General features: G+C 41.5%; 1 protein-coding gene across 1 annotated transcript; it reads right to left on the reverse strand.

Annotated features, from left to right (window-relative positions):
• Positions 1 to 4,072: 4,072 nt before the first annotated feature.
• csmd2 (CUB and Sushi multiple domains 2) lies at positions 4,073 to 228,473 on the reverse strand. Its single transcript, XM_041052918.1, has 71 exons — positions 228,299 to 228,473; positions 212,627 to 212,843; positions 192,605 to 192,717; positions 164,830 to 165,024; positions 160,256 to 160,463; positions 127,626 to 127,738; positions 125,460 to 125,537; positions 122,894 to 122,981; positions 121,539 to 121,663; positions 117,588 to 117,709; positions 115,093 to 115,196; positions 112,417 to 112,529; positions 106,108 to 106,290; positions 103,325 to 103,515; positions 102,963 to 103,098; positions 100,403 to 100,597; positions 97,993 to 98,131; positions 96,141 to 96,328; positions 95,182 to 95,370; positions 94,475 to 94,591; positions 93,732 to 93,947; positions 92,765 to 92,953; positions 91,004 to 91,173; positions 90,709 to 90,865; positions 90,322 to 90,513; positions 84,575 to 84,701; positions 74,387 to 74,589; positions 73,959 to 74,150; positions 72,544 to 72,682; positions 72,206 to 72,393; positions 68,574 to 68,768; positions 67,711 to 67,827; positions 65,632 to 65,745; positions 59,441 to 59,536; positions 58,531 to 58,734; positions 57,451 to 57,575; positions 54,888 to 54,984; positions 53,953 to 54,057; positions 53,601 to 53,719; positions 51,446 to 51,515; positions 50,055 to 50,171; positions 49,619 to 49,828; positions 47,805 to 47,993; positions 44,542 to 44,719; positions 42,694 to 42,839; positions 42,520 to 42,600; positions 41,855 to 41,968; positions 35,412 to 35,600; positions 34,310 to 34,456; positions 31,616 to 31,804; positions 30,363 to 30,548; positions 29,901 to 30,095; positions 29,401 to 29,574; positions 29,112 to 29,285; positions 27,557 to 27,730; positions 24,036 to 24,224; positions 22,992 to 23,165; positions 21,567 to 21,749; positions 18,164 to 18,340; positions 16,195 to 16,374; positions 15,803 to 15,976; positions 15,474 to 15,647; positions 14,266 to 14,339; positions 13,251 to 13,362; positions 12,727 to 12,906; positions 11,224 to 11,289; positions 10,865 to 11,026; positions 8,897 to 9,009; positions 8,180 to 8,267; positions 4,849 to 4,981; positions 4,073 to 4,232 (listed from the first exon to the last, which is right to left on the reverse strand). The coding sequence occupies exons 1-71, from the start codon at positions 228,471 to 228,473 to the stop codon at positions 4,073 to 4,075; spliced, it is 10,806 nt and encodes a 3,601-aa protein (XP_040908852.1).
• Between the last annotated feature and the right edge of the window lie 59,885 nt (positions 228,474 to 288,358).

The following is a 288,358-nucleotide window of genomic DNA, read 5'->3' on the forward strand; positions in this document are numbered from 1 at the left end:
AAAACATGGGGGAAAAAAAAAAGTATGACCCTGGCCCTTTAAAACCATTTTGGAATTTTTGTAAGACTGAGCCCTTGTTGGTAAAAACAATCATAGTTGTGTGAGCATATGCTGTATTACATTTGTCCAAATCCACTGTCTAAATCTAGTCAAACAGAATCAGTTCCATCCAGGGAGTGGGGGCATCATGTCCTATTGCACTAGCTAATCACATTTGTTTGTTTAATACTCAGCGCAGTTTAATACAATGTAGCATAATGTGTGTCAAACGTCGCCATGGGAGGAATCAATGGAGGGGAAAGACCACTTCAAAGTGGCCTTAACAGAAACTAACTGGAATGTAATGAAGCTATTCACTCTGCTAAAACATTTGGAGCAATTTCAGAATCAAAATAAATGAAATGCGCGATGCAACAGCCGCATAAAACTACGAGAACTGAAATGCCAATGCCTTCAAGATAATATGAGTGCAACTGCTCCTCTCCCCGTGAAATCTCCAAGGTAATTCAATCGTTTCCTTTTCCATCAATTCATGACCGGAGCAGGCAAGGGACAATATTCTATCTGTACTGTCGAGATAAGCGAGAGATTTAAAAGTAATAAAATTGTAAAAGCAATTACCGACCCACAGCGAAACTGATTGAAGGAACAATAAAGTGATTGGTTTCAAAGGCCTGAATTTCTGAGGGAAATTATGTACTGTAGGTGATTGTAACGACTTCATTAAAAAAAAAAAAAAAGAAAAGAAAAACTTTTGGTATGGAGGTTGATTTTGACTGTGAAAACCACTTTGCTGCATTTATATATAATGTATATGCTAATGTACCAAAACAAATCCATGCAAGTCGGATTTTTTCTCCTAATTTCCAGCAGTGTCAACACTAACAAAGAAGGATGCATGATAAATCAAAGCAGTGTGGATGTTTCAGACTGCTTTCCTGGGCAGTCACACATTACATAATTGAGGATCTGTCCGGATAATGGTAAGATGAAGGTAATGGTAAGATGAATTCAGGATTCGATATGACAGTGAGGCAAGGCTAAATTAAAGCAAATTGCATGTAATGTCTCAATTTGCTGTGGTGAAATTTGAGCACTATTCACCCCACTCAGCGTCCACGGGATACACAGGTATGGGGACGGTAAGTGGTAAATAGCTGGGAGCAGGGTGTTTGAAATCCAGTGGTTTCCTTCCTTCTCAGACGCATTTTTTTTTTTTTTTACACACACACAGACACACACATTATAAGGGTCACAAAAGCCTTAATGTTTTGAATCTGCTCCTCTCCTCAGGCATGTCATTCACCAGCCAAGGTAGACTCCTGCTGTTCGGTATCAGAGTGTCAGTTTGATGACAGTTCCCTCCTGTGCTGCACTTTCAAAACAATATTTTCTGTACATCACTCCCCATTTGCCACAGATTTGAGGAGTGATAGCATTAAAAGCACAAACACTTTTTTTCCCCCCTCCATATCATATTTATCATTTCCAGCTGAATGCATGGGAGTAATCAGTATGGCAGCGACTCCCCTGCTGTCACAGCTCTGAGGAAGCCCTCTGCAACATTTTCATGATGAGCAAAAGGCAAAACAAAACAACGCTGCTCTTTTTTTTTTTTTTTAACAAAGGGATGGAACTGTCAGAAGTTAACTTAGAGGAAAAGACCTGAATGTAATCCAGAGGGATAACATCACTGACTCATCCATTCTTCAGACTCAAGACGCCTTCAGCTGAACATTTCGAGGGAGTTGGAACATGACCGCTCTTTGATCTCTGTTTTCCTAAGGCGTAAGTTTAGGGAGCTCAGAAATGTACAGTGAGTACCACCTTCAAGCCGGAGAAGACGTGTGAAGGAGGATCAAGGATTAAAAAAAAGAAAGTCAAAAGTGGAGAATATGTCTTTCTGAAGACAATGTGCCACTTGTTGCTCTGTAACTCGGTGCTACAGCTTTGCTCTGACTTTTGGATCTGAAGCAGGAAAAACAAAAAAAAAAAGTGAAATATGATGTGGTCCCAAGACGTTTGTATATCCATGGAATTATCACAGGTGCTGTCCCAACTTTGACCCAGTCTTTTTCTCCTCAAGTACCTCAGAGCGACAGTGGACGGTTGTAACCAATGCCTGTGTGAAGCAAATCTAACAGCACTGCCTCTTGATTAACACTTTGATTTAGGGGTATCAGTTCGAGAGGTGGATTTTGTCCATCCACACGTCTTTTTCAGTGTCTCCCAGACGATGATTTCACACAAATCACTGCAAACCAAGAGAAAGAGGATAAACGTAGCTGGAGACTCACACAGCCCTCAGGTTTGGTTCTGTTGGAGGATCTGTACATTGTCGTCAGTACTTGGTTCTGGGTAGACATTTCATTTATTTGTGTCCAGAGCATCCAGGCAGACATAAAGTGAAATTCCTAAACCCAATGCTTTGCTTTTCTTAAAATAACATAGAAGTAAAGAAGAAAAAAACATGAAGAAACTTTAGCAAATTATCTGTCATGTGTCTGGTTGAATCTTTGGGGCCAAAACAGGACAGGAGATATTTCAGGACAGATTGCAGATACAGCCACCACAAACGTGTGCAGAAACACACACACACACACACGCACACACACTGACTCACTCACACATACATGTAAATTCTCTCCACAGATTCTCACTAAGTGCTTTTTTTTTTTCAGCAGTCCTAGCTACCTTTCAACCCCTGCTCTGGACACAGCTGCCTCAGCAAGCAGAATTTCACCCCTGCTTTAAAAAAAAAAAAAAAAAAGAAGAGGGAAAAAAAGGACTGAGTCAAGCTCTGAAAGTAAAGATAGAATGTGTGTCTTCAACATGGCCTTCAAAACTCACTGAATTTTTAATTCACCCTCAGCCAGAGACCAGGGGCCTCTGATGAAACCTTTCAGCAGCCTCGGGAGCAGACAGCTGGGAAAAAGCAGGGTTCCCAATTACTCATCACAGAAAGCAAGCAGCATATATATTAAAAAAAAAAAAAAAGAAAAAGAAAAAAAGAAAAAGAAAACAGAGAGAAATATGAATCGAAACAGTCCAGACTGTCTCTCTCTGACTCACACAACAGGCCAGCAAGGGGCTGTCCGCCGTACAGTTCACTTGCACAGAGATCTCTGTTAGCTACAGGTCAATTTGTTGACTTAAATTTGACCATTAAATTCCCTTTGGGTTTAGGCGGCGGGCGGTGAGAAAAGTCATCACAGCTTTGCTTCCAGCAGTACTCCTGCTACTCCGGCTGCAGTTTCAGGTGGAAGCTTTTCCTCAATATATGGAAAATGATCAGGAAACCATGTAAAGTTACAAAAAGCATTTTGCTTTGGGCGTTTGTTACAGTCGCTGTCGTCTTCACATGGTTTCTCTTCTCCTTTTTTTTTTTTTTTCTCTCGTCTCCTGCGGGTGAGAGCCTTCGCCACTGGAGATGTTTCTTGAATGTATTTCAGCGAATAAAATAATCTTTGTCTTGCCCTCTGCTCAAGGAACTATGGATGTCCTCTTTCTGGCAGGCAGGCGAAGATGTGGTGCACTTCTCCTCCCCTAACTGAATCAAGGATGAATGCAAAAAAATCTAACAAAAGATGAGGGTGTGTAGGGACAGTACGATGCGTGGCAGGTGAAGGGCAAGGACGAGAGAAATTGAAAGAAAATATGCATAGAATAGAATGTAAACAAAGGAAAAAAGAAGGCGAGCAGTAACCGAAACGGTGATGACAAAGATGAAGAAAAGCAAAGAGAAAGAGGACAGAAGCATTAAAGTAATATTCTCAAGTGCTAAAATACAACATATATTCTGTCTTTTCCAATAAAGTATAAACAAACCAAAATGAGATTCATTAATATGAGAGATACAGATCAAAGGAAATGCAGCAGAAGAAATCCAATCACAGATCTTCCTATCCGCAGAAAATTCTTGAGGGATTGTGTAACAGGTTTAGTTTAGTCTGTGTCTTGTTGCTTCAGCAGTTTCGATGCCTCGCATGTGCGATTAACTCAGGATGCTGTTACCATACAGATATAGATGACCCCCTCAAGTCTGATTCCTTACCTCTGGAGGAAGCAGTTGCTATACAGCTGTGCACACTGTGCTGACTGTGAACTCTGTCTCACTGGCCATGATGTCAGTGGGTTGGATGTTACGGTCATACATAGGGTTTTCGAACGTAGCTCGTCCGTTAGTGTTCTCGTGGCCCACGTAGCCGTTGAAGGGGACTTTGGGTCTTCTTCTGAGATGAAATGAATCAGCGTAATAAACAATGAGTCGTGTTCACGTTAAAGGTGGATAACACATCCACTGTACAGCAGAGAGATGTGTGTCCCCAGTGGGGTTTGGATATACTGCTAATTAGTGGAACAAAATCTGTTTTAATTGTCACATTAGCAGTGTGAAGATCACACATGGGTCGCAAGTTGACTTGCTGAATGACTCATTCACTCATCATTACTTCAATCTACTATTTCAGCTTCAACCTGCTACTTCAATCTGGTTAACCAGATTTTTTTTTTTTTTTTCTCAGCAGGGAGAGGAGATTCTCTCTGTCACAGAGGAAGATTTCCTCATTTTGAGGTCAACATTTGACTTTGTGGATTGAAAAAAATCCATATTAAGTTAATGGATCTTAGCGGGTGAGTGCAAATTTATCTTGCGAAAGAAATCAAGCAAATGTAAGATTCTTATCTAAAAACAGTTCACTTTGCAGAGGTGAAGTAACCCTTGACTTAACATTCTTCCAATTTAAGCAGGATTCCTGAACTAGTATCAGCATCAGCACCAGAGTATCTTCACCATGTTGCTTGCAGATGAAGCAGCAGTGTGAAATATACCAACGGTGCGAGCCTTACCTGTGTTTGTAGAGGTACAAAGCGAAGCCTGCAATGATCATTGCTATAAAAGGCACTAGGATGGCTGCTGCCACTGAACTGCTGTTGGAGGCAAAGTTGTAGCCTGGGTTGTCTCTGCTGGGATCCAAACTCTCTGGAAGAGAAAGAGGTGAGACGTCAAGCCTTTGCTTCAGCATGACTTCAGTAGAAAATGACTTCAGCAGCAGATATTAGAATTAAACCCTGTAAATGACACTATTAAAACAAAACAACAAAACAAAAGTTCACAAAAGTGAAATGAACAGAAAAAGTGCAATAAAATGAACAGCAATGACTGAAGAAGGCTACAAGGAGCGCTCCATTTACAGACAAGTGACTTTTTTACGTTTATTTCTATGCTTTATTTTCATTTCCCCCTGGGAAAGTCAAATTCCATTATCCTCACAATGACTCTTAATTACTGACATCAAAGGCCGACGGCTATTAACTCTTTTTTTTTTTCTCTCATTTATGGAGGTGCGCGTCTGCAACAGCAACAGTGGAGGAGTGACAGCCCACCTGTTTGCCACAGAATGCCAAAAAAGCTCCAATAAAGGACAAGTGACAAACAAGAAGGAATTCAATTAGTGGGTTTTGTAGTGTTTGCCAATCAGCCCCCCGTCGGATGAGCCCGGGCACACAAACAGATGCACGAACACACTCACCGCACTCGCCGTTACACCATCACCGAGTTAAAACACAACACGCCAACGTCGACAAATTGAGCAGGATTACTTCCAAGAAGTCCAGCCCACCTCCCAGACTCATATCCGTTTTTTTCCCTCATACACACTTAAACACACATACACATGAATACCCTGGCACCAGCCCCGGTCCTCTGTATTAATAAAGAGCTGTTTACTCAGTCAGTGTGCTGTGGCAGGGTGGTAGCAGAGGGAGGCGGGGGTCTGCACCTGCTGTTCAAGCACCTTTCTCATTATGGTAGATTTTCACATCTTCCCTGTTTTCACACACCTTTCGCTGTGCATACACACACTTAATCTATGTTAACACCGCATACCTTCATGCTCGATTCCAAATTCCTGCTCAGATCCGATCTGTTTTTGCACCTGCACTTCAGTCTGTCCACAGCCAGTATGAAAGTGACTCCAACCTGGGCTTTGCTATTTATAAGCTGCTGAATTCAAGTGAATTCTGTCTTCATCATTATCATGAGTCAAAAGAAAACTGTTTACATAGGTTTACATAACATAAGATCAATGTCACATATGAGGGAGTGAAGAATCTGAATGTAAAGGCTTTAAGCTGCATTTTAAATGTAACTGTAGTCACATATCTCACAAACATTCAGCTTATTCTCTTATTTGTCCATGTGTGCCTTTCTTTTCTGAACACTGTGAGCCACGAGGACAGGCTGTCAAGGCTACTTGAAAAATTAAATTTTTTAACTAACCACAACTGACGTGCTGATGGAGAGTTTAGCGTTGGGAGAACACAAGTACATATTTAATTTAATGTATTATCAGACTCTGCAGGCTTATGTGTCCACTCAGTGAGTCCAGTTTATGGAGATGTATACAAAAGCCTAAAATTGAGATTGATGTCAAAAAAAGACGTGATGTTGAATGTCCAAAAATGTTCCTTATCTCTCAGGATATCATGGCTTTTTATTTTTTTGGATGATTTGCATATTTCATGCTAGTTAATTAATGCATTTTTTCTGTTCACACTTATGGTACCATGGACTGTAACAGTGGGTGGCAGCAGTACACCAATGTTGTGAACTGGCAAAAATCGAATAAGAAGAACACCCCCCATCCTTTTTTCTATTCTTGAGCATTTTGACAAACTTCCAGCATTTGTTTCAAATGCACCAGTTAAAATACACATCGACACAGGAAGGTGGATTTTTACATTTTCTGTTTTTCTCTTCCACATGTGGAACACACAGAAGAGCGGGAAGTGTTTGCAGCTGTAGGTGCATCAAACCATGGGGAAAACCAGGTAATAAAGATCTTTCTCACACACACATACACACACACACACACACACACACATATAACAGCTGCAGCCACCCAGATCCATGGAGTCAGGATGTGAGGATTTGCTGTATACATAATGTTGGGGAAAAAAAAATCACGAGGAGGATCACGTGGGTGGGATTTCTAGGTCACAAACATGAAGCAGAATATATGGATGGTTGCAGCTTTCGGAAAAAAAAAAGTTCTGTACCTATGACAGCAGAGCTGAAGTTGCTAAGGGAACCAAAGAATGACAAGTGGGCAAAGAATGGCGGATACTTACTGTATCAAAACTGCAAGATGTGGGGTTACTTGATATGGCAACCCACAAACTCTCTAAGGACTGATTGTGTTTAGCTGTGTTGTGTGTGGGAGGAGTGTGTGCATGTGGATATCATTTTCTGACTATTAATCATGTTTGTGAACTGTGTTTGCCTCTTTATGCTGGATTCACAGCTACATTCTGCAGACGTGTTTTCACATTTGTAATTGATTACAAATCCAACACAGCAGATTACGTGCTGTGACAACACTTGCAACTCTGCTTAAGGACACTACATATAGTCCAGACCATAATTATGTGCTTCGGGCTCTGTGTTTCAGCATATTCAAGTTGAAATAAAATAATGGATACTACTATTAAAATTAAAATTCAAAGCCACAGCTTTAATTTGAGTAGGTTTATATCAATATAGAAAGACCTCTGTGGGAGATAATGCTCTTTTAACACCTACTGTTCAAATTGCAAGGGTTCAAAAGTAACTGGACACTACTATAGGTTTCTCAGGAAACTTCAGCACAACAGAGCTCACACGAGTTGATGGAGAGCTGGGAGTTGCCATTTAGATTGAGGTGATGCTGTCTGTCCATCTGAGGAGTAAAGAGGTGACTATGCAAGTGAAGAAGATAATAATGAAGCTCAAAAGAACAAAAAAGCAGCAGCTGGGTATTTTCTTCAAAAGCAGGTGAGCACAGGAAAAATACAAAATAGCAAAAGACCTGGTAGACCGAGGAGCACCGGCTGATGAAACAAAAATGAGCCTCTATCAAAACATTGGAAAGAGAAAAAAAGGGAGAAAAATGGAAAAGAGCTCGTGGCCCAAAGGAGACCACTTCATCTGTCAAACACAGCTTCTGTTACGACTTGAGCATGTCTATTGATGTAAACCTACTCAAATTTGAATGCGCTGAAGCACAGAGCCTGAAGAACAAGAAACGTCTAACTGTCCAAATACTTATGGTACTTGACCGAATATTGTAAGTGAAAGATTTCAGATTTGACGGGGAAAAATACACTGTGGTTTCTATAACCAAATGGACAGCTCACTCACCCAGTCTCTGGAGACCAAATTGGCCAAAGCCTTTCCCTCTGACAAATCCCTGGTACACAAAGGAGTTGGATGAGGAGATGTAGGACACCTAGGGGGAGAGAGGAGCGGAAGACAAACACTTCATGTGTCACATCCAGGCTTTACAAAGGGCCGTATCATCAAAGTGTCAGCAGTTGGTGCACGCAGAAAATGAAATATCATGTCAAAGGAACTGAGAGGCGCTCTCATGGCTGACATTTAATATGACGCTTTTCTGCTCAAGAGCACAAACATAAACACACTCAGCCGCGCTGCGCACACACTAGCATGTTATACAAGAGGACTGCTCCAATTTGCACGGGACTAGCTCGTACGTAAACACTCGTGCACATAAAAACCCATGCAGAGGCAGACACACACATATACTGTGGCCTGCTATTTTAATTATATCAGGAGTGTGTGTGCATTAGAGGCTGGGCGATAATATGGGAGAGAGGAGTGGAGGGGGTCTGTCGAGTCCTGATTACCAGGCAATGATTTAACTGACATTTTAATTAAAGAGAAAACTCTCTGTGGGCCCTCCATCTCCCCAGAGTGACAAGGTTAGTGTGTATGTGTGCTTGTGCATATTTCACAGTATAGGTGTGTGTTTGTGTGTGTGTGTGTGAGTGGGATGTAACATCTCCACAGTTACACAGAGAGGTGTTGTATTGAGCCCGACCCTGATCTTGCACTTACATGTCCGTCTAGGGCCCAGTTGTCTATTTTGAACTTGTTGACGAAGATCTCCACGGGGCCTCTGATCTGGTGGACCTGTAGCAGCAGCTGAGCTTCCTCCCTCTTATATGTACCTACAGGAAAAACAGGTTTACAGTCATTTAGGAGCAAGAGTCACACTGAAACCACCTAAAAAGGGGTGATGTGATACAGATACATATATGAAAACATTTGGGAACCGCTAGAAAAATGACATTTTGCTGATTTTTGAAGTGAAAAGAATTTATTATATGTGTCACTGTTACTTTTTATTTCACGAATTCCAAAAATGGAAGAAATTAATAAGTAACTGTGGTGTTCACAAAAGTTGAGGCACCTAGATTTACTGACAACACTCCAAATTATTCTCAAATACAACATATCAGATTTTGTCAGGGGCAGGACAATAAAGTCTTAGACTTATTTCCATCGTCCCTGGTGTTTTCACAGTCCATCAATCTGTGTAGAAAATGGAGATAGGAAATCACTGTCTGACATGAAGACATATTACACAATAAGCACCGAAACGTAGACAATTGAATGTCAAGAACAATCAGTCAACTAAAATGCGGGACGTCACATCATGAAAGACAACGGCTGTGAACTAAAAGGATTTTAAGATAGCATCGTTGTAAACAGGAGCTCTGTCTAGCTGCCACTGTTTTACCAACCTGACTTAAAGCTGGAATGGTTTGACTCACTCTTAATTGACTTACTTAATTTTACTCATTTTTAAAACACTCAGGCCTCCATTAACTCATTAGGCCTTAATGGACTCATTAGGACTCGTCATTGTCGTTAGGAATTGTCGGTTGATGACATTTCCACAGCTCATAAATTCTCAGACACTTCAAAAGTTGTGATAACATTCAACAACCATGGGCTCCTCTAGGCAACCGACTGAGGATCTGAAATGAAGCTGATTGATTCCCATGAAGCAGGGGAGACTGTAAAAAGATATCAAAACACTTCCAGCTTGAAATTTCCACTGTCCAAAATGTCATTAAAAAATGGCAGTTATGGTGAACTGTGGAAGTGAAGACGAGATCAGGAAGACCAAGAAATCTTTCAGATAAACTTCACGGGCAGAAAGGTGAAGCACAACCCCGATATGACTGCAAAGCAGCTGCAGGAAGGTTTAGCTGACACAGGAGTGTTGAAGCACTGTTCCACTGTGCAGTGCTGATGCACAAACGTGGTCTAACATGCTGTCAGAAGGAAACCTTACCTGCGACCTCATCACAAAGGTCAACATTTGAAGTCTGCAACGCAACATCTGGATAAGCCAGAGTCATTTTTGGAAACAGATGCTATGGACAGATGAAGTTAAAACTCAGCTCTTGGGCCGCAACCACCAAAGGTATGTTTCTAGAATTTCACCCAGTGCAGTGGCTGTTTTTAATAGTTTTTGGTATTTGAGACAAACATTGTATTCATAAAAAAACTGTTTTGTGAAAATTTGGTGTGAACATTCATACTTAACATTAAATTTTACAATAAAGCAATTTTACTTGTTGATTGTACACACAAACAATAACAATCCTCATGTCTGACTAGACAACATTGTTTTCATTAGAGAGTGTGGTGCTCAAGTTTGTAGCTGCAGAAGCTAATTTTTACTACACCGTGATGAAGATTGATAGCACCTAGGTACAGAGGAGTGAAGTGTCCAAGCCGTGACTGATGCAAATTTGCGTCTTAATGATCACAGCTGCACGGTGATTATGCCACAGGCAAAAAATAAAAAATAAAATGGCTGCTGTTTTGTAACAGCAGCAATGATCTGCTCCATGCAGGGATCACATTCATTTCTTGCTCCTCGTGCTGCCTTGAATTTGTCTAACAATGGTCTGTTTGGATAAAATGCAATCCAGGGTGTGTATGTGTGAGAGAGAAAGAGGGTTTTTTTTTGAAGGTCTTGGCTGTGACTTCTGTTTCTGAAATACCAACCGGCAAGTTTGAGTTCCACTCCGCTGTGGTCGATGAGTGTCCCGTTAACCCGGTTGCTAAAGGGTTCAAAGGCAGTGATGCTGAGCATGGCTGGCTGCTTCTTCCCCAGGTACTCATAGGATCCCCTCCACAGAGAGTTCTTGGCAAATACACCACCAGGAACTGAAAGAGGGAGGGAGGTTATTTAACTGATTATTACACATTTAAGCTAAGAGGAGGAATGAATCAATGACACAAGACAAGTACTATTAGCAGAGAGGATATATTATTCTGATTTATGCTGCAGTGGAGATAAATACAAATGAATTTAAGTTGAGTGATATTAAACTCTTTTGAAACACAAAAAAGACCTGCCGTACCTGGTAATTTGGAGGGTGGCTCCTGCACTGTCCCCACTGGGCTCTTACCACTTGGGCGATTATCAGCTGGAGAGAACAACAACACAAAAATTAACACAAGAAAACACTTAACAAGCTTATCCCGTAAACAGGCATGGCGTATGCCTCAGGAAGGGAGAAGAAAACATCAAATTTTCACTTTAAACACAACAGCTCTGAGGTAATTGAAGTAGGAGGATGTCACCATCAGCACCCCCTGTCCACCTCCACGCCAAATAAGCCCTGTGGTGGCCAGAGTGAGGGCTGCCTGCGTCAGGACTTGACTCATGTGTCAAAGAGCATCCCGGGTGTCCCCGCAGGGCTACGGCTAAGTTAGAGACACAGTTTTGCAGCTTCAAGGGAAGCACTTTAATAATGCCTGACTATTCACAAGGGGCTGCAGGTCTACACACCATAGTAGTAAACATACACCCACACAGACAAACAGAGCAAAGAGGCCTATCCACACACCTGCAAACAAAGACATGTATGCTGATGCTAGTTTATGAGCACAAACATCACCTTGGATAAATGTATACAGACACAAACAAGCACACATATCCACACACTCCTTCAGCCTTCGACTTTATTAGCTGCCAGTCTTTTGAGCTGCCTTTCCATCACAGCGCCCACAGGCGCTGTTAATATCCTGTATGTGCTAAGGCCAGTCCTCTTTCTTGCCTTCGCTCTTAATGGCCTGGCCTTAAAAATACACATCAACCTCCATATTTCAGCAACAGCTTGGCATGGAATCCATCACACGGATATCCCCCTCTAGTACGCCTTTCTCTTTAAGCCATTAGCATTCGTCTACCCTAGATAATTGTGTGTCGATGACTCTATTTTTTTCCTATATGTATTTAGGCCAAAGCTTAGGGGTGTCTTAATGGCAGTCTATTTGTCTGCTAGACCTTGTTAACACTGCCTCACCATTTGTAAGAGGTACTTCTGCTAACCTAATCAATGGGATAGATTGGCCTAATCAGGTTTTGCACCCTTGTTAATGTTTCAAAGCTTGTGTGTGTGTGTGCAATTCCATGCAGTGTAATTGTTTGATGGATGGGCCATTCTACCCTGGCATGTGTCTGAGAATAAGCAAGTGTTAACAGAGCTATTCATCAACATTAGCTGAATCCCCAATTTCCCAACCTGAGACACCACTAAATCCCGTACCAGTATGGACCCCAATGGTTTCAATAAACGCTGCTAATGGAAACTGAACATTATAAACAAGAGGTGAAGTGTTTTAAGTGTGTGATACATCTGTGTGCTTCCCCGGGAAACTGGGTGGCCATGAATCTGTGTGCGTGTTTGTGCCTGTATGTATGCATGTGTGTTTCCAGACCAGCAGGCCATGTAAATGATAATGTAGAAATTGAGCAGCTGCAAAAGCATAGAGGCTGCACATGTGTCCATGTCTTGGCATATTTAATATCAGGTATTTCTCCATGTTCCCTTATTGATGTAATGTGACCATGTTTGTACCTGCACAGAGAGGTGGTTTCCCTGTCCAGCTCCCATCAGACCTGCAGGTCCTGTGCTCTGATCCTCCGGCCAAGTAGAAGCCGGGCTGACATGTATAGATCAGCGTGTAGCCAAGGGATGGCAGTTCAATGGCTCTCACATCAGACTGGGCTGGCAGCTCCGGCTGGCTGCAGTGGTGGGCTGGAGAGGAGCGAGAAAGAGGGGGGGGGGGGGGTTTAAGGGACCAAAGCAGAAGAGAGTGGGGGTTTTAGAGAAACAGGTTAAAGTTGGGATGAGGAGAAGAGCAGGGAGAGGGATCAGAGGAGCAACAGACAAAAAAAGAGAAAATAAAGTGGAAGAGGAAAAGGAGAAAAAGTGAAAGAGAGTGCCAAGGTGGAGGTGTGGGGTTAAGGAAGAGTATATGGGATATGTAGGTGTCAAATTCTGAGTAAAGCAAAGTTTTGCTCAAAGTTATGATTCCCACACAGCTATATGTAAGGTTTTTTTTTTTTTTTTTTTGCAATGTGAGCAGACAGTGAGCTTACCAATGCACTCAGGTTGAAAACCACTCCAAGTGAGGTTGGGCAGACAAGTGCGAGAAATGGAGCCCTGCAGTAAGTAGCCCTTTCTACAGCTGAAGAACACAGTGCTGCTGATCTGTAAGAGGACACACAGGTGGGTGAGAGGATGTGGATTTCACAATGAAAGCACTGAGCTGATTTTGCACACACAAGTGGTACTTTAATGGTCATTTTTTTGGGGCGAGGTTTATTTTTCCAAAAATAGTTTTTGCTCTCTTGTAGTGGCCTCTGTGAGTTCACTATTATTATATTATCTTGAATTCATGGAGCAACAGAGCTGAGAGCCTCCTCTTTGAAACTAAGCAATGCTGCTGGTGCCAATGTTCTGTCATGTAATACTATGTAAGTCTGGTGTAATTTATTAAATCATCAAGACAGTGGGAAACAATTTGGGGAGCTTTCAACATCTGACTTTGTGGGTGTGATATTAAAAATATATTTTTTTCAAAAGGCCATTTTCACAGAAGACATTTTGAAAGTGTCAGTGGGAAAAAACACAGTGAGCCATGACAGCGTGGGCACTGCACTGAATGGAATTCAGCCATCCTTCATTTGATTATTTACACCTGTGCTTTTCTCACTTCTGCCCTCAGTAAAAATGGCTTATTACTTGCAATGAATACGTATTTAAAGTAGTAATAATCAAAGGTATTCAAGCCCACAAGCCATGTAGACTCTTAGCCATTAAATTCTGTACAGAAAATAACACAGAGCTCAGAAGAAGAGAATATTATCAACATCCCTTATGGTGTCAGAAGGGTGAAGGTTCTGAGCTGAGTATGCTTTCCTTATATTATCAGTTTCGAAGCAGTCATTGATTTAACCTTGCCGTTCACACTGTGAAAAATGTATGGTACAATAATAAAGGAAGGAAAACACACATTACACTACACAAGTTTTAAAAAAACCCCTCTCAGGCTTTAATTAAATTTTTGTTCAATATATGAATTCAATTTCCTGTGTGGCCACAAGTTCACACCTGGTAGCCTTGACTGTTGTTCTGATTTCCAAAGAGAGGACTGCCGGGGTCTCCACAGGTAGTGTGAGTGGGATCTGAAACACACACGCAAACACAACACGTCTTTAATAACTACTCTCATGTTAAAGCAATTTTCACTGGATCTTTTTTCCCCTTACAGCCTAGAGAGTGTGTCAGGGCGATCAAGGCAGCTTCAAAAAGCTAATCATGACAATAAAACTGTACATATAGAGCAACCTTAGAGGTGCTGCAAGAAGTGCTGTAAAGTAATTTCAGCAGTGGCTACATAATGTACACGTACAACACAGGTTCTATTTGTTATTGATTAAATTAATCATTTAATCTTAGTTTAACCTTTCCCACATGTCAGGCACTATGATTTTCATCAGTGGCTAAAATAAACTGGCTGATAAATGATGCATAGGCAGTGGAATTATTGGTCACCCATGGCTATAATGAATTAATGTTTAAACTATTATCGGGTCAAAGGTTTGCATGTGTGCATATTTTCCAGCTTCCTACTTTAACCTCAAATATCACAACTGACCTGAGGGCTGGAACAAAGCATTTTTATTTTATGCTCAGTGTGTTTTTGTCTGCACAGCGTGATTTCTTTGAGTGCTTCATCAGCATTCACATTTATACACTAAATTAAATCGTATCATTCTTCCTCGTTTAAAGATGTTTATTGCAGTAAGAAATATTTTGGCTGGGAGAGGGCCAAGACCCTTTTGTGATACTGGGGCCAGTTTTACAAAAGAACCAACAGCTTCTCCACACACTGTCTACATGGTGTGTTAAGATTTGACTGAACCCACAGTCATTCTGAAACTGGTGGAAAAAAAAAAATGTTCTGGGTTGTTTTAATTAATTACACAGATCAGAATTGAAAAACGGAATCAATATAGCTTGTTAACTAGGTTAAATGGTTTTTGCATGCTTTATTTCTTGATTGCAAAAGGCAAGAGAGAACATAAGGGGGAAGAATATAAGCAAGCCAGTGGGTGGCTTTTCTCACACTGTCATATCAAAAGTAATTACATATAATACTCAATGTTCTGTGCTCTGGTTAAAGAGGCCACAGGTCGTGCATACTGATGCCAGCAACCGTCATAACCCGCCTTGCATGCCAAGTATTACACCAAACCCTATTTTCTAACTCTTTCAATATGTTGGGCTTTGCATAAATGAACGGAATAGCAGCTTACCTATGCAAGAGGGTTGCGTGCCACTCCATATACCATCATACTGGCAATATCTTCTGGCAGAGCCCACCAGGACAAGAGGTGGGTAGCAGGAGAAGGAGACAGAGGAGAGGTAGGTGAATCCTCGGTCCTCCCTCCTCCCCTGGGCTGGTATCCCTGGGTCTCCACAGAACACAGCTGCAAAGATATAAAAGGGAGGAAAGAGAGGAACAGGGGAATATGAAGTGATCTGCCAACCTTGTTGAGGGTGAGATGTCATACATAATGTAGCCTCAGAGACAAATCAATGTAACATGTAATGTAATTGGGCATTCCAGCACGGTGCCACTTACGGAAGCACTGTGGTTTCTCTCCACTCCAGTTACCGTTGCCCTGGCATGTTAACACAGTGGGCAGGGACAGCTGGTAACCTTGGTTACAGGCGTAGCTGATGCTGGAGCCCCAGGTGAAGTCTGTACCGACGACCTGTCCGTTAGGGATGGTGGGTGGTGGACCGCATACGATCGCTACGAGGAGAAAAAGAGGCAATGCAGGACCATGAATTCACATTATTTTAAATGAGGTGATACGCTCCACTCCAAGTGAGTATTAGTGTAATGGAAAATAAGTACTTCTATTATAATTTCTGTACTATCCATTTGCTCTATCCTTCCATAATCACTCCTTCCTTTCCTGTAGCCAATAATGTCTTGTAGATTTATCTTATCACCATGCTGCAGTTTACCTTTACAGAGTGGTTTGGTGCCGTTCCAGGTGCGGTCCTTGGTGCAGATGAGAGTGGAGGCACGGTCAGCGTCCATGGTGAAACCAGGTGAACACTGGAAACTGACAGTGTGGTTGTAGGTGAAATCATTCCCTAACCTCACGCCATTGGCTGGCACTCCAGGGTCACCGCAGTTGATTACTGTTCAAACAATATAAAAAGTAACAACAAGTGAGAATGAATTAAATTGCCTAATACAACGGGACAACGGCAGCAGATGTAGTTGAACACAAGGGGAGAGATGCTGAGAGGAAGTTTGCCAGGGTTAAAGAAAATTCAAAAGAAAAGTTCACCACCTCATCACGTCTGAACCATACTATTTGATGATTTGATTTGTTTTACATTTGACGGTACACGGTGAAGCAGGAAATCAATATCACACCCTCAGGATGAAATATAAACAACAAAGTATTTAGAATTGCACACTGGATGGAACCTCAAAATTAATGAACTGTTAAATGAACTTGACCCGAGCAGTTCACCACACCAACAAAACTTAATCTAAAAGGCGACGTCGTTGTCTTCACAGGCAATAAGCACTTCATTCATTTATGGACAACCACTTTTGGATGATAAATTTATACCGTATATGTGCTTAGAAATATTACTTACTATGCAGCAGGCAGATTTTTCAATCACAGTCACCCATGGTGTGATTTAATGCTTTATATCAGAAAGAGCTGTCCTTGTACTTTGATTGTCTACAGTTTAGTGCCTTTAGGATGTAGAGAGACTACATCTTGTGAAGGGTGTCCCTCTACAGTAGCTCCCTCAGGCTCCGAAATGTGCCATATTTCTCTCTGATCATACTTTTACATCCTGCGGGGAAAACAGCGTGATTGAGTAACAACAGTGAGAATTCCACTGTGTGACTCAGCAGCATCGTAGCTCAGTTCTGCTGTAAATGTCTGAGAAGGAAAATCCAGGGCACAGAAGGAAAACTTGCACTAAGTTTCCTTGGGACAAAAATGCATTATTAAAGGCGTATGACCAGGATTCCAGTAGGGAGAGGAAACTGGGCCTCTTGGAGGTGTAGAGTCTCCCTTTGATATAGCAAGCTCTTGTCCTACTGGTTTGGTAAGGGTGTGCTGCTTGCAGGCACAGGGTCTATCTACTCTGTAACAATACCTGCAGAGCTGAGATACATGGCGAAAATCTCTCCTCTTGCACCCATATATTCTTAGTTTGTCACTGGTTTGTCTCTGCTTCGGGATTGTAAATGCTAAATAAAATGTGTAAATTTCATTCGCAGTAAGTAAGTTACAGCTACAGTGAAGAGGGGACTCTCCACCTCCTCTGTCAAGTAAATCCCTTTTAGCATATAGTTTGGGTTTTTTTTTTCAGATCAATAGGAATCATTGAACTAAAAGTGCCTCTATTCAGGTCTCGCTGGAGGTGCTCTACTAAAATGTGTCAACATGTACCCTTTCACTCCTATGGATTACTGAGTTCTGAAATCCATAATGGTGCTGCTTAGGATTTATCCTCTCCATTCAGACGGAACTGGTTCTCTTAGTGACCTCTATTTGCCAGGGTCTCTTGGCTCTGTACAGCAGCTGTGTGTCTTTTGTGAAACATGATGATATAGGGCTGTCAGTCAGGCCTGTGCCATTCGAGTGGACAACGCCACGAGCCAGTGTCCTCCTGCTGATCCAGGGAATAACATGAGTCATTCGTTGCTAAAAGATATTTGCTTTTACAGGCGATTAACATGACTTCTATGTTCCCCTGCATTTCTTACATAACATGTCTTGGATAATATTACCTATTTATCTTCCATTTACACAAGACACAACTCAGACATGTATAAGTAAAGAAAACAGGAAAGCATCTGACACTGGAGCACGAATCTCCATTCAAATATGGATAAAAGGATGAGAACTACATACAGATACACTAAGGTTCCTCCTCTGTGAGAGCTGTTAATCACCTGAGCACTCTGGCATGTTCCCGGTCCAGGTCCCGTTCACAGTGCAGTGTCGCGTGAGCAGGCCGGTAGAGTAATAGCCCTCCCTGCAAGCGTAAGTGATGGATCTGGAAAACGTTAGGCCGTCGTGGATCAGGATCTGGGCATTCCGTGGAGTTCCCGGGTTTCCACAGGAGATCACTGAAAAGAAGGGAGAAAAAGAGATGGCAGCAGACAAGGATTAGGCGGTATTCATCCCAAGTGAATCAGTGGTGAAAGTGTATGTGTACTGTATCGAGTGTGTGTGTATGGATTGGGGATAAAGATAAGGATGGGAGTTGAGGAGTGTAGGCACTGTACCGTTGCAGACTTTTCCCCCTCTAAGCATTTTGTCCACTCCCCAACCTAAATGCCTAAAACATCTAATTACGTTATGTTACCCAGCAAAATAGTAGTAAATAAAGTTGGTTAGACTCATGTATAATTTCTAGACAGTGATCAATAAAGGCAATCAATCGCCACCAAAAACATTTTGTGTTCCTCTTTGCATATATTCAGGGAATTACAAAAGGTTTAGTTTCCTTAAAAGGGGCTTTGTCCATATTAGTTTGAGTTTTATAATGCTCTTGATATATGTATGTTAATAAGACTTCCTCAAACTAAACTAAACATAGGTTGGTGTCCTGCTACATCCCTTTTATACTCCTTCATAGGTCTGATACGCATCTTCACTTGGTTTGTTTTCTCTTTCCCTTTGTTTTTCATTCAGTTCACCCGAACACCATCTTTATCATCTTCCCCTGCGTCCTACTTCATAAGTAACTCTGCTTTGATGGACATATCCTTTGCTCAGAAAATCCCTTGGTGTCTGTCCGGCCGCCAGCGATGGTTCTGTTCATTACAGTCTCCAGCTTGCCCTGGGCCCTCAGAGCCCCCTGGGCATCGCCCTCCCGTAATGACCAGATGTGGCCTGGCCCTTGAAGTCTGTGCCAACCAAGAACAGGTGGACAACCTCGGCTAGTAGGCATACCACACACCACAGAGGGAATGAGACTGAGTGGAGGTGAGGAGGAGGAGGAGGAGGAGGAGGAGGAGGAGAGGAGGCCGTGGAAGTGTGAGAGGAGGGGGATGTGTGTATGTGGGTGTGTGAGTATGTGTGTGCATGAGGGGGGTGTTAAGACCACAAGTGAAAACAGCCTGGGAAACATGATGAAGCTTCTGGAAATAACACACTGCATGCAGCAAAGAGGAGAGAAAACGAGTCGTGTTCATTGGAGAGTAAGAAAAGAGTAGGGAAGAAATATTACAAAATAACTGGTAGATATAACTGGATGGTAAAACTTGCCAACCTGAAGGTATAAAAATGCTGCTGAGATTATGGATGGTTTAATCATTTTAGTGCTTCTAGGTGATGAATAAAAACCCTTGGACATACCCTTCCTGTTCATGCAGTATACCCTGACCCAATATGAAAGGAAAATGAATCTGAAACACAACCCTGATAGGCAAAAAATAAAATAAAATAAAAAAAAATAGATGCTGTGAAATGCCAAGAACAGCTGCAAGGACAATGTGAAAATAAACCACACAGTGACAGTAACTGATATGATTCTAATCTGAATCAGGCTAAATTCGCACACTTCAAAGCGTTTGCACAGGATCACCTCTTGAGATCACCTTTAACAGCCTCTTTCTCTTTTATTGTTTCGGCTGCATGCAAGTTATTTGACGGTGGAAAAAGAAGAATTATACTCTAGTTCTTTCATTGTCTGTAATGTCTTTGTCCTGTCTCAGCAGTAATAATGGATAGCGCAGGGCCCAATCGATAGGTCGCACAATACACATTCAGAGAGCCGGCTTTTTCAGGTGTTAGCAGCAGAATGAATGCAATGTTGCACAATGACAAAAACTTAAAAAATATGGTGTTATATCAACAAGGAAAACATTCTCTGTTATGCCCCCCCCCCCATTCTCTAATGTTTAATTACTTTAAATTGTTTGGCAAACACACACACAAAACGCCTGCACATTTGCGATGTGTCTTTCAATCAGTTTTAAAATGAAGCATCTAATTACACAAGGAAGCATCAGTGAATGTGACTAAAGTATTAACCACAATCTCTGAGTGCAGAGAAGCTCAAAAAGTGCAGTTCAGTGGTGGGATTTCTTGAGATCAGCTAGCTCTGAAAACGCTTATAAATGCAGAGATGAGGAAAATATAAATACTCATTAGTAAAGTGCCCACATCCTAAAACATCCTCTAACACCACAATTAACTCTAATCGGGGGAATGATTTGGGTGTCTATCACCCCTGAAATTGCAATCTATGCATACAAAGGCTTGTAAACCTAATGCTGTGGGAATTAAACAAACTTCTGAGCAAATGAAGAAGAAAGGTAGCTTGAAAGAAAGACAAGATACTGAAAAGAAACAAAATGAAATGTAGAGTTCAGTGAACATCAGTTTCAACTTCATAACTAAGAACTCAGCTGCTCTGTTTCACATGTTATTACATGGTTAGATCCCGTGTTCATTCATTACTGGTCTCTTTAATCAGCAGCCCACACATGATTTTCTCCTGCGTTGTCCTCCAGCACCTTGTAAGGAATCCCAAGACATTCCCAGGCCAGATGAGATATGTAATCTCTCCATAGTCCTCTGGGTCTGCTGCAGGGTCTCCAGCTGGACATGTCCAGAATACTTCCAATGCACACAGGGGTCAGCAGCCTGATCAGACTTCTTAACAACTGACTGATTTTGATGCAAAGGGGCATTTGCTCTGCTCCAACATCCTCAGTATCCAAGATGCTCTGCTTATTCCCTAAAGGGTTTTTCCCTTTTGGTCACTACCCAAAAGCTCATTGCCACGAGCAAAAGCTGGAACCTAAATCAATTCTTTACTTGGAGGAGAAACCTTGAGATTCAAACACAGAAAATAACATGATAATCCACAGGCTTTGTGGAGCTTCACACCTGCTGTGAATGCACCCAAGTAAGCACCCGAATTGCACACAAGGCTCTTGCCTAGGTTACATAAAAACCAAATAACCAGGAATGAATTTTATCAGTGCTTCACATTCCCACAGCTACCACCACAGGACATGTTAGTTTTGTCCAAGTACATGAAACAAATGGAGATGACCCCTCCAGCATCTCTGAGTGGGAGAGGGGTGAGGCAACAAGGCGGAAATCCATATTTATGCTGCTGAAATGTAACTCTGACCACCAGCCAGAGTCTCCTGCCATGCACTGTGGTAAAAGCTTACATGTAAATGCTGAGCATGATGTGATTCAGCTGTATAAATAGTGCATATGGGTTTCCTTTTTTTTTTTTTTTTAATGTGACCCACTACCTCCTTCTATCGGTCTATGCTTGCCAGACAAGAAAGAACAACAACAAAAAAAACACACATATATATTCCTTACCATGACACTCAGGTTGGGTTCCCAGCCAGGTCCCATTGGCTAGACAGGTTCTCTCTGGTGAACCCTTCAGCATATAGCCGGGCTCACAGCTAAAGCGGACAACACTGCCCACTGTAAACTCTTCGCCCAGGCGGATTCCATGCACAGGTACACCTGGATCTCCACACAGCCCAGCAGACTCCCCTGGAAAGATTAAAAAAACAAAAAAAAAAAACAAAAGAAAAGCATATATATATATATATATTTATAAACGTGACAAATGTAGCGAGAAAAATAGCTCATATTTTTGACTATATGAGACTACCTCTCCCGTGGAGAACACACGTTAGGCAGGTACTCTCCACATGAGTGATGTTTTCATATTAAAACACAATAAGGATGCGATTAGAACGGGAACACAGACCCCCTCTCCCACCCGATTGCCATCCAACAGGAAAATAATATACCCCTACCTCCCTGAGGAGTGACTAGCTTCCCAAATACATTAAGTTTCATTATATCTATTTGTTCAACATGCTGAAAATGCGGAAAACGATTCATCGACGCGACACGTATTTTGCCCCTCTCTACATAATTCCACGTTCTCAATTTAAAACAATCACAAATCGTTTAGTACTGCTGTGTACTGCTCGTGCTCCTTATTTTACAAGGAGCTGGTCAACATCACTTTAATAGAGCTTAGCTAAGAAAGTCAGGGAAATCTTTATAAAAAGGATGTGTTTATTGCCCGTTGAAAGAACACTAGCAATCCCCAGGATATATATGAGCGTCATGAATTGTGACATTAAACTGTCAGCATGCGATTTTATTGTCACACAGCTTATGGGTCTCTCTGTGTGCACTACTTTGTGAGTCTCTGTCACATCTTTGTGAATGTGTTTGTATTTGTGGATATGCGTTCGCATGTTTGGACACCCCCATGGCCTTTTGCATGCATGTCAGGAGGCCTTGAAGCGAATCACTATAAGGGGAGGTGAAGTATGCAGGGCTTTATAACCCACCTGAGGTGTGGGCGTCCCTGTTCCTCAGTCTAATATGAGCAGATTAAAGCAGTTTTATGGAGGACACTCTCTTTGCCCTTGAGGCCTGTTGAGCAGACAGACAGCTCCATCTTTGGTCCACCTACTTCGCTCATTACTTGCTAACAGCTGCCACCCAAACTCTTTATTTGTTGGCCTGGTGTTACAAGGGCATGACTGTGACTGGATGGTGAGATTACATCTGACTTAATCGAGTGTTAGAGGCAGAAAGGGGAGACGAGGATGAGAGGATGGGTCATAGCTCCAAATATTAGCAATTAAATGCTGATTGTTCAAATCTTTTTTTTTTTAAGACCATCAAGCGTTCTCCTTTACAAAATAGGGTTATTTTCAGTTTTATTATTCCAAACCATCGGTCAGTCAATCTGGGTGTAGTTTTCCGTACCAGAGCAGTGTGGAGGTGAGCCGCTCCACTGGCCGTCCAGCTGGCACATTCGAGTCGTGTTGCCGATGATGGTACGCTGGCCGATGCAGCTGTACCGGATGACTGAGCCCACTGTCCGACGGTCGCCTGATATCTGGGCGTAAGGTGGCATGCTGGGGCGGTCACACAGTACCACTGTCCAATCAGAGCAGAAAGATGAGAGAAACACAGAACAATGAACAAATGGAAATGTTTCCAGGCCAGTGGTGAGGAAGTGATAAATACACCGCTCACTGTATCTATGGCCTTGTTTTAGCAAAATGACACAGTATTAATGTTTGGTTACACTGGATTTGTGTTTGTTGCCTCTACATGACCAAGTATTTTATCAAAACAAAACTGATTGAGAAACAAAACTGATTAAGAGACTATGTTTCATCAGAGTGTTTTCTAACTTTATCACACTGAGTATGCTTAGATTTCAACTGGAAAACAGGATTTCCTACTCTGAATGGAGGTTAACCCAGTACAGCTGAAATGGTTATTTGGTTAATTGATTAGTCGCTCAGAAGATTATAAAAAATATAGCCAACCATTATGATAATTGGTAGATTATTTTAAGTCATTTTTATTAAAGGAAGTATTGAGAATGTGTTGTTTCTTGCTCCTACAAAGGTGTTAATTTGCTGCTTTTCAACTTGGGCTCTGGATTTTTTTTTAATTTCTAACATTTTATAGACTAAACAATTGTCATGGCTCTAATAATGTAGGCTCAATAATTGTAAAAATCACTAATCGCTATTTGTAGGAAATATTTATTGTATATTTATTGCAATGATTTTGCTAAAAATGATGTTTAACACACCCACTAACATAAAGGACAACAACAGCTTTTAGACTGAATTTTTTTCTTTATTCTTTGAGTGGAGCGGTGGGGGTGGGTGCTTGCCTGGCCAGTTTACGCAGTTTTACCCACCTCTTGTATAAACTGACCCAATATACCTTGGAAAAAAAACAACTGGAAATCACGCAGTGCCTCTTACAGCCAACCCCTGAGGTACTCACACAGGCACTTGGGCAGGGAACGGTCCCAGGTGCCGTCCCCCTGACAAGAGATGGAGCTGGTACCCAGCAGGTAGTAGCCTGGGTTACAGCGGTACGACACAGTGGTCTGGAAGCTGTAGCGATGCGGCCCGCTGGGCAGTACCTGCCTGATGCTGTTCTCTACATGGCCTGGCTCTGTGCAGTTCACGACTGAGGAAAGGGACAACAGGGGGTGAGGTGGATGAAAAAGACAAAGAGGAAAAAAAAGACATCTTGTGTGAGCATTTCAGGTTCAATTTAACTCATTTGAATTATTTGAATTACATTTTCAGATGATAATTTGATGCTAGGATCTCGTTTTTCAACCATGATACAGATAGATGACTCTCTCTCACAGGGAACATGCCCATTTTAAAAGCAGTTTTTTTTCTCATGGATTTACTCTGTCTGTCCATTACTTTCCTCATCTACTACTTCCGCCCATCCAGCATCCATCCATCCACCCCAGTCCAAATGAAGTAGGAGGCAGTCTCCGGAAATAAACATTTGCTTCATTAGAGCCAGTCTCCTGCTGGCCGCAGTGGTGCAGAGATGGTGATGGATGGAGAGCTCGCAGGAGAAGAGGCACCATGTCAGTTTAGCACCAGATGGAGAGAGTTAGGGAAGAGGAGAATGAGGGATGAGTGAGGAGCGAGGGATAGCGAGGGGGGTGTGGTACAGAGTTAGAGAGGAAGAGACCCTGATGGTGCAGAATATATTAAAATTCATGACAGAATGTCAGGCTATGAATGCCACCAGCACCAATCCATCTTGAGTGTCTCAGATACAAGACACAAACCAAAACCTTACACTGCCTCAACAAAGTCAGAGTACGGTGTGTAGCAGTTGCTGTTCTATACTGTGAATCGCAACTAAATGTGAACTATGACGCCAAAACTCTAATGGCTTCTATAACACCGCCTGGGAGTGCCCACACAGCCATTATGCCCCGGTCTGCCTTGCCAGTCTTGCCCCCACGAGTGTGCCTTTGCCACAGCCAAAATGAACCCATTGTATGCTAATGGGCCCAAAAGCTCTCTCAAAGCAGGCCAGCACAGCTAAATCACCCCCCAAATACCTATTATAATGTATTCCTTCCAGTAGAGAGCTGACCCGTTGTGCCATCATTTACAACTTACTGCATAATAACACTACAAAGCGTATTTGAAGCAGTGGAGCTGCTTCAGCACGAGACTTTCCGAGCTTGGAATTCAGCTTTGAATAAATGTGCTCGGGCAGCATGGGCTCAAAAGCGATCCAACAGTCATCTAAAACGACTGACCTCCTGGTAAATTTTTTGCGTGTGGCCCAGTGGGCAGGGGGAGAGGAAGCGAAGGGATGAAAGGAATAGAAGAATAAAATTGAGAGGGGAAGAAGGGCTGAGGTAATTCATCTCTGTTCCACTCAGAAGTGGGGGACCCCGGTCACCCTCTCCTCCTCTTGGCCTCCTGCCAAGTAACGGCCCTGCAAGTGGTTGTGTCAGAGGGTGTTTTTTTTTTTTTTTTTTCTTATTCCTCTCTTGCCTTTTATTGCTGAGAGACAAACAAACACACGTGAGTCATCCAGAGAAGGTGGTGCTGTGGCTCCGTTGCTGTGACTCAAATTGGTGGTGATTAGAGAAGGATAGGAGAGTGGCCGAGCTGATGGTGCTCTGCTATCCCCTGTATTATTGATGGAGCCTACAGACTCCTGTAGTTAAAATCTGGACTGTAGAAACCATTACCTTTGTCTGGCTGACTCCTGCCCCACCCTCACCTCTCTTCCTGCCTTCTGTAGCTATTTTCTCTTTCCCTCTGAAAGAAAAGCCAACGGTTAAGCCTAGCTGAGGCTAAGGTGAGATGAATGAAATGGGTGTCATCAAAGCTCTTAAAGTTTTCCACTCAGGGGAGGAAGTACACGGCAGACAGGAGAGTGCGATGCACCAAATGCACCTTCGCATGCTGTAATTAAGGTGATAAATCTGATTGACGATAAGACCTCCAAGCTACTTACGTCTCCACATCAACAGTGAGGATAATGTGCCATCAAAACAGACGCCCACACACAAGCACACACACACACACGGAGAGGCACACACAGCCTCCAACAAAATGCATCTCAGAGTCAGCATCTGCATGGAAACAAGGCCAATGCTAATATGATGTCACTACTCGAGCGGAGAGATTTAAGGCGTATGTCTGGGAGAAAATCTCGCCTGCTTATGCATGCAGCAGCAAAATGTACTTCTCTCTCTCTTTTTTTTTTTTTTTTCAACAGCTGAAGAAGGATTCTTGTGAGACTTGTAACCTCCTCATCCCTTCATAAATGTCTAAAGAAAAAAAAAAAAGGCAGGCCAAATCCTTTCTCTCCTCATTTAAAACAAACTCATAAGTCAATCTGTCACTGTTTCTGTCACTGCCTTGTCACATTCAGGGCCCGACCTTGAGAGCGGCCCCTCTCCGTGCCTGTCACAAAGCCCTCAGTTAGCGGGGACTTAGAGACAGACGTGGGTGCAGAGACACATCGCTTGCCGCAAAAACACTGCCAAATTAAAAGTCCTTGCTTCCCTCATTCAAAGTAGAGCAGGGTACTTCTTATTCTGAGCAAAAGCCAGAATGCAAGTCTCCGAAGGCCACTGTCTTTCACACAAGCTCAAGGATCCCGTGATTGTTTTTGGCCGTCTGTGCATGGTTATTAACCAAGTTTGTTTCCCTGACAGACAGGTGAGCCTTAGGGTGTAGCCAGGCTACAACATGACATGTAAATATTATCCAGAACCTCCACGGACCATGTGGTTGAGACCGGCGTAATTAAATAATCCAGGCTTCTCCGTTGGTTTTTCATTTCAATTTTCCCTGATATGTGTCGTTTAAACTCTTTCTCCCTCTGGGTGTTTCTGCGCTTCATCTCCGCTCTCTCTCTCTGTGATTGGGGTCATCTGCGGTCACAGAACATATGACCTTGTACAATACAATAGGTAATTTAATACCTGCCCACACAAGCGGATGAGAATCCAGACAGAGAACCATACTCCCACAGGCATGTACGTGGAAACGAACGCACCTTTTGTTAATCCCCTCACTCTTTGCATTAGATATGCACAAAGCTGGTGTCAGTAGATCATCTTGCTCTTGAATGATTCACACATCATGATACATATAATTACCAACGTGAGAGTTGCTATGCTATGCCTGTACATTGTATTTGTAGCTGTCCTGTGATCGTATATGCTTTTACACATTTTGCTCATATTTGTAAAAAAAAAAAATGCACGTTTGTTTGTTTTCTAGAATTGCTTCTTAGTTAGTTAATGCAATAAGGACAATGCACCAATCCCTCTGAGCACGGTGGAAACTCTGCATGTAACCGGACCCAATGATAGACAGGACTAGGCACATTTCTTACATCTGTCCTGGTTTTCTCTGCATTTTTCCTTCCATTCATCTGTAGCTATAAGGTTCTCCAGAAATCCAGATACATGCTCTGACTGACAAGCTTGGGCATCTAAGGTACTTGACACTTACTTTTACACCTGGGGAGGGCGTTGCTCCACTGCCCATTGGCTTGGCAGGTAGATTTCACAGCCCCCTGCAGAACATATCCGGTATTGCAGACAAAGCGCACAACATCATTCAAGTTGAACTGGTTTCCTTGGGTCATACCGAAGGTAGGGTTGCCAGGGTGCCCACATGTAATGGCTGTAAAAGTGAAACGAGAAGGCAAAGCATGGGAACACATTTACAGAGCGGCTTAATGAATTCTAAAGATTTAATATCAAACACCAAAATAAACAAAGCCAGGATTAAACAAGGTAATGTCAAACCAACACCGAAATCCAGTACAGAGAATGAAACTGAATGTAGATGGTTTCTGCTGCACTGACTGCATGCCTCTGTTTTCACCACTGGCCTCTAGTAAAATAACCTTCTTGCAAAATGAGAACTATTATAGAGGAATACAGTGTGTTATTTTGGAATAATGACCACCATCTTTGAAAACTTCACGGTAAAACACAAAGCTTCAGTGGCTTGTATAGTTTATTTTACGCAGGAGCTGGTGTAAGAGCGTTCTAGAAAAACCTTAAATAACAGGAATTAAGCGGTGATCAGTACCAGATGGCGCAAGTCCAATCACACTGAACTGTTGGTCAATGGTGGTCTTAAACTAGCCTGATTAGAGGATCCATAGGTAATATATGTTTGTACTTATTACAAACTGCTGATGTGCAGCACTGTTAAACTGGGAAGAAAAAGTACTTTTTACAGAAATAGTGGAGTCCCACAAGTATCTGGGAACTATGCTAGACAATAAACTGGCTATTGAGAGTAGTACTGACATGGTGTAGAAGAAAAGCCAGCTGTGTCTCTTTTGTCTTAGGAAACTCTCCAAGTTCCAGGTTGACGAGACCCTGATGACAATGTTATATCGATCTTTTACTGAGTTCTGTGCTCACTTTCTCTTTTATCTGCTAGTATCAATCTCTTAAGGTCAAGCACAAAAATGTACTCAATAAGGTGGTTAATGTCTGCAACAAAGTAACTGGCACTGAACAGGAAATTCTGCAGGATCTTTACAACAGATGGTTATGTAAGAAAGCAGAATCCACCCTGTCTCATCGTTTCCATCCTTTGCACCAACAGTTTCAGCTTCTACCATCTTGTACCCTCCTCAGACTTCCACTAGCTAAGACTCCAAACACTCCTTTATTCCCTCCATCACCCTCGTAAAGGGTTAGGAGGAATAAGCAGTTATTTGCACGTTTGAACTAATTGATTTTCTATCTTTTAAACTGCATATTTTACTGTGTATTCATGTATTTTTTATTATGGTCTTAGTGTTGTATTTATGTGCCCTGTGTTTTATGTGTGCTAAATGTATGCATCCCACTGCTGCATAAACAACTGCCCCACTGGGAACAAATAAAGCTATTGATTGATGATTGAGATTTAGCTAGCTTAACAGTGCTTTAAACAGAAGAACCCTGTGTGAAGCCCTACTCTGTTCATCTGAGCTGTACCATCCTTAGCTTTACTAAACTGGCTTTACTGAAATGTTGGTCGTAAGTGTCACGGCACTTACGGACACAGACAGGAGTGCGTCCTGACCAGCGGTGATCCTGTTCACAGATTCGCACCGACACCCCGATGAGACGGAATCCTGGGTTACACTGGTACACGACACTGCCTCTATAGTTGTAGTTCTCCCCAATGATCTGTCCATTCACTATGGGCTCCGGGGTACCGCAATGGCCAGCTATGGGTGAACAAAGAAGGAAACAGTCGAGGTCAGGGGTAGGTGTTTTGAACTTTTGAAGCAAATTGCAGGGCTTTACAAAGTTACAATCATTTTTGGGTGCTGAAGACCTCACCTAGACACTGGACCTGTGATCCACTCCAAAGCCCATTGGACATACACTCCCGTACCCGAGAGCCCACTAAGGTATAGCCTGTGTTGCAGGAGAAAATGGCAGTGGCTCCATACACAGTCAATGTTCCAATCTTGTTGCCATTTGGTGGAGTCCCAAGGTCCCCGCAGGAGATGACTGAAATGAGAGAACAATATCATAGTACTGCAATCCCATATGGTCAAAATATCATCAACAATATTTATTTGCTTTGTTTGTGGAAGGGTTTTGTTTGGCTTTCAATCATTTTTGTTTTGGCTCGAAGATTTGTGCCTGTTTAGTTATGTTTGTTCCTTAATATCACACTGGAAACAAGATACATTTGAATACAATTATTTTTCAAGCCTGGCAAATTACTCTTTTTTTTTCAGGAAGAAGTGTTTCTATTTTTTTAACCCAAATGAAGCTGTTAACTCAAATAACATTAGGAAAATCAGACTAGAAGATCTTAAGTTTTCACTTACTCTCGCAGACTGGACGTGGATCTGGGTAATTCCATGTGCTGTTGGCTTGACAGCGAATGACCCTTTGACCCCTGTAGTAATATCCCGGGTCACATATGAGCATCATAATAGCATCGTATTGGTTTTGAGTTCCATAGATTAGTCTCCATCTCCCATGCTCCACAGCAGAGTGTCCGATGTCAGGACAGGTCACAGCTGGAAGGTCAAAGGTCAAACCATTATTGATATATGTATTTGGTGTGCTGTTTGGGGCTTTTGTCATTATGGTAGCAGTGAGTTTCGCTTTAACTGCTTGTGGACGCAAAACATGATTGTGATTTATCAGTGTATAAGTATGACAAATGAGTTTAAATCTCAACCCTGACAGGAATATTTACAACTCACTCTAAGTAGCAGAGTTTTTAAAAGTTAAGATGACTAATAATACTGCAACAAACGGACAGGAAAAGCAGAAATACTCACGAATACATCTGGGTGGGGCCTCAATGGGGCTCCACCTCCCAAATTCCTGACAGGTCACTGAGGTGGTGACAGGACCAGCGAGCCGAAATCCGGGATTACACTGGTAGGTGGCTCTGGCTCCCAGAGAGAAGTCCTGGCCAACAATACTGCCATTGACCGGAGGCACTGGCATTCCACAGGACATGACTGGACGAGGAAAAATGTGGTTGGTAGAATGAAAGCACAGGTAGCAAAGTACATTTTAATAACCATCTTTATATGCAGAGTGCCTAGCTCACAATTGGCCTCCTGTACAAACACAATCCCAGAGCCAGCATTGATGTGCGGTAAACATTAGCTTGGGCCGCCATCTGCACAGTAGTAAACAATCCAGTTTAGAGAGAGCACATGCAATTCATGTGGAGATTACACCTGGCGCAGATATTGAAGGGCTGCCCTGCCGCTCTCAGATTTTGCTTTCAGCTGATACTGTTAATAAGGCTGTTTGGAAACTAGACTCTGGAAGAAGAGTTGTTTTATGTTTGTGATCGAATATAACAGAAAATCTGAAATTGGAAATCAGTCAACATTACAGCCTTATAAAATGTGAAATGACATGATTCATGTTTATTTTCAAATAATACTTTCAAATGTCTATCATCTGTCGGTCTCTCAGTCACTGTTATTTCAATAACATTTTCAAAAAACGAGCACAGTGACGAGGAGATAACGGTGACCATGGCCCACGACTGACATGCCAAATAATTCTTCTCAAGTAAGTTCTGAGACATGGTGAGGTGAGCTTCCTTGAAGCACGCCTTAGGCTGAAGGATCGTACGTGAAGGAACACTGTCAGCTGAAATCCCACTTTGATCTCAAGTAAACAGATTCAGTGATGCTTTTTTTTAAAAATCAACTTAAATCAAAATGACTGAACCTTCAAAACATATCTGCTACAAAAACTGTCCTCTTCTACTTTGCATGCCAGTTCAGCTACGAGTGTAAAAATTTTGTATTCTTTGCACAGTTTCAAGGTTCATTTCACCACTTTTGAGAAGCGGGACTAAATGCTGAATGAGCTCAGTCACAGCGATAACGTTACCAAACTGAAGAAAAGTCTTGTACAAGTAGATTTGCATTAGCAATGTGAAATAGAGCTCATGTAACCACTTGAATTAAGAAAAATAAAACAGTGTAGATCTGTATTTATGTTTTTCTTCACTGTTTCCAGCATCTCATCCTTTCATGACCTGCTGCTATGATGGGGCCCTCACCTTGGCAAAGTGGCACTGGCGCATTCCACTGGTAGATCCCCTGTGCAGTCCGGGTGCATGTGGCGCTGCTCTGGCCAATAAGCCGGAAGCCCTGGTCGCAGCTGAAACGCAGGGTGCTGCCCAGCTTAGTGCCTGTCAGACTGTGCACTGTGCCATTCACAGGGTTGTTCGGAGGGCTGCAGTAGGCCGCTATGAAAAAGTGAAAGGAATAGGTAGATATAAATATGCATACTGATAAAATTGAGAGCAACAAGCATAAAAAACCAATAATGATGCAAGATGATGCAAGCTGTTGTTGAGGAGGTGAAGGATTTATGCGCCGTCAAGTAGCACAGAGCCTCAGATCTCTTCTGCATCTGTCTTCTGCGCCCGGCGTGGTAAAGGAGGATGTGTATTAATACCAGCGTTGCAATACAATCTTTTTAAGGCAAAAACAGCAGACTAGAGACAAGGAAAACTGATTAAAGGAAACTAATGTTCTGCAAAGTGAAACAGGAGTTTGTCAGCAGCAGCAGAGGAGGATCATAAAAGTGATGGATACGTAATAACAGGAACAAAGTATCTGTTTTTGTTTGCTGGCTAAATTGGTGGCTGCAATAATCGTATATCATCCCAAACGGTGCCAGCAACAGGTCCACGGTTTCCAAAGAACGGTGAAATCTCAGGCCTATATAGCATTTTGCGGTTCTCGCAGTGACATGCCATTACTACACACCTGCTGGAGAGGAAGAGTTTCAGTACAAGAACACACATGAAAGTGAAAAATAAAAAGTTATATATGCGATGTAAAAATACATAGCTATGTGACACAGAAAACGCTGCTAATTGTGGGGACAGATTAGGATGGAAGTGGACCATGAACACAGAAAAGCGTATCACCCATTACACTTAATCACTATGACTACATTACATTTCTATAAAAATGCTAATTTGGACTCCAAACCGCTCACATGTGGCAATGAAAAATGCCCTCTCTTTCAAGTTAGAGGGAAATTTGAACACCACACAGACCATCAGATAAAACTCCCCTTACAGTATAAAAACTTAAAGCCATGTCAATGGTGTAATATGTATTCAGCATTTATGAGAGGTTGCTGCCTCACAGAAATTGCTCCAGTGAGACAGAGAATGTGAGACTTTTCAAGTGAGCAGACAGACCATTTTGTGGCACTGAAGAGATGTTAGATAAACCAGGCTTTATGTGGAATTTGACACCGAGGTTCACTAAGAAAGATGTAAGATTTCTCAGTAGATGATACACAGTAGATGTGCTTTAGTCTTTGATAACCTTGTGAAGTGTGGCATTCAAATTTCAAAGGCTTGTCATCTCCACAATCATCAATGGATGAATTCTTATTAACATCCTCCTTGATGGCTACGTGGGTCAGGAATAGAACAAACCCAGTATTTAAATAAAAGGATATTTAATACGTTGACGGAGTCATGTTCCTCAGCAAGGCCTCTTCCTGTCAGTCACCGTGACTGGCGTCTCCTGAGCCACCCTTGAGTTCAATTCTTCACTTCTGTCTGTGTCTAACTCATTTGTCCCTCTTTCTGTGTTTGTCTCGCTCCCTCTCTCCTTCTGCCCGTTATAGTATACAGCTTGTCTCATTGCAATCATCCCTGCAGCTCAGAGGAATCAGATCTGCATGGGCAGGTGATTGGTTTGGAATAGATAATAGAGAGGAGGAGAAAGAGGGAGGGTGAGACCGGTTGATACAGACAAAAGATAAGACGTATGAGAATAAAGATGTCGTAAGGGAGATAGTGACAGAGTCAGGCCGACTGTAACGTATCTAAATGAAGTATAAGAAAAACAGTGACAGAGGCCATGGATGGAGAGAAAGACTTGAAAACCAAGATGGGGAGCTGCTAGAGGAGATATCTGCAAGATGGTGATGGAAGACCGGCTCCGTGGAGAAAAAAGATGGATTGATGAAGAATACAGCTGAATACAATGAATCTGCCTGCGCCATCTGTTTCTTCTTCCCCTGCCTACAGAAGGCAACTCCGTACTGACCATGGCAACTTGTGGGTTCTCAGCCATCACTTTGTCCGTCTGTCACTTAGCCTGCTATGACAAAATCCATCACGGCTGAGAAAAGAACAAGCAAAAGAGGCAAGGCAAAAAAAAAAAAAAAAGGACAGAGAGACGACAGAACATCCGGTTGGGGAGACGGAGCGCTCCGCTGAGAGGAGGAGAGAGACGATTAGTCAATCTGGCTGAGTGGTGTTGATACAGAACGGAGGGAGCCTTTTAAATATTTACACAGTCATAATTCACAGCGAGTTATGCAGGTGTCGTATACCAACAGATCCTTCATGGGAGCAGGACAAAACAGAGGAATAATAAGCAATACAAGAAACAGCGTTCACTAATTCCCAGGCCTGTGCAGCACAGCAAGGAGTGCCACAGATGCCTGCCGCCCCCGTTAGGTTGTCATGGAGATGGGTCATATTTCTAGCTGTTTCAGCTGCAGTTGGCAGCCCAAATGTTGGTCTTGTTGACACAGTAAACCACAGACACCTCTGATGAGATCAAATGTACAACGATGTCTAAAAGCAACAAAGCAAAATAGCTTTTCTTTTCTTTTTTTTTGGCAGTGAATCAATTCTAAATGGACAACTGCAACAAAATCGTATTTATAAAGAAGCCTGCTACTTCATGCTAGGAAATCCCTGGTCCTTACTCACCTGAGTAGCGTATTCGGAAGCCTTTGTGGCTGGTGGTGTGATCGAAGGACCAGTGTAGGTACACTTTGTTACTGGAGCTAGTGATACTCAGTGGACTGGAATAGTTACCACTGAGGGTGATAAGGAGGGGGCTCTGTCTGGATGGGCCTGAGGAGAACATATACAGAGAAATTAAAATGATAAAGACGAATCCAGCTATAAAAGTTCCATGACTTCGTGCAAAAGGAAAAAAAGCATCAACACTGTTATGTAAACCAAAACTCTAAAACATCACTTCAGTACATTTTAAAAATAATGGCTTGTGCATGATCACTGACACACTTTGGAATATCATATCATGTTCCTAGAAAATAAACAGCAATGCAACAGATAATGAAAAATTCTAAAATTTCTGTACTTGTACAGATCTAATTAAAAAAAAAATCATTGAATTATGATATAAATCAAATTATTCTGGGTTATGGCATTTAAGGGATTATACATTTTGCTACACTTACGGTAAAATCAAAATTTGCTAAGCTCCTAATTGTGGAAAAAAAGATTTCCTTCCATAATTGGCTCGGCAGCCCCAAGGTTAGCAAATGTCTGTTCCCCTCCATTCGGCAGAAGATAAAAAGCACTAATCAGCAACACTCGTGTATACGACCGCCATTTTCTCAGAGCAGCCTGGCAGAGTTGCTGACTGTGCCTCTAATCACATGCAAATGTACAAGGCAGATGTAGATGTTCTGTCACCATGAAAGGGAGCCTGTGTGTGATTTTCTGTTAGTAGATGCCTTGTTAGGGACGGTAAATTCAGCTGTCTGGCTCACTTTAGCCTATAATTGTGGATATTTGTGAAAATGAGTCTTTGAGCAGGGGAGCGTGTGGGGGGAGGTGTCATGGGGACATGGGGTCAACAGACTGCTGAACAGTACATATAGTGTGCAGCACCCAGACCAGCAATGTCAAAAAAAAAAAAAGACAAGATATTCATTTCAACTCTTCTGGATAACTAAAAAGTCCAAATAAAAAAACACTGCTGAACTAAATCACATGACACTGCATGAAAACATTGGTATGTCAATATATGCTGATGTTCATAGCAGGTACAATGACTCACCATCAAAGATCTCAAGCTCATCAAACTGACGACTGGTCTGGAAGTGTTCAATAGTGAAGGTAATGTTGTAGCCCGGCTCTACTTTGACCACCCATGAGCAGGACTCAAAATGGGGGAAACCGCTGCCTGGTGACTGGCTCATGATGACACCTGTGGAAGCTGTAAGCACCTCGTTCATGGGACAAGTCACTGTTGAGAGAGATAAAATACAGAGCCAAAAAAAAGAAAAAAAAGAAAAATTGAATTGTATTTTGAACTCTGCGGTATATTGTTTAAAAAATTTGCTGATAACTTCTAATGGTTGTTCAGTCTTCTAATTTACCTTGAGACACAAATTGGATTGGTTAGATCCTTATTGTTGCTGGAGGGCAACTCAATGTGACTGAAAGCATAGCTAGGCTAATTGTCATTCTGCTCCTGATGCTGTCGCAGGAAACAAAGCTGTCCATGCTAAGTCGGCCCAGGAAATGGCTTATATAGTATCTAATATCACTAAAATGCCATGAGCATATTGTCTCCTCTTTGCCCATTGTCAGTATGTGACAGATGTGATGCTATCTTGGCGGCTAACGCTCACATCTGCCTTAGAGCCCTATTGCTGTGGCACGTCTGGGCCGACCACATCCATCCGCTCATCTCACCAAGCTGCTGCGACATAAAAGGAAGCCAGGGCTGCAACAACGACATAAGTCAGCTGCTTCATAGTCTGGGAAAAAAGTTTTTATAGTTTTTCCTGTGTACCTAATGGGACTGAGCGCTGCAGAGGCAGAAAGGTGAAAGGTGAAATAACTATTTCCACAGCAGAGAAATATGTACATCTGTTTTCCTTGTTTTCTTGTGATTGCTTTTGTAGCCAAAGAAGATACCATAAACCTACATATAGGGAAATGTTCTCTCTTATGAAATTAACTGCAATCTACTGCACTCAGTTGTCAGTTTATTAGGTACACTTAGTCGATACCAATACTGTCTAATACAACAGCCCTGCAATAAGTCCTACCTAAAGAATCCTAAGAAAAAAAAATAAACCATGTTGTAAATGTGGTTAAAAACCACTTCAAAGTGCATGTGACCAGGTGCATTTTGCATGATCATACATTTTATGTGTGTGTGTGTTTGTCAGCCAAGTGTGGCATAAAATTTTAAATTTATGTAAATGCCCTAGTTGTGTGCTGCAATTTGAATAGCCGAGCCTGTTCTGCCTCAGGGTAAGGTAGCTCTTGGCACTTGCAGGTCCTTCATTAGACTGGTGAAATACTGAGCGCTCTGAACCACACTCTAGCAGTGCCTCCTTTGTGGGACAATGCGGGTGTGGGTATAACTTTGTTTGTGTACGTGGATGAGCTTGTGTGTTAGTGTTAACGCACAGTTGTGTGTGTGTCTTGGCTTTTTCACCCTCCTTTCTGTGCGCTCGTAGGGGAGGACATTATTAAATCCACAGGAGAAGGATGATGGTAGACAGCCTGGGTTAAACAGCACTTGCAAATAATTCTAAGCATTTGTTTTACCTCGCTTAGTGTGTCAGCCTGGTGGGGTTTATTGCCTCAGGAAATCTCCGGTAATGTCAGGTTAAGATGTCATGATCCAGGAGGCTTGTTATAATTACCTCAAAAAAACCATCAAATACTTTTTCCACCTCCTTTTGCTTTTCATTGTATAGGTATTAACTTCAAACCCTGACCAAATGTCACCACAAAAGGACAAAACAAACACTAAATATCTACAAATGTTATTTAGCACAGGTCAGAATGCAAAGGTTCTGTCACAGTTTCGCATTATGTTTGCATATAAGCAAAATTAGTGGGATAAAAGAGCAAATGCAATGTAAATTCAAAACAGATTTTGCAAATGGGAATGTTGCTGGTTATGTGCAACAGTTCAGAGATTACAATTTCAGCAGCACAGACAACAGTGCATACTTACACTAGCATGCTGGTGCATGATGTCAGAAAAAATAATTTCTAATAACTAAGAAAAGAGACTAATCTGGTCTGATACTAAATTCCAAGCAGACATTCACCAAGTTTGTGAAATCATTTACAACCTCGAGCACCTGAGTGGATGTGAGTCAAAAGGCTTAAATCCATCAGTGATAGTGAGACTGGTTGTGCCTGGAAGTAGCATATAACATCTAAGAGTGAAGTTCATTAAACGATCAATTCTCTGAGGAAGAGATGTGTTGTCAGTGACCTTTCAGCGAGCTCCAACGTGTCTTCAAAACTGCCTTCAGCTTGTCTTGCAACTGATGCAAAGAGACAGGCAGCAGCTCTTATCTATAGGCTGCTACTTATTAAACTAATCCACTTTGAAATGAAGCATCCCTCTGTTTGGCTGTAAACAAAAGGGTATTAGGGGACAAATCTGACAGCTGGAAAAAAAAAAGGCAGCTTCAAAACACAAGGTGAGATCAATGCCGATAGAGGCTCAAAATGAAATTTCACTTTAATGAGACAAGGAATGGAATAAACGGGCAGGAGGAATGGCAATCTGTGAGACATCCCTCCTGTTTGTATATAAATTGTTCATGGTAAAAAAAATGAGGTGGAAGGCTTCCACAGATGCACACACATCTGCATCCGTGCAAACGCATTTGTGCACACCGGCATACGAGTATGGAAGCGAACATGCATAAATCCACAATATATCACGCTTGTTGTGCTGCAGTGCTGTTGAGATGCCTTTACTCATGTTGGTATTTAATTAGCATAAGCTGAGGAGCGATAACGAGCTGATTGAAGGGGATGGGCCACAACATAAGTATTAGCGTGGATCAGGAACTTACAACTCTAAGAAGTCAAGGATGACAATGAAGATGTAAAAAAAAAAAAAAAAGGGGCAGTTGTAATCCATTCAGCAGGACTTAAAGAAGGGGGATAGGGCAAAAAAAATCTAGGGAACTAAAAAAAAAAGAAAAAGAAAGAGATAGACGGAGAGACAAGGGAGGCGAAGGGACTGAGTTGGGAAACTAATGTGATGGGTGATTATGCAGGTTTTAACCAAGAATCTGTCAGGGGGATAAACACAGGGATTTGAGATGATCAGGTCGCATTGTGTTTTATTAATGAATTCAAGCAACACTTTGTATTGATGCTGTTGCTTTGTGTGGGTGAGATGCTGGAACTCCCTGTAGTCTCAGCAGACAGCAGATGTAGTTATGGGCTGTGGGTTCCAATACAACCCTGTTTAATCAAGTAGGAGGCAAATCAAATACTGTACAAATCAACGGGTTGATCAAATGGCAGGAAATACCAGTGAGGCTAAACCTACTTGCCATTGTGACTGGCAATCCTCTGAATTAAATAAATAAAAAAAAAAAAAAAACAAGAGCGAGTGTGTGTCTGCTTTATGTGTGTATGCTGGTTTTATTTCTCTGCCTGTGTGTCAGTTTTGGGAGAAAGGGAAAGACAGAGACAAAAGCAGATGTGGGTACTGAAAGACACCTGTGTGTTCAAGTGTGTGAGAATACACAGCAGTGTGTTTTGAAGCAGACTCAAGAGAAGGACAAAAAAAAAAAAAAGAAGATGGGGAATAAAGGGTACATGTGTTACGTAAGAACAGAAGTCTGACGCTAGTGGGCCAGGGGAGGGGAGGGGAGGGGAGGGAAGTGGCGACGGAGTGCAGACGGAGGGAATGCAGAGGATGAGCGAGGATACTGGCGCTGAGGGGCAAGCAACACTGCAGAACCGGCTATAAGCTCCACTGCTGCTCTCTGGAAGACTCACAATGACAACATCCACAGTTGTGTAACCCAAACACATGTCTGACCAGTGTTTATGTCTCTATATGTATGAGTGTGCGATTGAGTGTGTTTGTGTATGTGTGGGGGGGGCAGTTAGACGTGCAGGGACGGTTGTGCTTGTCAGAGCAAGAAGTGGTGATTTGATAGGTGCAGCTGCAGCCGGCATGTCCCCTGCATTTCAATGAGCTACACACTTCTTCTCTTCACCTCCCACCCCCACCCAACTAAGTCTCTCCCTGTCTCTCTCTCTCTCTCCCCTCGCTTTTTAACTCCTGTCCTACTCTCACTTACTCACCATCCTCCTGCCTCAATTAGCTGTCTCTCCTCCATCTTTTCCAGCAAGATTTTTATTTTATTTTTTATTTTTTTCCATTTGTCTTTAAACCTCCCTGCTCTCATCCAGTCTTCTCCTCTTCCTTCATACTAGCATCAGTTTGTTCTCTTACTTTCTTCTCTACCCTCAACTCCCGCTCACTCAGCTCATGAAATCCTTCAGCTTTTGTTGGCTGAGGCTCTCCTCTCCATCACCCTGGTCTGCGTCTATGCAGGAAAAGTGACAGGTTTGCAGGTAGAAAGGAATACGCTGGAGCTGTTTGTCCCCCAGTATATTGTGTCTCTCAGACTTGAAGGCAACAATTAACAAGGCACACAAGCAATGAGCTTAAGTATAGATTCACAACTCGCAAACTGAAAGGAAAGGCATTCAGCTGTCACTGACTTCCACTTCCATTTTAAAAACAGTGCCCAGATTTGCTTTGGCTTAGCAAAGCAAAACTGTGCATGAAGTATGATATTTATAAAATTCAATTACAAGGCGGACGCTTTCAGTTGCACACGTGCAGGTGCAAATGTCTGCGGGGACAGTGAAGGGGGTAACGAGCAAAAGGCAGGACAAGTACTTACTCACACATGATTTTTTTTTCTGATGATTTTTGAATTTTGACACTCTCAGTCTCCTCTGTTCTGCCTCTCACTGGGTGTTCTGGGTACTTTGTTCCACATCTTCATTATTAGCCTATATATAGATCCTCTTCCCCTTTCATTGCCCTCTTTCTTTTGCCTAACTGTGTTTTTTTTAATCTCCCTCCCTTTTTCACCTCACGCTGAGAGCATTTGCATATTTTTCCCATTTAGCACACTAAATTAGTTGCATCCATCAAATTTTGCGTACTCTTCCTCATTCCCCACAAAACCCACAAACAGAACGAGACACACGACGACGACGACGACAAAGCAAAATGAAGGAAAAATAAAGGAGCGCAGCGTTTCAGAAAAGAGAGCAAGACAATGAAAGACACACGTTTTAATGATATTTTGAAGTAGAAAGAAACAGAGAGACCCCTCTATGCACCCCATCTGTTGCCCAGAGGAGAAGTGGTGCACACAACATACAGTATTATGATGATGTGTTGGGAACACTGCACTGCATTGAGTCCTCTGGGAGGACAATATCTCGGCATGTAGAGAGCACCACAGCAGCCACCCTCCGCCTCATGGGAGCCAAGTATCATCCACAGAGATAGAAAGTGCCACCAAACTGATATGTGGCTCTCTGCTCCATGACTACAGGCAGAAAGAGCACCCGCGGGAGCCAGAAATAAAGCAAAACTGCAACTAGTGCAAGAGTCTATGATTAGAGAAAATATGATATTGGCTACCTATAACCCTGCTGAAAATACACAGATGAAGGCAGTGTTTCACCCGCGCTGTGATGCATTTGTGAAACATAATAACTTATCAGGACCCTGTTGAAAAAGAGATGATGCATCTCAAGAGGCTTATTCTGCAAACAACAACATTTATCCAGTATGATGTGTTGTAGCGTGGAGTTTAGAGAAGATCTTTGATTACATTTTACAGCTGCGCTTATCGTCTCTGTACTGGCGCAAATTCATTTCCACAGGAAATATTCAGCAATAGCAACGATGCAGATCCACAGGATGATTATGGATGAATGTGATTCTTGCACCATCATGTCGCCCTGACTGTTTGGGTCTAATTGGACTTCAGTGGAGTTTGAGTAAAGAGCAGGTCTAAACCAGGCCAGGTGGCATGAGACCAAATTAACCAAATTAAACGAGGTAAAAAAACAAACAAACAAACAAAAAAAAAAACTGGGAATGTTCTTCTGGATGTCAAAATAATATCTAAACTGCCATAAGAGATCTGAACAAGAGATCAGAACTCTAAAATAATTATGCCTGTTTTAAGCCTGTATTACTCTGTTCACATTTATTTTATATTATCTCAGACAATGTCCAAAGGTACGGAATATTTCCTGTTTTACTACTATATTGTATTCATCTGCCAGTTTTCATTAAGTATTTAGTTTTTGCAGAACACTTTACCTATATTATTTGAAATATTTGAGAACCCTAATGTGTTTTCCATTTTAGTGAGATAATAAGAAAAGATGAAGCAGGTAAAGAAAACTATATTAAATGTAGCTTGGATGGAAAGAGTTTGAGTCCTGAATTTGCAGCATGAATATGGGTGGGAACAATGACAGAGCAGTGCTTGGCCCTTCCCTTATTATCACCACTGAGGTGCTCTGAGAAAGACCCTTATCTCCCTATGCTTCGAGCGGAGCTGTTGCGGTTGAAGCGAGCAGTCTCCGGGTGTGAAAGTTCCTGTTCCTGTGTGAGCGTGAACAGGACCTTCCTGGATACATTTTCAAGTTCTCCAGCCTCAGGTGTTCACTCACCATCGCACGAGGGCGGAGGCCCCTCAAACTCCAAGTGTGTCCCCAGCCGGCAGGTCAGAATGCTGTTTCCACTTAACTGGTAGCCCGGAAGACATCGGTACCGCACTATATCACCTGAAGAGAGAGAGAGGGAGAGATGGAGGAGGAAGAGGTGCAGTCAATGACAAATCAGAGATGGTGGCAACCAGCCAAAATGTCTGCTGAACTAATCATGATCCATTGTGTGTCTCAGTGAAAGAAAAAGTTAACAGTGGAGAAAAGTACCATAATAAATCCCCACTGGGAATCCTATAGATGAAACACTATGTCAGTGTCGTTGCCTTTGTGTCTGTGAATAATAATGAGTCAAGGAGGTATGCAAATAAACAGATAAGGAAAATTAATCTCCATTGTCTTCTACAGGGGAGAAAAAGAGCACCTGCCCCAAATCCTTCTGGCTTTCTGGCTATTTTGTCATAATCATTCATTTATGCTACAGCCTCAAAACTCCGAGGGTGATGTAGCTTGGGGTGAATCTGCATTCAGCACCACTGACCTATGGGATGTGTAGTCGGCGAAGCTGGGGCAATATAAACCATGAAAGCCAGGAGGTGAAGTGGGATTAACCAGCAGATCAGGGACCGAAGTGATTGTGTGTGTGTGTGTGAGACAGTATTTCCACCTACCAATTTTAAACTCTTTGCTTGCCATCAGGATCTCTGCATTAGGAATGATGGGGGGAGGCAGGCAGTACTGCAGTCTGTACGCTTTATTGAGAGCATTAAAGACATGAAAGGAGTCAATCGCAGAACATATGTGAATTATCTAAAGAATATATAAAAGTAAGATCATTTACATACCTTGATAGTTGATACGGAACAGTCCACCTTTCTCTGTATTACTACGGAAACGTATGAGCACTTGATTGGATGTGCTGCTGGGTGGGTCGTTGGGTTCTCCATCAGTAAACACTCCCAGTTTCCTGGCTGTCTCCTGTGGACCATCCCTATAGGAAGAAAGGTCACTAGTCAACTGCAACATCAAAAATTAAAAGCACACTGGAGGTACTCTGATGATAGTTTTCCCATCAGCAGCCTCAGCTAAAGTGCCCACTTTGGTCTCTAACCATCAAGCACCTCGAGACTGTGTGACGCGTATCTGTGAGAAAACCAAACAAAGCCACGTGCCAGATTATTGTCAAGCGGCTTCCAGCAGCAGAGTATAACCAACCTGCTCTCACTTCATCAAACCCAAAGCAATAACTCTGGGCTGCTTTGGGTGATTAAGTTGAAATAAGGTAAAAATTACAGATAAGCGCGAACTGACAGGTCTGGATTGCGCTGTTCCTGCTAACTGCCATCCAAGAGGAGTGTCTCTGGAAGCTGTGGCCCAGCCTTGGCAGTCCCCTGGCGTGGGCATGGCCGATTAAACCAGCTCCCAGATTCCTGCCACAACCATTCAGCTTAAAAACCATCTGTCTTTGGCTGTCAGACTGGGCATGGGCGATTACAAGCAGCTCTGGAAACGGCTGGCTAGGGACTGCTGCCTGACAGCACTCTGGCCAAGCCGCCATTACGGGGCCCATTTCCTTGGCTCAGTAGTTCAGTAGATAGATACAAAGCAGTGGTAACTGGAAACTGGGGAACATGATAGTCCCCATCTTGGCTCTGCAGGAGCTTGCTGGGGAAGATCAACACAGTGGGGGCCGTTTACGGAATAGCAACAAAAGATAGAAAGTGGACATTTGGGCTCACTGGCCATGTCGACTTAGTGACTTAAATTCTCCATGGACCAAAAACGTTCACACAAATTTCTATTAGCAGCCCAAATGGCAAAACATAGATGTCTTGTCACCGCAATCCATGTGCACTTTTCATGTGATCATCAAGTTGCCAGGTTGGCTGGCAGTCAGATCTCCGGTCTCAATGGGTGCTGGGACCCTTGGAGCTTGTCTCGGGTTGAGGGGATCAACTGGGACTGGCAACAATGATGCATGCAAAATCCTGTCTTTGGTCGCACATATGTCAGGCACAGCTGTGCATTATTTAGGTGATGAAAGGAAGCTTTAGCGCTCAATATATATATATATATATATATATATATACACACACACACACACAAACCTCTACCACATAAATTTATAAATGTCCTAGCACAAAAGGAAGAGCAGACACACACACACACACACACTTGTTTTCCACCCGCCCAAAAATCTACCCTGTCTTCCTCTGTTTTCACCCACACACATATTTTGGTGGGGGGGTTGAAAGCAAGCTGCAGAGTAGTTACAAAGCTGCAGAGTCACATAAAGAAGATAGTGAATGAAAAGAGAGGAGGGGGCAGGGGAATTAGAGATTTGCTAACTGGACTCTGACTCAGTTTTTTCAAGCAACACAACAGAGACAGACAGAGGAAAAAAGGTTGGAGGTGTACCAGCTTTGAAAACAGGGGTAGGAGACAAGGACTTGAAAGATAAGGCATTATGGAGGTGATGCTAACGAGAAAAGTGAATTACAAATAAACCAATAAACATGGGAACATTTCGATGGCACTTAAGGACATGAAGTACAAATTTGTTGAGGCGGCCATGAGATTTAGGTTTGGCTATTACTACAAAACTAAGTAAAATATAATTTCAGTTTACCCATACAAACAAAAGTGAAGGTACACCCCACATATTTCCACATATGTACAAAGCAGTTTCTTACCAGACAGTGATGAAGTCATGCGGCCCATGAACTTGCAGCAGGGTGAAGTTGAGTTTGATGCCGAAGCCAGGAGCCACGGTGATCAGCCAGGAGCAGTCAGCTGAACTCGGATACTCCTCTGGGTAACCTGGGGAGAAGATGGTCCCATTGTCTGATGTGATGTTCCCACCACAAGGCACTGAGGGAGGGACAGGGAAGGGGGAGAGAGAGAGAGAGGCAGTGTAAATGTATCAGTGGGCCAGGAACACAACAGGACAGATGAATAATTCAGCTGCATTTGGTGGAAAAAAGGGGATTTTTCATCCCCCTCTTCTTCTACTTCCCTTCTCAGTGTCTCTTTCTCCCTCTCCTTCACTCTTCCACTAGTGCCCAGGCGCTTGTCTGAGCTAAAGATTAGCCAGTAAAGCCTGTTAGCAAGTGGGGACTTGGATGGAGTGTTTTGCTAAGATAAGGCCTCAACCCTTTCCCATTGGGGGTGAAGAGAGAGAGCACAGAAATGAGGCGAGGGGTTAGCATGGTCTGGGCTTTTGAGGTATGTGTGCGTATATTTACAGTATGTGTTATGTCTATAAGGAGTAGACATGCATGAGTGTCTAAACCTGTCTGTGTGTGTGTGTGTGTGTCTGTGTTTGAGTGACAGGAAAGGTTATAACAGCACAAGTAAAAACTTATGACACTGGAACCTCCCAAGTCCACATGTGCCCCAAGGTTAAAAACATCCTGAACAGCCGCACAAATACACCCAGCCTAAAAATCTGCATGGGTAGAAACTGTAAATACATTTCAAATGTTTCTCAGGAACTCGGGAGGTTCTCACCAACTTAACGATTTCGAAGCCTAACACTCCCGTCGGTGCCCTTAGAGAAACCCCATATTCACAGTAGTGAAGCAGGGAAAATCAGGAAGGAGTGGTAATCGCAGTAGTGCAGGCATCTCAAGCAAACCAGACAGGGTATTCAGCAAACCCTCGGATGCCTATGGGTATAAGATCATTCCCAAAGCAGAGATTGTATGTTTTATCCCTCTCTTTCTCGCTCAGGTTATGCATGTGTTCATGTAATACAGCTGTCTGCTTTAGGCCTGTGGTGGAGTGGCCCCTCTGCTGCTGCCTCACCTGTTAAATGAGCTATCGATCAGACCGATTGATTAAACCCTGGACACTCTATGGAGTTGCACCTCTGGGTGACGCCATCGACTGGCAAACTACTTAAGCCTTATATGTGATCGAGTTTGCTTGAAGGGTTAGGTGGGAACAGAAAACTTGAAAGCGCTGGAATTGTGTTTTAAATACAAAACGCATATATGCATGTCAAAAATTGAGGATTATTTCAGGATTGTTTCGGGAAAATCTTGACCTTTTATATTTTAAAATCCTTTTTCCTTTGTTACCATGTAATCAGTGTCCACTGATTATATTCTGAACCAAACTGTGTTTGTGTTTTTTTCCGTGGAGCCTCTAGACACTGTGACAAACCACATCCCTTTACTTTTTCACGGAAAACAAGAAACAGAAAAGGGTATTCATTCCCAAGTGATCCATATGCATATAAATTTATCACGGAATTATGTTTCTCTACACAGTTATATAAGTTATATAAATATATAGGAAGCGGGGCAGGAATGATGAAGGAGAAGAAGATGAGACAGCAAAGGTCAGGTGCACAGATATGTTGGAAAAAAAAAAAAGGCCCATAAAGACAAGACAGAGTGCAAAGCGCTTTATAGACACAATGTGGTGTGATTATAATGCCAAGCAAGCCGGTGAGCGGAGGCAAGGTAACAAAAATCAATGTCTCTCTTCCCCCTCAGAGGAAATCTATGCAAATACTGGAGTGACAGAGAGATTGAAGAGCAAGTTGTACTAGGTCAAGTAAAGGTGTTAAAACATGGTTTGCTGCCATGTTACAATGACTATGTATTAGCTGAGAGGAAATGTGCTAGAAGAGATCAATACATTCACTTTACTATTTAATTTTGCTTTGGAAATATCTGTAAAGTAAAAAAAAATTCAAAAAAAGCATTTAGAAATATTTGGTCCATTTTGCTGTCTGACCTAACTGACTACTCTAAAAATGAAAAAATAACAGGGAACATTTATTTGCAATTAGTTCAAATTTAATGTGGCAATAAGTCAGTCAGGCACCGGTGTGTGTGTGTGTTCATATATATTTATCCCATTAAGACTGAGGTATCTCCTATCATTTCATCTCCTGCTATGTCATTTCCTCACAGGAGGTCACAGAATTAAAGCCAATTCAATTACACTCACAGTCAGAAGCATCAGGCTACGTAACCCTGGTCATTTTGGATGGAAAACACACATGCACATGAACACAAATACATGTTAATGGATGTGCACACTTTATGCAAAAACAGACATGTGAATGCGCACACATACACACGCAGGCAAAGCAATGAATGCATGTATGCACACACATATATTGGTAAATACTGGAGAAAATAGATATTTGCCTGCGTTTAGACCTATCAAGTAGTGTAAGGTAGTGTTCACTGGTGGAAATACTGTATATATTATTAGACTGGCATGTACTGAAGTACATTAAACACTGCATTAACGCTACATATTGCACCAGAACAATAAGGGGCTGCAAGGGTGTGTGTGAAATCACACACACAGGTATAATAGTCTAGCAGGTCTCTGGCAATAACACAAAGGAAAATGGCTGTGAAAGAATAAAATCTATCTCCCGTTCCCTCTGCCTTTTCACTCTGTTGCTCCTTCTCTCACTCCCACTTATCTCCCTGCTCGCCCATTCAAAGTTCCAGTGTCACGGCCATCACCTCCCTCTGTAATTTTGCCTGCCTTATTGAATAATCGACAGCTAGAGCGTGAGAATGTGGGTCAAGGACGAGGCAAAAGAAAGAGCACCCATTACTTTTCTTTTCAATTTAGGCTCTCTTTTATTCATCTCCTATTTTGTCTCCATTCCTCTTTAGCACAGTATTGATTTTCATTGAGCAGTACTTTGCTTCATTAATGGGGGATGATAATTCAGTTTAATTGCATTATTCATAATAGATAATCATTATCTCCATGGCCGCACTTCACGCTAATGATGTAAGAGCTCAATACGTTCTAAACAGGAAGTTATTACGTTATTATTAGTTTAGCTCCGCGTTCATGAGGCAGTTTTGTTGGCAACTTGGTTGGAAACATTTCATCTTTAGATTAATTAGATTTATAAATACATAAAATTTGCATATTATTGTGGTATGATAAGAAAAAATCTTGCATCCCTTACCTTCGCAGCGAGGGAAAGGGTGATCCCAGTTGCGGGTGGTGCCGTGCTCACAGGTGAGGATGGAATATCCCATCAGCTGATACCCAGGCAAACACTCAAAGGAGATAGACTGGCCCACGTTGTAGCCAGCCCCCACCACCACTCCGTAGCGGAAAGGCTCCGGATCAGGGCACTCCTGCAGCTCATACGCTGAGGGAGTGAGAGAGGGAGGGGGCAATAAGATCAATTATTTTTGATTCAGTAATAAATTTGCCATTAAAGCCAGACACTTCTATTGAGCTATGTTTTAAACAGTCATACAGTTTAGTAAAATGGTAAAATTGTTAAGATGAAGGTGTAGAAAGTCTCATAATTCCAACTCAGCCACACACAAAAAAAATTATAAAACTATAATTATAAAATATGTCCATGCCCCTATGTGAATGTATCAACAATGAAGATGAGGGAAATTACTGTTTCTAAAGGTCTATTGCTGTGATGATCACCATGGCGACCTAGAGATGCTGACCACCTAACCGTTCCAGATTCTTGATTCTTGATTGATTGCTAGCTGCCTAAAGCTAGCAGTCCTCAATATGAGAATGCTCTGCTTTCAGACAACAGCAGTGGAGCGTCCTCTATTTTTACTTTCCATCTTTAATTCCCCTTCCTCATCTTTCTATTGTTCTTCATCCTTCTGCTCAACCTCCCACTCGCTCTTTCTGCCTCCTCCTCCTCCTCCTCCTTAGACAGGATTTTTCAAAGAAGAAAAAAATGCCAAGGGCGGGTTTGACTTGTGCCGGAGGAGTTTGATGCAGTCATCAGAAGTAGTGTGGGTAAATAATTCTTACTTTCTTTTTTTTTTTCCTCTCTTGGATACAAAAGCAGAGCAGGCAGCAAGCCTTGAAGAGCCAGGATATAAATATAACTAAAGAAATTGATTTCTATGGATCACAGCTTCCCTTTATAGGAGATAACTCATGCAAATACGGCAAAAGGGGGGTATTTGCAAATATAATGCTTGATTTATATGCTAATGTACACATAATTATGTAAATGCGCAATGCTACCTTTCGATTTGCCGGCTCGTTTGCTGAATCACAAAATACAAACTTTGTGTGCCTGTTGCATTTGTAGACAAGGGCAATTTATTCCTTGCAGTCATGAGGAGATGCAGTGAAGCCTTTCACCGGCACATGGTGAGAAAATCTTTTAGGTGATCAACAGTTTTATATACAGAGATTTATAGATCTGGGGAATTTACTGGCTGTGTGGGCTGATTAGTTTGACACACTCAGTTCCAGGGCTAATTCAGTAATGTTATGGCTTTACATGCACACACCTCACAGTGAAGTGACACTAATAACACACAAGTGAAAGTGAAGGGAAAAAAGGTAACACTCCCTGAGATTATGATATGTCATTAAGGTTTCACAAGACATTCATTTCTGTGATGTTGATTCTTATAGTGATTCTATGATTATGTCAATTCAGAGAAATTGATTTCCCCTGATCGTTAGTTACATTCAGTGTACCTCTATGGAACCAAATTTCAGTGACAGCAAAAATGGTCTGAAGGAGCCAAAAAGTAATTACTAGCTTGAACATGCTCTGCAGAAGAAAATAACTCATAATACTGATACTCACTCAGCTCTGCAATTAGCAAAATTTAGTCCTGGTGATTATGCTCATTATCATAAATATATATTAACCAAGTCTATTTTTGTCAGAGACAATCCAAAGGCTGACCATAATTTCCTGTTCCTATCTTCTGAATCTTTTACAATGAGCTTTGAGTGCACTTACATCCACATCATCACAATTTGGATTCTTACCTTGGTACTCAAACCTGAAACCCGGTTTGTTCTGCGAGTGGTCACTATGGAAATATACTGTGGTCTCGTGGGAGGTGGTGAGAAGGGAGGAGGGAATATCCTGGCCGCTGAATCGGCCAATCACTGCGCTTGTATCAAGGGGCCCATTACGTATCTCAAGGAAATCATGGTTGGCCTCAGTGGAGAAGTTGAGGAACTGAATGTGGGCTCCTGGGAAAAGAAAAAAAAACAAAATAAGAAACTGAAAAAGAAATGCCACACTTTTCTCGACAGACTACTAGGGTAGCCTTTCACAGGGTCTCAGATCTAAACAAATTCAGCCACGTATATCTACAACTGCTGTAGCAAACCAGCCCAACAAGCTGCACAATTAAGGGTTCTTGAGTGTGGAAGTGCCCAAGTGTGGCATGCTGTAGGAGCCTCTTACGATGCTCACCGTAACCAACGGGCAGGTAGACTCTCCAGGTGCAGTCACTGTTGCTAGGGTAGTTGCCAGGGAAACCAGGACTGAGAATCATGCCCTCCATCTCCTCCCGGATTCCACCACATTGAGCTGGCGGAGGGCAAAGAAAGCATTTTATTAACATCTGTAAAGAGTGATTCTACTGGAATAAAATACTGCAAATATGTCTGATGCAGTTCTTTGTTTAGTGATCGTGGGCGGCTAGAGCAGCTATGGTGCTAGTAGAAAACACTTGATTGCTTTATATGAAACGAAACAGAGTAGCATAAGGCCAACTAGTCCATTTTTTTAGTGCAAAGTAAAATATTCTGTCATTTTAGGCGTCAAAATCAAAACTGGAGTTGGATGCTAAAAACTGACAGAAAATTCTGAATCCAAACCCTACAATTCACCCTTGTTTTAAGTGCAAGTTAATGTGCTATAATCCATTTTTACTGCAAAAAAAATGTTTTTAAGAAATGTTCAAATTCAATGTAAAAAAAAAAAAAAAAAGAAAATGTTTACTGACACACAAAGAGACAGCATCTTATCAAAAGGGGCCATTTATCTCACTATTAAAGAACTTTGGAGTGCTTCTCTTTCTACTTGAGATATCAAGGTTCAATATACTGTATCTTTTGCTGCTCTTCATCTTTCGCCTTTCATCTTAAACCACTGGCCGATAAATGTTTCTTTGACGGAAATCCAGGACTAAGACTCAAAAGAGCTAGAAAAGAGGTCAAATGAGAAAAAAAAAAGGTATGGAAGTACAGAGTGAAAGACAAGATGGGATCAAGAAAGATGAAAAGAGTGAGAGATCCTGACACCAAAATTAAAAAGATGAAAGGATGCTGAAACCCGTCGTGAAAGAATTAGCTGACTCGAGGAAAAGAGAAAGACAGAGGTACTGCAAGGAAAAAAAAAAACAAGCAAACACAAGGAAGAAGATTAAGAAATAAATGGGACACACGGCCCATATGCGTCAGAGGAGGAGGGAGAAGCCACATGGAGAAAATCATCAGAGTGATGTAACATAGTGTTTCTGTAAGGAATAAGTGAGGGGTTAAATGTTATCCTGTAGCAGCAGAAAAAGCCTGAGGTAATCAGAAAACTGCTGATGCCTGTGAACACGATGAATCTCCACTCGACTTCAACCAATCACAGTCTGAGTTAGAACTAATTAGGCAATAGTAGGTTGTTCCAATGAGTGGAACCCGTTTATCAAGGAGCTCACACAAGCAGGGCTCAGTGTGTAGCATGGGAAAAGGAACCTAGTGCTGTTCCTTTCGGAGTATAGCCTCAGCTCTGAAGACAGAAATACCAAATTCATGTCAGAAATTAAAAAGGGAACAGGAGTGAAGAAAAAAAGACAAAGGTATTTTTACCTATGCAGAGGGGAGGTGGGTAGTTCCATCGTCTAACGGTTCCAGGCATACAGGTGATATGCGAGTTCCCCTGCAAGGAGCATCCACACACCAAAGCGTGCAAACACACACACACAAAGACAAAAAGTGCAACAAAGAGCGGGCGATGAATTAATTTGCTCTCCCCACTGTCACTCATCTGTTGCTCCAATTATTTGAACCTGCTGCCTGTCTCTACACGACTTCATGTGGCGACTAAATGACTAAATCCATCTGAAGTGACAGAGAACAACAGAGAGGCAGCATCACAGGCATATTAAGATGATCATACAGAGAGAGACAGAGCAGTTCACATTTATTGTTGTGCTGCCAAAATAAGTCATACAACAGGGATTCCTCTGAAAGCTCTGGAGCCAACTTGCCACTAACACTAACTTGCCATAAAGAATAATACAAAAAAACCCTGATAATAACAATTTATTTTAAATTCTCTGATGTTAGAACATAATGGACTAGCTCAGCTGACCTTTCTGAAAATGTGTTTACAGTCATAAGCAGAGAAAGCCTTGCACCCACTGTAACAAGCCATAAGTGGAGACATGCTGTTGAACTCTTTTGAACTATTATAATGCACTCTTTCAAAGACTGCTGCTGCAGTGGTTGAGGGGTAATATTTTAATTTCCTCTTTATCCTAGCTACCTATACCTGCCGTATGAATTTAAGTCAGACGTATATCATATTTTCTTCACTTTGCACATAACCCAAATGATATATGCAAAGTGACAGATGACAGTATGACTGATGTAAACCTATTGTACAACAAAGCACAGTTATTAATGTTGGCTATATTTGTAGTCATTTCATTAAATGTGGGTGAATTGAAATAATTCTCTCTTATCATGCCACTACTGCAAATACAGAGAGAAAAGCAATATTCAGGACATTTACATGATTGCCAGTTAGCAATGTAACGTAAAACTTCCCATAACACTAGACAATATTATTTGAATATCCAAAGGCAATGGTGTTTAAAAACTGGTTAATAGCAAAATGATGGAACTCAGGGTGAGTTAAATGCCTGCTCGTAATGAAAAAGACTGCATGTTAAATAATTATTTTCCTTAATAAGAGAGCAACACAGAATTGAGATAATTCCTCCAAACCGTTCTTTGCAAAGACACTACTATCACACTTCATCAAAATATGTCATCATAGCCACTGGACAAATATCTATTACAATTTCAAGACGCAAAAGTAAACCTGATGTGAAAGTAGGGTTTGACATAAACCAAACCTGACATTTCTAGATGAGAACAGGGAGTGAGAACTGATGGGAACACACAGTCCTGATAGACTTGTGCAGTGCAGAGTGGAGAGAGAACTTTCAGGTAGAATTTGTGTGAACTGCTCCATTGTGCTCCGCGGATGTCACCATCTGTCTCCTGAAGCCCAGATGATGACTGTGGAAGCACTGGAGGATGTGCGGAATGCAGTCAAACTTGGGAGGCTGAGCAGAATTCTGAGTTTATAGCAAACCTGCACCACATCCCATAAATTACAACCCACGTATATGGAGGATACCTGCCTAGGTACCAATCCTGCCTTTGGATGGCTTCAAGCATTTGATGAACTTGAGGGGGACACTGTCATGCATCATAACGTCCAGGGTGGATGACAGAGATGAATCATAACAATCATCCCTTAATCTATAAAACCACCACAGACAATTTTCGCAAAAAGCGCTGAGCTCAGCACATGCATAACTTGGTCACAGGTGAAAAGATGCAAATAAGGTGCATATATTTCCTGTCTGGTGTCTATTAATGCTGAAGTCAGATTACTCCAAACGTTATTGCTGATATGTTTACACTGATTTAATCTCATTGTCATAATCAAAGCGTAAAGTTCACTGAGTCTGAAAATTGAAAGGACAACTTCTAAATAAACTTCTAAAAGGAACTTCTAAAACATCTGGTGACACGATCCAGTCCACCCAGTTTACCCCAGTTTCTTCTCCCTGATGTTTTACTCTATCCTCTGCCGTAAAATGTGAGCACTGCTTGAGGAGATAACTGACAAGAAGGAAAACTGACTAGAGTGACACCAACAAAGGCCAGAAAAAGATGTTTTATGGTCATTTCTGGCTGAACCATATCTGAAGGCAGTAGATTTTACCTGTAAAGTATATCCAGGCTCACACTGGAAAGACACCACATTATTCATCTGAAGACGCTCCCCAACTTTGATGCCATTCATAGGTACCACAGGCTCTGGACAGCTGGTCAGAGACACCGCTGAGGGGATAAGGAATAGATAAAAATAGATGGCAGGAACTGAGAGAAAAAGAAAGGCTAGTTGATAATAAGACAGAAACACAAAGGACGGTATTAAATATGAAAAATTACGATGCAAAAACGTTCAACCAGTAATTCTTCTAAAGAAATGTACCCCTATTTGATACAACACTTGTCCTCAGGGTGTTGGTACTTTACATCAGGTGGGAAGAACAGTTTTTTCCCCCACTTACTTTTGTATTCCAGCCTGAATCCAGCTGCAGACACACTAATATCAGAGAAAAAGTGGAGGTAGAGTTGGTTGGAGGTGCTGTTGAGGAGCGCTGGAACCGTGGTGCCTTGGGGAGAAGATTAATAGGGGAGTAAATATCTGGATAGCTTGTTCTTTTTGCATTTTGTTGGCAATTTAAGAGCGTGTCTGTTCGCCTTTATGCGTGCATGCAGAAAAAGATGTATGCATGAGTGATTGTGTATAGGCACATTAGGATATTTGGGGAAGCAGATGCAAAATAGCATGTGGCCTTCTAGCTTTTAACGAGACAAAGAGCAGAGACAATAGTTGATTTCAGTATGTGGGAGTCTATTCAGATGATAATAAAAGACAACAAAAATCCTTGCAATCCTTCCAAAAAAAAAAAAAAAAATATCATAGCAACACAATTAAATCACGTTTTACAGATATGACCTAAAATTGGTCGTTTAATAACTCAAATTTGCGAGCCTGGCATTTCTCTTTCATCTCTTTACCTCAGGGTGCATCTAACATTTACTTCTGGTCTGATTCCAAGCATAAACAAAAGGAGAATTCCCTGTTGCTGCATCCACACTATGAGGGGAGTAGCACAGCTACTGTAAACAAACATTCGGCTCAACACAGAAACAGCTAAACTTTGTGGAAATGTGCTAAGAGTTTGCCAGGAGAAGCTCAAATAGATTGGAATTTCCAAACTTTCCCATGACTACACCAGCTGGTTTTATGTACTCTGAATTTCATTTAGCACTGTTAGAATGCCAACTATGCCAAATGAGGCCCCCATTCTCAGTATTTTACACGCTGGTTAACAAATACAGTATTTGTTCCATGTACGAAATGCTGCTCTGTCATGCCCAAGATTAAACACACGCAACAAAATGAATTCATGCATACAAACAGTGGCTACAGCAGTACCTGAGAAGCTGCCGAGCATGGTGTCAGTGTTGTCTCCTCCGTCGAACACCTCCAGCGAATCCCAGTTCTGCTCTGTGACAAAGCTGATCACCTGGATCTGTGAAAGGGAAGAGACAGGCCGAAGGAGGGGACAGAAGAGGCACACAATTAGTCAAAAGTGGGGGAAAAAAAAGAAGCATTAGTAGGGAAACAGAAAGAAGGATGGGATTTAGTGAGGAGCAGAGTAACAGCAGGGTCAAGAGTCTGTATATGATGCTGTCTAGGCCCTGACACAGTTAACTTTAACTTATGTTACAACATCTCTATCATGACAAAGATATTTCTGTATGCAAAATAACTTCCTATCTTCAATCCTTTCCTCTGTGCTGGTTCAATATATATATATATATATATATATATTTTTTTTTTTTTTTTACAGGAACAAAGATAGTTAGGAGCGTCTCGAAAGGATCAAACAACTATGTAAAGTTTTTTTCTTCTTTTTATATAGTTTAAAGCAAATAACGGGTGAAACATAAAATGATCAAAGCCATGAAGGACTCTGCAAACAGCAAGAGTTCGCAATTCTCAGAGGAATCAAATGCAAGTCATTTGGCAATATATGTCTTTCTCTCTGTTCTTTTTTTAAATGCCCTGTTAGATGGCTGCGTTCAAGTGGTGGGCATCGGATTTGAAACGCGACAGCTGCACAGAATGTTGAATATGTTTTCCAGGAAAGGCAGGCTCAGGCTTATTACCACTGTTGAGGAAAAAAATATACCACATACAGTAAGAACAACACACTGATGGATCTTCAGATTTATTCTGCTGTTGAATTCTGACCAGAGGGAGCAGCAGGCTTACCCCTAATATTTAAAACTCCCAGAGCACTTACAAATTAAAGTGAATGTGTGAAAGAGGCTACACTGTGTCATCTACTATATACTTGCTCTCTGTGCTTGGCTACAATTCATCCACCTCTTCAGCATTGTATGTGTCCTCCTTCATTCTTTCACCCTCTCCCAGCCTCACTTTCTGTTCCCTCTCACATCCATTCCTTGGCCCTCTCCTCTGCCTCTGATGGTAATAGATCGGATACGAGCCAATTAAAGGGGCGGTAGGGGCTCTGGCGCATCCCGGGGAGACGAGGCAGATCACAGATTGATCTTTCATTAGGGGGCCGCGGCAAATGTGCCGGCAAGGCACCTCGGTCCTTTAAGTTCTCCTCTGGATCGTGACACTCCAAACTAATGTGTCTCTGCCGGCTGGTGGAAGGGAAGCAACAGTGAGAAAGACAGACGGAGACAATGGGGATGAAGGTGTGAAACAGATGAGTGCGAATATTAGGTTTGAGGACACTGCGTCTGCAGAGTGTGTCGACAAAGAGCGGCAAGCCCTCTGCAGTTTACAGCTTACATTTTAGTGCAGTGACCCCTTTTGCAGTGAGGAAATGAGTGTGTCTGTGTGTGTAAAAGTGGTCCTAAAAACACAAACTCTCATATATCATTACTAACTGTCAGTCTGATATGTATACATTTCAGTTGCATGCTGTTTGTGTTCCAGAGGGTGTGTGTGTACAGTCAGATCTCGGTTCTTATTGTTCCTCTATTTCACCTCCAAGCTATTGCAACGTTAGTGTGTAGTGCAGCATGCTAAGTGCGCCTGTGGGCCATCTCGTGTATTTGACCTGCAAGGACAGTCAGCTGAGGTGGGGGAGCTAATAGCTAAGGGACGGCACTGAGGTCATTAACCACAGAGGCTGAGGCATAAGCCTAAAAACTTTCCATCAGGCAGATCCACAGGGACCTCGCCCAGGTTCCTGGTGGAGTTCCATCACACACGCATCAAAGAATAGGAATATGCAAACTGAATTAACTCCCCAGCAAGAAAAGTAAAGCAATTGAACAGGCAGTTATATACAAATTTATTTCAGGTTGTGCAAACTTAAGTTCCCGGTATAGCGATCTGCCGAATGAAATTCTGAGCCTCTGTCTATAGACTCTATCATTCAGTTGTTCTCCTGCACTCTGAGAACTGTAGATGCCATACTTTTAATAATCTGCGGGTAGCTCTGTTAATTGGCCCTGAGTAAGCTGAAAACATTTCACCACACAAGGTGCTGCTCTCAGGACCATGCAGAGCTGTAATGGCTAGAGGCTGAAGGTAAATAAAATCTGCTAATTCCTTTAACAATCTGACTCCGGAGACAGTTTTAAAAAGGGATTAGTCCATATGTTTAAAGTGCGCAGGTAGGTCACTGCAAAAACTACAACAGTACTTTAGGTCATGCATGCCTCTTAGTCAATTACTTTACTATCTCATGACACGCATTACCATTATAACACTGCTTACTTTCCGTATCCAGACAGTAAGTGTTACTTCTTTGGTTTGCATGTGGGTTGGGATGGATTAAAACACTTTAACAAATTTACACTTTGTTGTTAACATAGCTGAATCACAGCTGAAAAAAAAAAAAACTCTGCATATTACTCATGGCTTTGACTAATTTTTGCATAACCTGATTACCAAAAAGCTGTCACCCAGGAGGTACACTGATGCCAGGTAGAAACTGTGTAATGCAAACCTGGATCCCTGATCCCTCAGGAACGGTGATCTTCCACACACAGTTGAGGCTGTTGAGGTAAGGCTCAGGAAAGCCAGGAGATAAGATGGTGCCAGTTCGATGAGTCAGATTACCTCCACACGGAACTGCGACAAAAAAAGAGAGAGTTGAAAAGACGTGAGTAACGTTAGCAGTAACGTGTCATGGCTACGGACTGGATGTATAAAGATGCAGGGAGAGTAAGGTTCGGTACACGCAGACAAGCACGCATACATTTGCACACTGAAATGACTTTTTATAAATATGTAAACATTAATCTTCTTTCTTAATCTTCCTCCTCAAGCAGAGATGTGACTCTGCTTGTAGGATTGACAATTTTTTTTTTCCAAACAAGTGCCTATTTTAGAAACAGGATGAAGCTCACTTAGAGAGAAATTTAATTCTCTTCAATTGGTACATTTTTTCTTTTTTTTGAAAACTAAAAATCTGATTTCAGGACTCACTAAACTTAAATCATTAAATCACATCCGAAATGGAAATGTACTCCGCAACTACACACCTGTCTGATCCACCTGGCCATGCAAGCACTCACATACACACACACACACACACACACGCACACACGCACGCACACACATTATCTTCAAACACTGTCTCCCCAGCTTGTTCTGCACATTTACACATCTGGTGACAGTGTAGGAGCATCTGCTACAGCTGTAAGTTGTGCGTGCGAGAGTGTGCCTCTGTATATACATGTGGATGTCACCATATGTGTGTGTGTGTGTGTGTGTGTGTGTGTACGTCTGTGTGTATTTGTGACCCTCAGCAATGCCTGCTACCTGTGTGCTGCATGGCTGAATCTCGCTCGTGTGTGTTTGCTACAGGCGATGGCTGGCAGCCCACATCTGTGCCGGACTAACAAGAGTTTGACACTCAAGGCATCAAGTGGGAGAGACAGAGACGTAAAACATGGCAAGAAATAAAGTAAAGAAAGAAAAGGAACAAAGAAAGTAACAAAAAAAAGAAACAAAACAAAAACAACCTTACTAATCTGTGAATGTTTCAAATTAGTATGTCTGTGTTTGAGTATACAAGTCCTACCAATACAGCTGGGTATGGAGCTGTTCCATTGTGCCAGGGCATTGGGAACTGTTAAGCATTCAATGGCACTGGATCCCTCCAGCACATAACCGGGGCTGCACTCAAAGCGGATCACTGCACCAACAGCAAAGTTGTTTCCCATCCGGCGGCCATTTCGGGGCTCAGGGACGGAGCTGCACTGGGTGGCACTGGTCCGAGGCACAGCTTTGGAGAAACAGAGAGAAAGGCGGGGGGAATTTGAGGTGATTGTTCTTTGATTTTGAGTCATTAGCTGTAACATTTTTAAGAAAATATAAAGCTGTTCTGGTCTCTTGTGTTGAAAGATTTAAAAAAGCTTCCTGAATAGTTCATCCTGTGCAGGGTTTTCTACAAATCTCACTACTTTTATCAGTGTCAGTGTGATCACAGTGTGTCCCAAATAGATAATACATACAACATAAGTATACTCAGCTTCTCTTTGCCTTGTGGTTCCTTCAGCTTACTTACAATAAAATGCAAAAAATGAATTATTTATTCATTAAACTTCCTCCAGAGCTGCCAACGCCTTTGGATATCTGCAGCAAATGCCATTTCTGGTACAGTGCAATGTATTAGGAAAATAACAATTCAGGAGAAAAGTCCCTCTTAAGGGAATAGAGGAACCGGGGGAGTTTAAATACAACCTTTTCAACAGACTGCCATACTTCTACAGTGTTAATGCTCCAAAGCACATATTTCTGCCGACACACTCACACACAATCACGTCACAACTGAAGCAGAGGCTGAAGGTGAATCCTTGTGAAATCACTCAGCAAGTCATCTATTATGGAGAAGAACTGGGGCTGTTAGAACAGAGGGAATCCAAAAGAAACAAGGCAATTTGTTTGTGAGTGTGTGTGTGTATTGGTGTGCCTGTGTGTTACACACTTACCCTGGTAAACCAAGTGGAATCCTCTAGAGCTGGATTGGCCTTTGGAGGTGAAGCAGATCAGGACTTGGTTGGAGGTTGCTAACGGCAACGATTCTCCTGAGATGGAGAAAAGTTAAAGACATAGTTTGTAATGTTTTTAATAAAGTGCTGCCGTCAGTTTAAATCTGTGTGGGTACAAACAACTGGTTTTACCTAATTACCATTTAATCATCTATGCAGTTTAACACATTTTCCCCTCATCGGTCTAGTACTACACAATTTACATGGAAATATTAGCAACTATTTTCGGGACACAATCTGTGTCCAGCATGAAAACTCAAAAAACAGGGAATTTTCTAATCACTGCAGGTCTCTGAGGAGGTTTTCATGCGTGTGCCCGGATCTTGGTACATTTGAATCCCAAAGTCCAGTTTGTTTGATTAGTGTGAACAAGATGCATAAAGTCACCGACTGTATGGGAGTGTGTAGCAAATTACAAAAGTGAAAACTGAGCGGTGGAGAAGTAGTACTACTACTAAAATCTGTTTAGTCTATTGACAGAGAGGGACCTACTGTGATGAAAATATAAGGCATCAAGAGCATATCTAAACATGTAAACGCCTGGTTCTTATTAAGATTGGCCTAATATTTCATGGTCATGCAGGACTATGCTTATCTGTGATGCTTATTGGATAGCCAACAATTTCCTTCAGCTCCATTGTGACTAAATGGGAGTCCTCATTATTGGCACTGATAGCATCGTGTCACAGGTAGAACTGAGCCTCTGACCACAGTCGGCCTATAGAAAGTCATGTTCTATAAGCTTAGAAGCTACTTTTGATCAGCATTTGAGCCTCGAATAATATGTCAACTCACTGTCCTGTTATTATCCATTTTTCCCAGCTCAGATCTATTTATAATTTATGGTTAAAAGACCAGTAGATTGAAAAATATGGAATATAATATTCATAACTGTGTTTTCATTAGTGTATAATCACCTGAAACTGACAACTGTTGTGTTTTCGTTAGCTTAAATTGAGCCCTTGGGGAGCGTGTCCTCTTCCACAGAGCCTGCCATGTTGCAAGGCCATGTTTCTACATGAGCCCAGAACGGACAAATTAACACTGGCTCCAGAGAGGACCTTTCTCGTTTTTTATGCTCCCTGAAGGCCACCATAGGTTCTCCTACAAGCTAGGAAAGACGGGTGTGAGAGGAGGGGTATTCACGAAATGCCATTATGTCCTTCACACTGGTGAATAGTCCTTCTAGCTGGACTATTTCATCCCCCAACTATAGTTCACATTCCAATTTAACACATCATTACTGGGGAATCTGCAACTGGTTTAAAAAAGGGTGCCTCAAGACTCCTAAGTGCTGTAGAACCAGAATCCCACCTCCCCTGGTTTTAATTCACCGGCTGTGTGTGAAATACAAAATCAAATTCAAGGTTGCATTTATCACCTGCTGTGTAAGGCTCTCCACAATCAAGCTCCTGCTTACATCCAGGAAGTCTTAATAGCATGCTGCACAGGCAGGACCGTAAGGTCACCTGACCAGGGCTTAGTGGCTGTCCATCTGTCAAAATTAAAGACCAGGGGCGACTGAGCTTTCGTTGTTGTAGCTGCCAGGTTTCGGAAACAGCCAACAGACATTCGACCATTCGGGTGTGAGTTTTGTTTTAAACAGCATCTGAGAACCTGTTTGCACAGACAGGCCTTTTACTGTTTTGTTTTAACTAAAATTTAAGGCATTTTGGGAGGTTTGCTCTACAAGATGCTATATACCTAAACTATAAATCAAATTATGGACAATTTACTAAGAAATGTATGGGTTCAGTAGCTTTTGGGACTGTTATATGTTTACTATAGCATCATTTGCACGCAGAGCATTTAGCTATGCCAAAATTTAAAATGTCTTACAATGAATAAAATCCTCAGAGAATATTTTGCCACTGAAATTACTGATAGGATCACCTGCTATCCTCATCAGCCCAGTGTAGCAGTGTAATTAAACACAAGAAAAACCCACATGATGTATCTACTGTGGTGGAAAACTATTTGTTGACTGACGTAGAACATGATATAAAGTGTGAGCATCTCTGTCTCTGCCTCTCTGTCTTCCTCTCAGTGTGCTGCTGACTGGCTCTCTGCAGTGGATCTCATTACTCTGTGTCTGCTTGCTGTCACACTGTAGTGGGAGGCAGACGTGCTTAACCCCAGAGGCAACATCTGTGTGTCTGTGCGTATATGTGAGTGTGTCAGTGAGTCTATCCTGTGTATGCATGTTTTGCTCACATTTTCGTGTGTCAATACTTCTGCACCTTTAAGTGCAGTGTACTTAGATACCTCCAACAGCACAGTTTCTTACTACGTCATCACCAGATTGCTCGAATTCCACTGTAGGATCCCCAAGCCATGCTGGGTAGTTTATTAGAGGAAGCCCTTGCTGTGAGCTGTCATGGTGGCAGTGTTTCATAATTTGCTGTGCCGAGCAGGTATTCATCCAGACAGATCAAACATGTGTCAGCATGTAACTTATCAACCCCTCTGGCCACTCTCCAGCTCCAAATCACTTTGCCCTTAAAATGATCCTCTATGTTGGCATGTGAAAGACTCCCAAGGACGAGTATGACTTTGGCTAGACGTCAGTTGTTGGTGTGCACGCATTCAGATACAGCAGTGAGGGGGAACCATGTCAGAGATTAACGCTCAAGCTCTTAAACCACAATTCAAACAGGTTTAGAATTTAAAAACAGAGTTAGCACAGTGGAGATTACAGGAAGTGAATCTTACATTTTATGAATACGCATTTTACGCTTTTATTCAGCTGCAGGCTTGCACTGAAACAAAAGCAGCAAATGCACATTAGCAATAAAAGTGGTCAAACTTAAGTACAGTTGGAGGATAAATGGACTCCCTGGTCACAGTTGATGGCCAAGAGAGTGACAAGTGCCATTAAAAAAAAATCAATTCAAAAATTAGCATTTAGATAAGTCTCCTTGATTTCTTGATTCAGTCCTTTTGTCCCTTCTACCTACACGCTGTCTCCTTTTCTTTTCTAATTCTCACCTTTTATCGTTCATTTATTCTACCTTGCCTTTCCTCTCATTTTATTCTGCTTGTCACCACTGCCTCCGATAATGCACAATCATTGCCTTTTCTTTTCAAAAAGAGTGATTTGCTACACGAGGCGCGGCAGTAATGAAAACATACTGTTGAATGCTATACTCAGTGTAGTTTAATGTAATATGCCTTTCAAGGTCAGTGTAATCACAGCAAACTGCCTTGTATTTTGACTACTGTGATTTACCATGCTCGACTAATAATATCCTGCCAACCACTAAAATACTCATTATCTGACTATATATTTACTGCACATAATGACAGCTTGTATATTTAGACTGCATGGGTGAATTTCTGGCTTTATAAGCTTGCAGATGTGTATGTTAGTCGTTCTCCGAGCTTCAGTGTATCTGTATGGTAGATGCGGGTACACTCTTCTGGATTATGCCTAATTCATGCTAGTTCTGCCGACGTGCACTAGTTCTTCAGCAGCGCTGTCTGTGTGGGCTAAAAGTCTCTCTTCCCTTGCCAAAGTGTGTCAGCTCTGCTCTGCCATGCCTGGTTAGAGAGCTCTGTGAACCTGCCGCCAGGAGTCCGCAGTTAATATAGCGTCCTGTTTATTGAGCTGTAAACTGGATTTTCTGAGGCTGCCCTGGACACAAACCAAAGTAATCATTTTGCTTTTGTCAAGCCACAGGGCTATGGCAGGCTGAGACGGAGAGCTGCCCCAAACTCGCACACCTTTTCACTCGCACCCACTGCAAACACTGAACCTCCCCTTACGCAACCTGCTGCTTTTGTAGCCATCAACAACAGTTGTGGAACTGATCACATCCATGCATCTGCAATTTAACAGTGTTTTCATTTTCCTTCATATTCTCACTTTTAATGTTCTACACTTTTATGCTATGGTAATGATTAGATTTTGGAAATGGATTGGTTGAGGCTGGGGAATGAGACCAGGACTGGTTGAATCTTTTCTTGTGTCCTCAGAGATACTTTCCACTTGTGGTGTCAGGACAAGTAAGCAAGGCAAGCAGTGCTTGAACAGTTAGAACTAAAAATAAAGGATAAGCGATAAGTCTCATATTACAGGATCTCATATTGTCTTTTTGCATTCATCTTGTAATTTATTGCCCTCTTATGGCCATAGTATGCTGTTGTCTCTCGAAGCTAGGCTGACTTCTAGCCGTTGCATCCATCATTTCTGCTGTGTCCCATTGACATAGGCTGGGTTTGGTCAATCAGAGGAGGACAGCAGCAATTTTTGTACATTTGTACATGTGCATCGTTGATTATCTTGATATCATTGACGAGTGACTAGCTATAGCTAGCTACAGACAAATGTGATTGTCAAACTGCCTTCAACTCAGATTCCACTGTTCTGAGATTAGTTGTCACATTAGAAAATTACTTCGTCTTTTCTTGCTAAGATAAGGTAAGAGGTAGCAATAGCAAGCAAAAGAGCAATTTTACGCCGTGATTTATCACCACACGTAAAAAGCAAACCACGAATATGTCATTGCTTTTCATAACAAATTGGGATTTCTCACCAAAACTACACCATAACTGAGATTTAAACTGTGAATGATTAATGGTATGAATTCTCATTTTTTTGGTGTCATTCTTTAATGTTTGCTCAATTGTATGGCATTGATTTTTGCAACAAAGGAAAAAAAAACAAAGGTATCGCAATAATTTGTAAAGGCATGTGACCATCTTTTCTGTGTTTATTTGAGGTAATCACTGCATGCAGTGGCATGGAAAGAGGATCTGTGCAGCAATTATGGGAAGGATTTATCCTGTTTCAGTGTTTTAGTGATGAATAAACAGCTGCAAGCTGTTGAGACAATATTATGAATGTAATACCCCTGTAGACCTGCCAACCTGTACTCATTTTGCGTAGTGGGTACACATGTTGACGCCATAGTACGCTGGTGCGAATTGTTACTCTAAACTACGCAAAAACTTGGTGAGTTCAGTTGTGCACATACAGTACTCAAGTCTAACAGCAAGAGGCAGCAGCGTATAGCGTACCGAGATGCAAAAGAAGAGGAAGAGTTCGACCAATTACATCTCAGGGACAATTGATTGTGCAATTACGATTTTGACTTGAACCACCAAGGAGCTTCAGGTAATAATGCAGCAAAACCTCTACTTACAAAGACCTATATTCCTAGATAATTTTACAACTCAATAGGCTACCTTTTTTCATTAGGCCTATTTCATTATTAAATGCATACTTGAATATGAAAACATATGCTACAACTTACAACAAAATAAATTATTTGCATTGTTAAAATAATTTAATGCAGTTCACTCATAGCTTTCAGTCTGTATAAGCACAGATGTTTAAACAGATGTACTGAACCTGTTGACTTTCACTGTATATTATAAAAAAGCCCAGTGCTGTGCAAGTGATACTTCAGAATCAGCAAACTGGTATGCAAGCATGTGAACTGTTACTCCACTGTTAGTGTGGTACTCAAAATATTTTCTCACGGTTGGCAGGTCTGCCAGTGCTTCAAGTCTGCAATTCACTGTTGAGATAATGATAATGCAGCTCTGAGTCTGTGTCTTTGTTTCAGGTGCTCGTGTTAAAAATGCACAGTTATTACAGGAAATCCCTATCTTTAGCTAACATGCAAGTGTTTCTGCGTGTGTGTGTGTGTGTACGTGTGCATATGCTCTGAGAGATGACATGAGTGTTCATGTAATACCAGTTCAGGTGTGTATGCATGCAAGCCTACCTAGGCCTGTCTGCTGATATGTTATCCCTGGGACTCTTTAAGTTGTTGTTGTCACCGCTGAATTGTTTTACAGCTCACTGGAGCCCACCTGCAGCCACGGCATCTCTGCTTGTGTCAGCAATTTGTCTCTGAGTTTAACTGGATCCTTATGAAAGGCATAAGGCTAAGACAACATTTTATTTAGTCCCCTGTCATGCCACAAATAATGGCTGGGAGATCAAATAGTCAAATCATATTTGCTGATTTGTTTCAGGCTGGTAGTGAATATGAAATAAAAGCTGTGTGTGAATCATATCCTGCAGTTCTGTTTAATTCTATTTTCCACCTCCCTATAGTTTAAAACCTCCTGAACAGAATGTGCATGCATGCAGGCATCTGGTCACGTGTGTGTTTCAGTACCTGTGTGTGCTCCAGACAGGGAGCTAAGAACGCGGGAATGCTGCGTCGCCCCATCATAAACCTCCACAATGTCGTTCAGTGCTGTCTGGAAGAAGGCGAATTGACTGAAGACCACTAGAAAAGACAGATATGGACAGAAAATTGACATCTGAGGAAACTGAAATTAGTTGAAATTAGTGGCTGCGTGATAGTCACACTGAAAACTCTCAAATCCATTTGAAATGACAGAAAATCCATAAAAAGTGCTTTGTAGTATCTACATTCAAAAGAATATTATCAACAGCAATTTCAATCAAACTGTCTTCTTTAAAGCGAGGTGGATAATGCCAGCAGTTATGACAACACAACCAAAAACTGATATTACACGGGGAGATCAGCAATCCTGTCTGGGCTCGATGGCTTGTCAGTAGATGAAAGGCTTTGGCAATGACAGCCAATCTGTTATACAATGTGCAGCCAAGGCTCCACTATGGTGCTTTCATCCTTTCAACCCACTCTTTCTAGCACTCTTGCCTGAATATATTCAGCCCTTTCACATCCAATCTATGTCTAGTTTACTTGTGTTGAATATTGCAGGTTAAAGAGAAGGATGAAGAGGATGAAGGAGGGGGGAAGAGGGCAGAGGGGACAGAGGACTAGTGCTCTCCATTAGGTATGATGGCAGGACCTTATCTTCTGAGTCATGCTTGTTCAACATGACCCAGAATCTGTCATCTCCTTCTCATCCTCAGTCAGTTCCATTATTTTGCACATCCTGTTCAACTGTATCTATGATAAGAGAAGCTAGTGATCGCAGTGACCCCTACCCCGTCCTCTACACTGAGGAAAATAGCTTATCATTAGGTTTGGTGCATCAGCCTAATGAGAAGCGGCAAGAATGGAGGCAAGAGCATTTGCGGCTCTGCATGACAAAGTGTGTTGCCTTGGGCCTCACTGTCATTTTCCAGGAAAATGCAAATGTGGACTTTAATTATTTCAATTTCCTCTCTCACTTTGACTTCACCGAGTGAAATATGTTGCCGACAGGATCCAAGCAGACAAGGATGGGTGCCCAGCCATTTTGGAACAGCACCGGACCTCCGAGTGGGCATCGTGACCTCAACAGTCTAAAGACCGGGGCGAAGTACCCCAAAACCAAACACATGCCGGCTTCTGCTGTTGTAATTTAACAGTGATAGGACGTGAGCTTTCCCTTAGAGAGGCTCAATGCTGATAACTCATTAAAGAGCCAGAAGGAGGAGAAAAGGAAGCAGGAGATAAAAAAAAGAGAGAAAGACAGGCAGAAAAAGAAAGCGAGAGAGACATCGTGGGCAAGTGAGTGAGTGAAAACATGTTTACTTCTGTTTTTGCATGTTTGAGATGTGTCAAGCTTCTGCATTGTTTTGCTTTCTGAATAATTTGTTGCCCCCACATATCAGATCCCATCTTGGAAGCAAGCTGTGACCTTTAAGATGGAAATGCCAAAAAGTAGTGAAACTCCAGGAACTCCGGATCTTCCAGACGCCAATTATTTTTGGTGTCTGTGTGTGTGTGTGCATGCGTGTCTCTGACAGACAGATTGTACGCCTAGTGTGTAAGACAGCGATTAAATTGCTCCGCCGAAGTAATGTGAAAATATGGGTATGGCAATGAGACAGATGGATATGGGATCTATCAATCACTGTGTGATTTTACCGTGTGTAGAAAAATATGAAAAAATCCATTCGGCAAACCTCTGATTAAAGCACTTTAATTGCAAGTTAAGAAGATGGTATCTGTGGGAGCTTTTACAAGTTTTCCACAAACTTGTTTTCTCCTACACACCTGTCACTAAGAATATTCATAGGTAGAAAAAAAATTGACAGTTTTTCTTCTTTCTTTCATTATTTTCAGCAGTGAAAAATGAGTAGAATTTAGCGAGGAAGTTGAGTATTGTTTGAGTCTAATATGGGCATTTTGTGCACTACAGAATAACTGCAATTTAATTAAAGACACATAATCACCCTGTATATACTCACGGACACACACAAACATGCTAAATTAAAAATCAGCAAGGACAAATGACCAAATCCACTAATACAGTTCTCTTCCTTGGCTTACCATAATCCTTGGGCACGACCACAGAGTACAGACAGGTTCGTGCACTGCTGTAGTTGCCAGGGTAACCAGGAGACAAGACCACCCCTTCCAAACCTGAGTACTGTCCACCACACGGAGCTGGAGACACACAGAGATGAGACATGAAGAGACGGGGCAAACACAGAAGGTGGGTCTAAAGCCAAATAGTGTAAGATTCCATTTCTCTCCCACCTCCTGCTTTTCCATCCCCTCTTTTCCATCACTCCTAAATTACTTTTCTTGTCTGATTGGGCTTTGGGTGGAAGATGTCCCTGGTGTTTGCCACAGTGAAATTGCAATGTTTTCCAAGTGTCCCTCAGGGTTAGCCGGGATGAGATGAGGCCCGGATCTCCTCTCCTGCTTAAAGCCCCTAAAAATGCTCTGCGTGAGCTTGCACCTTTGTACAGCTGCTAAACCCATGTATGTGAATGTGTTTTTCTATTTTTGCTTGTGTGAACATGTGCATGTATTCCACCTGACATTTAACTTCACACTTTGAGAGCCAGATTCGGTGTGGAGGGGTTTTTTTTTTTTCTTTCCCACAGCGGGTGTTAGCAGTGTCGTGGGAATGTCAGGGAACAGCCAGGATGACGCAGGTGCTGCCGTGAGTGTGAGGAGCAGATATGCAAAATAAGTAGCTGGGTTCAAAAATGCAGATTAAATTAAAGCTACGCCCTCACATCTATTTACATTAGCAAAACCCACACACTTCCACGCGTAAACCTGTAGGACATAGATCTGTGCAAAAACCACATAATCACACATGCATGTTTACATGCGATAAATCTATAAGAACTTGATGTAGTTTGTGTTCCTAACAACCGTCTCCAGATGTCAGTGTTTACCAATGCAGATGGGTTTGGGTTTGTTCCAGCTCGGCTTGCCATCTCCCCCCATGATGCAAGTGAGGGTTGGGTCTCCGTCTAATGTGTAGCCACTGTCGCAGTGGTAGGTGACAGTGGAGCCCAGCTTGAGGTCGGCGCCCACCCGTGTCCCATTGCGCACCAGGCCCGGCTCGAAGCAAGACTCCCTGGGGTTCTCTGCGGAGAGAGGTAACACGGTGGAAAATCAGTGACAGAAGGAAACGCATGTTTGTATTCAGTGAAAAGGTTTTTGCATCAAGCTGCGGTGATGATACTGGAATAGAAACAGTTTCCTGCCTGAGGTTCCCGATAATCTTTGGTTTCTTACTTCCTTCCTTTGCTCCTTCTTCTTTTTTTTTCCCCTGTATTACTCTATGCTTTCCTCTTTCAGTAAATATATCTCACTGACTGCCACTTTTCTCTCTAATCCTTGACGGTGCCCTCTCATCTGTGGCTGCTGGAGGTATGTATGGCTGTGCAGACAGACAGGCAGCTGATTGAGAGTGGCATTGCTCTGGCCCAAGGTCTGCTGACTGCACACAACCGCTTCTCACACAACACTTCGCTGTGCAGTCAACTAGAGAAGACAATGCACATACGCAAGCTTTCTTTCTCACATACACACACACACACACACACACACATACCCACTCCTAAATGCACTCACAGTCACACACACACACACACTGTATCTAACCACATATCAATCACCACTCCTGAGGTCGTAAGAAAGATGTCTCGCTCAATCTACCATCACATTGTTCTTAGGTGGAAAATGTGCATGTGAGAGGAGGCCTGTCAATTTGGCACACTTCACACTCTCACAGCTAAAATAAACATAGGAAAAATGCCCAAAGCAATTTAGCTCAATCTTAAAAGCACAAGTCCACTCAAGTCTCAGAGCAAACTTCAGTATATGATGACTGAACACGCACACACACACATGCAAAAGGGAAGGTGAGTCAAATGTTTTCTTTTGTCAGGAAAACTTAAACTTACAATTCACTGCCTGACAAAAATATATGTCAAAACCCTGAATTATCTTAACATCAGCTAGTGGAAAGCAAACTCTAAATAGGTAACAATTTAAAAAATGCTCACATTTCAAAAGCATTCATTTGTAAAGGTCAATGAGGATGCAAACAAATCTTTGAGATTAATCTTCGCCACTGGTATTTACAACACCACATTGGTGTTTCTTTCTTTTTTTTCTAAGTTTACTGAAGAAGACCAACATACTGGAAGGGATTTTTACATGCTTTCTTCTTTCTACCATCTGCCATTTAGAGAAGGGTTCAATTCGCACCATGAACAACAAACTCCACCTGCTGTGGATGGTACACAACACAACAGGAGGTAGTCTAGCAAATACTTTGTGAAGCTACATTTGAAAAGGGTAAAATGCCCTTTGCGCTTTAAAACAACACACGTTTTTCACAAAATCTTCTTTGTGTAAAGTAATCATAACAAAGTCTACGCCTTACTGTAGTTCTAATCATTTATTCATGATAGAACGTACACGAAGCACCTTGGATAAATGCCTAGTTTATAAGCTGAAAGCTGGAGACCTGCTGACCAGACAGGACGCTGCCCTTCATGGCTGAGCAGAGTGCTGAGGCCAGCCATGCGGTCTGTCTGTCACCCAGGACACCTGTTCTAGACAGGCTGAGCCCGTTCATGGGCTGATTTAGACCTAAACCTTCCCTCGCCACCTCCGCTATTAAACCAGCACACCTGGCAAGAGACAGTGGAGGCGTGATGGATGTAGCAGGCATTAGGTGTGGACTGGCCCTGGATGCAAGCTAGTGGTGAGAAGGTCGGTTGCCACGATGAAGACGGCCGATTTAACGGGCCTTGCCCTGGGACATTTGTAGGTGTGAGAGAAAATGGACGAGAGGCGTCATCTGTTTTGTAAAAAACCTCAGAGGAGTTTAGGTGATGTGATATGAAGTGAAAATGAACCTAGGAATGGGTAACGGTATTCGACTAGACAGATATGAGCGTGAGGGCGCCTGAATGTGTGTGTGTTTTTTTTCCTGTGTTTATCTATCCATGTCCGTGTCTGTTCAAATATATGGCACAGGGATGGAAAGTTTCTGCCCACATTTTGCCCGTTCAGACATGGCCAGAGACACGGGAACAGAAAGACGTGACAATTGCTTGTTAAAGAGGCCGACAGCACCTCAGGCAGACTTCGCAATGCAATTTTCAGTGGCGGGCTGACCGAATACTAGATGGGCCAACTCGTCAACTCTGCTTCCTCACCGACCAGACCAAAACCTGCAGCCAAACATGCTTTTGTGCCATGTTGTCTGTCTGAAACTGAGGAGGTAATTTATGTATTATTTGGTTATGGTTCATTAGTGTGGAGAATTGGAAGTGGGGAGAGGGAGTTTTTTTTTTTTCTGAGCCTCACACTGGGTCCATCTGCTCAACCAGATTGGCCATACAATATCACACACTGCACTAAATATTGCTGGGAGTGAGTTAAGGGGTAGGCTCTGTAACGCTGTCTCACCAAAAGGCATGTGCTTTGGCCCCGTTTATGTAGAGTTTGAAAAATGAATGGTAGAGCTGTATCACATAAACAGGTAGCTTTCTAAAATCAGCTGAAGTGCTTGTATAGATCACATCCCATGTGGACACCAGCCAAGAAACGGAGCACTCAGGGTCGATCTGGAATTGGTTAAACGTCTGATACCTTAAACAGCTCTAATTGAGGCTGGGAGATTTAGGAAGATTTAACACTGTTCTCTCAAGCAAAGCCCTTAACGAAGATGCCCTGTCTAATTTAGAGCTTGTTCAGCCTCTGTATATTTGTTAGGAAAAGGCTTTAACATACAGGCACTGAGGCGTTCCACTGCGAGCCTGAAACAAAAACGCAGAAAACACAGATGTCTTGTGTTATCTTTAAAACAACTGGCCCTCTATCAAGGATGTCTGTGATCATTCTGCACCATGTGTGCAGTACAGAGTACCTCGTGTGAGCAAATAAATTCTGGTCCTCCAAACAACATGCTGCAGTCAGCTAAGATTAGACATGAGACAACAAAACGCTGTTTGCTCTAATTTATGAGAAGCCTTTTGTGCAGCTGCAAAGCACTGATCAAAAAGAGCTTAAGCACACATGGTGTCGGCTTTTCATTTTCATAATTCTTTGTGTTAGTCGGCTACTAGAGGAGGTACAGATCAATAATGACGCCCGAGCAGACCGTGGTACAAATGGGAGGGTGGTGATCGGGACGCTGCAGCACAGACATCCCCATTCTTTCTCTGAAACAATTTTCACACCACTAATCTCCCTCGCCTTGGACCAGACACAAGACAAAGTTAAAAAGAAACAATCTGCAAGGTCGATAAGCAGCAGAGGGTAAATCCATTCTCACTCCGCCAGAGAAAGAATTTTAAAACATGAATTGTTTAGGGGATAAAACCTCATATACTAGTTAAAATTCACTCTTTTGTTCAGAATCTTAAGACACTAGAGATAAAGAAACATTTTTTTTTGCAAGTTTCCACTAGCTTAATAGTTTTGTTAGTTTTGTCCAATTAGCCAGAATACTTCTTTTTGTTTTTCTCCCCTCAAGTCATTCCTACAACCAAAAATAACACACCTGTGTACTGCAGAACAAATCCATTGCTGCTTAGGGAAGCATCACTGCGGAAAGCCAAGAAGAGCGTGTTGGAACTGCTCTCGATGCGGTCTGGAACATCTGTGCCATAGAAACTACCCAGCAAGGGGCTGAGGGAGTCCGGCCCATCGTAGATATGTAAGAAGTCGTAACTGGGCTCCAAGCTGAACCTGGTAACAGAAGTTTACAGGACATGATATTAGAATATTTGCAGCTTAGATTATTTGAACGTAAGGTAACAACTGAATGCTTTGTGTTTTTTGTTTTGCTAATTAAAACAGGTATTGTGTTGTAGTTCATTTTACACTATTAAAGCTTACTGGTTGAAGCTCAGAGCGATGACATAATCCTGTGTGACAGTAACTGTCCAGTCACACTCCCTGCCATGCGGGTAAGGTTCAGGATAGTCTGGAGACAGAATCAGCCCACTGGGACCTGTCAGGTTCCCGCCGCACGGAGCTACAACAAGAGAGCAACTGATTATTATTCAGAGTAGTAAACAACAATGGGATTTTGAAAGCTATTGAATATTAATCCAAAAACCCAATTAGACCACAAAATGTTTCATCTTAAGGTCATACATAATCTAATTTCCAGGTTCGACAGTCTTTATTTGTACTTAAAAGTAGTGATTTGCCAAATTCTTTACGAAGCTACACTTGAAATGAGCTGACTCACAACCAACTTAAAACAGTTGTAAGGATGAACAGAAAATAAGCGGTGGTAGTGTCTGAGAACTGAGTGAACTGAACGGCTACATTAAGTTTCTAAAGTAGTTAATTGTTTCAGCCGTTTATAGCGTATAGCCTCTCCGCAGGAAGTTGTAGTGACAGATGCTTAATTGAGATGTAGCTAATGCCCACTGACACTGGCTTACCACGTTCTCACCTGTAAGTGTCAGAGAACTGTCCTGCCCAACCCCTCACCAAAAAAATGATCAAACTAATTAAGCAGAGCACTAATTAAACAAGGCAGCTAATTACAAGGTTTTAATTGCCACTGTTAATTACTTCACATTGTTTTGTAGAGCACCAAGTGCGATCATCTACTATATATATATATATATATATATATATGTGAAGGAGACTGTAAAAAGAGTAGAGGTCTGACTAAGAGGTCTGTGTTGTTATAGAGGAACAGGATAATCAGATCTCTCCGTCTGCTGCGGTGACTTTAGGAAATGTCTAGGGAACACGGCAATCAGATTTGCCCCTTAAGATTCACTTAAGGAGTCTGTTAAGTAATCACGTTAGGAATCTGTACTGTCTACCTGTTTCACAAAAGTCAGACCAGCAGGAGAAGTTATGCTGTTCACTGTATTATACAGATTGTGGGGCATGACATTCTTTATTAGACAACTTTAACTTTCATATTGTTCTCTTCTGTCTTTACTGATTGAGTCATTTCAAATCTTATTACCACACAGTTTTATAGATTATATTTTATCTCTTACCAAACGGAGTGAGCTACTTAAGCATAAGCAGGAGCGGGCTGAAAAATGAGATACATCCAGTGCATTCAATTTTTTTGAAAAGTTGTAGCACTGTATTTATTGAACCTTCCTACTTGAACATAAAAAGACCAAAAAGAAGTCTGTGGCATGCAGTGAAATGAAATAGTGGATAACTGCATGTAGTGTGTAACAACATTCAGACTACTTCTGATCATAGTCATGCAGCATGTAGCATGTAGCACCAGCCATAATTGATGATTGCGTGCTGTGTTGATGGAGTACCTGTGCACGTAGGAGGGTCTGGCTGCCAGAAGAAGCGACCATTAATCTCAGTGCAGGTGATCCTGTTGGCCCCCTGCAGGATGTAGCCAGGATCACACTGGAACACCACATGGTCTCCAGGTTCCCTGCTGTCTCCGCTGCGGGTACCATTAGTGGGCATGCCCGGGTCATTGCAGGAGGTTGCGGTGGAGACTGAAGGAGCAAGACGAGGCCCAATCAGTGAGATGACATGAAAATGATCCTCACTTACAAGGTGATAAAGGGATGTTATTATCGTAGTTCACAGTGAAACCTGTGAGTGGTGAATTTTGTCTCTCTTTACATCCAGTTACCACCCAGCCATTTAACCCATGTCCATCAAACATTTCTGTCACTACCCTCCCTCCCTCCCTCTCATCATCCTTCCTCCCATTATCCTTCCTCCTCACCAGAGAACTGCAGAGCGAAGCCCTGCTTGCTGGTGAAGAAGTCTGTGGTGAACTGCAGGCTGACAGTGTTGAAGGTGCTGTGTGCGTCCGGGGGAAGCACTGAGCCACTCAGCTCCCTCAGCAGGACCCCTCCATCCTGGGGCCCATCCCAGATCCGTAGCACGTCGTGGACCTCCTCCGTGTGGAAAACCAGGAAATGTAGACTGTTAAAGACACAAACAAGATTCTTTAGAGGTCATCGTGACAGCTGATAGATAACACCCCCTCTGATTTTAGATTTTAATGCATCTCCCCTTAAAATTTAGCCTTACAGAAAGCACTGTCAGGCAGACTAAAAGCTGTTTATTTTCTCATTGAAAAGTTAAAAGTTGGCTCTGAACATTGCCACCTCCCATTTGCATTTCATTTTGCTCAAACAGACCTCAGGTCCTTTTAATGGAAGGTAATTGTAGCCCATATCTTGCAGTTTTTCCATTAACAGTATTAGTCGAGAGAAAAATCTAGGCTCCATTTGTTCTGTCACATAAGGTTGGCAGACTTGGGATTCGGGAAAATGCATCCTCCATGTTTCCAAAATTTTACGATCAAGCTTCAGTATTTTGTTTGTTTTAAATGGAGACTAAAATTAAATATAGTGATAACGGATAAAGGTCTAGGCTTTTAGCAACAGAATTCACAATTTCTAAAATGAAAAAAAAAAAGGATGAGTCAGAGGAGGAGGAAATAAATGGATTACACCAAACTACTGAGTATTTAAAAGAATCAATGCACACAAGGTAATAAGGTGATTAAAGGAGACAATAAGAATGGGGGAAAGACAAAAACAGAGGCCAGGGACAAGTATAAAGGAGTGAAACAACATTTAAAGTGAATCACGACGCTAGATTCAGAGCATTCAGTGGACGTTCCACAGTGTCAGTCAAGCAGATATCCCTGCCATGGCATTTAATGGTTTCAGTCTAGACATCAGAAAGATGATGCTGTCAAAAAATCTAACCTTCACTTTTTGCTTCGACAGCTGTCAGCCAGCTGGTGGTCCACTGGATGTGAAATGCACTGAGGTTGCGTACATGTGTGTTTGGGCGCCTAAGTGTGCCAGCCTCAATGCAGTGGATTCATACTGATATATTGCTTGGAATATACAGTATGTAAGCATGTGTTTTGGACAGGCTCTCTAACCCATTAAGACCAGATGCAACATTAGCGTGTATATTCCTTTAAGGCCGGGTGAGACGTTTCTGTGCCTCTTCTTCTAGATCTGGATGTGATGTAAGTGTGTTCAAGTGTGTTCATCAACTTTTTAAGAAATTTTGATAAACATTGGAGCAAAGGCAATCATTGAGAATAAAGTAGTCAGTTCTCAAATGTTGTTTCTCATGTTTCTGTTTGCTTCAGAAGGCTGAGAAATATAGGTTTCAGTGAATGTTGACAATTCTGTCAAGTTTTTCAGAAAACCTTCGGGTTTCAGGGAGTTGTCTTCAAGTAATACTTTTTATCATTCTCTTTTTTTTTTTTTTTTTGAGGGCACCTTAAGTCTTAATGGGTTAAAGACAAACAGTATTCCCAGCTGTTTTATCCTGCTGCAAAATCTCAAATACTTAAGAGGAATTATGAAGACATGTCAGCTCGTTTCATTTATGCCTTTGATTTTTTTTTTCCTCTGAAACATATTCCTGTCTCGGATGCCTTCAAAATAAAGGAATACAGTGGAATGTGTTGAGATGAAGGTGTACTCAAAATAAAAGACACACTTCACCTGCTTCACACACAAAGTAAACATTTATCACAACAACAACATTTTTTTCTTCAAATTAATTACAGTACAATGTTGGATGCTCTACTTGGATGACCTAACATCTTGCAAGCATTTACTAGTGAGAACTGCCAACACAAACATATCTAACATGGGACATTTAATAACAATTTTATGGAATATTTGGGCTATTGTGGTTCCATGATATAAACATTCATTTAAATGTGTCGGTGAGTTCATATGAAAATCTATTATGGAAACAATTGAATTACAAACAACTGACAACTATTCCCCCCCACAGCAATTTCCTCAGCCTCATGTTTCAATGATTTTAATTCTAATCCAAGCAAACAACACGGCTCTGAAGTTGCACTTGTTGTAATAAAATACTCATTCAGTTCTTAAGTTCATTTTTTGAAAGGAGAGTAATTTGTAAATCTCTGTTGATTCCATTATTTTGTCCACAAGCTTAAGCTTAGCTTATTATAAATCTGTCCAGTAGTCATTTTCGCAAAATGCCATTTTAAATTCAATGAGTTGAATGATAATCTCTTTCCCAGTCATCCAGAGGAAATCATGGTACTTTATGTGCTTTTAGTATCCTCATCCCTTTATAGACACACACACACACACACACACACACACACACACACACAACACAAACATAGAGCCTTGAGCTACAGATGATGCAGAGGAGAAACAGCAACCCACTGATATGTCGGGTTTAGCAACAAGTTCCCACCGTTTCTGCATAATTGGTGTCAGGCTCCGATTCCCATACTGTCTGATGTGTGAGCAGCAGCCAGAGGCTACTCGACAACGCGCTGTGTGTGGATACTGTACGTAACCTACTTGACAAGTCCTGTCGCAATGCTTGTGAGAGAAGTGCACAGAAAACAAACAGATGCAGACGGGCGCACCAGAACATATTCACGCAAATGTATACTGATAGGTATATTTAAAGGATACGCTGCATTACATTCCCATACATAAGCATCCACACCTGGGAAACAGATGCAGGAACAGAGAGATGCATGCGAACAGTGGACACATTAACCTCCTTATCTCCGCAAAGCAGCAAATCACGTTTCCAGCTTTCATCATCGAAGAACTAGCATGAATACTAATCCTATTCATTGTAATCATTCCTCTGCTCACAGTTCTCTTGCTAATATTCACTGAAGCATTGATAATACCCTGTGATATACAGTAATCAAAGCTCGATGAAAATAATATTGTAAATAAAAAAACAAACAGCATCGGATTACTAATACATATAAGCCGTCAGAGGAGATAGAAGACAGAGCAAGCTAAAACCTGTTTACCTCTCCTGAGCACCCAGATGCCCCCAGACAACCCACTGTGATTTGCTGCCAAACTTGAATTAGAAGTCACACATCTGTGTTTTCTCTTGTGGCACAGAGAATCAAAGCCCAAAGTTTATAGTCTATTAAGAGTTAGAGGAGACACTCATTTCTTTTATTTAGAACCTTCTTTAGCAACTACTTCTGGAGGAGCACTTGAGCAGAGAAACTGACACTGACAGGCACCCGTAGAAGACAGCTGGGTCTTCTTGGTGGCTCCAAAGTACAAGGTGCCAAACATGTTTTGCAGTAGCCACTTTTATTGTTTTACATCTGTTTTACATCTATCTGTTCAATTAAATCTGCTGACATACATCAATGCCAGAAGAAATATGTCAACTAACTATTTACATATTTAGAAAATCAACAAAAACATATTTATCTACACTTGGCCAGAGCCCAGTATGTATTTGTGTGTAAATGTGATGGTGAACATTGCTGGAAAAGTTCACTGGTGACTAATACTAATTTCCGACTTCCATCCTGGGTAGCTCCTGCATTTCCACTGACCAAAGGAGATGTTCAAAGGCCTCCATCCCTGTCATGTAAGCGCCTCAGGCAGTTGGATGCTTGTTGTGCAAATGCTGTTATGAAACCCTAAGGTACTACATTCCATATCCCCATATTCTTGACAGGAGACAGTGAGGGGTTTCACAGGATTTGCTGGCATGAATAAAACAAAAAGAGCATGTTTTCTAATATGTGTACGTGTGTGCCTTCCTGCATAGAATACTGATGCGCATATGTACCGAATGTGTGCACATGTGTGTGTATGGAGGCAGCACTGAGGATATGAGTGAGCGTAAAAGACTTAAAAGACCGTTCTGGGGATCTGCACGGGCAACATCAGGAGTCAAGCGGCAGTCACGTGCTGGATCCACGCTGATGTGTTGACAGGCCTCATGTTCAACCTTCACGACTGCCAGACACCGAATGGCATCATGTTCTATTTCCAGATTTATGTGTTAGAAGAAAGATGGAGAGGTGGGTGGAAAGAAAGAAGTACACTGAGGGAAAGCAGAAGGTGAGGGAGGGAACACAAAACCAAGCCCAAACGTTAATCATTGCTTGGTTGCTGGAAGAAGAGGATGATGGCAGGAGGATAAGAGGTTGATGGAGAGCAGAGGAAGCTCTGAAGCATGGAGGGATTTGTGCTGAGCAGTCGGATGGATAGGATGGACGTGGGTTGCATGTTAGGATAATTGGTTCTTTTTATACAAGATCTAAATAGCCTATCTCCCCTTGTCACTTTCTGAGAGTGAAGGATGGGGGTGGGATGAGGAGATAGTGAAAAAGAGACGATGGTGAGAGGATAAGAGTCTAAAGCAGGAAGGTAATAGGTAAATGCTGATGTCGATTCTGGCATGTAAAACCCATGACTGACTTTCTCTTTCTTTAACTCAGAGGTCTCTGTAGAGCACGTGTAGGGGATGCAGACTGAGCTCTTCTTTAAACAAACCAATCCTCTTGGTCATCTTTTCGTCAAAGCTTTCTCTGTGGTCATTCCACGTCTTTCTTGCTTTATACATACGTACGTGTGCTCTGTGATGCAGACCCTGCCACCACAGCCACCTCTGGAATTTGTGTGGCAGAGAGAACAGTGTGTGTGTGTGTGTGTGTGTGTGTGGTGTGTGTGTAAAAGTTCACACTCGTTTAATGTGAACAAAATGCTTCACAGCTTGTAATCCAAAGCTGTTCATTTTAGAGGAGAAGTGTTGGCTTCCAGTGGGGAGAGTCCATTTAGTGACAACTTCTGCACATAACACAAATGTTTGGGGTGGGGTGTGTGTGTGTGTGTGTGTGAGGGGGGGGGGGGGGGGGGTACGTGAGGGATGAATAAAACAAAAGGTTGAGAGAAGCGAAATTACTGTATGTCCTCACTAAGGAAAAGAAAATTAACGTTTTGCGGAATCATAAAAAAACCATGTTTTGAAGTTTACGGATGAGGGCTCTCCTTTACACTTGTCCCCCTCTTAACAAGATAAAATAGTTCAATCAAGTGTCAGAGGAATTGCTGCGAGGAGATGAGATGGGGGACGAGAGGGACAGAAGAGATTTCTCAGGTCTCCTTTGATTCTGCCTTAACTATTCTGTATTCATATGAGAGTAATAAAGAGAGAAATGGAGAGTGCTGAGACTCTCTCTTATGAATACAAAGCAGTGTAGCTGCAATCACGAGTCCTGTGGGGGAGTCTTCCGAGTAGGATGTATGTATGTGTGCATGAGGACGATAAATAAGTATGTTTGTGGGGGTTTGTATGGGTGTATGTGTGTGTGTGTGTGTGTATGTGTGTGTGTGTGTGTGTGTGTGTGTAGTATCAGGAAATGAGGAAGAAGAGAAATAGCGAACATACGCTTGCAGCTGCCTGCTTTCTCTTAACTAATTGAGATTGTGTGTATAAAGGCAATGTCACTCTAAGAGCTAACCTCATCAGTATGTGTGGATGTGGCCTCTGTGGGGCTGTCCCTGTGGGATCATTCATCAAGGCTGAGACACATCCATACCACAGGCTTTACCAGACACCGAGCAGACCAGACTCACGACTCGCTGTGGTTCTCTTGACGCCAGAACCAAGTTGTGGTCACAGCAACTTTTGGTCAGTTCAAGTACTGTGAGGCACATGATGCAATAATATGAAAGCAGCATTATCATACTGATAAAGGACAGCTCACAATTATTTTCAGACAGGAAGAGCTGTGAAACTGGGAAATGAATCAGAGAGATAAAAGCAGAGGTTAAAGAACACACACACACACACACACACACACACACACACACACAGCCAGCCTTTCACTTGTGACCACCATCCATTTATCACATTCATTCCTTATCCCTCAACCTTGGCCTTAAAAAAGTATGAACAAGCCAGTATAACTTCACTGTGTAAAGAAAGAAAAGGATCCTTATTTCAAATGGTCCAAAACACAAATTGGCTCTCAGGAAGAAACAGAAACATACACACACCTATACATACAAATGGAAAGAAATACATAATATATGAAACCATGTTTTGGGTTGTGCAAACCCAGTGAAATATATGTGCATATTCATTTGAGACTGAGGGCACTATTTCTGTGACAGAGCATGACAAATGCTGTAATGGGTGATGCACTGCATTGGAAAAGTGGTATATGTGGCTCCTTAAAGGGAAAATCCACCCCAAAAATAATTTACATACAGTGTTTGATTTTTAAGACGGATTTTAGAGCTGAGATTTTGTCATATGTGAAGAATTCGATCGTTGGAAATGTTCCTTTGAGGTCCATGTTTACATGATTGCATCAGATCATTTCTGCAGATTTGCCAGCTGCACATTCGAGCTGCCAGTCTCCTGTTCTACCACATCCCAAAGGTTCTCTGCTGGATTCATATGTGGTGACTAGGGAGCCCACTGAACTACACTGAACACACTGTAATATTCATGAAACCAGTTTGAGGCAACTTTTGTTTCGTGACATGGTGCATTAAGAAGGGCACAAAGTGAAGACGGGGGCCAAGAAAACATTCCCCACACCATTACACCACCACCAGCAGCCTGGACTGCTCCCACAAGACGGGCTGTATCCATGGATTCATGCTGCCAACGCCAAATTCTGACCCCACCATCTGCAGCCTCAGCAGATATCCAAATTCATCAGACCAGGCTACGTTTTCCCAGTCTTCAGCTGTCCAGTCTTTATGAGCCTGTGCCCACTGCAGCCTCAGATTTCTGTTCTTGGCTGACAGCAGTGGAACCTGATGCAGTCTTCTGCTGCTGTAGTCCATCTGACTCAAAGTTTAAAATGTTGTGTGACTGAGATGTTTTTCTGCTCACCACGGTTGTATAGAGTGGTTATCTGAGTTACCCTAGCCTCTTTCTGTCAGCTCCAACCAGTCTGACCAGTCTGCTCTGACGTCTCTCATCAACAAAGGCTTTTCTGTCGGCAGAACTGCCACAGGATGTTCTTTTGTCTTTCACAACATTCTCAGTAAACCGTTGGAGACTGTTGTCTAGCATTCATGCCACGGTCACTGAGATCACGTTTTTTTTTCTCCATTCTTTGACGTGAACATTATCTGAAGCTCCTGACCTGTATCTGCATGACTTTATGTGCTGCTCTGCTTCCACATGATGGGCAGATTGGATAATTGCATGAATAAGCAGGTACACCTAAGAAAGTGCTCAGTGAATATATTGTATGCTCTTAACTTATCAGTAAATTGAAGATTTAAATATTACTGATACATGCACTGGTTCAACTGCGCAACTGAAGTGTGTGTAAGAGAGGAACGAGATGAAAGAAACAGCAAACCAATAAAGGAGGAATTAAGCAGCCGATTGCTTAACTTTCTCCCCTGCGCGTCATACTGTACTATAGACAGAGTTCAACTATGGGCCTAATTACAATGGTCTCCCTGCTCTTCACATACAGTACTGTGTTAGTTCTATTGATGCCTTGTGAACAACAGTCAGTCAAAACAGCACCATACAGTTATTATAACCCACACTGTACGCCATATTTAACTACACTGAAGCCCTCAAATTAGAGGGCATGCTTCTTACAAACTACTAAATACCAATTCGTAGATAAATACATATGGCTTCATTGTTCAGTGTACTATGTGGCCAAGATCCCTCATTTGATCTCTGTAGCAGTAACTACTGAATGCTCCATCGGCGAAATGGCTCATTGCCTCCGTTATCATCGCTATTCCTTTTATCTTGTTATTATCTCTTTATGTCTGTATTCCACTCTCTGCCACCCAGCTACTCCTTCCATCAATAACTCTCGGCAAAGCAGTCCGTAGGCATTTTAGATGTCTGCTGTCACACGGTACAACTCCTGGTCTCTCACAGACTCGGCGCGGTTTGATTAGTGTGCTACCTTCATCTACATCATTTGATATACAAGGAATCCCTGGGCTAATGCATTGCAAATTCTTCTCAATAATGAATTGCGTGGGTCGGATCAAAGGCATGGATATGGAGCATACCTTGCAGAGGAATGCCAGGGACCCAAAGGTAGTGAAGGCACTAATGAACCTAAACTAGCAATCATGAGGGACCCCGGGAATGTCAGATGTGCAAGCTATGAGACAACATCCGCACACAAATAGATCCATGTGCTTAACCACATGGAACTGTGAAATTAATGCAAAGTGATAAGGAACAGTGGACAAGAACCTATATATACACACAGTACATACTCAAAGTATTAGGACATGCAGCACAGTGGAACTGAAATGAAACAATGACCAAAATGAAGCTAGAAAGCACCTGAAACAATCAAGTGCCAAAGATGGCTGTGTTTAAAGCCTTACAGAGCACTACCAGCACAGATACCAAATGTCTGTTGATGTCTCTAGACGTATGCATTCATCAGAAACTGCACCCTGTCCCCTAAAATTAGACAACAATGTCTATGGAAAAAATGTATGTCACAAAGATACAATGCTCTATTATGATTAGCTTGTGATCTTCCAGGAAAAGTTAATCCAATTTATGTGAAAAGAGATTATAGTCCTCCCACTTAAACCATCTATTGTGTTCTCTGCCTCTTCTACACGTTCCTTCATATACGCATGCACTCATGGATTTAACAGTAGTCTCCTTGAAGAGCACTGCGCCCTGAGCACTGTTCCTTCAAGTACCTAGGCACACTCTATTTTGTCCCATGGTTACAGTGTAATGGCCCTCCATTTCAATGCTGTCAAAACATGGTAGTTTTCATAAGCATGCTGATATGGGACTCTGCCATCCAAGGTAGCTTAATGGCCGCAGAATAATACTAACACCACTAGGGCTGAGGCTTCAATATCCACAAGGACACTGTCTTGTTAAAAATGTTTAGTATGCACTTGTGATAGTGCACTTTGGTTTAAAGAATTAAAAGCCTTGAATTATCTTTCAACTAAAGGAAGACCGAATTGGCTGGTTACACATGGGAGCCAGGAGGTGTTTTGGAAGGGGAAGGACAAGGGTATAGGTTGGATTGCTGGGGTGGATCTGGGTGAGATGAGGTAAAGAAAAAGCAAGCTGTTTCATTAACAGCACAATTATAATATTTCCTGACCATTGTGTCAATTGCATTTCATGCAAAATACAGTAACAATGGCAAACTAAGGGTGCTGCGATGTCTCTGTTCTCTTCCCTGAAAGCCACAGGACAGAGAACATCCAAACTGAGAACATGGAAACTAATTATTCTGTATTATTCTGCAGTTTATTATTCCTGAAATTCCACCATGGAAATTTAAAGAGAATGCTGCTTTCTAGCTGGATGCTATTCAGGAGCCTAAAAAAAAAAACAAAACACAGTATGGGCGATAAGCTGACTATGTCATATGGTAATGATCCCAGCCTCTCTGTGGGGGTGTGCCACAGCACAACCCACCAGTAATCAACACCCTGGGGCAGCTCAAGAACACACTCAACAAACTAAATCATCCCATTATCTTAGTCCTGGAAGCATCTAGGGATCCTCCAAGGATGAGGTTTGGAAAAGGGGCATCTGAGCTGCTTTGCCCTGATGCCACTGTAACCCTGGCCCTGATGAGCTGCTTGACAATGGCAGATGGATGGAGAAATTACAGAGAAAATATCTATAGTATCTCAAGTATCTATATATTGTCCAACACAATATATATCACAGTGAATGAATATAGTACTACAGCATAAGCTCAAGGAGATTAAATCGGCTAGAAAGCTATCAACAAAAACCCTGAGTGAAAACCACTGCAGGATTTTGCTTGTTTACATTTCATCAAATTCATGAAAGTAAAGGATTTAACGTGCATCCATCTGTGAGGCAGAATTTACCGGGAACACTTGACTTTGTTTGGTGTGGTCTAAAAATCTGAAGGCTCTGAGGTGGCATTTCCCCTCGCCCAGTAGTAACTCACTGTTGGCCAATAGCAGCTCACTGAAGATTGATTACACAGCAGCCTGTGAAAGTGATGAATACCACTGCAAAAGTGGGGCTAAATTGGAAGTATATTGAAAGGTGGTAGATTGAAAGAAAGCCTGGAAAAGAACAATGTAATCAGAAAACTAGAAAGCATGAAAAAGGAAACAAAGAGTGTTGCTCAGACCTAATGGTGCTTCCAGGGGCGGCCTCGATGGTCCACATACAGTGCAGGTTGTGCTCATAGGGAGCTGGATAGCCCGGAGACAGGATACGACCAGAAGGCTCATCCTTGATGGTGCCCCCACACTCCGCTACAAAGAGGAGGCAAAAACAGACAGACAGACAGAGAGATTTCAGGAGGTGAAAAATGAGTAGGAGTAAAATAAAAATTATTAAAAAAAAAAAAGGTACATGTGCAAAATAAGCACAATCTCATCAGTGTTGTGAAAGTCAAATTAATAAAAGGATACAGCAAGGTTAACATACTTAACATACCAGATACTGCACCATCCCACTTCCAGTAAAGTGCATCACAGCAGTTTCCTCTCATCATTATTAATTATTGACAGAGCGGTCATATACTCAAATGTGATGTGCTTCATCATCCTGTTTGCAATTTGAATGATAGGAGGGAGAGCAGCCAACTCAATATACAATGCATCTTCTTGGCTCAGCGGAGGCAATCCACCATCTCAACCATGATCTCATCTTGTTGCCTTTGAAAGCTGATGGACTTGTTGACTGAACAACACAAGATTCAATAAATCAGACTCGAGTTCAGGGTAACTTTAAGGAAGAAGTTTATACTGTTATGCCAGCATATACAGTATGTGGGTACAGAGCAGAAAACACGGTCGCCATAACGGAAGCATCTCTGATATTAGTATCTACTGGGGAACATGAAAGGCAACAGATCAGACCAAGACAGTGGAAAACTTGTCATGAATCATGAGAGGAATGCTACTGAGCAGGCTTATATTTGGGATTGTAGTACTAGTGGTAGTCAATATGATAGTTCTAGTATCATATCACAGTTCAACAAGGCCCCCTGAGGTACACCGCACAGACCCAGCATCAGTCTCTCCAAAATAACTGACAACAACAAACGCACATCTGTGAAACTACAAAGCTAAATCAGAGGCCAAAACATTTGGTCAACAACAGTAGGAAGAATGGAGGTTTTTTTTTTCTCACCTCAAGTAATGAATTGCCATCAGAAACGCTCTGTGACTGAAAAGCAATTTCCAGCCCCCCTTCAATTACCGCCTCCTACCCTTTTCCAAAAAGTGAATGAAAAACAGAGAAAATGTTCTACTACAACATCAGGTTTGAAGTGTTTTTGTTCACAGTTTTGAGGCCATCTCAAATGACAAGAGGAGTGTAAAAGTGTTTCTTTTCCTTCCACTGAGAGGAAAATAGCTCCTTCAAACAGGAGGAAAATGGAGGCCTAGGAATCATACTGATGATGATGATGGTGATGATGATGGTTGTGGAATCCATCTCTGACAAGTAGGCTGTGTACTCAAACACAGCAAATACGGTAGAAACACACACAAACAGAGACAAACAGGCAAGAGGGAAGTACCCATCTAAGGAACATGCACAGAGGGAAACAGCTCAGACCAGCTGTGGTTTACACGCACGTAAGACAAAAACATTTTTTGACATTTTGTCATTTAACAAACTCGTCTTTCCTTCGGTTTGCAGATCAGTTTTTCCTTTGTTTCTCTTCTCTTTTTCTCCTTGTCTCTCTCCTTCACACTCAAGTAGTTAGGACCCTCCTTTCTTGAAATTCACTAAGAGAAAACAGTGGGTTTGAATAGACCTTTTCAGAGATTCTCAGAATCTGCGTTTTTATGAAATCAAAGGTTTTTTTTTTTTTTAATGAAACCTTTGGTTTAAGCTGTGTGACACAAGTTATTAAATGTTAAATTAATTCAGTGCTTGCCGTGTTATCACACTGCCACCCAGTGACCATTAGACCTGAAGTGTAAACATATTACTTGTACAAGACTGTATTTTATTATATTGTTAATCACATTAGTTGCTGTTAACTAACGTGCTGCTAACTCCTTCATCTATTAAAAGTATTGAAAATGATCTTGCCAGTTAATTAGTCCTGTGTATCATTCTGAATAATTCCTTGATGTGCTAACGATGATTACTGTTCAAACCAGATGCGCTCCTTAATATTCTATGTAATACACTATGACATACAATTTATATTTAAAATCACTGTTGATTGATTGTAGTGATAAAATGATGAATGTGCGCATAAAACCTCAAATTAATCTCCACAGTGAGAAAAGACCAGATTGCTACAATTTGGGAGCCAAAGGCCATTTCTCCGCATGCTATATATGCTAAGAACTGCCAGATTAGAAAAAGACCTGACTGCCTTTTTGCGTTCTTCTTTGCGTTTGTTTCTTCGTTCTTTTTTGTTTCTTTTATTTTTATTTTTGCCTTTCAAGATTTTCTTGTAACTGCTTCACCAAGCCTTTTCTCCAGTCTTATTTTATTTTTCCAGACTTTGTCTTCCTGCAATTTCTTTTTTCTCTTCGTTAAGCCCAGGAGCATTTCAATCTTTAGCTGAAACAAGCCTCAGTTTCTTTGTGTTTTTGTTCGTACATTCAGTAAGTCTTCCTTCGATAGTATTTTGGAAATTTTGTCATCCAGCCAGCAAAATTACTTTCAAAGCTATTCAACGAGAATATTTGAGGAGAGTTATTGTGGAAGAAATATATCTGACCACAACTGCAACGGACCAGGAAACCAGCAAAGGCTGCATTGCCTACCCTCTTCTTCCTGCTTGCAAGAATCATCATCAGCCTTAAAACTGCTCCATCAACCTGGGAGTGAGGTCGCCAGATCAGCTGACAAGCCCCGCTACCTGACCATCAGTGCAAGGCAACTGCTGTGTCTTGGGGGGCGTTGCTTTGCTGAGTCATGAGTGAAGTCAGCACCGAAAAACAACCTCTTCAGCTCCAACTCGATCTCTACAAAAGTTGGCAAACTTTACTTCTGTGTCTGTGATAAGAGTTGATGTCAGGTAGAGCTCTGGAAGTACCAGAGAAGTTGATTATCCCCCTAGCATTCTACAGTGCTCTGAACCACATACTCCATTTCACTATCGTCAAACTAAATGATCAGTTCATTCAAAAGATCAATCACATTCATTGGTTTGATTCTGACCACTTTGTTATTTGGTCATGATTACTGCCTCATTTAATCAGTTGCTTAGAGATGTTTAGCTACAAATAAATATCCTCATTTACCACCAAATCGTGGTCTTATGTGTTCCTTCAAAGCAAAGACAGATCCGTGTATCGACAGTTTACTACTTCTGATTAAAAGACTAATTCATCTGGTCTGTCTATTTTATTTCAACTGAAAACGGTGCCCCAGTTTTCAACGAGTAGAAATTTAAATTCCAGTGTAGTAGTTGCTACACTCTCCATCTCCATCATGCATTATACATTTAAATGGCAATGATCACCAGAGTTGGCCTCTGATCGTTTTCGCTATCAAAGCATAAATACACAAAACATTACGCCCGCACACTTGCCTGCATTCTGTAAATATATGAGTATATGTTTTGATGCAGAAACTATTTGAAAGATTCGATTGTACTTTTTGCTTTCACTGTCTGAAAAAGGGAGAAAATGAAGGAAGTGCCAAAAAAAAAAAAAAAAAAACTGTGAACATTAATTAATCATTATACTCTTGCTGAGATTTTAGTCTCTCTTCAAGCTTTTCTTGGTGAAGAAAACCTGCTGTTTCTTTGTGAAAGCAGAAGACGGTGATCTATCACAGTAAGGCCAAGCCATCGCTTTCTTCTAGCCTTATGACCTAAGAAACAACTGCTCAGTGCTGCCATGGCAGTACAGCTCCCTCAGCTACTCTGTCCCTTCAGTCTATGTCACTCCATACATATTTCTGAAATCAACCCAGGTTCTAACTCACTTGTTGTTCACCCTCTACACAAAATAAAATTTCCGTCTATACAAGGGATTAAAATGTGTGATCATATTGTCTTAATGTAAGAAACAGTTTGCAATATAAAGAAACAAAATATAAAAAAATATTATTAAAGACATTTAATTGCAACTATATACATTGGATGTGCACCTTAACATCAAGTGTCTATAAAATACAACCATGCTAACACCTCAGTGTCCAACCTAGAGTTGCTCAGGGATTTGACCTTGCAACTTTCCTCTCCTGTGACTTTCAGGATGTGATCTCTCCCCGCTGTTTAAACTCCATTTCATCCTCCTTCCTGCCCTGCTCGCTACACCCTGCTCATCTATGTTCAGTGTGTCCCCAACTGCTGGAAAATAATCCCACCGTTACGAACAGAAGCAGTCCCTCATCTGCTCCCAAATTCACTCTGGCTGTTAGGCTATCATCTGCAGTGAAAGGGGCATGGGGAGGACAAACGTGTTCAGAGATATACAGAATGCTGAATGTTGTTTATACCCAGACGTGAAATTACCTGTCAGTTTGGGTTGAAAAGGGAGCCAAGCAATATTATTCTAATCACCTTGGCTGACGTCAAAGAACACCACTCTGCTTGTTCTCCTTACCAAGATTTCTGGCTGGTTTCTGAGAGACTCTGTCAAAAATGTCACCCAGGGGAAGATCCAAAAAAACTGTTTTGGGTTTGTCACCCTTACACACCATATAGGCGGTATGTGTGTCTACATATGTCAGTTTAATAGTTCTGAAAATAATGCATAGCATGGTTATGCCAGCTAGCAACAAGTGACAGATGGTGAACTGGAGATGAACTCTACATATAAAAAGATATACCTTCAGCTTTCCTATGTGCTCAGGCGTAAAGTTAATTTAGGGAAAGTTTTATGTTAGTAAAAAATAAAATGAAAAGGAAGAATTTATAACCATGATGCAATGTGAACATAAGGAGTTAAATAGGACACAGTCATTTTGAATGAGATAATGCAGCGAATAAGGCGCTGGGAAAGAAACCAAATGGGTGACCCAAAATAGCAGAGCTAAAACAAACCACATCGCTTTCCTAAACCTGCACTGGCATTTTCACATTGTTATTAGGATGAGGAACTAGGTCAGACATCTTTTTCAGCTAAACAACTGAAACTGGTTTGGATTAGCTGTGGGCCAGACAGCAAAAGAACCACTGACAAATGCTGTATTATAACGTTACACAACACAATGCTATTTTACATAACCTTACATTTCAGTCCAACTTAACACAGCATAAAGCAACAAAAAGTGATGTAAGGTAATTGCACGCTGATGTATGGCAGGATAGTGCATAATAACAGAACATCCCGTAAGGTGCCTGACATTACAGTACATTTAGTCATGTAAAAAGTTAAATACAATGCTGAAGCACTTTACCTGAGAATTTCCATTTTATGCAATTTTACCTTTCTGCTTCGCTACATTTACCATGACAGCTTTACCCACTAATCAGTTTGACATAAAGTTATTTCAGACAAAATACACTGGCTCAGAGTTTTTACAATTAAACTACCAAAAGTATGTACGCACTTTAGCTTCAACTTGGCCAGCAGCAAGATAAAACTGCTGCTCACATCTCAAAACCATCATAATAATAATAATAATCCAATATTATACTTTAACAAAATATACACATATAATAATGTAAGGCTCAGAAATACCTTTACTTTTATAGTATTTTAACACTATTGCTGCACTGGGTTTACATGGTGGTATTAATACCTTTACTTGATTAAAGGATCTGTGTGCTTCCTCCTCTCCTGACATAACACAACGCAATAATGACACAACAAAATACAGTAATACAAGTCTCAACACCCAAGCAGCAGAAGTATTACCAATATTAGCAAATAAACAAATCCTCAGCCAACAGCATGGTCCCACTTGATCAGCATTCATACTGTATGAGACGAGCATGTGACTCACCAACACAGAGTGGGAGGGGGCTGTCCCATGCCCTCCTTTCCCCCCTCAGGCAGGTGAGCACCTCGGGGCCTTTCAGAGTGTAGCCTGGGTCACAGCTATACGACACCGTGCTCCCTGCAAAATGACCTTTGTCCTCCCTCTTGTAGCCAAACTGGGGAACACCTGGATCCTCACATTTCACCAGCTCAAAACCTGAGAGGGGAAGGTAAAGGAGGTACAAGTGCAGGGATTAGGGGGGTGCTGAAGAAGAAAGCATGTATGCGGTTTTTATGTTGCACAGGCAACAGCAAGAGTTGAAAAATGAAATACAAGAATATACAAACTATGCTGAGATGTAAAATATTAAATATAAACTCAGGTGGGTGTGTGTTTGTGCACTTCACTCACTGGTGAAGTGCAGTTCAAAGCCTTTACTGGTGTTATTTGCATTGCTGATGAACTCCAGCCACATGGAGCTGGAGGTGGAGTTCAGGGTTGTGTCTAGCAGCTCGCTGCCTGTAAACACCCCCAGCAGACGAGCCTTATTACTGCTGCCGTCAAAGACCTGGAAGGGGGGCGGGGGAGAGAGAAAGAGAGCGTGGGAGGAAGTGTCTGAATTAACATGATCAGGTGTGCACACACAGATATGCTAACAAGACTGCATATTCACATGAGGAGGGTATATCTCCCCCCACCCCCTCACTTTGAGTATGTCATCCTCCTCCAGTCTGAAGTCTCGTGCTCGTAGCTGGATGCCTTTGCCAGGCTGCGTTTGGATGGAGTAGATGCACTCGTGGTTGTTGCCGTAGTAACCGGGGTAGTTAGGTGAGAGCAGCACCCCTTGCATGCCAGTCACGGATGAGCCGCATTCAGCTAGAGAAAAAGAGAGGGAGCAGAGAGAGACAGAGGGAGAGCGAGAGAGAGAGAGAGAGAGAGAGAGAGAGAGAGAGAGAGAGAGAGAGAGAGAGAGACAGGGAGAGAGAGAGAGAAAGAGAGAGAGAGAGAGAGAGAGAGAGAGAGAGAGAGAGAGAGAGAGAGAGGGGAGATAGGAAGGGAGGTGGTGTTGGAGAGAGCAGAGGACATGTCAATCGCTATATGTTTGAAACTCAGAGTGGATTTATTCATGCGGTCATGCACAGGGAGATGGGAGAGGAGATGGGGAGAGGAATATGGTCACTGACTATACCTGAATGTTGAGTGGCTCATCATCATAATCACACTGCAATCTGAATATGATTAACAGTAATTTCAGCTCTATTTGAAAATTGCCTTTTCTGAATCACGAAGGTGAGAGAGAGAAAAAAAAGAAGGGCGGGGGGGGGGGGGCAGTTTTCAATAGAAAAATAGCTGCCAGAATTTAAATGACCACAAATGTACCCCGAATTTGAACTTTATGAATGTAGTGAGTTGGTGGAATGTAGTGAGGTGATAGAACTGTTTGGGAGGTTTATGGAAAAGTATGAAGTTTCTAAAATAAGGCTGAATGTGATAGAAGTATGAAAATGACAAAATGTGTCATCGCTGTCATCCTTAAAAGATCTGGATTTATCTACGGGCAAAAACGACCAAGAGCTACGAGCTACAGAATGCTAAACAGGAGCAGAGGAGGCAGGCAAGGATGGTCTTTCTGTCATGAAATTGCTTGACCTACTTCACACATGCGTAAACACTGCAAAACAAACATTTAGAAACCATTATTATAATATTATTGGTGAGGGTGAAGGAAATAAATGACTTCACAAATTTAGCATCTATTAAACTGTAATTACTTGTTTTCAATACAGTGTCAAAATCTTAATGCTTACAAATTACTTTCTAAGTTTAGAAACAAAAAAAAAAGAAATGTGCAAGTGGCAAAGATATTCCCATGAAGTAATAAGTGGTAGTAGTTTACTGCTGTTTCCATTTTGCACTTACTGTTTAACAGTGTTTTTAGTATGTTAGCAAAAAAAAACATGAAAAGGACAAACACAAGGTCGATCGTCATCATGGCGAGTGCTTTACCCATCATTAGGATTAAATCTGCATTCATATCAACACACAAATGCAGCTCTTAAGGTTTTGGTGCATCACAGAATCATCACACTGACTTAAATCTTCGCAGTTTGATCCGTGATCATGATTCTCAGGCACTAGCGATGAGCAGCATCAATAATTAACATATTTCAACTCCTTAATGTCATCCTCATTAGAGCTGCTGCTCTATATAATTTGGACAAAGTCAAAAAGGCTGTTTCTGGGAAGCTATCCAATGGAAAGACAAAATGTGGGTGGATGAAGAGATGATAATGAGGAGAATTGAAAAGGAAAATGTCTCGTCTTGGCGTGACTGACAGTTTTGTACATTTCTCAATGAGTGGGTGTATGTGAAAGGGCCAGTGAGGTGACATGGCACTGTGAAGGGATTACAGTAGGGGGAGAGGGGGGAGTGACAAAAGCCAAAATAAAGCATGTGACCACCTACCAACACACCTTGGCAGAGGGGAACTCCACACCCGCCTCCTGCCCCCTAAGCACACCACCCTCGCAGGACCCTCCAGTCGATAACCTGGGAAACAGGAGAAGATGAGGGCGTCGCCCACGCCGTACTGCAGGCCCTTTCTGGTACTGTAGGGTGGGATTCCAGGATCCTCACATGGCTCCAAATCATACTCTGCAGAAACGGAGAAAGAAAAAACATAAAGTACATTAAAGGCAATAATAATGATTTCATTTTATTTATTTATTCATTTTTTATTTGTTTTGTACTTTTTATTTTTGCCCTGATGATATCACATCATTGATGCAACCTCCTATGATGTTTAAAAGCGGGAGAGTGTAAATTTAACAAATTAAAACTTATCTGAGGAAATGTTTCCACAGATAATATGGAGGGTAAACCATGCTTAAGTATGTTGAATCCCTTCTAAATCCAATTTCACATCCAAAAGTCCCAACACTAAATGTCATTTCCTGAAATTATTACAGCATCATGTACCTCTGAAGGGCCGTTGCAAGTAATGAAATCTCAACAACATTCAACCTTTCATCCATTTAGCCACTGCTTTTCATCCTTCCCGTGAAGCAAAATATTTTCTGAGATAGGTGTTATATGGCACTTTAAACTGTCAGCGATAGTTTATTATATTTTGCCTTTTTACTATATCCAGGTGTTCATATCAGGGGGTGCTGTGAGAGCAAAAGGAGGTGAAATGATGCTCTCAGTAGGTAAAGGGCCATCTGTGCTCTATCCTAATTGATTCATTTAAAATTAATCAGTTCTCTTGATGTTAAGCATTTCATTTTTCACTCTCAAGTGCATATAATTACATATTTCCAGAAGACATTCTTAGATGATTATTATTTTGCTCCTTGTCTGTGGTAGCCTCTTCTAAACCATGCATGGCTATTTGTGTCATTAACGTACTTTGAAATACTAAATCCATTCTCACCAGAGAAAGTGATGTTGAACCCCTCGTACGAAACGGAGAAGTCCGAAAGAAAGCGGATCTGAGCCGTATAGTTTCCAAACAGGCCGGCGCTGAGAGGCGGCGGCAACGTGGAGCCCGTCAGTCTCCACAGGGGCTGAGAGAAGCTGCCGTTCTCCGTCACCAACAAATGGTCGTGAGGGCTCTCAAGGTGGAAGGTGTGGAAGGTGAACTGAACACCTGAATAGGAGAAGAAGAAAGACCCAGCGCTGAAATGTGTTGTTGTTTATATTCTCTTCTTCTGTTTGACCTTTGTATTAGTAAACTGGGAGCCAGCAAAGTTAGAATTTGCAATTAAGTAAAGAAAAAAAATAATTACACAATGACTCTTATAATTCAGTGGAAACAAAGTTTACAGTTCCAGGCTGGAGTCTTTCATGTGAAACAGAATATTCTCAGTTTCATAAAGCAAACAGCATTGATTCCCTGTCTTCTCCCCCCTACTACTTTTCAAACACATTACACCCACGCAGAGCGAGCATCTGCAAATAAGGCTGTGTCAATTTGATGCAAGCGCTCTACCAAAGGTGACAAGAGCGGAGAGTCGTCCTGTGGCGCAGTAGCCCTAGGCCAGCCTCTCAGCACTCCAGTCATCCAGAGACAGCTTGTTCGGCAAAATAAAAAGGCCACTCGGTGGGGGGAAATGACATTGTAAGGGAAATTGAATTTGACTGCTGCATGTGTTGACACGGAATTTGTCTGCTAACCTTTGCCATGGGAGGTCTCGATTATCCACGTGCAGTTCAGGTTGTGCGGGTAGAAGTCTGGAAAGCCAGGTGACAGGATGGTGCCGACGTTGCCCTGGATATAACCTCCACACAGTGCTGCCGAATAGAAGCGCGCAGGAGACAGATGAAGGAGAGAAAAAGAGACGAGGAGAGAGCAGAGAGGTGAAATCAGAGAGGGCAAAGAAGACAGAAATAAAATTTCCAGAAAAAAAATGACAAAACTCGTCTGTGCATTTACAATGTGGTAAAATGTCTTTTACAAGAGATGCCCTTCAAAAAAAAGCATAAAAAGGAGAGAGTGGTATCATCAATATCATTACAGAGTGGGCAGAAATCAATACTGTCCGTAAATATAAAAGCATTTACAGATGAGGAAAAAGGAAAACATCAAAGGGTAAGCTCACTGCCGTACATATAAAACATTTATGATGAAATGAGGAAGAAACTTTTTAAGTCTAAAACAAAAGTCGAAGAAAGAAACGTTATCATCTTATATGGATTTTATGGTAAGTCAGAAATATACAGCAATTTAAATATGATGCAATATGAAGCAAAGTGCTTAAAAAGATTTCTCATTTTTCATGTGAAACAACACACAACAATGAATTTAGCTTTAATCCCATTTATGAATAGGAGGAAATCTGGCAGGCGACTATTCATTTCTAGGTCAATATTATGGAACGTACCATCGCAGCTAGGCAGGGGACGGCTCCACTGAAAATTGGGTTCACATTCTAAAGGCTCAGTGTCACTAAGTGTGTACCCCGCTTCACAGCTAAATGTCACCAAGGCGCCCACATAGAAGTCATTGCCATGACGCTGTCCGTTGACAGGGATACCAGGATCCACGCAATGATCCGACTGTAACTGCAGGGCTAGAGAGGACGGGGGACAAGACGAAGAGAGAATAAAGACATGATCCAAGACACACGGACACATACACAAAATCCACCTGCGTGCTGTTTTCAATAGGTCAGGTGCAGGTCAATGAAGGTTAAAAGGCAGTTTGCATTCTCTAAGAAGATCTGATAAATAATTTACACTAATGTCTTTTATCAACAGGAATTAACCAATGAGAAGATCCGGAGCTCTCTACCAGTCCACCTTGGATGGTTTCTAACAAAGTAGCGTTCACTGTGAATTACCGATGATTTGCTGAGATTTACCCAGAAGGATAGTGTAAAATGTTACCAGTGTGAGTCACACAGGTAGAAATGTCTTAAGTATTTAATTACAGGATGAGTGAACACCGGTGTGTTGGGAAAAGCGTGTGCTGTATGCGTGTGTGCACGCATAAGGAGGTGTACATGGAATTTTTAAGCATGGCAACGTGTGTCAAGGCAGAGATATCTGACAGAATAATCTCAACCCATTTGCTTCCTAATTATAGGTGTTCTAATAAGAATGGCTTCATGGTGAAATTGAGAGCCTGCGGAGATTGTATTTACAGCCACGACTCAATAGCTTGTACTAGTACGTTGAACGAGGCTTACGGCTGTTCTGTCTCTGATTTGGTCTGTATGTAATGGATTCACTTCTATTAGGCTCTGTGAAGCATGGGAGAATGGGCCCCTTCTTTTATAGTATATCCACCCTCTATCTTTGGGTATGGCTTTGACTTTGTGCTCAACTTCCAAACCCTTACTTTCATAGCGAATGCGGAAGCCGATGTCGGAGTGGCTCTTGTCGGTGGAGAAGAGGAGATACAGGAAGTTGGAGGTGCTGATGAGGAACTGGGGAACCTGGGTGCCCTGGTAACTGCCAATCAACGGCGAAGAAGGGAACCGCCCATCACGCACCTCAAGGACATCGTAGTTGACCTCTGTGCGGAACCTGAGAACCAGAAACAAGGTATTTTTTGCACTTTTTTTTTTTGTTTTTGGAAATAAGTGCAATTAAAGAAGAATATCAACCGAAATGATAAGGCTCTTTCATACACAGGAGACTGTGTCAAAATTTACATGGTAAATATGTCAAAATAAATTTGTCTTCAAGCGAATTAACACAAACAGTGGTTTAATAGAAGTGTATACTTCATTTTTACTCCAGGGCCCCGGAGTTATTTAATCTGTTTTTGGGCAGCTGGGCAACACTAAGTGAAATTTGGAACTGATAAGAAAATACACTACAAAAAATATCTACAAATCAACCGCTCCAAAAAATAGATTCTTATATTTTTGACATCTGGCTGCATAAAAACTGATGCTTGAACGAAGCTTATTCAGTTGAGCAGATGCTCGTTTAAACAAGATTCTGACAAAAGTAAAAATATAACAAGCAGTTCAAGGGGCCAATTCTCAGTGTCTGAACCCAAATAGGATACTGTGTGCTCCAGGACCCTATTTGGATTCAGACATTGAGAAGCGGCGCCTTGAACTTTCCAACGTCCTATTCTGAGAGCACCGACCTCCGTTTGCGGAGGGACAGAAGCGCAAGAGATTCCTTCAGCGAAAGTAAAAATATCTCAGACTTTAAATATCATGCCAGCCCAGAATTATTTTTTCCTTTATTCATCCACAAGAGCTTCTTAAAAAGATCGCTGTCAAAGGCCAACTCAAGGTTGAAGTGCTGGATGAAAAACTTGCTTTTTAGCTTTTCATCGACATTCTGAAACCAGCAGGGTTAAATTAAATTATTTCCAATTTTGCAGACATTACGTTATAGGAGATCCTGAGACATATGGCATGATTTGGTGAGTGCATCTGTGCAGAGTGCGTGTGTGTGTGTGTGTCTGTGCGCGCGTGCATGCGCGCTGTGTGTTTCCGTCCTCGTTGCCAGAGCCCCTTCATCTTCAAAGCCACGCATAAATTGCTTGGTTTCAGAACAATGTCATGTAAATGAAGCGGTTTGTGATATTTTATTGATGTTACATAAAAATTAAAGAGCGACAAACATTTATGTTGCATTCATTTTGCATGACGTGTTATCGTGACAGGGACGAGGATGAGATGGGCTCGCAAGGAAGAACCTTAGTGAAACGCTAATTTGGTGTTTGATCCTACGACTGTATGTCTCTCTCTGTCTCTCTCTCAAACATCAGGACAAATTACCTCCTCTCCCGTCTCTCCGGTTTCCCTTGACAGACCATCCCCATTTACATACACATTACACACACGTACATTTACATACGTGCAGGTCTTGGTTGGGTTTCTGTGAGTGTGTGTGTGTGTGTGTATGTAGATATGTAGTTGTGCATGTATAAACTGTAGGGATATCTGCAGACATTCAGGGAATGGGGTATCAAATGAAAGGATAAAATACTTATGGGGACTTACTAAATAAAACATAGTGTTATCCTGCTTGGGGCTGTAGGTTAATGTGCATTAGAGCGCTACCACTTTACCCCCCCAGTAAGGAAGCACAGACGATTAAAGAAAGTAATAGAAAGCAGAGAGAAGAGTGAGCACACATGTTGAAATCGTGAGAAGGAAAAAGCAAGAAAAATTTAAGAAGAAAAAAAAACTGACGTGACAACAGCTGCTATCCGGGTGACTCACTTGTCGAAGATGATCTTGATGGGGTAGCCTGGAGGAGCCTCAATGATCCATTCACAGTTAAGGGCCTCCTTATAGAGTTCTGGCCAGCCAGGGGAGAGGATGATCCCACTGGGAGCTTTCAGATCGCCTCCACATGGGGCTAACGGAGAGAAAGAGGGAAGACAAGGAGAGAGAGAGAGAGAGGGAGAAAAAAAACAGCTGATGTATGACAGTGTCCATAGATGATCCCATGCATCAGCTGCGGCTCATCCCATTTCTTTTACTGCCACCGTCTATCTGATGTAAATTGGTGGCAGCTCACTTCAAGGTTAACCATTCCTCCAAAGAACGTGCCCGTACCTGCAAGTGTGTGTGTGCATGAACGCAAGTGCGTGCATCACATATCCATGTGAGTGCACGCGGTTCCTCCCCTACGCTGTAGTCTTCAAATCTATCATAAGCCCCTCCTACAAAATGTGCTGCTGTCATTCCCATCAAACACAGAAAACAGCACATCTCTGATCGCTGGCACAATAGACACTTGAGACGCATCGACCCCTCTCCCCTACCCTCATCTCTGTTACCGCTGTGCATCTCTTTAACTGCCTATCCTTAACCAGAACACACAGGCACAGTGGAGGGCTTAGTTACAGTGCCAGCTCCTCGCTCCCTTTGAAGTGGAATGATTTAATCAGCCAACTCAGCATACTGAAGGACATCTATAAAACGCATTACACTACAAACGCGGGGGTATGATAGATGGTCTCAAAGGAATACAAGTGACCAAGTTGGGAAGTGACATGTTTTAATAATGGATTCTCCTTTGCGTATCATGAATAGCAAACCCGATTAGGCCCCTTAGACTCGCAGCCGCATCTGCGCCACATGTGCTCCACTGCCGGTTTCCAAGAACCGTAGCTGGTTAACACCTAGCTTTAACTTAGCTTTGCCAGCTATATTGGCCTTTTATGGTTTGCTGGAAATAGTTTATTGACTACTGAGTCAGAGAGGTAAATGGATGGTTCAGCGGACTGTGTGTAAGCACAGCATGTCTGCTGCATCAGATATTCGAAAGAACAAAGCCTCTATTTCATCACTAGCCTCAAGTCAGATCTCAGTGATCCTCGACAGCATTTTGGGACATTAATTATTAATTAGTTATATCTGCATCAGTTGTAAAACAAATGGAATTAAAGCAGTTTAAGAGAAGCAGCAAATCAAAACTGATTTCTGGCACAACTTTTCAAGCAACACCAATCCGTCTGCTATTTGGGCTGTTCTGGAAAAAATCTCTTTACAATTTTCAGATGCAGTGATGTTGCATCACTAGTGAGAGCGAACATCAAAACAAACATACTGTCATTTCATCAGTTTATAACAGTTGCATATGAGCTGTGGCACAGTGGGCACCCTGCTAACGAGGTGCCAGACCACGGAACAAACGTTTTCAGAATAAAATATATGCACATCTTCCTCTTAATGACTTAACTCCTCGTGGTGTCAGGATTTTTCTGAGCTACACAGATTCAGTTGTACGCAAAAGTTTGAACCCTCGGGGGCAAAAGACACATTCTGTTGATTTCTGAAGTGAATAGAAGTAAATACAACCACTGCAGCAAACAGACATTAAAATTAATCTTTCCTCACACTGCACAGTGGAACGATGCACCAGCACTCCTGTGTCAGCTAAACCTTCCTGCAGCTCCTTAGCAGTCATATGGGGGTTGTGCTTCACTTTTCTGCCCGTGAAGTTTGTCAGAAAGATTTCTTGGTCTTCCCAATCTCATCCTCACTTCCACCGTTCACCTTAACTGCCATTTCTTAATGACATTTTGGACGGTGGAAATTTCAAGCTGGAAGTGTTTTGATATCTTTTTATAGCCTCTCCTGCTTTGTAGGCATCAGTTAGCTTCATTTTCAGATCTTCTTGCACACGCCACATAAATTAGTTTATGTGCCGTTTTGAGCTCTCGAAATATAAAGTAACAGTGCATTAATAATTGAAGAAGGGCTCTTTTTTATGTCTGTTTGCTGCAGGGGTTTTATTTACATCGTTTCACTTCAAAATTCAACAAACTATGGAATTGACTCAGGGGTGCCCAAACTTTTGCATTTACAGCCATAACTATGACAAACATATAACCGCAAAGTGTGTGATTATTGGATAGAAAATATGGAATAAAGGCCCATTCAGCTCTTTAATATCTACAACTACTATTAAAAAGTGTGTCAGTAAATCTAAAGATGTTCTTTTTTTTATACACTAATATGTGTCCCCAGCACTAGGCTTCATCTCATGCCATCTAATGAAAGAAAAAAAAAAAAAAAAAAACATTGTTGGAGGGTGCGGCCAAAATGTTCAGGTCAGATACAAACTCAAAAAACATCTTGTGAGATGGCTATCACATAAGGTAACCTTTTCCTTTCCTACCTTCACAACGGGGAACGGCATTATCCCACACCACGTTGCCATCCTTGAGAATGCAGGAGATGGTCTGAGAGCCATGGGTCTTAACAAAGCCCTCCTCACACAGGAATGAGATGGAGCTTCCCAGCTGAAGGCTCTCACCAAAGCGCTTCCCATTAACGGGAACACCTGGGTCTGGGCACTCGTTGTGGCGAAATGCTATTGGAAATGCAGAGAGGAGGTGGGGTCAGTGTGAAGGAGAAGAGACAGATGAATGTCATGTGTACAGGGAAAAAAAACAATTTGTTTGATGAAATGTTTTAAAAGAAATCAAGAAATGAAGTGTCACTTGACAACCCAAGAAAAAGCACAGATCACACAGTCGTTCTGCTGGTATTAATCCTCATCACATATTAAATTTTCTGTGCAAAGATGCTAATTTCCATGGAGATTTTAAAATAATTACCCAAGTTTCTTGACAAAACTTTTTCTCTCTACTGTCAGCATTTAGCAATGCCAGCATTTAACAAGAAGAAATTAGTTTCACTTAGTGAGTCACATTGATTCACCCTGCTGCAGTAACTCTAGCTGGTGGGAAACCAAACCATATGCAGATCATCCGTGCCAGATGACGCTTCTGTATGATATGTGGAGCAGACAAACTAGGAAAATTGTTTTCTTGCATCCTCAAAACTTTATCTATCAGACTTCTCATTGAGCAGGTGGCAGTTAGAAAGGCCACAGAGACACGCCGTCACGTAAGAAGAGGCATAACCCTGGAACAAGGCGTGTAAACAAATACATCACCTGTGCCGCTATCTCTCTCACTTACTCTCTCGCTCTCACTCTTGTACACACACGCGAGTAGGTGACACGTGTAGGTGTTGATGAATCCCTCTTCTGTACCCATTGGACCCAAACAGAGTGCCAGCCACACCTCATCCATCACGATCATCTTATTTATTAACGTGCCAAAAATCCCCTCAATACAGTTTGGCATGTCCTTAATTAACATGAATGATGGAAGTTGTCCGCTCAGCCCTGCAACACCCCCCCCTCCTAAAAACAGTCCTGCAGTTAGATGACACTGTTCTCAGGAACTAAGCGTCATCTCCAATTAACTGCTCTTGACATTCATCCACCATGCTGCATTGGTTATTTATTTATTCATCTAACTTGCTAATTAATGCATTAGCTACCATGTGTTGTCCACATTGTGGAATTACAGAGGCACCTGGGTCGGGTTGATGACATGTCTGCAAATGAGCTGGAGCCAGAGGCCCAAAAGCATTCTGGGTAGGCTGAAGAATGTTATTTTAGGTACAGTAGAAGAGGTTTTATGAGCAGGATACAGAAGCAGTCTTCACTGTAATTAGCAATACCAGTCACTACAGTGTAGTGGACTAAATAATAATAATAATTATTATTATTATTAGTGGAATAATTAATAGTGGAATATTACTACTGTGTTAGAGATTTTGTCTAAATATTATAGTATCATGTTAGTCCTCACTGCTACAATAAGAAGCTTAACACAAAAAAGATTGAGGATAAAATCAATTTCATGTTCCCGCTTCTCACTATATAATGATTTAAGCGCTACACATGATTAAATTCCTTTGTTTGAAATTTAATGTTATTTGTAAGAAGTTTTGTTCTTGTCTGGCACAAGTTTCATCACAGTAAATGTATTTCTGGTGTCTTTTAAGTGCACGTGCACTGGGTACTTCTATGTGCATGACACAATAAATAACTACCTAACTAGCTACTATAATTACTAATAATATGTTCTCAGCTAGCTAAATGCTAGAGTCTTCCTATGTGAAAAAATGTAAATGTAAACATAGCATCTTATCGCTTGCATGAAAGTGAGTCAGAGCAGATAATCTTAATGCCAAGTCTCATTGAGACAAACCTCCCGAGGGCACCTTAATTATATATGAAATAGCTTTGTGGGTTTTATAAGGTTAGGGTTAGACACTTTGTATGGAGATATTTCTATTGGGATGTAGAAAAATGCAAAGATCAGGCTCATTACACAATAGTGCATATGCAATGAATGTAATAATACTCCTGCCAACCCCTCACGGTACAGTGTATCCATGAAATGGGCTTACCAGCATACAGCCAACATGTACTGCATTAGAGAATAAAATCCATCTGGAATTTCCTCAGAAGTCAGCAGCTACCCAGAATAGAATATAATGAGCACTGCCGCAATGCATCTGTCAGGTAAGGGCGCTGCATCTTTGTTTGGGTTTTATTTAAATGTCAAGTCTCTATTTAGACAATAAAGACAGGGTTTTTGTCATTTCTCTATGTGGCTGTGCATGTGAGTGTGTAAGGAGTGCGTTACTGATGGGTGGAAGAGTTAATGCAGTCTGTGGGAGACAGGCACATAGATATGGCAAATGAATCATGAGGTCTATTGCATGCATGCACACACAAACTCAGCACACACACACACACATTTCTGTCCACATCACAAACAATCTTGAATACAAAACATCCAGTCAGGGTGGACTTCTGCGATAAGCTTTAAAGACTTCCCTTTATCTCCTTTGAAGTCGCATTCAATACGTACTTGTGAACGTGATATTAAAGCCTCTGTCTGTGTAGGTGTGGTCAGTCAGGAACTCCAGCCGTGCCACGTGGGCACTAGTTGTTATGGGGGGTGGCAGGACGTCACCAGAGAAGGTACCCAGGATAGGAGACTCAGCCTGACAAAGACAGATGAAGATTTTCAGATGAAAAGTAGACAGATAAAATGACTCGCAAGTCCTAAGAAGTTCAGAGAAATAGTGTTTAGACTGTACACGTAATTATAGAGGCTGCTTTTCCTACTGACAAGCACAGTCATTGATAGTGATTGACAGGTGAATAGACGAAGTTGCAGAAAGAGCCATTTAAAGTAACTGAGGACAACAGCTTATAATTCAACGCTACCTTTCCCCCGTCTTTGATCGAGAGGAAGTCAAACTGTTTCTCCATGCTGAGATCATTGAAGGCCAGATTGATTCGGCTCTCGGGGTTGGTGATGATCAGCCACACGCAGTGCATATTGTTTCCATACTCCTGAGGGTAGTTGGGAGACAGCAGCACCCCAGATGGAGTGGTAAAGTTGAAGAAACAGGAAACTATAGGGGTGATAAAGACACACACACACAGAGGAAGGAAGAGAGAAGCAGAGTAACATAAAAATGAGTATTGTTTAGGAGTCTGAAAACATGGTACAAGTTCCATTTACTTTTGTTTACTACAAGGCAACATGATTTGATTCATTTTATGGAATCTGTCAAAGTCTACCTTTACATCCCACATTTACTGTAGACATCTAACAGACCAGGGAGGAAGTCATATTTCAAACGGCACCACCATAACAACCAATTTGTTGTCTTGTGGCATAAGCGCACACAGGTGTACAATGACAGAAACCTTAGGCTGACAAAGGGATCATTGGAAATGAAAAAATAAATAAGTCTGAATGCAATAAAAGTTGCCAATAACACTAGATAACAAAAAAGATGTTTGTGGTTTATTGTGACAACATTTCACTATCTATCCATTTCTCAACTAAACAGTGCAGGCTGAATTTGGAAAGCACGATTTACTAACAGAAGCACTGGCTGCGCACATTAAACCTTTATCTGACAGGAAGAGCCAATTAAAAACAACATATCTCATTTAAGCAAATGCTGTGGAATGAGACTGGGGATAGAAGAAGCATAAGCCTCACAGATTTGAAAATGTCTAACTGCAAAAATCATTGTTTCCAATCGATGTCTAGTTAAAAAAAAAAAAAAAAAGAAAAGAAAAAGTGCTGGCAATGAAAATGAAAAAGAGTCTCATTCCCCTCCCCTTGACTACTGACAAGGTTGTCACTTCATCCCAGTTGTTCCGATGGATGATCTTACAGGGCGACGGCACTATCCCTTGATGTTACTGGGCAGATGTAGCCGTCCTTGCAAAGGCAGCCCACAATTTCTGCTCTGTTCATGGAGGTGGAGCACAGCTAAACAGGTATATGCTTAGGTCAGGAGCCATATGAAAAAAGGTAGCACTGTGCTCCCCTTTATGGAGACATCTGCATCTGATGGGACAAACAGTCCATTCCTGGGCTGTCATCGCTATTTGCTCCTAATTCTGAAACATGGCGGCACCTCTGGAGACACTGTTGAAATTTCTCAACTGTCCACTATAATTGATTTGTGAATAATTCTGAGGTGAGAAGCAGGTCATGCAAAGAAAGAGTCCTGCTTCACATTATTTCTACACGGCAGTTTAAATAGATCTTGACAAGTTTTGTGAGTTTAGTGTCGTCATCTGGATCCGTCTACTTACTTTGTTAATTGCTCTTGCTTCCACCTGCTGGGATTAATTGACTGACAACCTATTGACATAGGTTGGCTTTTTAAGGCAGAGCCTGTGGCCGGACAATTTGCTTAGAAAATCCTGACTTCTATACCTGGTCAGGTGTATGTAGGAGGGTGTTTAAAGATCATGTAATAATGATACTGATTGCTTGTGTGAGAACCTAAACTTAATTGCAAATGCAACATCAACACCATACCTAAGTATAGATTAGTTCAAAGTAGATGAGGTAACAAAGAAAAGCTGGAGGGAGATGTGTAAGGTAACATGAGTCACTAACACAAAACACTTCTTCCTTTCACAAATGAACATGAGACAGACATTTCAATGTGCACAGGAGCTTTAAATAGCTCAGCTGTGGAGATACAACTACTAGAATTTCCAGACAAGATTGACTTTTTAATATAAAATTAATCACAGTCAAAAGCTCACCCAGCAGTGAAGGAGAAATGTTGATTATTAATATTATCATCCTCTGTTACATTTGAGAGATGACGATGCTCCTCCCTTCTACCGTTTGCACTGAGGTGGTAATGACTTTATCACAAGTTTTCTCTTAGTTTTGCATCCATGCGTGATTTGTTTATAGTGTCATTCTTCCATTTTCCATAAAAAACTGTTTTGTATACACTGCAGCAGGTGGCTAAACAGAATGTGCCCCAACATAATTGCTGCCAGTAAGTTGTCCAAGGTAGCAACAGTAACTAGGGGTTGTGGAGGTTTAAATTAGAGCAATTTTGAAAAAGTCACTTTAATAAACGGGGGATAAATAAATATCTCTGATACTTTAAGCACACAAACAATTAGGCAATGAACTGTGCATTTAGGAAAGCACATCATCTTATTAACTCTATCAACTTCAATGACAGAGACAAGAATGGTGCACTGACTACATGACTAAAACAGCTTGTTAAATGTTAACTAAATAAATATTGCTTCCTTGCACGATGAAGCCAAATTGACTCTTGTGCCAGCAAATTCTCTGTCAGTCAGCTCACCGATGTTTATCTAGATACTGCAGCTTTTTGTCCACCCTATTATCTTATCAATAATACAACAGTGGACATTATCTGCATGGTCAGCGCTCTTCCTTCTCCCCTCATCCTCTAACTCTCCCACTCTCTGTGTTTGTCTTTCATGGCGTTAATTAGCTAATAAGCCCTCCTATTGTTTCAAAATCCACAGCCTCTGCTCGGCAAACTGCAGGGATAATCTGACCATTTATTATGCAGCCCTCCCTGCACTCATCCGCACAAACGTACACATTTATGCACCCTTGAGAGCGGTGTTGTACACATGCTCATGTGTGCACATGGTGTATGCAGAGTCAGAGCAGCATTAGGCATCCAAGAACTTACAAACACAGCTGGGTTTCTTAGCCGACCACTGGTTGTTCTTCTGACAGGTGATGTTCTTCTTCCCAACCAGCTCAAAGGCAGGCAGACACTCAAAGTACAGCCTGTCTCCGTGGCGGAAACCTGTCCCCTCCCGTTTGCCGTAAGCTGGGATCCCAGGGTCTCCACAGCTGCCTTGGTCAATTTCTGTGTGGGGTAAAAACAAACGCATTACGCAGAATATTCACTATGCAAACCTAACACTGATAATGACTTATTATTTCAAGCACAGAAACATCAATGGGGGTCATACAAATAAAGACCTATTTTTATTACCTGGTATCACAGTAGAGATATAAATTTAAAGGTCACAATCTAATTAGCACAATGCACCTCCCTGTCTGTCCTCGCTTTAACCTGCATATTAAATCAAACAGAAAAATAGTATGGACAACCACCGCGGCCCTGCAGCACCTGAGAAGAATACTTTCTCCAGTTTTCCTAAAAACGCTAGCTAGATATCAAATAGAGAGAGAGAGAGAGAGAGAGAGAGAGAGAGAGAGAGAGAGAGGTGTGGGCAGAGAGAAAGAGACATCCCAACTCAAGGTTATTACTGACTGTAGCCTCCAGCAGATATTGACAAGAAGCAGCTACACAGATAATAAGTGATATGGAGATGCAGGATCTCACATTAAATCAAACCAAACCAAACTATTTCTCATTAACTCCAGGCAAATGTGAGTACAGCTGGTTACCATAAAGTCACCGTGTAGTGCTGATTTCTGTTTGACCATATCATGTGACAGGACAAACACACCAGGTCGGCTCTCCAAAATATGTTCCACCAAAACTGATTCCTTTATGTAGTTATCTGTTTTTACTTTTTTTTTTTTCTCTTTCCGACAGAGGGAAGAATAGTGGATTCATGTGCGATCACAGAGACTGGAAACAAGACCAGGTCAAAACCTAATATAGCCCTGGACTTCCTTTTACCTGTTTGCTCCACATGTACAGTAATTTAATTCAGCTGAATTCCCAATAAAGCTGTTCTCATTTTTACATGAGACAATGGAACATGACACTTCCAAGCCATTTCCAACCTGCTGCTCTGCTCTGCTAAAAAACTGATTTTATAACCATGTCATCAACGCCTGACAAAACCACCATACACATAAGTAAAAGACAACATCTGTGCTCAGAGAGAAAGTTCATTCACATCTACGACCGCTGCCATGCGGTCACCTGAATGAGAGGTGTGAGTGTGGCTCTTCTACAGAAAGCAGCTAAGGTGTGTCCAAAAAAAGTTGATAGATCTGTCGCTAAGTGCTTTTGTGAAGAAAAAAGGTAAAGGGGTCTTAAAAATCTAACAACAAAGGCACTAAGTTGACAACACTGCCCGTAAACGCCCCCTTCCATAAAGAATGCATTTATAACTCACACCAGTACTGTTCTTCTTCTTCTTTGGTGGCTGGGAAAACCAACTTACAGGTACATTTCCACCAGAATGAGCAGCAGCAGGAAAACTTATAATTACAGTGATTGTTCCTGTTTCTCTTGCATAATCTCCATGTGTCCTTCCTAGCAGATTTCCAATGTAATATTGTGATTTCCATTCCATTTAGTACTGATTTTAATTCAACTCTTCCTTCATAACAGTGTGTACATAATCCAGTGGGGCTATTCTATGGAGTGTTTGATTTCAACCTGTATGTCCTCTCCTCAGATGGGTAACGACCTTCTTTTCCCTTGAGCTTCCACCCGTGTTCCATCAATTGCCTAAATTTTTCTAAATACTGTTTCCCTGTGTCACTTAAACCTGCCAGACTTTGTGCATTCTCTGCTTTACAGTGTTTGCATGTGAATTAACTGCAGGTAGTTTAAATGATTGTTTTGCCAATACATCAATCGTCTCATTTGCTTCTACCCCTACACGAGCAGAGGAAGGAAAGAAATAATCGATCTCCTATAACGTGGCCGGAGTAATGGCAGATTTCATACACAGTATCATGCCAACATGACGACTTTCCAAACTTAATTCTTACGAGCACTGACAAGCTATCAGAAGCTTATGATTATAACACTGGCTTGATTATTTTTCTTCTACCCATTGTAATGTTAACAGTTTTATGAGTAATTCCACTGTGTACACTGAAAGATGGTTAGATATTCTCTTTTTCACTGCTACCTCACAATGAGGGAAGAAAATCTACCACCTATGAGCACAGTCTCCGTTTCCTCTGAAGCACCTGCAAATATGAATATCTTATGTTGCCGCTGCTGCAGACTTCTGGACCCAGACTATCTGGATGGCATCGGCCGGCCGACCAATTGTGTAACTTCATCACTCACTTGCTCACTCAGTCACTCACAGACATTCGGGAATGACTTCCCTAATCATTCAGTCCAATGCTGTCCTGCAGCTGGAACACCACAATAGCACAATCCTCACCCCCTTCCCTCTGAGCAGATGAGTAAAATAAATTCTTCACTTGCAGGGAAAAACCGAGGGCCACATTACTGGAAGAGTAAGATGTGATCTAGATTCCCTGTGCCAAGCACTAAAAGGTGTACTGAGATTTTGGGAAATGTGCTTGATTATTGTTAGAAATAAGTTTTTGTTCCCACAGCCCAGTTTTGAGATTTTTTTCTACAGCTCCAGTATTTTTATCTTCAGCTCCTGATACTATTCGCAGTAACCTTCACTAATTAAAATCTGCTGGCTCAGCTGATGTATGCCAGGATGGCTGGTGCAACAGTTAATTCTGGTTTACAAGTAAGATTTAGGTCACACTGATTTGAACTAGGAAACCACAAATACAAAACACCTGAACTATAGAGACATTAAATATTCCAGTGTTAAGTCAGTGCATCATTACAGCTTGTGTCTTGACCAGATGTGTGGGCTATGTGATGTGAGAAGTCAGGTGCTATGTGCACCTGTCCTGCTCTGTAACAGCTCTAAGGTTAAAAAAAAAAGAGAAAAAAAAATTAAGTGTATGTCTTTTACAGAGTAGAGTGTCATGGGTCTGATTGTTACTTTCAGCCGCTCCTGGTTTTGTTGATATTTTTCCCAGACATTCAAAGACATTCTTCCTGTTTTGAGCCTTTTAGCTAAAACTGAATGCACATGACTGAATGGATATTAGCACTGAATGACTCAGTGAAGAGCTCATCGTGGGCTGACAGGATAGACTAGCTTCTTCCTTTTATGACGTTAAAATCAACGTGATTTTTCTATTGTCTTGTCATGCATTTAACTTAGAATAAGAATAATTTTCTTTGCCACTAAGTAGCCTTCACTGTCTCTTTATTTTCACCCCCAAAATGTTACTCACTAAGCTTGTAGATGTCTCTCTTATGTGTCTCTTTCTCCCTCCCTCCCTTTCCTCACGCAAATGTATCCCTCCTTTTACTGTGTGACAAACGTTCTTACTTGTGTTGGAAGCTGACGTGAGCACTTTCAGGCACACACACACACACACACCTTCATGACCACCCTTCTCCCTTAAAACCACAATTTCATTATGGAAAGATTTATGCGTGTCTCTTTCTTTCACTCATTCCTCTTTCTACTTTTCTGAGGTTGCAAATTGCAGATGGGAATGCTGAGGCATCCTATCGAGGCATCCGGACGGGGGGAACACACAGAGCGAATAAGCTCATCCATCCAGGAAATGATGGCAGGGCCTAATACGATTTTAAATCGCACCAGGGGTGATGCTGGGTATAAATCCATACTCAGCTCTAATGATGATCATCATTTAGAACACATATTTAGAGCTCACTGCTGTTTGGATGTATGGCTATCCTGAGGCAGCCTCATTCACAAGACAACTCATTGATCTTACATGGAAGTCACCTTTAAAAGGGGGGGAATGCTAAAAGCAAGTTTTAAGGAGCCTGAGAGAGAATTAAGGGGAAAATGAACGAAGGGCATGTACAAGATCCTCAAGACACCACATCTAGAAGGACAAGCCAGCTACAAGACAGACACAAAAATCCATACATATGCAAACACATAAAAGCACACTCACTTGTTTGCCACTGTTACAAACTCACTGATGAACCCCAAGTCCCACAGTACTTTTCTCAAATGAGGAATTTCTGCCTGATGGGTCCTTCAGGGAAAATGGAGGCAATAAATGAGAGCCCTTTGAAGTGTGCGTACATTGATGTGTGCATGTGTTTCATGGACTGTTTATCTGTTTTTCTACATGTGACTGTGAACGCATCTGTGTCTTTCTGTGTATATTGTGCATAAGATGATCTCTTATATGCAACGTACACAGAGGCAAGAGTGAATGAAGCGACATTTGATTCTCATGAATAAGGGAGGAGACGTAATGGCGTATTTGTCGTGCCTATCTGCTTGACATTCGAGAGTAATCCGAGCACTGTAATGGGACTCAAACTCACATTACTGTCGACAACTACACTGCAATCCCCTTAGGCCCAGGGTGACATAAGGACTTTAAAAGTCACGTTTCTTTGTATGACCTGATACTGAATGCAATGTCTTAATGGGCTTTACAGGCCTACATTTCTGTGTGGACCTAATTTTGTGTGTACCAGCATATCGTCAGAATCTGACAACATGTGGTTACACGGCACAACAGATTCAACTTTCAGTCATAAACTCTCTACACTCTGCACTCGGCAGTCTGAACAGGCTCTAAACCCCAAACTTATACTGAAGAAATTATTAGAAAGGACATGACCTCTGTGTGCTCTGTGTTAGCGCCAGTCCTGTTGGTGCATGCGCGCGCACGTGGGTGTACATCCATCCAAATATTTCAGATTACACACGCTCAGTGTCAGTGCAGAGTACCACAGTGGTTGGGCTTAGACCTATGTGCATCAACACCGATTTTGTTTGCAAGCATTAGAATTTCTGCTGAAAGATTGAGGGCATTGCGGAGTGTGTCCAACCCACACTCAAATGCATTGGTAAAGTGAGAGTGTGTGTACTGGCATGACTGTGCTTGCAATTACACTTGATGATCAGGCTTAAAATACAAGTAATTGTGAATGCAAATTAGGTTTTGGGTGCTCCAATCTGGGAGGTGAAGTGGTTCAAAGCGTTTCTTCCCCTTCATTAAGTAGAACTCATTGTTTTAATTACACTTTGGTTCAGCATGCTGCTCCACTTTCTCTGTTATTTTTACTGATGAAAAATAAGCATCTGTGGGCAAGGGAGAAGACTCGCTGTGCTTCTGAGAGGCAAACTCATAAACACACACACAGACAATGTCACACACACACATACAGATTCACAAACTCACACTGTCTCTCATTTTTGTCTCCTCTTGTCTTCACACATGCATGCAAGCACATGCACGTATCAGTTCACGTTTGTTAACGCTCATGTGTGCAACCACACACACAGACAGATACACACTTGGATTAGGCCATAGGACAAGTGCATCAGCTTTCTGCAGTAGGCTGCACTGATGGACCTCTAACTGTTTTTGACCAGTTTACTTTAACAAAGCATAGTGCTTTACTGACCTGCCATAATTTGTGCTATGGAACCACCAAATTGGGCCTTCATTCACTGATAATCCTTGCTTCCTCACTGATGTACAGAGCATTAAACAATTGTGTGTGTGTGTGTGTGTGTGTGTGTGTGTGTGTGTGTGTGTGTGTGTGTGTGTGTGTGTGTGTGTGTGTGTGTGTGTGTGTGTGTGTGTGTTTTTTTTTTTTTACAGAGATATTTATAGAGATATCACTTGGCTCTATGTTTCATTTAAAGGCTTTGTAATCTATTTGTATTTGTGCAACATGGCATTTGTCATATAGATGTTACAGGACTTTAGGTACTATTTTTATGAGACTTCCAAGTTACACTGCAAAAGTCTTACATGAGACACATGCATCATCTCTAATCCCTATATTTTTGAAACTAAACTGTGGATGATGAAGGAACAATGTTAGATGGAAGATGTGTCAGAGCCCATAATGTCAGCTTTGAGCAGTGAGTCACAATGCAGAAGGGTAAAATGACCCTTGACATTTGATTCTCTTTGAGGTTGTCAAAAAAAAAGGAGTTATGGTAGGTTAGAATTTTAATGCACCAAGACGATATTATCATTCTCTAATTACCTGTTTTTATGAAAGTTTGAAACAATGAAGAACCAAAGGACCATTTGAAAAAGTTCCTGAAAAAGTAATTTCACATGGGCGTGACTTTACGCAACCTTACTTCTTTTGATGCTACGTGAGTGTCAGCTGAGTTGGGTACCTCAAACGAGTCAGACAATCCTTTTTAAAATGCTGCAAGCAAAGCCAGTGTATCTCACTGAGTGACAACCAGAACGTCTGAAGAATCCTTACCTTCATAGGACACCTTGAAGCCGAGGGAGCCGCTGGTGTCATCTGTTTTGAAATTGAGCCACATCTGGTGACTGGTGCTGACCACGAGGTCTGGAGTTGTGGTACCAGACAAGCTACAAAAGAGACAAGAGGAAAGTTACTTAAACAGAAATCCCTTTAATGTTGGATGTGAACATACTGTATGTGTGAGCTGCGTTTACTGTAGTATTTACTGTGTTTGAGTACAAAGCATATGGCAGCATTTAAAAGACTCTGAGAGCAAGAGAAAAACATTCTCTGGTCTGATTACACACAAACTGAACCCTTTGGACAAAACTCCAAAGTCTATGTCTGGCAAACACCATCCCTATGGTGAAGCATGGTGGTGGCAGAATCATGCTAGGTCAGTGCTTCTCAGTGGAAGGGGGCAGGGAGACTGGTCAGAATTGAGGCTAGCATGAATACAGCCAAATATAGAGAGGTCCTTGAAGAAAACCTGCTCCACAGTGTACACAACCTGAGACTGGAACAACAGCGTACGCTGGAGAGGCTTCAGGACAAGTCTCAGATTGTCCTTCAATGGTCCAGACTTAAACCCCACAGAACATCTGTGGAGAGATGTGAAGAATCTGACGGAGTTTGAGTGGATCTGCCAGGAAGAATGAGATATACTGAAAACTGAAAGCTGTAATTGCTGCCAAAAGGTCTCCTACAAAGAACTGAATAAAGGATCTAATTATCTGTAATTAAGGGAATTAATGAGAAATTCCAGTTTTGGATTTTTAATAAATTTGCAAAGAATTCTAAAAACATGTTTTCACTGTTATTATGGGTTACTGAGTGTAGATTGATGCGGGAAAATGGCAGTTTTATCCACTAACAATTAAATCTACATCACAATGAAATGTGCAAAAAGTGAGAGTCTCTGAAGACTTTCTGAAGCTGCTGCATATATTAAACTATCAGACTTTTCTCATCAATGACAAGTGCTCTAAAACTGTTGTAGTCAATTCCAGTCTGAGAAGCCTTTTTTTTTTTATCCTAACCCTTTAATTCAAAACATTTGGGGCCAAGAAAGTGGGAAATGAAGGCAAGATCAGTCAATGCCACAGACGTAATTTAATCCTATTTGAATAGTAATTCCACCCAACTCTAATTAGAAGTGTATAGCTGCAGAGTAAGTGATTAAAGCTTCTAATTTTAGTGACAGCACATGGAGTACGGTGGGAGTAGAAAGGAAATTGTGTCTGGATAAGTTGGGTCCATGGTTTTGTCCGTTCCTGCAGCCTTTTGATAATCTGGCAAGTTTCTGTAAACTTGCTTTTCCATGTGTGGGAGGAAAAATGAAATAGTAGTGTGCTCAAAAAGCACTACAGTGCAGTCTTCATGTTAAAGATTTGGGGAATTTTGCCTGATGGATCGACAAAATGACATTAATCTAAATAACATGAAATGGTTTAGTTTTGTTTCTTACCACTTCCAGTACCTATAAATGTAGTTCTGTGGTATGAATGACTGTGATCTGACATCCAACCTAACAACTCTGAATAGTGTGTTTTAATTCACCTGCAAGCTAATCACTATAGCATAATGCTTGTTGGTAAGCTGTTTAAGGTAGTTGGTCTGCTGACAGTCCATTATCAGACTGTCAGTGAACAGTGTCTTTCAGGTGAAGGAAAACAGGGGATTTGATTGGTTGCGACTCATTGCCTATTAACCACCACATTTATGACTGCGCTGCTGTAGGGTTATGTGCTCTGACCTTAAAGTTACAAAAGAAATAATTCCCTACGCCCTGTACACGCTTGCCTGCACCGCTGATTCACAGAAATATAGTCCCGAGTTAAACAGCGCTGATAGCTGCAGTATATTCTCTGGCCCTAAATTGCTCTAGTTTGTTCATGTGCAAGAGCCCATCCAATTTCAATGGCAGAGTTGCTTACTCTACTTTCGTATCATAAAGAGGTGCATAAATGGAGAGGAAGCCCTTAATTGAATAGATTAGATCGTTTTCAGTGTTTGTGTGTTGTGAAAGTATGTGCAAGTGCACAAAAATATTAAAGTGAGAAAGATCTTCCCCCATCAACAAACCCCTCCTCCTCCACAAACCCTTCCCTCATTTATCTCCCACCTCCCCCCCAGTTTCCACCCAGGCGAGGCAGCCTTGCATAAAAATTGATCTATAAAAACTTTATTAACGCGGTAAATTTCAGCACAATTAATAACAACATCCTGTGAATTGTTATGGAGCATCTGCTATCGCAAACTCCATTAGGGAGCATCAATATGCAGTTCGCAATGTTGCACCACATGGCTGTGATCTTGTTTTTAACATTGAAAAGAGTGATGATTGACAACGCGGTGCGGCATCTATTTTTCATGCACTACTGCATCAGGTGGTGATGAAATGAAAGAGAAACAGTACAACGGAGAGAAAAAGGGCTGGAGGGGAGAGGGAAGAGAGAGGGCTGCTGCTGGGTGCAGGGAAGTGAAGGAGGAGAAAAGGATCGTGTGCCAAAAAGAAGCAAGGTGAAGAGGAAAGAGAGACAGAAAAAGACAGAATACCATTACATGGAACATGAGTAGCAAACATGAAAATGACTGCTGGAGACAATGGTGCGGAGAAAAAGCCAGAAGGAGTCAGAGAACAGACAGAAGGCTGAGGACAAAAAGATTGAGGTCGAAGGAGTCACTCACACATGGAAGATGGTCTTCTGGTCTCCCACCACCTCGCCGTCTCCCACGGTCAGGGTGTCGTAGCCTCGCTCCAGGTCAAAATCCTCAAATGTCAGCTTGATCACCTGGACAACAGCAGGGACATCGCCAGGACAACCGTAAGCGACAGACGTTTGAAAGCTCCCTATGCCTGGTGCAGAGGAGAGACCCCTTCCCATCTGTGACTTTCCATCCCTCTGTCCGTCAACCTGTCATCTATCAATCTCTTCTGAATATTTGCAGAGATCATCTCCATTCACACACATGTACTAGCTTTGTGTATTGTATGTTATACATCTTTGTTCATCTCCCAATTTACTTCCTTGCTTATAAATACTCACATACCTTCACAAATCTTCATCTCATCTGATTTCAATCACAAATCTTACATGCTGTTTGTGTGAATTATCAGCTTAGTACAGCCACAGAGCTTTGTCCACACCTACATGACTGCATGTGAATACTTTGACTTTCTGAGATCCAGATTACAAACTCTCTCCCACTAATCAAATATCTGATTGCCTGCCAGACGGTCTGCATGACCCTTACTCTTTGCTCATCAAATCAGCAGGTTGCAGATGCCTTTGTGGCCTATTTAGCCAGACTTACCATGACTAAGCACATCAGGAGATGTGGCAGGGGACTTGAGGTTGTCCGCAAGGTGAATATATGCATCATAAAGGTGACACAAAAGTTTTCAAAGAATCAAGTATGGGATTCTAACTGTGAGGGGGGAAGAAAACACGCACACGCCTATTCATTTCATCTCATTGCTGCAGGTGGGAGTATGGGAGAGAAGGTAACAAGGTAAGAAAAACAATAAGTGTGTCCTAGCTGAGGGAAGCAAGGGGCAAGTCTAATAAAGACAGACAAACAAATAAGATTTGATTACGATGATAAATGTCGATAAATAAGGACATATAGACACAAAAGGCAGGGTGACATGGGAGACAAATAAATATAAATAAATAAACAACAAAGGACTGGTCTTTGTCTCCTATTTTTAAATTAGCTGCCACTGATTTCCGCCAAATTCTTAATGTTTTCAGAGGGCTGAGAGAGCAAGGCCTAATGAAAAAGCTTATATAAATGCAAATTGCATTCTGTCCTATGTTAAACCCGGTGCCTAATGAAAATTGCCAAGGTGAAGAGAAGAGATGGATGGTGTGCAGGCAAAATAGGTCCGATCACTCGATAAATAGAGTTTCATACCACAAACTCATCTCACATCTGCCAGCCAACAGGTGAGGCGCAGAGGGGGACGGAATAAACAAAAGGAAAACATAAAGAGTGCAGCGGTAGCGGTGCAGTATATTTATTTTATATTGTTTGCAATCTCTGACTGAAACTCTGACATTTTGGTTGTTTTGGAACAGAGACCCCAGTGTCCCCGATGCTGACGGATAAACACTTGAAAGATTGTCAACTACAAAGAGCTGCATTCAGTTCCTTCAGGACATAAAGGGGCAACACTTGTCAACAACCCACATTAGTCATGATGTCATGAGGTGGTGATTCGGGTCTAGAAGAGCTGTGCCACGTCCCACCCGCCTCCCTATGCAGTTCCGCCTCAGTCTCCTTCCTGACCTAACATCTCCTCTGGCTGAGCCAATGCGGACGGGCAGGAATAGAAGCTCATTACATCTCTAAACAGAAAGAACAGCCTCGCTCCATCTTCATCTGGACCAGACACGGAGCGAGAGACAGCCCAAAGTACCGTTGTCTGTTTCAGCAGGCTGCCCGCTGAGTATCCTCAAGGGTGTCTGTGTGTGTGCGATTGTGTGTGATTGTGTGCATTTGTTTGCATGCGAGCAGAAGGTGGGGTTGGGTGGGTATGACTACCCCTCCTGCCTTGCCTCTCACCTCGCACAACCTCTCCTTCACTCGGTGCAGTGCAATAAGAGAACGGATTTGTAAAACCATTTTGTTTGAGTTCAGAGAAGGATATTTGGCAGGAAAGCAGCTGGGTGGCCTTGAACACAACTCCAAAGTCAATGGTCTGAACACGATGGCTATGACACTTTCATGATATCCTCTGAGCATGCTCTCAAAACCTCTCCATTACTCCTCTGTCCATTTTTTTTATTCTCTTCTTCTCTCCCTCACCACAGGTGTTTCTAACAACTCTCTTTGTCTTCTCTTGGCTCAGCTCCACTGCCCCCCCCCCCCCCCCCCCCCTCTCTTTCATTTTCCTTATCTCTCACATTTTTCCATGGGAGAGCTTCTGTCACATGGTGTGTTTAACAGCCCCTAGACTGTCCTGCAGCAATTATAAAAGCATGAAATGAGTCATGGGTGTCAGAGAAGAGCCTCGTCTGGAGCTCCTCCCTAACACGTGCTAACACACCAGCTGACTTTTTTTTTTTTTTTTTTTTGCTCACAGATAAACACACCACTTAAGACAACGCTGGAGCAGGCGATTACAGTTTCAAAGCTAAATTGGCACTTTGCACTGTTGCTTCAATCCCGACTTTTACCTTAGATGTGTCTGTGGCTGTGATGACCCAAGTGCAGTTGGCATTGTTGTCGTACTGGACCGGGTAGTTTGGAGATGTGATGACACCACTGGGCCCTCTCAGCTGACCTCCACACATTGGTGCTACAGGACACAGAAAGAGGCAAATGATTGGTCAATGATAGATGAAAGGCACATTTGAAAGACACGCGCTTCAAACCCTCTCCTGGATTGCCTGTTAAATCGACAAATCATGACACTGTTTGACTGCTAGTTATGCTGAGTCATGCCTTAACCATCTCAGTCTCCACCTATTAAGATTTCTTATTCCTCATTCTGGCAGTTGTATATTTTGCCTTGTGCATTATGAATATTTCATATTTTACTTATGTTGGCTGCGTTCTGTTCAAAAACGACCTGTGGGTGTGTTCAAAACTCTGAACTCAGCCTTTACCGAGCTACACGGATAGCATCCCAATGAGGAGGGCCACCAAATACAACTGTGTAACCATCCAAAATGCATTTATTTAACCATAAGTTCCTCTGGTGCTCCTGACTGGCGAGCTGACGATGTTTGGCAAGTGGTTGTTTATGATAAATTGACTGTTTTTAAACCATCACCATATTATGAAAGCAAAGAGTCATCTAAACAACATCATCAGCACTTTGCCAATTTCGTCTGGCACCACAAAAAAAGAGATTCAATCAAAACCCTAAATCAAAGAAGTCTAAAATACACAAGAAAGACTAGAAGATCTTTTTGTAAATATTGCCGGGTTATGTAATTTATTTAATTTATTATAACAATAAAACAAACTAGATGTTATCAGACTGCCTTTATTGTCCTCTGCTATTGCTAAAATTGGTCACAGTACTGAATACCTTATCATAGTAAAAGAAAAAAACAAAACAAAACTGAATATCAAACTTTGATATTCTCATTGAAATGAGTGGGTGAGAAGTTTGCAAACCAAGCTTTAAAGGACAGTGTGACTTTTCTTATCAAGGCCCGAGGTTGTGTGCATGGCAGAACCATTCAACACCTGCTCAAATTAAAGTAGAATTTCTAATGAGTACTTTAAGGGAAGTGAGTGTGTACCTGTGTACATATGTGGGGGATAACCTGAAAGTATTTGAAAGGGCCTGAACTAGCTAACCTGATTTTAATGAGTTACATCTGAGAGAGGTCCTTCGGGTGCTAGAGCCCCGCTCTGTGGCTCTATGCTCCACCCGTCTCCCACCAACTCACCCCTATTAAAACATAAAAAAAAGAAAAAAAAAAAGAACTTTGGTAAAGTTAACGGAAGAATAAAGTTATTAATATGAGTTGTGCTGACAGTGAGGGTGACCTTAATGAAAATAATACAGCAGAGAGGAAGTCCTCTGAAGCTATCATATCCCCTTCCATTTTCTTTAATCATGGGGATCATTGTGTCTGATACACCCCGCCCTTTGTGTGCGGTGACAGACGTGAAAGTGCAGCAAGCTAAGCAGCAATCAAAATCCATGACGAAGAAGAATTGCAACAGCTCAGTGTGACCAGAAAGAAAGTATGAACGAAAGAGGGGAACAGTGAATTTCATATCAAGAGAATGGATTTGCAGCCAGAGATAAAGTTTTTTTTTTTTTCCTCCTGTGCTAATGATAGTACTGTTCACTTTAATGATGACTAATGCTAATTTAGGATACAGATCTTCAATTATTCCTGGATGATGTTTAATCTTCATTTAAAAAGAGTGAAGCAGAACAAAGGCACAGGAACAAAGGTTAAATGAGGAAGATGGAACGAGATATTTTTAAGGGCCAATTTCACTGACATTTTTCCAGATGTTATATCAATCTTCAATGCTCCTTTACATAAAACAGAAAATCAGCTGATACCATGGCCTTCACACAGAACTCCATCACTTTTTTTTTGTATTATTTTAGTTCAAAGAAGAACAGAAGACAGAAAGTGTCACAACCAGGCCTTCATCACTGTGTTTGATGTCATAAAACACCAAAATCATGTTATTCTTTAATCACAGGTGACTGACGGCGTCTTAGATGAGACAAAGCACAATCAATTCCCACACCCATATAATCCTTCTGAGATCATGCCCCCCCCTACCCAATCTTACAGTGCTGTAATTTAATTTAGCCACAATTGGATCAGTGCAAGACAAAAGAAAGAATGGGTTTTTGGGGGATTTTTGAGAGGACATTAACTGAAGTGGAGAAATAACAATAGCCTGTAGGCTGTATTAAAGGGGATAAAATGCACAAATGCTACAGGTGATTACATTAGACAAATCTCACAGAGATTAAGGTGCTCACAAGCCCTGATGGGGAAAGTGCTGCAAAATGGGTGACATGGATCTTCCTGCAGGGGATAAAGGGAAACGTGGATGAAAAATCACCCTAATGGCCTGTCTGTTTGAGTGAAGTCAAACAGTAATGTCACTGACCAACTTACCTCAGAGATAATTTCATTTCTGATGTTGTGATTTATCAACATGTCAATCTCAATGTACGCAGAACTGTTTGGCTTAATTACCTCAAACTTTCGGAGTTATCACTCAGCACTGCAAATTACAGGGCCCTTTTAGAGTAATGACAAAGCATTTAGTGCTGTTGGATCAATGATACAATCAACCACCACCACACCTGCCAATTTAAACCTGCAATGACTAATTTAAGTTAATATGGCAAACTTGTTAGCAAACTGTTGCTTGTTTACACATCCAGCAGCTACAGAGCAACATTATCATTCATTCATCGCTGTTTCCGGCAACTTTCTACCAACTCCTAAGAAGGATACTCAGGTGGCTCTTTAGCTGCTAAATGCTGCATGTTTACCAGCTAGTTGCTAACTGTGTCTGTCTGTCGTGGTGCTGAGCCAGTAGCGTACAGTGGGTTCGCTGAGAACAGCCACCTTCTGCTGCTGAAAAGCTCTGTAGAGCTGAGGGGAGCTGCCTCATCACTACGAGCAACTCATTTCATCATCATCACACTTTCATTCATTTGATACACTGTTATTAAAAAATGTCAGCTACAGCTGCTTTAAGGAGGAATAACTAGAAAGAGGCTGTTTTGTTATTTTGTTTTTTGTTATCTACTTGAATACTTCCTTTACAACACATGGTTCCTGGTGGTGGAACACAGAGCATAATTAAAAACACTTTGGGTCTTTTTCTGGGCTACATTTGTAATTACAAACATGAAGCCTTGCATCGATCAAAGGTACTTAATGTTCTGATTTCTTAATTGTCTGTATTGTCAATGCGCTTTGAGATTGGTACCAACAATCAGAACTCTGCTGGACTGAAACATAAATGAATCCTCACCCAGAAAACAATGCAAACATTTTGCAGTAAGTGTTGGAATTGGAAGTCTACTAACTAAATGAAAAACAAAAGAAAGGGCCAGCAGGCTAAAAGTGCCTTATTATTTGTGAATAGATTTAGGATTTTTTACTTATAAGCTCTAAAGGAACACCACCACCATTTCCTTCTTCAATAAATATAATTCATAATCAGATACCTATTACTGTATTCTACCAAAAAAAAGTGAAATATCAAATCTGTTCTGAATAATTCAGTTCACTGAGGCTGAAACCTTAATCCGAGGAGAGCATGAGCATCAGGAATACCGTACAGGGAGCCTGAATGCTTTTCCTGCCTGTCACAAAATGATCAGGAGTGAGGAAGACGTGACTGATGGGCAGCACTATGCCAGCATGGCTAAACAGCAGGAAGAGAAAGAGTGCTGGCCAAAGGTCAAAGTCAGGCCAGTCACAGTAAAATGGTGAATACTGAATCAATAACATAGAAAAGGAAATGGACTGGACATCTGCACAAAGTGACAGCAGCCTCATGAGAAAAACACATCATCACCATCAGGTTTCCAAGTATGGAAATATAACTGGAGGTCACATTGAGACTACTTCCATTACACATGTGTGTAGATGGACAGCCCACATGTCAATCCTTACCTCTGCATATGGGCCGATCGTCACTCCAGCCCACGTAGCTGTCCGTCACTCTGAGGCAACTGATGCTCTTTGAGCCCTGCAGTTCATAACCTTCGTCGCAGGAGAAATGCACCGTGGCTCCTCGCCTGCAGTTAGATTGCATACAGAAAAAAAAAAAAAAAAGAAAAAGAAACATCAGCACCACAAAACCTTTCCTGTAAAAATCACAATTTAGCAGAGTAACAAGAAAAAATGTTTACTGGAAAAAAAAAAAATACATTTTTTTTTTTGACTTCCCAGCTGTGATTTCCAAAAGTGCTGCATTGTGGGAGACGGATGTTGCCCATTTGTCTGTGTTACAGTTGACCATTGATAGAGACAATGGCTCTGACAGGAATGAAACTCCATAATCCCAACGGTAATATCACCATCCCACAGAGGCAGCCTATTAGTGTGCAGTGGCTCAGATGGTAGGATATTTGTTTTAGTGTACACATTTCTCTATCTGGTTTGGATGCAGTGGCTTTATGGGGCATGACATTGGGTAATGTGCTGTTCTCTGGAGCCCATTTCAAGATGCAGGACCTGATTTTGTTATACTGCCTAATAGTGGCCCCATTTCCCAATATGTCCTCCCAGCTCACTGTTGATTAAAACTCAACTGCGAACAGAGTTAAAATCATTAACGTCAAACTGGGAGTTAACTTTGGAATCATTTTGGGACTGAACAGTTTCAGTGCTGACACTGTGAATTTCACTTATTAATGAAGATTGGCCCATTATTACAGCAGTAAATTTTACACATTTAGAAACTAAATTAAAAAAAAGAAGAAGAAACTGTGATTTTCTACTTCCAAGAAACACTGGAAGTAAGACTAATTAAAACTCTGATATTATTCAATTTAAACATGACTAAACTGATAAAAAAATATGACACTAAATGTCTGTCAAAGAAAATCTTAACAGCAAACTGTCACTGAGCACTCTCATAGCACTTACACAAGCTAAAGGATTAAATTAGAAAACCAAAAGCCTTGTGCTGAAGGTTGAAGTTACTTATTTGAAGAACTGTGGAAAAAAGTCACATGAAATGAAAAATGAGACTAATGAAGGCACCAGTGCCTTGATATTTTTTTTTTCAGAAGCCATTTACACTTGTACTGTATAGCTCGAGCCAGTGTTCATTAGTCAAGTTCTAGCCTAATATGGTCGCCACTTCAAGGTCTTAAAAAACCCGAAAAGCATCTTTGCTAACCAAAACGAACTCTGTATCATTCATATTGTATCATTCATATTCTGTGTTCAAGAATCTTTCACCTGTTCAGTTACACCTGACACTTTAATTGCTCCTGAAATCGATCCTCACTTGCTTTTACCTGAAGTCTGAGCCTTTTCTTTTTCCTCGGTCCGGGATCCCCGGGTCTGGACACATGTTGTGTCCTTGGGCTACACCCATCTGAGACACTGATGGGAAAAGACAGAGAGAAAAGGATTAAGAAAGGTTGACAAAAGAAAGCTTAAGCAAAATTTATTTGAAAATGTTGGATTTTGCTGCATTAAGGAAAACTGAAATACATACAACATATAAACAGGACTATAAAAATATGGGTAAGTCTTCAAGTTAGATGTCTATGTGAAAGTCTTTACTTGTTCCCAATAAGAACATAAAGTAGATCAAGGCTCATGGTTATCAGCTTGTTTGTTTACGTTCTGCCCCCTGGTGGCAGCTTTGTCATTACAGAACAAATCGAAGGTTAAAAGGTTGATGAGTGGAATAAGTGCTAACACCTCTCCTAGCCTTTTCTTCTGGTCACAGGAGTGTTTGATGTTTGCCCTGCGCTTGCGCACATCAGCTCATCCAGCATACACCTTGACCTGCTTAACATATCTAGCCAAGAACATTTTATCCCAGACCACATTCCTGATGGTGCTCTGTTAATTCACACCACTGGGTGCAAAGCAGTGGAAGGTAAAGTGCAAGAAGGGGTCAAATAAACCTGGCCAACCAAGAGAGACCATCTGACTGACTGGAAGGGGTCAAAGGTCTGTGGGGCCAAATCAATGTGACACCTGCTCATTGGCCGAGGTCCCAGTTTGAGGCCAGACAGCAATGAATTTAAAGCAAGGCTCGCTGGTGTCAGCATGGGTAATGGGGAAAAAATGGAAGACAGAAAGGAGGACACAGGTATAAGGTTACTCTTGAGCAAACAGAAGAGGAAGACAATGTTGACTTCTTCAGGAATATATGACTGTGAATGTCAGGCTCATTCTCATCTTTATAGACGATACTGCTTTTTGTCTTATTCACACACTACAGTTAATTGACCCATATATATATATAATGCAAACGGTGTAAGATTAGATTTTAAAGAATTCGATGCAAAATCAATATTTGATTATAGCAGCACCCAGTGATGTAGTGATGGGGATGCAGTCTAGCATTCAATCATTTAAAAGTTCCATCAGTTGAGAGAGAGTTTTTATTTATCGAATATTGGGTAAACATTGCTGCAAATGTGAAGAAAATACTAATAAGCCATTTTTGCATGTTACAGGCTGAAACTTTTGATATATTTGTAGAGACTAATAATTTGTTGAGATACAAAGAGTAACTTTTCAAAGTTTTAATCCACTTTAGAGTTTATGCAAAATAAATAAATAAATAAATAAATGTAATGAGCTGCATTATTTTTCCACTCAAAAGATGAATGTGTTCCATTAGAGGTCACAGGCAGTCAAATGATAGATAGATGGAAATACTATAGAGAGGGGAGTGTAAAGTGGAGGAAGGTAAAGTGAAAATAAGACGCATTAAAGCAACGCAAATGAAAGAAAAGAAGAAAAAAGTGATTTTTCTGGCAGATGTACGGATTAAAAGCAGAAGATAAAGTGGGAAGTAGAGGTGGATAAAATGAACTGAAAATGGCCTTGAGGCAGGATTACCATGAACGCACCTCTTTTTTGTTCGACAAGTTTTCTTAAACCCCTTTAACATCCGTCTCTCTGTGCCACTCTAGTCAGGTGACTCATAGCTGTCAAGCTGTTAATGTTCCAGATGTTTCAAATAAAGCTGAATGGGATAATGAACAGCGAACTCAGACAGAGGGTGAGAAAGAACAAGGGCAAGGAAGACTGCCATGACGAAAAGAGCAACCAATGCAATTACTGCTGTCCATTTGCCATTAGAACGGCATCTCTAGCACAGACTGTGCGTCCTTTGTGTTTGTACCTCTTTCAACACTCAGCAGTTACCCTTTTCTCTGGCCAAGGAGTACGGGAAAAAAAAAAAAAAACTTTTAAATGACTTTGAACAAGAGTTGAGAAAGGTGAAAAGATATAAAAGACTGTCTGGCATCTTCTCCCATAGCTAGACACGAACGTTGTGGAGTCAACAGGCATATTCAGTGTGTCAGGGTTGTTTTTCTCTTGTATAGAGCCTTGACTCACCATTTTTTTTTTCCCTGTAAAGTTAAATGTTTATTTCCTGCTGCGGCTAAACTTGTGCTGGTTATCCTTGAGCAAAAAATTTTAAGCCCTTAAAGACACTGCAGACTTATCCCATGACAGCCGCCGGTGTCAGTCTGCCGTACTCTGAGGAAAAAAAAGTGGATGCAATTGCCAGGGTTTTTCCCGCCAGATTCCCCAGAGAGAAAGCCATGGTTAAAATCTGTAGTTGTTCAGATTTCAATATTTTTAGTGGTACAAGTGTGTCTACAGGAACTTTGCTTGTCTGTGGAAGAGGCCAAATAAGAGCTGCTTTCTATTTTGCTACAGTGTGCCAGGTAAATCCACATGTAAGTCCACACACTGACGTTTTCTTTAAATTATTCTCTGGTTTTCTCCCTTAGGAATTCAGTGGCCACTGCACTGAATAAGAGAAACTATTATTTTCAGTGCACTTTATGTGCAAAAGACAGATGTCAATTAAGGTGTCTAACTTACACACTGATATCTTGTGGTGGTTGTCTTTGCTAGGCAACATCTTAACACCTCGAGACTTGAGTTCAGTCATCTTCTTCACTGTAGAGGAAAACAGAGAATAGAGACATATATAAAACAGGACAAAGTGCAATAATGACACCCACACATTCCAGCAGTGGTAAATGTCTGCCGCAGTTCCAATAACATACTGTGCCATACATCATTGCCCACATGTACTCCAGTTATTTTCACAGCAGTTTTGTGAACTTTTTATGACACTAAAAAAATAATGTTTTACCTTAAAAGGCCTTACAACACACATCTGTTAATATTAGTCTGAAAAAGTCACACATTGGGTTTATGTTGAAGAAAAGAGCTGAGCTACGTACGATTTCCTTCCAATCTCATGAAATGAAGGGCTCGGAGAATAACATTATCATGTGATTATTAAAAGGCAGGATATGTAAGGACCTGTACAAGACCTGTACAATAAGAATATGAGGTTTAAATGACTGACTTTCATGATAATGGCTGGAAAAAAAACAAAAAACAAAGTCATCATTGCAAAGTAAGAGGCTCATCTAAATGCACATTTATTCACCAGTTTCAAAAACACCATCAGCATTGTCTGTGCACCCCTTCACACTCACCCCATTTAATTACTCTGACGGTTCCTGACAATGAAACCTTAGTTTGTTTTGCACAAATGCATTTTGATCCTTTGCTCAGTTTCAGCAGAATTTTAATTCAAAGTCTGTTTATTATGTTTATTGCTAGTTTTCAGATTTGTTACCATGATTTAAAAAAGGAGGGAAAATATAAATATAATATAAACAATATACTAATGTTTCCAGTAAGGAAAGGTAAGAAAAGGTTGCAAATTAGGTGCAGGGTTTGATTGGATTTGAATGTTTTCCGTGCCATGTAAAATGAAGGACACTGAAGAGGAAAAGATACAAAGCCAATGATCAACATTCGTTTCATCACTGCAACATGCCGCTGCTGTGGAAACATGGGAAGCGTCAGGATGAGAATAGCTGGTCGGGGGGCGGGGGACGGTAGAGATGGAGCCAGTGTTTAATCTAATTAAAGTATTAGTCTCCCATTTCTCTCTGATCTTCTAAACATATTTATCTAACATTGAACCTGTAATCCCATAGGTTCACCGCCTATGGGATATATTCATCATCTCTCGCTCTCTCCATCTTTTTTTTTATTTTTCTCTCTTCTTTTTCTCTTGCCATCGTTTCTGAGATATCCAGCGGCTGGCTGGAGGTGAGATCCTCAGAGATCACCTTTTCTTGTGGACGAACTAATCCTTTTTCCCTGCTCATTCCTTCTAAAAGTTGACCCCTGAACCCTCTAAGAGTAATGGGACGGGGAATGGATGTGCCGGAGAGAGAGAGAGGTTTTAGTGCCTGCATGCGTTCGTGCAGATTATGCACCCTTCGAGTAAAGAATCTGCAAATCTTGTTTTTCTGAAAGCTATCACAACTATTCAGCCAAAATAGTCAAATAATTTCACTTGTTGCCTGTGCAGCTGTGGCATAATCTTAAAATAAAAATTTTAAGCTCATATGCACCAGAAACAAAACAAATGATATCATCATGTCTACCTACCAGAATTCTTTTCCATTGGATTTGATACCAAATTAATGGTTTCTCTGTTCAGTATTGTCTTGACAGTGGTGCAAAATAAAGCGCAAAAGGGGTCTCACTAAGGCCAGTAACACTTCATTCCCTTAGGAGCAAGAATGTGGTCAACAAATTTCATGTCCATCTGCCTGTTAAATTCCGAGATATATTTTGTAAAAAGTTCAGATTGTGGCCTGGGGAGACATAAGAGGAAAACTCACGGAGGGTTCCAAAATGGCAAGAGTTTATCCTCTGGGAAGTACAAATGTGATTCATGTCAGGGCTGTGGGTGACTAGATTTTGTTATTTCTTGCACACAAGTGGAAATTATATTCTGATTTTGGCACTAGAGGAAAGGTCACTTGGTCAAAGTAAATATTAAGGTTTAAATATCATGAATATTTGCAGATCCTTCTGGACGAAGTTAAACCTGTGCCACGTTTAACTTTGTCCAGAGAAGTTGAGAATTTGGGAAGTTGAGAATTTGGTCGGATGGTGGCAAAGTATTAATGATCGTCCTTTTAAACTATCAGAAGCTCTTTTTCCTCTTACCTTGGTACTGGGCGCTGAAGCCTCTCAGCTTGTGGTTTCCATCAGAGGTAAAGTGCAGTCGAAGCCAGTTCTTGCTGCTAATGATGGGTGAGGGAAGGTTGGGACCAGTGAACCTGCAGACACAGAGATGGAGAGAACAGTGTCTGAGATTAGCATAATAGGATATGAGTGTTTTAACATGCAAATGCGAAGGTAGTAGATTGCACACTGCAGTAACGTTAGCATATCCTGTACACTCAGAAATGATTTCAAGTTAATATATATATACCATTAATATCTGCTGCATCTATGTGAGCACTGATACACTTCCTTTGTACATGGACTCAGCTAATGAATCTGTCTGTTTAAGGTAATTTCAAAGTCATCTTAGATATGTATTTAGTTCAGGTTGCAAAAGCATAACGTCTTCTACACCATAAGCTATAAGTACAAAATGTTACCGTGTTAGGTATATTATACACTAATGTGTGAATGACTATAATTGATGCACACATCGTTTCTCCCTGGCACTAATTTGGTTAAAGGTTATCTGAGAATAAATATATAGAAACTAATTTCTCTATCATCTGTTATTCGCTCTATCATCTGCTACTCCAATAAAGCAGCTCTGCTTGTGCTTCTGTTTCGTGCCATCATCCAATTATGCAATCCATCAGATTTCCAATAAAGTCAGGCCCCAATGGCAGGCAATATATCGTAGAGGCTGGCAGAACCTGCCAGTCATCCCCGTGATCGTCTTGTTTGTTTATGATAATTATACTAATGTTTCAAAATTAATGTGGCCGTGGCTTAGAGAAGTTAAAATGCTGCACCTTTAAGATCTATTAAAGGGAGGGTCTAACACCTAAGGGGGATTGTAATGTTAACGACTCTTAACCAAACTGGAACCCAACAAAAAAAAAAAAAAAAAGAAAAAAAACAGGACCAGGAAAGACCAGCTTTGGCACTCGCAGAGAAAGGACACTCCATTTATTGCTTTGAAAAAGCAATAGTGAATTATACTTCACAAACACTTACAGTGCCTCCTGATCTGTATGCTAATGAGAGCAGTTGCTTACCAGGCATTTCTTCAGTTGTTAAAGCCAAAGTCATTTGGGGGCACATCATGTTTTATCCTGAGACCCACTAACACAAAAGCATGCGCACACACACACACACACACACTCTGCTGCACACGGACAGTATGTGTACCTATACCCCCATGCAAGCATTCGTACAAGTGCGTGCATTAATTCCAATTCCCCAGCAGTAAATTACATTTCCCCAGCTGTGTCCACCTCATCTCCCCAACCTCCATATCTCCTTTGCTTTATAGAGTAGATGCATACTAAGGTATATGTCCACCCAGCTCTCATTAAAGCTGCTGAAAAAAAAAAGTATGTGTATTGTGATTGGTTAATTAAACACAATGGAGAAAACACTGGAAAAGGGTTAGGAGAGGTATTTTGTTAGCTATTAACTAATCCTCTTTGAATGCAAAAACATTTTGGTGTACTGATGCCACAGGGAGAAAAGAATAAAACAGCTTTGAATATACAGCTCCAACCAAAAAAGACAGGGATCTACCACGAAGGGATACGTGACTGACTGAACTGTGGAGCTCTCTTAGGATCAATTAAAAGCATGTCGGTTTTTGGATATAGACAGAATTTGCTTTTGTTTTGATTAAAGCAGAGATTCCTTTGTTTATAAAGTAACCTCCCACCCTAGCCTATTAGTTTAACCTGAACACAGACTCACCTGGAGGGTTGCAGGGAGAGCCAGAAATAGTGGAAAAGATTTTTTTTTGAAAAGAGGTTTGGGCAGTAGGTAGGACAAACCACGAGGGAGGGATTTGGCCACACTGCGGGCAGACAGCAGAAAAATGGAGCGGAGTATAGAAAAGTGATTATGTCCCTGATGAAAGTCTTTTTCCTGTCTCCCATGGTTGCTTCCAGCATGTAGCTTGCATGGCTTGCATCCCCTCACTAGAAATCAATGACCTCAACCTTTGGTTAAGAGACTTCCACTGAAGCAAGCTTCACTTGTCAAACAGTTATGTTCAAATCTCAAAAGGTGATTGATGATGAACAAGCTCCTTTTAATAGAACGTCAAAGGCCTTAATAAAAAGTGGTGTGTGAAGGTGAGCATTGACCAGAGTGAGGATGCAACACGTATGTATGTCCACTCTGCACTACCCATCAGTATGTACCCATCATATGTATGTACTCTATACCAACCACTTCTGCTGCTTCTGATAACAGAAACTGAACATAGAGGATACCAACCCTACACTTGGTTTTTAAAACAATAAAATTGAAGGTTTCTTGAAATGGCTTTAGGTATCAACAGAACTGTTTTATATAAATAACGGTGAAAACCAGAAAATCAAACATAGTATATTACCTTATATGTCGTTCATATTACTGCGGTTTTAATGTTTAACTCATGGACTTTGGTTGAATTTCCTTCTCCAAACACTCCATCACTATCCCTGACTTATAGCTTGGCCTTTTCTCTAAAGCATAACTGACAGGTAAACAAAGTAAACCAAGAAAACAATATAAATATCCCACATAAATTCCATCAAACACACTCTCTGTCTTTATTGGCATTGGGTTTCTCTCTTCCTTTACTTTACATATAACATGGGCATAATTAAGGTATTTATCTGATCAAATTATTATTTTTTTCCTTCCTTTCAGTGTAGCCTGGAGGCTGGAATAGAATAATGAAAATAAGGCAGAAATGTGAAACCATGTTGTATGACACCGGCCTTGATTTACAACGGCAAGTGCAAGACTGATAAAGTGAGTCAGTGTGCCTCAGGGGATGTTTTATCACTTAACAGAAGGAGGGGGCTCATGTAGGGTCTGGCACATGTCCGTTTGGAGTGATACTAGTAGGATGGAGAGTGCCAGAATCACCTCTGGCTCTAAGTACATAGCTGGGACCTGTGACAGCTCAGCATCCTTAGTAGCAAATCTCCCTCCAGTGGATCACAGTATATGATCCCCCTCCTTCCCACATGCACGCACAAAGGCCCCCAAACACCAGAGCCAAGTTTTTAATACAAACTGCTCTGTTCACTTGTGTTGAGTTACTCCCCTTTCCACCACAGGGACAAATGAAAACGTCCCTTTGAATTAAAGGGCAATTTGAGCTGGAATCAACTTTCATTAACAGGCAACAATAAAGCTAAAGACTGACTTAAGATTCTGATAAACTCCAGCAGTGGCAGAGGATCAGGAACTGATGGATATGCCATTAAGGATTAGGCCATTAATAAATAATGGGATGTGGGATGAAAAGACCACCATAAATATCATTTTGACCCAATGTCACCTCTGCCTTTCCCCATTTCATGGTCCAACCCGGATTTTTTTTTTTGCTCAAAACATTAAAGTTTTAGGGTGAAAGTGACCATAGGGAGCAACAGAAAAACTCATGAGCAGGCTGATGGAGGTCTCCTGAAGGGTGTTGTGGCTACTTCTCCGGTTCCTTTCCACCTCAGCCTCTCGCTCTCTCTTACTCTCTCTGGCTGACCATATTAGATTTTATGAGGAATTGTCTTGAGAGTGCAGTGCTAAATCAGTTTCCATTTCTAGGCCCCAAAGCTCCTCAGACTGAGTTAGACTTTTGATGATAGTCCAAGAAATGTATTTTGGGCAAAGCAAGGTGATAGAGGGAGGCAGTGGTGTTCTTGACTGAGCCGTGAACCACAAACTGACACACAGCACTTTCCATGCTTTCCATGTTTCAATACAGGTCTTTTATCTCCATTCACACTGCATGCTATCAACATTCATAAAAAGTCTGAAATGGTTACACAACCTTTATGAGCAACATCTGATTTGTGGGTGTCAGAAGTCACATTTCCAAATCCCTGTTGCTTAGACTTGTCTTTTCACTGTCATATTATGATCGAGCGTCTTAGGAATAAGCAAGACTAGTCAAAATCCATTTTACGTAACACTAGCACAGAGATACTTTCCATACTGATGTGATGTGACTCATTAAATTGTTAATGCCTTTCAGGATTTTGAACAAAGGTCGTCGTCATCAGGCAATTCAGCAACCTTTCCTCAGTGGATTGGGTCTTTTTTCCCTCTTTATATTCATCGTTTCATGTCATCTATTTTATGTTCAAAGGGCAAAATGTCAGATTACTCTATGAATAATCAGTAATGGGTGGAGCTCGGGTGTCAAAGGTGGCTAACTCCGCCTTAGGATCAAGCACATTGAATCATGAAGTCATTGTGATGTAGCATCGTACATGCGTTCATGTGCGGGTGTTTGCACGCGTGCGGTGGGGAGACGGGCCGATTCGGGTTGAAGAACATCTCTTTTAACTGCAGCTACTTAGGCAGATCAATCAGAGCTCTGCTCAGTATGCAGGCCCTGGTGTTTACAGCAGACCGTGGGTCACAGTGACTGTAAAGCCAAAAGTTTTAGCATTTTAATGAGGCGATGTGAATTATAGCACAAGCCAGCCTATCCAGATGTACACGCTGACGCACATACGCATACACCACCACGAGCAAATATTCACGGTACAAACACGTACTTGTATGCAGATATCAATAAATTCTCTCCCAACTTCCCTCTTTCTCTCTCTCTGTCATTTTCCCAAACACACACAAATTCACACACACACACACACATGCCACATCTTTCTGAGGTAAAACTAATCAGTGTGGAAGACCCTTAAGTCCAGAATGGCAGTATTAAAGTGCTGGCAGCGGAGCTGTAGCTGTGACCTTCAGATGTAACTGAGACCAGACGTACACTGGGGTTTTAAACGAACCACCAGAGCCCACCCCTGCTCCAAACAACATAAAACCCGCCACACAGTTCATTCATTTCTTTAAACAACAACCACCCTGGCAGTAGAAACCATCAACCTTACAAGTTAAGGCCTAAGTATGAAGAGAGGCCTTCAGGGCAGTTATGTCTCCTGGGTCTGTGTTGCAACTGGGCTGGAGCTCTGAGTGCAAAAGAAAGACATTGCAGAGGAGGCTGAAACCACCACTGGCCAACCCAGTAAAACTGCAGACCCATCACAGCCAACATTCCTACTCTTCCCTTAAACTTCTTGGTCCAGCAGAGCCAAAATGTCTGTTCTTTTTCCTCTCTCAGCCTGCATGTATTATTCATGCACAGACCTCTGGCCCCATCAGAAAGCCTTGTTAAATCTTCTGAGGGATTCCTTTCTTCCTCTTCCCACAACTCATTTTCTGCCCTCACAGAACATATAATATGGACACTGATTGAAAGAAATTTCCTTTTGGGAAGAACAACGAACCAGTCTTCATCTTGGCTTCCTTTCCCTTATTCTTTTTTTTTTTTTTTTTTATCTTTTTTGACTTTTTTAACATTTCTTCAAGTCTATCTTGAAGCTTCCTGCAAATCCACTTTTGTGTTTAAGTCAGTTTCAAACAGTGTATATACAGTTGATGTTAAATCTCATCTCAAGCTTGGGGATCACTGCCATGCAACCAAATTTCATGTCATCCATTTACCAACTGTCAAACACAGGCTTCCTCATCAATCCTGACTCAGAACTCTTTTTCAAAGACAGGCGGATTTGAGGGCAATGGTGCTTTATTTGATGATGTACTCTTCCAAATTTAATACCAATGGAAATGATCGCCTGCTCTGCCATGCTGTTTCATTTTCACCAAAGAGAAATGTATAGTAGCCACACAAGCACAAGTCTCAAGCTGAAGAAGCTTAAAATGATCTTCACATCAAAGAAAGCCTCATGTCTGTCAGGGACATCTGTAAAAGATTAGGTCACGGCAATGATCTGTCAGATTAACAGTGAGAGGAAAAAGAGCAGGTTCAAGTCTAGTCAGTGACAGTTCTAGATGATGTTGATAAATACAAGATTGAATTTTGAAGGTCGACTTGGATTGCAGTAATTACAACCTGCATTATGCATATGAAACTAAGAATATATCAAAGGCCAGTAAATATATACATTACTTTCACCATTTAGTGATGGAGTGAATGTATTTACTGACACTTCACAGGTTGCATCTCTGGATAAAAACAAATGTATACTCACACTTAAATAACCGTAGCTCAACTAGTGATGCCTCGCATGAGCCCTGGCTTTTGCTTTGCTTTGATTCAGTTGCAATCTGTGAGACTGCACACTCTTACCGTTTCCTGGGATAATACAAAGCACATCTTTACGCCAGTGCATTAAAAAGTTATACTCTCCAAAAAAAGTGACCCACTTCATCCACCAAAGTCAGTTTTCAGAGAATCAGTCTGGAAAGTGCATCAGTTTCTTGCGCTGTTACCCACAAAATACAATAGTAACTTCAGAAGGTGTTTTTACATCAGCCAAAAAGGCATGCAGACAAAACGGAGCAGAAACATAAACTCAAGCAGCTCAATTCATGGAAGCAAAGAATTTAGTGCCACTTGTTCCACAATTGATCCTAGCGTCAGCGTGATTTATTACTCTTGCTCAAAAAGTCAAGGTAGATGTAGGCAAAGTCATAAAGAGCAAAGCAGTAGGACTGAACTGCAATTGAATGGACTGTGGAGCAATGCTGATGAGGAAACCATACAGAGCCTAATGACTGACGCTATTGAATGTTTGCCTTCAACAAAATGACCCACACCGGCACAAATTACTTGTCTGAGCAAGTTGAAGCAAAAGACAAATACAGATGTTGTCAAGCTAGCGGCTGTTCTCTCCATTTCTTCTCCCCTGTTTAATTTCTGTCAGACGCATGACATGATGCTTCGCCAACGAAGGTTGCCGAAGACACACACACAAATATGCACACCATCAATCACATCACGCTACTCAAAACAATATCTGTGCACTTCTCAATGGGTGTAATCGTCTGCGGGGCGGTATTGGATATGTGGTTAAAGGGAGAAAAACAAATGAGTTCCCAAGGTCACTCTTAAAAGCGGCAGTGATAATTGAGCCCTCCCTGTGGATCTATCAAACACAACAATAAACAAATGCCAATAATATCCCAGGGCTGATTACTGGAACATCATGCTTCTCCTCTAAAGGAGACTTGAGGAGATATAGGCGGAGAGGAAGGAGGAAGAAAGACAAAGCCACCATCACAGAGTGACAGAGAAAAGCCACTTAGAGAACAAAAAAGTTGTACTAATATTCCCATGTGGCTGCAGCTCATATTAGGGTTGTCACCTTTTCTTTGAAATTCAAACATTTGTTTGAACATGGGGGAAAGTGTTGATAATCAAACTGTAATGACCTGTTCATATTCAAAATTCATAGTGTCTTAGTACAACAGGCTGTTTGAAGTAGATTGCCCCGTAGTTTAAGACTTCGCTCAGCTTGAATTATGGCATGACCTCTTGACCTTTCAGTAAACTATTATTATTAAATCAAAAGCTTGTAATATGTTGTTTGCCATGAAAACGGAGGACACTAGCGAAGAAAGCCGCCCTGAGCGGACAGTCTCTATAGCAATGTGTGGAAGTATTTTGGGTTTTACTCCATAGATGGCAAAATAAGTATGATATGCGTGATGAGGGGTGGGTGTCATCGCAATTTCATCTCAACTTTATTTTTTGAAAAAAAGTGACAGCCCTAGTTCCTAGGACTCTGTTATCATCCAAAAACTGTTAAAAATATATTCTATCAGGTGGTGACATGTTGTCTATGTCTTTTAATACACTACCACTAGAGGTTACTGAAGTGCAAAATGTTTATGTGATGTGTAGGATAGGAGTGTCTGATATTTATCAGTAACAACTTAACTATATTTCTTCTTGTTTTTTGTTGCTTTTTTAAAGGAAAAGTTTACATTTCGGGAAATATCCTTACTTGAATTTTTACTGAGAGTTAAATGAGATGGTCAATACTACTCTCATATTGAAACAACAAGTATGAAGCTACAGTTAGCAGCCTTTTAGCTTAGCTTAGCACGAAAGCTGGAAACAGGGAGAGATAACTTGCCTGGATTTATCCAAAGGTTATAAAATCCATGTACCAGCACCTCTAAAGATCATCAGTTAACACCTTACATCTCATTTGTTTAATCCTTACAAAGCACGTGAAATGTGTGAAATGACAAGTCGTTGTCCCTGAGGCAAGTGGAGTTATCTTTTTTCACTTGTTTCAATTACTGAACTGAAGATTCAACATTAGATGAACTGTCATTTTAAGATGGACATTTATGCTATGCTGGACAATTACTCTCTCTGTTCCACTCCCTGTTTCTCTCTCTCTCGTTTGCTCTCTCTCTAGCTCTTTGTCTTCCCTTGTGATTTGTGTGTATGAGCTGTTAGTTTTTCAAAGTGAGTCTGAGATGACGCAGTATGTGAGGAGACAGGTGAAACCATGCTAATGATATTGAACCTGGCAACACTGTCAAATCCCCCCAAACACAGCCAGCACATTGTATTCCCCTGATACCAGAGCATCCTTAAATAACTGCATTGTTATGTTAGGAGAGGAGCATCTGCGGGGTTTTGCATGCATCTCTGTTTCTATTTATTTGTGTTTGTGTGAGATTGCATGTCCAATGCATAGTAGGAGGCTGTGGGAAGGTGTATTTAGTGTCAGATGCTAGCATGTTCAGCAATTACAAAGGATCATTCCCTCCATCCCTGCAGTCTTGTCTCTTAGATCCTAAAACTGTAAGTTTTTTGTAATTATAGTTTTTATTGTGTGGAGTTTACACTTGTATTGCTAAATAGTGCAATATTACTTCAGTGAGATGAGGTATCCCTTTTACATATGCGTACCACAGATAGGTTGTTGGTTTCAGGAAATGCCAGATATATGCAACATATGCATCATTTTTCATTATTTTTGAGGTTCATGTGGATATTAAATGCATGCATGATTTAACAGCAGCCCATTAGTAACAGCAACTTACTGGCAATCATAAAACTAAATGGCATATAAACCTATGTTGCTATACAATCTGCTCCTGTGCACTTTTTTATAATGAAGTCACTGAAAAGTGCCGAGTCAGAATTTTCTGTTTAAAACAATAAGCCCCAAGGCTCCCACGTATTAAAGGGTAGTGCAGTACATAAAGGTCAACATAATGTATAAAGCAAGCTAATTAACTACAAGTGGGAAAAATATATAAAGTAATAACGACCATTAAAATCCGCCTATGTTTATTCTGAAGCCCTGTTTGTGAGGAATTCAAAGGCCAAGGAGTTCCTTTCTCTCTCATTGTTTGAAGACTATTCTTTTTATTTTACCCGTTTCTACTCAACACCGTACGCAAGTCCTTACTCAGTCTGCTTGAATCAGCAGAGAATGACAAAATGGACTAGGGGAGGATTAATGATGGGGAGACATTTTTACCGCACCTAAGTGCTTGGAAAAAAAAAACATCCACCATGTCTATACTAGTACATCATTTTTGGATTCAATAGCTTCTACCCACACTCTTCTGTTTTACTCTAAATCACCCACTCCAATATACATCCACTATTTTAGCTCTTATATGCCCTGCAATGGTTTCCTTATCTTTTACTATTGTTAGTGATTCCTTACTCAATTCCTACTGCACTGCTTTTATGGCATCTTTTCAGATAAAGAAGTAGATAATAAATAAATAAAACACTATTTTTGTGCCAGTGCTAAGTTGTTGATCATACCAACATGGACACATTGCCATTCTGTCAAGTTTTTTTGCACCTGTTCCAGGGTCCAAATGCTCCCCTTTGCACTGAGGTGGGTGGAGTAGAGCAACCTAGGTTGTGATTGTGAAATTTCTAAAAACTTTTTGTATTGAAGCTGCACCTGACATTACCACCTTCTCAGACCACTGAAAGCAAGCACATATGGAGAAGTCAGTGTGGCTTTCATCAGTGGTGGAATGGTGGAATTGGTGGAACAAATGGCAACCTCCCAAAGCATTTTAATGTTTGCTGAATTGTGCATATTTTATGCACAATTCAAAAAAATATCATGCATTGCATACTTAAACGATTATCGGTATACACTTTGAAATGGAATGAAGGCAGAGTCTGCTTGGATGGCTTATTCTTAAAACACTCTGTAGGATGAATAATGTCCTTTCCCTTTAGTTAATTAAAGCCCTGAAACTGTCATTCTTCCTCTTCTTCTGTTGTCTCCGATCTGAGGAATGACCTCTGAATTTCTGTACATAGGTCTAACAGTGTGATATATAAGCAACAAAATGTTAAAATGAAAAACATTTTATTGTACTACTACCTGAGGTAGTTGTAGTGTGTCTTCTGATGTTGTTTTTTTTTTTTTTTTTTTTTTATAGTTTGAATCATTAACCATGGCCAGGAACTTCAGGGTCTCTGGAAATATAAATCCAACTTAAAAAGGGCCATTGTCTGCTTTGGGGGCATATTTGAGGTTTATATTTGTGCCTTGCAACTCTGAGAAGTCAGCATCTTCCTTGTAAAGTGGAAATGATTTTCCTATCCGGATTGTAAAGCCACATGTTTGGCTGTCTCCAGCATGTGGTAATGAGCCACTGAGACGAGCTGGAAAAGCATAGTGGCTGAACCCCAGATGGACATCTGGTGTCCCAGTTGTTCCCCTCTTTCATCTCAGCCAGACTCCTCGATCCCTTGTGGCATTGCTCACTCAATGTCCGACCATATTACAGTAACATAGCTCTTTTCCCACGTCTTTATAAAATGTAGAACTTCAGTCTTTCAAGATGTTGCAGATCACATGGCATCTCGCTCAGGTTGTGAGGACAGATACAAGTTTTGAGAATTCCATGACAGAAGAAAGGCAGATGGGGGAGGAAGGTGGGAGGAGGAGAGGAAGGAAGAACGGGCAAGAGATGAGTAGCTTCCGGACGACGTAGGGAATGAGTCATCCAGGTAACAAGAACTGCCAAAAGCACATCCTCAACTTTCAGTGTCTCTTCTTTCCGTACTGTCCGTCCTTCTGTCCTCCCACAGTACTTCTTTCCCCAGGAGATCCATGAATTTGTTTTGTTTTAATTATTTTGAGGGTGGCTGACAAAGCCATTCTATTGTGAACCCATTCAAAGACTTTTCCAAATTCAAATGGGATGCAGAAAAAAAAAATGCAGGCCTTTTTCGCACTGTTGTGTTCGCTGGTCCTTTGTCTGGCTTTCCCTGTTTTTTGTCCCCGTTTTTTTAGAGATTAGCGTTTGTTCTCTACTTTTTGCCATCACTCCCTGTAATCCCTCCCTCTGTCTTACTTCGCTGCTCCATCCTACTTTTGCGACAATATGCAATGCAAATGGATGCCATAGTATTATCTGCTCTGTCTTTCCCTTTATCAAACATGAGCTTTAAGAGAAAGGAAAGACGGGGATGAGAATGAAATGGCCGAGCAGTGTGCCTGCTATGTCTTACATTTAGAGGCTGTAAACGGTTTAGGGTAGGACTCATGTTTGCGGGCAGACAGTAAGATGACAGACTGTCAAAGTTAGATTAGACAGGTGGACTGACAGAAAGACAAATCCAGATGGCAAGCACTGCTGAAAGAGTGATGGTGAAATCAAAGTACTTAAACAACTTTTATGGGTTGGCAGGTGACCCAGATGTGAACTTTGGTTACAGCCTGTTAGAGCAGCTAACTGGGAGACTTGCTTAAGTCAAGCTAAGAAAACTGATTAAGGTGTATAGGGAGTATCAACTTGTAAAGTTGGAAATGGGCCAAAGTCTCTTCCATTAGACAGCAGAGGACGGAGATATTCATGCTAGCTGACAGAGGTGTCTCAAACTGCCAAGAAAGATTCTGACGCTGGAAGCAAATTATGTGGTGAGTGAGCTCATCGCCAAAGCAGGAAGTGCAGACGCTGGTATCCTATGTCCAGAGAAGAAGAGCTTGTTCAGCGGTATCTCTCCATTGGCATATCAGAAATATTGCGCTTTCTTGTAGTACTTGAACATTGAAGTGGCCCTCCTATGAGATGACAATACCAGCAGTGGCCCCAAGCCAATCTGAGTTTGAGACCCCGGGGGTATTGAATATTAAGTTGTAAAGTGGACGTGGGCCAGGTTCTCCTCCATTATACAGCAGACAGCAGAGATATTCACCCTTGCTGAGCCTGATCTCGTCTCCCATTAGCCTTTATTGGTCTTCAAGTCTCAAACCATTCGACACTTTCAACATGCGCTCATAGAGTCTTTTATAGTTGTGTACTTTATTCAACTTTTAAAAAATATATTAATCTTGATCGTGTATTTCAGCTTTGTTTTTTCAGGATTTTTTTTTTATTGTCCTACCCAATGTTGAGAGAGGGAGATTGCAAGTAAATATTAAAGTCATCAATCAACTTAAGTGGGATGAGAAAGGATAGAAAACACCTCGAGGTACAAAGGGAAGAGAAGAGAAAAAGAAGAGAAGAGCTATCTTTTATACATCACCCATGACCGTGACCGATTTGTCGTAAAACTACCATCCAATTAAAAGTGGACTCTCCATCTGCTTCCTCCTGAGTCAGCACTGACCTTTCACCCTCCCCCCTCACCTCAGCCGTGATATATCCACCACCTCTGCTCACTGCAGGTGTGCATTACGATATAGATGGTAGAACTGCCTGAGTTTATTTCAACAAAAAAGAAAACGAAAATTAACTGTATCCATTAAAAAAATGTGTGTGTGTGTGTGTGTGTGTGTGTGTACTTGCTTGTGAGTGTCCTACCTGGACGCCATTACTCTTTGTCAAAGTGTTCTCACATGGTGTATAAATGTTAAGAATTATGTTGTACAACTAAACATTAAAAAGGCTTTACTGTCAGGTCTTTCAGATTATGAGCACAGACGTGTGGAGCAAAAAGCAGAACTGTACAACAACCGTAAAAGGTTCTATTCCATGTGTGGCACCGTGGAGTGAGTCAGTACTGTTGTTTTTGCTGGTTTTAACTGATTAAATATAACTTCATACAAGTTAACGGTAATTGCCTGCACAGAATTCAGAGGCATGTCATTTGCTTGTTTACATTATCCATCTTCGCCAGTCTCATGACAACACACACACACACACACAAAAAATCGCCTTGACTTGGGCTAAAATTACTGCAATTGCAGTTCAGCTGAGGATAGTTGTGTAATTTCTAACTGTGCAGTTATTTAAAACAAAAACTTGTAATAATGTAATATTGGCCTTAAACGCTACCTTTCACTGTCACTCCTTTCAAAGATAAATTACCCACTCAGATAGATAAAGTCGCAACACTTGACCACACATTAGAGGCACCACTTTGAAGAGGTAAACATAAGGAGTTTACGCAAGCTGAAAACAAAATATCAAGACACAATAAGTACATACAAACAAGTGGTATCAGAATCCCCTTTAAATGCTGCACCCATCAACAGTTGTTTCACAAACTACAGAAAGAAGAAGAAAAAAAATACCCCATTGATCTTTCTTAATTAATGTATGGTGCTGGAAAGCAAATCCTACTTATGTGCTGAACAGTGGGTCATTTGAAAAACAAACCGTGATGTCCTTAACTGTAATCAATTCTGTTTAAAACTACTGCTAAGATGCAAATAAACTGCACATAAAGCAAGGTAGGAAAACACTCCCTTTGGCTATGTTTTCTCTGGGCTTTTAATAAGGCAGATTTTCCACTGGTTTTATAATCTCTCAGCATGTCTACTTGTCCCTTCTTTTAGCCAGTCTGAAGAAAACAAAATGCTCATTTCCTGTCACTGACAAAGATACACCCTGCCATAGGATATATATATAGGAAAACCTGGGTGCATGGAGGACATTGCAGAGGTTGAATAGTGGGAAGACACGTCATCCCCGTCCTCATTCCCTGTGTGGATTAATGAAGCCTTAATAGCCCATGTCATTAGGCTGGGTGGCCACTGACTAGACTGTAAAACCCTGGAGATTCTTTCATTATAATATACTATAGGCCAACGTATAGACATAAAGCAGAGTGGGAGTCCAAGCCGCTGCTGACACACATGGACTATTCTGTTCTGTCCCAAAAGATATGTCAATTCAGAGATGCCTGTCAATTCAGGTGGAACCTTTAAAAGACAATGATATAAAGCTTTGCCTGTTCACCCTTGAATCCTGTCTCCATCCACAGGCTGCAAGCCGCTGATACAATGACACTCAAAACGGTGTAAACATGCCTTCATTTCACAACAATTACCCTGGAGTCGTTAGAGTGGAAATGCATAAATCATTCCTCTGACATGTACAGCATGCACACACACACGCACGCACACTCATTCATGGACAAAAACCTGGGCCAGGAATGCACACAAACACACTCAGACAAACACTCTTGGTGGAGGTTCTAACTATGTTAAATGACTAGTATTAATCACCCTTCTCTGTCTCTGTGGTGATTATGAACACATTAATCAGCAGCATGTCTGCCAGTCGGATGTGAGCCATGCCAGGCAGAACAAGGGAGGGAGGGAGGGAGGGGATTGAGTGAGGTGAGAGGTGCAAGAGTGGAAAACACTGGAGGGAACAGAGTTGTGTTTTTTTTGTTAAATTTATTTATTTTATTTATTTATTTCTGTAACATCAAAACTAAGTTCATACCACTCTGGGTAGAAAAAGCAAAGACAGCGAAGACAGTGTAATAAGAGCAGCTGTTCAAATATAGATGAGAGCCGCTTCATTATTCCGAGCAACCCACACCAACTTTCTATGGCCCTCAGAAACACTTGTATTTGAACGCTCATGCGTGAAGATGCTGCCTACCTCCTTCTGCCCAGCAAAAAATGTCCAGATTGTTGTACATTTCCTTCTGAAGAAAGGTGGAAGGGTTTTTGGTATGTACGCACCATGTACAATACAACTTTCCTCAGTCATCACTAATAAAGGATGTAATGGTACAGCCAGCTAAGCATTTGATAGGATTCACAATACAGAGCTCACAGGTCACAATAAAAATAAATAATAACATTTAAAATCCTTCATTTGTTCTTTCTTAAGCGTAAAAACTGTGTTTACAATTTCATCATACTTAATTTTATGGTAGATTCTATTATAGAGTTTGGTGGAAATGCAAATAATCTTGAATGAAAAAAGAAATTAACTGATGTTTGAAGCAGATTTTTGTCTGTGTAACTGAAGTCAATAATAAATGCTTTGATAAGAGTGTGCTCCTTAAGATGAAGCACAAATGTCTAAACTTGGCTGGACTGGTATTATCCAGTTATTCCATAGGCAGCCACAAACCATAATTTCTATAGCAGATGGTGGTGAATGTAGCTATTCAGTTGCATTTCTCTGCGAAAAGTGATATTCAGATACTGTGCAACATAAATTCAAACGGAGATGAACCGAGGCTGAATCACTCCAGAACGCTCAAAGTGCAGGAAGGACCTGCCTGCTTGAGTAACAAATGTTTGAGCTTGAGTGGATATGCGGTGATACTCAAAGCTGCATGACTTGACAAATGTAGAGACACGAGAGCAGAATTTACTGATGACAGCTGTGAGTCAAACCCTCCTGTCAGACATCTGTATTAAGTCTGTCCCTCACTTTATTATTGCTGTTTAAAGCCACAAAATCCGCTGCTACTGGTCCCTTAATGTGCACAAACACATCGCCCTACTATATACTGTATGCACAGACGTGCACCACACACCCAGCAATGCGGACATTTACATTCACGCACAGGTACAGCTGTAGTTGTTTACGCTGGCGTTGGGTGACAGCTGTCGGCGTGCTGTGCGCTTCATCACTCAACTTCCATTCTCATCAGTTAGACTGTTTCATTTTGCAGCAAGCTTTTAAGTCGTCACAGCACTCATCTGCCAAACAAACAAACTTTATGAGCCTCGCTCAAAATAGCTCAACTGAGTAATTGATGTTCATTTCAGCTTCAAAATTCCAAATGGTAAGGCGCCATAATGAGAATGACAGCAGTAACATCAGCTAATTGGGACAGGAGTAGCCTAATGGCAGGGCGATGGTGGCGCTGTTGTTAATTCTCTCTCATTAATACTTGGAGCCCCAAGCGGGAAGCACTGGGGAATCAAACAGGTTGTGGGGATTGATGTGTGGATCGAGCGGCTTTGACAGAAAACCTAATCAGTTTTCAGTTTATAATTCAGCAAACAATTAAAAAAAAAACAAAAACAAAATGCTCTTCTTTGGAATCAGAGACAAAATGGTAATGTAGCCAACGGCTTATACTGTATGATTCATACAGAGAAAGCTGGTTGAACTGTGTGTACAGTGTCTTTATTATCATTTATTTGAAGAGGATCAAGTCATTGGAATGTGGCAAAGGAACCAGCATATCTGCATACCCTCTACTAGTCCATTAGTGTGTCACTTGACAGCTGAGAGTCAAAGGAGAGGAAAGGCAAACTCAAGGTCAAGAACTACAATTATCCAGCTCTTCCAACCAAAAGGCAAGCTGTGCTCAGGCATGGCAACATCGTCCAAGAAATACACAGGTACTGTCTTTTGTATAATGCACACTTCAGAAAGGCCTGTCAAATGGTGATCATGAGAAAAACCTATCCGAAAATCTGATTTACATGACACAACAGGAGTGTAAAATAGCAGGAGTGGCTAGTACATGTACATGGATACAGCATGTACTTGAGCTCCCCTACATAAAGACTGCATTATGGTAAGAAAAAAAAAAAAAAAAAATATATATATATATATATATATATATATATATATATATATATATAAAATATATATCTTTTACCTCTAGGCAATCAGGGCATCAAAGACTGACTATGCTTCAGCCCTGCCATGGTGAATGTGATTACAGTGGCTGTGACAGAGACCTTGTGTTAGCTGTCAATCAGCATCAGTCTTTCCCTGACAGGCAGAGAGCCTGCGGAAACACAGTCACATGGGGTAAAGTACAGTATGTCGCTATCCTGAGTAAGAGAGAGAGGGCCCTGAAGAACAGCCTTGCCTGGCTCCACTATCCTGGAGTGAAGCAGGTCAGTGTCACCAGAGGTTAATTAACAAGAGCATTTAAGGGGACTCATTATGCTCATTTCCAGCTCTATAGTTTTATTCTAGGACTATTGCCTGAGTGTTTTTGTACTTGAGGTACACGGCAATTATTGAAGCCCAGTTTCTCTTCCTGAAGGTTCTGTTTCTACAGGAACTCTGCTGCTGACCAAAGGCATTGCCCAAAATGAACACGGACTTTGCCTTCTGCAAAAACAATGCACTCCAGATGCTGTAAAGATGAATTATGTTCTCTGACTGACAAATATATCTGTCAGAAAGTTATGTGCACTGTGAATGGAAAAAGTGTGGAAATAGAGAATACCTTCTATGAAGTCACAGGAACTGTTTCTTGCTACTCATTCCACTGTATTTCTACTGCTCAACACTTACATTTCTTTACATTGTTTTTTAAAGACATGGTTTATCTGTAAAGAAGGTAAACAGCCATATGACAACGCCAGCCTGGTTGTCTGAACAACGCTAATCAAAAGGTTTGCTCACTCTGAAAAAACATGAGTCTCTGCACTGCCTAAAAAAGACTAATGTTACATCTCTAAATGATATGACATCCCAGAAGTAATACCCAAAGCAGATCATTAACCATCACTGACAGATACAGTGTTTTAACAGCAGGATTTTAGTTTGTGTTCTCGGGTTAAAAATAAAAACACTGATATTCATTAGCCAGTGTCAGGCTGTTTTAAAGAAATATGAATCTAAATATAATCATTTATTTATAATTGTGTGTAATATAACAGTAAGAGGGAGACTGAAATGGATGTGTAACTATAAGAGGTACTGTCTATTTCCTGTGGACTGGAATGGAGAGAGAATGTGGGCTGTGAACAACATTATATAAGACGTATGCTTGTACAAGTTCTGTCTTTCCTCCTCCTCCTTTTCTTTGCATCATAAAGAGAAAACTCAATCACAACAAACAATCCCGCTGGACGCAATTAGCTACAGTTAAACAAATGATGTGACTTTAATGCCCTGCCCATGAGCACCCAAATATCTTCCGTCTAAAAATATATCTCTTGTGTGTGTGTAGGTGTGTGCAGGAGTGCACGCATGTGTGTGTAACTTTATGTTCACACTTCCTCTGTCTTGGGATCTGCCACGGAGCTCCCTGAGCAGCAGTGTGTGCTTGATAATTAGCCTCAAATTCACCACTTCTGTGAACACACTCTGCCTGGGTTGGCAGGGGGAGGGTTGCCTCAGGGAAGGGTGAATGCTATGAGTGACTATCATCCACTACCCGTATCCGGTGACAACTAACAGAGCTCAACTTCTAAAAAAAAACAATGCAACAATGAAGTCTTCTCTTCCCTTTTTTTTTTTTGGATCCGTCCTCCCTCTTCAATCGCTCCTGCGCTGAACACACAGCAAATAGAGCACTAAGGTAAGTAAAGGGTGAAATTCAGATCATGTAAATTGCATCGCAATTTGTCACATTTGTCGGTCGGACATCCAGCAAAAACAGAAAATCATTAATCAAAGGCAACTGGAGGAGTTGAAAAAGGGAGTTGCCAAGTGTACCCTCAAATCTTTTAACAGCATTAGCTTATAATAAATGCTAATTTAATTAATAAAATCAGCTATAAGCCTCTTTTTTCAAACAAAATATTTTCTGCTCACATTGTTTAGTTTTAGTAAAGAAATCAATACGATGATAAGAATATATGACATTAAAATCCAGCTTTGTAGCAGGCTTTGGTGGCAGCTTTTAGCATCTAACTTGTTCTCTGAAGGGACACAAAAACAAACTGCATAAATACAAGCAATAGTTTGAATGTGTCTAACAAAGGGAAACAAACATAAGAAGGTAATACAAAGATTGTGCTGTAAGCAACATGCTGTACAGTGCAGAATTTAAAGCTGCTGTTCTGTGTTTGCTGAGACTAGACATATTGGAAGTTCAGTTACTGCCTGTATGATCTTACTGGCTTACTCTGTATCAGCGGAGAGGTTTACATTTACTTTAGATTACAGTCGTTGTGTACTAAGTGATAATTTCTGTACAATCAAAGTGAAAACATCACAAAATATACTATATAGAGTCTATATATAAAGTCTGTAAAATTACCTTCAGTTTAGATCAAGTGAACTACATAGTATGTGGTGAAATACTGTATCTGTTAACCTGTATATATGTGATTGTAACGTTCTGTGTAGTGAACTGTAAGGATCTCATTTTCTAATCTATATCTGCTAAAATACCATACATGTTTTTTTCAGTTATAAAGACCAGATTTCCCCACAGGATCATCAGTGTCTCATCACATCTAATCCAGTTTAATTCTGACAGACATCAATTGAACATCAGTCAATTGCTTTACTCTGCGGAGTAATGTACATTTAGTATTTATATCCCACTGCGTATACTCCATAAGACCTGGGTACAATCACAAAATACAAAACAAATTTTCAGTTATGTTATTGTAATTGTTTAATTTTCATTTGGTGTCATGAGATGAAGAAAATCCATCTGATCTGACATCTCCAGTAGACAGAGTAAAATAAGAAAGGAAATGAAGCGGCACAAACACTACTTGAACATGGTCTGATCTGAATACCCTGTACTCATTACTTCTCTTCCTCTCTATCCAGTCTGTTTGCTCTTTGCTAATACTGATCACTCAGTTTCAGCTGCCCTGTCTTTCTACGGCCCTTCACCCTCCTCATCTCTCGCTCAGCCTTGCTCGAATGTTCTCCCCTCTCCCCTTTAACGTCGGCTGCCAGCATTTGCTGTCCTGTGTCTCTGCTCCTCTGCAGTTTTCCTCCTCTTTCCGTGCACCTTTGATGTCAGGACCACAGCTAAAGCCTCAGCTAATCTGCTGTGGGGCTTCCTGAGCCATAACCAGGCCAAGGGTTGGAATCAAGAACATGGCACATGGGCAAAAGGAAGAAGACATGGAATGAATTAAGTCACAGAAGAAGAGGAACGCTGCAAAATATTCATCTAAAAGTCCCACTAAATGGGTTGTATTTAAAATTCAACCCGCGTTGTCATTTTGGAAAATGTGTTTTCACTGCATTTTTACTTTTTTCAGGAATCAATAAATGGAAATGAATTGACAGCATCTTTAAATTACATAGAGAAAGACGGATCACTGCACCAGCAAAGTTGTGTTTATCCCATATCAGTGGAAAAACTTTTCACTTCAAGATTAATCATATTTCAAACTTAAAAAAAATAAAATGACATATTTATAGATCTGTTAGAAGTGTAAACTTTCTATGGTAAACAAAGTGGACATTCTCTCAGAAACCTGAGAGAGCTCTGTGGTGGTACAGTGTTTAGAAGAATTAATGAACAGATAAATACAATAAAGGGGCTTACAGCAGGCCAATTAAAGATCCTGGAGAAAGAGTGTGCTTTGAGGGGAGGCGCTGTTGTGAAGGGTAAGATAAAAAGCCGAGATGAAAATGGTATATGCTGTAAAGAACTGGAGAAGAAAAGAACTGGAGGAGGGAAAGTCCACACAAAGACGGTGTCAGTGAGCTGTATATGGAAAAAAAGCAAAGATGCTAAAGAGGTATGACATGTATTAGCTCTGGTGTATCCTATAGCCGAGCCCTCCCCAGTTCCCTCCCCCATGGCTTCCACACCAAGAGAAGAAAAGGCAGAATAATCCCTCAGCAATGCTATTTTTCTTCCTTGCTCTGACGGTGCTATTTATAGCATATTAAAGGGGTAAATATGACTCTTCTTCACCTCTGATACAAAAACATAAAAAATACCCTTCAAAGTTAAAGCTCTTACTAACAGCATGGAGTCTGTAAGCAAAGGCAACTCAAACAACAAGACTAGGTCAAAACCTATTATATGGACCGCTGACTGTAAACCTCAAACTGTACAGTGCATCCCCCAGTGAGCGACAGACATTCGTGTTTATAGGACAGGCTCTGCTGCTAAGGTCCAGCTAAAGAGGGGTAAAAAGATCAAAGAGTTTCTTCTCACAGGTTATTACCCTACCTATAATTGCACACACTTTAATGCAGCTACTTATGAATACAATGGATGTAATGCAAGAGCACCAACACCACTTTATGCCATCGCAGTTATTTCACAATAGCACCCTCTTTCTTTTTAACCACATAAATAAGCCAATAATATTTCACAGAGATATCCTTGTCCTACATGCAAGACATTGTGTCTTGTGCATTCAGACAAAGTGGTGTAGATACAAAACCAGAGATAAGAAATGAAAAAAAATTTAGCTTGAGAACGGCAGCGCAGAATTACAGTGAATTATCCGAGTGGATAGATTCTGGGAACTTTTACTTCCAGAGAACAGGATTCAAACGCTGACATGAGCAAAAGCATCTGACAGCAAACTGAAAGTCAAATGTACAATACACGATAGCAACCTGCGCCCATGCAAAGCAGCATATCAAACAAAGCACTTCATTATACAGTATCCTAGACCCAGGGCACGACAGCAACAGTAATTATCATGACAGAGCGGAGTGAACAAACAGAAAGGGGAAACATCTCTACAGGTCATTGTTTGGAGGCAGGCCTGCAGACATTTGCTTTCTCTACCATACTGACCAAGTAAACAATCTAATATAATGCCTGTTTCTGTTTACTCATGCGTGCACACAAGACTGCAACAACTCTGCATGTTTATATGTGTATTTCTGGGTTGGGATAGAGTATAGCCTCCAAAGCTGGCCCTCTGTCAGCAGAACAGCTTCATCCCTGATCCATATCATCCATGCAAACAGCACGCTAATTATCCATGCTAAGACAAATCGCACTGTTTTTTCCTGGTTCACTGACCACAGCACCTTCCGTAATCCTCCGTTATCACACGGTTGGGGAGGATAGTGAAGCTAATAACACTGTGATATTAGCAACACTGATCTGCAAGTGATAGAACCAGGCAGCCCTCGCTGTTAATTCTGTCTGCATGAGCCCCAGACCAGACTAATCCCTATTTTAATTATTTTTTCTCCTTGCCACCCCCTCCCACCTACCCCTTTTGTCAATGTTCTCTAATCAAACCATCTAATTAAAAAAAAGAAAAAAAACACGAAGGGTGGCAAGCAGGCAGCCTCAATGTCTCAGAAGGTTGCAGTGTCAGTAGTATATGAGGTGTGCATGTGAGAAGAGGGTTAACACCGATAACCTTTGCTACAAGGTACACTAGAATGAACTGCAAGTGCGTGTGTGTGTGTATGTGTGTGTTTGTGTGTGTGTGTGTGTGTGTCCACTTATTTATTTTAGCATTTAAATTCCAAAACCTAGCAACTCTGTGGGATCAACAGTAGACTAACCATCGAATTCTAGATTACTAACTACTGTAACTATTGGTTACAAGACAACCAATAATCTGTTTAAAGTTATAAAGTCCTGTCACCGCAGACATATTATGTTAAAGCTTTGTCAAGATAAAAGTTGTTGTTTTTTTTTTTTTTTTCCTGTCCCTGTGTCTTTGCTTCTGTCTCATTCTGTCAGTGTGGAAAGTGGGATTAAGACAGATTGCAGTGCCGAGGGATCAATATGATGCTGACACCTCTCTGGCACTCTCCAAAAATCTCTACCCAGCAAAAACCTACTTACAGAGGGGGGGGGGGGGTCTAATGGATCACATAACCACTATATCACTTTGGCTTTCACTTAACCTCTGAAGAAGCAACAGCCTTGTCTGCAATGATTATAATTGGATAGTCAAGAATAAAATAGAAGACACGAAGAGACTCTAAACCTCACTCACTACGCCACGGAAACACCTGTGCAGAAACTCATAATGGAGGAACGGCTAATAATGTAATAAAAATGCAATAAAAATCTTAATTTAATAGCCCACCCGTAATGCAATAAAAATGCTGAAAGCATAATGTAATAACGTTTTACCTGCATTAAGTTATTACATTTTGCATTTATTATACGTTTGTGGGGGTTTTTTTCATGCAAATGTAATAAATCGACAAGTTTTGTTTTTTTTTTTATTATTTTGAGGAATTTACACAAGACACTCACTTGAATGAACGAGATAATTTGCGCTCACAAGTTATCTGTCTGTCTGTGCAGCATTAAAAAAATGGAATCATTGAAGACATACAACATACACAGTTATTAACAATGTGAATTTAGGCTACTGTACAAACTAGCAAAAGTTTTAAATCAACACACTGCCTGTCAACAGACTTGACGGGGCAGCTAAGGCTTTATTTTTCGGTAAGGGACAACATTGCCTGTCTCCCTTTGCCTCCGCTTGTTTATTGATGCAGTTGAGAGGAGTTTTTATGGAGGCGTGCTGCTGTGCGGCCTGTAATTGCCGGTCAAGGCACGTTCAGCAGAGTTCATAAAGGTTCCTCTGTAAATATATTCAGGTCGGCCTAGTGTCACCTCATACAGAAAAGACAACCTCTGTCTGATGAATGGGAAGAGGAGGGGTATATTTCACCACCGCTCTTCACATTCACAAACACATTCACAGGGGCACCACGCGAGGAGCAAATACATACTGACTGTACAGTCACACATATTTACACGTGGAACCCGTCCTGCTGTTCCAAAGAAGATTAAGATATATTACACTCCAAGCAAAGCACGTCCTTGCTTTATTTCACCTTGCGGGTTCACTCTTTCTTTTCTGATCCCTCCTTCTTTTTTTTTGCCACAAATGTGACCCTAAAACACTCTTATGAAAGATCACGAGTTTCAAAGCATGTAGAAGAGGACCCCTGCTGTGTGTGTGAGTGAGTGTATCCTCTCTCTCTCTCTCTCTCTCTCTCTCTCTCTCTCTCTCTCTGTCTCTATGTCTCTATGTCTCCTGCATCACTTGTCTATATGTTCCCAAGAGTCCAGAATGATTCAGCCGTTAAGAATTAAGGCACATGTTTGACTTGGGATTGAAGTGCGGGCCATATTTCACTACAAATGAGTTCCTCTTTAGATCGATAGAAGTTTTTGCAATCAGACTTTTTCATTTGGCGTTTCATTTGTTGAGTTGAATCTACTGGTCTCAGTTGTTTCAGGGATTTTGTACAAACAAGCGCAAATGTCTGCAAACAGCAGATCACTCTGCTAGTATCAGCACAATGGCACTTGATTCAACAAAAGCAAGCGGACTTGCATTGGAAAGAAGGGAGAATTATCTGACGCCCTTGGCTGATGTTGTCACGTTAAATTACTTGTCAAGACGGCTAGTTTTTCAAAGCAGCGGCTACGTATGTGTCATGTTTGTGCTCTTTGTTGTTATATTTGCAAGCTGCTCTGTGGAAAAGGGAAGCTAGAGACAGAGAATAGGGGATGTGTTGTGGTTGAGCAGTGACCCAGATCAGACGGTGACATCTCCGTCCACTCAGGGGATACTCAGGGACAAGATGTTCTGCTGTTACTGCAGCATGGCCACACTGCAAAGAAAGATCCACCTTAAAAGTTACTTATGTCTATATATCAGGTTCTGATCATGACAAGAACAAGCTGTGTGTTGAAATAATCACTAAGAAATGTAATGATGCATTAAATGATCATTACTGTCAAATCATGGTGTCTCTATCTTTTAAATAAATCTATTTTGATTTTTATTTTCCTTTGCTGTCTGGTTTGTAAATTTGAAGGGTTTGTAATCCATGTCTCTGTGGCCAGTAAAACAACAAGGTGCAGAAGTAGGTTCTAAGGCCCATGCTGGACTAGACTGTCACTCTAAGCTAACATCTCCAACAAATAATTCAAATTCAAATAATAATTCTTCGATTTTTCAGTTGAAGGGGTTTATTACACCACTCTGACTTAAATTCAGAGTTTCAGACACAATACTGGACAACATTCAAGGACCTGTTGGACATTTTTTTTTTCAGTGTAGGAGAATCTTGTCAAGTGCACGCGTGTCCATGTGCACTTACATACACACCTGCCGCTACACAATCAGATGTAATGCAGTGACTTGGCATTAAAGGACTGTGTGTATTTGTCCTCTCTGCCCTGCTTTTACAATCTAATTGCCGTACCCAGTGTCCTCTACGGCAGACCACTGAGTGCACTGTGCGTTCAGCCAATTGATTTCACATGTTCCTTTCCCTCTAAGCCTCTCCTCTCAGCCCTCCCTCTTCCTAGTGCTGTATCTTGGCTAATTAGTGTGATTGATTAATCGACTGGTGTGACGTCTCTCACAGTCATGCGAAGCTTGGTGTGGCGCCCCCGATCGCACTCTCAAAGAAAGACTGAGGGAGGTCAAGGTAAAGGCACAATAATCTGGCAGAAAACAGTGATGCTGACCGAGCGTGGCACTCAAAAACTATTTCCATATAGCCTCTCTTCTCTTTTGATCACACCATAATAAAAAAGCCTCTGAAGCAAGCCATCCTTTAGGTTAGCAGCACTTGACCCAGGAAGTGATTTAAGGGATCAAAGCGAGCGGTGGGATGAAGCGTCAGTGGAAGCCGCAGAAAAAACACGAACGTACCACAATTGTTCCCACAAACGTGACAGATGATGAAAGCTCCGGGGAACAAGAGAATAATTGTGGTTTTGACTATGCTGATCCTTGCACTCCTTGGTATCAACAGTTCCACAACTCATCTCATAATATAATTAATCAAATAATAGAAGTAGGAAGACAGACGACACTATTAAGTAAAGAGGATAAACAGACCCCATGCTCCGATGTCCAGAAGGGCAGAATTAAGAGTTTGACGGATTATAGATCAAGAGAAAAACAGCCAAAACACTTGGATAAGAGGATTATTCACACATATATTTTCTAATTGTCATAAATGTACCACAGGAAAGCTACTGAGATATGGACATTACTTACTTATAACAAGTTGTCGCTTTTTTTTTCTTTTTTGCGTAAGTGAAACAGTGCATGTCAAAAAAGCCTCCAATCCATTTGCAGGCCCAGGGCGCCAATGTGCATAACTTCAAATATGTCTCTGTGTACAAATCAGAAGCCATTAGTGCATCTGTGGGACTGTTAAAAGCGACAGATTGGATCCCAGTGGTGCAGTGCTTAGTAAACACAACTAAAGAGACACCCAGTCAGTGCACAGTGATCTGGCCCATTACCTCTAACCTCCGCGTGTTCTCTGGTCTCAGTGGGATGGGGTTGAGGTAACACATGGCTAGACATGCTTACACAGTCACATTGCTATCCAGGCTGCTTGCCTCAGGGGAGCTGCTTTATAGGTTAGAATAAAAATTGCCTAGTAAATTGCTGCACCTGCTGTTTCTTAGCATAACACAGATGATCAATGACAATTAATGATACATAATTATCAAGAATAAAATACCTCCCCCCATTTGTTGTGGTGTAATTTTAACAATATAAGTGAAATAGGCCTCACCTTGAGGAGAAAAAAAAAAAAAAACAAGCAAGCAAGCCTTGAAGGCTGATAGACTACATGGGTAAGGTTTGGCCCATTTTTGCTAACCTTGCTCTCTGCAGTCCAAATCCCCTTTCCTCTCCAGCTCTCAGCCTGAGCAATGTGACAAAGTGTGGAGTGCTGGGGTTGGCCAATCTGCAACGCGGCACCAGGTGTTGGAGATAATGTTCCGCTGGAGCTTTTCTTGGCGGGTGGCGCAAAGTTCATCATGACTGCAGTTTTGATCGATGCCACGTTGCAGATTGAGTCCTCAACCAAGGGCTGCTGTTAATAAATCCTGACACATACAAATGTAATTTGAGGGGCCGTGGTGGAGAGACTGTCAACAACAGCTATTGATCCACTGGTCAAGAACAGGCCCGCAAGCCAAACTATGGTTTTGGATATGTAACAATAACAGGGCAAGAAAAAGAAGTGAGAGAAGACAGCAGAGCTGAGACTTGGAACGATTAGACAAATTAAAATTAAAATTAAAATTTGTAGGTCTGTTTTACAGATGAGCCATTCAAAAGTCATCCAACATACTGTACCAGTAATACCACCCTACATTATTTGCTAAACCTTGATTTGATGGAATAACACATAATGAATCACTGCCTTCTATATGGGTGGACGCATTTTGATTTAAAAAAGGGAAAAACTAAAACACTGAAACTAAAAAAAAAAAAAAAAGAATTATGATGTCTGCACAATTCATCTTTTATGGATCTGACCTCAAACTGCCCAAGCTCTGTTGCAGGTCTGAAATCTGCAGCATCTGCTGGCTGGAGAACAGTGAAAGGTTAAGTGGTAGATGAGTCTAGAGAGTCTGTGGAGGTAGACAGAGAGAGGAAGAATGAGTAAGAGAGAAACAGACAGGGATCTAGATGCAGCCAGATAAGAGGATGTGATAGATGTGGCTGGTATATATAACCCCCTCACAGCACAATCTGGGGGCTCTTTTATTTTGGTGTGTTTGACGCGATGATCCTTGACGTGCGTCAGGGCTTCATTACCATCCCTCACATCAGCCGCGAAACATTTCCATCTCAACCAAAGTTTATCTCCGCATGAGCTTTCTCTATTGTTAAGTTTAGCGAAGTATAGTTGTGGGCTTTTAGATATAAACATCATCCCCATTGCAACAGACATGCAATGTTGGGGGAATACATGAGTCAACAGTAACCAGTGTTTGTGAATGAACAAATCAAAAGAAAATCTTCTGACATGCACCGCACGAATACCTCGGGCTGCATCACAAACTCCCGGATCTGGAAAACTTTGCTGAATTCAACGCACGCTATTCATTGTCCAAAGTTTAATTTTGTTTTGGATGATTTGTATGTGGGATTTATGTGGAGAGAACCACTTATAGTAAATGACTACAGAATGTGTAATGAAAGACCATAGACTTTCATTAGACAATCAGACCAAACTATCCACTCAGATGTTTTATGACACCCACATAGCAGAGAGAGAGAGAGAGAGAGAGAGAGAGAGAGAGAGAGAGAGAGAGAGAGAGAGAGACTGACTGACTAAGAATGCTATAGAAAGACAGCGAGAAGGAGAGAATCGCCAGAGTCAGACCCTCCTAGACGTGACCAGACTAGTGATGTTGCAGTGAATTACCGGTAAAGCTCCATAGCGAAACGCCTCCTTTACTCCACCAGTCTGTGTTGTGAGAAACAGGCCACAGCATAAGAAAATGGATAAAAAAAAATGTATTCAACATTCAGACCAAGAATATACGCCCACTCGACTATCACACAGTATTCAAAAAAAAAAAAAAGCATCTATGCAAAATGCCTCTTCATACGCTGCCAAAACTCTGCATTGAAATGCTGAAAATAACTGCCTCACTACCCAAACATACATTAAATTATGCCTTCAAACTGGGGACATCGGGGATCACAGGTGGGCAACCACCTATTCTTGTGCTGCCAGACAAACAATGGTCAGAGGATGTGTCGCACAATAACTCACTCTGACTGTTTTATTACAGGGAAAGGGAAGCACATGACTGGCAGTTAGTAGCTGGCAGTTAGTAGCTTGCTGTGAAGTCCCACTGGGTAGTGGGACTTCACCCACTGAGAGTATGTGATGAGTGTGTTACCCCCATAGTGAACAGCCGTTGGCATGCACACAAACACATTTACACACAAGTGTAAATATACACACTGTCATGGTTCTGTAGATATGTACACATGCACACGTCTGGCAATGGATCATCTAAGATAAATTAGAACGGAATTTGAGTTGCGGCAAACCTAAACTTAAATCTCATGAGCCCAACATGAAAAAAAAAAAAACAAAAAAAACTTTACCAATCTCTTTGAAAACACAAAAACAAAAGTTGAGGCATTTATCTCCACAAAAAAATGAAACATGCTCATATTGCTGTAACTCCCATTGGAGGCTAGAGAAAACAGCCCCTGGACTTAAAAAGCTGTTCCGAAGACTATTCACTCACTCTCAGGTGAGTCAACCTAACAGCCAATCAATATATATCCAGTGTTCTGCACTCTGTTCCAACAACTCTTTATCTCTCTCTGTCTCACTCTGTCTCACACACACAGACGTGCTTCCTCCACGGGTTGGGACAAGATGACACGTATCAGCACTGCAGAGATAATCTATAAGTTTGTGAAATGTCAGTGTCTCAAGTCCGCGGGGTATAGGGTTAAAAGAGAGAGGAGAAAGGATGAGAGGCTACCTACGGGGATCAAAACTCATTGGGCTCTCAGATCTCCAAACAGGAAGAAATAAGTTGCATTTACCCAGGGAGCTTTGTGTTGTCAGAGATGGATTCAGGGAATAAAAGGAAAAGAAAAAAAAAAACTCTCATGGGAAATAGAGTTTGCAAAAGTTACTGGAACGAAAAAAAAAAACGAAGACACAAAGTTTTGTTTTGGAACACTTTCTCTAAAAATGGTGCGATCACTGAACTGTGATGTGGCAATTTTTTCAACAGATTCCCACTTTTTTTTCGTTCCTTTTTTTTTTTTTAGTAATGCCAGTATTCAGAGTGCTTTCAACTCCAGATTCAGGCACTTTATACTCTCTATTTACAGTATCCAAGGTGCTGCGGGAGTTGCTTTCAACATCTCAAGGGAGCACTGCTGGTAGATGAAAATGTAATATGGTGCTTTGCAAAACAATTGAGCGCCAAAGAAAATTACAAGTCAAATAGCTGTGAGTTCCACTTAGTAGCAAGGAGGCGAATGAGCATCTGGAAATTGGTGAGCATCAGGCATTATTTACATTACCTCAAAGTGGATAGTGATGGGGAAGAAAATCAATGTGGATGCAAACAGTGTAATGGCAGAGTAATGCGTTCCCCTGGGCAAGCAACACCAAAGAAGTCCTGTCAGCGTAATGCTGAGTGGAGGTGGAATTCAGTTGCCGTTTTTACCAGCACTTCCCACTGCCACATTCAATCCGCATGCACATCTCAGCTCCCGAGGCTTCTTCAGTCTTCAAGGCTGTCTTTTCCTGCTTCTCTTTTCAGAATGCTAACTCTGCACGGCTGCCAATCAAATCACCGGATGGCACGGTAAACAAGAACGTAAGCGAGCGAGATCAGATTCACAATATGCAAAGGGGGGTGGTGTTCTTGATGGTGATTGATGGTGTTTACTCTGGTTCATTCTCTTCCTCTCAAAGCACAGAGGCAGACAACAGTAGTACACGGAGCGCACAAACTTGACCTGCTTTCATCTGAGCCGTTGTGGATCGATCTGGGAAGCGTGGTTTTGACCCTCACCCCTGGCCTCCCTTCTCCTATTGGACCACTCAACCTGTCTGTCAGGTATCAATCAATACTGCTCCTACAACTCCCTGCAGATTGAATTAAGTAACCAGAGGGATGGTGGGATGCCAACTTTATACACACTCAATAGCTGTGAAATCATAGCACACTAACACTTTTTATTCTTGCTGTTTGTTCCGGCCGTGAGGATACATCAGCTCCTGCCTTCTAACTTCAGATAAGAGATATAATACTTAAAAGCACAGAAAGAAGATAAGAATCAAGAGGAAAAAACAAGAAGCCAGGTAGGAGTTATACACCTTTTCTGATGGAAAGTAATACATAATACTTCCTCATGCAGTCAGTGTAATGAGAATATGATTTGATTCCCATTTGAATTGTAAACCCAAATTCACGGCACACCTGAAATGGAGGAGCACCTTAATCGAAACCACAGCTCTTCCTGTGGAAACCAGCGTTAAAATCACAGACCAGTCCAATTATATGGTGAGAGAAGGAGAGAGGGCACAATCTTCAAGCTCAAACAGTGGAGGGCTCATTGAGCCATTCACTGAGAGGATGTGTGCTTGAGGTCAGTGCCATCATAGCGCTCCACCTGACCTCTCTAATTAGCCACCAGCTGGAAAGTCGTAATCCCTCCACCCATCTATCAAGTTCTCCACTTCCACGTCCATCCTGTTCTCCAGAGGTCCTGCCCTCCTCTACACTTCTCGCCTCTGGTGTCTGCTCATTCTTACTGTTTGACCCCCGTCACCCCCTTTGTCTATCCTTACCGCTCCCTGCTCCCTCTAAAATTATAAATACGCAGCTACTTAGACACCTGAGAGATAAAGTTCTTGTGTCAAAAATAGGCTGGCGAGTTTTTGTGCTTTGGGACAGGACAGCCCACACTTTTGAAGTCAACGTTATGTGGGTAAAACCCAAGCCAGCGTGACTAGAAAAAAAAAATGGAACAATAGAGGCAAGCCAGCATGTCTGCACTGTGTCCTCTGTCCCCTGTGCTGCCCTTTCCTTGCAATGTGCATGATCAACTGTGACTTGCGCTCTGCATCGCTTGCCAATAGCCCTTCTCCTTTCTTTCTAGTCACTTCATCCCCCACCCATACTGTTTTCCTTTGCTCTTGAAGACAGTGCAGCCATGCCGCAGGTGCACCACCATAGGCGCCCCTGGCAACAATCGCCGCAAAGACGACAGACTCAGCAGAGATTTGGGCACCCCACGCGACAACAGGGAGCGAATCAAAGTCTGGGAGAAGATGATGATGACATCGTAAAATGTACAAAAGAAGCACAGTCAGGCTGCCGTCTGTGGGAGTCTGGGAAGCGATCAACTCTCAGCTGGCCAAGCAGAGATTCAAAGAGACTTTAATATCAAACTACAAGGCACAAATCTCAGTTTTAAGAGCGCTCAGAGTCAATCGTCTTCTTCTCGGGAACGGTTATTGCTTAAATACTGAGTGAATGAGTGAAACTGACACAAGTTTCCGGGAGCAAACTCACTCCGAGATGACTCCTCATACTTTCTTTCTGCACCTGTTTGCTGTATCAAAAAGTCCTCTGTCCCTCTGTCTTTCTCTCTGTAAGTCTGTGTATTTCAAGTGTTTAATAACTCAGCCGGTGCTACCCCTTGTCCCTTCCAGCCAACTGCCTGTGGCTTTAACTTCAAAGTCTGTCTCCTCTTGTTTATCTGAACTGCCAATCTTCTACATGATCCTGAAACTAAACTTGCACTTTTACATTTCCAGCAAGACAAAGAAAGTGCACTGGATTTTAATGGTGCGTGAGAGGTTCATCCATATAGTCCATGTATATTTTTCATGCTAATATTAGCCTCATGTGGTAAGTGAGCGAAGGAGGAACAATGTGACAGAGAGAGAATGTGAAAGAGTATGTGTGTTTGTGCAAGTTCTCAGAGTGCCAGCGCAAATATATGGAAGTGTGGTTGAAAGTGTGAACGCTTATGTGCACATGTCCATTTGCGCCCATATGGGCTCTACTGTGTGTGTGTGTGTGTGTGCGTGTGTGTGTGTGTGTGTGTGTGAGTACGTGTGAGTGTGGGTAAAACAACACTATACGTCTGGCGGTGGTAATCGAGCTCACTAATTACTTCCTGAGCTGAGAGAGTTGTCAGAGAGAGGAGGAGCTGCCACAGATGGTGAGAGACCCACACTGACGCCAGGATATCCTACCTCTTCATCATTAGAGCTGAGCTATGTGTGTTTGTGTGAGACTGAGTAACTGAGAGAATGAGTGAATGACCAAGACTGAGTGTTCAAATTACACCTTTAAACCACACACAACAAGATACACCCTGATGGGAGAAAAATCTATGAACTGCATATCAAATAAGAGCTTCTCTTTTCATTTTAAAGACACTACCAGTTGCATTCTGTATTTGATGACCCTGATGTTTGAATTGATTCTTGTTCCTCTTCTATTTCCAAGAGACATCTCAGGCAGCTGTGGTCCAGATGCTGTAGGCACTCTAAGTGTCAATGGACCTAGCGAACACCCATCCACTTCCGATCATACATAACCACCTCAATACTTCATCTGAAAAAGTGCCTGGGGGCTGGTGGAGCACCAGTGGACTCTCCTTCCCTTCCTGTCCCTAGCTCAGCTCACTTTCCAGACAAAATGCTGCAGGCTGACTACTCACCACTGTGAAGAGCCTTCGGTGCCGCTGACCTCCAGCAGGTCATAGTCATCCTCCAGCTGAAAATCAGAGAAAACCAGGGCGATGGTGTCTCCTGGCTCGGCCAGCACGGTCCAGGTGCAGTCGGCGTTGTTGTTGTACTCAGCGGGGTAATTGGGAGTGGTGATCACCCCGCTCTGGCCTCGCAGTGTGCCGCCACACCCATCATCCGCTGCAGGGAGCACAGAGGAGAGAGAGGCTTAGTGGAAGAGGGAGGTATAAAACAATAATCGATTTGTGGTGCAGAGATAATTGAAGATGAACAGACACGGACACAAACTGCAGCTTCGCTGCAGCTAAAGGTCAAGTTTAACCCATGAAGTAATCACACTAAAATCTGAGTTGGTCATCGTAGACTTATTCAACACCGGCACCATATTGGCACAAGACAGCACTGATTACATGAACTCTCCTTCTGCAACAGCTGTTCTGCAGAGAGAAGATAAACACTATTCATATACTCACCTGTCGGGCTCTAAGGAGCTGTCACTTTTAGAACTACATAGCGTTTTTCACTGGCAGCGTTTTTAAGACCATCTTTTGAACTCATTCATAAACTTGTCCTTGGCTCTTGTCTAGTCTATTTCTGAGACACAGACACCAGGATGTGCTGTCCACGTTTTAGGTATATATTTCTAGCAAGAAATATATAACACAAGCCAGCAGGAAACACTATTTAAACTGAGTCCATGGAGTGTATAGCTGTAGAGACTAGCTAACATAATACAATGCACTCTTAAAGTAACAGACTCACTCTGTAAAACAAAGGAGAGCTTCTGATGTTGTAAAAGCTCAAAAATCTTATGTCATACCATTATATAATTTCACAGAATTTCCATACAAATTACCTAAATAAAAAAGAACAACCTTTTCGGCAGACACCAATTAAGCTAAATTATAATCAAGCCTGTTAAATCCCTTTAATAAAATACTGTGAGGACAGAGATGCTCATGACTGATAATACTGATGACACAGACATAATGATTCAGCAAGAAAAGTCTTCCAGACTATGTCACAAAGGCTTAACTTAGTGGAAACTTTGTGGCTGAAGTTTTGCCAGGAACCTCGTGTGAATTTTAGCATTTTTCCAAAATATATTCATTATTTATTTATTTATTCATTTTGTCTGGCCACAAATGATCTTTTTGCCACGAGCCCAAGTGCAGATTTCCAAATCCACGAGCATGAAAATGTGCAATGAGTTACAGCATATTGTTCCTTTGTCTGAAATTTTCGCCATGGGCCAGAGAGACAGCAGCCATTGGATTTCAGAATGCCCCACAGTGTTTCAACAGTCAGCAGGGAGCAGGGTATTAGGATGCGTGATGCAACCTAACGCAACGTGGGGGGAAGTGATTAAATTCTGATTAATTCAGATTTGTGTTAATCAAAGCAACTCTTTCCTCCTCAAGACTGCTTTAAGGAGACCATTAAATAATAAAGGATGCATTTAATGTCTTGCCAAGATAATTCTCCTGCCCAGCTTCTCATATGTTCATTACAATTTTGTAGAGTGAGGTAGCATGCGATCGCTGAGCTGCAATTACTGTGTGGAAAATACAGACTTGATCACTACAGTATGTAGTGGTAAACAGAGGGGACACATCAAAAGAAGTTCTGAATGATACATATGATGTGTGTCAGTATTTGTGTGTCTATGTCGGCGGGGTATGAGATTCATTAGTGGGCGGCCAGCTAGCTGTGTGGGGTGTTTCAAAGAGGGGGGTAGGGGCGTGGGGAGGAGGAGCTCAGAAGCGCCAGGCCCTGTCCATCATCCATCCTGCCTGTCACAACAGCAACCCCCCTGAGGGAGGGCAAGGGAGTGTACGGACGAGCGGAAACCTGTGAGGTGTGAACTTGAATAGGAGGGAAACCACGACAGAAGGGAGAGAAGATGGGGATGAGGAGGATGACAGGTGACAAGTGAGGATGGGCGAGAGAAAAGTGCAGAGGGAGCGTGGACAATGAAGAAAGAGAGATGGCGAGAGGGGTGACAGGTGATTGTTGCAGTGGGAGTGACAGGAAGTAGAAGGCAGACAGAAGAAAGGATGAGGAAGTGCATTGATATTCTACACAAGACAGTTTCTTCACACTTGAAGGGAAGTATCTGACTCTCTCCTAACTCTCCCCTTCACCTTGACTCCCCCCCCCGTTCTTTACATTTTGTGGCTGCTGCTGGCCGATGCGAGCGCTCTAACACAATGGAAAACTAAAAATGGCTACACCACGAACCATATGAAAGCCGTACTGTTGAACTCTTCAACATGTGAGGTGTGCAGCAACGTATTCAATTTTCCCCCTCAATTGTAGATGTCAGGATGCTTCGCACGGTTGAACAGTGCATATTTTCAGGCTGTCACTTACGATGTCATGGTTTTCCATAAAGTCTGAGGAGCTACTTTGATTCCCCCGTTTGTCATGGTAACCAAGATATGAGGAAGCATGGGCAATGCGTGCAGGCTATAAACACATTCATGTTTAATATGCATCAAAAAATGCATGTTTATACACATCAAACATGGACACAGCAAAAAGCTATAAAACTATATTTGGAATTTTAAATGAGACAACTAAATGTGACACGCTACAACTACAAATCACAGCGCTTTTGTAATACGTAGAATAAAGAACGTACACACACCAAAGATAAACAGCGGCGTGTGTGTGTGTGATGCTGTAGGTATATGCAGAGATATTTAGATCTCGTCAGAAGTGAGCCTTTTTCTGGAAAGATACGCAGCAACAAAAGTCACTGCTTTCTCTCTCTGAAAGTGCAGAGAAAAGAGTGATGTTGTGGTTTTAAATCACTTGGTGTACTCACATGACAAGTGCTGTAGTTTTAGAGATAATAGGAAAGAGAACAAATTGATGAGCGTTAGACAGGAAATGTAAACCACTATCTGGGCCACGAGTATCAATGGCTAGCTATTATCTATGGCCTGACAGTGCTGGCACGCTTGTCCTCTCCTGAGTCCAGAATAGTGACCGTGCCAAAATGTTCTCCAGCGCTCCCAGAGTACAGCGCGAGTTCTTCTCTTTCACATACGGGCAGACTCTATAATTGGAGTGACATTAACAATACACTTATGCATTATGAAGAAGCACTCAGGTGTACACGTTGGTTTTTTATATGGCACTGGGAGACCTCAATTAATCAAAGGGGAAGCTGTCAGTTTCTAAAACTTGTTGGCATGTAATTTCTGCTGAAAAGGTGGCATAATCACATCCTCCAGTGCTTGAGCAATTTTTCTTCTCCAGGACGGAGCCTTGGTGGACAAAGAGGAGGAGAATGAAAGAGCTGAGTTTGGGTCTGAACAGCAAATTGTTAGTGGATTATGGTGAAAACATGTAAAAAAAAAAGAAGGGAGATAACAGAGTTCTTGAAAGTTTCTTACATGCAAAATGTTAGAAATTTGTGAAGAGCAGCTTACAAAACGCACACATAATTTCGCATTTCACATTTAGCTGTGGAGAACAGGCATGTGCATGTGTCAGCATGTGATTGGGTGGGTGGGGACTGTGCTGGCGCTTGGTGCCATGTGTGCTCCTGTGTGGGCTTCCTGACTCCCAGCCTGGTTGCAGATGGCACAGTGTCTCAGCGCTCTACTCAGCAGGCTCACTGACACAAACCATTGGCCACATGGACACACAGGCACACACAAACGCACACACACACACACTTACACGCAAAAGACCAAATGGACTTAAGCAGACATGCAAACTTGCATGTGCGTGCGTTTCAATTATGTACAAATTCACTTTTATACAAAGTGAAATTCTGTAAAATGACACACAATGGCATCACATTTACCTACAGTGAACTATTTTCAAGAACTGTGTCACGCTGGGTCAGACAACACACACTGGCAGGTGTCGCAGCCGCAGGGGTGCTTGCTAACGGTGAGCGAAGGACAACTGGCACAAGCCCCTGACTGGGAGCTAACACATGAGGTCCTGTCATGGTAAATAAGATATCAGTTTAACCATGGAAAACCCTGTCAGGTCAAGCAAAGGCATGTGTAAATATATATGAGTGTGCGTGTGTGTGTGGGCTGGAGGATGGGTTTTATCAAATGGTGAATAAAATACAATATAACCAAGGTTGGTTGGTCTTCATTTCAAAAGCAAGGTCAGTGTTTTCATCTACAATACAGAGTTTTATGGTTTTCAGAGGCAATGGATAAAATATCATGCTAACTTTCACCTTTGATGTTTCAGTTGTCTGCATCAAGTTTTTGAAAAATGGACTTAAGGGCATTGCATTCCAATGGTTGTATTCCAACATGCATTTGTATTTCCCAGACATTTTATGGTGAAATAAACTCTCTATGATTTCACCAAACGTTTCATTGTTATTAATATTTATCAAACATAACATTATCTGTGGCATATCTCTGAAACAGCTGTCAGCCCTGGGGGGGTCATAAAACTTTCACACAAAGCCACCTAAATTAGATGCAATTAAAATGTTTACATTGTGGACTGAAAGATTTCAAGAGAAAGACCTTTGACTTGTCCACTGTCTCCTCCTACATACCTCTGCAGTAGGGAAGGGGGAAATCCCAGGCAGCAGTACCAGCTGATGTGGCAAGGCAGGACAGGGTGGTGTGACCCTCCAGCACGTAGCCTGGGCTGCAGCTGTAACGGATTTTGTCCCCGATGTTGAACGTGGACCCCTGCTGGTGGCCATTGAGCAGTTGTCCAGGGTTACCACAAGTGTAGCTGGGCAGAGCTGGAGATGGAGAGAGGGGGGAAAGGGAAAGGACAGTTGATGAGGCAGTTTGTGGTTGAGTCTGTGGCACTGCAATCACTCGTGAATGCCATGTTGACCATCACTGCTTGTCCAGCCATGTACTTGAATGCAAATATGTGAACTCAGTATTGACAGAACCTTGTCTAATTGTGTGTTATTATGCAAATCAAGTTCAAAGGAAGTTCAGCCAGTCTCTCGTCCCTGAACCTCTTGCTTCAGTCATCATATTCCATTAAAAGACACATGAATGTAGCTTCTGCTCTCCTTGATGACGTGCAGCAGCATGGCTAACCCTATAGAGCACTGGCTACAGTACAGTATGTGTGGGAGGTTTTGTTCTCGCTCCATCTCAAACAATAAATCCTCGGAGTATGAATAAAACTGCCATGACCAAACATGCTTTACACACAAAACACACACACACACACACACACACACACACACACACGTGCGCCCTGTCATCCAGCTTACAGTCCCAGTCACACACTCCCACACAGTGAGGGAGCTGGCCAGAGCATGTGCTGGACTTTGGATGAAACTCAGTCTCTCCACAGGGACTGGGCTGAACTCCAGAGAGGACAGAATGGCCCCTATACAGCAACACCGCTCACTGGCACTTCACCATCACACTCAATGTACACTCATGTTTGTACCCTATTGACTGTCTCCAGCTCCATCATGTATTACACAACATTATTCATTAACATTTCAAAGGAAATCAGCTTTATTTTGGCTACACAGCAGGTTTTTTTTTTTTTATAATCTTAACAAAACCAAGCCCCATCAGTTTGGAAAATGTTTTACATTTATATTAAGATAAATAAGGTTAAACAATAAGAAGTAAGACTCAGCACAAGACTAAATTACATATTACTTGGAATTGTCTTTTTCGCAAGAAAACATAATGCAATTGTCTTTTTTCACTTTTTACTTTCACGTCACACAAAAGCTAGTATGCATATTTAGCATTTCATTTAAAGCCTAAAGCAACAGCGACAAATTATTTAGTTTCTTTTCATCTTTTCCTCTTTCTAGTCCAGTAAGCTGAAGCCTCCTTACAGCAAGGTCTAACTACTGCAAACAGTTTGTGTTCAGTCCAGCCATCAGACAACAAACATGACCTGTAAGTGCTCGATTTTGAATGTGTATGTGTGTATACTCCTCACAAGAATAACCTTAGCCTTAGCTATGATGCTGACAGAGACAGAGATCAAAACAAAGGCAATGTACTGCTGTTTCACCAATAGATACTGTCAGGTAATGGACATTTTATTAATTCCTCAATGTTTAAAAAAATCAGAATTTATTCAATTCTTTCCTTTAAATTAGTTTTTGATTAAAAATGTGTCAGAACTGCTCTCAACTAAGCCAACACAATTCTGACCTAGCGTGCGCCACAGGGATTTTTAAACCAATTATAACAACCAGACTAAAAATATACAAGCACAAAGTAGCTTCATTCCAGAAATTCAGTATCATTATTGTTGGCCAACAGCAAAACATATCAGCCAAATCCTTGTTGTCACCCACAACATTTCCCTACCTTTCTAAAAGGCTCGTAAAGGGTAAAATCAGCAATGACTCACTTAGGGCAGAAGACTGCAGCTGCACGTTGCACTTCCAGCTACATCCCAATCAGTGACTTCACAGCAGGTGTTTTCCATCATCTGCTGAAGGCAGAACACCTGCTCAGACATCAAGGATCCTACTCTAACTGGCTCAGTGCTGATTTACCTTTTAAAGTACCTGGTTAGTACTGTCCTCTGGCCTAATCCGATACTCTGATGATAGACTGACTTGTCACTTTCACACTCTACTGTGCCATAACCTTTATTTTGACCAGCCAAGGCCATCTTATTACAGCTTCTCCTCCATCACTACCAGATTAGCATTTACACAAGGCCTGATTAGCATATTAGCCACCAGGACTTGGGCTGTGGTGCTGCAGCATTGTCACAGGGGGCCCTGGCGGCACGCAGGTAACTGCTTCACCCCTACAGCTGTGAACGTGTAAGGTTGGATCGACATAGCTCTTGTGTCAGAGTCTCGGTCTGAGCGATATTTTAGAGATCGAGGGAAAGGAAGGTCAGTTTGGATAAAACCGAGTGATAGAACAATGGAAATAAGTACCTTCTCACAGCCAGACTTTTTTAACTTGTCAAACACACATGTAACTAACAACAGTAACACTGGCTGCATTCCACTGAGATGTACCTGTGCCAAGGCCCTGATACTGTACATGCTGGCTTACTGGCATGGATTACTGGCACGCCTAAATGGAATGGAGCCATCATTAATGTTGTTAGTTACACCTGTGCTTTTCCTACTATGATGAGTCAAAATGTCCGCTGTGAGAAGGTCTATTTTTGGGTAGAAAAAAAAAAAAGAAGAAGAAGAAGAAGAAGACAGATGTGTGAGAAAGAGGCGGTGTAAGCAAGAATGACGGGAAAAGAGAGTGACAGAGAGTAACAGATAGGGAGAGAGGAGCAAGATGACTGATTTCATTGCATTAGAACTGATTGAAGGCACAGCACTGTGGTGCGTGCGTGCGTGTGCATGTATGTGATATTCTCATCACACTCTCCATTTCAGGTTATTAGTTTGGGCAGTAAATTAAGTCTAATAGTGCCATTACTGGTGCAATCCCCAGAACAGGGCTATGCCTAGTGCACTGAAGTGGCAAATACTTTTTTTTCATCTTTTACCTGACTGAGAATCATCAGTATTCTCTTTATTCACACAATGTGAATTTATCTTTTACCAGTGAACATCTAGAGCAAAAAACATTGACAGTATTTGTAGTAACATACATTGTGCATAATACACCCGGAAATCGTGTTGTTTTTTCCCCCTGCTTTGTTCTGACATAGTTTCTTCCGCTCAAAAGTGGATCTGATAGTGGTAGAATTTTTCTTTTTAACAGACAAAAATACAATTCATGCAAAGCAAATGTCTCTTTTTACATGTAATAAAGCAAGAGAACCTTACTGAGTATCTGTACAGCTAAATGTAGGCTAAATCCTAAACTCAGTATGAAAAAGGGAGATGCAGAGGGAGAAAGACAAAAACACACACACAAGCATGCAAACGCAAAGGAGCTTGAGAGAAATAATGAGAAAACAATTTTAAATATTTGCGAGATGACTTCACATTACTCTCCATTAATTTCCTCCCCTGCAACACTTTCATACATCAGAATTATTTCACAAATTATTCTACAAGCTTTACAGCCTGCATGTGGAAGCTTAGCAGCACTTAGTGGTCTCTGTTTTAAAACAGAGGGGCTGCGATCCTTCCAGGGAGTCTGGCTTCTGTCATCACGTGGACTATTAAATCCCACCACGGCCACCAAACGCCCAACCCCACTACAGCAGCACTTAGGTGTTTGTCATGGCAGGTCCATAAGTCACTAGGATGGAAGACGGTGACATGGCTCGTCCCTGGGGCCCAGATGCTTTAAGCTCTTCCAGTGCTGAAACGGCAAAGGAGGCTCCTCGTCCATCAATGCATCCCTCTCTACGCCTCACGCTGGCTAACAGTAGGGCCATACGCACAAGCTCGAGCGTGCACAAACAAAATGTGCGCACACACATACTGAGAGCAAGGAGCCCTGCCATCCATCACGCCATCCGTCCTTTACATCACCTGCTTGCATTCCTTTATTCCTTCCCTTTTCTCCTTGTCCCCCCCTCATTTCTGGTGACTAGGACAAAGGACGGCACGAAGCTCGTCTCGTGTGGGGTGACCTTTGACCCTAATAAGACTAGTGCTCTCTCTTCCTGGGTGTCTTCAAGCCTGTTCCTCAATTTGTCATCGTCTCTTTCTCAGGAAGAGGGAATAGTTATATACCCTTGCATACTGTAGAACCCATTTGTCACAAAATGGTTCTTAAAAAAAGCTTATACTGCAGAAAAGAAAAAAAAAGATTGTGAATGTGTAAGAATTCATAATGACCGGCTTCGTATCAGGAAGTGTTTCCATTTTTAATAGATAGATAGATGGAAACAGCTGCTCCAAATGGTAGATGGCGAGATAGGACAAAGAAAAAAATGGATTTCTGTTATGTATTCTAAGACAGTTTGGTTTATTGTGTCTCCTTAGTTACAAAGCCAAGGAGGAACCAAGCCACTGAAGTAAGTCAGAAGTAATCTGCAGAGGTAAAAAGGGCAAGAGAGGAGAGAATTCAAATGAGAGAGAGAAAGTGCTTGAGAGACGGAGACAAACATGCAGAGACAACAGTTGGGGAGACAAGCCTGTCTCGGTACACTTGATGCAACATCACTCTGTCTGCCAGGTATCAAACAGCTGAAGAAGTTGCATGATTGACAGAGTAACACAGCAGGGGAAGTACTTACACACAAATATGCCTCGAGAGGAACCATGAAGGTACAGAATAAAATGCACGAACCAGGCAAGGAATTTGTTCTTTTCCTTGACTTCTTTTGTCTCATGTAATGTCTTTCCCTCATATTACTAGGCGTTTTTTCCCCTCCTCCAATCTGTATTATTTTTCAGTCAAAATTCCTTTTGTTTAAATAAACAAAGCAATAACGGGGGGGGTGAAATTGTCTGGGATAGCGATTAAGACTGACTCACATTTTGAAGTAAGAGAGAGAAAGAGAGGAAAGAGAGACAAAGGTGCAGTTAGACAGATGGTAAGAAATAAATAGTTGCAGGGATGTTGGGAGAAACAACTTTGTCATCAATAAGAAGGGGCTACATGCTGCTGCACCTGGCTCTAAATTAGTTTCCAGCAAAAGAAAGCTGGAAACAGAGAGACACACAATGTGGTGTGGATTGCTCGAGTTAAAGAAGCCAAAGACAGTTCTCCAAAGACTGAAGGTTTTCATGTTGCCACCTTTGTATTTATCTCATTGCATCTTTACATCCCTCTTTTCCATCTTCCTTTTCCAATTTCCTCACGCTTTCCTTTCCCTCTGTCTTCCTGCTATGCATTTGGAAGTGACATTGCAAAATCGATCCCAACACACAGGTGCATTAGCTCAATAAGCCGTTTCTGCTTTGTCAAGCAGCAATTCAATCAATGCCTCCTGTTCCCTACACATGGGCTGGACAAAGGCAGGCAACTCCCATCACTTCTGGTTAGAGAGGCTGAGGAATGCAGAAACTAACTCTGCTTTCAATCCAAGAGATAGACATCATCCTACAGTTGAATGTGTGTGTAGTTGTATTATGTGCCTTATAGAATACGAAATGAAAAATCAAACCAAAAAAAAAAAAAAAAAAAAATCTGCTAACAAAGAATTTCCCTCAATAGATGGAAGAATTTTGTCAGTTAAATGCTGGGAGAACAAAGCTCATGGTGTTTACACCATATTTTCGAGTGTTTGTGCGATTAGAGAATTGTATTGTTTACGTGCCTCGTTGTTGTCACGGTGCTTCTGTCCCCGTTTAACCTCTAAGTGGCACAAAAGTTCCCTATTTTCAGGAAATCTGGCAGTAAACAATTCAGGAAACAACTGAAATGACAAACATTCTATGACGAGGTTTTTGTGCTCCAGTACTTGAAACCCTATCATCCAAAGATTGTCAGGGACTAGATTTGCCTCATCATATTTGTATCACAAGTTATCATTTAATTACCGTGTTGTGTTCTCTGCAGCACTTCTTTCCTGTGATGCTTATTTTCTAAACTCAGATTTTTTGAGGCACTGGAAACAAACACTGAGCCCAGCCACCTTAGATTTAGATCGGCCAGGGAAAGCCCTTATCAAAGTTGCAGAGCGCAATCACATTTGAGTGTGTTGATGCTGTGTGTGTGTAAAGGTGCACGCGTACCCGTTGCTGCTGTGCGGCGTGTCACTGCCTGAATGCTTTGTGGTTAGAAATCCAACTTTTGAAAAATCCCTGTCTGATTTTGAGCTTAGCTGCGAATAAAGCTTCTCTAACTTCACAACAAGCAAAATTCTGGAGTGACAGTGAGGATTTGAACCTGTGTACACACACACACACACACACACACACACAAATGCATACTGGAATGAACTCTAGATATCCTCATTTCCTATGCACACAACAGCAGGTGCAGTAAAAGGGCCAGTTGAGGTGTGGGAGGCGGCGGGGTGTGAAGGAGAGCTCATACAGAATTGATGGCTGCCGACAATGTCTGCAAAACGGGATAATGTGCCATTCAGTAGCCATTCACTATATATGAGACTATACTAAGAGGGATTGAGGAGCATGAGAGACCTCAAGGAAAGCCAGAAGACAGGTGGGGCTCGAGGAGGAGAGACATCACAACACATCTGTGTACAGCCTTGACTCTGTCTGACTTGAAGCATCTAAATCCCCCTGGCTTTCTGGGCTTATCTCTCCACTGACATTACTCTTGCAAACAAAAATCACAGAAATCCTGTGGTCACACCTGCGAGCTCAATTGTACAGGTGCACACGTACGCGTTTATCCAAAATCAAAGATTACACCTGAATGCTAACGGCCCTGGTTTCACCTAAAAGCTGGCAAATTATAACTGTGCATGGCAAACAGTCATACACAGTACAATAACAAATGAAAAAATGAGTCTTTCAAACTGCATGTGATAGAAAAATAAACAATATCATATAAACAGGATAGCGAGGTAAATCATATTTACACAGTTTCATCGAGCAAGGTAATTAAAATGGGCTGAGGGGATGTTGATGTCTCCAATTATAGCACATAAATGATGTGTAGCTACAGCTATGCCGGTTACATTACACATAGAAAATTGACTTCAATCAGTTCCACACAGTGAGGTTTACATATTTTATATTTGGGGAAGAAACAGCATTGCTATCAATCAGTGCTTGGAATCATCTTTGGGAGTTAGTGCTGGAGAAAAACAAAATTGAATCAGTGCATCCCTAGGTTGTTTTTTTATTTGGAAAAAAAGCTCATGGTCACCAAAAATCATTAACATGTATCCTCAGGGGAAAATGAATATCAGTGCCAAATTTCATGGCAGTCGACTGTACAAAGCCATACTTAGGTCTTGCCGCTGGGACAAAAATTAGAAGCCTTCTACACTCCTATCTTGTTTTCCTGTATTTTGCCTTGCTTTGGCCTCCTCTCAGCCAATCCTCTTCCCCCCTGCTCAGCAGGTTGCCTTGGAAACAGTAAAGGCCCACCAGAGAGGACTTAGTGAAAGGGGAAGTGTCGATGCGTAAACATGCAGGTTTATGGGGAATATAACAAAACAAACACTTTTGTTTTTTTCTTTTTAAATGCAGTAAATCTGTAAAATCCTCCATCATGTGCAAATCCTCTGGACCTTATACTCTTTACCATCCAGTGTCATTTCATTCAGCAAGGATATGGAGGTAAATCCTTCGTCACATCCATATGAGAAGAATAAACATCCACCCAACAATAACACTGAAGCATCTCCTTGTTAGGTCAACAGGCCAAGGACCAATTCAGACTGTCATCCCACTGACCATGTCTCCTTCAATTCACTTTAGTTTTTCACCGGTTTTGTTATCTGACTTGTGCAGAGAATAGAGCAGTGACGGCTTGATGAAGCAAAGGTGCATTGGAAAGATTAATCAATACCTTCATTTAACCTTGGCTTTTCCCCTCTCTCACTCTCTTCCTCTCTCTTTCCTGTCATTTGCTATGGTGAAAGGCAAGAGAATACCCGATCCACCACACTTTGAATATCTGATAATTTCCTCTTCGCATCATATTGTTTGTACTTTAGTGTACAAATAGTACAGACACAAAATGGAAAAAGTTTTTCCAGACATAATTATCATAATTAAGCAAAAGACAATGCTGGCTTCATATTGTTGCTATTCTGACAGATCATGAGTAGCCTAAGATAAGTGAGAAGTAAGAGACACACTCAGTCACACAAATGCCAAATCCAGAGTCAGCCAAACACTGGCAGTTAAAACAACATTTGACAGACAGCTTTGCGAAGCCAAAACTGCAGCTGAAAGAGCAGATTGACCGAAAAGTCTCCCAGAATGGAGTTTTAATATGCAGCCATTACTCAGCTTCTGAATTATGTGCTGTTTTGCTCGAAAATGGCACTGACTCCTGTTGCTCAAATGTAGTTTGCAGCCGCCTACAGCTCAGCCGCCCACAGGGCTAACTACTGCAAATAAATTCAAAACCTGAGGGAAATACAGGTCGGTGCTCTGTCTAAGGAGAGCAACAAAGCCAGCTGAGGCCTAATATCACTTTGACTGGTCAGGACTTTGTGACCAAGGAATTTTTGATTATAGCACTGTGTGAATACAGCCCTCTTCCAAGCAGACACACAAGCTAGCTACACCCACCTCGCTGTCATCTCTTCTCCACATCTTTTCTCTCATCTCTGCTAGTTTATTACACTTATTATCGAACTTTGATACTGCTGATGGTAAACCCGCCATGTTTATGATCTGATAGATTAAAACAATTTAAATTTTTTTTTTGTTATGGTGTTTGTTACCAAATGACAGATAAAAAGCAGATAAAAATACCCTAGGATCCTGTAGTTTTATTATTCAAGCCAAAGAAGGTGATCAGGGAAAAAAGTTAACTCTATAAAATATTTGCTATCATTGGCTCTGACTGGGTAAGTGGTCTGTTCCAAAGATCTGATTAAACACTGGCACCATTTCACTACATCTATAAGCTGCTGATATATGATCAGTACAAATGCATTAATCATACAGATCACACGGTGACTCACATTCTGATAAAGGTCCTCTTGGACTAAAGGTCACTGGAGGTATTTTAGTCCTACGGAGCGAGTATCCTGCGCCCGACTGAAGCCTCTTTACTCTACGCAGTTCTGTTTTTGGCTCAACTCTTAACTCCCAGCTGTGCCTTTAGTCTGTACGCTCCGCTTCACCAGTTAAATCATCCTGTCATCCTTATTTCTTACGGTCGCAATTTTTTTAGACCGAGTGCCTGATCTGCTTGTGTGACAGCTGGCAATACATTATAGTTTATCTTTAATAGAGAAGGAGCCTCGGTTGCCTTCGCTACCGTATGAGAAAATAACAAGAGACGTAAACTAAATTAGCAAAGAATCATGAGCTGTGAAAGGACCCTTAAGAAACTATTTGTTGATATTACCACAGTTTCTGAGAGGATTCCCAATTTGTTCTGCCTGCAAAACAAGTGGTTTGACTGGTTTCATTTAGATCATCTGTTGCGTTCCTAAAGCAGCCTCTCCCACCGACCCTGCAATCAGCATTAAGTGAACCACATCTTTTGTAAGTACTATAATGTATCTACTATAATAAGCTACATTTAGCCAAATATTGAACTGTAGTCATATAGAATGAGTCACACAATCATATAATCCATTAAATTGCTGTTTCAGTACATGGATAGTGCTCTGTTGCCATAAAGATTTCTTCACTTCTGACTCAATATAATAATCATGGTATGATAATCTCTCAGAGCTTTCCTTGCTCTCCTCTTTTTAGCCTTATATCTTACTTCAGCCCAACACTTGGATGTGTTGCCTTATTTCACATTACTCTTTGCCACAGGCATTTTCTATAAGATGCATATAGTGTAAGTATCTTATCTACATGCTCTGCAGTGTTCCTTTTCTTCCTCTGCTGCCTCCAGCCTCAAAAGAATCTGGGTGACTTGATGTGATAGGAGAAGTTTCCTGGTATTTCCTCCAAATCCCACCCAGTATTCCCTAAGCTAGTTTCTTCTTTTGATCCCAGAACCTATTGTTCCCTGGGGATGTACCATTCAATAGTCAATGTTTGCCTCATTCTTCAGGTTTCCTTTCGACATAGGGATCACAAAAAGATAAGGTAGGAAGGTATTTTGAAACACACATCGATACACGCTGTCTTGAAGGAAAATTATAATGAATACATTGTTAAGATCCACCAATATCCTGTGGAAATGAAGGGCTGAAAACCTGCACACATACCATTCTGGAAATGTGTAAAGAAAGCTCCATGTTCGTGCTCCAGCTACATCTAGTGGCATTTACCATGTGATCATCTCATTGTCACTCAAAATACATTGTTCAGGAGCTGCACACCCATGTACACAGAGCATGCGAAACAGGATTTCACTTTTAACTCACACAAAAAGATGTCAATTTTACTTCCCACCCGCTCTCACAAATATTGCTCTATCAACAATCTCCACGTCTCCTCCCTTTGACACAACACCCCAGCTTGTTCCCGGGTCCTTACATCATTGCACTGAACAGCAACTCTGAATTAAGCACGTAGCAATGCCAAATGATGGGTAAGCGACAAACACAAAACAAACAGGTGTGCTTTCACTTTACGCTTCAGTGGTGGCGCGTTTGCACTGTGTGCTTCAGCGAGAGCCTGTCAGGCACACACAGAGGCTGACAGCGAGACACACTCGGAGAGGGACACAAATCAACCCAAGGATAAACTCAAATCAGCTAAAAGCCCAGTTTCCATGTGACTCATGAAGATATCTGTCTACTTCCAAGCAGTCTGTGGAGGAAGGTTTGTTTCTCCATGACACCTCCCCGTTGTCTCTCTCTTCCTTCCAGTAAATCAACCTGAAATGGCCCGGGCCGCTTCTCCGCTGTCGGCGTCAAAACAGTGGAAATGCAACTGAGTACGGCAAACATTGATTCTCTATAAGTGAAGAAGAACTAGAACAAACACAGCTGACCCATGTGAGTGTGTTGAGGGAATGATATTATTATGCGGCGCTTGTGTGTGTATAAGTCTATATGTTTGTCCACATTTTTTTTCCTCCCAGTGCATGTGTCTGCTATTTGTAGAGATTCAGCTCTGCAATTTATCACAGTATAGACTGAATTATTCACAATCCAATACAGAACAATCAGCAAACCTATATCTAGACAGTAACCACGACTTCAGACATTTGTGTATATTAACAGCCATGGTAATTCAATTAAATTTCCACACCGGCAAGTTTAAAAAAAAAAAAAAAAATCTATACTAAGACTCAATCAACAAGGCTTCGTCTAAACTCACAACTTCCCAGAACAAATGTACAAGATCTTAAATTTGACCTTTGACATTTAGGTGGCTAACAAGTGAATACTCAACAGTCGATGAGGTCTGAAAGGGATGAGTGGGGGGAATTGGTAATGGCTGATCGATAAGTCCAGTCTGATGAATGGCTGCGCATTACAGCAGCCTAGTAAACAGAGAGATGATTAAACACAGCAGCCAAGAAGGAGCCGCTTGGTTGATATCAATTGGAGCAACGAGAGAGAGGAATGCACTGGTTACTGTTCATAACCGTCGCTGGGTATTTCATCACGGATGGTAACATGCATGCAAAGCAATCTTAATGATGTATTAGATTGCACAGCCCCTTGGTGATAAATGTGGCTTTGCTGAAGTCGCCTGTACCGGAGTCTTCAGTAAATACACTTCACACTGTTAAAAGTTTAATTCCAATCAAACTAATTGGGAAAAAGCAATTGAGGGGAACCAAGACACTGCACCAAATACCCCTCTGTAAAAGATAGGGTGGTTATATACTGTCTTTCTGAATAACTTTTTAACTCTAACAGCTGAACGTTTTCTGGATCAATAAACTGTCACACCAATTTACCTGCGGGAGAAGAGAGTAAATAGGCCATTAAATACCGTACTGCCACAAACAATAGATGAGAAGTCTGATATGGTATCGCCTTGAATTTCTTGTGCAACTCGATACTCAGCATATCTGCAGACCTCCCCTGCCTCCCACCTGCTGTACCTACCTCCTATAATAGCTTTATACTCTCTGTCTGTCTCTCTCTTGCTGTCTCTCTCTTGCTGTCTCTCTGTGTCAGTGATGAGTGACTTAACATGACATGAAAACACGACAATCGCAGCACATCTCCCATCACAGCTTCCCCTGAGCTCCCTCCCTTCCTTGCCAGTCCGAACTTTCAATTACCTGACCGTAAGCATAACCATACTACTTATACCCAGCACATCTTACACCCCGGCAGTGAAGAAGACAAATGCCAGTTTGATAAACAAGAAAAGGGCACATAAGTCACAGAGCTTTCTGTCCGGGTCTACAAGCCGCTCTACGCTGTGCTGTTTGCGTGATGTTGAAAAAAAAAAAAAAAAAGCTCTATGTACAAAAGAAGATTCATCACCTCGGTCTCAAATGCGGATACACACTTGAGCATACAGTACACACACGAACTCATGCATATCGAGGAGCACGTCTCTACCTCATCCCAGCTCAGAAACAATGACACCCTAATCCGAGGACAATACAGGCACTAATCCACACAAAACAGGGATTGTGCGGAGAGACAAACGTGGGAGCGAGGGAGAAAAAGAGCTAGCACGCTAACAAGCAAAGGAGACTAATCCTGATGAGAGATAGAGGCCGGGAGAGACGGATAAAAATTACTGTTAGGGAGGGCAAGACAGATAGAGCAAGAGAGAAAGCGGGAGAGTGGAAGTTTGAAAAAGAGAGAGCGGTGTAAGTAAGGTTCAGTCATAGATTGTCCAGATAGAGTAAATTTAACAGACCAATATTTTAATATGGAGGCTGGCCAGTTCACAGAGTAATGTTAATAAGCAACAGCTGATAAAATCCACCAATGACAATCTGCCACAAAAACGCATACACAAAGAGCCTTAACACCCACAATATGTTCAAGGTGACTTCTCTTGACTTTTTTTTCCCTTTGATTTGCTCGGTTTTGGCAGTAGCACTAGCCAAATATCAAACACTAGCCAAAGTAATTAATTTCCACTGTGACTGAAAACTTATGGGGCTGATTCTATCTTCAAGAAAACACCGAAACAAAAAAGATAATTATTGTTATGGTCAAACCAGCCAAAAAACGGATCATGCCGCACCAAAAATTTAAAATTCAGACCAAGTAATATGAAGCTAATACCATTTGATTGTCATTTATTCCATCACAAGGCTCTGCAAGTTGAAAAAAAAAACAAAACACAAAACACATCATTAAGATGTCATTTAGATCACTAACTCACTTACTATTATTGAAGTTACTGAGCAAATCGTAAACAGAAGTGGATTTATCCCAGCACCCTTCATTGAAGAGAGGGCACAGTTTCAAAAGGTGAACTATCACCCTTACTTACAGCCAGTTAGCTGATGGGGTTATCTCAGGCTGGAATTAATTACATCAAAGTCTACGATCCAGAGGGCTGAGCAGATGACATTTACAAGAGGCCAACCGAGGCACTTAATTACACACTTTCATAAAGTGGCAGAATTAGTGTGCCAGACTGGTACCACAAATAAACAGTGGAAGAAATAACAACACTAGCAACCTTTTGGAGAAGTCAAACAAAATGGGTAAAAGGGAATGAAGTGTTTTGGGTGACATTTTACGCGGTCAAAACCCAATAACGAAGTGCTCTGTCAGAGAAGCGAGAGCACTTTGGGTTCTTGGTGCTTTTTTTGGGGGGGGAGAGATGAGCTCACTGACTAAAAAATGCATGGCTGTGGAGAGGGGTGAGCCGCGGCTGTGCAGAGTAACGGTGCAGCAAATGTGCCGTGTGATGTTCCTTGTGTTCCTCTGACCTGCTTTCCGTGATGATGCATCTCCAGCAGGGTGGAGGAAAAAAAGATTCCCTCAAAGCCTCACCCCGTTACCTCACAGTTGTGAATCATCCCCGTCTTTCTATCTCTCAGAGTTAAATTGTCTTTGCTCTTTTTTCTATTTTTCTATTCCTCTTTTTCCTGTTTTCGTGTTCCTTTCCATACTCTCTACCTTTCGATCTCCCCCTCAGTTCCTCCTTTAGCTAACCCCCCCCTCTCCACCAGCTGATGTCTCTTTTCCTGTATCTCCTCCTCGTCTTCCTCACCATCTCTGTCTCTCTTTGTTTGGATGCAGGGAGGGTAGGCCCTGTCAGTGTGTAGTCTGTCAATGTGGAAACAGCTGGGAGCGCAGAGGGCCTTTCACAGAAGCCAAAATAAAGACAGGCATGCGAGAAACACCTCAATGTTCACCCTTCCTGAATGCACACAGACAACTCTCTACAACCTGCATGCGCGGTATAGAAAACCACACGGCCGCACGCCCTCGCACACACAAACAGATATGCAATACTGCCAACACATCCCGCCCACAGCCCCAGCATTCGCCTCAGTCTGTCTGTCACTTCTTGCCATTGTCACACTGCTCACACCTCAGTCGCGTCCCCACAGTGGGACAGGCTTCCTCTGCTGCGATCCACCAACATGTGTTCAGCCCGTTACAAAGTCCCACACATACGCACATACTCACACACGTACACAGCCTTCTTGCTCCAGGCACTTGGTCAAACATCCCCCATACCACAGGGTCACATTTCCAGAGGGACTGAGTGTTTTTCACACTCGAACTGTGTGAGACACACGGGTGAGGATGTTCATAGTTTTCTTTAAATGTGAGCTCGCTTACTTTCATGGTTTGATTTTAATTATTGATTTTACTTTCCATTTGGCGTTGTACAAGAGCTTCCTTTTTCTTGTTTTATCTAATGTCAGTTCTATTAAAGTATGCAGACAGTTTTTTTAAATCTGTATAAAATCTATAAAACTTAGAGATCTAGCAAATTCAATCTGAAATAAAATAATGGATGCTACATTAGGGCCAAGTCTCAGCTTTAATTTGAGTGGATGTTCATTAGTATTGAAAAAACTGTGTGGGAGATATAGCCCAATTAACATGTAGTGGACTATTAAAGGTTTCCTGGGCATCTGTGTGTCATTCCAACATCAGTTCACGCACAACTCACACGTGGCTCTGAGTTGATTGAGAGCTGAGAGTTGCCATTTAGAGCGAGGAAGAGCTGTCTGTCAAATTGAGGAAGAAAGAGGTGACTATGCAAGTGGAGAAGATAATGAGGCTCAAGAAGAAGCAAAAACTCTATTAGAGGAATATCAAGGAAGAAAGCGGGATTGCCAAAATCAACTCACGCAGGTGAGCACAGTAATACCGGAAAAATTGAAAAATAGTAAGCCGAGAAAAACAAGTCTTGTGGAGGAGGGAAAAAATATTTGCATGGTGGAGAAAAAGCCCTTTATGACTGCACAGCAAGTCAAGCATGCTCTGCTGCACAGTGTACGTTTCCTCGTAAATGATCAAGAGAAGACTTCATGAGCACAACCTCAGAGGATTCACCACAAGATGCAAACAGCTGGTAAACCTCAAAAACAGAAAGATCAGGTTCCAGTTTCCAAAAACACACAAAAAGAAACCGGTGAAGTTCTGGAACAAAGTTCTGTGGACTGATGAAATAAAAATCAGCCTCTATCAGAATGAGGGAAAGAGGAAAGTGTGGAGGAAAAAGAAAAAAAGGAACAGCTCATAATCCATAGCAGACTGCCTGACCTCCCAAACATGGTGATGGTTCTGTTATGGCTTGGGGCATATATGGCTGCCCCTGGAACCAGGACGCTGGCAATTTATTGACATATTTTTGGTATTTTATTATTTATTCACCACTGATACAGGAGCATTTCATCTTAGATTAAGTCAAATCCATCAAAACTCACTGGATGACATTTCATCATTCAGCAGGACAGTGATCCTAAACATACAAAGTCAATGACTGTAAAGGATTTTCCACAGCATATTAAATATAATGATTTTATTTGACTTCACGTGTATCTGTCCAATTAGTTTTAAATCCCTAAACTTTAAACACCATGCGTCAAAAGAGGCTACATCTCCCACACAGTTCTTTATATGTTGACACAAATTAAAGCTGAGACTTGGCACTTTAATGTAGTATCCATTATTTTATTTCACTTGATATTGTCAATGAGTGCACAATTACTTTTGTACACTCTGTCATTCCTAGTGAGAAATATATATACGTAGTCACCCATGCAGGCAGTAATAGAGAACTGGTGTTATAGATGGACCTAGGCACACACTTCTCAGGCCGCTCTGAGGCACTGCAAACAAGCTCACCCAAAGCCACAGGTTCACAGGGAAGGATGACCTTTCGGTGCACGCTCCACTGAGCAGCAGATACATCATGCTATGTCTGAGTGTGCACTCCTGTGTCCACTTGTGTGAATGGGTGCGCTTGGATGTCGTCTGTGTGCGGATGTGTCCGTGTGTCTGAGTGCAACTATGGTGTTGTTTTCCACCCCTTATCTGGAGAGCAAAACAACAACTTGTCCTGACCGCAGACTAGACCCTGTCTTGCCGCCCACTCACCCAGAAAACAAATAGAGGGCAAGAAGGAATGAGGGTAGAGACCCAAAAAAATGAGCACGTCTTGCAGGGCTGTGCCGAGCAGACGTGCCTGGCAGTGACTTGCGGGGCAATGGGAACTGTCAAGAGCTCTCTTAGCTCATGTCAGTTCTATAAAAAGAGGGAAAATAATAAAAAAAAAAGAAAAATAATCCCAAAAAGGCTAAGATGTGGAATCCAGTATCAAATATTAACATAATGTGAAGCAGGGAAAGAGACAGCTAGAGGGGTTTCAACAACTACATCACTCTCTTAACCCAGCCACACGAGTCGTTTTAAGTTAAGAACAATATATTTCATGATTACACTTGAATCAAGTGTAAGGAGCTGGGTTTTAACTTCACTCTTCTGATGAGTGTACAATTACTTGTTGAGAGGTCAAAAACATCTAACTGTCTCTGGAAAATTCAAGATACAGAGAAAAGGAGAAGTAGAGCCAGGATTTTTTTTATTTCTCCTCATAATCGACCTGAATTATTCACAAAAAAGAAATTCATTGATTTAGTGGCAGAGAGGAAAAACAGACTTAAAACACTAATGCAGCATGCGTAAGTTGCACAAAAATTCATCAACATTTCTTGAGAGTTGTCAAAATGTTTCTGGAGTATGGAAATATTGATGTAGCGTGTGTGTTTGTGCATGTAAGACGTAGCAGTATGTGTGTTTGCTTAAGTGCGCTTGTATATATGTGAGCCGAAACAGTCTTCATTAGGCTGACGGAGAACTGCCGCTCAACAATCAGCCATTAATTAAGTGTCAGAAGCATTTAACGGTCAGACACGCTGGCAGCCGATTCCCATGCCAGACACTAATAACAGCTACAATCTGCCAGAGTGGAAGCTCCGCTCACACGGACGTGCCAGACAGCCCACATTTTCCAAGAAAATAAGTAAATACATTCAGTAAAATTACAGCCATAATAGCCGAGCTTCTGTTTAACATTAAATAAGTTCAGGCTCTTGAACTCCATTCTAGTGGGAAGCACTTGTTCCTGGCTTCTTCCTCTTACAGAGTATCTGTCAGTCACTGTGGCGCTCTGTGGGGCAAAAGCAGCACCACGTGAACAGGACCAAACTGTAGCTTGGTGCAGTTCTTGATTTGTGTGGCGACTACATTGGACCCACTGTCTCTATGACAAAATTAGAATGGCATTCTGCTCTTGTGAGGGCAGGTGTGTAATTAATTAAGTCCTGCCAGAATCACCAGGGTTTTTTGTTTTTTTTTGTGACTATTGTGTCCAAAAATACAGAATTTGCTTTGGCTTTTCTGTAAAACGGTGACACACTAATGCAATCAATTACAGAAGCAGAAAGTAACATTTCAAAGTTCAAAACTTTTACTGAAGCTGGCATTTTATAGATAACTGTAATCATGTACAGCAAAAGGCTCTTAAAAATAAAATAACGGCTTAAATAGGTTTAAATAGGCTTATGGGGGACAAAAAAAAGTGCAGAACCAAATGCTGTTTTGTTGGAAGGCTTAAAAAACGGCTTGCAAGGTTGCACTGTTGAATTAGTTCTCTCTAAAAAAAAAAATAAATTAAATAAATATTTATAAGGATTTAATTAAAATATTTCACAAGGCCAGAGTTTTGCCTTCTATAAAGCAGCAAAATGCAGGATCAGGATGACCTGGACCTGGTTGGTCACTGCCTGTGGACTTGCACACAGGAAAACACATACTCATATTTTGTTTCCAGAAACTCTGCATTAGGATTTCACTCATGTATAGTTTGGAAAATGGCAGGGAAATAACCGCATTGAGTCGCTGCATGTGGGAGAGCAGACACCAGTAAACCAAAAGTGAATCTCAACAAACCGCCTGTGGACACACAAAAACCAGACTGTGGCCAAGTCTGGAGGCATCTACATGGCCCTAATGTCTTACAGTAGGTTTCTGTTCAAGGCTCTGTGGAACTCCATTTACAATCTAAATAAAAAAAAATAAAAGGCTGCTATGGCAACAGTACCGCATCCATCACAGACTCGTGGTGTAGGGACTTTATCCTCTATGATCTTTATCCTCATTCATGTCCTGTCATTCAGCATTTACACCTCTTGCTGAACTCATCAGCTGATTTTAACTTCAGATGCCCTTCGGTATCGTCAGATACCCTTTTGTATTTTTCACTCAGCTTCACTGACTCATTCTTCATACTGAAAGAAATTAGCTGTCTCCTCAGGAGTTAAATTTTCATTAGCTACAGACAGCAAAGCCAAACCACCAAGCAAATATAATTTTTTTGCAACCTAGCTAGCTTGTGAAAGAACCCTTCTTCAGTGTAACAGACCTTCCTCAGGGCAGACATTTTGATGCAGGTGTAACTAATGACATTAATGATGATGCTGAATTACATGTAGGTGGCAGGGTGCTACTACAGCATGATGATGCTGCTGTTTATGAAGGCAGCACTGAACTAAAAAAAACCTGCATCTTCTCAAGTAGTGGGTTATAATTATTGGCAACACGTAGGTGAATACTGATTGCTTGAATCATATCTAAATGATGTATGGAACACACAGGCTGATTAATATGATGAATTTTGTTTTCAGATAACATCAGTTTTTCATCTGAATATAAAGTCATTCAATAAAGCAATATCTGGCTGTTAAGCAGATATCTGCACCTTCATCTTGCTTTGATAAAATGTCTTGCAGATCAGTCAGTGGACTGACAAGCTCAAAAAGGATATGTGCAGTCATTTAAACCTGTGACTTATTAGTTTTTGAACACTGAATGAAGTGAAAAGTAAAAAGAACAAGCTCTTAACAATCCTTGCAGGAAGCAAACTTGAAGCAATAACTCCATCAGAGAGCAAAGTAAACAACAATATGTCTGAGCAACACTGTAATGTATCAGAAGGGCTATGTTTATGTATATGTTTAACGCTGATTGCTGAGTTGCAGCTAAATGTACTCACTTCTCTTCTATTTCAGTGTACTGGAGAGCAGTGCTTCCTGCACAGCTATTAAATAAATACCCAATAAGCAGTGGAATTAAGGGTTAAGTGTTTGTATTGGGATTCATTTTATGACCATGCTGAAATGAAAATTATTTCTTTCCTTCCCCTTTCATGTATCCCTTTTAGACTCTCGGCATAATAAGAGGTGGAGTTGTCATGACAGCACAACAATATGCCATGCCTACCTCAAAATTGTAAATTATGATTATTATTATTATTATTGTTATTTTTTATCAGTGTTGTCTTCTATCCCAACATCATTAAGACTCAATGGAAACATTCAAGCAGACGGGAAAACGGCAACCTCCGTTTGAAAATCTTGCTACTGTGTGTGATAAAAGAGACAGACAGAGGAAGAGAGAAAAACTGATTAGCATGCAAACATGGTGGCATCAGCCTCCTTGTTTTCACTGCTGAGGCAAAACTGTTCTGCATATGTGCATTCATAGTCTGTGCAGAGAGCAGTCAAGTTACTGTAGTAAGACCGGAAAGAACTACAGTAAGCACAAATCAGCATTTGGGCCTTGTGCCAGAGCACACTTGCACACCATACACCATATTAAAGTAATTTATTTACTATGTATGAATACTGTACTGCAGCGAGGAACACTACATTAAAAACAGTTACATGGAACGCGTCTCTTGTATTTCTTCACATGCTGTAGTGTCAAAGCTCTGTTTACACAAATTTCAAATATTTTCAAATTGATTTAAAGGCAGTGTACGCAATTCTGTTGAAAGACTGATGATACTTGAAGTCAACAGCAAAAGAAATGTACCCCTCCTTTCAAGGCTCCTTCAGACACTGCACCCACTCCACACTAACTGGACCAGCTGACCAAAAGAGAAATATAGAGCCCAGAGTGTCTTCTACAGTCTGTAAGTGTCTACTAGTTAGCTGTGACAGTGACAGACAGGGCCACATGTTTGCAGCTAAGCTAACAAGGCTAATATTACCTGGCATAGCATTTTGAATTACATATCCAACCAAATAAACCCACTGTGCTAACAAACTACCATACAGACAAATACCTTGATATAGAGCAAATGAGGAGACAGCAAGAAATGCAATTAATAATAGCTAGGGCGTGAGTTAGCAAACTATTGCTACAGTTGCTGCTGTGAAGCTAACATGCAACAGAAGGCGAGGGGATTTCACAGAGCCAGAAATCAACATTACACCAACACCATGTCTTGGCAAAGTGCAAAACAGACTGAATGTCTGTGCACAAGTAATTTAATGTTACCGGAAAAACAAATGTGACACAGGGACCTGCTTGCTTACTAAATAGGGTTGGGATTGGCTATCACAAACATTAGCCTATTTAACCCAATGGCTCTGTGAAACATTATGAAACTAATATTTTACACACCTGTGAAGCAGAAACAGACCAACCTCTGCATCCATCTTCATGCCTTTCAACTCTCAAAGGTCTCTCCACCGGTTACCACATTAGCATGTGCCCAGGTTACCACCTCTCACTCCCACTGCTCCCATTTCCTCATCTCCTGTCTTCTTCATTTCCTTGCCCTGTGCACAAGCATGCTGATTGGCTGGAACAGTGTTGTGTGGCTCGGTCCGAACCACTTTGTTTGTTCCCCATTTACAGAACCAGGGCTGTTGGAAAGCTGGATTTCTTTTCTTTTCAGCATGCACACAGAAAGTGACAGCGAGCAGACTGTGAGACCATATTCACTGAATTTACAAACAGTGCATAGGATATGAATCGCTGAGTATACCTTTAATCAATGATCTATTTAGAAATTATTCTCCATCCAAAGCATTAAACCCAATGTCACTTGATGTACTTGGTACTATTTTCACAGACAGTAATTAAACTGAAGCTAAGTGAAAGGCAAGGCTATCAGAAAGGCCGCTGTGACTGGCATGTGGTTTTAAACCGTGTAAAAGATTATCATAGCACCATGCAATTCACAGAATTCATGGAAGGTAACCCACCACAAAATTCACTACATGGAGACATGACACCTGTCATTAGCATAAGGTCAATTTAGAAAATTAGAAAATGTTGAAAAGCCTCTCAGATCTCTTTATTGTCGTAAGTTTAACTGGACTTGTGCTTGCTTTTAACAATAACATGACAGTGTCCAGCAACTGTGTGCCAGATCTCCGGAAACACCTATTTAACCAGTCTCACCTTACACTAACTCTTATTGACAGACCAAAAGCTCCACAAAGATCCATGAAATGATGGGGCAACAAAACCATGCATACTGCATTTGAAACGGCCATATTCTTATTCAAATGCAAACACTGACACACAAGTGTGTACTTTACAAAAAAAAAAAAAAAAGAAAGAAAGAAATAAGTGATTTGCAAGTGGTCTGACAACATTTTTGACTTAGTTTATTTACATGTTCGTGTACACGTTTGTTGTTTTGGTTTCATTTGTTTTCTTCTTGCACAGTGATGATTATTTCATGCTGGAGGCTACTGGTCACATTTAATCAAAAAGTGGACTGCATTGTTTGTAGCCAAAAATAATCTCTAAAAAGCAGACAGCCTGGCTAATAATGTGAAAAGGCAGTGTATATATTAATAGAGAAAAGACGGAGGATATAATAGGGCTGCTGAATGATGCTGAATATATAATCAAAATCATTCAAAGAATCTGTGTAAATTGCTCTTTGGCAAACAATTACTTCGGTGCATCTTTCCTAATCAAAGCCAATTTTACCAGAGAAAGCAGCAACAGGAAAGTATCTCTTAGGTGCTCAGCAGGTTATAGCACCCCCCTCAACCCCTCCCTCTAAATTATACACACAAACACAGCCATTACATACCCCGTAAGTGAAAATGTGTGTTAGTTCCTGTGGTGGGAAAATAGGAAGTTTATCCAGGTTTATTCTGTTCCTTCGGCTGTCATCACACTTTCATATGGCCAACTCGCCGACTTAAGGGGACACGCCTCATTTTTCAATTAGTCACTAGACTCAGTCACGCTTTACTGCTCTCTCATCTCCCTCATCTACAAGTGAGAGAAAGGGGGGAGGCAGTGGTCGAGGGGGAGTAGATAGAGACACTATTGTAGATCAGCTCTGAGGGAGAAGAAGGAGAAGGCCATGCTGCTGGAAGGACTCCCTCTGCTGCTCCTTTACTCACTTTCATTAAAAAAAAATCCTGCCTATGGTGACTTATTGCCACAGCGCATACTTCATATATTCATTGATTGACTGATTCTCATTTTTCCAATTTGAAGCCCCCCTCTTCGTAATACAGTGCTACCAATAGATGGAATACAAATACATTTATTATTCACCACCTTACATATACTGTAAGTATTGAATTTAAAGTTGGAGATATGAATACATGCAAGACTGGTTGAAAAATGTATATTAAATTACTTTATAAAATATATTTTTTTTTCCCTTTTTCAGACACCTGCAGTGACTTAATGCTGAGGAGGCAGACTGCTTGAGTCGTGCTGCAGGGCTGGCTGTGGTATTTTTTTTTTTTTCTTCGGCTGACCCAGTTGGGAGGCACATTGACTATGCAACTAAGACACAGACGGAAGAGAAACTTGGCAACACATGACTGGATAATCATCACGCTACTTTAATATTCGAGAGAGAGAGAGAGAGAGAGGGAGAGCGAGTGATAACATTAGGGAAAAGGCAACAAAATATGGGCGGCACTGAGGTTGGGATTCGAGGTGCAGCAGAAAAAGGGGAGAAGAGGAATAAGGAAGGAGAGAAAAAAGATGGAGAGAAAACAGTGCAATGGTGGAGCAAAAGGAATGCAGTAAGACATGAAGAGATAAGACTCCTCTTCTACTCCCAGTGGATATTTTCAGAAGCTCAGCAAATGTTTCTAATTCCCTTTGCCTCCGTTAGCCTCCTTCTCTATAGCTACAGATTAAACATGAATAAAGAGTTTGCAAAGAGATGGTGAAGAGAAAGAGAAGAGAAGAATAAGAGTGGAGAAAAAAAGAGAGAGAGAGAGTCTGGTGGTTGCCATGGCGACGAGAGGGGAGAGATTCCAGAGTGGTCTCGGCCATTACGCAGTGTGTTGGGGAGATGGACTATGCAGCACTTAGGCTTATTGCAGTGTGGGCTGAAACAGAACAGATATCTAATATAGACGAGATGGGCTCACACCAAAATGGTGGATGGTAAGCACAGCACTAATAAAAAGAGGCTGTAGAATACTGAGGTTTTACTGCCAAAAGCTGTGCTGAGAAAAGCCAGTAAGACTAAGAAAAAAGGACATTTATCCTATTTGAGAAAATGGATGGACATCCAGTGAGTAAAATCCACACACACACACACAACACATACTAACCGACATCTGCACAGAGGCATTGCACGGCACACAGACAAATGTATGCACATACTGTATGTGCACAGAAACATAATCAGAGATACATTGATCCCGTCCCGCAACAGCCAAGTACAACTACTCTAGTACTACACGGCTAAGAACAACAGTTGTCGTCTTTGGCCATGCAGTAGATTACATGTAATGGGCAGGCACAGCAGCTAAAGATAGGACAGTGGCTTCCTGTCCAATCAGGGGGACATCAAGCTTTAGCATGAAACAAAGGGAGCGACAGTGATTTCAGCAATCTTTTGCCATAACTAAAATAGACAAAATTTCAACCTGTGAAAACCCATAATTACAGATGTTTCCTCCGGTAGAAGTGCAATTTCTGCGGCAATGGATGTTTTTCAAGTCCACAAACTATATATAATTTAACTTGAATAGATTCTTTAAGACCCAGAATATCTACAAAAGAAAATACTGGTCAAAAGTTTTACAAGACCCCATTTTTCCAGCTTTTTATTGAGATTTAAGTAGCTCAGGTCCAGTGAATAAGCTTTAATGGTATACATGTAAGTGGCCAAGGTAAGAAAAAAAAGTTTAGGTCACAAGAAACTGAAAAAAAAATCACGTACATTTCATAGAGAACAGGTCTTCTCCAGGGATTAGGGAACTAGTGAACTCACAGTTTTCCTGCAGTAATGGAAGAAAATGCAGCCTTGAGAGTTAATGCAAACAATTCCTACAGGTGCCCCAACTTATTTTTCTTGTGCTTTTGTAGAAACACTGAGACACTGAATTGTGTAGATTTTCAATAACAGCTGGAAAAATGGAGGTTTCCTAAAACTTGTGACTGGTAGCACACATTTATACCTATTTATATCTATTTATAGCATTTGTATGTATTTGCTGACTTCCAGATGTCAGCTGAAGTACAAACATAAGCAAAGCTAAACATCTGGACGCTCACTTGTGACACACTTCCACTGGAACAAGAGCAGAGACTTAACGCAGCTGCATCACAGTTGCGATGCAACCAGGCTGCATTCTGGGTAATACCAAATACACACAGATGGCATTCTTTACTCTTAAAGACATTGTTCACAAGTTTACTTTCCCTGAGGTAAACATTTCACACACACCACATGGACTTGCACAGTTTTGTGTGGGGAAATGAAACAAAAACTTGACGGCAGGTTGTGGTAGCATTAAAATGGAAAATTATGAAAATAACAAAGATGCACTGAAATAAACATGTTATTTGACAGGCTGGTTATGGCATAACTTGGTTTATTAAGGACTGTAGCTATACTGTTCTGTCAGAATAAAATGGAATTATGTACTGTAGAATTCATATTGTGCATATAATCTTGTGTCACCTTTTACTGCTATAAAACATGGCAACTTGTGAAGTTAGAAGAGAGGAAAAGGACTGGTCATGCACCAAGCTATTTGTTTATGAGTATCTTGGGCTCAAATGGAGTGCAACAAACTGCCTAAATAAACAACAATTGTGGAGACAGAGAAAACCAAGTGAGAAAAAGGCAAGCAGAGCTCAAGCTACATGGAATACTGTCTGTGAGAAACTACTGACGGGGTAAATAAAGCACAATGAATGTCAGTGTCAGCATGGACATCATTTTTTTTTTTTTAATTACCACCCAATAAACAACAGATACTTCTGCCTTCCTGAGTAGATGCACACTGAGATCTCTGATTAAGTACAATCTTTGGTCATTGCCTGTTCTCAAACTTGTTCCCTGCTGATCATTGTGCACTATTTCTAACTGTGAACTAATCAAATCAAAGCTGAACAGTGGCTCTGTGCCAGTGGCTTCTGGTCAAACTGACTTTATACAAAGCAGCACAAAGCTGTGTGTCCGCTTCTGTGACATCTTCCTGGGTAGTTCAATAGCAGATTATTTGAAAGTTATTTGAAACTTCAAATGACTCCTGCCGACAGCAGGTATGAGACTGCCAAGCAATAAAAAGCAGAAGAAAAGATCTGTAGTGAAAATGGATTGGCCAAATTTTAAATCAAAACTGTAAAATTTCCTTTTATCTGTTAAACAAATGTTTGAGACATTACTCTATGCTATACACACAAATCACAGAAAATGGCTAGAGTGACATATTTCCTTTAAAACATCTATTTAGTATTTACTTTGCTCTGCATGGGATATAGCCAGAATGTTTGTTTTTTGTGTTTGTTTATCTGGGCTGCTCTTACCATGCAGCTGATTGTAAGCTTAGTGTTAATTTTAATCAGTAACTATATTAAACAGGTCTAGCCATGGGGTGGAGGTTCATTATCTGTGGCCTTTGTGCCACGGAGCCCTAGTGCGATTTGGGTGATGCAGATAAGTCGAAGAACCTATGTGTGCCATGAGGAAATCGTCAAAGTGGTTCAAAGAAAGAGCAGAACAGACTATAACAGCAGAATGAAGGGAAGCAGAAATGGGTTTGTGGCTTTGCCTTATCAGGGGAACTAGTAATACGATCCATATACTGTATTTGCATATATAACACACATAAAAGGCCAACTGTAGGTGGTCTCTTATCCATTCTGCTGCAGTGAACTGACGCTGTGCTTTGCATATCTCCTGTAACCTACAGGGCATCACCACATGTCAGCACAGCAGGGCCTTTCTCTTTTCCCATGTGACATGGGTCATTGCAGTTAGTCTCGCCAGTGTCATGTGAACTGGGTGACAGGTAATTATGGTTTTGCACTCAAATCCCCTGGTGCTCAACAGGCTTGATATTCCACATCCAGTCTCCCTGGTACAGGAGTCACCGTAGGATTTAAGATTTACATTAATTTATAGGATTCACTTAGCTGTATTGATGCATGTGTATTTCCCAGACTGTATAATGCATGTATGTGAGTGTATGACTGCGTGTAGGACAATTGAAAAATAAAAAAAGCTCAAGTAGTATAAGTGTTCAAACTACCAAAATTAATCATCTACAGTATTAAATTGCAAACACACTTCAAGCAAGAAACAATTACATCATTCAAGGTCAGAAGCTAGACAAGTCTGACAGTTTTGTTCCCACTGGTGAGAAAGAAAGGCACGACGCCCAAATTGCCTCCCAGTGGAGTTAACAAACAGTCTCTTTGCTCTTTTATCTTTGGTTTTATCCAGTCACGCAATGTGGTCTTAGGCCTCCTGAGCTTCTTGATGTTGCTCCATCAAGCCACATCCCCACATTCACATATCTCAAAAAGACTGACAAACTCCTGTCAGGTAATTAGCCTAATTAGTCATTCGCTTGTATTTCCTTCCCCTCCCCAGGCTCGCCTTTCCTCCTGCGTGGGTTTGAAGAGTGCCATAATTAATATCATCCCGCCACGGGTCATAAAGCATTCCATGTCACCATGATAAAGGTCCCTGTCCTGACCTGGGAAGGGAGAGATGATAACCTAGCTGGATAGAATGGCTTTAAATTAAACCATCCGATGATACAATTACTTCAGAACACCCTGAGAAAGATTATACAACTGTGCTTACGACACTATAAAAATGCATGTGCGTGAGCATGTAAAGAAGTATGTTTGAGGATTTAAAGACTTTATTTTGATTTTATTTATATGATAAAACTGTGTTTTTTCATTTGTTACCTCATGGAAACCATTTTTGTTATATCATGCTAAAGTGTGGACATGTGTTGGGATGCATAATTACAACCACAGTAAATGTTTTTACTTTATAATCTAATTTACACAAATTTTATGATTGTTGTTGATTTATGTGATTTATCTTAGATATATTAGCTTGAAATATATTTTTCCTCCATAATAACAATTCTTGCCATGGAGTGTGAGGATATTTGAGATTTTGCTCAGTAGCACTGAAGTCTTTTTCCCCTGAACTAAGAAACACAAACAAGAGTGGCTGAAAGATCTCATCATATTTTAAAATTATTGGCATTAGTTACTGAAGTGAGCATTGATGTAGAGATGAATTAAGGAAGATCTGACTCGAAAATGAGTAAGTCACAAATCTCAGAAGTGACTTGTGGCTAATTGCACAGGTACTTTGAGACTGACCTTAAATTTGTCACATCCACATTTATGCTGTAGGAAAAAAATATAAGTTATAGTTGTTTTGGTGGCTCAAAAACAAAACAACATGGAAGTTGTGTTACCTTCATAGACGGCTTTAAATCCCTGCCCGCTGACTGCGTAGTCAGACAGTAGCCACAGCGTAAGCCTGGAGCCTGTACTCACAATGGGTGAAGGCAGCTGGAACCCCGTTAACCTGAGAACAAATGGACAGAAGGACAATAATGGTCAGGCAGAAAAAAAGATCCAATCAACAGCACAGTTGGTTGCAAGGTCAGGTATGAAGCCCGCTTCCATCAAGCCAGCTGTTCCCTCAGGCATTCAAGGATAACTTTTTGTTTAACGAGGCTCTGAATCATCCACAAATTATTAAAATGCCAAGACCTCAACAGGACAGAAAATCTCAACAGATTTCTCTCCATCAGTCACAACAGAGTAACTGCAGTCATATATCCTCAGTGAATTAAAAACACGGCAGCCAGTGTGGGAATGACCCTAACAGATGAACAGAAAACAAACATTAAATTGTCAGACTCTGAGTCAACAGCCATTTCTAATAACCAGCCAGTAGTGTTTAGATGTGGAGTTCAACTGGAACAGGAAATACTTGCTATTTATAGCTGTAGTGTACATCTGAACGTGTTGAGGTGTATACTACATGTGCAATCCCAGTGTTCCACTTAAGTATAACTTCTGTGCTGCTGTTACTGACTTGGCTGGTAGCTAACACTAGGTAGTTCATTTTGCAGCTAATACTAGCCTACCTCTTTCACTGCGTGATAATGGTATTCTGACCAGGGCTACCAGCTAGGTAACAGTGGCCAGTGTGTCCTACTTAAACCTTTAGCTGTGCACATCACGTCAGTAATTTATAGTCTCTGAATCAGGACCTGTGGGGCTTTCCTGTCTGTGCTGCAGCTTGTCCTTTCAGCCTCTGAAACTTAGTTTGGCTGTGAAGATCAGTTTAAAGATCAGTTTGAGTCAAGAGTTTAAATATGTATAATACAGACAGTGGTATGTGTTGTTTACAGTTTGAAAATAGCAAAATAAATTATTTAAAATATATTAATATCTTTAAATATGTCCCAATGTATGTCAGAAATGATAATGTATGATCTCACTTGTACATAATCTTAGTTCATGCTTGTATAATTACCCAGTCACCTGACAGAATCACTGTTTCGAAATGTTTAATAAAATACTGTAACAAGTAGTGTGGCAAAAAAAAAAAAAAAAAAAAAAAACCTCTGTGGGACTAATAACTAGTGTACTAAAATTATGTTGGAAACAAGCTATATAGTTTTGAGTAATGAGCCCTGCCTTATTAGCTTTCAGCAGCAGCTTTACCAGTTTCAGCTATTAAATCCATTCAACATGTTTCCCACTGGCAGTACTCACATACATACATATACACATACTAATTTAAAAAAAAAAAACAAAACAAAAAAAAACTGGTGTTCACCATTCATTTGTTGCCAGTCACCACAGGTTGATTCATCTGTGCGTGGACAGAAATGTGGTATGTGTGTGTGTGTGCGTGTGTGTGTGTGTGTGTGTGATATATTCCTGATTTACAGAATCTAATAAAGGACCATGTAGCTCACCTTACTTTAAGCTCATCCTTGAAATTTCCCTTCCCGAGTGTCACTTTAATTTTCATTTCCTGTTCTCACATGTACTCTCTCTCACTGCATGTGTATCCCACTCTTTACAGTCTATTACACCAACCCCCCCTTTTATATCTTGGTGTTAAGAGAGGCCTCAGTGTTTCATTTAATCCTTAACTATCACATTGGAGGTGGGGAAAAATTGTAAAACACCAGTGCCGGAAAGACGAATTGGACCAAAAAGGGAAGAGGGCTTTAATATATGCATGATTTCACTCCTCTCTGTGAGATTGTCACGGTGGGATATCAGCTAAACGATGGGACACATGTTCATGCAAATAGCCCCTTCGCTGACCGCAAATTGAGTTGGAAGGCAGCCATCTTGGTTTAGCATCGCACTGCGGGGAAGGGGGTGGTGGTTGATCAAGGGTATGATGGAGGGGCCATAGAGCGAGGGGTTGGGGGTGGGGGTGGGGGGGTCTAAAAACTGGAAGGAATGCCTGCCGCATCCAAATCGTGATCATCTGGCATAAGCCAGATATAGCCCCGAATCATTTTTCAAAGCAAAGAGAAAACAAAATGGATACCTTCAGAAAACACACAGAAACAGGCTTCACATGCGAAGGGAGATTAAATATTGCAATGTGATATGGGCTGTGGCAATCTGAGGCGTGCAGCCGGTGTTGTGAAAAAAGCCAGCTGGGGGATTGCCTGTTATCAAGGAAAAGATGCGAGATATGATTGTAACTGAGCGATACAAAAGAACGGACGTGCAGCGCAAGTGTCTCAAGTGAGTGGTATATTGATGGAGGGAGGACGAAAGACAGTGAGGGACGGGAAGAGAGAAAGAGATAGAGAAAGAAGTTAAGAAAAATAGCACAGTTATGGGAAATCATCGGCTGTTTCTACTGCATGGAAAGCTGAGTAATCTCAGAATTAAGGGCCTCTGAGGAGAAGAATAGGTTTATGCGTGCATGGCTGCATCCACACTGAAGAGTATATGCTGTATATGTGTGTAAGTGTTTGCATAAGCGCATGTGTGTGTGTGTGTGTGTGTGTGTGTGTGTGTGTGTGTGTGTGTGTGTGTGTGTGTGTGTGTGTGTGTGTGTGTGTGTGTGTGTGCAAAGAGAGACCAGAGGTCTATTAAGAGGGCTTTCCACCTGACTGGCCTCAGCATCATCTCAATGAAGAACCTCTGCTTCCAATTATCCAACAGCTACCCATGGGAACGAGAGAGGGGGAGACAGACAGAGAGGGAAAAAGATGGCTGTATTGGAAAAGAGTGGAGATAGTGTAATGAGGAGATGGCAGTGCTGAGAAGTAGGTTGAGGGAGGGAGGAATATGAAAAGAAGGGAGGTGAGAAAAAAAGTACTGGGAGAGACAGATCAGTATGTGGCAATGTAAAAACTCCAACTATAAGGCTGAGTTGAGTGAGGGTGAGTCATGGTGAGAAACTCCTTCATTAGATTTTACAGCTATTCGGGGGTTCATGTTCACACACTCGCACAAACACACACACACACATAGTTTTAATCAACATTTTCGTGAAAGTGTGCATTCGTGATCTCCCCCTTCTCAAATATGTGTGTTTACAGCTGTAAACAGACAGAGACTAAATGAGGTCATTTGTCCTTTAAACTCAGTCAATGTGTGCATGTGCATGTTCATCTGTGTGTGTGTCTTCTCAGGGTGGAAGGTAAGCACAGTGCTGATACGGCTGATTTTCACCCAGAAGGAGGGATGAGGGAGGGGGAAAAAAGAAGAAAAAAATAGATACAGCTGCAAGATTTTGATGGTTGAGTAGTGGGGAGACATTAACCAATAAATGATGGGTGCTGAGACAGAAACAGGGAGAAAAGGAGTAGAAGTGCAGAGGGAAGAACAATGTGTGTATTTTATGTGTATCTGTGTGAGTGTGTGTGTGTACTCTTTCTATATGAGACCCTTATGCAGCTATAACTTGTCAGCGGTCGAGGCCAGGACCTGATGCCCTGCTGTCCTCTGTAAGCTCTAACTCTGCATCGAGCACCTATCACACTACACACACACCCACCCACACACACACACATGAATGGTTCCAGTTCCATATGCTCCCATATGTTTTTGGCACAAGAAAAATATACTCTCTGCTAAATTAGAGAGAGTCATTTGATTATAGTTGTTTTAAAATGAGTGAAAAAAAATTCAAACTGTTGCGGTAGAGTGTTTGCGTGTCTGTGTATGACTCACCACTGGCTCTCCTTACAGGGGGAAAAAAAAAAAGCTGACTGTGTAGCTGAGCAGAGGTTAAAATGGCATTCCATTCCCACACACATGATTTGATTCCTCCAGCTAATAGGAAAACTTTCACAAGCAATTAGATTGTATTTCTATCAGCCTCCTTATCCTTTCTCTGTGTGATGTACCATATCACTTTGCCCAGGGGCATGGTCATGCCTTGATAGAGTTTCATGACTAGCCTTCAGCGCTCTCAATTTCAGTTAAAACTCAAGGTATTTAATGTGAAAGCCTGTTACCAGTATTCACAGGGGTGAGTAGTTTTTCATGAGAAGAGGGGATTGCAACCTCTAAAATGTTCATCACTGTAAAGGTGGATGATCTAATGTTCCACTTTTTAGTTTCTGTTAACAGATTTCTGCTTGTTGTGGCTGCTCATCATCACATTACTATTGTCCAGAAAGTATGCAATTCCACAACACAGGTGAAGCTGGCCAGGGGCACAAACAATTTGTAAAATCCCATCCACTGCCTTGCACAGATCCCACAACCCATCAATATTTCAAACAAGACTGGCATCTTTCTGAATTAAATGGGCTAACAGTTGTAGCTGTGTTATGCAACTGCTAGTTAATATTCATATGTGCGTGACATCACAAGGTATTTGAGCATCGAGGTTGAACAGCAAGGGTGGGAGTGTCTCTCAGATGTCTCTGACACTGAATGCTGATGTTGAGATAATCAACCGCAGTCAGCGCCGGCTGAGAGACAAACCGCAGTGAAGTCATTAACAAACCGGTGACTCTGGGGAACGAGAGGGAGGGAGAGAGAGACGGTGAGGGAGAGCAGCTGATATAAGGGAAACAGCGGAGTGGAGTGGACAGCGAGAGGAAGAAAAACTTAGGTGAGGAGAAAATAGCAGCGGTCAGTTGGGGGAAGATTTGACAAAAGGTAGGTGACAAAATGTGGAAACTTTCACAGCAAAATAATTGAACCTGAACTTCTGAGTGGAAAGTGAAGTCCGGGGGTGAAAGAGAAAACCAACGCGACGATAAAATGCGAGTGAATAATTTGCAGTGTCAGAACAATGACTGAATGCCTTACTCATCAGCTGCTCATTTTTGGGCCATAAAAAGACACGGGTGGCAACGCAGGACTGATTAGTTGTCATTTGCTGTGCAGAATGGCCAAAGTCATCACCAGCTAAATTAAAGGATGTGTGCATATGAATGAGTAGAGGAGTTATGGAACACTGTACCAAATGGCTTTACTAGAGATAAGTGCTTCATAGTCTTCCATTATATCTAGTTTTTAAATCTAATTCTACCTACACACACACACACACACACACACACACACACACAGATTTACTTCCCCTGGAGTGTCTGCCAGTCAGCAAGTGAGTGAGTAATGTGACTGGTTTATCTCCAGGCTATCTGCACTCCATTAACAGTGCATTACATTGCCCTGATGCGATCTGCATCTGCTCAACAGCATAGATACCTGTGAGGCAATACAGTGGGATTCACAATCCCCTTTATTTTACACCCAGGATATTCGGCAGATGATGCAAATGGAAAAAGTATAGTAAGCATAGTATTTGAAAGATTATTTAAATGCTTTATACGACTTTGCCAAACAACTTTGCTTGTTTTGCATTTCTTGAATGCAAATATACATTTGCAATATACACACATGCAAATTAAACAGGAAACAAACTAATATTCCTGACATGCATTTATGGACATGATATATGCCATAAAAATGAGTAGTTGCAAGCACTGGCACTGGTATAGAGTCCTTAAATGAACAACAGAAAGCGTCTAACAGCGGAGGTAAGAAGAAAAAAAAAGAATTGCAGTCTTTGTTCATTTGTTCCCCCTTGTAGAGACATAAGTCAATTACACTTACAGCAAACAAATCAAGGCTGACAAATGAAACAAGGTGACGTTCACACGTCCACTGTGTTTTCCCCTGCTCTGCACAAATCGCTTTGCAATAATCCTCGGGCAGAAAACAATTAGGGATAAAATAAAACTAATTCAATGTCGTGCCACTCTCGCCCCTAGGAAAGTGACAAAGCTAAGTGGTAGCCATGAGATATGCTGTTGTTTACTCGCCGCTGCCGGTGCTCAGGTCTGTCTATGTGTGTGTGTGTATCTATGTGTGTGCGTGAGTGGATGGAGCAATTATGACACACAAGGATGTTGTAAAATGATGAAGGAGAAAATAAGGACAGACATGAGGGACTCAATTGAAAGCAAACAGGAAACAAGTTGGAAGAAACATTATACATCTATCCAGCATTTTAGATATTCAGTTATGTGTATGCTGTATGTTAGATCATTGGTTAGTTTACTATTCATTTTACCTGATATACTTAAGTCTATTATTTGTCTTTCTAAGAAATACTTATGAATGTTCCAGTGTGTTTTTATTTTGCTGCACAGATGAGTGGTCATCATTATTTTGCTACTATAGGCAGCTGTAGTAATAATCATCGTCTTCGTGAATCGACTCATCTCTGCTGAAATAACTCGAGCGACAGTGTTAAGTGTGAAGTTATGCCTAAGTAAACAGGTTATATAACACATAGCCCAAAGAGGATCAAATAATGTGTTGGTGAGTCAGCCTCACAAGCATCAAGATTTCGATGCGTAACAGACAGAGTTGGCTAAGTGTAGTGATGTGGGGTACGTGGCATGATGGAAATGTAAGTGAAAACAAACAAACAAAAACTTCTAATGTACAACTGGGTGAGTGCAATATTGCCTTTCCGAGAATCTTTCACATTAAAAGGATATGTTATTTAATCAAATGCAGCCATTTGCCACTTAGTATAGCACACGGCCCGGTCACCTCTTTAACCAGTTCAGGCTTTCACTTGTATACTTTCTCTCTCTGTTTCTGACTCATCCTCTCCACCTGCTCCCTTCAACAGTCGAACATACAGCCAAAAACACGTGGGCACCCCTGTTTGTTTACTTGTGGTGTGGGGCTGTTTTTCATTTGCATCATAGTCAGACTTCATTCATTACCTTCACCATGGAGGTTGTATTTTCACCTGTGTCTGTTTGATGGCTTGCTGGTTGGTTGGTTTGCTTTCTAGCAGGATTATGCACAAAAAAAAGACAGATTTGCACCAAACTAAGTGGAGAGATGGGGCATGGGGCAGAGGATGCAGAGGATGGTCGAGGAGACAAGGGAAGAGAGCTGGGTCCAGACAGCAGAGACTAATGGAAGAATATATCTCCCTCCTATCATCATGGGCAATGTGGGATCACTGGACGAGCTAGAGACACTAGTGAGTGCCCTTCCAACTCTCAGAAGGTAGAAGCATGTTTTCATATCTGCATTGATGCCTGTGCCTGCAGCACAAGACTTTAAATCTAAACCACTGAGGTTTTCTTTTTTTCCAGACGTTGGATGAAGCTCTGAATCTATATTCAAAATTTCATCATTTGCACTGCTCTCTCTCTCTCTCTCACTCACTCTCTCTTCACTGTGATCTTCAGTTTCTCCCTGGCTCCACAGAGGGATGCCACTAATAAACTCCAGAACGAGGTTGGGCAGAAGATCTGATTAGCCAGCAGGGCTAATAGGGACACAGTGACCGATGGAGCGCCCAACCAATGCTATTTACTTTCTACCCGTCGCTCTTCTTTCGTTCCTGTGGCAAGGATGATCAAAGAGCAGTAGAGAGAAGGAGACAGCGAGGGAAAAGAGAGAGGAGGAGGAGGAGGGGAGGGGGGGTGGCGATGGTGTGTTTGTGTGTGTGTTACTGAAAAAAGCACTGGTTCTGATCTAGAATTAGCTACAGGCTCTCACAAACACTGATGTCTTGTGTCTGGATTCTGTTGACAGTCTCTCCTTAAGTCCCTCTCTGCCTGTAGATCTCAACATTAATGCCCTCTATCTGTTAATTATGTATCTTTTTGGGTATAGAGACTGAATTAATCTGCTCTATTTTGGCCATCAGCATCTCTGTACTGCACTGTATGTAATTTCTATGGACTGATTCACATCTTTTCTGATGGAATCGATCCCAGTATGTTTACAGAGAGTTAACCTTTGCCTTCCCAGCTGGTCAAGTGCAACTGGTTCCGCACAACAAGTGCCTAATTACATGCCAAGCAATCCTTTTGACACAACATGGCGTGTGTGTGTGCGTGTGTGTGCATGTGCACACAATATGCATGTTTTTTTTCCATTATCACGTTTCACAAGGTGTTTGGATAACTAATTAGACTGCTATGCTCTATGTCTCAAAGGGACGAACAAGAGAAAACAAAGGGAAAGGATGAAATCAAGGAAGAAAAACGTGACTGCGGTAACACTGAGGAAAAAAAGCAATATCAACACAGGCTGGAAAAATATGCCAGGGATTTGCCTAAGCCCGGAAACAAATGGTGCACAAGGAGAACGTCTGTGTTTCACAGTCCCATAGATTACAGCGAAAAGCAAGCTATTTCTTCTGTTTCAGGCATGTGGTTTGGGGGGCAAATACCAAAGGTTTTATGCCACCATATTGTTCTTCTTGGCTGTCTTACAGTTGTTGTTTCTTTTCCTTTTTTCTGCAGTGAGTGGCAGCCCAAAGAACCACATGTTCTGGAAAATAAGTACTTTGATTGAGATCAGTCTGAGAAATTGTTTCACATATACAACGATCAAAAAAGGGACCAGTTTGAGTCCAAAAGTCAGTTCACACTTTGGCAGGTCACTCTTGAACCTTTAGGTGTCTCAACAAAATTGGATCCGGTGAACACAGTCTGGCCAATTTCAGCAACTAAATTTGGCCACCATTTTAAGTTTTGTCAAAAACCCTGCAATTTCTTCTTCTACAAAGTCAGTAGGTGAAAAGAACTTTCTTTTGGACTTTTGAAGGTTTTAAAAAAGGACTTGGAGAAAGTAATTTCAAACTTTGGCCTCCCCATTTCAAGATGCTGATACGTCACAGAAATTTGTCAGAAAAGGTCGGTTGAAGTGGCTAAAAATTAAATAAACTGATGACATAATTTACATGAAGTCGATTTGTGTGTGTTCCATGTATTCTAACTTCAACTCAAATCTCAAATCTCTTCCCAAACAGACTAAAATCATACAGTAACAAGGGAATTTCCAAGAGCAGGCGGCGATGACAGTGATTGCATTGCTCACATGTTACACACAGCTGATTAGGTTTGTTGGTTTCTTACAGTGGTTGGTAAATATTCCAGCAGTTTTGTCAATAGACTTGTGCCATTTATGTCACCCTATTTGGCTGTGATAAATGTGGCAGTGAAGACACAAACAGGAGGTGGGCCGCAGGTCCGCAGTTCTTGCTCCAATCAAGACTGAAATTGCCCAGCAGGCCAAAGAGTCTTCATTGTACCTGCGTCCTCTGATTGATGTGGTTTTGTTTCCTCCTAAAATTGCTCCGGATGTATTTATGTTAAATTTGGATCGTTTCTCATCGAGGCAAAGGCTATTTTAACCACCCATGTCCTTCTTTTAGAAGGAACATGTGATTTACAACATGTATGAGAAATGGTAGAACATATATCACTTAAACACTGATATAAAAGATAAAGGAACACAATGAAGAAAGCACTGTACGTCTGAATTCTGTGGGAACTGAGTGTTGCAGAGTGTTGTATCACTGTAATTTTTCAAATGTTTACTGCTGCAGAGATGTGTTTATGAATTCTTGGAAAGTGCTTGAGAGCATGCAAATGATGTGTTCACCACCTCTTATATATGCATGAGAGACAGGATTATGTGTAAACATCACAAGAATATTGGCTTTGACTTTAGTTTAAAGCTGCTTTGAATATCAAACCCACAACTGAAAAAAAGTAGCTTTTTCATCACATAAAATGATCACACTGATGAACAACAGATTACAGAAAATCAGGTGTTCTGGCCTAGAGTGATGGTTAAACTGAAATGTTTATCGTGTAGTTTATGTGCTCTTTTCATAAACAGGTTTTTCCACCAGGTTTTGCAAAAATAGTCCTCAACTAGCAGGCGCTGACCCAATCATTTAATCATCACTGACCTGCATTAATGTTGGCCAAAATCAGGCCGTCCGTGATTGGCTGAACAGTGGTTTTAGTGAACATGAATCACCCACTGTAGCTCAAGCTGCAGCCCTCATAGTATTTTGAGCAATGGTAATGGTGTAGCACAAAAATAGAAGAGAAGATTTGAAATGGATCACGTCCACTGATTTCCTAAACCAAAATGTGAAAAATTGCACATGGTGTTTCATCCAAATAAGGTTTCACCACGACAAAACTGTTGCTGCTGTGCTATTTCTCCAGAGGCCCGACAGACACCGTTCCCATGAGAAAATTGCTCTCCTTCACAGAAATTATAGATTGTCAAGCCAATGTTTATTATCATTATTATTTAAAATGATAAATGCTACTTTATTACAGCTTGATCATTCCAAAATTACTGGAAACAAAGAGGAGTCATACCAGCGGTGAAATGAGCTATGACAAGCGTGCTTCCCTGTCTGCTCTTCCCCCTTCCACAGTGCTAAATCCACACACGCCGCACATGTCTAACCTGCTGCACATGCACGCCCATGTGTCGCACTGTGCCTTAGGTATTGTAATTGGAGAATTGTGACTGGCGTGATTTGCATAAGTTGTCACGCAAATCAACAAAATGAAATCCCTGCAGTGAGAAAAGCATAACATCCACCTCCCACCATCCCTTTGTTAGGTAGTGTTTATCAGTTTAAATCATGAAATTCGTGGCTTTGTCTTAGTTCCTGACATATTATGAGTAATTGCTTTGTGCACTGGTGATTCTATGTGTCTGTCAAGTTCCAAAAAATTACTACAAACATTTAAATAAAAACTTTGCATATCAGTCTGTAATAGCTGGTGGAAAAAAAAAATCTATGTACAATTTTTATCATATAGATCACAAAATTTTCAAACTAAGACATCATTAGCTGGATTCCTCTGATCTGGTCAAGTCTAATATTGGAAATATTTCACATGAGCATCTTCATCTGCTGGCACTGGCAGCAGTTTTCAGCCTCTGCTGCAGTGCTATACATGACTAATGACTTCCTAACAAAATCAGTACCAATCATTTCTACGCATTTTACCAATTTCTTGCACAAACTGCTGTCAAATCAATCAAGATTATTAAACTTAATTCTGATTTTGTACCTTTTAATGCATGCAATTTTAACATAAGCCTCACATTTTTTTATTAACTGGGACTGTACAAGTCAAAAGATATAATTATGTAGTTTGGTTTTTGAGAGCACGTTGGCTCAAATGTGAGCAGGGAGCACTACATGGGTGTAATTATACCTCTATTTTTAGTGATTAGCTTTTCATCCCTGAAGGCCTAAACTGCTCCACAGGCTGGCCTCCCCCAAAAAATTTGGCGCATTCCTTCAACTCAAATGACCGTGACCCTGAGTACCGAGGGGCTGAAGATGACACATCTTTTTGAAGGGTGCGCTACATTTTTAATCGTTTATCTCGGCAGGAAAACATTTCATTTCGTGCCGCTGCTGAAGTGTATCCTGTTAAGAACATTGATAGGCCTGAGGATGGGAGAATGTCAATAGCAATGCACACAATGAGTGATACGCAGGATGTAGGATATAAATTCACAGCCATCTAGTTGATTATTTCTCTAATCTGGGTTTACAGGGCCTAATAATTCTGCCTCACAGGTGAGCAGATGCCATAAATCTCAACATCGTTTCACTTTTTCCCAGTGTGAGATGATGAAAAACAAACTATCACTCTTCGTCCTGTTTTTAGCAGTCTGTCGTTAAAGCTGGCGTTGATAAGTGGCAGTCTCTCCATTAACAGCCCAGATTCAAAGGAACCATAAATCCAATAGTGTGTGTGTGTGTGTGTGTTTGTGTGGTTGTGTCAGTGTGTCTGCTTGCAACATGTCTGGGGGTGTGTATGAAAAAATCCATCTACATAGTGTACATGCATGTGTGTATGTGTGTGTCTGGAAGTTGTTGGATAAGATGCACAATCACGACCACTGCAACTAAAACCGAGCAGCCTTGAACCCATACTTCTCTACTCACACAGACTCAAACACTCCTCCTCCTCCTCCTCCTCATTTAATTATGTACTCCTCGCATGGATGTCTCACAACGCGTTAACATATAAAGCACGTGGGACAAGGAAGAAACGTGCGTATGCAAACACACAATGAACATGTGTGCACTGCAGCGTTCACGAAGTAGAGTTATTTTCCAAAGTATGTGTTGCGAGGTTGATTGACGGCCAAGGCCTTCACTGAGGAAGAATTATTGCCATGGCAAGTGTTCAGGCAGTGGGTGCCATTGTACGTCATCCAGTCTCACCCTGACCTGCAGACACTGGCTCTTACAAGCTTGACTCATTGACTAACACTGCACTCTTTCACCCATACAGTATGAAACATGGATGCACACAAACACAACAAACGCTGCAAGAGATGAGAGACTTAATTAACACGAGCTTTGGAGTAACAGCTACTATTGTACGTGAGTGTCTGGTATATGACCAGCATTAAGTGATAAAGTAAGAGATTATAGCTGCTCTAAAGTTAAATACAAGTTTTATAAGTGTTATACCATATTAAATAACACACAAACAGCTCTTTTTATGTAAGCAGCTGGTATCATTTAAAAGAAATATGATGGAAAAATAATACAGTGGATCCACAGTATTACAGAAGTCTTTTGTTACTAAAAAGTGTAGTGAACCTGTTACTGAAAACTGCATACACATATATGATTTTGGTGAACAGCTGCAACAGTGTTTTTCACTCTTGATTAATTAGGCAATCTTTAAAATTAGAACCACATTTTTTTTAAATTAGCAGTGGATCAAATGACTATGTGTAATGTGAAAGAGTCGATGAGACTCATAGAGAAGTATCACCTGTCTGTGCAAACAGCTGAGGGGAAGAGTTTTTCTTTGTTTTCAAAAGAGCTTTTTTTCTGTTTAGTTCAGTCTTATCACTCTCATTAATGTTGTTTTTGAATGTTTTTGGATTGAGAGCTGTTTTGATCTAAAAACCAACTGTACTCCACTAGCCCAGCAAAAAACAAAAGACAAATTATCCAGCTGGTGAACATATTGGAGATTTTAGCTGCTAAAGAGCCAGATATTTTCACTTAAGAGTTTGTAAGAGAGAGAGAGAGAGAGAGAGAGAAAAAAAAAGAGCTAAAAGGAGAGTGAATGTTGGGCCTATGGTGGCCACAAACACAATTTCAAATGAATGCTAATGTTGCTTTATATCTATTTCAAAATGAGAAGCTGTTTGCTAACAAGTTCAACATTTCAACTTAAAATGTAATAATGTGTCAGTGCTGTGTTTACAGTTTGTTTCCACTTAGTGTCCAAGAAATGAGTCATAGCAGGTTTAATTAATCGTTTAATTTATAAAAATGCCAGAAAATGAGGGAGAGCATCCCATCATCACTTCTTAGAGAAACCTTAAGATTGCTTGAGAATCTGCTAATCAGCTAATCATTTGGACACTCTATCGGTGTCCATGTTTTTTTGCTGCTTAAAGCATCTTGGTCTGTTTTCAGATAGGACATTTGTGCAGCTCAAATAAAAAAAAAATTGATCTACAAGCAGAAGCAATAGGAAAACATGTACATGATAGTGTTTCCCTCTTATGCATATACTGCGCTCTCGAGTGCTCGCCTGAAAGAGCAAACATCTCAGCAATCTTATGTGTCTGAAAAATTACAGGGATAACGGTTTACCAGCCCACTGCCATTTACTCTGTGCTTAAAAGTGTGTGTCTGAGCGTGTGTTTGTGAGTGTGATGTTCACTTTATCTGAACTCCAATAAACCTTGATTTTGTTGACACTGAATCAGCTTGCTGGGATGGACTGTATACTAGCCGAGATCCTCCTTGTAAGTGCAGTCTGGGCGCACACATGTACACACACAAACACACCGTGCTTTTCTCTTTCGCCTCAACACACAAACTGATATTGTGACACCCCAACCTCATGGCACCGAGGGCTGACTGTAGTGTTAATGCCACTCCCAGCACCATGCACTAGTGCTCCTTATTTAGGTCCTATCGAGCCCGCAGGCTGAAAATCTGTCTCTTCCACGCCTCCTCCTCCTCTTTCACTTTCCCACCCTTGCCAGATTGCCAGGCCTTAAGTAACTCTGTTCCATCACTCCATCGCTGAGAGGAAGGCATGTGGAGAGAGATGCCTTCACACACCCCAATAGCTTTTCCCTCTGCTGAAATGTACTGAGCGTTCCCCCAATTGGCAGTTACAAGGTGAAATGTGACACGAAAGTTAAAAAAAAAAAAAAATCTGCTTTTACAACTAGGAAATGTGCATCTGAGTGACAGTGAGCCGGCTTTTGGGGGTTCAGTGTTTTGCTTAAGGTCAAGTTGGCTGTTGCTTTAGTCATGGGAAGGACTCTCTGACCACAGCGCTACGATGCCACAGGCTCTGTTTAACCCAGGACAGCAGGGTTACTGGTGTCTAGGGAGATGTCTCATAGCAGTCATTTAACTGCAGATAAATGACCAGACGATTATTAACTTATCATTTATCTGCACTGATAAAATGTGATTATCTTTCGCAGACAGATTTTTGGAAGCAGACATGAGGAAATTAGGAAAAGGGGAATTAAAATGGAAATTGAGGGAAAAAAAGGCCATGTCAGAGGCTTAGTGCTTTTAGCTCAGCTACAATCCTTGCACACACTGACTCTACTGACCATTTTTCAAAATATGCCATTACTTATTTATTTTCTACCTTTCAGGCAGTTTCATGAATGTCTGTGTGTTCAAACCAATTTGCAGAGATTTGTGGAAACAATATATATATACGAAAACCTTTTCACTTTCTGAGATTGCACTATTGTTATGTGGTAATGCAGCTGGACCCCTTTGAAAACTCCACTGATGCATTCAAAATAACCCCTTCATCAAAGAGCTGAGGGCCAGATGTTGCAAAGCCTCACATTCATAAACTACGTTGATGTAAATCCTTCTCTATGAACAAGAAATAAGCACTAACAGGGATATTGTGAGAAGGATTACTTGACTGTGAATGCTATGTTAACAAAGTTGTGGTTTAGTAATTGACTCTCAAGAAAGAGCATTCAACATGGAAAAGATTACATAACAGATCCCGTTTGCTGTATCGCCACATAACAGTTGTGTAACAATAACAACAGTGTGAAGAGTGACATATCTTGAGCTAATGTTGAGTCATGGCAAGTTGATTTTAATTCAGTATTGAATCAGATGGAATAAAACTGCTTCCTGAAAGATGGGAAATCAATCCAAGAGGGTAAACAGACAGCATGGGGGATTAGCTTCATTCGCTTTCTTAACCAGAATTAAATGAGAAGCTCCATATAAATCTTATGTTTTTAAGTGACGTAAGTACAGAGCTGGGCGGCACGGTGGTGCAGTGCCGTGTCTGCGTGGGTTCAGTCCACGTACTCCAAGTTCCTCCCACAGTCCAAAGACATGTAGATTAGGTTAACTGGCTAAGCTATATTGTCCGTAGGTGTGAATGTGAGTGTGGTTGTTTGCCTCTATAGGTCAGCCCTGTGATAGACTGCCGACCTGTTTAGGGTGTACCCCGGCTCTTGCCCAAAGTCGGCTGGGATTGGCTCCAGCCAATGGGGTTTCTTAAGTGGTGTAGCTATTTCTTTGCAAACAAAAGCAGACCACAGTGACTGCACACCGCTTCCTGAAGTTGTGTTGTCACAATGAAGTTGCCAGGCTGGGTGTATGCCAACAGAGAGCTATACCAAAAAAAAAAAAAGGATATTAAGTAAAGGATATTAAGTACTACTTAAGTCAGCAAAACTGATTTCACCTTGAGGCTAGTTTTATGTAGTTCAGCCTGTCACAACACTGAGGACACACTTAATCACTATACATCTCTGAAAATTACTGCTCCGCTTAATTAACAGCAATCAAATACCGACAGCAGCTTGCGTTTGCAATCTAGGACATATACAGGACATTCTGAAAGTTTTCAGACCCCTTCACTTTTTTCACATTTTCTTATGTTGCAGCCTTATGCTAAAATAGTTCAAATTTATTTAAAAGCAAAAACTGAAATATCACATTGACATAAGTATTCAAACTCTTTGTTTTGACATTTGGTATTTAGCTCAGGCGCTCAATAATGATAAAATAATAATTCTTAAATGGAAGAATTTTGGAACAACCAGGATTCTTCACAGAGCACAATGGTCCAGCCAAACTGAGCCATACAGGGAAAAGGACCTTGGACATTCTGAGTGGAGAGGAGATAGGAGAAATTTGTAGAAGGACAACCATCACTGTAGCACTCCACCGATCTAGGCTTAATGGCAGAGAGGACAGATGAAGCTTCTCCTCAGTGAAAGACACATGAAAGCTGCTTGGAGTTTTCAAAACAAAAACACCTACAAGACTCTCAGACTGTGAGAAACAAGATCATCTGGTCTGATGAAACCAAGATTGAACTATTTGGCCTTAGTTCCAAGCGTCATGTTCGGAGGACAGAGGTGAACCATGGTGCTGGCAGCATCATGCTGTGGGGGTGTTTTTCAGCAGCAGGGACAGGGAGACTGGTCAGAGTTGAGGGAGGGCTCACCTACTAACAATGACCCTAAGAACACAGCCAAGACAATGCAGGACTGGCTTAGGACCAACTCTGTCAATGTCCTTGAGTGGCCCAGCCAGACACCTGACGTGAACCTGATCAAGTGTCTCTGAAGAGACCTGAAAATGGCTGTCCATTGATGGACCCCATCCAGCCTGACAGAGCTTGAGAGGATCTGCAGAGAAATCCCCAAATCCAGGTGTTCAAAGCTGTTGCATCATACCCAAGAAGACTCGAGGCTGTAAGGTGCTTCAACTGAGTACTGAGTAAAGCATCTGAATACATAACTCAATGTGATATTTCAGATTTTGCTTTTTAATAAGTTAGCAAAAATTTCTCAATTTTTTTTTTCAGTTTGTGAAAACAGACTTATGGTATAAGGACTGTAGATTAATGAGGGAAAAATGAATATAAATGATTTTAGCATAAGGATGCAACATAACAAAATGTGAAAAACTGTGAAGGGGTCTGAATACTTTCTGAAAGCAGCGTATCATCGCATATGGTTTTTCTGTTTTTCCATTTCAGACAATTTTCTCTACTTCCCAGGTGTCAGTTGGGATCGGGGGTTCAATGAAGTGCTGCAGCAACAGACTGACTCATATATGCATTTCCTAAGGAGTGACTGTGACTCATAAAGGAAGCTGCTGCAGGAATACACACACTCACACACCAGTGCACCTACACTGCATACTTAGGAACATAAGCACACATAGAGCTGGCATAAAGCTGGCGTTCTCCTACAACAAGAAATTTATCAGCTTTTCTGTGACACAAATGAATAAATTAATGGACAAATAAACAAATCTAAAGAAAAGTGACTGCTTTGAAAAAGAAATCAAAGGTGATCATTTGAATATGAAGAGAGGCAAAACATTCATTTTTGATGACTACTTGAGATTAAAGGAAATATTCCAAGCTCTACAACCTATACTGTGGTATACATGAAAGACTGATCAAATTCAGCAAACACAGTGAGCTGGGACACAAAATGGAGAACAGGCAGAAGAAATAAGATATAAAAAATAGGTGAGGAGGAAATGAGGAGGACTGAGGAAAGAAATTGAAGGAAGAGGAGCAAGAGAGATGGAAAGAAAATTACATTTGACATAAGCGGGAGATGAGAGCAAAGGGAGGGCTGAATTATCAGATACGCATCTTTGCGTGCGTATGAAAATGTGCCCACGAATGTGTGTGTGTGTGGTGTAAGTGGGGTTGTTTTTGAGTGTAAAGATACATGCATGTTCCGACAGACTGCTGTTGACCGGTGAGAGCTGCTGCTTGCCTTTCCAAGCTCACTCACAGATAAAGCTTGAGGTCTCACTTTTACAAAATGCCTCCTTTGAAACAGGAGGAAGTCTGGTCAAAGACAACAAAAGCAGAATCTAAAGGAGATCTGTGTTCTCTACGAAATCTTCAACACGCTTTCAGCCTCTCTCTCTTTCTCTCTTTTTTATGTTTCTCTCTTTTCCTACCCCCCCCCCCCCCCTTTTTCCCTTCTTTGTTCAAATTCATTTTCTTTCCTCTCACTTATTTTCAAAGCGCTTAGATAGTAAGAGTGGAGCGCTTTCCCTCTGTCCCACTGGAGCATCAATATATAACAGAGCCCAGAGGTCCGAACAGGAGAATGGCTGAGCAGAACAGCACAACACCAATCCATAATGGATTTTCTTCTCTCTTTCATTCGCTTTCTGCACCGAGATGCAACGGAGGCACCACTGGCACAGAATGAGAGACGCAGGGAGGGGAGGGGGCCGAGAAGAGGTGAGGTTGGGGGGGAGAAATATCGACAGAGAGAAACAGAGAGGCTGACGGAGTCTCAAAACAGTGTCAATAACAAAAGCCCTTAAGAATAGGTCTCTCATATGTCTCTAGAGGGCTTGCGTATGCTTTAAACTATTTGCAAGGCTAAGCTCATAGCAGAAGGTGACAGGAATTAACAGCAGCTTTGGTGTAGCTTCAACTGATCAGATGCAGAAATTGTCCCTAATTAAGTTATCCTGTATATGTGGGGCTGCCAAGAGGCCTGATAGATGTTAGACTGCAAGCAATAATATCCCAAAGTACATAAATGCATCACTGAATAACAGCTCTCTGGCTGTATCTTATAATTGCAGCTAATACAAAGAGAAGTCTGGCTCATTTAGATGGCAATTCAGACTAACAATATTTATTTCGAAAATCCTGAATGGTTGAAAAAGTGTAAACTTAGTGAGCATAAAACTCTGCAAACCAGAGAGCCAATATTTCAGTCTGCGATGTTAGCACAAGGCAGCACTTTGTGAGGCTGTTAAATTGACGGTTGTACGGGAGGATGAGACTGCTGATTCAGAAATTGTTTGTTTGAGCCTTCACACCCAAGTGGGCTTCATTTCATTTTCGCTGGTAGCTCTCAAGTACAAAATGTGTCCAGAAGCCCGTTGAATAACCTTGGATGCTGTGACAGTGTTCACAGAGTAAGTCTTGTATGAGTCACCAAAGGATATGCCCTAACTGCCTCTGAATGCATCAGTGATTATAGTCTTGATTATAGCTTTGCCTCTTTTCCAGTTTCCAGCCCACTACCTTCATCAATACCTCTAAATCTGAATGACTCTATAAAGGACACTTTCTGTTTAATTCAACTTTGGGGTTAATTTCATGGTTTTGGCCATCTTTGTTATGGGTCACAGTAGCATAGTACAAATTACAATAACTGCTGAGATCTGGGAAAATGGTGACATCACCACCAACAAATCTGATGATGCAGAGATGGTCGGGCAAAGAGATGGGTCCTAAACAACAGTTCAGCCAGATTATCTCTCTCTTTACATAGAGATAAAACCAGCAGTGAGGGAAGCCAAAATGTCACTACTCATCCCATATTGCAAAGGAAAACTCTATGTGCACAACTAACTTAGGCCAGTAGAACCAGGATGTTGATCTGTAAACTGTGAAGGACGTTTACTGTGGACAAGTTGGGTAATGATTTCACCGTTTATTGATTTTCTCTGCCAGAGCAGTTTTGCTAACCTCTGGGTTTGTTTAAAACCTGTTTGCTGATGTTAATGTTTTTCAGCCCATCTGACTTTATTGTTTTTAGTAATATCACAATGTATTCCCAGATTACAGACCTTTATCCCCCACTTTTCTACATGTGAGACACCAGGACTACATGGGACTTTCATGGACTGCAATTACTGCAAAAGGTTACATGCATAGTAGCTATGTTAAAAGTAGCTTGCTATGTTATAAAAGTAGCTATGTTTCAATAGCTAAGACTCTCACAGCAGAGTAAACATCTGAAATCTTAAAATACAATGTCTCCCCACCTTCTTTGCATTTGGCATATAATGAATACTTTATGTCCTTTACCATTCCACAACCAAAAATAGTCAGTTTTGGGGGGTTAACTTGTTGTGTCATATAACTACGAACAAATGAGCACTACTGTAATTATCCTTTATCAGAATTATCCTTTAAATGTTGCTCAGTCGTACCTTTGTCATTGCATCCCTTAAATACCATTTACTTCAAATCTCAAATTGTTGACTACATTTTGGAAAATTTCTCTTTCCCCTGAGTTTCACATGCAGATCTATGTTTGTGTTCATACCAAATAAAACCTTGGACATCATTAAAGCCTGCACACATGCACATGAAAAACATTTGAGCCAACTCTACCGTGTCCGCAGGTTCCCAGGGCTGGGTGGCCCGTCATATACAGACAAGATGTCAAAGTCCTCCTCTAGGGCGAAGCCTTGAAACACCAGCTGTATCCGGTTGTGCTCCGCCGCCACGATCACCCATGTACAGTTGGCATAGTTAGGATAACCGTAAGGGTAGCCGGGGCTCTCTATCGTCCCATTGGGACTGTGTAGTGTGTAACTGCAGTTCTGAGCTGTGAAGAGAAAAACAAATAGGCAGTTATTAAAAGGGTGTAAGGCGTGTTAGAACGGCTAGAACAACAGTGTAGAAGTAATTGAAGTATTAAAGAATTTAAAACCAAATAAAAGACAACCCTCTGCATTCCCAAATAGGAATTATACAAATACACGCACACACACAAATGCACACCCACAGTCAAACAGTTAGCACCAAGCGCTGCAACATCCATTATCACCTACAGCATAAGCCATTAATATAGTGGTGCTAAATGGCCCACCCTCTCCCATCTTTCCCCACCTCCATCATCACACACTTGTTCACTCACCAGCCCTTTCACCACATTAGTAATAGGTTCCCACGTTAATACATGACATAGCTGGAGGAGAGAAGATGAGGGGGTAGCAGGGGAGGAGAGGACACACACACACACACACACACGCGCACACACACACACAAAGACAGACACATACACTTCACTACCACATTAATTGTACGTATCGTGCATGTTTCTCAGAAGCCATCCACATCGCCTTCAATCTTCATTTTTAATTACATGTGTTGCCATCTATCAGTGCTGAGCGTGGGGTGGATGTGCAGCATGTGATCTCTGAGGGTGTGTGTGTTTTGAATCTGAGAGCTAAGTGACCTGTCTTCAACTGATCTGAGCACAGCCGAGAGTTTTATTTAGCTGTAATTAATCACTAATGTGGACTGACGTGTGATCGCACTTTATTTTAGCGTAGCTCTGTTGTGCTGCCAGTGTGGCTTTCAAGTGCTGACGCACAAATTAATATTTGCCTGGATAGCATCACGGATAGCTAATAACACACTCATTTGATCTCGGGTGGTGATGGTCAAAACAGGTGGTTAATGTGAAATGGTTAATGCGAAAGTTAACTAGCATCTCTCCAGTCAGTCAGCAGTCAGTCTGCCATTGACAGGTAACAAGCTGATGAAACATGAATGGGCTGGACAACAGCTCCTCGTAAGCAGCTGTAGCTTTGGAGCTAAGGCGGCAGGAATGTGACATGCTCTGAGTTAATTCTCCTTTGAAGATAAAAATGTAAGTCGACTTCTAGTCACACAAAAGGAACCTGCTTAAGTAAATATTCTCATGCAGGGACTAAATTAGAATGTCATGTACAATACATGCTACAAACAATCTGTATTTTTGCTTTGTTTGCTTCAGCCACAAACCTGAATCATAATGCAGCCTGATTAAAATGTAATTAGGAGAGTGTAATTGGAGGACATCTGTTATCTGCATAGCCCCCATTATTCAGCAACACAAACAATGCAACGGCAGATATGATTTTGGTTTTGTTCATTTATATCCACACCCATAACTGTGTAAATGTCTCTGATAAATCAATGCATGGAAATGAGCTAAACTACCTGAGGGCATTAAAGCAGGGCATTAAAAAACAGGAATCTTGAATAAACACATTGCTGTTTTGAAAACATGTAAAAGTGAATGCTGCTTTGTTAAATCCCTCCGGGGGGAATGTGAGTATCATTGAATTATTGAAAGCTTATGATATATCATACAGATTCTGTGCTGTTTTGTGTGCTCTCTCTGATGGTTAGAACAATCCCACAGCTCAAAAAATACATCCAAATTTTCACTCTGAAACATGCCTCATGTCTGAAAAACCAGCAGGGATTTATAGGTAATAAGGCAGCAAGCATGAAGAGAAGACAACAGGAATGGAAAAAAAAAGTAAGTCATTTTTATTCCTGTCAGTTTTACTCACACTTGAAATAAATAAAAACAGTTTTTTTTAAGAAAGTATGGAGCAAAAAAGAGAACAAATGATTAAAAAAAATTAAGCATGGACATGGATAATCCCTGGTTAGCCAGGCGAATGCTGGATTTGTTTTCACAGCAATAATCAGGCCCAATGTTTAAGATTTCAGGGGCTACGTGCCACATCGAGGTGTTTATGAATCCTGAAATGCCGCCGGAAAAACACTGGCTGACGCACACACACACACACACACACACACACACACACACACACTAAGAAAACCAATATTAGGTTTTTGTTCCAGATAGTGCAGCAAATCTGTCTCACATTGTTTTTTGGGTTTTTTTTGTGGGCAAGGGGAAAAGGGGAGATAATGTCAGGAGGTAAAGATTCAGACTGTCTGGATGGCATCAGCAGAAGCAGGCGGATAATAGCATCTCCAGTCACAGTATATCCATCACGCCACTGTTGACTCCCCAGGGCCTGTCTCATCAAAAAACAGGCAGGGGCCTCTCACCCGTCACTTTTCAGCGCTTCATGTGTGCTTGACCTCTTCCAAAAGATGCTAATGTGTGTACACTTGAACCCTGGCCACTCGAATACACTTAAGCCAGTTGTAAAATTCTGCATTCAGAGTTCAGCTCTTTGTTTGCTGCAGAGAAGTGTTGCCATGAATTCTTGGGGATGGAAGAAATAAACTAGTGTAACACGAGATTAAAAGAAAGTACATATAGGTAAATGTACCTATATACTGTATAGAGTTCTGAGCATCACCGTGTGTGTTTATTCTCCTTCCTCACCTCCAACCAGTAACAAGAGAGGAGAACAAAAAAGATCAAAGTGGGAGCTATCTCCAACAGATCTTTCATTAAAGCCTTTAAATGGGTCCAGTGAGTCAGCATCCACCCTCGCCATTACCATTAGGTCAATACTAATATCCAGGTAAAACCTCCACATCCACCTCTCCCACCTGATTTTCATATACACAGTCTGGTCAATAATCTCATCATCTCCTTCATTACGAGGCCTCTATTAGACAAATGCCAATCAATGGCTCATACAGTGGCCTGAGCTTGATAGAGGTCAGAGGGGGCTGTGAACCCCTTGTACATAGGTAATGAATAAGGATATATGGGCTGGGCTGAATTATAAAACAATACCAGGGATAGGTTAACGCAACTGAGATGTTATAGGAGCTATTATTGTTGGTATTATTGTCAGTTTCAGGAACAAATTCGAAATGCGGAGGAAATAAATGACTCCGTGACTCTTGAGGCTTGACAGACAAAGCTTTTCATGTATAGAAATCAGGTTGTTTAGAGAGTAATAGCCCTCCTCAGTGTTAGCAGCTAAAGTGGAAACACCTCAGAGCTAAAAAGGTCAGCAGAGGAGAATGTTTTGCAAATGAATAAAAGTGTTTTCATATCGTCAGAGTGCATGTGCCATTAGGCGATGGAACATGCTGTACATACTGATATATGACAGGTGATCAACCATGCAGGAAAGCAGGCTTCATGTTTTATGGGTACAATTAAGTGAAGCAAAAAAAAAAAAAAATCACGACAGAGAATCTACTGAGTCTGCCAGAGCTCGGCCAAATGCTATTTTGAAGTGTGAGCACCTGTGCCAAGTGACCGACTCTTAAATCGATAATGACGCACACAATGTGGGACAAAAGATTAAGATAGCACTTTTAGAGTGGTTGCTTTTTTGGCTGCGGCCAGAAACATTTTATCCTTGCTGAAAAATGGATGCTCAGAATTGAATCGGACAAAAGCAGACACATCAAAGTTCACTCCAGAATGCGCTTTTTGCGGATGTTAAGGACCGATTTACAGCATAATCCAGTTTAATTTTCACATTACGCAGTAATTGCTGCGCTTCATATTCTCCGTGGAGCTTTGCGCAACTACTCACAAAACATTTTACCACCAGAAGATACGAGTGTGGTTGAGTTAAACCAAAGTGCTGTAAGTCTGTTCTCTGTTCTTTGAAAACCCAGAGCCTTTGATTAAGTAGATCCTGCACTTGGAGCTTGGTTGAATTATTTAAGCCTCGCCCAGGGTGCATTATGAAATTAGCTGCTGGGAGCTGGTGACCTACTCTGGAGCCCCTCAGTGTAAATCTACAGGGAGGAGCCCATCCTGCAGTTAACCCCACTGACACGCCATAAAGCCCCCATAAACAGACTGCTGGCTGAGCTGTTTTAGTCCAGTTAGACCACTGGCGAGATAGAAGGTCATATTTTCATATAAGTTGTGGAAGTTCAGGTGAACCATCACGCATGTGGAAAAGTGCGCTGTTTCAGCAATTAGGAAAATTTCAAACTTTGTCCTCGTGGTTAGTGTTTTTCATCCCACAGCAGGTCTGTGGGAACTGTTTGCATTGGCTTGTACTGGAGTGTTAACTGTGCTTGGTATCTGTCAATGTTCAACAGATACGTTGTCCACTGCTTAGCCCACTGTGCCACTGGCAGCATCCGCTTGGCACTAACCAACTCCGGCATGCACGCCGCCAAATGGCTGTACAGGGAGAAGTGTGACCTTGCTGGGGCAGCACTCCAGGTTCTACCTGTGTGTGTGTTTGTGTGTCGGTGCTATTGTTTGCTCTGCCAGAGCAGTTGTTTAGTAGCGGGCCTACGGAGCTGCTGCAGTGCGCTGTGACACTTTGATGAATCGATGGTCACTGTGCTGTACCCCGGCAGGACAGCAACCCCTCATAGTGGAGGAAGGATACAGGGAGAGACCAAAGGAGAAAGAGGGAGAGGCGGTGGCGACAAAGGCTGAGAGACACAGTGCTGACTGACTGACTGACTGACTGTATGGGCGTATGAGAAAACAGATTTGGAAGACGTGATGTGAGGAATAATAGAAGCAAAGGTGAGATGAGGGACAGACTGGGGGGGAATAAAAAATAGCAGCAGAACAGGGAGAGAGGGAGGAATGAAAGTGCGCTAGAAAGAACAAGTCAGTAGGTCAAAGAGAGGAAGAGCAATAGCCAGTGGGAGTAAATGAGTTGGAAAGAGTAGGAAGACTATATAGGAGACAGAGAGATTTTTTAAACCTATTTTCTGCATCTTGTTGCCCTTCTGTACTGAGGTCACAGACAGCCAGTGTGACATTCATAGAAAGATAGAGCTTAATCTGCACTGTTAGCTAAACCTAGAGGTCTATTTGGAGGGTTGCTTCAGCTGTGTGTGTGTGTGTGTGTATCTTTTATATGAGTGGGAAGTGAGGTGAGTGTGCACACATGTCTGTGCACAGAGGTATCGGTTGTCTGCACATGTATGAGTGTAATCCCTATACCCCGGGTGAGTATAGTGTCATATATCTGCATGTAACTCCTCCGCTGAGATACAATTACACCGACTACAGTGATGCTCAATGGGAGGAAATTTCATCTTGGTGAAATTAATCCCAGCATCACATTCACATAATACCATAAAGGCACAAACAATAGTAGCAATACAGAACTGTAAATCTCCTATCTTTTTTTTTTTCTTTTCCATTATTCCACCCCTCCTCTGTCTCCTCTCCGCATCTACAATTCAAGTTTGCCTTTGGACAAAAGACACAAGTTGCAGAGACCATCCTGTTCTGGCAGTCAATAATAGAAATGCCTCATGTCCCATGCTGCGCATGATAAATACAGCTGAAGAGAATGAAACTCATCGTTTGAATTCAAAGAGAGGTCCTTTGGAATTTCAACATGTCTTACCACAGCGCAGTGGATGAATGACATTTAACATAAAGCTGCAGCTTGGAAGCGCTAAAGAACATATTGAAAGAATATATCAATACAACAAAGGAAATTATTGTTACTACTGCAACCACAAGATGTATGTATATGTAATTTTCTCCTTCCTCTGTCTCCTCTCTCCCCCATTTCTCTCTTCTCAACCCAACCAGTTGGGGTACATGGCTGCCCACCTTGAGTCCAGGTCTCTCTGAGGTTTCTGAGTTTTCCTCTCTACTGGTGGGAACTGTTGGGTTCCTCTCTATAATATTGTAAGGTCTTGACCTCACTCTGTAAAGTGATGTAAATGAGTAAATGATGTATGTTATGATTTAGAGCTACATAAATAAAATTGAATTGAATGTATCTAAGGAAATGCAGTAAACCATTAAATTGAGATGGGACCATAAGCTACCTTTTCCAAGTCTCCCCCATCACGTAGCTAAAATACAGAGTTCAGCTCTTTGCTTATTCTCAAGAGAAACAATAAAGCCTTCATATATGCGGCCCATCAGGGGCTATATACATAGAAAATGAGCATCCAGTCGGAGCAAATGTGGAATAATTTCAAACCAAATAAGTGAGTCCCTTAGGGTTTACTGAGTAACAAAGATATCCACTATCACATATAACCTACCCCATGAGTAAACTTCAAACAACCAAGTGTGTGTGTGTGTGTGTGTGTGTGTGTGTGTGTGTGTATATGTGCCAGTAACTGCCTCCCTAGTGGGAAGATAAACCCTTCCGCCCCATAGATCCTCTCAGTACCACTATTTGTCTCTTGACGTGTCAGCGCGTATGCGCACCTTGACCGCATCATATCCGAATTAACCTCTAGATGGCCGCCATTAAAATGGAAATGGGTGAGCTCAGCGATCCCGCTCGCCTGAATACATTAGGCTAATGTCCGGGCCAGGACGACACCGTCTGCCATTACAGACAAGCCAAATGCAGTGGAAGGCACTAGCGATAGGCTTGCTCCCACTTAGTCCCCCCCACTTCCCCCCTTCCGCCCACAGGTTGTTTCCATGGGCTGAATGGTAAATGGTGCTTCCTTATAAGGGCAGAAAAATGGAGCTTGCATTTCCCTAATGGTGCACAGTCGAAGCTTGGAATGGCCTCCTGCTGCATGAATGTGTGAAGTAAAATATTTATCTGTGTTAACACATAGAGAGCGGACGCTCAAACAAATACATACGTGAATGCATTTGCCAGCAAACACTCTCGACTGTAAATCAGGGAACACGTGTCTCTACCATGTTGACAGCGCCACTGCTCTCAATGTGCTGTTGTCCCAGTTGTGACATTCACATCTCTCTCACTGGCATTTCTTTCAAGGATCTGTTGACGCCTATGGCAACACATTGTTAATACACACACATTTGCAAAAACACAAAAACACATTGTCACGGCAGCGCAACTGGAGGGCGATATGTGTGGGGTATGAACATAAACAACACCCACGTGCAAAGTTGTAGCCAAAGATTAAAGCATCAAATAAAATGGCTGTATGCTGAAACACGGGAAGGGCGTGCATGCAGTAATGCACACTTGCATGAGTGCATGCACACATTCCTGCTTGTTATCAGGGCTGGCAAAAGAAGCACAATGAAGCATGTGTCCTCTCAGACGGAGAGGAAGAGAAGGGGGAAGGCAGGCAGTTCCTTCCAGCTGGGTCATATTTAACCAGTGGTATTATCATGCCAGGCAAATGGACCTGCAACCTAGCCACCCACACACTTACATACACCCTAAAACTACACAAACATTTCACCCAGTTCCAACACTGATTCATCACAGATGATTGTTTGTGTGTTTTTTGTGTTGTTCTCTTCAATCCCTCTTATCAATTAATGCAAATAGCCCTAAGATAAGTCAGTGTTGCGGTGAACAACACAGCTCCTCAGCAACCCACGCACCGAGGCTTCAAGCTGATCAATATAAAATAGTCCATTCAGAGTCAAAGGCAAGTTATGGTTGATGTTCTTCCTTTTTCAGAAAGACCCCTGTCTTTTCAGGGGAGTTTATTCACCACTGATAAAAAATGGGTCTCCCACACACAACAGAGTGAGGCGCAGGATGCCTGGAGAAATGTATATGAGTGTTTGTAAGTGTGCTTTCATGTTTGTGCATGTGCACGCACTTGTATTGATGAGTAAAAGATGATGATAAGAAAATAGAGAGAGAGTGAGAAGAAGAGGAGAGAAGTGTAGTTCAAAGCACCTCATTCACTGCTCCTGTCACAGAAGCTGTACGTTGTTCCCATGACAACGGGGAAACAGGAGAACACATATGAAGACAAATCCCTTTCCTCAATTATTTATTGTTGCTTGAGTCTGCCTTCACACTTAATCTCACACATGCTCACGCCCCCACACAGCCATGCACACGGAGAACATTCAAACACACACTCATGAACACTTACAGTACATGCCTCATATAATTTCAGTTTTTTCTTCCAGTTGCCCTGATACTTATGGGAAAAAGCACAATTATGTGTGACACTAATGTGCGACACAGTGAAAGTCAATTATCACCTCATTTTCATTCTCCTCACATCTGACAGCTGGGCCCTTTGAGTTACATTAGACTCAACATATGCTGAGGGGCCGATCTCTGTTACACCCTGCCCTGTATTTGCCCTTAAAACTACACTTTCTGGACTCTGACCGATCAATAGCATCAACAGGGGGTGGGCTAATACAACTATGGATGTGTTTGATAATATGATGATGATTGTCCTGAATAAGCCTGTTGATCTGCTGTTAATGAGAGGGCATCCATGAACATTTGATCCTCTCTGAGCAGTGTATATTAAACCCAAGAGGAAGCGCTGATCCAAAGGTCAGGTCATGACCATCCCGGCAGGACTATTCTATCTATCACCGAGAGATGGATGAGCAGCAGACGATCAATCAGCCTCACTTCAACTTACTGTTGTACACATTAACCTTTCAATTCGGATTCTAACTGCCCTCCAGGAAGGCTGGAGTGCCAGCTGGAGACCACAGTCACAATTAATGGGCTGCATGCATCACTCTCATATGATTGCAGTTTGTGTAAAAAAAATAAATAAATTGTTACTGTTCCCCATAATGTTACCTAGTGCATTTCCACACTGCTGACCACATTGGATATGAAACTTTTGCACTGGCAATTCATGTGTTAATTAAAGCAAACAAATCTTGTTGTTTTCTCAAGCTATTTTAAAGATTGTGTGGAAAAAAAACCAACTTATTTTGGTAGTCTGTCAGATTAGCAACCAAGTCTATGATAATTAGTTAAGATAATAGAGTTGATAACAACATTAACTCAGTTTTGATCAATCAACACCTGAGACATTTTTGGCACACTTCTGCATCTAATTTGCACAGAAATTCAGGATGTTTGATAAAAGTTGAATATCGTTAAATGTGATATTCAGCGATCTTTTTATTTAATTTAGCCCAAATATAAGAGAGGACACTCTTACAGTTTTTCAGGACGTCTTGTTGGTTTGCCGTCTTCAAACGTGACTCTGTATTTCCTGCCTGCTTGGCAGATAATTTTTGTCTGGTCCATTTCTGCAGTAAAGACGTCAGGAGACGCTTTTGTCTCATTTCCGCTCATTAGACATTGATATCCTCCATGGCAGCAGAACACGTAACATGAGACAGCAGACAACTCTTGTAACATTAGGTTAAACAGGTCTGGACATTGGACACTTTAAGGGTGATTAATTCTGGCAAACACACTTCCTACAAAGGAAACAGAAAAGCAACAACAACAACAACAAAAAACAACCCTGTTGTATCTCATATGCACAAACTACAAAGTAATAGCAAATGCTAGAAAATGTACAAGTGGTCCCACAAGACTGAACACAGTCTCCTGGTACTACTCTTTGACCACATTTAATCTGATAAGTCTGAACCTTTACCTAAGCTCCATATTCTTCAACAATCTTCGATTACTACTAACTCCTATATACCTGTGCCACAGAATGTTCATCCTAATAATCAGAAATTTGAGCCCTAAAAGATATTGATGAAAGTCAGTACACACACACACACACACACGCCCCACCCCACATGATGACTCTGCCTCTTTCCCAGAAAAAGACCACTGACAGATTGCCTATACGCTGAACACAGAGCGATGTGGTACAGGAAGGGGGGGAAAAAAAAAGACAAGGACAAGGACAAGATACCTCCTGCCCAGGATCTAATCTTCAATCTCTGGGATCACTGATATCTGTTAAGAACAGTGTAAATCAGGAAGCTAAAGAAACCCCTGCCTGAGCTTTGTGTCTATACAAGACAGACAGGGCATCAACATCTGCCTTTCAGTTTGTAGGGATTTACTGTAGCTGGAGCAAATTCCGATGTCTGATAATACCAGGAGGAGAATCTGAATCAAGATTGAGTCTTCTGTGTTATAGCTTTGCTGCCATACCTGGCTCAGAGAGATGTAAGCTATGGATTTTTTTTTATTTTATTATTTATTTTCACCTCTGGTTATCCAGGGAAGATTGACATAGCACTTATGTTCTTTTCCTGACATATCTTGCCTCACAGCAATTGCACATCAGTCGCACATATGCACATCTGGGAGCTGACCGGTTTAACGGAGCTGGGACTGGGAAATGTGAACAGGAAAAAAGTTCAGTGAAAACCACTTTTGCCTCAAGAATTATGAGGAATCATATCCTTGGGCGGGCACCTTGCCACAACCCTTCCAGCCACCATCCAGTGTTTTTAGATGAGCTGAAAATGCTAAAATGCTGATAGTAGATAGTTGCAGCTTAACAGAAGAGCTCACAGGAGTACACTGTGAATGTGAAGCACAAGAGCAACGGTGCTAGATTTATATTCCCTGGATAAGTAAAGCAGCCAAAATATACATTTATTAATTCACTGCTGTGCTCAGGGACTCGCTGAGAGTCACATTTGAAGGAAGAGTATTTCTCATTTGTCTTCCACCACGATTCTTCTGTGCTTGTGTTAGATTTGAACTATTGACTTTACAACCAGAGCCCCAAGATATAGAAATGCCTCGGTTCAAATGTGTATATGTTGTATTTAATGAAATCAAACTCTTTTACTAATATAGCAATACCATCAAGCTCTAATAACGCAGTTAACTATTTAATAGATGAAACAGCAAGAGGAGGCGATTGAACTTTATTGAAAATGAACTGGATGTTCCTCAACATCTCACTGAGTGCCACTTTAATCAAGAAATTCCACACACGTGCATCTAGCTATAAGTTCATAAGGTCTAATGATTCAGTTTGTGTTATGAGTATGGGGGGGGCGGGGGGGGTGCATGAATTAGTGAGTGCGTGTGCGTCACTGGTGTGGATGTGATCAGTGTGACGAAGCACTGTGACAGAGCTCTGGCCATCTGGAGACAGATGACAGTGTGAATCACCAGAGAGGAGGATGGAGGAGGAAAGGGGGAGGTGGTGGGAGGGATGGATGGAGGGAGGATAGAGGGAGAAGGTACAAGGGGAAGACAGAGACAGGAGCAGGATGACACATCAGCAGGTGGGCGGGCAAATAAGGGTGCTCGTGAGGACGAGGCATTTGCATCTTCTGAAGGCTGCGTGCTGGCGCTGGCGTGCACGCGTGGCACACACACGCACATATCTCGTCTCTCAGCGGCCCTTTTCGAGCTTGCTAATGACCTGCTTGTCAACACTTTGGTCTAATCATCCTAGAGTGAATGGGGGTGGCAACTCACAGACTGATCCAAATACACCCATACATGTGCCCACAAGCTTACTTACACGCTGCTAGATGCTGAAATAGGAGTCTGCTTGATGCCTGATAAGAAAATGAGCCCTCCAAATAGGTCATTTACTAAAGAGAGGAAAATCACCCAGCACTCCTAAGGCTCAGAAACATAGGGCCCAGATTATCTCTCAGCTGCTGTAAGCTTATCAACGCTCTCCTCCAACAAGTCGAATCTGCCTCTTCCTACCCTCTGTCTATTCTTTCCTGCTGCTCTGCTGTTTTCTTCCTCCCTGGGCCACCTCTTTACGATCTCCATCTTCATCTTGACCAAGGCTCTCTCTCCCACTCCACAGCTCTCTCTCCTTCACACGAGTGGTAAAAGTAACATCATGGCGATGCACGCCAGCTTTGCATTGCAGACACTTCTCATCTGTTTCTCAGCTCCCATCCTGTCCTTTATTGCTCAATGGTGAATATAGAGAACAGATGGGAGATAGGAAGCAACAGAGCGTGCAGGTAGTGGAGGATTTGAGACTGAGAGTAGCAGGCAGACAGGTGGGAGAGAGGTGAGAAAAAAGGGGAAGTGAGGCGGCCATAATGACAGAATCAAAACATACATGTGGAACATAGGATTTATGGAAATGTTTGTATAAAGGTTTGATCATAATAGGATGATACGACTTCCTGGAGGTCAATACAACATTTTTAACCAAGTGACCTGTGTTCTCAAACCAACTCTAGCTTAGCTAGCACATATCATTATCAAGGCGATAATACAGTGCCTCCATAATGGTGATTGACAGAGTGGAGGTTGGGATTTACACTGATCTTCGAGTGAAGATCATCAGCAGTTCCCAGCAAAAATTAGGAATGTCACTAAGATAGTCTATTGCAGCCACACTATTTCCTAAAGCTGACACCTTCACATTGCTGGTTTTTGTCCAACCAACCAGTCCAAACATCCAAAGATGAGACATGAGACACAGAAAATCAGCAAATCTTCCCATTTGATAAGCAGAAAACAATAGCTGGCATTTTTTACTTAGTAAAAATTTGTATTAAAAACCAACAGCAGAAACCTTCGTGATGTGATCTGGTAAAATAAGGGTCTGAGGTCTGTGTCTAATTGAGAGTACAAAGCCATGGAAACACTGGAGAAATCCTAACTTATGAAGCCAGCTAACCCTCCACTGAGGAGCAGCTGTAAGTGAGGCTGAGGGCCGGCGGACCTGTCCATGGTGCTGAAGAGGACTTCAGCTGAGCGGCAAATTCAGCGGCGACTGTCGCTGTCCGGGTTGCTGAAAATGTCACCATATAGTGTTCCAGTCATTAGATTTCACTCTAATCCCTAATTCCATTCTTAGGTGCAGTGAAAGTGTTTCCAATTAAAATCGGATCAGTTTAAGGTTCATTGCCTTTTATCTGTGCCTGTGGTTTTTTTTTTATCTTTGATTTGTGAAACTTCAAAAATGGAAAAAGGGGTAAAGGGAAAAGCATTCACACAACGGCCCACACGCGTTACCGCACTCTCTTACCCCCCTCTAGACTTTTCTGTGCGCGCGCGTGCACACACACACACAATCCTTGTCTCTTTCTTCAAGAGCCTCATGACTGTACGAATACAAGCAAATGTCATGAAGTGAAAAAGATAAAAAGGAAAGCGGGATCAAGCCCTCCAGTCCTCATAACATTACTGCAAGTTGCATCATGAGCGCGCCGCGGTGCCTTTAAATAAAGGACAGCGTGGCGGAGAGGAGAGGAGAGGACCACGAAGCGTGATCTTGCGTGTAAATGGACATGCTGAGCGACTGTCTCATGCGCGGCTGACGGAGGATCTAAACGCCGGTCGAGCTGGAGCGAGGGGGGGAGCCGAAACACGCACCAGATTGGAAAGACGCGTCATCCCCAATCTGCCTCCTCTTTCCCTTCCCTTCGCCTTTCTTTCCATCTCCCCGGCCTTTGCATTCTCTCCTCCGTGCGTTTAAGTGAATAGAGGTTGATTACCGATTATTGAGCTACGAGTCCACTGGGACAGCTGGTTTTGATCCCGTGGAGACAGCGCACTGCTCTCATCAGATCTCTCTTTCAGAAGGCTTTCGCACATCTCTGTCTTTGTCTGTGTGGCCCTTGGGAACGATAATAAGGTTGCAAGGGAGGCTGAAATTTGTTTAAAGCAAAACTGGTTGACAAATGAAGACAGCATAAAAGCATACACGCATCCTATACATCTAATGATGCTTATCAAAGATTAGGCTAGGAAGGAACAGTCTTATCAGTCGGCCAACGTGTAACATCACGCATGTATCAGCCGTTGCTGGTCATTAATTGGCCAGATGCCTTGGTTTGATGAAGTGTGTGGGTAGAGAAATGTCACGAACCCCAGGTCTCCTCTTCCCTCTCCGCTCCGCCTCTCAGCATAGTGTGAGGCTCTGGTGCCGCTCAATGGGAGGATGGGGCAACTGCTGGTGGCTGCACCACAGAGGGGACGCGCCAGACCACCTCAACGCCGGCGTGTGATATTCAAACATATTTATCGAGACCGTTTAAAGTAAACGTTTGTTACAGGGGACTAGATAGATAGTCTAGCCTTCCCTGCTCTTCGTAAATATGTGCAATAACTTAGAGTCGCTTTACTGGCTCCAAAAGTAGACTCGGACGGCAAGAGGGGGTGCAATAATAATAAAAAAAAAGCTCCCTCAACGCAAATAAAACAAGCTGCCTCCCACGAATACAGCCGCAATGAGATTTACTCCACAGGGAAGTCAGGAGAGATTTGTCAGTATCATTGGGACCGAGCTGAGTGTGTGATAAACTTCCATCTTACCACAAAACCACCTGGCTGGTTCACGGCACGAGTTTGAGCAAAGGTGGGTGACAAAGTGTCACTTACATGGTGGAGACATGAGAAGAAAAAAAAAGAGAAAAGAATAATGCTCAAACATAAACCTCACTCATACTGTGTGAGTTAATAAGGCCTACTGGTGCTGAATATGTGCCCGTTTCCCACTCACTCGTGGATGATCTGTTGTCCAACCAAAGGTATGAGTGGGCGAACACAGAGCCATGACTCACTGTCAAATTCATATTGTGGTCGTGGCAGTATTCTTGGCTTTTTGCTAAAAATAGTTCCCATTTAGCGGTGCGGAGCCAAGACAGTGATAAAACGGTTGGCTTTCTTTGCCAAAGGACCTGCTCGGGATGGGGAAAAAAAAAATCATTGCGGCTGTTCCCCGAAAAGCCCAGGCTCTAAATAACGCCACATGCTTTTCGTAAGGAATGCCCATATTACAGAGGGAAGAAAAGAGATAAAATCATAGATCAGTAACTCAAGTCACTGATTTCATCCTTTCAGAAACACATCGAAGACGTGAAAGTAAATGAATAGTAATGATAATCTGTTGAATGCCCAGCTCCGGTTGCAAGGTTTCAATTTGCAGTTCATCAAGGACAGAAAACCCAGAGTCAGTTAATTAGGCCTACCAACACCCCTAGCCCCCTGTCCACGAACACACACACATGCGCGCGCGCGCGCACGCTCAAGTAGCCTACACAACACACACTCACACAGAAAGAGGGGAAGACAAACTACAGTCGACACGAAATGTTTTTCATAGATGTTTTACTTGAGAAAGTGGAGAATCTCTATCTTATCTTTATCTGAAGGGTGAAACTCAGGAAGAACAACACACACACACACACACACACGCACGCACACACACACACACACACACACACACACACACACACACACACACACACACACACACACACACACACCTTTTGGACTCTGAACAGCATAATAATCAGCCGCCTGCTTGACCACTTCAACTGATTTCCTCATGCTGCACTAACGCTGTCTCTTCACCTGAGAAACCTCCTTTGTAGGCAGCCGCGTTCACACACGATGGTTATTTAAACATGCCCACAGCTCATTTAACCCACCCTCTGTTCCATCCAAATCGCCTAAAACAGTCCTATAATGACACGCATCAACAGAGTCGAGGGTAGACAGAAGCTCAGTTACAATTCCTGAGGATCCGCTGCCACCAAAATAGCCACCCGACCAGCCACCTCTCCTCTATTAATAACTTTGGGTGCTGGAACAGCGACATCACAGCGAGGCTGATCCTAAATGCGCCTTTAGGATGAGTGTGTGTGTTGCTGATGCTGATTTGTATTCAGTCAAGAGAGATCGGGGAGGGTGGGCGGTGGAGTTGGGTATGCCTGCTGCATTTTGCATGTCTTCAGCTGCACAGACGGGGACTTACCCTTTACTGAGGCGGCCAGTAGCCCCATATAGAAGAACAGCACCCGGCTCCAACGGTGCGCCTGAACTCCCGCCTTCATTAGAGCAAAAATCCGTATTCCGTCCCCTTTCCTGCAGGCGCATTCCGGTCTCCTCGCAAGTCCCGTTGCTCCGTCCCGATTTGAAGCGGCGGTCATGGCAGGGCTTTATCTCTGGTCTGGCAGGCACGATAGTTCTCAGATGGTCAGAAAAGGGAGATTCACTCGGTGTCGGCGCTGAGAAAAATCCCAATGCATGGAGGAGGCTCGGATCTCGCAGCTGGACTGAACCATGTCATGCGGGGACCGAGGGGTTCAGAGTCTCTGTCTGAGAAGATAGATTTCACACCTAAAGGAGGGGGAAAAGGAGGGAAAGGCAAACCAAAGGGGAGACGTGATTCAAGTGGTCACTGATCTACCCCGCACGCGTAAAAAATCACGAAAATCCCTCGTCCGCTCCACATATGTAATTGATATTACCAGACGCACGTCAAAAAACCAGGAGATTCCTCCTTCAGTTTGTCCCGCGGCACTTATCTGTCCTTATCTTTAATGTATCTCCAGTTAATAACAGCATTTGTTATCCACGTTTTCACTCGCCATTAGACAGAGATTCAGATGAACGAACGGCGGATGATGGAGAGCCACAGAGGTTATCCGGATCCAAGCAAAAAAAAAAAAAGATCACCTCGTCTTTATAAGTTCTCGACCAACGTTGGAGGAGTGTAGTCAGAGAGAGAAATATGCAGTATGCATGTATTCCCAGTATGGCAGCGCTTGGCCACAGCGTCGTCTCGGGTCTGTGCGACGCCAAGATTCAGACTGCAGACCTGCTCCTTCTCTGCGCGTCTCTCTCTCTCTCTCTCTCTCTCTCTCTCTCTCTCTCTTTCACCCTCCCTCTCTCTCCCACTCTCAGAGCCCTCTCTATTCATATCATATGCCCACATTTTCAAAAGTATTTTGGGAAATATTAACTTTACTCCATTCACAAGTGATTAAGATAAACTCAGTAGGTGAGTTAAAAGGTATATAACCGACTTTTAAAACTATAATAAACTGTAATATATATATTAAATCAATAATAATAATAACAATAATAATAATAATATATGAATCATTAGATCCACCTTGTTCCAATTTGTTATGGTAAGATTTAGGGGCCCACAAAGCGGCTATTGTCTCCATCCATTAAGACCAATCATGGGATTGCCCGGCAGTTTAACATAGATGTCCACTTCCTGCTCACTAAACGTGAAATTGATGCTTAACAGGCTGGAACCCTCTCCAGTAAATTTGAATGTCATTTCCGCTTTTGCATATGATCGGTATAATTAGTTTTCCGCAATGCGCCCTGCGTGGACACAGTCGGGATAATGAAATACGCGTTGGCCTCCAACCCCGACATAGCCTATATGATGGAGATCATAAATAGTCTGAATTCCCGTAACATAAGATGAAACTTTGCCAACAGTGGACCGCCTCTGCCACTTCCTGGTCAGGTTGTTATGGGACATAATGTTGCATCTGTTTTCAGGACAGTGGATTCAACTTTTCTAGAGCCTCATTTGTGTTACTCAATGATTTATGCACTGGTAAACGATAGGAAAGTCAATTAAGTTTAAGTGCGCATGTGCAGTCTTAATTAATTAGTTAATTGTAGCAAATATGTCGGCCTACACCTGGTGGCCATTCATTCATTCATTCATTCACTGTATAGCGGTTAGGGAAAAAATCTGTACATTATGTTGGACTTGCATTGTTACAACAAAGCCCCTGACATTAACAAAAACCGCAGCATGGAAGAAGTGTGCAGATAAAGTCGGACTTAAAATGTTTGACACTGCGAAACCGTCTAATCTGCAGCTGAATTGTCATTTTGGAATTCCAACTAGTTGCTATGACAGCCTACCAAGATCACTGATTCTGTTTCCTTTTAAAAAAAATAAAAGTGACCGCTGTAAGAGGACAGACAAGTTCCTGTGTGTGAACAACAGAGTGAAAAAATGATGCTACCAGACGATCCTTGGATGCAACCAACTCCAAAGCAGTTCGCGAGGGCGTTCACACCCTTTCCCCGCTACACCTGGGTCCATCCACACGTGCCCAGCGACAACTTTGATCGTGTTTGCAAAAACATCTGGAGCAGAGCAAAGGAGGCCAACAGCGAGTGTGGCAGAGGTCAAAGTCCACCGGAGACACCGCGGAATAAAGCCGGCACTCCTTTGGACATCAAGCGGAGACACCGGTGAGCACGTTTGGGCACACACACAGAGCCTGGGAACCAGTGGAACCATTATACGCAATAAAACACAAACGCTATAGCACCTTCATGTACAATCAATCAATCACATTGCTTTGGTTAATTCGCTATAATGTGACAATGAATGTGTCTCAAAATGTTCCAAGGAAGTAACTGTAACTCTGAACCTGCTGTAGTTCTTTTTACAACATAGTATGGCTCATGTACCTTTGCAGGCTTATATAGTCTTCAGCTTTATTTATCATTTTGTTCTTAAGACTATTATCATTGCATTTTCCTCTCAAGGGAAGTGGTAGATAATTCAATAGATTTAATTATGCAAGCTAATACTCCCCCAGTGTCTTATAGTAGAACATGGTAACTTAAGGATAATGTTGATGGTAAATCCTCCCATGTTTACATTGTATTTCTAGGACTTTCAAAATTGTTAGTGTAGATTAGGTAACTAATACTGAAATGCTATGATTGTTGGTTTTATTTACTTTAGGAAGTAATGGATTTATTCATGTTATAATAAATAATTTACTAGTGAAATGTCAGTAATGAGCCAGAAAAAAAAAAGGAATTGGGTTGCCAGGTTTGTGAAAAATCTACTTGGCTGGAGTTTAGTCTGTATTTGGCAGTAAAGTTGTTATGAAAGCAGGTAATCCATAAAGAAATGCTTATAGGTTTCTCACATTCTAATAAGCCACAGTGTCTGTAGTTGTATAAGCTAACTAACCTAAATGAAGGGTTTTTACAATAAGGCTGACTCCCTCTGGAGCGTTGTCTACCAGAGGGAGTCATCCTGGAGTGTTTGACCTTTAGCTTCTACACCACTAGTTATTGTTGTTAGCAATGTCTACTGTGTAATTTTAAAGTCCATCTCACTACTTTTGGTAGATCTATGGAAAGTGAATGGACAAACTCATGGAAGTCTGTCTGAGAAGTTGGGCCTTTTTCTAACCTAGATCCTGACATTGCAGTGTAGATCAGGTGGGCTGCTGTGCGGTCATAGACCCACTGTATAATGTTAATGTACACCATCTGCTCACCCGCCGCCCGGAGCTTCCATGACGTCTCCGTTATCATAAGAGTCCCGGGTCTCACCGGACCGTCTGTTCCGCATCGCGGCTCGGCAGTCGACAGGCTGGTGACTAAAGGATAGCCTCATTAAAAAGTCATGGTTTGAAGTGTGCAGCGCACCACACATACAGGATGGAGAGCCATGGACCCAGTGAGTCATCCTCTTTAGGCAAAATGCTGGGTTCATCTAAAAGTCTAGTCAAATTTGGCAAATAAATGACAGTATACTGAATCAGCTAGTATTGATTAACCAGTTAGTCTGGAATTATATTATACACTATCAAAAAGAATGTTAATTTTACCAAGAGGTGTACTCTTATATCTTGAAATATGATTGAATGATATGATTGAAATCTGCCAGTGCCTCCAATTAAACCAGTTTCCCACATGTTCATAACACTAGTGACCCTGTCTTTATACGACACAATGTCACCTGTTTCTAAAACTTCACAAAAAGGCCAAAGTATCTGCAATGACACTGCAATTAGATTTTTCACTTTCTTACTGAAAAACTGTTGAATGCAAGAGTGCATGAGCAAGTTGACCTTGTAGGGGTAGCGACGTTGGTGTAAGGGTCAGTTACATATAAAGGATGTGTTAACCTCTCCACGCTCCCACACATGTTTCTCCCCCTGTCTAGGGCTGAGGAGCAACAGAAAGAGGCTGATGCTTTGGGTCTGAGCACGACGTATGAGGAGGACAAGCGGCAATACCACACCGAGTTCATCCTTCCTTCCCCTTATCTCTCAGGCCGCAGACATCCCCGTGTTGCCAAGCCTGCACGGGTACCGATCCCTGTGATGGAAGCAGAGATGCAACTAAATGAGAACGAGGCAGAGAGGAAAAGAAATTTGGTGGGCATGATGATTTTGGAGGCTAAAGTTGTTTTCTGTGTTGGTTTACTGAAGTCTGCTTACCCTCTGTTTTTCAAACCAAAACTGTTTGAACATTTTCATTAACTCTATTCTGTTCTTGCTAATTAAACACGCACCTCCAGGATGAGGAAGATCCTCTGCTTCCTTCTGAGCTACCTAGGGATAAGTGTACAAGTGAAGATGAGGGCGATATTAGCAGCAGCTCGGACAGCAGTTCCACCGATGATGATTTTGTTTCTCTGCCTGGGGTGCGAAGTTGCGCCACTGATATCAGTGATGACGACTCAGCGAGCGACAACAATGACTGCGAGGTGGAGGAAAATGAAATTCCACACTCGTCTGATGAATCGAGCTCTGACAGCGAGCAGGATTCCCCATCTTCTACTACAGAGAAGGACTTTCCCTCACTATCTACTATCAGGGCTGGCATTCTACCACGTCCCACGCAGGCTCCAGCCCCGTGGAAGCTGCATGGCCAGTGGGAGATTCCCCTTTCATTCCACCCACATAACATCCCCACTGCCACTTTGGCAAGAGGTGTGACCACCCCTGCGCGGGCTCCTGTCCAAGGCAGAGCTAAAGCACCTCAGACTAGCTCAAAAACCAATGCACCACCAGCAGCCGCAACACAGCAAGAGGCTTACGACCTACTGGCTGACTTCCCAGCTCTCCAGCCCCCAAAGAAGCCTTTAGCCTGGGGTATATTGCAAGATGGGAATCCCAAGACAAAAGATGCAACTAGGCAAGGATGGCTTACTCACCCACCAAACCACTGCCAAGAGAGTGGGGCTTCCCATCAGAGGAATATGGAAAATGTGCCCCATGAGGTCTCCTCCATCTGCGCAGGAGATCAGAAATCTGTGCTGAACCGTCAAACATTTGGCTCGGCCAATCAACTCAACTCTCCTACCATCAGCTGTGGGGAACTGAAGGGCTACAAGCAGCCTCCTCCTAGAGGTAATAAATCTGCCATGTGTCTCTGTCTAGCTGTGCTCTTTACGTGCTTCTCCTTCTATCAGTTGCTATGAATAATCTGGTTATCATTAATATAATTTTATGCCATTCTTAATGCTCTCTAGAGCTACATATGCACAAATGCAACGTCCCTTGCCCAAGAATGTATTATTGATATTAATGACACCGTCATACTCGGCTAATTAAAGGCAGGTGAGAGGCAGCGGCAACTGTCCCAGGAAGAAATGTCGGCTCTCAGAAGTTGCTGAGTGCAAAATTTGCAACAGCCCAGCTCACAAGGCTTTTTTTTCTGAACTTCAGGCCTACTTATAATAACCTTATCAATTGCGGGGGGGGGGGCAGCACCCTGTGCCACTCATAATCCCCAGCAAGCCCACCCACCCACCTACATGCACAAACACACACAAACGCACACATGCAAACATTGCATCTCTCTGTGCGTGTAGGTGTTAAACACTGTGACTCTTCATCTGTGTTGCATAGAAGTACTTCCTCAGTTGGATGACTCAGTGGGAAAATGTTTTCATAATGAAGGGATTATTGTGCAGTGGCAAAGTGAATTACACGGTGAACCTTCCATACTGGCTGCTGAGGCAGAACAGAACAGTGGACACAGATATGAATTAAGTCAACAACAACTCAAGCACACACTGTTAATTTTGGTCGGGAGCATGGCTTTGTACAGTACATACAGTACCTCCTACACACTTTGCAGTGATGCCATACCTTTGCTATTCTATCTGTGAATATGAACTCAAGAGCAACTTAGGCATATGTCTATGTGAGAAGTGTGTATATATATATATATATATATATGATATTGTATGATTCACTTATATTTGGTTATGTTTGAAATCCCTTCTGCTCCTTAACAGGTGCACGGCTGTAGCTGAAGGCTGCTTTGCTCTGCTCAATAAATGTGCATATGTGATACATACTGCTGGCACTCCTCCAGCACTTTGCAGTCAGTGCTGATATGACAGAATCTACTCTCTGATAGCATAGTCCTGTTGATTCAATAGCACTTTGTTGATCCCCTGGTGGGGGGGGGGGCAACTGCTGCAAATTCTTTTGCAAAACAGAAAAAAGAAAACCACAGTTCTACTGAGCTTACCCTCTGCACACACACACTTAACATGACATGGGCCAGACAAGACAGTGTACATGTGAAATGGGTATACCAGTAATCCTTGCCCCCCTTGCTGTGCATATTGCAGTTGCAGGTGCAGATGGCGTGGGTGTTAATGCCAGGTCCTGGGCTAGCGCTGCCAAAGCAGGCATGAAGCAAGCAGCTGCCCCTCAGGAGAAAGCCAGACCTTGTACCTTTCAGCACAGAGTTGCCGTTAACAGAGCCAAAGGTAAGTTTATACCTTGGCATCTTATCCTGTGTTCAGGGGGCTGGGTATTATGTTTCATGGTGGGCCACATGAAGAATTCATCATGATGATCACTGGTTGAGCACATTTATTTCTGCAGTGCTTACTAAGCTGAAGGCTCCAGCATGTCTCCTTGCCCTTTATGCACTGTGCTTTAAAGGTTGTGTGTGTAGCATTTTCAAACATCAATACATCATTGTCAAATTAATTGTGATATTTTAGTATATTTACCAGATGCAAATGAGGCTGCAGTTGAGGTGATGCGTGGTCTATCTCACGCCAGCGGTATTGTTACTGTTTGTGACATCAATTAATCTGTGCTTTTTATCAGACTCAACACTGAACACTGACCACTGACAGGCTTCTGGCACAGCTTGAGGTGGTCTGAAATTGGTTTAAATAATAAAGTGACATTTTAACAATGCATGCAAGTGAACAAGCCACTTTTAAAGCAGACATTTCCAATAGAAATGTATGTATCACCATGTATCATCACATCATATTTTTCACATATCAACCCCCCCTTTTCTGCTTGGAAAATGTTCAAATGTTGCTCTCAATCTTTGTCAATCATCAAATCTGGCTTGACATTCCTGAGGCTTTAAATGTGTAGTAAAGTCTGTCAAATTATGTTTTCAAATTTGCCAGATCAAATTTGCATGTCTGAGTATACCAACACCCAAATTTAATGATCAACTCGGTTGCCTCTCTGGAGAAGTTGCTTCTCTGATATTTTATGTTTGTAGTAATAATCTAAATTGGGAGGGGACCACGCCACTCATGGTGTTCTCTTTGTGAAGTCTGACTCGTGACACGTGTGTTTGAACGTGTTGCGGTAGAAGATTCTAACAAGGTGTTTATAAGTTGCAGTGAGTGTTGGAGTGAAAATCAGAACACTACTGTATTATAAAAGTAACAGTCCCATTAAAAGTCTACAATGCAACATAAATCTAAAAAATAAATAAATAAATTATGATGCATACTTAAAAAAATCGCCCAGGACTTCAGTGAGAGGTAACAAGGAGCCAGATTTTTGTAAACTAGTGAATGCTGTAAAAACTGCATCAAGAAAGCAGGTACACTGTCAATGCTTCCAACATTATTTCACAAATCTTATTTCTTATTTGTCCTTAATCCTTTTTCTTCTTTTGTCCTTTCACAGCCATGTATTCTGTCAGTCAGAACTGTGCCAACAGAGGGACTCCTTCTCATCAGGTGGCTAATCTGTGGATGACTGGTTTGCATCGTGGCCCTCAAATCCACCACCCAAACCATTGTGTCAGACCTGGCTACCATCCCAACCATCAGGTGAATATATTACTGAGATTTAAACTGATTAGCTAATACACACTTTGCCTGTAAGCCTATGTGTGCAGGATCATGCTGCTATTTTCCACGATTTTCCATGTGAAACTGCATCTTCACTTCTTGCTTATACTATATAAGCTGAGGCTGAATAGCTATAACTGTTTCATATATCTGATTGTCTTGTTATTTTAATGGCTTACTGATTATATGCATTTTTAAAAATACTCCAGAGTTCAGATCTTAAAACAGAAATTAAGGGTGGGATTTGCTTTGAAGTAGATACAATTCTTCAGTGACCCACAGGCATCACAGCACCACTTATCCTGTATCATTGCTTGGTTAAACACCATTCACAGCTGATCAGAGGCTCACTCGAATATCTGTTAAACCCAGCTCTCAGTCCAACGCTGTTGATGCTGCACAGCTCTCCCTCTCCGTGTCTCACTGAACCATAAAAATACCACAGCAAAAGGCTTTCTCACTTTTGTGGTTTTAAAATAGATTAAAGAAAAACACCAGTGTTTTCTAAATCAGCTAGCAAACTCGAGTATGTTCAAAATATATTTGCCATTTCTAGCCTTTTCCGTGTGATTGCTTCCTTGGTAGAAATTAGGACTGCTGTGCATTTATTTTCTAATTTGTTGATGATGATGTGCTTAACACAAACATCTCGAAAACTAGCAGTTAGATTGGAATGAAACTATGTGTGTTCATGCACTTACCGATTGGTTTAGGTGACCCTGAGACCTGTCCTGAATCATTTGGCCAAACTGTGTGTGTGTGTGTGTGTGTGTGTGTGTGTGTGTGTGTGAAATACCTGTGAAAATAGCATCTCTTTGGTGGTCAGTGTCATGCAACAAAACATCTATGATTTAACAATCTGATCCACTGCCAATTATATCACTGTAAAGGTACCAGTCTGCTAATGATGTTGGTATTGTCAAAATCAAAGCTGACATAACAGCTTTCTGTTATGTCCTCCAGCTGAAGTGTTAGGTGCTTGTAGAAACTGGGTTCAATAATCTCAGTAAGTAGACAGTAGTTTGTTTTCTTGTTGAGAGTTTGGTGAGATGATTGCTACCACTCTCATGTCTGTATGCTAAATATGTAGTGAGTGGAAAGAAACAGCTAACCCAGCTTTGCAGCTTTGTCATAAAGTAAAAAAAAAAAAAAAAAAAAAAAAAATCTGTCTGCCTCTAAAACTCCCTGGCCCAGCCAAAACATAGTTCCAACATGTAACTCCCTGTAGAACCGCAAGTTCACATTTTTATATTTCTGGTTTTTTTTTAACCTTTGGTCAGAGTCTAACAAGTTGTTTACCCCTCTTTCCAGTCTTTATGTTAAACTAAACTATCTGACCGCTAGCTATAAATACACGTTGAGCATACAGACATGAGAGTGGTGCCGACCTTCTCATCCAACTACTCCAGCAAGAAAGCGAATAAACATTTTTCCCATAGGCCATAAGTATAAGAAGAGGACTTGGTGTATTCTGAAACTATTCGCCACCACTCTGCGCTGTCTCTGGTTTCCCAACATTACATCTGTGAACAGAGAGCAAACATGCGACTTTAAACTTTATTTTGGCCTTTGTCTTGATTCATTTGGGACTTTGCAGTGAACGGTAACCAGAAAGGCTGTGTAAAAACAGAGCACCATATTTTTACACCTCCATCTCTTCCACTTTCTCAATCTCTCCTCGCTTTGCCCTTTCCGTCTATGACCTATTTAAATTTGGGTTGCACTTTCTTTTACCATGTGCGGTGGTGACAGTGACAGCAAGGCTTAGTGCTCTCTGAGGTTTGCCCCTTTGGCCTCAGCACTTCCAATCCAACAGGATAATTACTGAAGCTCCAATGCACATTCCCCCTGGGTGGAAGTGGCAATGGGGGTGGGCGGGGGGTGGGGGGTCTCTTGGTGTCAGCTGAGAAATGAGATGCAAGGAGGCAAGCCTGAGAGAGAGAGACGGAGGGAGACATAGAGAGACTGTAAAATGTGTGATGGTGATGGAGAGAGACATTATAAAAGATTTATTTTTGGCTTCAAAACAGCTGATGCAGAGATGCAAGTAAATGTTTATGGAGAGTGTGAAAAAGTTATGGGAACTATTTCAGACACTGACACATTTTAAAATCTGTCTCTCTGTCTTTGTTTTTCGCTCTCTCTCTCTCTCTCTCTCTCTCTCTCTCTCTCTCTCTCTCTCTCTCTCTCTCTCTGACACACACACACACACGCACTCGAAGGCTCTGGCTCTCATGCACCTACCTGTTCTTGTTCGGGCACTGACTATAACCTAAATATTCTGCTATTAAAGTTTTACAGGAAAGAGAGAAAGGGTAGCATGTGGGGAAAAAAAATCAGATACGTAGAGTCCAAAGAGCTTTTTATCAAGCAGGTGAGGATGCACTGTGAATGGGTGATAGTAACTATTAGGGTTTCTTTTTGAAAACGCCAAGGCCACTCAGGTAGAACCAAGGTCCCATACATATGCCTGCATTCTGAATTCAGAGTGTTTTATTCTCCCTGCCTTTCATTCAGCCACCCAAACAACTGTTTAGCATTGATTTAAATCTCTTCTGTCCCAGTAATCAAATCCAAGATATTAGATGCTACCTCTAAGAGAGAGCAATTAAGTGAAGCTACTTTTTACTGTGTTGGGGAATTGGCATTTCTTGGCTGGCAGTTGGGTGCTAAGACATCCAAACTAAAAAACAGAGCAACAAATTGACAATTAAAAATGTTCCACTCTTGGCAGAGGGAGAAAAAGAAGTGAGTGGCCAAATCGTTGGGTTTAGCAGCCTGATCGATGGGCTGTTGCAAGTGTGGGATTGTCAGACACGAGGCACGTTTGGAGGGATGCGAGAGAAGGGGTGGTTGGTGGGAATGAGGCTTGTGCGTTTGAGCCCGCGTGCCCTTCAGCTTGCGCAAGTGTGTGAGAGGCAGAGACATAGGATAAAGTTTTCCCTCTTGCGTTCTTCACTCTTCTTCCAGCTAATAAGCCTGTCTGTGTGCTGTTGCTAGGCTACACAGGTCTGTTGTTATTCTCTGGCAGGTGGCCTTTTCTGTCTTCAAGCCTGTGTGTGTGTGTGTGTGTGTGTGTGTGCGTGTGCGTGAATTCATGTGTGTATATTCGATATCAGTGTGTGACTGAGCAAAACAGAAAGAAAGAGATGGAGAGGCAAAGTGTGAAACGAAGATCTAGAAATATGATCAGAGCGTGACACCGAAGATCCTTGAATTACATAATTTCTTCGTCTTCACTACATTGTCTGGCATTTGTGCTTTAGACAACTTAACAGATCCTTGTTGTTTGGTTATGTGTGTGTGTGTGGCGGCGTAATTGACTTGTTCATGCAGGAGATGCATCTGAGCACGTGTCACTTTGAATCTTCCTATAGCAGCATGTCCGTGGATTCTGCTTATGTGAACTCATTTGGCTGAGGCAATCTTTAAAGTAAAAAGGCTGAAAAATCTTGTAACTAGGCAACAAAATAAGGTTCTATGTGTCGTGATATGTGCTCCAAAGGAAAATACTTCAAAGCCCCAAAAGAATATGGGACGAATGTCCCTCCGTTGACTGTTTTCGTGGGGGTGGAAAAGGAGCTAGCAGAAAACAAGCCTAATAGTCTCTCAGAGATCTCCATAGATTGGTTTTGAGGTGGGCATGTGAGATATAGACATGGTTATGGGTCTAATCAATGTGTTTGTTCATAATTAGGAAATCTGCTCTCTGCTCCAGCCCCCGTGTTAACTCTTTAGTTCCCGGGAGAGGATTCCCAAGACCTTGCTGAGCTTCACATAAAGTATTCATGAAGGAGAAAACAAACCGGTGCAACAGTTAGGGACACAATAAAGGAGATTTTTTTTACTGCACCACGGCTCTGGCCACGGCTGACCAGAGTACTTGTGGGGATTTGATAGAGTTGTTGAGCATTACTAATGACTCAACGATTACTTGCCAAGCATTGAGGTTTTTGGCTTTCAGAGCTTACTCTCCAGTCCGCACTCTGTTTTGGATCTGCCACCCCCCCGCCCACGTCCTGGCATTTTCAAATGCACCAAGATGGAGGATGGTGCTATGAGTGAGCGCCTGGCATCACAAGACATTTTACTCTCCAGCCGAAATGCAAATGCAAAAGCAGCATTATCATTACTATTATTATTACAGCATTGCTTTGCATTGTGATAAATTACCTCTTCACTGCAATTGTCAACTGGATCTCTGCTCTAATTAGGTAATTTGCTCATCCCTGCTGTGGAAATGCAACTTTATGATTAATGTGATTTAGAGCCTATCAAAATATATAATAAACCTTTATTAATGGCAATTATTATTTAATAAGTATGATTAAACTTTACACTTATTTTCTTATTATAATGGTGTGTTGATACAGGTCTGTAAAGGCAGTAAGCCATTCATTACTGTGCTGCTGTGCTGCTCTAGGTTTATAAAATTGTCAAGACAGCATAAAGCTGTGCTGTTTTGGCAAAAACGATGGCGAACTGCATTAAACAGTGTAATGAGTCTGGAGGAAATTATGTCTCCAGCCACTCAAGCCACTAGTTTATGTTTTTATTTATTTTTTTAATATAAAAAGTCCTGGCAATCCTAAATACAGTATGGATAAATATAGATTTGACTGGTACCGTTTGCTTATGGTACTGCATAAACCACATCATTAGTTCCTCTTTACTGTGACTGGTTGTGTGTAGAAAAGGTAACGGTTCCTCTTGGTTTTTATAATAGTGCTTCAAATATCTGACATGGCTCATGGGTTACAATTAATGGTGCCTCTGAGATCTAATGATCTAAACATATACTGCCATTGGTTTGCTGCACTCAACGTTAATATAAATGTTTATTTCTGCTAATTGTAGAATTTTTGTTTTTATGTAATTTTGGCATCTTTTAAATTATTCTCAGGGCATATGTTTCTGTTTGTACAAAAGCTAAACTTAGAAATGTTATACTATAATTATACTGCCACTGTTTGGCCATTTCCTTTGGCATTAGTTGACTGACAGCTGAAGGTTGGTGTTTGTATTAAATGCACTGTCAGTTGCTGTGATGGGCTATGTGATGGGAGCACATTGGGAGGACCTATTGTGTTGTTAATTATGGATTGTAATCAGCAAGCAGAAACTCGCAGGCTAAGCTATCTGGTTTCCACTTAGCGTGGAAGCCACAGGCTAGCTAATGTTTGTACCAGTTCACAGTCGATTTTTCTTTTCATTCATATTATTTCAACACTTGCTGAGTTGTTGTCAAGCTTCTGCTACTACTCTGTTCTGTTGTTCACACATTACACAAAAGAGCGGTGTCTAACCTCTATGATGGGTGGTGAAGGAAAGTGATCAAACCTCTGAGCTCAGATTGCTTTGTGATTCAGTCACAGCATGGAGTAACGTAGGGGTTGCTCAAATCACACATGGGACTATCTGATCTCACTAACTATCTTCAGTGCCTGCCCACACAGAATTTTGCACCAGTCAGCAGTAGAGATGTTAGGTTTCATCCAAATTTAGCACAAGTTTTAACCAGGTTTTGAGAAACATACGTTTCCACCCACTATTGTCATGCAAATATTAGAGGTTGGTTCACTGAGATAAACAGCTGGTAGTGCTAATTTTGCAGCCGGATGCCATTAACCCATTGCTGAAGTAGAGGGTGCTTTAAGATAATGGAATTAAAAGAGCTCCAACAGTGAAAACACACAGACTCTCTGCAGTGGGTGATTCAGTCACTGAAGTCAATGCTTCATGTACATTATGATTTATTCGTTAAGTCAGTTTCCGTTTGCACTTTGTTGCATTTTGCTTTTATCGGTACTCCAACTTGTCCACCTCTGCTAAGCGTAAAAACCTTTTTGCATGTGTGCAAATTGCAAATGCACACAAAAACAGGTGGATGGACTCCCACATATTGTTGGTCAGAACCAAACATTTACACCACCTTGAGAACGCTAATGTCAGAGGAGCTATTTCTGCAGAAACAAACAAACATACAGAAAACCCATCTTTTTGGTAATTACAGTTTTGACCAAATAAGCACACAAGTAAAATGAAACATAAAGGATATAGATACTAATTTATAAGCAAAATATATGTTGAATTCAGGTCAACTTTAACATTGTTCCACAGAAGACACAACACCTTTTAATAACAGACCAGCACCAAATCAGTAAACCACACTGTCATGACAACTTTATAGGACTTTTCAGCACCATTGGCATTTCTGTGATATTGCAGCGTAGGTGTTTTGTTACCTTTCTTTATGGAAACTCTCCAAAGCAATTTGTCCAGATTGTTTTCCTGAAAATATTGCTGCATTTTTTACTTCAGTTCCATTGTATTTTTGAAATATTACACACAGACAGTTCACTGAACTCCTCTCTTTACTTATTCATTTGGTTTGCCAAGGCAAGGCTGCCCAACCTGGTGAGACTGTTTATGTGCGAAGAAATACCACAGACCTACTGCTCATTGACACTTTCTTGGCTTTCAAACTAGTTAAACATTGATTCCTTTTTTCACATCCTCAGGCATATTCTTAATCTGTCTTTTTCTCCACCTTTCTCTCTCACTCCATCCTTCAATCACTTGTTTAATCTCCTCTCTTCCTCCAGCATTCTGGGGCCCAGGCGCATCGAGCCAACTGTCCTCCAGGATTCAGATGTCCCCGTTTTCCTTTCCAACAGGTGAGGCTGCTAACAATCTCATTTTCTCCCGTCCCCGAAGTTTGGAGCCAGTTCTAATCTGCGCTCCTGAATTTACGTCCAACTGTAATTTTCGTGGGAGTCTGTGTATGCACGCCGCAGCTGCGACTCAGCTCTCCATTGATTCTTATTTTATTTCATGAAACTGTCATCTTGTATTACATATAAAAGCGCTGCCATTGTGCAATAAATCTTCCTCAGTAGAGATTAAACAATTTTCTGCGAGAATGAGGCTAAACATAAGTCACATTAGATTGGAATGCACTGCACGTATGAGAATCAGAAGTGAGAGTATGTTTTTTTCCTGTGTATGTATGTGTATGAGCATGTGTGTGCATTTGTGTGTAGAAACTCTCCTCATGCTATGTAATTGAGTATAGGAAAAAAAGGGTTTTATTTGTCCGGGTGTCACTCCTGATGGATGCCCCTCATAAGACAAGCACAATCAGGGATCATTCCTCATCTTTCCTCCCACTCTTAACCCTTCCTCTCCATCATATTTTATTTCCTTAGCCCAAGACTTGCTCTTTCGCCCCCCCGCTTCCTCTTTGTTGGCACTGGTAGCTAGGGGTGTCACCATGAATTTCATGCTGCTACATGTTATATCTTTTCTGTCCTAATTGAGAAGGAGACAGGCTGTCTTTAATAATAAGTCTTATGACCACCACAAGGTGACGCAAAATGGTAGCGCTTTCAAACAGACGGCTTTTGCTGTGCTCTGCCATCATATATACATAAATTTCCACTTTTAAGACAATACATTCTGCATGGGGTGGATGACTAAAGAGGTTTTTTGAGACCACATTATTGTTTCATTATTTTTTCAGGGGTTTGGATACAGTTGGTACATATTTCCTCCGTACTTTGCGTGTCACAATTTGGATGTAAGTAAGTCTGGGTGCTGCCACAAGCTCTCCAAATGTCTCGCACTGTGTGCACAGCTTAACACACTGTTAAAGTTACAGAAGGGAAGTTATGCGTTCTGGTCAAAATAACTGTTCTAGGATTTTTCTCCTTGTTGTTTTGGCGGTTCCGTCCAATATCATGGAGCAAAGAGCTCTGCTGCGCTGTTTCAGTTTCATTGCTCCAACAAAAATGAGCTCCAAAAATAGAGGAAGTTGTGCACTGCTGGTTGCAGTTAAAGTATGTGTATAAAGTGAGAAGCTGAATATGAGCAGACAGATAATAAAAGAAATGGCCATACAAACATCTCCTAATGACATCCATGCAAGTTTGCTCACGTGCTGCACATGTTCCCGATTTTACACCGTTACACCGCATCGCAGCAAGAATGCTTTCTCAAAATATGAGGAAAAAAATCACACCATTAAGGAACCACATGGTGAGCCACTAAATATATAAAAAATGAACAAAACTGAAAACTAAATAGTCAAGGTCAAAGGATCCGCCCACCCAAATTACAAAAACACACAATTTCTTATTCATCTCTAGTCTCTAGTGGTGTTAAAAATTTGTTAAATTTAAGTTCTGTTTCTTTTTTCCATTTAGGAGAAGTAGCAATTGCATTCTACCTAAGTTTATTGTTTCACGTGAATAGTGAAAGAAAAGAAACAGCATTCATAGTGTTGAATGATATCCAGGGCAAAAAGCATCATCATGCCCGCAGCTAAGTAGGTAGGTGGCTGTGATCACAAACTAAGGTGCGTATCACACACCTATACCTTGCAATATCTATAAATGTAACACTTTTTGCTCTCTTGTTAGTTGTGACAGAGGAGGTGAAAAATACATCCTGTGTGATCACAGCCATCACCGACTTTGCCACTGTTACTCGTACTGTCAAACTGTCAGCTTATCAGCCAGCAACAGGACAGAGATGACACTCATTTTGTCGTCTTAACTCTGTCATGTAAAATAAATTTATTTGTAGCAGTAAAACTTCACAGTTTTTTACTGTTACTAATGTGTCCAAGTACAATTATTGATTGCATATCTTTCGATCAGTTTATTTTCTGCCGAGCACAGTGTTCAGCCTCCACCTTCACCGCCACTGCATGCTGACTGTTCTCTAAATTATGACTCGATCCTAAAAAAAATGTGACCTAGTAGTTATTTATATTCATAAATTGTAATTACTGTGAGTTAAAAGCTGATCCACAGTGGGTTAGCACTGAGTGTTGTCTGTGTGTGCAGCTGTGTCTGCTTGTGATGCATCACGCATTTGATAGGTGGGTATAAAAGTTAGAAAGAACTCTAACACTGGCCTCATTCACCTTGTGTGGTGAACAGCAGTTGCCGGAGGGGCCCATTTCTCTGTTAGCTTCAAACAGATAGTCTAATAGCTGCTCAAAGGACACACGCGCCTGATTCTGTCTTCTTTTTTCCTCTCTTCTCTTTTTAGCGAGGCCAAAATATGCCTTGTTGTGGTGAAATGAGTAAAGATTTGACTGAGTCGATGAAACCCATAATTAATATTTAACATCTCTCTTTAAACTTACATGCCACCATAGCCTAGTCGAACCAGAAGAGAGGGAGAGGATTAACAGAGAAGTTAGTGAGTGGAAGAAAGGGAAAAGGAAAAGAGCTGATCCCAAAAAATGGAGTTAGACGTGTAGCTTCTAAAATACTCATCTACACTTGAAATTATGAAAACAGATGTTGATTTTCCGGGAATAAAGCCTATGTAGGGGTTACATGGGTCCTCTGTGCATCACAAGGTCCCTTGATGTCACCACTTAGCAGGAGAGAGGGTGACAGTTTTCCTCCTCATGTCTTGACATACTAAATGAGTAAACATGCACCCTGTGGTGCACGGAGGTGCATCGAGCACAGCGAAGATCAGCGCATAGCTCGCAGTAATGCGGTACGCCTCCACCCACCTCTTCACACAAAAGACAGAGGGGAGGAGATGAAGGCACAGGAAGAGAGCGTGATGAGGTAGTAGAGGAAAAAAATAAAGTGGAAGAGAGGAGAAAGAGAAGAGGGTGGGATGCTTAATGCATTATTCCAAAACATTCCATGTGTTTATCCGATGCTCTGATTTAGATCTTAAACAGTGTGGTGCTGCAGTGTGTGCATGTTCAAAAGTTGTTTCAAGCACCACAGATTGTATTATCAACCTTTTCATTTGCTCTGTTCCTTCTTTTGTCTCATATTCTGTTCGTCATTGATTATCAGACGGAATCTCAAGGCCCTCACCCTAACAGCTTGAATGCCATTCATGCTTATTGGTCTTATCTCACCACATGTGCCTGTTTAGGCCAGTTCTAAAAACATGAAGATGCCAGATCTTTATACCACAGCAAACCACTGCAAAAACATATGTGAGGCCTGTTTCCTTGTGAATTTGGTGACATTTTTGACGAGAATAGAAGCCTTAATGATGTCCACACTAAAGCTGGATTTATAGTTGTGTTACAAGTGTGTAGTTGCCTTAGTTATTCATGTCTTCTTTAAAATTTAATTAAAGATCAGTGCTACAGGGGTTAAACACACGGGGGCTGCCATAACTATGATTGAAGAAATGTGACTGGTCAGCTTGGGTTGCTTGTATTTTCTTCAGCAAGTTTCTGAAGCCAGTAATGGTCTGTGACAGTGACAACGACAGTAAAGAAGTCTGGGGAAAGTAATCGTCTCCTTCTCAGAAATACATATCTAGCAAAGCCATTTCCCCCGGAAAATTTCTGCTCACCATTCAACCCCTGCTCTTTATCACAGTGAATGAAGCAAAGTGAAAACAGCAGCTGCACACAATAGTCTCTGATATTTCTTGGATCATATAGTAAATGAAATACTGTAAACATAGTTACCGTGGGGAATAAGATTAAAGCGGGACACAGCTTGATAATTTACAACACAATCCGTCTGGTGTTTTTCGGTAGTGTGATCAATCCGACACTATAAATAATCTATAAATCAAAACCTATGTTATAGCTGTCATCTGAGGGAACCCCTGTTAATCCAGTGCTTCATGTATAAATCCAGCTCAAGGCAGAAAAATCTCAAAATTTTGTTTCCATGAAAATTCTGTCTGCAGAAGTGTATTCATTTGAAATCCAGGAAAACGAAACTAAAAATGAACAGTTATTCTTTCACTAATTACTTCAAACTGCGACGTAAACACACATACAGGTGAATAACAATACATGTAGAGTGTGATTGGCACAAACAACATGCTATCGCAGAGACAGTTGCAGGCGACAGAAATTGTGGGCCTTCACACTTCTGCAACACAACACCTGACCGTGTGTGGAGGCATATATAATATATAATATGCCTTTGACTTCCCCTGTCAACACCACAGGGCAACACCGACATGTTCGGATTTATGCGCGCGTCTATATTTGAGTGTAAAAAAAAAAAACAACGTAGGCGTAGTTTGGACTGAAAATGGAGAGGACGGGATGCATGTTCAAATTTAGCTACTTTGGTTGATTGATGCTGATGCAAACTCTTCTCTTTCAGAAAGGCACATCATTTCCTCTGCACCAGATGAGCTTTACAACAGAAAACGTAAAAAGGCTAACACTATATTACACATAAACTGGTATAGGTGAACAACTTCAAGCACACAGATCAGTCATCAAAAAGAAAGCAAAAGCATTTCGTTTTACATGAGTTGGATTAGTACTTATAGATGAAGGAAAAAATAGGCTGGTAGGCAAATGTCCAACTGATTGTGTTTTCATAAAGGTTAGTTTTGTAGCAGCATTATTTGCAGCAGGAGGGTGTTTCAAGAAAAAGGAACCCTATGAATCAATTCTGTTTTCTATCATCAAGTGAAGCTCTTTTCAGTTGCATCAAAGGCAGAGAACAAAAAATGTCTTTGAAATGAAACAGCGCAACCTTTTTCAATCCCTCTTAAATTCCACAATGCTTTTCATCAACGGTCTCTTTGTGCCACTCTATTTTCTCCAAATTTCAAATGCCATTTTCTCTCTGCCTCCTTTTGTGTGCCTCCAGCGGGCATGTGGGATTGAGGCTGACGGCAGCAGGCGTTGATAACCGGAACTCCACAACAAACGGTGAGGGCGACTATCTGTGTCAAAGTGTCGCAACCTGATCTGTGTCAGCCACAAGGCAGGGTGAGAGGTGAACGCTGCAGCATTTTATGGTTCAGCAGTGCCATTTTGGGAACACAAGGGGAAGAAAGAAAATGAAAAGCAGGACAGTTTTTTTTTTTTTTTTACAGCCATTAGACCCTTTCTTTTCTGTCTCACCGTCTTCATGCTCTTTTCTCTTCCTGCCACCTTTTCTCTGGGCTGCTCACCTCGTGTGGCCTACCTTTTTGTCTCTCTCACACCTTTCCCACACTTTCCTCCTCCTGTCCTTTACCTCAGCACCATGTGCACGTTTGAGTCTCTCCAGCTGTATGTAGTGTATTTTTGGCCTCAAATAACTTGCAGAATGCATCACTGAAAGATGACATGCGTGTCAAATATTATTCCAACATTCTAATCTCGATGTTAAAGATATTCTGATAATTTTTTTGCATACAGTTGAATTAAGTTTTTATTTGTTCTTTAATCATTTGGAGTAGCAAAGGCTTCACATTCCAACTGCTTATCCATTACTTTTAGCTAACTATTTGAATTTTCAGCTATTTCAACTATTTCTTAATTACTTTAGCATTACTGTTAGCTTATTTAATCGCATCTGCTCACTTGCTAAGTAGTCACCAGTAACACTGACTCAAGTTGATGGGAGCTTACTGGTTGTTGTAAACACAGTGAAGATCAGTATTACACCAAATTCCCTGTTTGGCTTTTTATTTTCAATCTTATCACAAGCAAATCTCAATTTCTGTTTTTTTTTTTTTTTTTTGGTTGAGTGCAGTTGAGTTAATTAGTCGAGTTAATTCCAAATACCCCTCTGGCAATTGCTTTGTACACCCTGGTGCAAGTGATGATTGGAAATTACTTGCTTAGATTGAAAGAGGATACCAATATAGAAAGTTGAAAGATTTTATTTCTGATGCCTGCATTTGTTGGAGAGAGTTGGCACGAGAGCTTGTGAAAAACAGTGTGGGATTTTTGTCTGAGGAAGTGAGAACAAGAAAGAGGAAAGTTTTTTTTTTTTTTTCCTTATTGACCATCAAAGTGACAGCATAAAAGGCATATCACTGCCAGGCCAGTATTTTCCTGTCATCCAAATGTTATCCTCGCCTTGATATTTTTTATTTGAATTTCATCGCTTGGACGTGAGCAAAGACGCAGACAACAGTGTGCAGTGATGCGAGCACACAGAGTGACGTGGACGCACACACACACACACTGACGTGATCATGTGCGCATGTATGGACACACTGATATGCATATTTATGAGACATCTCCATCTCTGTCACACACACGAAAATGCACATGCCCGTACTCACACACCAGCCATCCTCATAAGCATGTACACGCAGCTAATCACTCCTACAGACACGTGTGTGCAAGTGCATGCAGCACCTACACTGGAAGTGCAAACCGGGATTGGCGAGGACAGTCAGTCAGTAATACAGCATCTTGACTGCTCCCAGATTTCTTCCTTTTGCCCTCTAGTGTCTTAAATATTTAGACTGTTTGACATCAAATGCATACATGAATGTCAATGAGGCAGATCTCAGTCCCCTAATCACATACACACACACACACACACACACACACACACACACACACACACACACACACACACACACACACACACACACATGTAAACACACGAACAAAAAAAAAAAGCAGCAGGATGCAGTCAGAAGCAACTCATCTCAGAAACCAAAGACAGGAGCAGAGCTCTTTGTAGTTTATGGCTTGGTTATTGTACAGTGAAGCACCATTTCTGGATGGCTTGATTCAAGATAGGTAGAAGATTGCTTGTGGACACTGTGCGGGCTGAGAGTGATCTTCTGATTGTTACTTCAGGAAAATTGTCTCTCTAGTCTTTGACACACAGAGGGGAAAAAGGCAGTTTGAAGCATCCTTTTTATGGTGGTGTCTTATTCTCCTTGAAAGTGAAACCAGTAATGAGGCAGGCTGAACAGGCTGAACAGCCTGAACGCAACCCTCTGAAACGCCTGTCTATCAAGGATCTCATCTGAGACAAAGCCACTCAGTCAGTTCCTTTACACCTCACAAGATAACATCCACCTCCATTTAGGGTGTAGTACCCACAGCTTAAGACACTAAAACAAATACTATCATCTTTATCAGCTGATGCATCTGAAGTTTATTCCATGTAGCCTTTCTATTATGCCAAGACTCTCAAATTGGCTTATTTAAAAATGGCAGAAAGTCCACATATTCTGACCTCGTCCCCCCCAGAGACCAGACTTCCAGACCTGAAACGCACCAAAACAGTTCCAACAAAACAGCCATGATAAATGGGCAAATACAAATGAGGCTAAACAGGGAAATAACAAATGTAAATGCTGGCACTCAGGAGGGCTGAGATCAGGCGCCGAAGAAGCTGCCTCGGAATGATATTTAGGGAGGTGGCTGAGAGCCAGACGTTTTTGTGTTTAAGTTTCTGGTGGAAAATCAATTTGCTGTTTGCCAAATCATTTATGCACTCGGTACTTTCTATGTATCCATGGAGCTCTTGTGGTGATTAAATGTGTCTGTTATTTGCAGTGAAATATTTTAATCTCTCGAATCATTCGGGCTGAATATGCACATCCTACAACTTACGAATTCATTGATGCCTTTCAAGAGGCAGTGTGCACGGCGCTGGCTTGTGCTGCCTTTTCACCCACTCTTTTTACACAACTGCTGGGTTTGAAAGTGGCTTTCGTATCAGAAATCACTTATTCTGTCTCAAGTGTGTTTGTGTGTGGTGCATCTAACTACGTGCGCTCGCAGCGTGACACACCATGTAATCAAACCTGTAGAAAATGGCAGCTGCAAAAGTAAAGATTTTATTAAGTCAAATGGAAAATACCACCTTGTCAGTCCTCTCCAAGTTGACAAGGAGAGACTCCAGACATCTCCAGGAACTCCAGACAGTGAGCTCTTTTATCTGGGTCTGTGGGAGATGCAGAGTTTAAATCAGGCAGTGAGGAGTCACCCTTGTAAAACATTGAGTAGTGCACTTTAGGAAACTGGTCCCTTTAAAGAGACCTGCCCAGGATAGACATGCTACATCAAATTACACTCCTCCCTGCACACAGTGCCTTGATAAAAGTGTTTGTTTGAGCCTGGAGCCTTTCATTGTTTGTGCTACCCACAGTTAAGCACTGAGCCGGGTATACAAGTCCATAGCAAACACTGGAGCCTGTGCCTATCAAAGCCAGCCTCCTGCTTTGATGCAATTACTTTTTAAAATTCCTGTCCAAAAGATTTGTGTGCAAATATCAACACGTTGGAAGCGGCGGCGCTTTAATGCTGAACACCATGTGTGGCATCCTTAACTTGTATTTGTGTCAGGATGTCTTCGAAATTTGTGTAGTATGTCAACATCTATTTGCAATAATGTCACCACATTAACCACATTTAGTTTCTGTATTTAAGCTTTGCTCTGTGTTTTAAAATCCTTGTGAAACGGAGAAAGAAAAAAAGAAGCCGATCTCATTTACTTCCTGACAAACAACATTTTCGGTAATAATTCCATTAAGGAGCAATAGTAGGTGTGATTAAAGTTTTCGACCTCTGAACTCTGACATTCAGCACTCTGTGGGCTGAGATATATCAAGTCAATTATTACACATTAACAAGTCATTACTCTCTGCAGGTTAAAGGAAATGATCAGTTGCTAAATTGTTCTAAACAAAGACTTTTCAGCAAGTTATGACTGAATTTAGTTTGGATCAATTTGCCTTGTTAAGTAGTTTATTTTCATACTTTTTATTAATAGAAACTATGATACTTGTTTTAAAACAAAATGTGACAATGGTTGACTGTGACTTTTCTGTGTCTTGTGATGAAGAGAGTTGTAAATCCTTTATTCTTTAGTTTTATCCAGCTGTTTGTCTTCAGCTTTTTATTGCGTTGTGGCTTCTTGCCAGTGAAGCTTTAGTGTGGTCCACTCAGGAGACTGCTGGCAATGACGCCGGCTCTGTACTGAGTGTAAATGTTGCTCAGCTGGTAGAGCAACAGGGATCTGAAAAACAAGCGCATCCTGCCGTGATTTCTTGTTGAATTATACTTTTAAATGATCCTATAGTGTGTTATGTCTCAATGCTTTTTTAAAAGAGGACACACATCAGGTGAAGAGGTACAATCATGTCAAATCGAATCATGAGCTGATATCAATATGGAGGACACAGTTTGTGGACCAGACCAGGACCCAGTTTCCTGATAATGATTGATTTTAGGAGCTAAGAGTGTTTTCTACAAGCATTTCTATGAAGGCTGTTTTAGCTTTACAGGCATTTTTATGGAAGCACTTTAGAGACAGTACACATGCACGCTGTTAAGAGCTTCTTAACATTGGCTGAAGGGGAATGCTGTGTACACTATAAAGTAACATGGTGTAACTGTCTGTAAGATGACATATACTAAAAATACACAAACCACACAAAGAAATGTAATATACCTGATATTGTTTAAAAAACATAAAGCCTAATGTAGAGGAAACAGTCAGAGCTTTCAGCATCCTGCTTTTTATGAGTCATGTTACTGGGTGGAAGTAAGTTTAACAGTGTAAACTTTGATCCATTTAGCTGCTGCTCGAGGCAGACGTTACTCTGAAGCACAAATTAAACCTTAAACCAAGCAGTGACAGTCCCCGTGAATTTAATGTCACCTGTCATCATCTGTATTAGAACTACAGCACACAAGAATACTGAAAATGACACATGCACCCCAAATAATACGACAAGAGAAGACACGGAAACTGAAAACAGAGCGGAAGTAAGAGTTCAGCCAGAAGAGACTAATATACTAGATATTTTAAAGAAATAGGAGTTTAATTTTATTTTCATTAGTTTTATAACATATACCACTTGTCAGAGCAATCATAGTAAAAACATATAGGGAACAATAAAAATATCAAAGTGTTTAACATCTATTTAAAAGACGCCCTTGGATTGCAGGTACTCCTTAACCTATGAGCATTCCTAAGTGTATCTCAAGTTACTTTAGGGTGCTTTTGGGAAACAGGGCCCATGTTAGTGACAAAAGTGACACCACATAAGGCAGTAGCCACTGTATATATTATACAGCCGACAGTCTCTTACGTCCAACAGGTGAATACAATGGTGAATAAGTTTACTCGAAATTCAAAAAGACAAAAGAGACGAGCAATTCACTTATAAAGATCACACTCTGTATTTGTGTATAAAACATTAGATTGAATTTCATGTGCACTTAAATCTCACTCTTTCTGTTTTTCAGGCCAGAGATCACTCATCTAAACGCAACCGCATGTGACGACAACCACTGTGACGCAAAGAAGCTGTGTATCTGCTGGGGACATTTTCGGGACAGTGAAAAAAAAAATCCACCAGCCTCTGTTTTTCCTTGTTAGCAGCCTAATAAATATTTGCTTCATACAAGTATAGTTGGCTTTTATGGGCAACCTACTGCTCTTTTGGGGCTGAACCACAGTGAGTTTTTCAAGTGAGGCAGAGGCAAAGGACACATCCCAGTCAGTGCTTTAGTTCATTAGCGAGCATCTGTATGCTGTGCACACACAAGTTAGGCCCTAAATACAAAATGCAAACTGTATGCACTTTCCAAATGAATTGAGCGATGCGTAGTAATAACAAAATCTCATTGTGCTGTGGTGATAGTGAAATGGCGATTATTCAACAGTGCAGTGTCATTTTCGCCAGCGGACCGTCTCATACATAATGCATCCAAATCATTGCATTTTCCTCCATTCTGGGCTACAATGCATATTTCATCAAGTCAGTGAAATATTAAGCACTCTTATGATTTGATATTCTCTTCCAAGGGAGATTTCAGTTTATACATTTCCTTCACATCACTTGTGCCTCCTCTGGGAGCAAACTTCCGGGGATGTCTTTATTTGGCATGTTTGTTTACTGGGGAGATGTTTGATTGGCTAATGCTGGAGTAATGATCAATGAGGCAACCAATCAATTTGAGAGATTATCAAGGCTCAGAGGCAATTGATCCATAAGAGGGCTCAGCGCTGAATGGCAGGTTGGGCTCATTCCAGCTCATTTGATTGAAATTAGAGAAGCTCAAACTGTGCGGCTCTTCTTCCTCCCCCTGCCCTCAGATTTCAAATGTCAACTGTTATTTAGGTGAAGGAGACTGATGAGAAATCGGAGGAGCAGGGGAAGAGGTGTGTGCGAGGGCATCAAGTCATAAATATATAAGCAAAGGGCTGCTTCTTATGTCAGAATGAAAAGACAGGCGGGTTAATTGTATAGTTGTGAAAAGGTAGCCTATTTGTATTAAACAACCCTATGTTGTATGGTTTCTACGGAGCCCCTCTGGTGACATTGGATAAAAAAAAAAATAATGCGTGGCCACGAGATAATAACGCGAGGCCACGAGATAGTAACGCGTGGCCACGAGATATTTAATGCGTGGCCACGAGATCGTAACGCGAGGCCACGAGATAGTAATGCGTGGCCACGAGATAATAACGCTATCTCGTGGCCACGCATTATGATCTCGTGGCCACGCATTAAATATCTCGTGGCCTTGCGTTACTATCTCGTGGCCACGCGTTACTATCTCGTGGCCTCGCGTTATTATCTCGTGGCCACGCATTATTTTTTTTTTTATCCAATGTCACCAGAGGGGCTCCGTAGGTTTCAGCTCTGAAGCCTTATGTCATTTTTTTCTGCACTGTCACAAAGGTGCGGTACTGTTATCTTTATGGCACTGTAATAAAATAATCTTCAATTAATGAAAAATGATCACTTTCCACCCAAATGTCAAAAGTTATTATTTGTAAAATGTGAAAAGTTTGCTGGGTATAAAAGTTTGAGAGGATGTGGTGAGAAACTGACATTTGTCTTAAACATTTTTGTCAGTTAAAAAGAAATCACCCCCTGGCAGACGAGCTAGTGATGTTACTTTCAGCAACTTTAAGACATGCAGTCGAAAGCACTGATTTCAGGGACATTGGAGGGATGATTCAGGGAGATATGTGCTATTGACACTATATTTGCAAATAATTGCCACCACATTTTATAGAAATACTCCACTATTGATGTTATCTTTAATTAAAATAACAGTTTGACATTTAGGGAAGTATGCTTATTTGCCTGCTTGCCAAGAGTAAGATGAGAAGACACTCATCTGTACACTGAATATGAAGCTTCAACTAGAGGACAGTTAGATTAGCATAAAGACTAGAAACAGGGGAAAAGAGCTAATCTGGCTGTGTGCAAAGGTTAAAACATCCACCAACCTGCATCTCTAAACCTCACTAACAGAAACAAAATGCTAAGATGAAGCATCCTTCCACGTTTCATCAGAATCAGATCAGATATGCAGCAGACATGCCATGTAGTTTAAAATTTTGCTCTTTAATTAGAGTGCCACCCCGAGGGCAATTACTATAATGTGCTATAACACCAGAACGCAGCGCTGATACATCATCCCTCTAAGCTTCATTAAATTTAGGCCTGTGATGTCAGTGATGTCACCTGAGATATGGTGTCAGATGGTCGATTAACACAGCCGCTGACTTCATTGTGTGGCGGACAATGATCTATTGCGATATTCAGTTTGTTCTTTTGCATATCTTTTTGTCACATATGCATCATTAACACCTGTCACGAAGAGGAGGTTATGTAACCTGGTCAGAAGCTGCTATTAATACAGATTCAATACAGCCAAGTTAGGTTTCCGAGGAAAAAGTAAACTAAGTTACAGGAGTTGGTTGGTAACCAGCAGAATAAATGTCTGACACTTTCTGATTGACCTCATTGTGCCAATTAGGCTGTGGACCAATCTCCATAATAAAATCTGTACTTTCTGAGTAAGCGCCTGACAAATTGTCTTCCATCTTGGCAATATCCATTTCATTACAGTGACACTCGTATTTGAATACCAACAAGGCTGCTGTTGTCTCAGTGCTTGGGGTGCCAGCGTGGCAGGTGTTCAGACTGAATATTGGCCCAGGTGCAGCTGATTTGGGTAACAACAAGAAATGGTGTGATTGAAGCAGTTTAACAGTGAACTGCTCTTCTCATAGTGATAGGAATAACAAGAGATAGAGACAGGAGTACATGTGTTGTTTTTGTTTCATAAATAGAACATTTTTGTGTAAAATTACAGGTCCAACTTACAGGTCCACCAAACTTAACCTCAAGAAACCAACCTCTGTGCAACCTTGTGAATAACCCTGAGGGACTTTCCTTAACTCAGCCTTACAGGCAATCTTACTCTCAGGCGCCTAACATGATCCACCATTTAAAATCAGAAAACCTTTTTCTAACTATTTGATTTATGGAGCTTGCAGGGTTGTAAGCACTGCCTAACCTGACCTTTTTGCACAAAAAATATTAAGAATCCTTTTTTTAGTTGCTACCTTTTCCTGTCAGTGGTAAAAGAAATGTTCTGATTCTTTACTTAAGTAAAAGTAGCAATTCCATACTCCTCATTAAGTAAAAAAAATTGCATTCAGAAGTTTACTTGTTTACTTATCAGTGTACAGAAAAGCACAGACCTGGAGAAAATTTACCTTACCACCACTGCTGACTTCTAAATTTTTAAATATCACAACAGTTTACTGCTAGACAACGCAAAAAAAAAAGTTTTACCTACATAATGATATCTTTCTATAAAAGTTCAGCAAATTAAATCATATTTGGCTACAATAATTGTAATGAAGCTCCAACAGATCCTGGTGGGACTGATTTACCAAAATAGACACGAAACCACCTTTTCATATTAATGCTAGCCTGGAGAATAATCATTTTCTGCTGATGTCCACCGAATTAACATAGACAACAAAAACTGGCCCAAGAAAGAAAAGACCATGTGTACTGCATGTTGTCCCTTGCCCATTACATATTGCCTGGACACCTCCTCCTGGCCTTAAGGTCTGTATTATAAGGTGTTACAGCATATGTATTACAACACTAAAATGTGCTTTTAAAGGTTAGACAGGTAAACAAACTTCATTCTTCACAATCGATAAAATACTTGAGCATGTCAATAACTTTTTGAGCGACAAAAGTAGAAGTGATTTTTGTATTAAAGGCTACAAGAAATTAATTAAGGGCAATATTAGCTGGCACTGAGCTGGAAACGCTGCATTTCTAACATCATTTTACCCACTTTTCTGTTTGCAAGGCTTATAAGTGATAAATAAGAGTAATAGTGTCCTCTGATCTGTCTGAAATGCTGTGTAATTTTCCTTACAAGTGCAGGACTAATTTCAAGCCAGTGTCTTAATAATCGATGTCACTTTGCAACAGAAGTTTCATAAATAGTTTCTTTAGGTTTGGTGTTAATTTTCCTTATTTAAGGCTGTAACAAAAAGCCCCGATAAAGGTTCTGTGCTGAAATGCGTTGTTGGAAATTCATACGCTGGCTGTCTTATCTTTCACCTTTGTATTTCTGTCACTCGTGCACCTAGTCAACTTGTGAGGTAATGGCAGTTCTCTCTCGAGAGAGTGTAATTTGTTGAGGCACTCACAGCTGGTAAGTATGTAAGAAGCTCTTAGCTAATTCTCACTTTTGTTTCTGAATACATATGGCATAAAATTAACTTTATGTGTTAAAGGGGCAATGTGTAAGAACTGGTCAAATGTCGAATTCATACTCTAAACAAATGGGGATGCCCTCCTATCTTTAGAAACAACAAAACATTCCTCTTCGCCTGTGCCATACTCAGTCTGGCCCTCAGGGATACTGAGACAAATGCCAGTGATCCGCCATGACGGCGGGCCTTCAAAATATACATAGCATTTTTACCAGCCCTCATAGGCACTTGTTGACATGTTGCCAAACCTGCGTGGATTGCAGGATAATGCTTTCCACACTACTTTACCTTACAACCAGATTATGTAATTTACAGTCTATTTTGTTCGGTTATCATTAGACTTACAAAGACGATTTCACACCCAGTCTGCCCAGTCAGAGAGACGGAGGATATAGTGGTGGAGTAGAGGACGAGTTACAGGAAGAACACAAGGGAGAGCAGCTAAAGCAGGAACATCAATAGTGGAGCTTGAGGAAACAGTGGAGGAATGTCACCTAAAGACGATGGTTGCAACAAAGGTTTATAACCTACTCACAGTTACTACTTCTTCATCCTCTCATGTTAAACTGAGGGCAGTCTGGATGCTACAGTGACTCACTAGCACCTCTTTAGATACAAAGTGGTATCAGGAGACAGGATGGACTGGGGCTAGCTGGTTAGCATGCCTACTTAAGTGGATATCTCTGCAACACAATGCATAAATGTCTTTGACATAATGTCAAAACTGTTACTTCTTCACATTCTCTTGATAATTTTTAAACTAAAATACGTACATATTGCCCCTTTAATGTATGTTAAATGACAAGTTCTGCATTGAATACATGAGTTAACACTCCCTTTTTGAAATGATCACAGCTAATGATGGAGACACACTGAGCTGGAGAAGTTACTGATGAGATTCTGAAAGCTGGCAGGAATGATTTAGAGCCCCGAAAGCATGGAAGTGATTAACAGTGTTTTTGGGGGACTTTGTATTTATCATCTCATAAGCTGACACTGAAAATGATTTGTACAGTTTTAGAGTTGCGCAGTTGTCCACCAATCTGTGATTGCTGGGAGCGCCCTCAAATATTCTGGCTTTGAAAGACGAAAGTAGCAAATGGCTGAAAAAATTCACAATTGTCCATTGATGCAGGGGAAGTACAGTGAGCATCAGACTCATTTGAATTACACAAGGTAGCAATGAAAATTGGTCTCAGCTGCCCTGATTTGCACCAAATGCTTTGAACATTTACATGTTCAAAGCATTTGGTGCATGTGCATGTTCTAATGTTATTCCTCATGGTTAAAAAATAAATAAATAAATAAATAAAGCTGAACTTTCATGAGTTCAGTCTGACATTAGAATCACTAAACACAAAATGTCAATACAGCAAGGACAGCATTTATAATTCTGAATGCCCATGCACATCCTATGGAGGCGGAAGATTCTCATCCATGTTTTGACCTGCTGAGAGCAGGATGAGTCATTGAGAGACAAAATGAGAACACGAAACCGCAAAAAAAAAACAAAACAGAAAAACAAAAACGAATGAAAGCAGCACAGCAATATCACTGCAGTGACGCACTTAAGCTTAGTTGCTAGCTGGCAGTACGTGTCTTGGGGTCTGTGTGTGTGTGTGTGTGGATTCTATAGATTACCTAATGAGGGCTGTGCCTTAAAAAGCTTGACATTTCCAGCACCAGCTTTCTCACCATGCGCGTGAACTTGCTGATAGTTTTCAAGAGTCTTCCTCAGACAAGGACGCGACCAACAAGATGAAAGAAAAGTCAGCACTTTACATGTAAAAGTGACTCTTCTGGCCTGCCTTTTCTTTCTCCATCTCCACTCAGTGTGTGAGTAGGTGTGCATATCTAAGTGTGTCATTGTTTGTTTGCGTGACCCTGAGGCCTGATAAAAAGTGTGAGATGTGATGACAGAACCTTTATTCATTAACTGTCAGCGTCCTACCTCACGAGAGGAGGGGGTGGGGGTGGGGGCGGCACATTGGGGAGTGGAGGAGAGTGCAGAACACGAAAGCATAAAAAGCATTCAATTAAGACATGAACTGCAGGGTTCATTAAGCATGAGCAAGCCGATGAAAATGACCATCCATCAAGAGAGAGTGCTGTGGCAGCGCTGAAAAGCCCCGTGCAGGCATGCGCACATACAACATACTCAGTTACTATGGAAAAATGCCCATCCTTACTTGTTTAAAGTCCAATGTAAACTAATAGCGCACATCTCCGCTTAGACTCGCTTAGTCTAATGTTCACTCAAACCTTTTTCCTGAAGAAGTAAATAGCTAAAGTACCTGTTGGCTCTCTCAATCCATCAGCTTCAACAGCATAAACCCAGTGCTGCTGTGAGATAAGAGGGGGGAAGGGGGATTTGAAAACGTTCTGCTTCTTTGCAGGTATCCACAATACCGACAGTGAATGGCTCTTTAATACTAGCCTAAATTAATTATTCAAGTTCTGAATACGATATAAAACTGGCTTTTAGAGAACAGGAATGAAAGCACCGAAGATGAATCTGAATTTCTATCTCAAATCACCTTATTGTGTGTACTGCATGCAGGCATGTGGGCCCAAGGACACGCAACGTGGAATATGAAACGCATTGTAAAGTGCAACATGAAATACCTTGCCAAAGACGCTATGTGCTGTAAGATTAAAAGTGACATGACCACAGCTGTAATTGTGAACTAGAACTACCACCTTGTGGTTTTATACCTCTGTCAACCACCTAAGTTGCAGTTTATATCCATGTCAGTCAAGACTCATATAATATATACATACATATATAATAATATCTGAAGTGAAAACTTTGAAGGAATTAAATAAAAGGTATTAAGGGTGTTTCGGGGCAAAATGGAAGTTATCCTTATATTGACATGTATGATTCCAGTGAATAATTTCCACTGAGAAACAAGCTGTCCTCGCTTAGAGACTATTTTTTACAGAGGAATACAGAGGACTGCTGTAGAGTTACAGAAAAGCTTTGTCACATGGGGCAGCACCAATCACCTGAAGCTCAATATCAGCAAAACGAATGAGGCTGCAGTGAACTACCACAGGATCCTGTCCTGGTTGTCATAGAAGGAGAGGAGGTGAAGAGGGTGGAAGTGCTGTCTATGAATAAAGGAAAAAATAATACTCAGAGATCGGTGGTGTCTTCTGAGTTATATTGTACTGCATAATAGGAGGAAAAAAGCCACAACAGACAATATCACAAGTCTGGTTTTGTCTGTCGCATTCAGTCATCACTGTTGCATCTATATAAGTGTATTTATAGCCAGCAAACAAACCTCCCATCCCATTTAATACACGCACATAACTAAGACACTGGCAGTTTCTACATTCTGTCCTTGAAAACAGAGTTCCTTTGAGATAAGACAAAATGCAGCTGCATCTCTCTCAGGAAAGAAATACATTAAGGGTCTGGGAAACCCAAGGTTCATAAAGTTACTCATCTACAGTTCTCTATAAGTGATAACATACAAAGGATTTAAAAAGAAATTATTTCAACATTCAGGGATTATCATAACAACTGCCACAAAAACATTATGATGTCTCAGGGAAGTCGGCCCTTAACCTTTTGGATATAAACTGTCATCGCTTCATCATTTAATCCTATTAGAAATACTGTATGACTTCTTAAAGTATAGCTAAAAATATTTTTGACAGGTCACAGTGATCTTGACCTTTGAACTTTGACCACCAAATTCTAGTCAGCTCATCCTGAATGCAAGTGAACATTTGCACCAAATTAGGAGAAATTCCCCCGAGGAGTTCCTGAAATATGGTGTTCACGAAAATGCAATGGACGGACAAATGCAATGGACGGACAGATGGAAGGACGGAAGGAAAACCCAAAACAGCCACTGCTCTCACCGGGGCAGAGGGATTTCAAAAAAAAAAATATGAGTGTGCACTATGTGTGTGCACTTAGGTGTGTAGGTGGGTGAGGCTTGACCAAGTCATGTCAACACTCGTGTCTCGTTGACTTCCTCAGCACCCAAGGGAGCACATGAGCTCGTCCAAGAGACTGCAGTGCAGTAATGAACTGTCTGCCCTTTCAGAATGTATTCATGCATTCCTCTAGTTGCTTTGCTTGTGTGCGAAACCAGAACATATGGGTGCATATGGTGCGCGCAGGTATGTTGAACAGAGATAAAAATCCCACAAGACAGTGAGCATTAATAGTTGGCTGTATGTCACCACAATATGTATTTCACTTCTCTGAAAGGGCTGCAGGTGCTTTCTTCAGAATAATCACAACAGCTGTTTGTGAGTGGCCTTGCCCTAAAAAAAATACAAAAACTCAGTGCTCTCACTCTTTTCAGCTTACTCTGCCGTGTCTTGAATGTACACCGTGTTCTTCCTCCGTGTCTGTACACCAGATACATTCTTCTGAATAATGGGAATCCTTCTTACAAAAGGATACAGTGTCTAATAAGTCCTCCAACTTAAAAGACTCAAAAGTCCTTACACTTGGATATAAGCTATAGAGGCATACGAGGGCAGGGTAGGCGTGTGGTTTATGAAAAGATCTCGGTTTGGTTGGTTTGGCTTTACAGTTTGCCTCTCTGCAAACTGTAAAGCCCACTGAGACACTGAATGTGACACTGTGACAGAAGATGCTGGTTATAATGTCCCTATGGTGCCAAAGTGTATGTGTACTCATGTGTGCATCTTCAGGCACTGTATTTGTACATGTACGTTATTGTCTGTTCACGTGTATTTGTATTTGTGTGCTGTCCGTGTCGTACTGCTGTGTACTTTATGGGAGAAAAATGCCTGTTTTTAAAAACTCATCTGCTGAGTGCTCTGAAAATAATTGAAATAAATTTGCTGTAGAAGGAGCCTTTATTTTCCATTATTTTCCTGAGTCTAAGTAAAGGATCATGTGGCTTTTACCAAATATAAAAACCCTGCACCCCTGCTCAGTAAAATCCTTCTTGATAGGCGTTATACTGCAAGAGAAAAATCCAAAGCCAAACAAGTTTTAACCTCAGCTCGAATAGCTCCCAGTCTCTGTGTTTATTGTCCCAGTTAGCTGAGTTGTAGCCTGGTGACCTGCCTGATACTCGTCTGGACTGGGCAACAAGTAAAGAATGAAGCTGGAATGGTGTCTCCACCCTGTAGGATTATGCAGGTTTTAATATCAAACACTGTTTCAGATGTTTTCACTGATCACCTGAACCTCAGCCAGAAAAACATGGATTCAGCCTTTGGTTGAAATGACAACTTGCACACTCCCAGCTCTCTGTGGCCCACTGTGGCTAATTGCATTTTACTTTATTATTGATTCAAATGTGCCCCCATGTGTCAGCAACAATAAAGTCTATTCACACTGTTAATTCCTCGTGTCACATTTGTCCTTTTAACACAATGAAAAGATGGTAATCGATGAAGAGATTAATGCTACAACAGTTTTGAACTTTTTGCTCAATAGATTGGATTATTTATATTTTTTAATTTGGGGCACTATAAACAGCAAATAGGTGGCTACCTTGTGTTTTGCATGAAGTCTGTGGTATTTGCATTTTAATTGGCTGGCAGAGCTAATGATAAAAGACTGTAATTTAACAGCTAAATATGACTGGGAACCCAGGCAAAGCAATTAGTATTCTCTAAATGTCACGTCTTTGTATCTGGATGCATAATACACAAAATTTATTAGTCACTCTGTGGTCTGACAGAGGGGACTGTTACACAGTGTAGGCTCACCTTGGGTACCTGCGCTACCACAGCTCCCTCAATTGTAGAGATATATCACTTCAAGCTAAAACCAACAATCCCAAATGTGTTTGTTTCCACAGACTATATATTCCCACTGGGAGTGTGAAGAGTGCATAAGAGCTGTCTTTTCCTCTCCCACCTAAAAAGTCCTATGGCACGTTCACCTTTAACAGAATATGACTACAGATAGGAAGAAAGTATTGTGAAATGGCAGCAATTTCCCTAAAAGGCTCTGAAATTATTTACAAAAAGAAGTGTTGTCCAAATGTTTCATTTCTACAACATCTATTTGCAAAAACATCATTATTAATGGAAGAGTAAACAAGTTTAAAAACTCTGTGAAGGCTCTCCTTGCATTTACTCAGGATTTACTCGTTGAGCCATCGATGGGAGATTAGTTTTGATGGCACATTTTAATGCTATGGGAAAAGGAATAAATAATTTAAAATGTTAATGTCATAATTACAACCTGTAGCTCAGATGATTGGCTTCAAGCTTTCATGTGATCGAACATGGGAGCGCTTGGCCTTCATTCTCAGAAAATTCTGTGTTGATAAATGCTAAGTTATACATCAAAGTAGTCAGAAAGGAGGAGAAATGAAAAACCAAAGTGCCTCAGAGGGGCCACAGAACATAGTACAGGTGGCTGCAGTTCATTTGACAATGACATATTGAGAGAAAATCTTCAATGTTACCTCCTAATGGTGTTTCAGGTCTATTATTAGCTCATTTATTGCAATTCTAACACTTGGAGGGGAGGTAAACAAGATCAGAGTGTCATGAGTTTAAATAACACTCCCAGTCATCCCAAAGGTAATTACACAGAGGTCAATGAGCGGAGGATGACCCAAAAAAAAAAAAAATGGGCATCAGCAATCAATATTTCACGCTCACACACGCACGCACATCCACAGACACACGTTTGCACACTTGTAGGCGTCGTCCCTGCCAGGGAACGAGTGGCTAATCTGTACACTCCTCCGCTCTGCTCAAACAGAACACGAGGACCAAATTACATTTTAATGGCCTTTCTCTCTTATTAGCTTTGCGGCATCTTTGAGTGCACGAGAACAAAATGAAGCCGTCAACCTTTCCCATTCCTGTGTCATTTTGCCTGATGTGATTCAAGGCTTCCTGTTGATGCACCCGCAGTCTTTTTGCCCATATACACTTGTATTATACATTAGGCCAAAGAACAATCTAAGTCTAATGGTTGACCACATTAAACTCACAGTGTGTGTGTAACAGTTATCTCAGTACATGATTTTCAGATACATTGTCATAATGTGGAGTAATGATTGTAAAATATTAATTTTAAAAAAAGGACTTGGTTTATTATTTAAATCTTTTGTTTGGTGAATTTACTCTGTTTTCCAAGGTTTTGGGAACAATTTAAAGAAATGTCTGGAAAAAGCTGGAGCCTGAACCAAATCACAAAGATGACTGCCTCGTGACTCCTACTACCATTCAAAATAAATATATAAATAATATTTATATTATTATATCAAGAAAATGAACATTTTCATAGTTCACAATACAGGAATAGATTTAAACAGGCCAGGCAGATAATAAAACTGGATTTTTTTCCAGTCGTTACTGGAATATTTGCATGAACTTCCTTCCCATCCCTTCCCTTCCCAAAGTTAATACTAACGTCAGATAAACAAGCTTTACTTTGAAGGCAAGTTTTCAGCATCGTTTTTACATTTTCCGCACAGACATTTATGAGAGATTCATTCATTATTTGTGTAACTTTTTTTACATGTCTACATCACAAAAGCAACTCTAGATTTTTGACATTTTGAAGGAAGTTCTGTTCATCATCTCATATTAATGCCCGCACAACCTCAGCTGGAGCCTCGAGTGAGCTAAACTTTTGAGCAAACAAACATAAGGCTTTGCTCCAGAGTAGAGCCCCTTTTCATTTCCAGCATGTGTTGCTGTGAGTTGTTTCTTGTACAGTTCAGTTAAAAAAAACAAAACAAAAAACACATATGAATAAGGAAAACTTTTTGCAAACTTTTCTTTTGCCCTCTGACCACATTAGACACAAACCTGTCCTAAAAGTCAACCAAAAGAAGGCAAACTCCACAGAAACAATCATGATATGATAACTGTGCTGCAAAAACTTGGCCGCTGTAATGAATGCATTGAAGCGCATCTGAACAGGATGCGTTCACTTACACATGTATGTACTGAGGCCCCTTTGAACTCCGTTGTGTTCACTTACTTAAGTACATACAAACACACCTATGATGTGTGACCAACAGGTGAATACTGTTAGCGATATTAGCAATGCAAAAATACTGGATCCATCAGTTATGACTTCTACGTTCACTCCGACTGTCAGTGAGGTGTGCACCACCTTTCTGTTGTTTCTGATAATCCCTGTTGTAACTGCAGAGCTTATTCAGCTGAGTGTTTGAGAACTTGGAGGAGAGCAGTGAGCCCAGAGAAGCTGACGAGTGGGCTCCACGGTAGCCTAAAGATGTCATATCAATATTGTCACTGTGTAATATTTTTTATCCCTCCCTTTCCCCCTTTTAAAAATGTAACGAGGTAATGTTTACTCAGAGTACATTTTAACAGACTTACTTTGTAAGTGACTTTACTTCTGCTTAAGTAAAATATCTTTTAAGTACCAGTACTTTTACTTGAAAACACTTTTCCAGTAATCTTTCCACCCCTGGAATCCAGAGAGCAAGTTTGGTTTAACTGACTGACCTGAATAAGGCTAATCAGTGAACACAATAACTACTTTTTACTCAAGGTTCTCGAAGTGTTATTGTTAATTCAGTTTCCCCTTGACAGACTTATCTTTCCCTGCATAGACATATTTTAGGTTTGTTGTAAAATACTAACACTAAGATATTTCAGCTCACCAAAAACATCAGGTTTCAGATTGTTCAGGCAGTAGCTTGGCCGAAAGTGTTTTCACATGGGAGTAAGTTCGCCTTGAAGGCTTTGGCTCTCTCTCAAGCTATGATACCCAACAGTCCTTCGTGCCTCACTGCTTTTTGATACTCCGTGACATTTTTACTGTGTACTGGAAAGAGGTGAAATCTGAGATGAGCCAGAAACGGTTTGGGGTGAGATGCTATTTTAAAGAAAGAAAAAAAAAAGAAAAAAAAAACAATTCTTGGTTTCCTATTCTCACCTGCTTTTTCAAATAGGCTTTTAAAATCGCCTGCAATCATCAGCTCCTCACATGGTTAATACACACTGTGACATTAGGAGTGTTTATAAAACTAACACACACACACACTCCTAAGCTCTCTCGTCACTTGCTGTTCCAATACCCTGCTAAGTCCTTTGGTTCCCACTGTGCTTGGTATTAAAGTCTGTGTTATTTTAAAGTTGAAAGTGAAGCACTGCTTCACATGTTTCTCCCACAATTTCTTACTTATTAGACCTTTGGATTAAAAAAGATTACCTATCAAAACCGAATGAATTTGTTGTTTTACTTATAACTACAGTTCAGGTGATTACTGAAACTTTGTAGGACTTTATTTTTAACTTACACAAAATTATGTAACAGTGAGAATTACCACAAAGGGTTGTTCCAGCTTAGGAGGGCAAGTGACAAAACAAGATAATAAATGAGTAAAGTGCTGAGTGTAAATGATCAATGATCCACCCTCATCTCTTGTGCTTAATAGGACCCACTGAACCAATGACATTGATTTGTTAAACCTCCCACCTTTGACCTGGGCTTCAGCCTAAATAAATCTTCATTATAACTGCAGTGGCACATTCCTTTCTGCCCCCGTTTTAAAAACTTCAATTCTGAAATCACATTTCTACCAAAAAAAAAAAGGACATAACTGCAGTGCTTGCTGGTAAGCCTTATTTGACTCTCTTCCTTTCTCTTTTTCATAATCTCTCTTGCGTACAGTTTCAGACTCAGAAGTTTGCTGAGTCGTGCTGTTCTGTGCGTCAAAATTATACGTTACCCACCCCCTTGACAGCCAGCATCATCTGTAGCTTTCCACTGACAAGGATGATTCACAACCAAGACAAAGATGAAAGAAGAGAGTGGCAGTAGAGAAGGAAAAGAAAGGGGAGGGGGGCAAACACAAAGAAGAAAAGAGCACAGGATTACAAATCCATACTCTCACGTTTCCTCCGTTCCATGCTCATGTGCTGTTCCCATGTCACCGCCATGCCCGGTGTTAAGGACGAGAAGTAACGCTTACTATGACAGGAGGAATATTTTCACCCACTCTGTCACCAGCAATCAGCAGACAGAAGAGAGCCCTAATCAGAGAGCTGCTTGGCTGCAGAAAAGCCTCTCCTCTAATGATTCAAACTGTTTCTGATGCTGAGATTGGTAGATGGGCTTGGCATTTCAGTGGGGAAGTTTACCGCGCCGAGCCGGAGTGAATGTTATGGACTGTGAGAGTTTTAAAGTTTTATTTCTCACTTCCTGCACCCACAGCTTGGTCACAGAAAGATTTAAATGGTTCCTCAAATTACTCTGGACACGCTTGGACACGCTTAAATGTTAAATGAGTTTGCGAACAAGAAACCTTTACACCACAGTACCACTGTGATTCCAGCTCTCTGCAACATGGGAAAAGGTCATATAGGAAAAGATTCAAAAACAAAGATAGTAGCTTTTTTTTTTTTTTTTTAAGCTGCTCATTATTTTCTGTAGATTAAAAAAAATATGTGGTCCCAATGAGTTAAATGAATAAATAAAAAATAAATTAAAGCTACAAACTCACTCCTCTAATATCATCAGAGTAGGATGAATTAATCTGTAATGTTATGTCTAGTATAAAATCATACTACAATTCTGAATTAATGTGTGTTGATTACATTAGCATACATACATTACATTGTCTTTCTAGTTCAACTCCATGCCCCAGTATTTTCAGTCCTTAAAGGAGATTAATGCTTTGGTAGTACGCTTAACTCCACATTTTCACACACTGTACTTTTGATTTACAAATTCCCCCGCCGCTGCCACTACCATCTTGTCCTCTCCACCCAAAATAACTAAAGTATCTATGTCCAAAGCTTGCGCTTGGATCAACCTCAGGGCAAGGATCAGCTCAGCCAAATCCTCAGCTAAACCACTCCATAAAGATCTCTGATCAGTGACAAAATGGTAAATCCCTGGTGAGAAGGCATGCCACTGGGAAAGTTAGCCCACATCTCTGAATGATTTCAATGTAATTCTAAAAGGCTTAGCAAAAGACAGTGTATCCTGTGATATGACAGTGGATTCAGGATAAACACTCCTAACTTTCATTTGTCTTCCCCCATTCTTTATTCTGTTAGGTTATTTATAGTAACAAAGTTATAAAGCGGACATACAGTGAAAAAAAAAAAAAAGATTTGCTAATCAGTGTCAACTGAAACTGTCATCACTTCTCCACAGCTGTCAGATACACTACTTTGCTTAAGGGCATTAGAGGAGTTTGTTGTATTTGGCTATTTAATCGTTTAATCAGGGAAGGTTGATGGCAGGAACTGCCACATGAGCTGCTTGTCAGATATCAGAGGAGCAGATGGGAAATGTTGCCTCGTTTAGATAATTTCTTCATTTCATGGCCATCCATCCCAAACTACAGACTGATAAAAATCTATTTCCAAAGTGCTACAGATTCAATTTATGAGTGTGTGAGTGTTTGGAGGGGTGAATAAAACAAATGCATTCCCTGCAGTTCATAATTATCTCTGAGATGCAGTTGTTGTTTTTTTTTTAATTATTATTATTCATAAAAGAAATAATTTTTGGGTTGGTTTGGTATGTTATCTGTATGCTGTCTCCACTCTTTGGTATTCAGTAAGGTTAATTCACACCAGACTGAAGCGTAATATTCTTTGTAATGTTCTGGGCAGACGTCATGTAGCGTTAACAGTCTGATAGCGAGAAGCGTCCTGTCAAAGTGTCCTGTGTCACATGGTAGGATTATTGCAATCTCGCAGCTGGGAGAGACTCTTTCGAAACATCTGCTTTTCATATAACCACCTCATGTAAACATAAAAATGTAAAGGTTATGATGAATTTAAAAACATCTTGGACAAATGACAGAATTCTACAAAAATTAGTAACTTTAGAGAATTACAGAAAGAAACTGCAGATTGGGCTTTAGTCACAGTTCACACTAATAATTCGGACACCTCAGGAGACGGTTTGTTACACTGAAATTAGTCACAGTTAATGTCCAATTTAAAATCCTTACAAATACTAAGCAGAAATGTGTTTGTAAGGATTTGTTACTAAACGCCTGAGGTTTCTGAGCTGTTGCCCGGGCCATCACAGCGGTGCGACTTGGAATCCACCTGACGACGGAGGGAAATCAATGGGAGTCCGGTGATGATAACCAACAGAAAGGGGAACATGACAAAGTGTGTTATATTCATCAATAAACCTTTGAAATTCTAAACTAGTGTGTCTCGATTGACTGAGAAAAAAAAAAAAGAAAAAACAAACAGCAATTAGCACCAGCGGGCAATACAGCACATCACCCAGAGAAACAGAGGAGTGTGATTTTTGTCGTCTTGTTCCACACTCAGTCGATGCAGCACAATTCATCCCATCAATACAGTAATAAAACCATTCCGTCCTTTTATTACTGGAATAACCTAGCAAGCATGGCGAGAGGGTTGATCCCGTTCCCATTCCCCTACAAATCGGTCTTCCATCCCACTGATTACACATATGTATTCGGGACGCCGCATTTTGACCCTGAAGTACCCCTCCTCCTCCTCCTCTTCCTCCCCCCCCAAGTTAATCGATGAGGGATGGCTCTGCAGTTGTTTAACCTGCCTGGCTCTTCCTCTTGAGCGTGGAGCAGGTGACACATCACATTAATAAATAAATAAGCAGGGGGGAGTGTAGCACTCATCACAGCGCCAATGATGGGCCAATTATCTCATGGCAAACAACGCTCTGCCATCACCTGCCGCAATCGAAGGAATCAATAGGGCTTGGAGTGGAAATGGAAAAAGGAGGGGGGGTGAAGACAGAGGTGAAGCAGAAAGAAGAGAGAGAGGAGAAAAGCAAGAAGGAAACATAAACATAGATGTAAAGCACTTTTGGGTGAAATAACAGACCCTCTGGTGGCCATAGTGGAAGCCACAGCTCTTGTTTACTATTGATGCAAAGCAGTTGATTAACTAATGAATTAATCTTGAGCTTCACCTCGAATGTTTCCACATAATTAAGCATAAGATGAATTTGTGTGCTGATTTGACTCAAAACTGATATTTTAGTACTGATTCAGCTGATGGATGGCCAAGGAAAATGTCAGGGAAACCTGTAAACTTGGTTCTCCATCTTGTTCATTCCTCTCTAGTTTTTGGATTAAACTCCCACTCGAACTTGTGCAGTTGTTTAATTTTTGGATTAGAAGTGTTAATTATGGTGAACTGTACGGTAGACGTGTTAGCAACAAATATGAAACAACACAGACCTGGGGAAGCTGTCCAATCAGAACAGACCAGGCTTTTAGGAAGGAGCCTTAAAGAGAAAGGAGCTGAAATGGACTCTTTCAGGGCAGAGGGTGAAAACAGGTGAAAACAGGTGAATAAAGTCCTGATTACATTTCTTAAATACCAATAAAAATGTTTTCTTAAAGCAGGTGGATATTACATATTAACATAAATGTTTGTCCAGTTCTCAAAGCAGACATCCTGTGTTTTAGATAACTATCTATGGCAATGGAGACATGAAGTATTCAGTGTTTGAGTGTGAAACAGATCTTCAGAAAGCACCTTTTCACCTACACACATACTGCAGCAAAGACTTTATTAGGTTGTTTGTCTATTTTTCTGTCTGGTTCTTAGAAATCGAAGCATTATTTTCACACAGCAAGTGGAACTCCAGGATAACGCCTACTTCGGTTGCTATGTGACACAACTGTAACGCCTCTACACACATACAAACATAACTGCACACTACATAGGGTATAGACGGGAAGATTTACAAAGAGCGGAGGCGTGACAGGGAGAAATGGATCACAGAGGAGAAAGAAGGGAGGTTGAAAGATTGTGGTACAATGATAAAGACAGACTCTGGTGGAGGCTGAGAGTCAGACTGACTAACAAAGTAGAAAAGAGAATATCTTCTTAACATTGTGTGTGCCAAAAACCATAATCTTCTCTGTAGGTGTTCAGCGCCTATAGCCACAGACTTTAATCCAGTTTTGATGAAGGTGGAGGGACAGTTTTACAGGTTTCTGTTTGTTATAAATGGCCTCAAGTTGGGAGCAGCACTCTGTAACAGGGCCATTTTATGCATTAGGGCCGTCGGGTGAATTTCCCTCCTTTGTTCTCTCAGCCTGAGAATGTGGCTGTGATGAGGGGAATGCTGCACAGTGGTTATATTGTCCCCCTTTCACTGTTGCTTCCAATATATTTTCATGAACTCGTAATATGTGTCTTGTTTCCAGCAAGCTGTTAGGAGGCATTTAATAGTCATTAGGCAAAGTGTTCAACACACCAGAGTGCATATTTCAGTACACTTGGTACAGTGTTACAGTACGTGCTCTTGCTTACAGAGCATTTTCTGTCAAGATTGTTATTACTGGATTCTTTGCAATGTTACACAGCGAAGATGAGAACATGTGTCTGTTGATTTGGAACTGACATAGGAGTCCATTCAAGTCAAGCATAAGGGTCGTATTGCTCCGGCTTAACACAGCATATTATGTCGTAAATCCATTTCAAACACACTAACTGTGAAATAAAACTGAAGCACACTAACTCAGTGACAATGGCTGAATATTACTATTTGACACCCCTCAAAGTAGGAGGTTAAACTTCTAAGACCTAATTGTTGACAGTGTGCTTTTATTGTTAATTTGATATTGATAAAAGCTTAAATTAAGGCAGCACACTCGGCACTTGAGTTTGCCTTCTCAAAGTCAGGCTGATGAGCCGTGAGGACTTGTCATTGTAATGAGCGAGCCTCATTATGAAGCAAATCACCCTGTTCTCTTAGGAATTCAGCATGAAGAGCACTCTTTTAGGTAATTAATCCAGTACAGTGGTTTATAAATGCTGCTACTGCTATCAGTATACACACATTACTATACCAGGCTCCATTTTGCTCATCACCTCAGTGAAGGGTCAAGAATATGTTAAATGAGACCAATGCAGCTTCTTTAGGTATTACCACTTAAAGACCTACGGTATTGGAATTTCATTTCAATTATATTCTCAATTAGGCTCTGTAGATTAAAAGGAATGCGGGGGACATGTGTAAATGGATGGCCTGAAGAAAGTTTTCTTGTACGAGAGGACAACCTTGACAAAAACAGGGACATGCAACATCATTCATTGTTAAAAAAAAAAACAAAAACAAAAAACAAAAAAAAACATGTACTCCAAGAAGAATGCAAAATATTTAAGTGTCAAGCAGGACAGCTGTCACTTTTCAAACATCCATTTTAACTTCTCCCATGCGACACCAATTCAGAGTATCATTCAAGCTGTCTTGTTTTGTTTACTCCTCCGTGCTTGCCGGTTCAAATGACAAACCACTGATATGTTGGAAAGGGAAAGCCTGAAAAAAAATCTCTGCTCAGGGAAAGCTGTCATCCAGAGTGCTGACGTGAAAGTAAAGCAGGACAGGAGGGATTGTTACATGTTACGATAAAAGACGCATTTACTCCCAACATCAATGTTTAATGTGTCAGAGCTACGGCCACTCTGACTCCACTTTAGATTTAATTATTAACAGAACAGAGCTGCTGACAGCACAGCTTCCTGTCAGATATAGGGAAGAAAAGACCGAAGCAGAAAAACAAAAAAGATTTTAAAGTCATAGCTCTCAAGTCATCTGATCTAATGAAAACTGTGTATGAGTCTGTGTGTAAATGGATGCACACCAGAGTGTGTTTAGATGAGGTTGATGACTGTGCTTGATGTGGTGGCATCTCTACACCTGCGCTGCCATCTGTGCCCCTGCACCCCCGGTGACCGCTGTGCCTCCTGGCACACGACAAGTGTCGCACAGAAACGTTGATGAACACATCTCACTCTCTCGTCCTCTGGAAGGCGGAGACAAAGACTTTGAATTTTTATGTTATTTGATTAGACTAGAAAAAGGGAAAAGGCCAGCCCAGCTCTATTTGAAGGTAACATAATGCACCTACCAGCAACTTACAAATTGACATGTAATATCTGATTTGTTTACAATAAACAAAATGCAACATCTTATGACTGGTTTTATTACAGTCAACAAATCACAACATGTTATATGCGGATCTTATTGCCTCTGGACAGAGTTAGCTGTTTACACCTGTTTCCAGTCGTTAGGCTACACTAAGCTTCTCAATTAACTCAGCAAAAAAAAGCATATTTCACTAAAAGTGCTGGATTATACGGTTAATGCAGATCATGTTTTAAGCTCAACAACACATTTATCCACAATTAACATACACTTTACACCCTCTCTGCAGTCTTTCCCACTCATACAGACACATTTGAGAAATACACAGGCAAACAAAGACCCAGAAAAAGAAAGAATAAAAGAAAGAAGATGGAGGATAAAAAGAAATAAGCAAAAAGGAGAAAAAAGAAAGCTACTGTCCTGTTATAGTTTATTTGAGGATATTTTCCCTAAGAGTAGTAAAATTCTCCTCCTTAGGCCTGAAGAGAAGAAAACATAATTAATCAGACAAACACACAGCACTCCAACTGACACACACACACACTAATGCACACTTACACCATGACAACGCTAGCATCTCAAACGGTATCACCTTTGCTCTCTAACTCTGTCGCTACTAGCCGCGCCGTTTCATTAGCGCGGCGTGGTGACCGCCATGTACGCCTAGAGGAACATGGAGAGACATGGCTGGAGCATTTAGTGCACTGCTCACATCTACAATAGCAAAGAGAGCCACCAGAGAAGGCTGCCACCCCCTGAGGGGCACTATGCACCTCCTAAGTGGATCACTCTGCGTTGTCACAACGTTTTCACAAAGCTCAGTGGGACGGGGCTGTGTACTCCTTTCATCACCAGCAAACCTAAATGAGCTTTGTCAGGCTCGCTAATGCACGCTGGTCGCTCTGCAACTTTTGCTGAGTGTCTGCGCACGTTCGTGTATGTGCACATCGTTCCTATACGGTGTGTCGGCTCTGTGCGATGAGGAGAGAAAAAGTCTTTAAACATTCACCTTCACACACGGCACTTACATATGATGCTATCGTTAACACCCAGTTTTCCCCTGCTGTTGGTTTGCAGTGCGGTTCACAGTGTGGTCAGAGCTGGTCAAGGGCAGAGTTGGACACTAACTCAGCAGGTCAGCGGCACTAATTGCTGCCGGTCATTGGTTAAATGTTCCCCCTGTTTCCCTCTCACGCCGAGCGGGGACATTATAATGATGAGGGTGAAAGACGGAGAGGAGGGAAATGATAGCATCAGGGAGGAAAAAAGGGGGGAGCTGAAGCAGCAAGGAGGTTAAAGTGAGGTGGAGGAGGGAGGGTTGAGGCGAGGAAAGAGGTTAATCACAGAAACAGTGCGCTCTTGAAGATGTCTCAGAGAGAAAACAGGGTTGATAATGAGTTCACTATGAGAGGGATAGTAAAGGTTTACTAACTAGAAGGCCCCCAAGTTCACATGACCTGCAAAATTGGCCATTTGTTTTTCTTTCCAAAGTGTTACATATTACTCTCTGTGTCTAAACCTGGGATGAAGACTAGCAAGGTAGTAAAAGGGTTAGGTTGATAAGAGAGGTAGGCTGATAACAAGGTATATGGCAGGTTGACTGAAAACACTGAGAGTAATTATAATGATAGTTCTCATGATTTCACTTTCAACCACTCTGTGTTTTCTGCTCTCCAATTGCTGAGGTTTCCTGAGGTCTGGACTCTTTGACTGCATGCTTCACTCACCGGAAGGTTTCGCATTAACCCCCCCCCCCCCCCCCCCCCATTCTAATCTGTATCCTCATTACAATATGAGTGTGTTAAAAGAAGCCCATGTGGTTCTTTGCTGTGACGTCTGTTTCTTCAATTGAGGCTAAAGCAGCAGAGGGTGTGGGAAGAGAGGGAGCAAGGGAGGAGAGAAGTTACAACAACAACCCAGGGATAATTAGGGATAATGTTAAGGCTTTGATGTCTTGTACCTGAGTCTGAGATGGCCCACATAAAATTCCAATACAGCATGTTTATACATACTGTCTCGCTATTACATAATTACATATCCATCTATGCAAAACACATTGTCTTTAGACTTAAAGTGTGCAATCACATTCAATACCCACTTTATTTAAGATTATACTTTCCCGTTCTCTACATCCCTCCTCTCTTGTTCTGTTTCTCTCTCTCTCTCTCTCTCTCACACACACACACACAGACACACACACTCACACATGATCTACCTATCTCCTTTTCTCTCTCTCTCTCTCTCTCTCTCTCTCTCTCTCTCTCTCTCTCTCTCTCTCTCTCTCTGTCTCACTGATATCCATCTCTGCAGGTTCTCTCCTGGTAGGTGGTTAGACGTTAATCCCCCTGGTGTCTGGGTCCGATCGCTCCCACCGCACCGCACCCACGGGCCCTCGGCGTAGACTTGCATCCTTCACATGAACTTACACACATTTCCAGTGCACACGCACGCACGCCTCTCTTTCAACTGCCTTCTTTACTCACCGCCCCTTCCTATCATTCAAATCGTCTCATTTCCACTCTTTCCCTCTCTTCAGCCTATTATGATACGCTCTTCCTTTTGTATTGTGTCTACCCTGATCTGACCTTAAAATCACAGCCGAAATTACGATTTAAAACCTTAAAAATGTGTTAAAATATCTTGAATGTAGTTATTAGAGATCTTATTTCTCCCCACTCAGTGATGGGATTCTTTGTGCTGCATGCCCACACTTGCTTTAATATAGAACAGGGTTAGTCCCGTAGCACGATGTGGATTTTATCTGCTTTATTAGTATTGTAGCACATTGTGTGTTTTATCTGCTTTATTAAATGCAATTGGACTTAACAATTCATTTCCTGTTGTCGTTTTTCGTACGTTAAACTGTCCACTGCATTAAAACTGCAAACCATCATTTTATTTCTTAATCGTATCATTATTCTTTATTATATGGTCCTTTATTATGGTTGTGGATCATAAGTCACACATCTGGTGCAGCCCTAGCCAGTGTAACACTATTACCCTGCATGCTTCCCTGCATAGTTCACTCAAATTTGCAGTGTTACAGCTTTTGTGGAAATATTTCTACATAAAGTACATTATGTTTCCAGCAGGCACCCTCAACAGACATCTTTGGATTTCAGGGATATCCAAAGGAGTTGTGGGAATTTGACGTTCTGACTAATCTGAGTCCCTCTTCATCTTTTCATCTATGCAAACAGATACTCTGCTCTTTGAGGATCTTCCCTCAGATTTAAGTAGTCTAACTGGAGGGCCACACTTCATGATCATGATAGTCATGATGATCATCATCATTATAAAGTCCCTCACTCTCCAACCATACCTACGTACCCCCTCCGCCCCTCATCCCGCAGCTCTCAGCTAATGATGGTCAACGTCAAACAGGGAGCGACAGCAGAAGGACGAGCACAGGAACAAAATAGAAGCAGCCAATCCCACATCAGATCCGGTACAGATCTAAATATAGCACAAACATCTTTGTTTACAATGAGTTTAACTTTGACAAACAGGACATCTGCCACTTTCAGTGGTTGCATGTGCATGTAGAAACAGACTTGCAGAAAAGCATTGTCTGTCTGCTCTGATGAGGGTTTTCACGAGTTTTGTTTATTTATATATTCTTATAGGAGAGTAACTCAGTCTGTGTGTGAGTCCATAAGTGTCCTTACCTGTGCATAATAATGTTTCAGGGTACATTTGCAGCAAGTGAGTGGACTGATGTGCATTTGTGTGTGTGTGTGTGTGTGTGTGTGTGTGTGTGTGTAAAGGCAAAGAGAAAGACAAGGAGGGTCTGATTGCAAATATCCCTGCAGTGTCATTCAAAATCAAACACTGCTCGCCACGGATGATTTATGGTGCCTCATGTCAGCATACATATGTATTGAAGGAAAAATCATATGCAACCGCATATATTTACAATGCCACTTTCACATACCATGTCCAGGTCCCATGTCTTAAGATATACATAAATTCCCTCAATAACAATCTCCTCCACACTTCACCACCCACAGAAAGGGTTTTAATCTCATTTCATCACACACACACAAAAAAAAAATATGTTTAATACATGGCATTAAACAGCTGCAGTTCCTTTCAGCTTGACATTAGAAGATTGTGGCTAACTCTTCTTCTTTCTTTTTTTTCAAGAAGACGCACACGCACAGTCACATGCACACGTAAATGCACCAGAAGATGAAAAGCACCGAGTGTGAAACAATAATCGGCAGGTACAGAGTCACACTGTACTCTCACAAAGCTCATGTTATGTCTATAACTAGGCCGCACTGAGCCCTCCTCATCTCTGCAAACTCGCACACACACACACGCACACACACACAGCCGGTGGGTAATTTTAGCAGACAAAAGAGCCAAGCTGTGCGCCGACTACCATCTTAATGCACCCTGACACAAACGAGCAGTTTTGACACAATACCTTTCGATCACAATGTGTTTGTGTTTGCGTTAGTTCTGCCACTTCAATCAAGGCCTCTTTGTCTGTCTCTTGCCACTCTGTCAGCTCTCAGGGAGGCTTCAGCACAGAACAATCTTAAGGACATTCAGAGTAATAACTTAAGACAATTTCAGAGATGTGCTTGTTACCATATTCATGACTTTTGTGTGGAGTTAAACTTTTTAAACATGTAGTAAGTGTGGCAGCTGAAGATTAGAAAAAGAAAGGAGAGAAAAAACTCTTAGTTGTCACTTTAGTTTAATTTGCTGCTGTTAAGTCTAAACTCTACTAAGTGTGCTCTTCTTCTTCCAATGAATACCGCATATGCAAGCATAAAGAAAACCACATACTGTATATATAAATGCATGCGCGCACACACGAATACACAGTAAAAGGCTTCGCAGATACTTGGCTTCTGACAAACTGCTTGCACACCTCTCTGGGTGCCAATGCCTTGAGTCAAATTATCCAACACTTTTCACACAGGGAGCACTTACACAGCTCTCTCCCCGCGGGGGCTACATTGAAGGTGTCCTTTTGCTAACAACACTGGATGGACACACACCTACACGTGTACGCACACACACGCATTCCTGAACACTCACCCCCACACGCGCTCACAATCAGACACGCGACTGTGTGCACACTGGTGGAGTAATTACAGACATTTTAATCACTGAACTCTACTCCTGTGGGGCACAGCAGACATAGCAGGGAGTGGGCAGGAGTGGAGGCCCTTGACTGATTTCAACCTTGGCTTAATGATCGTTGTTTGAGCCTGAATGCTTTGCAGCAGCTACTACAGCAGATGCGCCTTCTTTTCAGGGAGCCATGGAAGAATCAAGGATACTCTGTCATGTGCAATGATAGTCTTTTTTGATGTGCATAATGGATTTAAATGGATTGAATGCATCATTTTTCTATTCTGGGGAATAAATAAAGACACTCAGGGTTATAATATTGGCCAGGATATTCAGTTCAGGAATTTGATGGATTCAGGGCATAATAATCATTATCAATATTTGAGAAGCTGGAAGGTAAGTTTCAAGCCTTTGGGCATTATGACAAGATTGAATTTTACAAACGGTGAATTTCATTTGTCTAATCAGTCCCATATTTTATTAAAAGCAATTGTGTGGTTTGTATTGTTTACCTCCTAATCACACAGGATTTGCCAGCGAAATAGCTTAATCCAGCTAAAACCAAACCTCCAGCTTTAACTTTTCTGCTTTTGGATAGCGACGCACAAGCACAAACGAATAGTATGGCAGGGAAAAATAATAAAGCCCTTAATCGCTTTGTTTAACAATATTAAATAAATATAACAGAGAGACTCATACTGCACCATTTCCCCTCCACTCTGCAAACAGCTTTAACTTTTCCTGACTCTCTTATCTCAGGTGGCATACTGGTGGTATGAAAAACAACAGGGCCGGCTTCCTGGGATCATATCACCTGCGTTTTGTTCCACATTGGTGGAGGAAGAGGAGGAGGAGTACACAAAGCCAGGGAGTGTTTTAGATTGCTGGGCCGAGCTCCCTGTGAGGACAAGGCCTCTCCTTGACCCCCCCTATCCCCCCACCACCCCCCATGCCTTGCTGTTCAGTAGATTAGCTGGAGCACAACAGAGGCCAGTGCTATCGCCGCCTTGCAGCCTCCTCAGCCCCACTGGCCACACAAGATATCGCTCACACACACACAAATGCACGCATGACACACAAATCTGTGCGCTACTTGCAGCCTTGCATGAGCCACCCTCTCACACACCCACAGCCACATACACACACACACACACACAACATCTTTGGCCCTCATTCCTGTCGCTGTGCCTGAGGGTTCATTAGTGACACTGAGGCCACTTCAATAGGAGCAGCACTTTCAGAGTGCCATCCATCCACACACACACACAAACGCACACACACACACGCACACACACACACACACTAACTCAGACACGGTTTGCTGATTTTATATATAAGTACACACATCTTCATGTTCATACTGTCTTGTCTGTATATGCCTTTGAGTTAACATGTGTACAGAGATAAAAGCATGTGTGTCTCTCTGACCCTTCATCGCGGAGACCATGTGACTGCAGTCGTGTGCAGCATGTCTCTCTGAACTCGCATTAACCAGCACAACTTCATACTGTAAAAACTGATGTCAGGATCAACAATTCACTACCTAATTACTTCAAGGTCAATTATAGCAGTACTCTGCTTTGAAGTTTCGCAATGGAACATCAAAGATGTTTTTTTTCCCACCTCAGGATTTCAAAGCAGCAAGATGCCATAGGAGCAATGTAACAAAAAAAAGGAAGGATGTGAAAATGAGGGTAGACATTCTGGTTACATGATTTCAATGCAGCGATGGGGAGAGAGAAACATGAGAGAGACAAAGTGAACATTTGTCATATTTCTTTTATAAGATTTTGCGTGGGACCAGGGCATTTGTCATGCTCGCACACTGGTCCCCTAGACAACAGGTTAATGTGAGGAAGTTGGCACGATGCTGGAAAAAGTAAAAAAAAAAATTTCAGGCTACATTTAGGGTTTGTGAAGGATCATCAAGTAATCCTGCTGTGATCAAATGTAACTCGTTCTGTAATTACCATTTGCTTTTAGTCTCTCGGCTTATTTGTCATCTTCTAATGATGTCTTGCAGTTGACTTTGAAAAGTACATTCTGAGCCTCAAAATGTAGAATAATTTAGAATAAAACCTCATTACTGAACCGTGCAAATTACTGTAATTTGGAATAAGAAATGATTACTGAAGAACTATTGGAAGACTCAATTTGTTCAAGTATTTGACTTTGGACATTTCTTCTTTTGTGAAGACTGTAATATAATTTGTCAAATTATTTGTTAAAGTGGCCAAGATGAGAATATTCCTGCAAATACTGTGAAAGTTGGAGTTGGAGTTGGAGTTAGAGGATCAGCTTCGGTTGGGTACAATTATAATAACGTACGGTGTAGGACGCCTCCACAATCCTGCGAGTTTTGACAAAGACTGGGAAATTAGACGCATCACACAGCATGTGATGGCAGAGGTTGCTGTTCTTGCAAGCTGAATTTCAATGTGCAATATTCAATTCTCCTGTGTTCGCAGGGCCCGAAAGTAATTGCAAATCCCTGACATCTGTGTGCTCCTGACATTTCACATCTTGTTTTCGAAGGGGCTCGTCTTCCAGGCTTCATGAAAAATGCTCGCTTAATGAGAGCTAAATTACTGGAGGTGTCTTACAATATAACATTCAAAAATTAAAAGAGGGATTCAACTTTTCTTGAGCGGCCCAAAATGTACGAACAATAACAACAACGAAAAAAAATCTTAAACACCAGGGACACAGAACGGAAATTGGGTGGTTTTATGAGAATGAAAACAATTAATTCAGTGAGTCGGAACATCAGTTTTTGATGGGAGCCAAACAGATATTTACTCACATGGAAGGGTCATAAATCAGACTGTAAAGAGGGGTGTCTGATAGGAGGTAACCGGCACACACTGGGACACCTAAACAAGAACCAGAACTGTGGCTACATTATTATACAAGCAGTGATCCATGGCAAATGCTGTGTGAAATTCATTATATATCAATAAGCTTTCAAAAGCCACACAAGTAATTGTGTGTCATTTTGTGTGACCCCTCTGTTTCTAATGCAGGCAGAACTTGAAATAAAAATCTTACTCTTTTCAGCTTCTCACGTCTTGTAAAAAACAAATCTGAGCTGAGACACTATTATGTTTAAGCTTTAAATTACAAAGTAGTACGTCGTTACATATTCATTTGTATTTTTGTTTAGCACAAGATGTGGACTGTATATCTAGATATGTATTAAACTGTTGGAGACACCCCAGGTATCTTAAGAAAAGTTCGTTGCACTAACAATGAATGACCCGTCCTCCATGCCAAGCTCATCTCCACCTTATAACTTCCCTTTGTCTAGAATCCACTAATCACATAGTTGTTTATCTCATTGGGTTGATGACAGTCATTGCCACTATTTGCGTGTGTGTGTGTATGTGGGAGTAAAAGCTAGAGGTGGGTGAGGGGTGTTGGGGGGTTTGGTTGTATGTATGATGAATCCATCTCCCTGCACCTCTCTGCATTAGCATTGCTAATGTGAGTAAGTGGTTTAGGAGTGGTGCCATGAGGAATACCAAGTCAATCTGGCCACCAGTGAATGTGTAGGGATTGTCTGTAGTTAGATGGCTTCACGCGCACCCACACACACACTATCCTGAATGTCAATGAAGAACTGCCAGCTACTCTGGTACTCCTTCATCGGGGGTCACTCTGAGAGAGGGCAGGAGCTAACAGCAGGCTGTGTGAGAGGGAGGGAGCCTGTGTTTCTGTGCTGAGTTTGTTGATATGCGTGTGTGGATGCAAGTGCTTGTTCATGCAGGTACTGTTAGCGTTTGTGTATGCCTGCATCTGTGCTTGTGTGTGTGCGCGTGTGCGTGCAGGATAGCAATGTGTTCTCGTGCTGTTTTTGGAATGCGGCTGCTAAATAGACCTGGTGGGGTGTTGCATCCTTCGTAGGGAAGGGTACAGAGGAGACATGAGGGAAGCCAGCAGTGCTGTGCTGACATCCCCCTCTCGCCCTTGAGCAGGAAGCCTTTGCGTGCCCTCACAACACGTTCCCTCAGCACTTGCCATCATACCTGGGGGTGCGCTGTGACACGACCCCAGAAAGCCCAGATTGTCACCTCTCTTTTCTGACAGCCACTGAGTTTTTCAGCATCCATCACCCCTGACCTCCCCCACCGATGCTAAGCATCTTCCCACAATGCAGCAGGGCAAGATAAATGAGCCTATGTTGTAGCACTCCATAGGGTGGCTTGACAATCCCATGAGCTGCCACACTTAGGCTAAGCAACTTCTGGACCGCTCTGGCCTGGAACTTCTAAAGTGATATATGGGATCGAAATACTGTGTGTTCTGCATATTGCCATGCAACCACACACTTTGCATAGATGGCATGCCGGGTGACTTTCAGGGAAAAATGCATGAAAATCCCCAAATTGTTTTCCATTTTATAAAGGTGACTTGACTGGGAAATTAAATATATCATTGGGTGTGCAATCTGCTGTATAATATTAAAGCACTTTGATAAGTGGAAAGTGCGAAAGTAGCCTCTGACAAAAACCTCTGCACAAAGGATTCCCACGGGGGATCAAGTCCCATACTCTTCAATAGACATGTTTTACATATACACACTCTGTCTAAATTGCAGAGCAGGCATGTTTCAACATCCTTTCAGAATGAAATGGAAGTACGGCCTATGTTCAGCTACATGATTATGGTAATCTTGAGGATAAAACACGTAAAAGCAGCAGCACCTTGTTGAGGTCTGACAGCTTCTTTCTAGTGAGAGCTATCGATGTTGTAGTCTCTTCAATTCACACTGTTCCCCAAGGACAGAGATGCAGAGAAAGAGAAAGGCAGAGAGACATAGAGAAAGTGTACGTGAGGGAGAGGCAGGGAAGGAGAGACTGTCTGAACCTCAACTTCTCTTGTCAGCCTACAGCTAATGTGTAGTGATCCCACCGTATGAAACTAGGTGAACCGCTGTGCTTCAGTTCTGTCTGAGAATGCAGAACTATAATATGTGTAGGAGGCTAAGCTAACACCTCCACTACATACATGTATAAAGCATGTTGTCTCTGTGACTGTTTGAATCAGACCTTTTCAGCACAAGACCTGTATCTCCTACACAAGCTATATCCTCAGTGGCTTCATATATCTACACATTTACATGTCTGCTGCCATATACATTGACCTTCTCTCGCCATGTAGAGTGTAAGTACAAGTGATAGCCAGATACAGCAGCATGGCTGTCAGGAGGAGTCAGGGAGGTCACTGGTCTGCATGCATTATTTAACAGGGGGGGGGCAGAGAGGCAGACAGCAGGTTAGGACCTGATGGAGGAAGACCTGACGCTCCGTGAGGGTCAGCTAGGCACCAGCAGTGGCCCTCCTCTGGCTGTAATCGGAAATGTGGGAGTTCATCTCATATTCAGTCGCTCTCATATGTAAACGAAAAATGCACGGTTTTTAAAAGTCTACAATAAAACTTTTGATTTGCAGCTCAGAGAGCTCTCACACATGGCACTTTAGTATTCAGAATCCATATTCAGCCTGAATATGAAGTTACATAACAGAAGACTCTACATTGTAATATATAAAAAATGAATCATTAAAAAGTTATAAAACGTAAATCTTCTAAATTTCACTTGCTTTTAATTTGATGTTGCTTTTTATGCCATGGAAAGCATTTCATCTCACTGTACATTTGCATATGGGAGTAGAAAGATTTCTCCCTGACTCTCTACACCAACACATTATAGCCATTTTCACCAAATTAATAATGAGATAATACACTGGGTGGTCATCCGGAGTTCACAGAACCACAGTTACGCCAGGAGCTCTCATTTTAATGCCTATACTGTCCCTTAAAAACTTGTGTTTCACTCACTCAACTTAAAGCCACCTTCACTGACCATTCAGATGGTGGCTTGAACAGCCAACTTAGCTTAATGAGGCTTCAGGAGATGTAGCAGAGAAACCCTGGTTTCTAGAAATTTGTACATGTTAGTGTACAAATCATTTCCATACACACAGCAAATAAGTTTTGACAGAAAAATAATGCCGCCTGAATAAACACAATAAAGAAACTTTAATTAACAGACCTGGTAAGATGCAAAACACTGACATAATACAAATCAGTAAATTGTTCACTGACAAAGAGTTTCATTTGTTTTACACTGATATCACAAGCAAAGCATGAACTAAACTGAGCCCTGGTCTCAACACTCAAGACTGTAAACTACTAACTTACCACTTGCAGTATTAGTGATAGTATTTCTATTCCTACCTCTCTCAGTTTCCATGCTCTCGATCTCTCCATGTTCACTCTGGAAACAGTGGATTCCCTGTATTTTTATATTTGTGATTATACATGTTGCTATTTCAAAAAAAGAAAAAACTTGGATTTATTAAGTTACTCTTTAATAAATGGAATTAATGTGTTATCAGTGCTTATACAGTGTGTGCGCATGTAATATCCTGCATTTGTTTTGACATTCTACATCGGAGAGATGGTGGCAGCTGATCAACAACAGAAGCAGAGAGCATACTCACTCGGATAAACTGATGAACTAGATCCATAAGTCATCACAATGAATATGCTGTGGGACTCTACAGCATCTGCACTTGTTGAAATTACCAAATGTGCTCTAAATGGAATAAATGAGGTCTGGATATTGCCTCCACATGAAGCAGACCATGTATCAAGTCAGGAAATGAGCAACATGCTGAAATTGGAGTTCTGAGGTTTCCAGCACAACTATTACCCAAATGGGAGGGAAAGCAAAATCTGTGTGCCCATAAATGATAGATTGCCATGTGACAATGGAGAAAGAAGATGAGGCTGCAAAGCAAGGCAAGCATTCTCGTATTAGGGAGGGAGTGCAAATAAAAACGGAAAGAGATGGAGGATAAGAAAGAATCACAAATGAGGAGGAAATAGAAGCAGAGGTGCACAGTGGTGGGAGGGCAAGAGGGAACGAGTTAAGAGGAAGTGTGTAAGAGAGGAAAAGTAATGGGTTAGAGGAAAAGATGCGGAAGAGACAAAGGGTTGGTTTGAGGGAGGGTTGGAGGGCCTGGGAGGTTGTTAGTTTTAATTGGGCCTCAGGCTCTGGGACACGCAGCGACAACATCAAAGGTCAGATATACATCAAGAGCTGCTGGGAAATGTCGACCCACGTGGGGAAGGGCCGCAGGGCAGAGAGAGGAGGAGAGACAGAGTGGCCAAGAAAGGCCACTGGTAGCAGATAAATTTGAGAGGAAAACGAAACAACTGTAAGAGATATGGCCTGGGATGGCCTGGGATATGGACGGAGGGCGAGATGGGTAATACGATTCACCTTGAAATAAGATTGGCGATATTCTGTATTTTTCTCATTGTCAAAAAAAAAAAACAAAACAAAAAAAAACAAAGTAGAACAAAGCCATGAACAAACTGAAGCATCACAAAGTTTGGTATAGCTTGTGCCTCAGTGCAATGGTGCTCCATTGTTGTTTAAAGCGCACCAAATGTGTTAATCTGCAGCTAAAAATAGTTCTCAGTCAGTATACTATTTACCACTTGTGAGAAGCCTCTGCTTAAATCTGGAGCGCTCTGCTCTTTTAGGAAACTACTTAAACTTTTGTGAAAGATATTCATCTTCAGTAGGAGTGAATAAGCTTGGACATGGCTGGGAAGTCTTCAAGTTTTAAGACCAACTAAAGGCACCAGTATATTCCAACCAAAGTACTGAAGCCCCCCTCTTCGCACAGCTTTCCAATGTCATACTTAGTGGACTGTGTCCAAAAAGTGAGGTGAGGAAGGAAGCAGGGTTTTACCTTCTCTCTCAAGCTTTCGTTTTTTTATTCTTCACACATAACTATTTCACTTTTTGTGCGTACAGTGCAACTCTCTTGATGCCTTCCAGGAGACACGTCTACACTTTTATCCTCACGTTTGAACCATTATTGCATCTTGCCCGTCTCTATGACGACCGGTTTTTCATCCGAAGTTCAAGTCCAGCGGTTCAAAACTGCTGTAAACCTTCTGACTTAGTCAGACGACACGCTGTGTGAACTACTTTGTTGGTTTTGTATCATTTTTGGTCTTTGGTTATGGGATTTGTTGACAGTAAGGAAAAAAAAAAAAACAACGCCAGCCTTGTCCTGTAAAACCAGGCAACTGCTGTATATTTAAGATGCTGGAGGTCAAAAAAACCATGTCGACCCACACCCTCATAGCGGATGACATAGTTCATGTGACTAAAAGCACACATTACCGGTGTAATAAGCAATTTTACCAGCAATTCTGAGAGTAATGACGTACCTTGTAATTTTCTAAATCTCCTGACACCGGGAGCACATTGTATTTAAAATGATTATGATGCTGTGTATCACTGAGAGCCACTTAAAGACCTTAGCAGCCCATTCCCTGCGAGAACAAAATAAACTTAGCATGGCACTGGAATGGTGATTAATTCTGTTGTAGCTGTAATGATGGAAGCAGTGACAGGTTAGCTGCTCTCAGGGAGATAGTGAAATAGTGTTAATTGACAATGGTTTCCTCAATTACTCTCATGTCAAACTTGGGAGATGTGTGAGCATGTGTGCAGGAGGGACAGGTGTGTGTGGTGTTGTATTCATAAGCTTGTGGCATTCACACTCTTAGCGTGTGTGTGTGTGTGTGTGATGCATAGTGTATACAGACAGGATAACATCAGGATTAACCCAAACTGACACCTTCTGATAGACTTCATGTCAGTCTCATCCTCTGCTTCATTACTCTCACTGACATACACGTAGAAATGCAAACACACACGCACAGACACACACACACACACACACACTCCCTGCTGCTGTCTACTAGGTAGCTTCATAGGACTGGCAGAGTGAAGACAGCAGAAAGAGGTGCAGGGGGTGTGAGAAATATAGAGACGAGGCTGATTCTGCCTTTTATTCACTGCGATGAAATCAATCATTGCTCCCAGATGGGCCTGTGATTTATGATTAGTGAAGGATTTGGACTGTGTATATGAAAGAAGTACATGTTCGACACAATCCCATGGTGCATTTGTGACAATGACATATAGTCGGTGGTGTAACATGACATTGATGGGCTCCAGTGTAAATTGTTTTTTTTGGGGGGAGGGTCCCTCAGCACATCAAACAAACAAACTGGCACTTTCTCTGCAAAATGTAAATGTATTTGTAGGCATGTCTGTCACATAATGAACATGCATAATGCTTTAGGAACATAATGTAACTACAAAAACATCACACGTCCACAATGTCCACAACATCACTGCTGTAAATTATTTGACATTTAAACTTTGCTGCAGGTGCAAAAATAGTTTTGGCAAAACTACAGCCAAACAGAAAAGAGGGCCACGCACAGAAAGCACAAAACCACAAAGCCACAATTTTTGTTAGGGATACACTTGCTGATACTGAACAGATCAATTATCAGCCTTTCCACATAGAGTTTAAGTTGTTATTATGCTATTATGCAGCTCAGTCTGGCTGTATGTCATAACAGCAGTAATTGGCATGAACTGTGTCTTGCGTGCATTAGACAACAATAGGCATTAGAAAGAATAGATGGTGTGTGTGTGTGTGTTTATAAGGTCAGTGCATTACAATGATGCAATTCTTTTAAAAACCTTCTGTACTATATAAATTAAACGTTCACAAGCCTTTTATTGGGGGGGCTGAAAGTCAGATGGGCCCATCTCTGCCTTTTGTAGGATCTCTGTTATCAACTGCTCTGTAAAGAACAGACACCATTTTTAATGCAAACTCTGACAAAGATTAACGTCCCCAAGGTGTAAAGGAGCAAAGTGTCTCACCTTGAGTGACTGACCTAAATTTTGCCTTGACACATCCCAGCACTGTGATGGTAAATGAAGCAGCAGCAACAGCCTGTTTAAGTAGGATTTTTATTATTCTCTGGATCTAAGTAAGAGATACCGCAGTATCACTCGTGTGCGTAAAAAGATACTGCAGTATCTCACTTTTATTTCAC

The sequence above is a fragment of the Toxotes jaculatrix genome, chromosome 13, assembly GCF_017976425.1.
Source record: "Toxotes jaculatrix isolate fToxJac2 chromosome 13, fToxJac2.pri, whole genome shotgun sequence".
NCBI lineage: Eukaryota > Metazoa > Chordata > Actinopteri > Toxotidae > Toxotes > Toxotes jaculatrix.

Bases quoted from the DNA above. Each gene is read 5' to 3' on its own strand.
- csmd2 (XM_041052918.1), bottom strand. From the start codon at position 228,473: ATGACCGCCGCTTCAAATCGGGACGGAGCAACGGGACTTGCGAGGAGA. The intron at 74,590-84,574 runs GTCTGAGCAACA...TGTCTTTAACAG, and splicing joins GCCCCTGGAAGCACCATTAG to TCTACATTTCCTGGTTTTCC. The intron at 42,601-42,693 runs GTATGTAAATGA...CTCTCAATAAAG, and splicing joins GTTCCGTATCAACTATCAAG to CGTACAGACTGCAGTACTGC.